The sequence below is a fragment of the Eschrichtius robustus genome, chromosome 2 (assembly GCF_028021215.1).
Source record: "Eschrichtius robustus isolate mEscRob2 chromosome 2, mEscRob2.pri, whole genome shotgun sequence".
In the NCBI taxonomy this organism is placed as follows: domain Eukaryota; kingdom Metazoa; phylum Chordata; class Mammalia; order Artiodactyla; family Eschrichtiidae; genus Eschrichtius; species Eschrichtius robustus.
The window spans coordinates 128075453-128363810 of record NC_090825.1 but is presented as its reverse complement, the minus strand read 5'-3'; the positions used below and the strand labels follow the sequence as shown (position 1 = coordinate 128363810).

The 288358-nt window shown below is 42.6% G+C and overlaps 3 protein-coding genes and 2 pseudogenes across 5 annotated transcripts; 3 read left to right on the top strand and 2 right to left on the bottom strand.

Annotated features, from left to right (window-relative positions):
• Positions 1-56184: 56184 nt before the first annotated feature.
• Positions 56185-59222, bottom strand: LOC137758942 (myelin expression factor 2 pseudogene; annotated as a pseudogene).
• A 35812-nt stretch (positions 59223-95034) lies between these two features.
• Positions 95035-200403, top strand: GLRA1 (glycine receptor alpha 1). The gene is made up of 9 exons (XM_068534891.1): positions 95035-95144; positions 150860-150987; positions 156500-156567; positions 177423-177646; positions 180619-180701; positions 181936-182073; positions 184566-184780; positions 193847-193993; positions 200113-200403. Exons 1-9 carry the CDS (start codon positions 95035-95037, stop codon positions 200401-200403), a joined length of 1404 nt encoding a protein of 467 aa, XP_068390992.1.
• Positions 200404-214203: 13800 nt separating this feature from the next.
• On the bottom strand, positions 214204-252489 carry G3BP1 (G3BP stress granule assembly factor 1). Its single transcript, XM_068536255.1, has 12 exons — positions 252378-252489; positions 236811-236923; positions 234721-234802; positions 234073-234246; positions 231374-231464; positions 230351-230444; positions 228950-229151; positions 226950-227051; positions 226373-226484; positions 226023-226151; positions 225522-225631; positions 214204-221801 (listed from the first exon to the last, which is right to left on the bottom strand). Exons 2-12 carry the CDS (start codon positions 236903-236905, stop codon positions 221595-221597), a joined length of 1398 nt encoding a protein of 465 aa, XP_068392356.1. The 5' UTR covers positions 236906-236923; positions 252378-252489; the 3' UTR covers positions 214204-221594.
• Positions 252490-267794: 15305 nt separating this feature from the next.
• ATOX1 (antioxidant 1 copper chaperone) lies at positions 267795-281704 on the top strand. Of its 3 annotated transcripts, none has more exons than XM_068536252.1 (4): positions 267795-267885; positions 273767-273842; positions 278257-278426; positions 281566-281704. In XM_068536252.1, the coding sequence occupies exons 1-3, from the start codon at positions 267880-267882 to the stop codon at positions 278379-278381; spliced, it is 207 nt and encodes a 68-aa protein (XP_068392353.1). In that variant the 5' UTR covers positions 267795-267879; the 3' UTR covers positions 278382-278426; positions 281566-281704. The 3 variants fall into 3 exon arrangements, with proteins under 3 accessions (XP_068392353.1, XP_068392354.1, XP_068392355.1); XM_068536253.1 differs by lacking the exon at positions 281566-281704 and adding an exon at positions 280843-281508; XM_068536254.1 differs by having other exon boundaries at positions 267800-267885; positions 273770-273842.
• On the top strand, positions 273870-278069 carry LOC137759697 (large ribosomal subunit protein uL15-like; annotated as a pseudogene).
• Positions 281705-288358: the final 6654 nt, after the last annotated feature.

Below are 288358 nucleotides of genomic sequence, written 5' to 3'. Positions count from 1 at the left end.
TACATCTCTACCAGTTGCCTGGTGCGTTTCAGATGTCCCCTAGAGAAAGGATTGAACCAACTATTCTAGAAGCTGATGATCCAACAGTGAACAAAATAGATAAGGTTCTTGCTCTGAAATGCTTATATTCTGGTCAGAGAGACAGACAATAAATACGCAAATGAATATATGGACAAAATAATGTCAGGTGATGTTAGGTGATGTGAAGACAATAACATAGGACAACGTGATACAGAGTATGCAGCTGGTTGAGACAGCAGCAGACTTTTGGGAGAATTTTAGATGCCTGGTTCCCACTCTGGTTTCTGACTTAGTATCAAATCTAGACAGATTTTTTATGTTTCTCCCCGTGGAATAGTGTTCAGTGTCTCCTCATGGGAAATCCCTATGACCCTGGTACCCAACCTGATTCATTTCAGAGATGAGAAATGAAGCTTGAGTTCCAGCTCCTACTTGTGACCCAGCATGTCCCCAACTCCATTTAACACCAAATCCCATTGCTCAGGGTGTAATACATATGAGGGCTGAGTTCACATGTTTGACCTTGTTATGTTGCCCATTGATCTATTTACTTATTCTTTACACACCTAACTGAACCTGAGGTTAGTCTGCCAAATGTCTCTGGCAGCACACTTGGCTGTGACCCAGACCAGCAAGGAAAACAGGAGGAAGCACTGATGTCTCTGCTGTGTTGAAAAGACTCTCACGTGCTCCTGCCCCTCCATCTGCCTTGCCCAGAAAAGAAGGGTTGAGTGTATTGGGACAGAGCAGGATATGCTCCAGGGAGAATAAACAGAAATAATAGTGTTTCACCCATGAACATCACAAGCAACCCTGATCCAGAGTTCTTCACATCTTTGTTAGACAAATCTTTTGGAGAGACTATATTTATAAACATGGATTTGGACATCATACAAATTTGGGTTTGAAACCCAGCACTGCCACTTATCAGCCGTGTGACCTTAGGCCATTCATTTAATTCTTTAAGCCTCAATTCGTCACCTATGCGATAGGAATAATACATATACCTGTCAAATCTATTGTGAGAATGGAATAAAATAACATACCTAAAGCACTTAGAGTGTCAGGGCACATGTGTCACTCAAGAAGAGCTTAGACTTTTGAAGCTAGAAGGAAATATACACATCATTTACTCCCATATCCTCACTAAACGGGTAGGGAACCTGAGACCCAGAGATGGGAAGGGATTAGCCAGTGGGAGAGTCAGTGTTGGGTTGTACCCTGCAGGCCTACAAGGCCTGTGCTTGCCCAGCTTCAAGACCGAAGAAAGAGCCTGGAGTTAACAACAGAGACATCAATGGTTTAATGGATAGGGAGCTTATATGTCTGAAGCAAGGTCCTAGAGAAACACCCCACCGTGTGTGGCAGACAGCAAACAGGACATGGTGGCAGTCTTTGCTGGGGGTGGGGGGTGCCATTTATAGGGGGAATTGAAGTCAGGTTGGCTCATCGGTTACCAGGGAAACTAGCAGAGGGGCACACCCCTCACCACCCCTTTGATAAGAACAATCACTAGCTGGGGCCTGGGGCAAGTATGTAAGAAGGTCAGTCATGCGCGTAGGGCAGAGGTACAGCAGGCCCCGGTCGGGCAGGGGGTGTACAGAGACCACGAGAACAGCCATCTTGAGTGGCCTTACCATATAGTCAGAAAGAGAACCACCAGCTCCTGGATCCTACATGTCACGCTGCCTTCCTAGGGCTTATCCACAAAGAGAGAGAGAGCCCAGTCTTGCAGGTCCTGGCTCTAGCAGCACAGATTGGACAAAGCAATCAGAGTCTGCAAGGTCAAGTTCTCGCTGTTCCATCAACTTGCTAGGTAACTTGAGTCAGGAAATGATGTTGCTCTATACTCAGGTTCTCTACTTCCTGTAGAAATGGCAAGGGACCATGGTGAGACTTGCCCCAAGACTATGAGATCTAGTTGTACATGCTCTGTAAATTCAATTCAACCACACCAATCTCTGCTGCAAGATCACTCTGAATCCTCATCATCCAAGCATTCATGTACTTGCAGGCTCAGGGCTAATGACACAGTGAGTTGAATTCCCTCTATAGAAGGAAGTTTATAAAACATCCAACACTACCAGAATTTACCTATGAATTTCTGAGACACTGAATGCCAACTTTCTTGGGCTGCTGTGTCCTTCTCAGCCTTCATATTGGCCCTCTGATTCAACTTCTAACTTTTGGTAGTTGTATATATACCTCTTCTATCCCTGTTCCCCAGTCAGAACATTCTCCAGAGAATCAGAACCCTAGAGAAAGATGCCTAAGAGAGAGTGAATCACAAGGGTAGATGATGATGATGATGGCGCTGGTGGTGGTGGTGACAGTAGCTAATACCTAGTGATATGCCTTCTGGGCCAGCACAGCACTCAACACTAAGCACCACCTCATTTAATCCTCACCACAAGTCTAATGATAAAGGCATTGTTAAAACTCCCATTTTGCAGGTGACGAACTTGAGACCCAGACTAGTTAAAGTAGCTCACTCAAGGTCATTAAGTGGTAAGGCTAGGATCCCAACCCACTATGCCTAAATCCAGACTCCAGTCTCTTAATTGCCACTCTACACTTCTGGAAGAGCCTCAGAGAATCTAGTTAGACCAACATCCTCATCTTACAGAAATCAAAACTGAGACCCAGAAAAAGACAGATCATTCATTCACCCACCAAATACTTAACTGAGCACCACTGTATGCCAAGTACTACATAAGTGCCAGGGAAACATCAGTGGGGAAAGGCAGTCCCTGCCCTCAAGGAGTCTAGAGACTGACCAAGTTCACCTAACTGGTTAATGGCAAAGTCAAGACAAGAACTCCAGTTTCCAGTACTCTTGTTCCTTGCTAGGCAAGGGTATCAGTCAGGCTTCTCCAGAGAAATGAATCAATGGGGCCTGTGTGTGTGCATAAAAAGATTTATTTTAAGGATTTGGCTCACACAATCACTGAGGCTAGTAGGTCCTACATCCGTAGGGCAGGCCAGCAGGCTGGAAACTCAAGCAGGAGTTGAGTTGCAGTCTTGAGACAGAGTTTCATCCTCTGTGTTTTTGCTCTGGAAATGTGTTTTTGCTCTGAAGGCCTTCCACTTATTGGGTGAAGCCCATCCACATTGCCAAAGGTAACCTTCTTTCCTTAAAGTCAACTGATAGTAGATGTTAACCACATCTATAAAATACCTTCAAATATACCTTCAAATACCTAGATTAGTATTTGACTAAATAGCTGAATATTTAGCCTAGCCAAGTTGTCACAGCAAGTCGGTCCATCATCTTCTCATAATTAATTAGAGCTATCTCCAGACTACCCCCAAAATACCTCCTCCCTCTGCGGCCTTCCTCAGTTACAAAATGAGAAAATTATTTCTCAGGTTCCTTTTAATAAATGTAAACCTGACTTACTTCTCTCCTACCAATCTAATGGAGGTAATCATTCTGATATATGTATATAGAATGAGTGATCTGTCCTTTTCTGGCACTCAGTTCCTTGTACAAACCTATTAATGGCACATCAATGATTTAAAACTTGATTAATAAAAAAATATGAAGTCAGACAAGGAGTAATATAATTTATATTATTGTCCTGGCTTGACTGTATTTTACTGCCACATAACCTCTCTTATCCTTGGTTTCCTCCTCTTAAGAACAGGGAGAGTGGGCTTCCCTGGTGGCTGCAGTGGTTGAGAATCTGCCTGCCAATGCAGGGGACACGGGTTCGAGCCCTGGTCTGGGAAGATCCCACATGCCGCGGAGCAACTGGGCCCGTGAGCCACAATTACTGAGCCTGCGCGTCTGGAGCCTGTGCTCCGCAACAAGAGAGGCCGCGATAATGAGAGGCCCGTGCACCGCGATGAAGACTGGCCCCCACTTGCCGCAACTAGAGAAAGCCCTCGCACAGAAACGAAGACCCAACACAGCCATAAATAAATTTAAAACACCAAAGTTTAAAAAAAAAAAAAAAAGAACAGGGAGAGTATTTGGAATATTAGGACCTTTCCAACTCCAAATGTCAATCATTCTACACCCATGAGATAGAAATAAAGAGGCACAAGCTCTGCCAGTGGGCAGGCAGCAAAGACAAAGCTACCCAATCTCATAACTCTGCCAGAGGCCAGCTTACCTTCTTCAATCGAGGGGCAGATTACCTAGGTTGAACAATACTTATCAAGGTTGGGTTGGTTGGTTGGTTGGTTAGACCTTAAATGCACAGAATGAGATTAATCACAATTCCTGGTCTCATCATTGGCCCTAACATGGTCTGCTTCTATGTATTTGGTAATTTTTTCAAGCTTTATTGAAGAATGATTGACAAATGTAACTGTATATATAGTTTAAATAAAAAAAAGATGATTTTATATACATAGTCATTATATTATGAAATAATTACCTCAATCAATACATCCATCACATTGTATAGTTAACTCTGTGTGTGTGTATGTGTGTGATCCTCTCAGCAAACTTCAAGTGTACAGTATCATATCATTAACTATAGTCACCATGATCTACATTAGATCCTCAGATTTTATTCTGCTTATCACTGAAATTTTGTACCCTTGGACCTACAACTTCTCATTTTCCCCTCCCCCCAGCCCCCCAGCAACCAACATTCTACTCTCTATTTCTATGAAATCAGATTTTTTTCCCCCAGATTCCACATATAAGTGATACAATGCAGTATTTATCTTTCTCTGTCACACTTATTTCACTTAGGATAATATCTTCCAGGTTCATCCATGTTGTTGTAAATGGCAGGATTTCCTTCTTTTTTATAACTGAATAATATTCCACTGTATATACATACCACGTTTTTTTAATCCATTTATCTATCAACAGACACTTAGGTTGTTTTCATATCTTGGCTATTGTGAATAACACTGCAGTGAACATGAGTACAGATATGTCTTTGATATACTGATTTTGTTTCCTTTGGATACATACACAGAAGTGGAAATGCTAGATCATATGGTAGTTCTATTTTTAATTTTTTTAGGGACCTCCATACCATTTTTCATAGTAGCTGCACCAATTTACATTCCCTCCAACAGTGTACAAGTGTTCCCTTTTCTCCACATCCTCACCAACACCTATTGTCTCTTATCTTTTTCATAATAGCCATTCTAATAGGTATGAAGTGGTTCATTGTGGTTTTGATTTTGCATTTCCCTAATGGCTAGTGATTTGAGTGCCTTTTCATATACCTACTGGCCACTTGTATGTCTTCTTCAGAAAAATGTTTACTCAGGTGAAGATATTTGCAAACCATATATCTGATTAGGGGTTAATATCCAAAATATATAAGGAACTCACAAACACCATAGCAAAAAAAAAAAAAACCCACAAATAATCCAGTTTAAAAAATGACCAAAGGACATGCATTTGGTTATTTGTAATATATTTTTACTGTATTTAGTATCTCCAAACCATCACTCAAAATAAAAAATACACATTTTATATAACTTACATCTAATCATATGAACCCCATCTTATCCTGCTTCTCTTCTCCTATCTGAGATAAGCATCACCCTAAATCTTGTGTTCATAAGCCGCTTGCTTTCTTTTTTACACAGTTTTTTAATATCTACATGAATTCTTTAAAAGTATTTTATTATAGTTACTTTTATTTTATAAAATGATTATCAAGTTGCATGAAAATGTGAGTACTTGCTTTTCAAATCCTTTATATTAAGTTGCTAAGATTCATCCACACTGTTTCATGTCCCTGTACTTCATTGCTTTGACTATTGTATAAGGTTCAACTCTGTGAATATAACACCATTTATTCATACACACTCCCTCAAATGGCCATTTGGGCCATTTCCAGCTTCTTGCCATTATGAGCAGTGCTGCTGTGAACACTGTTTTACATATCGTTCTGTTCTTCTTCTACAGAAGTGTCCTGGCTATTGTCAGCCCTTTACTGTTTCATATAAAATTTAGAATTATCTTAATCAAGTTTTGTGAGGGAAAAAAAAAAAAAAACCCGCTGTAATTTTCATTGGAAATCCATTGAAGCTGTAGAACAAGTTTAGGAGAATTGACTCTATGATATTAAGAATTCCTATCCATGAATGTGGTATATCTCTCCTAAATAAATATCTCATTTATTAAGGTATTCTTTAATATGTCTTTAATAAGTTTTACATTTTCTCTTTATAAGCCTTTCACATATTTTGTTAGATTTGTTTCTAAGCCCTTGATATTCTCTAATACAATTATAAATGGTTTCTTCTCTTTACCTATCAATTTTTGTATCTTGTAAATTTTTTATTCCAAATTCATGCAAATTAGAATGACATCTTTAATACAAAGTTCCCCTCATCTACAATCAGCAAGGGAAGATTTTTAATTTTTAGTATCAGGTGAAAGGATTTGGAACTGAGACTGTGTCGGAAGGTGGATTTCATCTTTTATGATTTTTGTTCTAATCCCGGCTCTGCCATTACTGGCTCTGTGGCTAAGCCTTTGCCTTCTCTGGGCTTAATATTACCCATGGTAGGTTGTCTTAAAATGGCTACCATTAATATCTTCCCTCCCTATACACAAGTTATTTCCCCATTGAAAGATAGAATTTATTCCCTCACCCCCTTGTATTTGGACTGTTCTATTATTTCTTTGAAAAATAAAAATGGTGAAATTGATATTGTGTAATTTCCAAAGACAGGTCACTAGAAACCTTGCAGCTTCTGTCTGGGTCTCTTGAAATGTTCACTCTGGGGGTCCAGCCACCATGCAAGATGAGACCAACATGTTGTGAGGAAGCCCAGTCTAGTCATATGGAGAGGCCAGGTCAAAAGAGAGCTACCCAATCAACCCTTAGCTCCTTTAGCCATCCCAGCTCAAGCCAGAGATATAAAAATGAAAAAGTCTCCCAATGACTCTAGCTACAGATGCCATCTGAATGCAACTTTATGAGAGACCTCAACAAAGAAATACTCAGCTGACCCTAGTCAACATACAAAACATGAGAAATAATAATAAATTATTCTTGAAGCCACTAAAAATTGGATCGCTTATGTATCAATCAAAAACAACAAGCAATATGTAATGGAAACTAATGTTTTTCAGACTGTGTTTCATAGAACAGTGGAATTCAAAAACAAACAAACAAAGAAACAAACAAAAAAACCCTGCTGGGGAATAGATTGGCCTGTCAGGCTCTATGCTTTCCTCGTCACCCACTTCAGCCAGGGAAGCTCCTTTCTTATCTCTTATAATTGCAGTCCTACAAAGAATTTCTTTTGAAAAGAGGAGAAAGATAAGGAAGGGGGTTCTGCTGCTATTAGTCTGATAAACACCAGATCAGGTGATGCCTAAGTTTCCTTCTGTCATTATCTTTCTATGATAATATCACTAGATATCATCCAGAGTAAAGGCAATAAAGACAATGTCAAATCAGAAATAATAATGAGAATTAGGAATGTTTGACCTAAAGGGAAAAACAACACAGCTCAGATACTCTAACAAGGACTGGAGTTGTCTAATACTGAAGAGATGTATGCTGTGAGGAGGTATCTCCTATCCATCCACCCCACCTCATTCTTTGCTTACTATCTTCCTACACCGAACACGATTTTAGTCGAGATTACATTTCTCACACTTAACTCAAGACCCACTTTGTGTGTGTGTGATCTTCGTCATCTAATATGAACTTTAATTTGGGATGAATCCCTCACCTTCTTGGTAACTATGTATGCTTGCCATATCTTTTCAGTCTGCTCTCCTCCTGCTCAATTATCCTTCTAAAGAGAGGTCTCATTTTTTAATTCTGGGATTTTTGGCTGCCATTTGATTCTGAAAGAGTACAATAGAAAAAACAGATTTTTCATTCCTACCAACTTAAGCCTTCTCTAAACAGAGCATAGAGCACAGCTCCCCATCCTCAGGCCAGCGTGTATTCATATTCCCAGAGAATCCACTGGACTTCTGGATGCTGAGTCCATGCTGCCCATCTGGAGTCTCTCCACTTGCCATCTGTATGACAGTAACAGTGCTTTTCCTGCTACCATTTCATCATAGAAACTCCATCCAAACACCCTAGAGAAAGGCTCAAAGATGTTCAGGAAAATGTACAATAATCCTTGGCTGATTAATTTAATATCCTTTGGAGACATTCTATAGAGCACTAGGCTGCTGGAAGCCATAACCTCCACTTTTATTCTGGAAGCTATAACCTCCACTTTTAAATTTTGCCAGTACTGTTATTTACTCAATATTTCCTTTAAATTAGACTGCTTTTTCATATAAATGAATTTGGAGTTGATTTTCCCCTAATACACTCCAAAGTATATGCACAATCATTAAAGTGATATTCAACTGTAGACTAACTAAAATCACCACATTCCTCAAAACACTGGACTAGATGACCCTTTCAACTCTATGGTCAAATAGTCTTCAAAATGTATTAGCTTATTCAAAACTGCATTCATTCCAGAGGTCTGAGTCCATTTTCCCCATTTATTTCAAGGTCTTCCTCATGTCCTTTTCTTCTTCCCCAAAACTTTCTCTTGCTCTCTACATTGACAAATCCCCAATGGTAAAATATTCAGTTCCCTTTAGAATAAAAAAAATATAACCTTTATTGAACGCTAACTATATAGTAGGCCTTATACAGAGTGCTTTACATGAAGCCTAGATATTAATTTTTTAAAAAGCAAAATATAAGGGAACACTTATATTAGCCCAGCCTTGTGGGTTTCTTTAGTTCCCATGCCTGGTTCCTTTTTGCTCTTGGCCACATAATAACAAAGAATGATGTTTCATTACTTAATGCTCTAAATGAGATGGCTGTGAAGATCCTTATTTTGGAAAAATGTCAACCCTATCTTGCCAAAAGCTAGCCACATGGCAGCCTTATAATAAAAAAAGGGAAAAGTTCCCAGCTTAGCTTTTCCAGAATGAAATTATCTGTGAGAATTCAACTCTTTCTAAGTCTCTGGGCACTCATGCCTTTCCCCCTGAGAGTTAGTTATAAATGATTTTGCACTTTCTGTGCTGAGTAATGTGGACAAAAATTTACAGCCTGGAGAGGGGGTAGAACATTGAAATATGGCTTAAACTTCCTACTCCAGGGACTCTCTCAGGGCTACCTGGGCTGGCTCCTTCTGCTCCAAGAATCATTAATAGTCCCTGCACCCATCATTTTTTAGCCTTGACCACTCACTTGAGCTTCGCATTATTTTTTACATGCCTGTACCACTGAGAGGCTATTAAAGTTGCCCACGAAAGCATCTTCTCAGCCAAATAGGCCTAAAATCTTACCTGCCTCTGTCTCTGAAACACTGCCTTCCCACATCCCAGCTAATAAGACATTCATTTTGAGTTTGTTAATTCAACAGATATCTATCAGCTCCTACTGTGTGCTGTACATTGTATGAGATTGTGTGTGGGATACATCAGTGAATAAAATACTCTAACTTCAGAAAGCTAAAACGTATAGAACCAAAGAGTTAAAAAAGATGATAGGCTAAGCTCCCTCCCCAGCCTCCAATCACTGAAATGTTAGTATCATGAAGACAGAAATTATGTTTTACATATTATATTCCAAGCACCTAAAAGTGTGCCCAGCCCATGATAGCAGTTAATAAAATATATTTTAAATGAATAGAAAGATGATGTGAAAACTCAATGAAAAGAGAAGTTATTTTTGTGAGGGATATCAGAGAAGGTTTTTTGAAAGGAATAGCAATTGAAGTAGACCTTGAAGAAGAGACAGAAAATAAAATATGTGAAATGTCTTTTTACTTATAAAAGTAATATACATGGCAAAGGAATTCATCAACAAAATGAAAAGGCAACCTATTGAATGAGAGAAAATATTTGTAAATGATATATCTGATAAGGAGTTAATATCCAAAATATATGAAGAACTCATACAACTCAACAGCAAAAAAATAAATAAATAAAAATAACCTGATTTAAAAATGAGAAGAAGATCTGAAAAACATTTTTCCAAAGAAGACATACAGATAGCCAACAGATACATAATAATATGCTCAAGGTCACTAATCATTTGGGAAATGCAAATCAAAACCACAATGAGATATAACCTCACATCTGTTAGAATGTCTACTATCAAAAAGACAAGAAATAACAAGCATTGGTGAGGATGTGGAAAAAGAGAACACTTGTGTACTGTTGGTGGGAATATAAAGTAGTGCAGCCACTAATTAGAAAACAGTGTGAAGGTGCCTCAAAAAATTGAAAAAATTATAAATATCACTTCTGGGTATTTATCCAAAGAAACCAAAAACACTAACTCAAAAAGATATTTGCATCCCCATGTTCTTTGTAAGCATTACTTATAATAGTCAAGATGTGGAAACAATCTGAGCATCTATTGATGGATAAAGAAAATGTGGTACATACACACACACACACACAAAATGAAATATTATTCAGCTATAAAAAAAAGAAGAAAATCTTGCCATTTGCAACACGGCTGGACCTTCAGGGCATTATGTTAAGTGAAACAAGTCAAACAGAAAAAGACAAATACTATAGAACCTTACTAATATGTGGAATCTAAAAAGGAAAAAAAAAACAAGATTATAGATACAGAGAAAAGATTGGTGGTTGCCAGAGGCAAGGGGTTAGAGTATGAATGAAATGGGTAAAGGGCATCAAAAGGTACAAACTCTCAGTTATAAAATAAATAAGTCATGGGGATGTAATTTACAGCATGGTGACTATAGTTAATAATACTGTATTGCATATTTGACACTTGCTAAGAGAGTAGTTCTTGAAAGTCCTAATCACAAGAAAAAAAATTTTTGTAGCTATATATGGTGACATGTTAACTAAACTTACTGTGGTGATCATTTTAAAATATATACAAATACTGAATTGTTATGTTATAAACCTGAAACTAATATAATGTTATATATCAATTATACTCCAATTTAAAAAATTAATTCATTAAAGTAATACAAGCTTATCTTGAAACACCTGGACACATACAAATGTTTTTTTAATGTTTAAATTATTCATAAATAAAACAGCCAAGAAGTCTAAGTGGATATGGCAGAAAAAGTATTCCTCTAATACTTAGAAAGTACCCCAAAATTGTAAAAATCAATAAACATGTAAAAGGTACGAGTATCATCCAGGCCTGTGATGTGGTAGGAAGGGGAAAAAGTTCTATAACCTCCCTGCCATCCTGTGAAAGAGTTTTTCTTATTTTCCTCCTTCTGATTTAAAGAATATGGAGGGGACTGATGTAAATGATTGATGGAAAGTGAGGTTGAAAACTGAGTTAACTTCCTTTTTCAGAAGAAAAGATTCAAGTTACCATGAGAAAATTGAGAAACAATTCCAGTTCCAAGAGTACATTCTGCTATCTGGCCATCATTTAAAACTCTACAAATAAATTCTGGAGAGGGTGTGGAGAAAAGAGGACCCTTGTACACTGTTGGTGAGAAGGTAAATTGATGTGGACACTGTGGAAAATAGTATGGAGGTTCCTCAAAAAACTAAAAATACACTTACCATATGATCCAGCATTCCCACTCCTGGGCATACACCCAGACAAAACTATAATTTGAAAAGATACACGCAAACCTATCTTCACAGCAGCACTGTTTACAATAGCCAAGACGTGGAAACAACCTAAGCATCCATCAACAGATGAATGGATAAAGAAGATGTGGCACATATATACAATGGAATATTACTCAGCCATAAAAGGAAACGAAATTGAGTTATTTGTAGTGAGGTGGATGTACCTAGAGTCTGTCATACAGAGTGAAATAAGTCAGAAAGAGAAAAACAAATACCATATGCTAACACATATATATATGGATTCTAAGAAAAAAAAATGGTCATGAAGAACCTAGAGGCAGGATGGGAATTAAGACGCAGACCTACTAGAGAATGGACTTGAGGACATGAGGAGGGGGAAGGGTAAGCTGGGACAAGGTGAGAGAGTGGGCTGGACATATATACACTACCAAATGTAAAACCGATAGCTAGTGGGAAGCAGACACATAGCACAGGGAGATCTGCTTGGTGCTTTGTGACCACCTAGAGCGGTGGAATAGGGAGTGTGGGAAGGAGACGCAAGAGGGAGGAGATATGGGGATATATGTACATGTATAGCTGATTCACTTTGTTATATAGCAGCAACTAACACAACAATGTAAAGCAATTATACTCCAATAAAGATGTTTAAAAAAAAAATACTGGACCCACCACCCTTCAAAAAGGACAAATAGATTATATTTGTGGAAAATATATTCCACATGGAAAATTCATTCATGTTATATCAAGCAACTAGAAGACTAACTAGAACTTCTCCCATTAAGTATAAGCAACATTTTAAAAAATAACAAAAGAGTATGGCAAATGTACAAATATGCTATAGTAAAATATTAAAAGAATGGACGGTGGTATACAAAAGACAGTTGAAGAACCCCATCTGGAAGAAAACATGCTCTATGAAACAGGAAAATTGCCCACAAGTGCTTCATGTGATTTAAAATTTGAATAAGACTTAAAATAAGAACTCAGACGCCAAATGATGAAAAAACAGAATGAGACTAAATGGCTGTTTATATAGCTATGGAAACAAATTAAGAGCCAAGATGCCATTATTAAAAAAACTGTTAAGTAAATTAGAAACAAAAGAAAGCAGATAAACACAGCTATAAAATGAATTACTGACATGAAACAAAGGCTTAATGTAACCACAATGAATGAAAAAAGAACAAAATCAAAACAATTACAAGATAATCAACATAGAGGACAAAGGTGATCTAACTTGGGGCTAACTAGTATCCCTGAAAAGATATTCAACCATTGAAAATACCATAAAATCAAAAATTATTCCTTAAATGATGAAGTAAATCTGTATACTGAAAAAACACACAATAGTAAAACAAAAATTGATGCATACGTATCAAAACCCAGGTGTTAATGTATATGTGTATATGTATATATATATATTATGTAAAATATATATTACATAAAATTACATGTAATGTTATGTAATACATGTAATGTACTTTCTACTTTTTTTCTTCTATGAGACAAAAAAAAAAAAAAAAAGTCAAGCTCATTTAACAGTTCTCCCCAGCAACATCCATTGCCAGAAGCTAATAAATGGGTATATACAAAGTTCTAAAAAAAAAAAAAATCAGGACCGAAGAAGACTATATCCTACCAACTCATCCCTCAAGTATAAAGGCAATTGTTTTTAACATGGAAGAATTCAGGGAGTACAAAGCCTGCACGTCCTTCTTAAAAAAAAAATAATGTAAGTTTAAATCCAGCCACCAATGACATGAATCGAGGCCCAATAAGACTAATGAACCATCCAAAGTCAGAAGATACTTCAGCAAGGTCCACAAAGTTCTGAGAGAGCTGAATTTAATACACATTTGTTGACTGACTGACTAACTGTCTTCACTCAGGTTAAGAACAAATAAGCAACCTTAGACGTTATCATTTGACTTGCCTTTGCAGCTGGCAAGATATTTTGACTTGTCCCTCAGGAACACGTCTCCATTCTGCTACCAAAATTTCATTTCCCAAAATATACAAAATGACCTACAGAATTGATTCCCATGTAAGGCCTATTCTTTTCCACTCCCATGATACGACTCATCTAATTCATCTTTCCCCAAATGGCTCTTATCTACATTTCCAAACCCTTCCTGTAGATTACCATTATAACCAAATCATTACTGTATTTCAACGGCTTTAAATATCTTCATATATTTTAATCCAATAAATTCTCTTCCAGATATGTGTCAAAAAAATCATCTGAGATATAGGCAAATATGTATGCTTATTATAGTATTTGTAACTACATTTGCAAAATTTTACAAGCAATATAAATGTCCCTAAAGAAATGATTAAATTATGATATATAAAAGGAATGTTAATATTTTGAAAATTGGCTGTGATATCAGAACATGAATATAATAGAATAATATCCAAAACAATGAGGGGGTCTTCCCTGGTGGTGCAGTGGCTGAGGGTCCGCCTGCCAATGCAGGGGACACGGGTTTGAGCCCTGGTCTGGGAAGATCCCACATGCCACGGAGCAACTGGGTCCATGAGCCACAACTACTGAGACTGTGCGTCTGGAGCCTGTGCTCCACAACGAGAGAGGCCGAGATAGTGAGAGGCCCGCGCACTGCGATGAAGAGTGGCCCCCGCTTGCCGCAACTAGAGAAAGCCCTCTCACAGAAACAAAGACCCATCACAGCCAAAAATTTAAAAATAAATAAATAAATAAACGTATTAAAAAAAAAAATTGAGGGTACAACAAATGTGAGTATATAAATATATATGATAAGGTTCAAAATGCGTAAAAATATATGTTTATGAATGTAAAAGATAATGGAAGGAAACACACTCTAATTTTCCCTGGGTTGTGGTTTTAAAAAATAATTTTATTTTTAGTAATTATTATGATGAAAAATTCAAGGTGTATAGTAAAAACAAATTAGAGAAAAAATAGCTACCTAAACTCCACTATTATTATATATTATCATTAACATTAGATGAACATAATTCCAGATATTTCTATATGTATATGACTTTCTGTGTGTGTGTGTGTATATATAATATGCATAGAACATAACTTAATAAAAATGATTATAATATAGACCTATGTTTAAAATGAAGTGTAGTAAGTATAATTATACTAGAATTTAACAGAAATAATTAAGCAATTATGAGGAACTATTAAACCACAGAAAACAGATTTTTTTACTCCAAGAAATGGTATCTCTTAAAATATCTTTCTTAATTGGGAAAGTATGAAAGATCATTTCGAAGTTATGATCTTTTTTTTTTTACAACCACGTTTTAATTTTGGATAGTGTCATCTGAGTCTCTATGATAAACATGTCAGAATTCACACTCTTACGCTTTATTGTCCCCTTCCACATTCTAGTTTTTTGTAGTTTCATTATTTCACATTGTCAATGTGTGTAGCATTTCTATTGCAATTTATAATCACAATTTCCAGTTACTTAGTCTTCTTTCTATATTTATGCTCACCACCTGTCATTTAACCAGGGCTTCTCTATAGCCAATTCTCTTCTTTTGATTCATCATTTCATGGGCTAGATTTTTTTTTTCCCAACCAGTACTTACAAATCTTGTTTCCTTTCATTCTTACATACTTCAGGTAATGAGATTGTTTGATGTATACCCAAAGGACAACTTGACTGAATATTTATTGGCTATCATTGAGTTGTATTACTGTGACTTAAAGTCTAAGACTTGTTCTCCGCTCCCTAAAATTTTTGTCCACATCTAAACCTTTTCACATACGAATTTCAGAATTTATCAAGTGAGAACTTAATTCTCTGGATTTTTCCTTTAAGGCTTGGGAAGTGTCTTTGTGTTGGGGCCGGGGATGGGACTGTATTTTAGGTACTGGGAATACAGTAGTAACCAAGATAGACAAGGTCACTTCTCTCAAAGAGTATGCATGATGAATTAGAAAATGAAAAGGACAATAATAAAAAGCAAAGCATAGACTGGCAAGGCCTATGATGGGGGTGATACATGGCTATGTTGTGAAGCAGGAATTCGGAGACCTCGCTTCTAGGAAAAACTTACTGTTCATCCATGAGAAACACTTAACTTTCTCTGGGCCTTGATTTAGCTCTAAATTGAACATATTAAACTAGGTTATATCTGAGATCATTTCACTATCCCTCAAATTTCCTCCCATAATTTATTCATGTGACTATCTTCTGCCCATACAAATCCTATACTGCTCTAGTCCTACCTCTTTCTACAGGAAGGCTTGGCAAACCACTTAAGCTCACTGATGTTCTCCACTAAGCTCACTGATGTTCTCCACTCAGTGCAATGAATGATGTCAGTTCTACTTATTGTACACTTATCATATACTTTGTCTTCTCAACCAGATATAAGTTCCCAAAAGAAGAGACCAGGTCTTAAGCTTTATATTCCCATAGCACTGAACATGTTGCCCAGCACTTCCAGTGAAGTACAACTTAAATTCACAGAGACACTGCCTGAGTAGAAGTATAGACCAGCAAGGAACATTGGTATATTAGTCCTTGGTGAGAAAACAGCTTCTATTCCTGCCTTTTTTATAAACTATTATGTTAATACCACTCTGTGATATACAAGGTGGGGCATCACAACTTCTAACAAATGTTTATATTGCAAATATTTGAAACATGATATTATACAAATACTAAATATACTTAGAAGTTTTAAAGGTCCATATCTCATCCCTAGTCCCAGCTCTTAGTGGACCTCTAAAGAGCATGGTGCAAACTCAAATGCCTAAGCAGTGTACATGGATGAGGTAACTGAGTTTTACTGCAGTAGCATCTTAACTCATAATTTATCACACAAATTAAATATTTGCTCTTTATTTCCATAAATCATCTATGTTCTCCCATTTTTCTTGAAAATTAGCCCCTCTCAATCCATCATTCACTTTCCCACTGTGATAAAGAAATATATATAATAAATATATTCTTTTTAACTCTACTACAAAAAAAGCACATGCAAAATGATAAATGTCACTGCCACTCAACCTCAATGTTGGCAAGACCAAACTGAAGACTGAGGCCCCACCTAACCCACTCAAAAGAGGCAGCTGCTCCTTACTTCTAATGAAATGTTTCCAGTTCTATTTGTTTTGTTTTGTTCCTGCAAGAGAGGCTGGAAATCTGCAGTTTTGTGTAGCATCTCCCAATTTAAAAATATTAACAACCAATTTAAATAATTTAAAATACTCTACAAACAAAACAAAAATGTCTATGAATATGTGGCCCACAGACTTAAAGTCTAAAATTTCTTTTCTAAAATTTCTCCAACTCTGACATGTAATGAATTTCTTTACTCAAGGTAGAGGTAGAGGGTAAGCTCTATGCAGGGTTATTCTGCTATTAGTGGTGTTGAAATTTCTGTTCTTACACGGCACTGCACTGTGCAGATGACCCTATCTGATTCTTCACTGAAGAAATGTGCTGTATGCATAGAACATAATAGTGGGATTCCAAAATGGTCTGTGTGGCAAAAAGAATAAAATACCTAGGAATAAACCTACCTAAGGAGGCAAAATACCTGCATGTAGAAAACTGTAAGACACTGATGAAAGAAATCAAAGATGATACAAACAGATGGAAAGATATACCATGTTCTTGGACTGGAAGAATCAACATTGTGTAAATGACTATACTACCCAGAACAATCTAAGATTCAGTGCAATCCCTATCAAATTACCAATGGCATTTTTTACAGAACTAGAACAAAAAAATTTACAATTTGTATGGAAACACAAAAGTCCCTGAATAGCAAAAACAATCTTGAGAAATAAAATCGGAGCTGGAGGAATCAGGCTCCCGGATTTCAGACTATACTATAAAGCTACAGTAATCAAGACAGTATGGTACTGGCACAAAAACAGAAATATAGATCAATGGAACAGGATAGAAAGCTCAGAGATAAACTCACACACATATGGTCACCTTATCTATGACAAAGGAGGCAAGAATACACAATGGAGAAAAGACAGCCTCTTCAATAAGTGGTGCTGGGAAAACTGGACAGCTACATGTAAAAGAATGAAATTAGAATACTCCCTAATACCATACACAAAAATAAACTCAAAATGAATTAAAGACCTAAATGTAAGGCCAGACACTATCAAACTCTTGGAGGAAAACATAAGCAGAACACTCTATGACATAAATCACAGCAAGATCTTTTTTGACCCACTTCCTAAAGAAATGGAAATAAAAACAAAAATAAACAAATGGGACTTAATAAAACTCAAAAGCTTTTGCACAGCAAAGGAAACCATAAACAAGATAAAAAGATAACCCTCAGAATGGGAGAAAATATTTGCAAATGAAGAAACAGACAAAAGATTAATCTCCAAAATAACAAGCAGCTCATGCAGCTCAATATTAAAAAAACAAAAAACCCAATCCAAAAATGAGCAGAAGACCTAAACAGACATTTCCCCGAAGAAGACATACAGATTGCCAACAAACATGAAAAGATGCTCAACATCACTAATCATTAGAGAAATGCAAATCAAAACCACAATGAGGTATCATCTCACAATGGTCAGAATGGCCATCATCAAAAAATCTACAAACAATAAATGCTGGAGAGGGTGTGGAAAAAAGGGAACCTTCCTGCACTATTGGTGGGAATGTAAATTGATACAGCCACCATGGAGAACAGTATGGAGGTTTCTTAAAAAACTAAAAATAGGGTTTCCCTGGGGGCACAGTAGTTGAGAATCTGCCTGCCAGTTCAGGGGACACGGGTTCGATCCCTGGTCCAGGAAGATGCCGCATGCTGTGGAGCAGCTAGGCCCACGAACCACAACTACTGAGCCTGCGCCCTGGAGCCCATGAGCCACAACTACTGAGCCCACATGCCACAACTACTGAAGCCCACGTGCCTAGAGCCTGTGCCCCACAACAAGAGAAGCCACCACAATGAGAAGCCCACGAACCCCAACAAAGATTGGCCCCCACTCGCCGCAACCAGAGAAAAGCCCGTGTGCAGCAATGAAGACCCAATACAGCAAGAAACAATAAACAAATAAAATAAATAAATAAATAAATAAATTTTTAAAAAATTAAAATAGAACTACCATATGACCCTGCAATCCCACTACTGGGCATATACCCAGAGAAAACCATAATTCAAAAAGAGATATGTACCACAATATTCACTGCAGTACTATTTACAATTTCCAGGACATGGAAGCAACCTAAATGTTCATCAACAGATGAATGGATAAAGAAGATGTGGCACATATATACAATGGAATATTACTCAGCCATAAAAAGAAACAAAACTGAGTTATTTGTAGTGAGGTGGATGGACCTAGAGTCTGTCATACAGAGTGAAGTAAGTCAGAAAGAGAAAAACAAATACCGTATGCTAATGCATATATATGGAATCTAAAAAAAAAAATGGTTCTGAAGAACCTAGGGGCAGGGCAGGAATAAAGACACAGACGTAGGGAATAGACTTGAGGACACTGGGAGTGGGAAGGGTAAGCTGTGATGAAGAGAGTGGCATGGACATATATACACTACCAAATGTAAAATAGATAGCTAGTGGGAAGCAGCCGCATGGCACAGGGAGATCAGCTCAGTGCTTTGTGACCACCTAGAGGGCTGGGATAGGGAGGGTGGGAGGAAAACGCAAGAGGGAGGAGATATGGGGATATTTGTATATGTATAGCTGATTCACTTTGTTATAAAGCAGAAACTAACACACCATTGTAAAGCGATTATACTCCAATAAAGATGTTAAAAATAAATAAATAAAATTGATTACATACAAAAAAAAAAGATATGGCACATATATACAATGGAGTATTACTCAGCCATAAAAAGGAACGAAACTGAGCTATTTGTAATGAGGTGGATGGACCTAGAGTCTGTCATACAGAGTGAAGTAAGTCAGAAAGAGAAAAACAAATACCATATGCTAAAGCATATATATGGAATCTAAAAAAACGGTACTGATGAACCTAGTGGCAGGGCAGGAATAAAGACACACAAGTAGAGAACGGACTTGAGGACACGGTGGGGAAGGGGAAGCTGGGACAAAGTGAGAGAGTAGCATTGACATACATACACTACCAAATGTAAAACAGATAGCTAGTGGGAAGCAGCCACATAGCACAGGGAGATCAGCTCGGTGCTTTGTGACCACCTAGAGGGGTGGGATAGGGAGGGTGGGAGGGAGGCTCAAGAGGGAGGGTATATGGGGATATATGTATACATACAGCTGATTCACTTTGCTGTACAACAGACACGAACACAACAATGTAAATCAATTATATTCCAATAAAGATATAAAAAATAAAATAAATTTTAGAAAATGGTCTGTGTGGGTTGTACCCTTCTCAGCAGATTGTGACTTTGAACTTAATTATGCAAATAGAATGCACTTAGACTTCTAATTTTTAATGGCAACATATACCCTAGTGGTCTCAGAGTTCACAGAGACATGTGAATAGAGCCATTTCTCACTAGCCAGATTGGAAAACCTCATAATTTATCGGGCATTGAGTCGATAATTCAGGCGAGTCTTGCCTCAGTAGGGTGAATAAAAATCCCTAGAATAAAAGTTACTCTGGTCTCATTAAACAAAGCTTAAAAGCAAGACCTGAAAGAAGCAAACTGTTTCTAAGTAACTTAACTGTCTTCCAAAATAAAGCTCAAGGATATTTATAGGAATACAAAATATTCAGCATATAACAAAGTAAAATTTACAGCATCTGTCATCCAATCAAAAATTACCAGGCAGGCAAATGAGCAGGAAAACATGACCTATAACAAGTAGAAAAACCAACCAATCAAAACCAACCCAATAATGACATGGATGTTAGAATTAACAGACCAGAGTGTTGAAATATTATAACTATACTCCATATGTGCATAAAGCTAGAGGAAAAATTAAGGATGTTAATTAGTGATGTGAAAGGAAATTTTTAAAGACTAAAATCAAACTTCTAGAAGGGAAAACTATAATATCAGAGATGAAAAATACACTGAATGGGATTAGTGACAGATTAGGTGTTATAGAAGAAAATATTAGTAAACCTGTATATCAATAGCAACTATCCAAAATGAAACAGAGAAAAAAAGATTCAAAAACAAAAACATAAAAAATCTGAAGTGGCCTAACATCCATGTACTGAGGGGTTCCTAAAAGGGGGGTGGGGGGAAGACAAAATAATTTTGAAAAAATCACCAATATGTATCTGTATTTTATGAAAACTGTAAACCCGTCATATTAGTTTACAAAGGCTGCTATAACAAAGTACCATAAACTGAGTGGCTTAAACAACAGAAATTTATTTTCTTACAGTTCTGAAGGCCAGAGTCTGAAATCAAGAGGTTGGTAGGGTTAGTTCCTTCAGAGGAAGAATGTGTTCCATACCTCTCCCCTGGTGTTTGCTGGCAATCTTTGGCATTTCTTGGCTCATAGAGACATCAACCCAATCTCTGCCTACATCTTCACATGATGTTTTCCCTATGTGTGTGTGTCTGTGCCCAAATTTCCCTTGTTTATAAGGACACTAGTCATATTATATTAGGACCCACACAAACAACATCATCTTAACTAATTACACCTGCAATAACTTTACTTCCAAATAAGGGCATATTCTGAGGAACTGGGGGTTAGAACTTCTACATATGAATTTTAGAGGTACACAATTTAACCCATAACACCCATCGACCTAAGAAGCTCAACAAACCCTTAGTATAAAAATATATATATTACTAAAACGACACTGAGGTATATCAGAATCAAATTGTTCAAAACAATGATTTAAAAAACATCTTAAAAGCAGCCAAAGAAAAAAAGAAATATTATGTACACAGAAACAGAAATAGGGATGACAGCAGATTTCTCATCAGAAGCAAGGCTATGGTGGATCAACAGGTTTAAAGTAATGGGGAAAAAATAGTCAATCTAGAATTTTATGCCCACCAAATTTTTAATCTTTTAAAAATTAAGATGAAACGAAGACTTCCAGACATACAAAACCTGAAAAAAATTTACCATCAATAGGCCTGCCTTACAAGACATGTTAAAAGAAGTCCTTCAGAGAGAAGGAAAATAAGAGCCAATAGAAATATGGATCTACACAATACAACAAAAGCACTGGAAATGGTGATAATGTGGGTAAATATATGAGATGTTTTTCTTATTATTTAAATCTCTTTCAAAGACAACTGACTTTCAAACAAAAATAATCATGGAGCTTATAACAAGAAAAAGTAAAATATCTGACAACATTAGTACAAAGTCTGGGAGGAGAGAAATAGAAGTATACATTTTAAGGTTCTTATACCATATGTGATGTAACAATCTCACTTAAAGTAGACTTTGATAAGTTAAAGATGTATACTATCATCCCCAAAGCAACCTCAAAAATGGGTTAAAAGTAAAAGGATGGATAAAGATACATCATGCTAATATCAAAAGAAACTTGAAGTAGTTATATTAAAATCGTATAAAATATATCCTAGAGCAAAGAATATTAACAGGGATAAAGAAAATCACTTCAAAATGATAAAAGGGTAGATTCATTAAGAGAACATAACAATTCTAAATGTTTATGTGCTTAGTAACAGAGCTTCCAAATGCATGAAGCAAAAACTGATAGAACTGCAAGTAGAAATAGATAAACATACAATTATAGTTAGAGATTTTGGTACCCTTTTTAAAATTAATAATGCAAATTCTATATACTCTTTCAGAAAACTGAAGAAGAGGGAATACTTTCATTTCATTTTATAAGGCCAGTATTACTCTAATATCAAAACCAGACAGAGATAACAAGAAGGGAAACTACCAATATCCCTCATGAACATGGATGCAAAAATTCTTAACAAAATGTTAGCAAATCTAAATCAATAACATACAAAAAGGATAATACATCATGACCAAGAGAGACATATCCCAGAAATACAAACACATGTCCATACAAAGATTTGTACACAAATATTCACGGCTACATGACAGCTAAAAACTGGAAATCATCCAAATGTCCAACAACAGGTGAATCAACAGATTCCATACAATGGAATACTACTTAGCATAAGAATGAATTACTGATGCACATAACAACGTGGATGAATCTCAAATACTTATACTGAAAGAAGCCCGAGCAAAAAAAGGTACATACTTGATAATTCTATTTGTATAAAACTCTAGAAAATGCAAAGTAATCCATAGTGACAGAAAGCAGATCAGTAGGTGATTGGTGGTGGGGAGAGGGGGAGGCAGCACAAGAATGAGAAAAGCAAAGAAGAGATTAAAAGGGGGCATAAGCATATTATCCAGCAATCCTACTCCTGGGCATATACCTAAACAAAACTATAATTCGAAAAGATACAGGCACCCCACTGTTTATAGCGGCACTATTCACAATAGCCAAGACATGGAAACAACCTACATGTCCATCTACAGAGGAATGGATAAAGAAGATGTGGTACATATATACAATGGAATATTACTCAGCCATAAAAAAGAATGAAATAATGCCATTTGTACTAACATGGATGGACCTAGAGATTATCATACTAAGTGAAGTAAGGCAGAAAGAGAAAGACAGATATCATATGATATCACTTATATGTGGAATCTAAAATACAACACAAATGAACATATCTACAAAACAGAAACAGACTCAGACATAGAGAACAGACTTGTGGGTGCCAAGGGGGCGGGGGAGGGAAGGATTGGGGAGTTTTGGATTAGAAGATGCAAACTATTATATATAGAATGAATAAACAACAAGATCCAAGTGAATCGCACAGGAAATTATATTCAATATCCTGTGATAAACCATCATGGAAAAGAATATAAAAAAGAATGTAGATATATGTATAACTGAATCACTTTGTTGTACAGCAGAAACTAACAGAACATTATAAATCAACTACACTTCAATAAAATTTAAAAACTAAAAATAAAAAGGGGCGAGGAGAGGAGCTTCAAGATGGCGGAAGAGTTAAGACGTGGAGATCAGCTTCCTTCCCACAAATACATCAGAAATACATCTACATATGGAACAGCTCCTACAGAACACCTACTAAATGCTGGCAGAAGACCTCAGACCTACCAAAAGGCAAGAAACTCCCCACGTACCTGGGTGAGGAAAAAGAAAAAACGGAGACAAAAGAATAGGGACGGGACCTGCACCAGTGGGAGGTAGCTGTGGAGGAGGAAAGGTTTCCACACACTAGGAAGCCCCTTCGCGGGCGGAGACAGTGGGTGGCAGAGGCGGGAAGCTTCAGAGCCATGGCGGAGAGCACAGCAACAGGGGTGCGGAGGGCAAAGCGGAGAGATTCCCGTACAGAGGAGCGGTGCCGACCGGCACTCACCAGCCCGAGAGGCGTGTCTGCTCATCCGCCAGGGCGGGCGGGGGCTGAGAGCTGAGGCTTGGGCTTCGGTCGGATCCCAGGGAGAGGACTGGGGTTGGCGGTGTGAACACAGCCTGCAGGGGTTAGTGCACTACAGCTAGCCGGGAGGGAGTCCGGGAAAAAGTCTGGAGCTGCCGAAAAGGCAAGAGACTTTTTCTTGCCTTTGTTTCCTGGTGCTCAAGGAGAGGGGATTAAGACCGCCACTTAAAGGAGCTTGAGAGACGGGCATGAGCCACGGCTATCAGCAAGGACCCCAGAGACGGGCATGAGAATGCTAAGGCTGCTGCTGCAGCCACCAAGAAGCCTGTGTGCAAGCACAGGTCACTATCCACACCACCCCTCCTGGGAGCCTGTGCAGCCTGCCACTGCCAGGGCCCCGTGATCCAGGGACAACCTCCCCGGGAGAACACACAGCGCGCCTCAGGGTGGTGCAACATCACACTGGCAGGCTCGCCCCTCATCCGTACCCTTCCCACCCCCTGGCCTGCGTGAGCCAGAGGCACCTGATCAGATGCTCCTCTAAGCCCGTCCAGTCTGAGCGAAGAACAGACGCCCACAGGCAACCTACACACAGAGGCAGGACCAAATCCAAAGCTGAAGCACAGGAACTGTGCGAACAAAGAAGAGAAAGGGAAATCTCTCCCAGCAGCCTCAGGAGCAGCGGATTAAATCTCCACAGTCAACTTGATGTACCCTGCATCTGTGGAATACCTGAACAGACAACGAATCATCCCAAATAGAGGAGGTGGACTTTGGGAGCAACTATATCTATATATTTTTTTCCCTTTTTCTTATTTTGTGAGTGTCTATGCGTATGCTTCTGTGTGTGATTTTTGTCTCTATAGCTTTGCTTTTACCATTTGTCCTAGGGTTCGGCTGCCTGTTTTTGTTTGTTTGTTTGTGTTTGTTTTATTTTTAGTATAGTTTTCAGTGCTTGTTATCATCTGTGGATTTTTTTGGTTTCGTTGTCCTCTTCTTTCTTTCTTTCTTTTTTTTAATTACTTTAAAAATTTTTTTAATAATTACTTTTGTTTTTCATTTTAATAACTTTTTTATTTTATTTTTATTTTATTTTATCTTTTTCCTTCTTTCTTTCTTTTTTTCTCCCTTTTATTCTGAGCCATGTGGATGACAGGCTCTTGGTGCTCCAGCCAGGCATCAGGGCTGTGCCTCTGAGGTGGGAGAGCTGAGTTCAGGACACTGGTCCACCAGAGACCTCCCAGCTCCACATAATATCAAATGCGAAAATCTCCCAGAGACCTCCATCTCAACACCAAGACCCAGCTCCACTCAATGACCAGCAAGCTACAGTGCTGGTCACCCTATGCCAAACAACTAGCAAGACAGGAACACAACCCCACCCATTAGCAGAGAGGCTGCCTAAAATCATAATAAGGTCACAGAAACCCCAAAACACACCACCAGACGTGGACCTGCCCACCAGAAGACAAGATCCAGCCTCATCCACCAGAACACAGGCACTAGTCCCCTCCACCAGGAAGCCTACACAGCCCACTGAACCAACCTTAGCCATTGGGGGCAGATATCAAAAACAATGGGAACTACGAACATGCAGCCTGTGAAAAGGAGACCCCAAACACAGTAAGTTAAGCAAAATGAGAAGACAAAGAAACACACAGCTAATGAAGGAGCAGGGTAAAAACCCACCAGACCTAGCAAATGAAGAGGAAATAGGCAGTCCACCTGAAAAAGGATTCAGAATAATGATAGTAAAGATGATCCAAAATCTTGGAAATAGAATGGAGAAAATAAAAGAAATGTTTAACAAGGACCTAGAAGAACTAAAGAGCAAACAAACAATGATGAACAACACAATAAATGAAATTAACAATTCCCTAGAAGGGATCAAGAGCAGAATAACTGAGGCAGAAGAACGGATACGTGACCTAGAAGACAGAATGGTGGAAATAACTATCACAGAGCAGAATAAAGAAAAAAGAATGAAAAGAATTGAGGACAGTCTCAGAGACTTCTGGGACAATATTAAACACACCAACATTCGAATTATAGGGGTCCCAGAAGAAGAAGAGAAGAAGAAAGGGACTGAGAAAATATTTGAAGAGATTATAGTTGAAAACTTCCCTAATATGGGAAAGGAAATAGTTAATCAAGTCCAGGAAGCACAGAGAGTCCCATACAAGATAAATCGAAGGAGAAACACACGAAGACACATATTAATCAAACTACCAATAATTAAATACAAAGAAAACATATTAAAAGCAGCAAGGGAAAAACAACAAATAACATACAACGGAATCCCCATAAGGTTAACAGCTGATCTTTCAGCAGAAACTCTGCAAGCCAGAAGGGAGTGGCAGGACATATTTAAAGTGAAGAAAGGGAAAAACCTAAAACCAAGATTACTCTACCCAGCAAGGATCTCATTCAGATTTGACGGAGAAACTAAAACCTTTACAGACAAGCAAAAGCTAAGAGAATTCAGCACAACCAAACCAGCTTTACAACAAATGCTAAAGGAACTTCTCTAGGCAGGAAACACAAGACAAGGAAAAGACTTACAATAACAAACCCAAAACAATTAAGAAAATGGTAATAGGAACATACATATTGATAATTACCTTAAATGTAAATGGATTAAATGCTCTGACCAAAAGACACAGACTGGCTGAATGGATACAAAAACAAGACCCATATATATGCTGTCTACAAGAGACCCACTTCAGACCTAGGGACACATTCAGTCTGAAAGTGAGGGGATGGAAAAAGATATTCCATGCAAATGGAAATCAAAAGAAAGCTGGAGTAACAATTCTCATATCAGACAAAATAGACTTTAAAACAAAGACTATTACAAGAGACAAAGAAGGACACTACATAATGATCAAGGGGTCAATCCAACAGGAAGATATAACAACTGTAAATATTTATGCACCCAAAATAGGAGCACCTCAATACTAAGGCAAATACTAACAGCCATAAAAGGGAAATCGACAGTAACACAATCATAGCAGGGGACTTTAACACCCCACTTTCACCAATGGACAGATCATCCAAAATGAAAATAAATAAGGAAACACAAGCTTTAAATGATACATTAAACAAGATGGACTCAATTGATATTTATAGGACATTCCACCCAAAAACAACAGAATACACTTTCTTCTAAAATGCTCATGGAATATTCTCCAGGATAGATCATATCTTGGGTCACAAATCAAGCCTTGGTAAATTTAAGAAAATTGAAGTTGTATTGAGTATCTTTTCTGACCACAATGCTGTGAGACTAGATATCAATTACAGGAAAAAATCTGTGAGAAATACAAACACATGGAGGCTAAACAATACACCACTTCATAACCAAGAGATCACAGAAGAAATCAAAGAGGAAATCATAAAATACCTAGAAACAAATGACAATGAAAACACGACGACCCAAAACCTATGGGATACAGCAAAAGCAGTTCTAAGAGGGAAGTTTATAGCAATACAATCCTACCTTAAGAAACAAGAAACATCTCAAATAAACAACCTAACCTGACACCTAAAGCAATTAGAGAAAGAAGAACCAAAAAACCCCAAAGTTAGCAGAAGGAAAGAAATCATAAAGATCAGATCAGAAATAAATGAAAAAGAAATGAAGGAAACGATAGCAAAGATCAATAAAACTAAAAGCTGGTTCTTTGAGTAGATAAATAAAATTGATAAACCATTAGCCAGACTCATCAAGAGAAAAAGGGAGAAGACTCAAATCAATAGAATTAGAAATGAAAAAGGAGAAGTAACAACTGACACTGCAGAAATACAAAGGATCATGAGAGATTACTACAAGCAACTCTATGCCAATAAAATGGACAACCTGGAAGAAATGGACAAATTCTTAGAAATGCACAAGCTTCCAAGACTGAACCAGGAAGAAACAGAAAATATGAATAGACCAATCACAAGCACTGAAATTGAAACTGTGATTAAAAATCTACCAATAAAAAAAAAGCCCAGGGTCAGATGGCTTCACAGGTGAACTCTATCAAACATTTAGAGAAGCGCTAACACCTATCCTTCTCAAACTCTTCGAAAATATAGCAGAGAGAGGAACACTCCCAAACTCATTCTACGAGGCCACCATCACCCTGATACCAAAACCAGAAAAAGACGTCACAAAATAAGAAAATGACAGACCAATATCACTAATGAACAAAGATGCAAAAATCCTCAACAAAATACTAGCAAACAGAATCCAACAGCACATTAAAATGTTCATACACCATGATCAAGTGGGGTTTACCCCAGGAATGCAAGGATTCTTCAATATACGCAAATCAATCAACGTGATACACCATATTAACAAATTGAAGGAGAAAAACCATATGATCATCTTAATAGATGCAGAGAAAGCTTTCGACAAAATTCAACACCCATTTATGATAAAAACCCTCCAGAAAGTAGGGATAGAGGGAACTTACCTCAACATAATAAAGGCCATATATGACAAACCCACAGCCAACATTGTCCTCAATGGTGAAAAACGGAAACCATTTCCACTAAGATCAGGAACAAGAGAAGGTTGCCCACTCTCACCACTATTATTCAACATCATTTTGGAAGTTTTAGCCACAGCAATCAGAGAGGAAAAAGAAATAAAAGGAATCCAAATCGGAAAAGAAGAAGTAAAGCTGTCACTGTTTGCAGATGACATGATACTATACATAGAGAATCCTAAAGATACTACCAGAAAACTACTAGAGCTAATCAATGAATTTGGTAAAGGAGCAGGATACAAAATTCATGCACAGAAATCTCTTGCATTCTTATACACTAATGGTGAAAAATCTGAAAGTGAAATTAAGAAAACACTCCCATTTACCATTGCAACAAAAAGAATAAAATAACTAGGAATAAACCTACCTAGGGAGACAAAAGACCTGTATGCAGAAAATTATAAGACACTGATGAAAGAAATTAAAGATGATACAAATAGATGGAGAGATATACCATGTTCTTGGATTGGAAGAATCAACATTGTGAAAATGACTATAGTACCCAAAGCAATCTACAGATTTAATGCACTCCCTATCAAACTACCACTGGCATTTTTCACAGAACTAGAGCAAAAAACTTCACAATTTGTATGGAAACACAAAAGACCCCAAATAGCCAAAGCAACTTTGAGAAAGAAAAACGGAGCTGGAGGAATCAGGCTCCCAGACTTCAGACTATACTACAAAGCTACAGTAATCAAGATAGTATGGCACTGGCACAAAAACAGAAATACAGAGCAATGGAACAGGATAGAAAGCCCAGAGACAAACCCACACACATATGGTCACCTTATCTTTGATAAAGGAGGCAAGAATATACAATGGAGAAAAGACAGCCTCTTCAATAAGTGGTGCTGGGAAAACTGGACAGCTACATGTAAAAGAACGAAATTAGAACACTCCCTAACACCATACACAGAAATAAACTCAAAATAGATTAAAGACCTAAATGTAAGGCCAGACACTATCAAACTCTCAGAGGAAAACATAGGCAGAACAGTCTATGACATAAATCACAGCAAGATCCTTTTTGACCCACCTCCTAGAGAAATGGAAATAAAAACACAAATAAACAAATGGGACCTAATAAAACTTAAAAGCTTTTGCACAGCAAAGGAAATCATAAACAAGACAAAAAGAAAACCCTCAGAATGGGAGAAAATATTTGCAAATGAAGCAACTGACAAAGGATTAATCTCCAAAATTTACAAGCAGCTCATGCAGCTCAATATCAAAAAAACAAACAACCCAATCCAAAAATGGGCAGAAGACCTAAATAGACATTTCTCCAAAGAAGATATACAGATTGCCAACAAACACATGAAAGGATGCTCAACATCATTAATCATTAGAGAAATGCAAATCAAAACTACAATGCAATATCATCTCACACCGGTCAGAATGGCCATTATCAAAAAATCTAGAAACAATAAATGCTGGAGAGGGTGTGGAGAAAAGGGAACCCTCATACACTGTTGGTGGGAATGTAAATAGATACAGCCACTACGGAGAACATATGGAGGTTCCTTAAAAAACTAAAAATAGAACTACCATACGACCCAGCAATCCCACTACTGGGAATATACCCTGAGAAAACCATAATTCAAAAAGAGTCATGTACCACAATGCTCATTGCAGCTCTATTTACAATAGCCAGGACATGGAAGCAACCTAAGTGTCCATCAACAGATGAATGGATATAGAAGATGTGGCACATATATACAATGGAATATTACTCAGCCATAAAAAGAAACGAAATTGAGTTATTTATAGTGAGGTGGATGGACCTAGAGTCAGTCATACAGAGTGAAGTAAGTCAGAAAGAGAAAAACAAATACCATATGCTAACACATATATATGGAATCTTAAAAAAAAAAAGATCATGAAGAACCTGGGGCAACACGGGAATAAAGACGCAGACCTCCTAGAGAATGGACTTGAGGACACGGAGAAGGGGGAGGGTAAGCTGGGACAAAGTGAGAGAGTGGTAGTGTATATATGGACATATAAACACTACCAAATATAAAACCGATAGCTAGGGGAAGCAGCTGCATAGTACAGGGAGATTAGCTCAGTGCTTTGTGACCAGCTAGAAGGGTGGGATAGGGAGGGTGGGAGGGAGGGAGATGCAAGAGGGAAGAGATATGGGGATATATGTATATGTATAGCTGATTCCCTTTTTATAAAGCAGAAACTAACACACCCAAAAAATAAAAATAAAAACTAATAAAAAGGGGCATGATGAAACTTTTTGGGTGATACATATGTTCACCTTGTACCTTGACTGAGGTAATGGTTTTATAGATGTGTACATATGGCAAAATATATCAAATTATACACTTAAAATACATAGTTTATTATATATCAATTATACTTCAGGTTTTAAACAAAAGTGTTGCCACAACAAATCCACTCATAACCACAGTCCAGTAAGGGCTCATTCTAAACAGGATAAACGCCACATATTAGGATTATTCTAAAAATGAGTTATGGCAAGTTTGCAAAAGTCATACATCAAGTCTACACCAATGCCAAGCTGGAAAACATCTAATCCACACTCCACTTGGAGGACTGGATTGGTTTGGATATTAGCTATTGCCAATTCTTCTTATTAACATTAACACTTTCCAAAGTAAGGTTTGAATAAGACTAAACCTGCAGGTGGTTAGTAAGTGTCATGCAAAAAAAAAAAAAAAAAAAAAAAAAAGATCTGTAATCAAAAGGATGGGAAACTTTCAAACTGTATTCTCAGTATTCTCCACTACAGGACTTTCCCAACCTTTTCATATGCCAGAGTGGGTTTTAACTCTGTAAGGCCATGATGTGTATACAGTGGTTCCCAAGAGTATTTGATCCTGGTGTCCATGTTTTCAGAGACCTTTTCCCAGGAGTATCGTCCCATTGAACATTCTAGGGGCATTCTTTGAGAGCATTTCCAGGTCCTCTTTATCCTCTAGCTCCTGACTGGATAGTGCTAAATGGAGGGAGATCAGAGGTGGACATAAAATAAGGGGCAATCATATGCATACAGGCTGTTCCCAATAGTTCAAAGCATGAGGATTCTGAACCCAAGAATAAACTGCTTTTGCATTTTTCATTGTTCCATTTTTCCAGGACACTAACATGAAAGATTTCTTCTCAGCATGATGGCACTCCCCTTTATGAACACAGATAATCAATCAGTAGTTGGCTGTGCACAAAGAGTGACAGACTCAGCAGAGGAACAAAGAATGCCCATTAGGGGAGAGAGAGAAAGGAGGGGGCTTGGGAATCATCCCTGTTAAGAGAGGTGATCCCCACCGCCAACAGCTATATCTCCAGGGGCCCCATTTATTACCATAACCTCCTATTTCAAACACGAGCTCACAGTCTGGGTCCCTCCATCCATCTTTCAGGTGACGAATGGCATCATAAATCTTCCTTTCACCTCTCAAAAGGGCCACGGCTGAGCTAGGGCACCGATCCCCCAGTCTCTCCCCACCTCCTGCCTCTTCAACCTGGGCCCCATTCTTCTGGAGCAATTAAACACAATCAAGCTTTTCCACCCAGCAGTAATAGAGCCTGACCTTCTCCTAAAGGAGCCAGGGGCTCAGCCCCAGGAGACAAGCCAGCTGGGAAGACTGAACAGTGCAGTGGGCAAAAGAAAGCCCATGAATATTCAAGCATGGCCAGGGGCACTGAGAGTCACTTACCCTAAAGGGAAGCCTGACTACTCCCTCCCACCGCATAAAGGGCTAAGAGGACCAGCCAGATAACACTGAGCCCTTCTGACTTCCAGCAGTAACCAGACAGAACTCCAATGGTCAGAGATTGCTCAGATTCAAGAATGGAGAGCAAGGAGCCCTACCCATAGCCTCCCCCTGCCCCAATTCCTTCTCCCAGGGCTTCTCTGAAGCCTAGAGTTTGAACTGCACTATCCACGTCATCTTGAGTCATCCCCTGATTCTAAAAATAGAAAAATTCATGCTCAGAGAAGGGATTTCCTCAAATACACATACTGGGTAATTGGTAAAAACCAGGGCTAGGACCTAACCACCTAACTCTACATTCATTATACATTCCACTAGATGAACTAGAGGCTTCTAAGGGCCAAAGGACCCTCTGTATATCTAGGTAAACTTCAGAGATACGTGCATACTTCCCAGAAGAGATTCCACAGTTTTCATTACAAACTCAAGGGAGTAGATAATGAAAGTGAAGAATCATTGCCTGTGACAGGGAATAATTCACTACCTAAAGCACAAGGAATGGCAGAAAGAAGCTGGACTCAAATAACAGGTGCCAATTTCCGGGACAGCAGGAAAACCAAATAAAAGAAAGTATTTGGGGGAGGGGACATCGGTAGGGCTGCCCTGAAGCAACCTATGAGATGGGGGATATGGGTTTTGCCTTCTCCCATTTCCCCTTTTAGCTTGATATCCCTAATCTAGTCTTCCATATTCTTTATCCCTTTCTTCACTTATCCTCCATAATCAAAAATATATCTGTACCACATCTCATGCCCTCAGGCTTCAAGTTCTTTTGAAAATCAGTCCATACTAGAGTATTAATGACGTCCCGAGGGTTTTCTTCACATGAGTCTTTGTTGCCTTAAACAAGGGAATAGCAATGGAATATCAGACACCAGGGTAGTCTGGCTTAGGAGCCATTTGGGCAGCAAAGAAAGTCTTTCTGGGATACTCACAGATGGAGTTAATTTCTGAAGTTAGAGAAAAGAGTGAAAACAATGATTAATCAAAATTATCTTTGAAAACCCCATAAATCTCTCTTTCAATATAATATAGCAAATGTGATCTTTTATATCAACACTGGATGATAATGTGTATAGGCAACAACCATGCTACATGTAAAAATTCAAATCTTTAACCACTGGCATATCGCTTAGTGTGGCAAAGTTTACACGAAGAGAAACTGTAGAAATCAAGACCAGCTGAACCCGTGTCTCTCACATCTCCCATCTCATGTGTACTCTGGAGCATTCCATCATAGGAGGGAATGGTAGTCAGGTTGCCTTGACTATTGAAATTGTTGTTTTCTCATGTATGCCTCTATTGTTGTTGTGACTGTCGTTTTGGTTATTTTGCTTTGTTTTGGCTAAGCATGTTTCTCAGTTTGCAAGATGGATCTCTGATGCAATTCCACATTGAGAGAGTGGATTGTATCAATAGCTTTCTGCCCACATAATGATTGGCTCAAAGACTCACCTGTTTTTAAAAGTCCCCTTTATTAGCTGTCTCATATGTGACCTTAGAAGAGAGAATTTGTCACTTCTCTTTTGCTCTCTCGTTTCTTAGGGAGGTGAATGAGTAAGGAAGTCACTGAGTCTGGAATTATCTGGACTTGGGGAGCCTAAGTGAAAGAAAGCACTGGTGGATCTTTAGGAGACGTGAGTTCACAACCTAGTTCTGCCAGTGACTCACTGGGGGACGGACCTCTGAACAGCCTTACCCTTTCTACATCCCGGTATCTTCACCTACACAAGGAGGAAATGAATGCTGAGGAGCGCTAAATTTCTTGCTAGCTCTGAAATTCTGTGCTTCTGACCCAGCTCTGTCACTGGCTGGATACACTTAGCCAACAGCACACCCTACCTGGGCTCAAATTTTGTCTCTTCCCCTTCTGGCTGTGTGACCTCAGATCTTACTTAACCTCTTTATGACTCAAGTCCCTCATCTGTAGAGGACGGAGTAAAGGTCCTGACTTCACAGAATTACATGAGATAATGCAAGAGAAGAACACAAGCATCACGTGCACATAGTAAGTGATGAATACACCGAAACCAGCCTCACAATAAAATGAGAGAGCTGGGCTAGGTGACCCATAAGTCTCCTCCAACCCTGCTCTTCCCCGGGTCTATTGCCCATTTTCAGGTCAGTCATGTTTGTCAGTTGTGGATCAGCAGCATGTCATTGAGAATCAGTCACTTGCTCAGACTGCTGTCCAGGGCAAACAACTGTCTGTGCCAGGGGCAGCAAGGAAATTTTTGCCCTGGTGCAGAAAAGTTCACCATTATTCAAGAGCTTAGGATGACAATATTACCTATCGGGTAGAGCCCCATTGCCAAGGACTGGAGGTTGGGACTCTGGTCACTACCCATCACAAAGTGGGACCTGGCTAATTCATTCTGGCTCTGTCATTACCTGTATAAGACCCCACCACCAATGCAATGCCTCATGAGGGGCACAGGTGAATCCCAAGTTGGGGAGGTGTGACATTTCTCTGATCCCAGCCCTCTCTGTTAGTCACTTTACAGTTTTCCACAAAGAACAAGGTGTGGGATTTGCCACGTTCACGATGTTATACCAAATCTCTGTTTGAGATGTGCTTTGCTTGATCTTTGTGTCAACCCTGCGAAGGAAGCAGCGCAGCTAATATCCCAATCGCAGATGGCTCAGGGATGTGACATGATTCACTCAGGTCACAGAGCAAATTAGTGCAGTGGCAAGAAGGCAAACCTCATTCTCTTAACTCCAAATTTAGTTCTTAAGGCACTTATTTTACTTTCCCAGATGCCAAACACAAAGGATGCTTGCCCCTCCCCGTCACCACCCTTCAATCCAAAATATCTGAGGGTCTCTATGGCGACTAGAAAATGCCCTAATAACCCAAGTCATGGAGGTCACCCATTGCTGACGTCCTCAGCTCTTGCTTGATCCTTGACCTCTGCCTCATTCTGAATCATCCCAGATCTACGGGAATAATGCTCTGTCCCACCCCCACCTGCCTCCTACCCCATAAAAGAAAATGGGTTGAATGATCACACTTGCTGACCAGTTGTCCAGCTCCTGAAAGGTGACCCACCCTCTCTGTTCTGCCTGGCTCCACCTCCAGCATGAGAGCCCAGGGAACTGCCTTAGCCGCCTCTGCATTGCGACGGTCCTCTCTCGCCGTCTCCCAAACCACGCATCGTTGGGAGCAGAAGAACCAAACACTCTCTTCTGTCTCAACCAAGGGCTGCAGGGCTGCCAGACGGGGGTGAGGGGACTCAGCTCTCCGCTCGACCCCAACTGCAGCCCAGCGACCTCCATCTGCGACATCCCCGCCGCCACCCAACCCATGCGTCCTCTCCGGCGCGCACTTGCGCGGCTGACTCGCCTTGGAGCTGGGGCTGCTCAATAGCCCTCGGCGAGATGGATGGAGATCCAACCCCCTCCCTCTTCTCTGGATGGAAACTGGACTCTTGGCAATGAGGCTGGGTTGGAAAAGTATCTGTGCCGCAGGAAACCCAACTTTACAGAGAGAAAAGTGATTCAATGCAGAAAAAGGTGTGCAACCTTAAATGAAACGCGTTGCCAGTTAAAATTGTGCAGCCGCAGATTTGACGTCAACCCCCCAGAGCCTCCGCCTTCAGTGCAAACTCTCTGCAATCCATCATGTCTTCTCCTCCCACCCAGGGACTTGATGTCTTCATGTTGTCTTCCTCTCCCTTTATCAAAGACTGCTTTCAGAAAAGGCATCTCATATCTGTCCTTTCCAGCAAAGTGAGAATGTCAGTCACCATATTTTCTCTGCTATAAATATCTTCATGTCCAGCCTCATCTCTCAGTGACGAATGGAACGTGGTCATTCTTTGGGGCCGTAGGATAGGTATGGATGAATGACCAGGGACTGAAGAAGGAAGTGTAGAGTCCGGTGGGACCCCGAGTAAGATATTTCACTTCTCTGAGCCTCCACTCTCTCATCTGATGGGTGGCCAGGGTAAGATCCGACAGAGCTAGCTCATGGGGCTGTTTCATCAGTGAAGAATTTGTTGACAAGCTTCAGTGATTAGAAACCTGGGCTTCAAGTCACTCATCCCTGAGTTTAAATCCTAGCTCTAGCTGTGTGACCTAAAGCAAGTTACCTACTTTCTCTAAGGCCCAGCTTGTATATCTGTAATACCAGGGCAATTATATTTTCAATACTTCACAGGGTTGAGAGAACTAAAAAAAGACAGTGGAGCCTATATAATGTAGTGGTTAAAAGCATGGACTCTGTCATCAGATTATATGGGTTCAAGCCCAGCTCTACTCTTTACTAGCTGTGTGACATTGGAAAAATCACTTAACCTCTCTGTGCTTCAGCTTTATCATCTGTAAAATGCTAATAATAACAGTGCCTACTGCAATTGATCGTTATAAGGATTCAGTGATTAAATATATATGTAAAATATTTACAAGGGTACCTGGCTGGCACTGGTACCTAATAAGCCTGAATAAGTATTAGCTATTATTAGTGTGGTTATTTAAGTAAACCCCTTGGTACCATTCCTGATACATATAAGTATTCAATAAATGATGGTCTTTACTATAAAGTCCAAATATATAATAGTGTCATCCTTATAGTATTATCTTTATAATGGTGACTAGCCCCGACACCCCACCATGTAAGGATGACTGTGGTCCTTAAAAATCAAGTGACAGGGTTGGTACTGAGGCAGACAGGATTTTCAGTGACTTGCAGGTCAATGCTTAAGAGGCAGTGGGTGGAATCAGTCACTTGCTCAATGTGCTGGGGGTAGAAGGAAGGAAGGGGTTTGAAAAGAGAGAAAGTAAAAGAAGCAGCTTTGTTCTCATACATAGATTCTGCAGCTGGTGTGACCCTCTGCTTGCATCTGCTTACCCGTGTGACAAAACTCTCAGTAGCCCTGCCAAAGCTGCTGACCAAAAACTCATTCCTATACAACGATAGGAAATGCCTCTCCATGTCACAGAATCAGAAGTTTGTGGATTCTCTATCCAATCCCCTTACTTACACATAAGGCAGTTGAGGCCCAGAGAGGGAAAGGAGCTTATCCAAGGTCACACAGCTGATGAGGGGCAGTCAGGACTATAACCAGGATTTCCAAACCCAAGTCCAAGGTCATAGCCACTAGGCCAGGTACTTATAAATGGAAATTATGGCACAGGGACGTGACCCTCGACCCGAAAACAAGTCCTCTTACTGGGAAATGCACAGGAAAATGGTGTTTGGAATAACCAGGTGTGCACTCTTGCCTTCATCTGGGTGAGAGATATTTATTTGCCCTTTATCCTCCCTCCTGTCTTTCTTCAGCTTCCGTGCCCAAGCGCTTTGCAGAAATGTCCTAAAGACTGTCTAGCCCATTGAATTATATAATGTCTCCATGTCATGCTTCCCTGAGGGGCTCCAGATGTTCATGTCATTGATATAATTGCTGCAGGGCTCACGCGGAAAGGGAGGGAGTTTCAGACATGGCTAAGAGCAAAAGAAAAAGGTTACTCTGTGGCTATCACAGATGATCTATCCCCATATTTATGATGCCTGCCTTGGCCTCTTCTTACTGGCCAGATGGTTCTGCAGTTAATGTATTTGTAACCAATAAAATACAAAAAGGAAGCAGTTATAACTGCTGCTGCTGCTGGGCCACATACGGGCTTTGCTGCAGATGATGGGGAAAGCAGCTTAAAATCTTCCGCAGAGATGACAGTCAAAATGTCCACATCAGAGCTACAGGTGACACTGTCCAGATTCTCTACAAACCCTGTCTCTAGAGCCAAATCACTAACTCATACTTCAGCCACACTATATAGTCCAAAGAGGTATGTGGTAAATTCTCTCTGGTCCTCATGTTATGAATGCAGATAAAACCTTATCACTGAACAAGTAGTTGCCAAATATCATTACACAGGATTCCATGAGGGTTACAAAGACAGACAAAATGTAGCTCATTCTTTCAAGGAGGGAAGAGTTTGGTAGGGGAGACATAATATGTACGTATTAAAAAATCAAACAGAACTCTAAAATGCATCTGCTTATTAGCCCCTGATGCAGTCTTTGTCAACTTCCCACTAAAATATCTGGACAATAGAGGAAAACACATAAAAATTCATAATAATAAAAAAAAACAGACCCTCGTAGGAATGTTTACTAATGGTGAGGCAACTGATTTTGCTAGAGAAAAATTTAGCAAAGTATTGCCTCAAGATACCAGGTTTCATCTCCTGAAACCCTAAAAACATATCTCCCTACTCTCTGCCCTACCCAGAGACTCGAGCAAATCACCAAACAGCCATCTCGATAGTACATGGATGCTGCCTTTTGAGGAGGCCGTAACACAGTGCTTGATACACAGTGCACACTAATTAGATATCTGCTAAATGGCTAAATGAATGAAGAAGCCCTTCCCTGATCCACCCATTCTCATACTGCTACTCCTAACGCCCTAATTCTATACGCTTTGAGAGACAGCACTTCTGTGGGCATGAAGCAGGGAGAGCTGGGAATGGTAAACTGCATCCTGGAACACGTCATTTGTATATATAAAGTTATTCAATCTGGAAAAGAAAAAAAAAAGGATTTGGGGAAGCAATAGACACTGAAAATTGGATTTTACATGTGTTCCATTGATTCAGAGTATCAGAAAGAAAGATAGAGGGACTAGGATGAAATGCCACCTTAGCAGAACAGATCATAGATCTGTCATAGATCAGAGTTTCTCGATTTTGGCACTATGAACTCGTAGGGTCACATAATTCTTATTTTGTGGGGAGTATCTTATACATTATAGGGTGTTCAACAGCATCCCTGGCCTCCATTCACTAGATACACATTCCTCCCCAATTTGTAACAACCAAAAGTGTCTCCAGACATTATCAAATGTCCCTTGGGGGACAAAATCTCCCTCATTTGAGGACCACTGTCATAGATGAATATTTAAGAAACCAGAAATCATATGGTGAGCTATTCGCATCACATTGCCCTCTAGCTGTAAAGCTGACCCATCACCACAGAAATACACTTGGATGAGAGCCAGGGGAAGGCTATATCCTTGAATGTTGACAAACTGAAGGTTTTGAGATACTTAGAAGGATAACTAGTGTGAAAAAAAGTTACAGGCTTCGTGGGGAAAAAAATGCAGAACAAAGGAAAAGGAAGATTATCCTAAAGACCCCAGAAATAATCTACTGAAAGATACAAAAGAAATTTTGAGAAAACTTTTATATTCTCAACGGAGAGCACAAAGATATAGCATTCATGAAGTAAGCAGAAAGCCATGAGGACAGATGGCCAATATGAAAAGGTAATAAATATGATATGACCCAATAAGGTAAAAGGAGAGAATGAAGTAAAAATGGATGAGATTTTTAGAAAGTTTTAACAAAAACTAAAAATATAATCACAGAATCAAACTACACAGGAGAAGCAGTAAATAAGCATAATCGATAAAGTAGAAAATCATAACAGTAATGTGAGATGCTCTCCCACGACTGCAAAGAGAAAGGGCAAAAGATAAAAACCATGAGAAAATTGGAAGAAAGAAAATAAAACGCTAATATGTAGATAGTTAGCATTTCTGAAAATCCCATTAGAAGAAAAGAAATATTGGCAATAACCAAAGATAACACAAAAATGAAATGTGCTCAGATAGAAAAGACTCATGAATATACATACTGAGAAGGTCCACTGGTTTCCTGATCAATTAAAAGGCACCCTCATATAAAAAAGTGCCATCATCTTTTTAGAAATTTTATGAATAAAGGGAATAATACTATATGTATGCAGTGATCTTAAAAAGAAAAAAATGGGATTTCTATGAAGGAACAAAAAAAATCAGGTAGTTCTCATATTTCTGCTCTGAAATGAATTATAGCCTAAGAATCACTCTCAGCCAATTAGTACTAGGTAGGCTAGGGCTCAGAAAAACATGCTGTGTTCACTTCTTTTAGAAAATTATTTAAAGGTATACCCCCAAAGAGCAAAGAAAGGAGGAAAAAAAAAGGAAGACTTCAGAAATAGAGGATTGATGGTATAAAAAGATGAACAGTAAACACTAAAATCAGGTAGTGAGATCAATCTCCATAACTACAACTCTAGAACAAATAATGTGAAAATTATTATTGAAGCAGAATATAAAAATTACTAATTTAGCATGAATTCTCTAGATCGAAATCCCAAGATTATATTCACAAAGAGTGAAATGTGCATGTAGGAGATCAGAAGTTTACTAAACACGTAATAAATGTTTTAAAGTAAATACAGTTTTGCTCTTGACGAAATTAGATAAATATGGATTATATATTGTTCTCACAAACATTTTAAGTAATCACAAATAGGATATAACTATTCAAAAGCACTAGGAAAAAAATAACAACATATACTCCATAAAACACAGAGAATAAAACAATGAAGTATAAAATAACATAAAATAAAAGACTGTATAATAGACATTAAAAATAAATACAAATGGGTTTACCAACTCTCTTAACTAACAACTCTCAAAGTGAGTAAACACTCACCATACACACAACTAAATTCCATCTTGCTGAAAAGCATCTCTAAAACCTACTAATATACACCCAGAAAAAGTTTTAAAACTAAAGAAATGGAGAAAGACATGATAGGCAACTTAACAAAAAAACTGGGATCACAATATTGTTACCAGAAAAGTTGAGTTCAGTGTTCAAAAAAAGAAGCCTTAAAGAAAATAAAACAAATATGTTAGAAAGAATAAAACGCATAGTGAAAAATACCAGATTTTTATGCACCAAGAAATTTCTTTGAAATAAATAACATTATATAGATATTAAGGAGAAAAATAGTACTGAGATCATTAAATACACCTAAATCTTTGACTGGAAAAGTGAACAAAAATTAAGACAAGGACATAAATAACGTAAATTAATTATGATTTAACAAAGTGGGCTTCCCTAAAATAATGGGATGCAGCTTCCTTCTAGCACTTATGAAAGAGTCATAAAAAAATGATCATTTATTAAGCCACAATGAACACCTCAATAAGCTGCAAAAACATATGTATAGATCACATTTCAGATCATAATTCAATAAACCTAGAAATTAGATTCAAGTTTTTAAAATAACAACTTAGAAATTATTAATACTCTCCTAAATACTAGCTGTTGAGTGAAACTGAAAATGAAAATCATTATTACCAATTATTTCAAGAATAATAAAGTTTGAGACTTCTACATATCTAAGTATATGAGATGTAGCCAAAGCGGTACATGTATTAAAATTTATAACTTCACATGTGTCATTATTCAACAAGAAAAAGTGGAAATAAATGGATTAAGCATTGAAGATAAGACATTAGAAAAATAATAAACTAAGGTAAGCAAAAATAATAAATCCAACAGCAAAAAGTAATGAATTTAATTGATTGATAAGTTGACTTGAATAAATTATCCAAGGGACCATCCAATTTTAATAAATACTTCTATAAATCTGAGAAGAAATCTAAAGCAAATGTAAAATACTAGAAATGAGAAAGATTTTCTTTTTCAATATAAAGAACACTAATAAATTTTTTAAATCTCATTGAAATAGATTATTTTCTAGGAAAAGATAAATCAACAAAATTCACTCAAAAAGACATTAAAAAATAAACTTGACTATTTTAATAGCAAAGGAAGAAATTGAAATAAAAATTTGAATGGCATCTTGCATTTTATGCCAAAAATAATTTGCAATGGGTTTAAGAATGAAATTTAAAATGTAGTTCTTAAGCAGAAGAAAATGTACGTGAGATTTTTAAACTTGAGATTATATAAATACTCACGCACATAAAGAAAAAAAATCTATATAAAGAAAAAACATCTACAGATTTGACTATACTGAATTAGAATTTCAGAATGAAAAACACTTTTTAATATCAAAAGGCAAATTTTAAAATTGGAAAAAGGGGTTTCACATACATGACAGAAAAAGATATAAAACCCTTAATATAAACAAGAATAAGTAGGAAAGGGACAATCATTAACAGAGATATAAATGGCAAAAAAGAAAAAGAAAAAAATGTTCAACCTCTCTAGCATGCAACAAGCAAATTCAAATAAAAATAAGCTGCATTTGCTTCCACTGAATTAGTTTTAAATGTTAATGTCCAGTTTTAACAGAGACTTAGAGAAACTGATTCTCTGCTCTCTACAGAAGACAAACATGTAAACTGTTTAATTTTTTTAAGTCTTTGCAGAAGACAATTTGGCCATTTGTATCAGAAGCCTGAATATATACATATTTATTGATCCAATAATTCTACTTGTAGGAATTTATCCTAATGAAACAGGTATATAAGATAATTTATTTAGAGAGATGTTCATTTCACCATTATTCAATATATAGAATATTGTTTATACTGTAAATGTCCAATGATAAAGAATAGCTTGTGAAATATGCAAATGATAAAATGTTACATAAGCATTAATTACACAGAATACTAAATGACATAAGAAAAGCATTTTTTTGAAAGCCTATTTTTTAAGAAAAGAGCATCGCAATGCCAGCTGTACATCATAATCAACGCAAAACATGTTATCCATTCAGATTCCCGGGCCTCCCCCAGGACTACTGAATGGGCCCAAGAGCAGAACCCAGGAATCTGTATTTTTACCATGTTCCATATCTAATGATCTGTATGTGATAGAGAAGTAAAGACTGAACGTATTCACAACATGTTTATTTCTGGGTAGAAAGAACATAGATGATTTTTATTTGTCCTTTATGTGTATGTTTTGTACTTTCTATAATGAATACATGTATTACATTTATCAATTTAAAAATCATAAGCTATTTAACGTAAATTAACAACACAAGGTGATTTGTGGTCAGATAAATAAACCCTAAGGACCAGGGTTCTGAGTAGTTTGTAGAGTAAAAATATTAAGAGAGAGAACATGAACTGGGGGCCCACAAGGTACATCTGAAAACTAAACATCTTTAATCTAGATGGTGTTATGGGTTTTTTTGTTAGTTAGTTAGTTAGTTATAGCAGCGTTTGGTCTTCGTTGCTGTGCATGGGCTTTCTCTAGTTGCAGTGAGCGGGGGCTACTCTTCGTTGCAGTGTGCAGGCTTCTCATTGCGGTGGCTTCTCTTGTTGCAGAGCACGGGCTCTAGGCATGCAGGCTTCAGTAGTTGTGGCACGCGGGCTTCAGTAGTTGTGGTTCGCAGGCTCTAGAGCACAGGTTCAGTAATTGTGGCACGTGGGCTTAGTTGCTCCGCGGCATGTGGGATCTTCCCGGATCAGGGCTCGAACCCGTGTCCCCTGCATTGGCAGGCAGATTCTTAACCACTGAGCCACAAGGGAAGTCCCAGACGATGTTTTAATATTTTACAATGGATTGTTGGGCTTCCCTGGTGGCTGCAGTGGTTGAGAATCTGCCTGCCAATGCAGGGGACACGGGTTCGAGCCCTGGTCTGGGAAGATCCCACGTGCCACGGAGCAATTAGGCCCGTCAGCCACAACTACTGAGCCTGTGCGTCTGGAGCCTGTGCTCCACAACAAGAGAGGCCGCGATAGTGAGAGGCCCGCGCACCGCGATGAAGAGTGGCCCCCACTTGCCGCAACTAGAGAAAGCCCTCGCACAGAAACGAAGACCCAACACAGCCAAAACTAAAAATAAATAAATAAATTTTAAAAAAAATTTAAAAGGGATTGTCAACATTTAAAAATCGGGAGATTTCCCATAATAAATAATGACTTTCATCTTCTCTTGAGAAAAATAAGACTTGGCCACTCTGGGCCCAGATGGCAGTAACTGATTGGAGTAGCGTGGTTCCTCCTTACGTGGGTAAGGGCTCTTAAGTTTACCACTGTCCCCACCACTCCCTAACATCCTCCCAATTGTCTTTATTATCACACTTTCACTTTGTTGTTTAAAAAAAAAAAAAAAGCCTACCAACTAAACTTTCTACCTGCCTGATCCCTGTAGGTATCTAAGGTCCCATGAGTAAGCAAAAACCTAGTCAACCTGTGAAAAGTGGGACAGGCAAATGCCATTACAAACACTTTACAGCTGTGTCTCAACCCTGGCTGTACAAAACGGACTCACCCAGGGAGCTTTTAAGATGCCAAGGCCCAGGCCACACGCCAGACCACTTACATTAGGGTATCTGCGGTGGAACCCAGGCATCAGTGTTTTTTAAATCTCTGCCGGTGATTCCAATGTGCAGCCAAGGTTGAGAACCACTGTTTTAAGGGCAAAGATGCTGGTAGCGGGAGCTCAGACAGATTTGAGGAGGAGAAAGGAGACAATAGTTTTGACTGAGAGGCAGCAAGGAGCTTGAAGACAGCCTGGGTGCAAAATCTAGCTCTTCCACAATATAGCTGTGCTGACTTATCTAGCAGGCTTACTTCTCTGGCCTCCGTGTTCTCATCTCTAAAAGAAGTGTCATATTCCCTTCCTTAGAAGACTGTTATGAAGATTAAATGGGATAAGGCCTGCAAGGAGCTTAGCATAGTGTCTGGCTTATAGTAAGTGCTCGATAAATGCAAGCAATTTTGAATGTTATCACTGAAATTGTACCCAGTGCAACGGAGGGATGAAGGAGGAAGACGAGGTGTTCGTGATACTTGGGCACTTCTACTACATACTTTATGACACAGTCTCATTTCTTCCCTTCAACAAACCTACCAGGAAAGTACTAGAAAGGGGTTGAGTGAGAAGATGGAGATGGAAGCGTTTTCTGAGCCATAAAGAACTTTGCTGACACAAAGATATTTAATGTCATTATTTCTCCTTTAACAGGCCTTGTGCAGAGGGTCTGCTAATATTTTATCAGTGATGTTCCCTGTCTCCCCTCTTCTGGCCTGACATTTCCCCCCTTGATCCATTTCCATTCCTCACTCATCTAAGAAGTAAATAAGTGAAATAAAAGCCTATAGCAATTGCTTTTTGACTCTCCCATCCCACTGGCAGAGCAGAAAGCAAATAGGATGAATGAGCCCACAGGAAGGTCCCTGGGTTGGAAGATTGCCCAAAGAGATTGCAGGGAAAGGAACCGCCAGAAAGTCTCGGACAGGTGGGCTCCCACCAGATGGATGCCTGCACCCTTCTCCTCTCCCCAGCCCTCTGCTCGCCCCTTCCCCCAGTTTCAGGTTGGGTCAGCTAACTCTGCACTTGGACTTGTGTCTGGAGTAGGGAGGACGCCATTGCAGGAGGAAGGCCCCAGGCTCTAGTCTTAACTCTGCCATTAACCTTGGGCAATTCAGTTTCTTTCCGGAGCCTTCCTCCACTTCCTCATCTGTTAAATGGGAATAATAATCCCAGACCTCTCCACCCACCTCTTATGGATTTTATGAGGACTGCAGATCAATGGGAGAAAATACATGAAAATCCATTATTTCCAGACAGAGAATTTTAGGCAAGGGAAAGAACTCAGGACCAAATCCATGCAGGCACAAAAAGTGTTTTTCTGCAACATAAATACATTCGTTACACCTTAACTTAATAGTACAGGTCCATTTGGATTTGTGTGCTGGCCAAGGTGTCAGTGATAGAATTTAGACATCTACAGGATGTGAGGGAAAGTGGTACAGGGCAGAGGGACTTTGGAGGTCTCTGAAATCCCTCCACATAACTCACCCCCTATTTGCCCATTTGGGGACCTCCTCCAGGGTGGCCTGGAGTCATAGGAAATCATTAATTCACTTCCCAGTTAGAATCATCCTTATGAGTGCAGCTTACATTTTTTAAAACACTTTCCTAAAAGGCATCTTATTTTGGTAGCTGCCAAACCACCACACAACTCTCCCCCCTCCCCCCCGCCCCCCGGCCAAGAAACACAAGGCATGGATCTTTTTCCCTTTCATAGATGGAGGTAAAAATGCTGGGCAGTATTACACAAGGGTTGAATGAAGCCAAATTACAAAGCACTTAGCACAAATGTGGCAGAAGATAAGGGCTCCCTGAGTGGTGGTCAGGGTCAAGGTGGCCTTTAGTGCCGTTAAGCCCCGTCTCCAGGAGCACACTCACTACTTTGCTCATCCGGAGCAACTACAACAGACCCTTGTCTAGCTGCCCTACCTTCCGACTTATCCCATGAATATGTTCTCCATACTAGCAATCTTACCAATACTCAAATCTGGTCATACCACTCCTCAGTCTAAAACCCTTCATTAGCTCCCCATTTGCCCAGGACCAAGTCCAAACAACTGCAAGTGGCTTACTGAGTCCTGCACCATGAGGCCACTGCCTCCCCATCACCCCCAAACTCCTTCCCTCCAAGCTCCTACGTCCCAGCCACTGCTGCTCCTCTCTCAGCTCCCCCAACATTTTGTGCTCCCTCTTGCTTCTGGGCCTTTGCACATGCTTTGTGCTACCTGCAACACTCCCACCACTCTGACTGCCCCCCTGCCCTCGCACTGACCTCAACCTCTGACACCTCCCCTAACACTTATTCATCCCCCAGTTCTCAACTGAAATGTCGCTTCCTCCAGGAGCCTGACTCTAGACTAGGACAGATACTTCTGCTGTGTGCCCTCAGAGCAACTTGCTCTTCCCATCAGAACATATGGCACACTTAGCTACACTGCTTATTTATCTCCTTGCTCCGCTAAGATGATAAGCCATGTGTGGAGGTGAATGATACTGAATCCTAAGAACATAAGAAAGGAGAAAGAAGGATGGAGGGATGGAAAGAGAGACAGCAGGAAAGAAAGAAGAAATTGCCTAAGCTCTCCAAGATTTTCCTTATTCAGACCTTTGCTTTGTCTTTATATTTGGGTTGATTCTACATCTGACCTCTGGGGAGAAAGGAAGGATAGGGAACCACCCCCAGCAAACTGAAATAGAAGAGCACTGCTTTAAAAAAAAGAGAAGTCAGAGATTTATTCTTTAAAAGTCAATATTTATGCTTGAGAAATTTACCCATGGAAATTAAGAAAAATTCAGAATCAAGATTTAGAATGTCCTCTAAGCCAAGGGTTCCTTCTGAGAAAGCTCCTTGGAATAGCCAGTTACTCACTAAGAGAGAAACATGTTTGAGCAGCTCAAAGCCTGGCTGAGATATTAACAAACCATCTCAGGGACAAGATACAATCAGCCCCTCCTTCCTTTGTGTCTCATGGTAACCGATATGGGCTTCCACCTGTACCTAGGGGTTTACACGTCCATCTCCACCTACTATGAGCAACAGTCAGGACCCAGACCTGAGCTATGTATGTCCCCAGGACTCCATATACTGCTTGGTACACAGTAGATGTTCAAGAAATGTTTTCTGCATGAATGAATGAATGAATGACTTTTACTCGTACTCCTCTTAGAATAAGCTACCTTTATCATTCATTCTTTGAATGCATATTTATTGTGTGCCTATACAGATAACAAGACAGACGTAATTCCTCACCTGATGGAGTTTGTAATCTCTTGGAGAGGTGGACTTGAGCACATAATTCCAAGTGTGCTCAGTATTAGGAAAGAGACGCACAGTGAACTGGGAGCCTATGAAATGGCTAAATTGAAACTGAGAGATATGCTCTTGCATGGGATTTAGCCATGCAAAGGGAGAGGAGGCGAGAGAGAAAGTTCCAGCAACCAGGAAAAGTTTATGAGAAGGTCCCAGATAGAAAAATGCAGCCACAGAGGCAGCTCTGAGAGGAGACCAGATCCTCCAAGCCTGAGAGCCCACAGTGTGGTGCGGCAGTTTCACACTCACCCTAGCAGGAGAGCCCTCTCTTCCAGCAAAATCCTCCGTGGAAGCCATTGGCGTAAAACATAAAAGCAGAGTTCATCTGGTTGGAGCTGCAGCTGTGTTTGCCAAAGAAGGCAAATATTTTAGCTCAGGGCTTCTCAGACTTCAGCATGCATACAAATCACCTGGGGATCTTGTGAAAAGACAGATTCTGACTCAGGAGGCCTGGGGGTAGCACCTGAGAGTCTGCCTTTTTAACAGCCCCCAGGTGATGCCAGCCAACGCTGCTGGTCCACCAACATCACTCTGAGCAGCAAGATCCTAACCACTTCTCAGGCAGTTAACCAGGACCCAAGAGGAAGCAGGAGATGGCCAAACGACCTCTGCAGATCTAATGGCAGGCCTGTGTGGGATGTGCTTTCAGGGATGTGTGAGTCTGTAGGTCAAGGGGAGACCCTGTGAGTTGGGAGGCTGGACGTGCTCTTGTGATCAACGTCACTCGTGTATACATGCTCACACCTGCTTCCGTTTGAGGATGTGTGAGTGTGTGTCTCTTTAAGCAGTGTGTATGTGTGCATGTGTGCACACCTCAACAAATGCTCACAAGTAGAACAAGAGTGATGGGCGCTAAAAATAGTTCCTGGGAGTTATAGCAGCATAATCCAGATTTAGAAGAAAATAAATTATTTGATCTGTCATTCTGATGTCAATGGGTCACTTACAATCCACCTAACTCTTGCCCTATTATTTTAGTTCCATTGACCGGAAAGGAGTGGGGGCATGGTAGCTCATAAAAGAATTGTCTCTCCTCCCAAGACTTGGTTCAAAGGCCTCACTCAACTCCATGGGCATCTCAGAATGGTGCACAGTCAAAGGCACCCAAGCCTGGAGAGCAGAGGGCTCAGACCACCTCGGGATTTCAGGACTATCTGAAGATCTTCCTCGCCACCACCGGTTACAAAGCCTGAACCCATACAGTTGGGGTTTGTGCTCCCGTAATCTAAAGATTTCCAACCTAAACGCTTTTCACTTTTCTATATAGGATAATACTTTAAGCCTTTATCACGTAATTCTTTGGGGAGTTTGAAGACTAGTAAGTGAAAGCAAGGCCTCTGTAATGAGACCCTGGATATGAGCCACTGTTTTTTTAAGACCGCCTAAAGAACAAATATGATCCTTGGTTGCGTTAATAAGAGGGTACAAATTAAAAGACATGGATTCCAAAGAATTCCATGTATTCAGAATCCATGGGGCAGCCAGAGTGATCTTAAAAAGCAAATCTTTGTCATGCTTCTCCACCACTTAAAGCCCTTTGACTGGCCATTGCTCTTAGAATACCTAAGTCCTTCAAATGACATATGCAGTCCTGCATCACACAGCCCTAGTCACCACTCCAGCCCCATGTCCCCCAGTGCTCTCCCTCTCTCACTAACAAAGCGCCATCCACGTTGGCTTGCTTTCAGCTCCTGCCACATGTCAAGATCTTCTCCTCAGGACCTTTGCACATGCTGTTTCCTCTGTCTGAACTGCTCTCCTCTCCCTTGACACCTAATCAGCTCTTGCCCGCCCTGCAAAACCTCAGCTTAAAAGCTACTTCCTTAGTGAAGTAGCTTAGTGAATTCCTCAGTCTATACACCTCAGTGTCTTCTGCTCCATCAGAGTAACCAGAGCTAACATTTTTTCAGTGTTTAGAATGTGCCAAGCTTGACTTTAAGCACTTTTTTTTTTTGCAAATTGAATTATTTTATCCTTCAGTATTTAGAAACAGAGGGATAGATCATCAAAATAGATAAGCACTTTTTATTTATTAACTACTAATAACAACCCTAATGAAGTAGTCATTATTATGTCCTTCCATTCAACAGATGGGGAAACTGCGGACCCGAGAGGTTGAACAACTTGTCCAATGGCACGCAATGGTAAGCGGTAGAGCTGGAGTTCAAACCCAACCACCCTAACTTCGAATTCCTCACTCAACGCATGTTCTTCCCACCACATCCCAGAAGCCAGGAAGCGGGTTTTAATCTCCACTCCATCACCAACACCCAGCACAATACCTAGCATATGGTAGGCACTTAGTAAACATTACTCATTTGTTGTATGATACAAATTACTCACTTGTTGAAAGAAATGGAATAAGCAAATCAGGGTGAGGCCCAAGGAGGAAGTCTACAAATTATATCAAAAGAGAAATGGGTGAGGGTGCAGGAAATGCTCAGCTGCAAGAAAAGTCTACAGGTCTGACCTCAGAACTGAAAAAGGAAACAGATTTCTCCTGAGTGGCTGCAGAGGACAGAGCCAGAAAAAACTGGTAAAAAATCACAGAAAGGAGATTTCAGCTCAGTAAAAGGAGCATCACTCAGTGTTACGCCAAAATACAGAGCGCTTCTCTTTGGTAGTCAAGGAAAGGCTGGATAAGCATTTGATAAGAAGGTAACTGGAGTGACTCACACTTCAGCTGGGGATCCAAACTGGATCCTCTCTGTGTGTCTCTCCAGCCCTGGTATTCTAAGGACCCGTGAGTCCCACCCACCCCTTCTACCCCACATTCCCTGAGGAGCCAAAGAAAAAATTTCAGCAAGTAAGTAAACCCGCAGAGGTGGTCATTATTTGCTCCTAACTGAAAATAAAAAGAAAAGGTAAACTGGAGTCAACAAACACAGCAGAATAGGAAGATTGCTCCTCCTAAGAGCACTGTAGCCCAGGGACAGGAAAGTTGGGCTCTTAATGAAACAAGAAGGCCCTTTCCTAACCCACGAAAGGCACACTGGGTAATTCCACCACTCCACCTCCCTGCCTCTCTCAGAGCAAAGCACTGCTCTGAGGGATGGAAGGGACATCTGGGGTCCCTTGAAGCTGTGGCTGAGAGGTTTCATTTGCATGTAGTTAAATAGACAGAAGGGTACTTCTACTAGATGACCTGTAAGGGCCTTCCTCATTTATATTTTGATTTTATGAACTGAATTACATTGAATCATAGCATATGGGAACTAAAAGAAAACTTAAAGCATCCAATCCAATCCCTCTGCTTTATGGAGAAGGAAACTCAGAGTAGGGGTGGATTGTCCAAGGTTGCACAGTAAATTGGTAGCAGAATTGGAACTCAACCACTTCTCTCTCGACCTCTCCTGTAAAGCTTATTTTTCTCCAGTTTTCTTAGACTGTTTTCTCAGAATTGGTGCTTTCTGAGATCAGGCAGGCCCTGTGTCCAGCTTCTTTTTTGTCACCCCCTCAGAGAGCCCTTAGTATGGTTCTATTCGGTGAAAGCTCCATCTGTGACCAGAAACTAACTCCCAACTCTTGAATAATCTTTTCATAAGGACCAGGTGATTTCTTTCTACTCATGAAGGCCAAAGGATCTGGAAACAGGAGCAGAACAGAAACCAGAAGGGTGGGTGCCCAAATAACTGCCCAGGACACTGTAGATATTCTGATGTTTATTTGGGGGCGGGCTTGGTGAACTGGCTCTCACTACAGCACTGGAAAAAAGAAAGATCTAGAATGAGTAAGCTAGACATAACCTTAAAGATCTCCCAAGCCAGCGACTCCCCCAAAACTAGTGCCTCTATCTGCCATGGTGAAATGAAAAATTAAGGAAATGTTTAATAATATTTGTACATATGTACAGACACTTTCCTGAAAGAAACCTCCTTTATTCTGAGACTATGTTCTTCCTTCTTTTATAGTTATTATTTATCCCTTCTTTTATGAAATAGTGGTGGTAGCAAATGGTACTTGGTGTGGGGTTTTGTTTTGTAAGTTGACACCAATGTTGACAACCCTGTGTTTGGGTACCCCAATTTTTGGGGAATTTTAGAAATCCATGAAGTCTGGAAATTACCAATCTAAACCAGTATTCTCTTTTTATAGTTGTGGGACCAGTGGGAAAAAATTAAATGTCTCCATGTTCTCATAGTCAAAGATTACAAACCAAATGCAAAGCCTGAGAATCCATAAAACTACTCCCATCTCAGCGCTAAAGTTGCTATGTGATCCTGGGCAACTTGTTTTACTTTGGGCCTCAGTTTCCCAATCTGGAAAATGGGCACAATAATCCCTGCCCTGACTTCCTCACAGGTAGCAAAGGTCAACACATCCTTTGAATGTAAGGAGTATAACTATAATCAGCTCTGTGCAAACAGCTGCAAATTCCAATGTCTGCAGGACCAGGTAGGCAATGGAAACAAGTAAAGCAGACCAAGTGTGAGTGAACAGATAGCAGCTGCCACTCAGTCTCAGTGCTGAGGAACAGACTGAGGCCTGGTGGGGAGTGGGGAAAACTAGCAAGTCTGGCAACTGAAGGGAGAAGAGAGGCTACCCCAGCCAATTTTTACCATGCAGTAATGTGGGCTGAGTATAACCAGATATTCTCATTTTCAAAGACACTGGAACTTTACATTTTTATTAGCTATCTTTTGATTTTTAAATGTTGACCACAAATTCAAATTTTAAAAATTGAGAGAGACAACAAACAACCCAATCAAAAAAATTGACAGGGGACTTCCCTGGTGGCACAGTGGTTAAGAATCTGCCTGCCAATGCAGGGGACACGGGTTCGATCCCTGGTCCAGGAAGATCCCACATGCCGTAGAGCAACTAAGCCCATGCACCACAACTACTGAGCCTGTGCTCTAGGGCCTGCATGCCGCAACTACTGAGCCTGCATGCTGCAACTACTGAAGCCCGTGTGCCTAGAGCCCGTGTTCCACAACAAGAGAAGCCACCACAATGAGAAGCCCACACACCACAACGAAGAGTAGCCCCCACTCACGGCAACTAGAGAAAGCTTGCACGCAGCAACAAAGACCCAAACGCAGCCAAAAATAAATAAATAAATAAAGAGTAGTATTTAAAAAAAAAAATGGACAGAGGACCTAAATAGACATTTCTCTAAAGAAGGCATACACATGGCCAACAGCAACATGAAAAGATGTTTAACATAGCTAATTATTAGAGAAATGCAAATCAAAACTACAATGAGATATCACCTCACACGAGACAAAAAATCTACAAGCAATAAATGCTGGAGAGGGTGTAGAGAAAAGGAAACCCTCTTACACTGTTGGTGGGAATGTAAATTGGTACAGCCACTATGGAGAATAGTATGGAGGTTCCTTAAAAAACTAAAAATAGAGCTACCATATGATCCAGCAATCCTACTCCTGGGCATATATCCAGAGAAAAACATGGTTCGAAAGGATACATGCACCCCAATGTTCATAGCAGCACTATTCACAATAGCCAAGACATGGAAGCAACCTAAATGTCCCCTGACAGATAGATGGATAAAGAAGATGTGGTACATATATACAATGGAATACTACTCAGCCATTAAAAAGAATGAAATAATGTTATTTGCAGCAATATGGATAGACATGGAGATTATCATACTAAAGTGAAGTAAGTCAGACAGAGAAAGACAAGTATCATATGATATCGCTTATATGCAGAATCTCAAAAAAATGATACAAATGAACTTATTTACAAAACTGACACACACTCACAGACTTAGAAAACAAACTTATGGTTACCAAAGGGGAAAGCTGGGGGGGAGGGATATATTGGGAGTTTGGGATTGACATATACACACTACTTATATAAAATAGATAACCAACAAGGACCTACTGTATATTACAGGGAACTCTGCTCAGTATTCTGTAATAACCTAAATGGGAAAAGAATTTGAAAAAGAATAGATACATGTATATGTATAACTGAATCACTTTGCTGTACACCTGAAACTAACACAACAGCTTATCAACTAAACTCCAGTATAAAATTAAAAAATTTTTTTGATAAATATTAGTGTTATTTATGTACATATGAACTCTGGCAAACCAGTAACAAAATTAACAACCAACTGCAATTCCAATATCAACATATAAGCATGCAATAAACATGCTACTTGAAGTTCTTTTAATTAACATTTTAAGAAAAAAATTCTAAAGTAAGTTTTCAATTACAATATTAAGAGCAGTTACATTTACTTTTATTTTTAAACTTCCCTCTATTTCTGTTTCCCAAAATGAATATGTTTATGAAAAATGTTGAACTGACATCAGATTTAACAGAAGTATTAAACTGGGACCATAAAGTTAGAAGGACTCAAGCAGAATCCTATTTTGTTTTCCTCAGATTTATGATTTCCCAAAGAAAACACTAAACTAAGGTCTGTCACTAAAGTGGGACTTTAAAAATGCATACCATGTTAACACATTTACAGCTTAAAAACAGCTATAAATAATTTGCTTAAATCTGACCTCTTTAGGAAATATTTTTAAAAAGTAAAAGAGAAAATGACCAATCTCATTAGCATATTTGAAGCAACAGCCTTGATAACAGTGGACATCCAAAACTTCTGTAAGCATAGCAGGTAGGGAAATTACTCCTTAGTAGAATTTTGTGTATCAAATAACAATATCTGCCATTAAAAATCTGTGCTACTTGAGTTACCAATTCACCAATATTATTCAAATATTTTGCTAGCTAAAATCTAAGTAAGTACATATTGGTTCTGAAATCTAAATATGCCTATTTTCTTTTTCAGGAAAGAAATATCTGAAATATCTGCAGAGAACAGTTAGTGAATCTATAAGATTTGGAACTTGTAATATCTATGTTTATTACAGGGGAAACATTAGAAATTCCAGATACAGTAATGGGTCTTACTTTATTAGCAGCAGGAACAAGCATACCAGACATGATCGCAAGTGTGTTTGTTCTAAGAAAAGGTAAGAAGTAGGTCCGTCAAGCTGCAATGCCCATTCTTAAAAGCCTGGCTGAAATACACTGAGCAAAGGTACCTTTAAAATATTTATTTCCTGGGGCTTCCCTGGTGGCGCAGTGGTTGAGAATCTGCCTGCCAATGCAGGGGTCACGGGTTCGAGCCCTGGTCTGGGAAGATCCCACATGCCGCGGAGCAACTGGGCCCGTGAACCACAATTACTGAGCCTGTGCTCCGCAACAAGAGAGGCCGCGATAGTGAGAGGCCCGTGCACCGCGATGAAGAGTGGCCCCCACTTGCCGCAACTGGAGAAAGCCCTCGCACAGAAACGAAGACCCACCCAACACAGCCATAAATAAATAAATTTAAAAAAATAAAAAATAAAAATATTTATTTCCTCAGTAACATACTTTGAAGAAAAAAAAAGGAGTGACTCAAGAGGAAGGATTTACTATTTAATAGCAGATTAATTTCACTGAATCTAAACCCCCAAATAATATTCATCTGAAATGTGCAGTAAATCATAATTAACCATGTTACGATGAAAAGCAACAAGTAATCTACATACTTTATTGAAAAATGGTTTAATAAATAATTATTGGATAAATAAATGTTAAGACTTCAAACACTAACCCCCCCCAAAATTCAAAAATACAAATTCAGTAACTTTTGCTCTAATACAACAATTTTCCAAAACAAACAGAAGTATCCAGTGTTTTTTCTTATGAAGCTTATATATAATAAAGTACAGTATTGGTATGCATATTTTAACAACATGCTTTTTTTGCAGGCAAAGGAGATATGGCGATGTCTAACATTGTGGGATCCAACGTGTTCCATATGCTGTGCCTAGGTGTCCCATGGTTTATTAAAACTGCATTTATAAATGCATCCACTCCTGTAGAAGTGAACAGTAGAGGACTAACTTACATAACCATCTTTCTCAACATTTCAATTATTGTTCTTTTCTTAGCAGTTCACCTTAATGGCTGGAAACTAGACAGAAAGTTGGGAGTAGTCTGCCTATTATTATACTTGGGGATTGCAACATTATTAGTTCTATATGAACTTGGAATTATTGGAAATAATAAAATAAGGGGCTGTGGAGGTTAATGTTAATAGTGTTATGTGGAAAATGTGAATGATGGGGAAGGGCAGAGAAGGAAAACTCCACTTCTTCATTTAAGTCAAATAAAAAATATTCTGAACTTTAGAATCTAAAACTTACAATAATTCTTTATCACCAACAAAAAAGTAATTTAAAAGCAACCAAAATCATATCCTAATTTGTCTGAGCCCTTTCTTTTCAAGGACAATTACATATATTAAACAGAAGTTTTGAAAAAACCATCTATGTTTTACCTTACAATATGTTGATAAAAGCTGGGGACACTTGAACAAACAAATCCCACTACGTAGAACTGAAAACAACATGAAAATGGCTTATTTCATTAAAAACAGCATAACCATTCATTTAAACTGAATGACCAGACTTGCTGTCTTTAAAAATCCAAACCTGAGATTAACAAAAATCAGAGTATATTTAACACTATACTGTTAAAAGCTGGTGGGAGTTTTTAAAGTACATTTTTACAACTTTTGTAAGCATACAGTATTACTTTAAAAAATGACTTTTACTAGGAGATTCAGCAAAACAGACATAAGAATGTTCCAACTGTGGTTTCAAATTATGCATTATGATCCAAGCGAACATCAATTTCTCTGCCAGTGATTTTTATGTCATTCATTATTCTGCAGCCTTTTTCAGCTGATCCTGGGGAATCAGATCTGACTGTTCCACAGCCTTTTGACTTTCCATTCTCCATTTTTATTTCTGCAAATATTACATGACATTTCTGACAAATATCTGGTTGCCTTTGGAGCCTATTCTGTCTCTCATTCCACTTCCCATCAGACCTGATAAAAATCCTTGATCCATATTGATAGTCCTTTCCAGGATAGCTCCTATACCTGGTCCCATTCTGTCAAAGCTGGAACTCATCCAATCCAGTCCCATCCCCATTCCTCCAGTCACGCTGTTCATGCCACCCATTCCACCACCAAGTCTACCAAAGGAATCTCCAAAGCCTCGATTTATTCCAATATCACCACGTCCAAAATCTCTCTCCATGCTACTAGTCATCGCACCACGGTATAGCTCTCTCATTTGACCAACTCCTCCAAATCCTCCCATGTTATTCATTGCTTCCAGACCACCAAACCCAATTCCTCCTCCAATTCTATTCATTGCTCCAAAACCTGGACCATCCATTCCCATACCACTTGGACCTAAATTTCCCATTCCACCACCTATGTTCAACTGGCTGGCACTGATAGGCTGTCCACATGGACCAAGTCCCATTCCAATGCCTCCAAGACCACATGGTAATTGTGGTGTTTTACTATCATGTGAACGGTAGTCTTCATGAGGGACAGACTTGTCATCCATTTTCACATGCATAGGTCTATCAAAGAAAACCTGCCCCTTGAACATAGAAATTGCTTGAACTGCTTCAATTGCCTGTTCATAAGTGACTGTGCCCATTCCTCTGCTCTTGCCATCTTTGTCTTTAATATCTGCCCGATTTACAGTTCCAGCTACGCCGAACACTTCCTTTGGCTCCTTCCAACCAACTTTGAAGTCACGATTAGCAACAAAAATTGTGGAACCAAGTCTATCAGCCTGCAAATTACTGATAACCTCAGGAGGAACGTTTGGATTATTGAGAATGGAAGGTGGTAAATTCATCAATCCCAATTCCACGTCGGGTACCAGTCCTCCTGGAAATGATCCTCCTGTTGGTTGCAATGTCCTACGAGCATTTTCTCCATCAGGATCCTCTTTGATATTCACGGGTCTTCCACTAAGATCATATTTGTTCATAGTTTCTAGTGCTTTCTTGACAAATTCTTCATCCTTGAGTTCAACCACACCACAACCCCTTGATTTTCCTTCCGCATCCTTAAAGAGCTCCACGTATGTAACCTGACCCAACTTTTCCTCTCATTAGATCTTCAATGGTTTGCCATTTCATGTCATATGGGATGTTGCTAATAAAAACTCTGTTACGATTTGGACCCTTCTTTTCTCCAGTGCCTGAATTCTTGTCTTTTGAATGAGGATGAAATCCATTGGCCCTCTTATTTCCTATAGATTTTTCTTTTAATTCAGGTTTCTCTTCTTTGATTCACCATTCTCCATTTTAACGCCATTGGAGCTGCCGTTGTGCTGCGGCGGCTGCTTCTCCTGCACGGCTGGGTGAGGTTTTCCCCGGTGGCTCCACGGGCTGTGGATGCGGGCTGTCGTCGCCAGCGGCCCTAAGCACCTTGGGCTTGTCGCGTCGGCCATCCCACCGCCAAGGCCTCCGCCTCTGCCGCCTGTGTTGAGGGGCCCTGAGCGCTACAGTAGTGGCGGCGGCGGGCTAAAAGTTTTTTTAAAAAAGACATTTCCTCAAGTCCATTCTCTAGTAGGTCTGTGTCTTTATTCCCGTCATGCGGGTGGCATGGACATATATACACTACTAAACGTAAAATAGATAGCTAGTGGGAAGCAACCGCATAGCACAGGGAGATCAGCTCGGTGCTTTGTGACCACCTAAAGGGGTGGGGTAGGGAGGGTGGGAGGAAGGGAGACGGAAGAGGGAAGAGATATGGGGATATACGTATATGTATAGCTGATTCACTTAGTTATAAAGCAGAAACTAACACACCATTATAAAGCAATTATACTCCAATAAAGATGTTAAAAAAAAAGAAATTTCCATTGTCAATTCGTTTTTGAAAACAAAGAAAATTCGAAGTTTTAAATTTAAGAAAAATGGAGAGAAACAAGCAAAATAATGCCATATGTGGGCTGCCCATATCTGAGCCAGAGGTGCCCCTATCACCTATGGTCTCAGTGATTCCACTTTGCTCTTGTTCTGGAAGCCCCACGGGCAGGTCAGATCAGTAAGCAGCAAAGTGCCCTTTATTGCCTAACGACAGGAACACAGCTCAGACCAACCTGAACAGTACAAACATGCAGTAAAGATCAGCCCCTGAGGATCTGTACAGACATTTCAGAGTTGGGCAAGGGATAACGCTGGTTGACAAAACTTTTCATGAATTAAGATGGCACTCTCTGTAAAGGCTCTCCTCTATATTTTAACACTCGGAATCATCTCTCTGAATGCTCTAACCAGCTTGCAATGCAATTTTCTCATCCTAAAAAATGGGACCAATTATACAAGTCTTGCCTACTTAAGAGATTGTATATAATTTGAGTACAACAAGGATGGTAAATATATGGCAAGATTATGTCCCTGATAGTGAAGGTGATGATGATGATGATGATGATAACAGTGTGCAAGGCACTGTTGTATATTAGGATTATTAATTTAATCCTCTGACAACCCAGTGAGGTAGATACTATTATCATTGGCATTTTATAAATATGAAAACTAAGGCACAGAAAAGTTAAGTAAATGCCCAGTGCTACATGGCTGAAAAGTGGCAGAGCTGGGAGCATTCCTGCTGAGCCTCAGAATGCTTGTCCCTAGAGTGATCCAAGAAGCCCCTACCAATTGATCAAGTTGTCACGCAGATTAAAATCTATTATCCCAACTCTAGCCTAATTCAATGCCTGGTACAAAAGAGGTCCTTTTACCCTGATTAAGTATCAGCTCCCTTTCATCCAGCTTCATGATGTGTTACGAAGATCAAATCACCAGATGGGTATGGGCAGTGCAGCTCAACCTTCGCCCTAGTGGCATTTGGGGCTGGATCATTCTTTGCTGTGGAGGCTGCCCTGTGCTCTTTATGGTATTTAGCAGCATCCCTTGTCTCTCCCCACGAGATACCAGTAGCACACTCATACCATTCCCCTTTGCCAGCTGTGACAACAAAAAGTCTAAGTCCATTGCCAAATGTCACCTGGGCGGGGGGGAGGGACTGTCCCCGGTTGAGACCCACTGGTGTAAGGGATGATTAGTCAAATTCCTCCCCCTGGGCCCAAGGTGAGTCACCCCGGTTTCTCACGGCGGATGGAACTCTCATTGTGGAACGGAACATGGAACACAGTGGGTGTAACTCCCAATATAGAACAGAACATGGAACACGGTGGGTGGAAATCCCACTATGGAACGGAACATGGAACATGGCGGGTGGAACACCAGTTGTGGAACGGAACATGGAACACAGCGGATGGAACTCCCATTGTGGAACGTAACATAGAACATGGCAGATGGAACTCCCCTTGTGGAACGGAACATGGAACACAGCGGAGGGAACTCCCATTGTGGAACATAACATGGAAAACGGCGGATGGAACTCCCATTGTGGAACGGAACATGGAACATGGCGGATGGAATTCCCACTGTGGAACAGAACATGGAACACAGCAGGTGGAACTCCCATTGTGGAACGGAACATGGAACACGGCGGGTGGAACTCCAATTGTGGAACGGAACATGGAAGACGGCACATGGAACTCTAATAGTGGAACGGAACATGGAACAATGCGGATGGAACTCTCATTGTGGAACGGAACATGAAACATGGTGGATGGAACTCTCATTGTGGAACGGAACATGGAACACGGCGGATGGAACTCCCACAGTGGAACGGAATGTGGAACACACACGGTGGACGGAGCTCTCATTGTGGAACGGAACATGGAACACACAGAGCGATGGAACTCTCATTGTGGAACGGAACATGGAACACAGCGGACGGAACTATCATTGTGGCACAGAACATAGAACACACACGGTGGATGGAACTCTCATTTTGGAACGGAACATGGAACACGGCAGATGGAACTCTCATTGTGGAAAGCAAAATGGAACACACACGGCGGATGGAACTCTCATTGTGGAACGGAACATGGAACATGGCCGATGGCACTCTCATTGTGAATCGGAACATGGAACTCACACGGCGGATGGAAGTCTCATTGTGGAACGGAACATGGCACACACACAGCAGATGGAACTCTCATTGTGGAACGAAACATGGAACACACACGGTGGATGGAACTCCCATTGTGGAACGGAATATGGAACACACACAGCGGATGGAACTCTCATTGTGGAAAGGAACATGGAACACACACGGCGAATGGAACTCTCATTGTGGAACGGAACATGGAACACGGTGGATGGAACTCTCATTGTGGAATGGAGCATGGAACACGGCGGATAGAACTCTCATTGTGGAATGGAACATGGAACACGGCGGGTGGAACTCCCATTGTGGAACGGAGCATGGAACATGGCGGATAGAACTCTCATTGTGGAATGGAACATGGAACACGGCGGGTGGAACTCCCAGTGTGGAACAGAACATGGAACACGGGGGGTGGAACTCCCATTGTGGAACGGAACATGGAACACGGCGGATGGAACACCCATTGTGGAACAGAACATGGAACATGGCGGGTGGAACTCCCATTGTGGAACAGAACATGGAACATGGGGGATGGAACTCTCATTGTGGAACGGAACATGGAACACGGCGAGGCGAACTCTCATTGTCGAACGGAACATGGAACACGGCAGGTGGAACTCTCATTGTGAAATGGAACATGGAACACGGCAGATGGAACTCTCACTGTGGAACGCAACATGGAACACTGCGGGTGGTACTCTCATTGTGGAACAGAACATGGAACACGGCGAGGCGAACTCTCATTGTCGAACGGAACATGGAACACGGCAGGTGGAACTCTCATTGTGAAATGGAACATGGAACACGGCAGGTGGAATTCTCATTGTGGAATGGAAAATAGAACATGGCTGGTGGAACTCTCATTGTGGAATGCAAAATGGAACACCGCGGGTGGTACTCTCATTGTGGAACGGAACATGCAACAAACACGGTGGATGGAATTCTCATTGTGGAACGGAACATGGAACATGGCGGATGGAACACCCATTGTGGAGAAGAACATGGAACACGGCGGGTGGAACTCTCATTGTGGAATGGAACGTGGAACACGGCGGGTGGAATTCGCATTGTGCAATGCAATATGGAACACGGCGGGTGGAACTCTCATTGTGGAACGGAACGTGGAACACGGCGGGTGGAATTCGCATTGTGCAATGCAATATGGAACACAGCGGGTGGTACTCTCATTGTGGAACGGAACATGGAACACGGCGGGTGGAACTCTACTTGTGGAACAGAACATGGAGCACGGCAGGGGGAACTCTCATTGTGGCACGCAACATGGAACACGGTGGGTGGAACTCTCATTGTGGAATGGAACATGCAACACGGTGGATGGAACTCTCATTGTGGAACGCAACATAGAACACGCCGGGTGGAACTCTCATTGTGGAACAGAACTTGGAACACGGCAGGTGGAATTCTCATTCTGGAATGGAACATGGAAGAAGCTGGGTGAATTTCCTGTACTAGAACGGATCATGCAACACGGCGGCTGAAAATCCCATAATAGAACGGAACGTGGCCACGGTGGGTGGAACTCCCATTATGGAACGGAACATGGAACACAGCAGATGGACCTCCTCTTGGGGAACGGAATATGGAACACAATGGATGGAACTCCCATTGTGGAACGGAACATGGAACACGGCGGGTGGAACTCTCATTGTGGAACGGAACATGGAACACGGCGGGTGGAACTCTCATTGTGGAACCGAACATGGAACACGGCGGATGTAAATCTCATTGTGGAACGCAACATGGAACACTGCAGGTGGTACTCTCCTTGTGGAATGGAACATGGAACACGGCGAGGGGAAGTCTCATTGTGGAACGGAACATGGAACACAGCAGATGGAACTCTCATTGTGGAACAGAACATGGAACACAGCGGATGGAATTCTCATTGTGGAACGGAACATGGAACAAGGTTGGTGAAACTCCTATAATAGAACAGAACATGGAATACGGCAGGTGGAACTCCCATAATAGAAAGGAATATGGAACACGGCGGGTGGAAATCACATACTGGAACAGAACATGGAACACGGGAGGGGGAACTTCTATTATGGAACGGAACATGGAACACGGTGGGTGAAACTCCCACTGTGGAACGGAACATAGAACACGGCGGATGGAACTCCCATTGTGGAATGGAACATGGAACACGGCAGGTGGAACTCCCATTTTGGAACAAAACATGTAACACGGCGGATGGAAAACCCACTATAGAACGGAACATGGAACAGGGCAGGAGGAACTCCCATTATGAAACGGAACATGGAACACGGCAGGGGGAACTCCCACAGTGGAACGGAACATGGAACACGGCGATGGAACTCCCATTGTGGAACGGAACATGGAACATGGCAGATGGAACTCCCATTGTGGAACGGAACATGGAACACGGCGAATAGAACTCCCATTGAGGAACGGAACATGGAACACGGCGGATGGACCTTGATTGTGGAACGGAACTTGGAACACGGCGGGTGGAACTCTCATTGTGGAACGGAACTTGGAACACAGTGGATAGAACTCTCATAGTGGAAGAGAACATGGAACACAGCGGATGGAACTCTTAATAGTGGAACATAACATGGAACACGGCAGATGGAACTCTCATTGTGGTTCGGAGCATGGAACGCGGTGGATGGAACTCTCATTGAGGAACGGAACATGGAACACACACGGCTGATGGAACTCACATTGTGCAACAGAACATGGCACACGGCGGATGGAACTCTCATTGTGGAACGGAACAAGGAACACTCACAGAGGAAAGAATTCTCATTGTAGAACGGAACATGGAACACACAAGGTGGATGGAACTCTCACTGTAGAACGGAACATGGAGAACACACGGCGGATTGAAGCCTCAGGGTGGAACGGAACATCGAACACGTCGGATGGAACTCTCATTGTAGAACGGAACATGGAACACGGCGGGTGGAACTCCCATAATATAACGGAACATGGAACTCACACGGCAGATGGAACTCTCATTGCGGAACAGAACATGGAACATGGCATGTGGAACTCTCATTTTAGAAGAGAACATGGAACACAGCACATGGAACTCTCATTGTGGAACAGGAAAAGGAACACGGTAGATGGAACTCTCATTGTGGAACGGAACATGGAACACACACGGCGGATGGAACTCTCATTGTGGAACGGAACATGGAGCACGGCAAATGGAAGTCTCATTGTGGAATGGAACATGGAACAAACATGGCGGATGGAACCCTCATTGTGGAGTGGAACATCGAACACGTCAGATGGAACACTCATTGTGGAACGGAACATGGAACACGGCAGGTGGAACACCCGTAATCTAATGGAACATAGAACATGGCAGGTGGAACTCCCATAATAGAACGGAAAATGGAACACGGCGGGTAGAACTCCCATAATAGAACGGAACATGGAACACTCACGGCGGATGGAACTCTCATTGAGGAATGGAACATGGAACACACACGGCAGATGGAACTCTCATTGTGGAAAGGAACATGGAACACAAACGGCGAAAGGAAATCTAATTATGGAACGCAACATGGAACACGGCAGATGGAACTCTCATTGCGGAACGGAACATGGAACACGGCGGGTGGAACTCTCATTGTGGAATGCAATATGGAACACGGTGGGTGGAACTCTCATTGCGGAACGGAACATGGAACACGGCGGGTGGAACTCCCGTAATATAATGGAACACGGCACACGGCGGATGGAACACCCATAATATAACGGAACATGGAACACACACGGCAGATGTAACTCTCATTGTGGAACGGAACATGGAACACAACGGATGGAAGACTCATTGTAGAAGAGAACATGGAATACGGCGGGTGGAACTCTCATTGCGGAACGGAACATGGAACATGGCGGGTGGAACTCTCATTGCGGAACGGAACATGGAACACGGCGGGGGGAACTCTCATTGTGGATCGGAACATGGAACACGGTGGATGGAACTCTCATTGAGGAATGGAACATGGAACTCTCATTGAGGAATGGAACATGGAACACACATGGCGGATGGAACTCTCTTTGTGGAACGGAACATGGCACACGGCGGATGGAACTCTCATTGTGAAATGGAACATGGAACACTGAGGGTGGAACTCCCATAATAGAACAGAACATGGAACACAGCGGGTGGAACTCACATAATGGAACAGAACATGGAACACGGCAGCGGGAACTCCTATTATGGAACGGAACATGGAAGACGGTGGGGGGAACTCCCACTGTGGAACGGAACATGGAACACGGCGGATGGAACTCCCATTGTGTAATGGAACATGGAACACGGCAGATGGAACTCCCATTGTGAAACGGAACATGGAACACGGCGGACGTAACTCCCATTATGAAACAGAACATTGAATACGGCAGATGGAACACCCATTGTGGAACAGAACATGGTACACAGTGGGTGTAACTCTCATTGTGGAATGGAACATGGAACACGGCAGGTGCAACTCTCATTGAGGAACGGGACATGGAACAAGGCGGGTGGAACTCTCATTGAGGAACAGAATATGGAACACAGTTGGTGGAACTCTCATTGTGGAACGGAACATGGAAAAGGGTGTGTTGCACTCTCATTGCGGAACGGAACATGGAACACAGTGGGTGGAACTCCCATTGCGGAACACAATATGTAACACAGTGGGTGGAACTCTCATTGTGGAACGGAACATGGAACACAGCGGGTGGTACTCTCATTGTGGAACGCAAAATGGAACACGGCGGGTGGAACTCACATTGTGGAACGGATTATGGAACACAGAACACGGAGGATGGAACTCACATTGTGGAACAGAACATGGAACACGGCGGGTGGAACTCTCATTGTAGAGAACTTGGAACACGGAGGATGGAACTCTCATTGCAGAAGAGAACATGGAACACGGCGGGTGTAACTCTCATTGTGGAACGGAACATGGAACACGGCGGGTGGAACTCTCATTGTGGAACGGAACATGGAAAACGGCGGGTTGACTCTCATTGTGGAACAGAACATAGAACAAAGTGGGTGAAACTCCTATAATAGAAAGAAACATGGAACACGGCGGGTGGAACTCCCGTAATATAATGGAACACGGCACACGGCAGGTGGAACACCCATAATATAATGGAACATGGAACACACACGGCAGATGTAACTCTCATTGCGGATTGGAACATGGAACACGGCGGGTGGAACTATCATTGCGGAACAGAACATGGAACACGGCGGATGGAACTCTCATTGCGGAACGGAACATGGAACACGGCGGGTGGAACTCTCATTGTGGAACGGAACATGGAACACAGCGGAAGGAACTCTCATTGTGGAACGGAACATGGAACACGGCGGATGGAACTCTCATTGCGGAACGGATTACTGAACACGGAACACTGTGGATGGAACTCACACTGTGGAACAGAACATGGAACACGGTGGGTGGAACTCTCATTGTAGAACGGAACATGGAACACGGCGGATGGAAGTCTCATTGTAGAAGAGAACATGGAACATGGCGAGTGGAACTCTCATTGTAGAAGAGAACATGGAACACAGCGGGTGGAACTCTCATTGCGGAACGGAACATGGAACACGGCGGGTGGAACTCTCATTGTGGAACATATTATGGAACACGGAACACGGCGGATGGAACTCACACTGTGGAAAGGAACATGGAACACGGCGGGTGGAACTCTCATTGTGGAACGGAACATGGAACATGGCGGGTGGAACTCTCATTGCGGAACGGAACATGGAACATGGCGGGTGGAACTCTCATTGTGGACACAACAAGGAACACGGCAGGTGGAACTCTCATTGCGGAACGGAACATGGAACACGGCGAGTGGAACTCTCATTGGGGACACAACATGGAACACGGCAGGTGAAACTCTCATTGTGGAATGGAACATGGAACACGGCGGGTGGAACTCTTTTTGTGGAACGGAACATGGAACACACACGGCGGATGGAACTCTCATTGTGGAATGGAACATGGAACACTCACGGCGGAAGGAACTCTCATTGTGGAACGGAACACGGAACACGGCGGATGGAACTCTCATTATGCAATGGAACATGGAACATGGCGGATGGAACTCTCATTGTGGAACAGAACATGGAACACGGCGGATGGAACTCTCATTGTGGAACGGAACATGGAACACGGCGGGTGGAACTCTCGTAGAAGAGAACATGGAACACGGCGGGTGGAACTCTCATTGCGGAATGGAACATGGAACATGGTGGTTGGAACTCTCATTGAGGAATGGAACATGGAACACAGCGGATGGAACTCTCATTATAGAACAGAACATGGAACACGGCGGATGGAACTCTCATTAGAGAACAGAACATGGAACACCAACCTTTGGTTCTCACAGCTGCCAAGTCCCACCCTGTATTGTGAGATGCCTCTGCCCCTGACTGTGTGGAATAAGAGGCAACTCCCCAGGAACCGCCTCTGCCGTTCTGAAACAGATCCCTAATAACTTTCCATTTTAAGGGTGTCACTGTTTAATCCGATAGGAATGGATGGGTGTGGAAAGCAACAAACAAGACAGGTATCGGGAAATAACACAAGTTGCAGAGCTCTCCTGACAGTAGAGACATATTATAATACCTACCTCCCAGGGTTTTATGGAGGACTCAGCAAAGGCCTGGCATCCGGGAAGCACTCAGGTAAATAACCACTATCAACAGTAACAACCTGAACTTGTTATCACTTCATTTAAGAAATACTCTTTCCATACCTTCTAGTTACCAGCAATGGTGTAATGGCTTTACTTAGATCATCCTACCCATAATACTTACAAGGAAGAAACTATTACCACATGGACAGTTTATAAGTTTCAAAAACTGAGCTTCAGTGAAGTTCAAATACTTGCCAAGGGCAGGCTACACAGCAGAAGAACAGGATTCAAACCTGCAGCCACTGCAGCAAAGGAAACGCAGCTCGGTACACTGGGAAGAGATTCACACCCCAGCATCTCTGCTATTTACCCTTTGGTGGCCAGGAGCCCATAATTCAACCTCCCTGAGGCCCGAGTTCCTCCTATAAGATGAGGGGGCTAGAGGAGAGTATGTTTGGCTCTAAAATTCCAGAACCCTCATCTGTTATCCCCTCTGCAACCTTCCTCCAAGACAAGTGGTGGTGATTCGTCATTACCTTAAGATTTTTTTTTAATGTTATTTAAGAAGAAAAAAAGAAAGGACTTCCCTGGTAGTCCAGTGGTTAAGACCCCCCGCTTCCAACGCAGGGGGTGCGGGTTGGATCCCTGGTTGGGGAACTAAGATCCCACATGCCGCGCAGCGTGGCCAAAAAATAAAAATTTAAAAAAAAAAGAGAAAAAGAAGATTACCTCTCAAACTGAGTGTTTCCCATTATAAAACGCCATTTTCTCGCTAAATACCGGATTAATGTTGTTTAAATTGCATTGCTGGAATGAGCGGGGGGGAGAGGAGAAGTAGTGAACTTCTACTAAGCAAAAAATGCTCATCAGCTGGGGAAAAAGATACAAATTAATGAGGAAGACGCACTAAAAAACAATCACGTCAGGCCAGCTTTCTCTAAAATTATGTTATTAACACAACACAGTGAAACAGCAACTGGTTGCAAGTGGAGAACAATGAAGGAGAAAAAGCAGTGGTCTGTTTACTCATAGAATCCCAAGAATGAGGAGCGGGAAGGAAACCCGGCCAGCAGAACATCCTCCGTAAGTAACCAAAATAATAGGAACAGCAACTGTTAAGGGTTTTCCATATATTAGCTCATTTAATCCTCACAACCCAGGAATTTAGACACTATCTCCATTTTATCGCTAAGGAAACTACATCTAGAGAGGTTTGCTTCCTTGCCCACACAGTAAATGACAGTGTCAGGATCTGAACCCAGATCTGACATCAAATCTTGTCCTCACGACCTCCACATCATCCTGCGTCACTCTGACCGGCCTCTGGTACACGCTACCTCAGAATGTGGCCCAATTCCATGGTAGATGTCTTTTTGCTACAAGGTGTCTTTTCGCTACAAGGTATCTTTTTAAATTGAATTGAATATGCCTTCTTGAAAACTTTGTGCAAAAAGCACTGACTCTGCCTTTTCCCCACCCCCCAACCCTGTGACCCTGGTGTCCCACAGAACCAAACATCTCCCTCTTCCCCAAGGCAGCCCTTCAGGGATTTAAATGGATCACACTGACACTTGTCTTCTCCAGGATAAAAAATCTCCCATCCTTGTCCTCGTTCCCCATTTGGCAAGGTCTCCAGACCCTTCCTATCTTAATCACCGTCTTCAGGACACACTTAAGTTTGACAATGAGACTCTTAGAGAACGGAACCCAGATTTCTAAGTGTATCCCAGCCATCTTCTCCTTCACTGTAGGCTTGCTACTTCTCTTAATGCACTCCAAGAGCCCATTATCTGTATTGGCAGCCCAGTCACACATTGGCTTCTGATGGGCTTGCTCCCAGAAAACTAAGACCTCGCTAAGTTTTTTTTAAAGTGGACTTCTTTAGCCAGTGTGTAACTCAGCTCCACTGTTCAACAATTGGTTGTTTCATGGCCGAATGCAACCAAACAGAACCCGCAGACAAAACCCAAGGAAACTTATGTGTTCTGTCCCATTCCAAATTCTTCTTTCTTTGTGAGGTAACTAATTGTTATCAGTTGGTCCAATAGGAAGAGACATCCTGTTAGCCAATAAAATAATCATCATCTCTCATAATCCCTTAGGTCTTTATTTCATAAAACATTCTCCTATCAATAACACAAAGTAGGACTTCCTTGGTGGTGCAGTGGTTAAGAATCTGCCTGCCACTGCAAGGGAAATGGGTTCAAGCCCTGGTCTGGGAAGATCCCACGTGCCACAGAGCAACTAAGCCCGTGCACCACAACTACTGAGCCTGCGTGCCACAACTACTGAAGCCCACGCACCTAGCACCCGTGCTCTGCAATAAGAGAAGCCACTGCAATGAGAAGCCCATGCACCACAATGAACAGTAGCCCCCGCTCACCACAACTAGAGAAAGCCCGAGCGCAGCAACGAAGACCCAAGGCAGCCATAAATAAATTTAATTAATTAATTAATTTTAAAAAAATAATAATAACACAAACTATTATTTTGAGCGCCTATTATAAGACAGGCACCAGGCAAATAGATGATCCTAACCCTTATGATAATCCTGCAAGTTGGCATTATTATTTCCTTTTTCTAGATGAAGAAACTGAGGTACAGAGGAGTTTAGTAACCAGCCCAAGTTTTCACAACTACCTCAACACTTTCTTCCCTATAAGCACCAGGTCTGAGATTCAAATCCAGGTCTGCTAGATCCAAAGCTTATACTTTTTCTACCACAGCACAATGGCTTCTGAGTCACTGGTGCATTGGTGCATCCTGGGCTGCTGAGTTTCTATCTACTTACCCAATTTCTGTTGACTGAAATAAAAACACACAACATGAGAACTGTGCGTTTCGGTTTTCTCTGGGGACTTACTGAGGACTATAGCCAGGGAGACAGTCTCTCAGATAGCCCTGAGGAACTGTTCCAAAGAGGTAAGGAGGGAGGTCAGCATAGATGTGATTTTGGAGAAGGGGTACGTGCAATCAAGCACACACCTTGGTAGGAGGTTACTGCTAGTCATGATGAACAGGTATCTCAGTTGATGATTTTAGTGCCTTTCTAAGTATGGGAAGATGCAAGAAATTGGGTTCATAAAATTTTCTCTTGAAAATATCTAACTATCTGAAGACCTGTTCTGCCAGTTTTCCCAGAGCGCAGAGTGCCTCGTTCCTGATCTCTTCCCTGAACTCCTTTCAGGGTGTGTTAAACGTCAGCAAGTGCAGTGGCCAGTGACTTGATCCTTTTAGAGCCAGATGGTGAGTGACATTCATTGATTATCAAAAACATCCTAGGATCCCAGGGAGGGAGAGACCAAGGGACTTGTCCAAGGTCTCAAATACTGGCCTTCTTTCTGAGTCTTCAGAAGCTATTCTCTCCTGGTCCTAGATCCAGGCACAGATGACCCCTCCTCCTGCCTTGCTAATCCATGCTCTTGTTTCTGGCTGAGGCTCCCAGAGCTCAGAGGACCTCTGCAGGTCAGAGGGTTGGAGAGGGCCAAGCCACATCCCCTGCAGAGAAAACCAGTCAATCTCATGTTGACCCACCTGTTCTCCAAAAGAGCAGCTGATCAGCCATGGCCGATGAGAGGGAGGTAATTTAAAGGTCAAGTGAAGGCTGGATGTCTATCTGCCCTTCTTTCATGATAAATGTGTCTGAGATGTGAGCACAGGAAGATGGTGATATTTTAAGATGAGTAGCGTATTGGGAACACTGAATTCACCCAGCCTGTGGCAGCCCCATTTTATAAAATGCAGTGTCCAGGAGTTTCAAAAGGCAGAACAATGGAGTGAAAGCAGTGGAGCCCTGGAAGGCAGGGAACCCAGGACACAAGTTGAGTCTTGGCATCAGCTGCTGGTCTTTGGACTTTGCTGCTCGAGCCCTTTGCTTTGAGTCTCATTTTGCTCATCTTTTTTTTTTTTGGGGGGGGGGGGTCATTTTTTTTAAATTGAATTCTAATTGATTTACAATGTTGTGTAGTTTCAGGTGTACAGCAAAGTGACTCATTTATCTATATTTATATTAATATATAAATTCACCTTCATAATCATATATATTCTTTACAGATTCTTTTCCCTTATAGGTTATTATAAAATACTGAGTAGATTTCCCTGTGCTGCACAGTAGGTCCTTGTTGGTTCTCTGCTTTATATATAGTAGTTTGTACATGTTAATCCCAAACTCCTAATTTATCCCTCCCCTCCTTCCCCTCACTTTACTCATCTTTAAAATGAGGACACTGTGTGAGCTGTCATCGTAATGATGCTGTGACAAGAACACAGAACTGCCCCCTGGATTTCTAATCCCATGCTGTAAAGTGCTAGAGTTGCAAGAATCCTTAGAAAGCAACTAGCAGAGCAGGTTATAAGTAGCGGACCCTATTCTCAAAAGGAATCTTGTGTAGTATCCCAACATAACAAACTGATCAAATCCCAGCTACTGTCCTGGTTGTCATAGAATCGGGGGCACAGAGCAATCACCAGACCTCTTTGAAACCTGGGTGTACCAGGGAACAGTCCAAAGACCATCCACCTAAGAGCCCATTTTACAAATGAGGAAACTGAGGACCAGAGGAACGAAGTAACTCCAAGTCTCAAAGTGAGTTTAGGCCAGAATCCAGGCTAGCATTCAGGACTCACAGGTTCTAGTTGAGGGCACTTTCTACTACAACACACTGGGACGCTCAGTCTTTTGTCTCTGTGTAACTATACATGCATGATATAAAATATAGTGTTCTAGAAGGTAACCTCTCATACCTTGGCTTCGATCAAAGCCAATCTTCATGCCTGTTAATAGCATCAGCTAATATTTATTGAGCACTATCTATCAGGCACCATGCTAAGCATTTTCCTGTGCATCATGATCTCGTTTAATACTCCCAATGAGCCTGTAAGGTAGCTGTTATTTTTATTCCCATTTTAGACATGAGGAAACTGGCAGTTAATTAAGTAACTTGCTCAAAGCCATACAGCCAGCAAGAAGTAGAGCCAGAGTCACATCCTCAGGGCCTATACTGGCAACCCCCATGTTCTCCCACCTAAGCACAATTCTTTAGGAAGAAAGGGACCCTCAGCCCACCTATCATTTCTTTTCTGTTTCTTTTTTTTTTTTTCAGTCCAGAAGGCCCTGCTCTGAGATGGAGAATCAACACCTTGGCTTCTTTTCTCCCCAAGCTCCTCACCTTGTGTCTTAGGTGGGTGAGTCAGCAAACGGGTCAACCTTTTCCCGGAAGTGAAGTGGATGGTCTTTTGCATGGCCGCCAGGTGAGGGTCTCAGCAAAACTGTGTCCTCCACCAGCCTGACACAGACTAATGACCTGACAGGTCTCCCACTATCACTGAGGCCACCACCAGCAAGTCCATTCAGGGCTCCTCAGATCCCAAAGCACAGGGAAGTTACTGCAGCCAACTCCGTGTTTCCCTCCCCTCCCCCATTTCACCTGCGGCTCTTTCATCTGCAGCAGTTCTGCAAGGTGCACAAGACAGCTGCATCCTTGGTGTGCACACAACTTCTCTGGAGTTTCACTAGGTTATCATTAAGCCCGAAACCCAACCTCAGCTTTGGAAGAACCTACTTTCCACCAACCAATTCCTGCAGCTTTCACTTGTCCCTGATCTTTTCTGCCTTGACCCCCAAAACGCCAGCTCTGCACAAGGCTGCTGAGATAAAGGCTATATATAAATGCCAGGGCCCTGGCATTCCTATTTCAGAAGCAGTCGATACATTCCTGCTTAAAGGTCTCACTCAACTCCCCAAGCCTGCTGCGGACCTGAGTGACTGGGTCCCATTAAAAAGGACCCAAAAAGGAAATGCAAGGCAGACACTGTCTACTCTGAAACACAAGTTAACAGGAACAGCTGGGACCGCAGACCCCAATGCCAGTTCAGTCAGTGCTGTTCCCCGCTCCTAAGGGAACTCAGGTATCAGCTGAATCATCCTACAACCACATAACAAAATACAGTCCCGAGAAGGATGGTGTAGGATGATACTTAACAGCAAGGAATAATGTTCATGATTGTCAAGTGGAGAAACCCTGTACCAAGAAAATAGCACATTTCATTTTTATGCTTTCAAAGCATATATATTTGTGCATCTACGAATAGAATAGACATTTAAAAATTAAAAATAAGATGTTATTGTATGAACTGTGTTCTATCATGGTCTTTTGTTTTTTACTTAAAGTAGCATAAACGTCTTTCTGCACACATGTGCGCGTGAACTTCCACGTTAGATTACTAGTGATTTTGCTCTTTCTTACTTCCATATTTTTGGTGGACAGCTGTTGACTTTGGCACACTCACATTCTACTTCTCCTTTGGGGAACACCCATCTTACCCACACTGCCGTGGCAGGACAGCCATAGTGCTCCTGTCCCTGCCTCCCTCACTGTCACTCACCCCAGAGACTGGCACATGCCTCAGGCTAGCCAGGCAAAGTTCTCTGCTCCTCTGCGCAGAGTAGATGGTTCCGAGAGAGCCCCGGCCCCGTCTGAGCCTCTAAAACTTAATATCTGAATGTTGCCAGAGAGAGCGCCTTGCTCTTCCTCTGGAATTTCAAGCTGAAAAGATCATAATAAGCCAAGAATCGTTGGGAGATTTATTATGTTGCTTCCCCTATATAGAGAAATCCTGCCTTAGAATGAAGGCGAAACAGCATGGAAAATAGAGCCAAAAAATGGAGAAAGAGCCCAAATCATTGAGATCCTGGATCCAGTCATGCCTGAAGCTGGAGTGATCCTAAAATTCCTAATCTTGTGATCCAACAGATCCCTTCTTAAATTCACTGAATTGGATTTCTATAACCGACCTAACATGTGTGTTTGCTAATTAGCAACTACATGTGAGTGTGTAACACTTCTTGTGAACAATGGTAAATAACCCCAATCATTCTTGAAGGTCTCAGTGTATTCCTCAAAGCTCTCTTCTCTCACTTTATAGCACCAATTTTGTACTCCATATTCCCAAATATTGTTAATTAGTTCATTTTTCATATGTCAATTCAATTTAAAAACAGAGGAACTAAATAAACATTTCTCCAAAGAAGACATCCAAACGGCCAAAAAGTGCATGAAAAGATGTTCAACATCACTAATTATAAGAGAAATACAAATGAAAACCACAATGAGATATCACCTCATACCTGTTACAATGGCTATCATCAAAAAGACAAAAGATAAGTTTGGGCAAGGATGTGGAAAAAAAGGGAATTCTTGTACACTGTTAGTGGGAATGTAAATTGGTGCAGCCACTATGGAAAATGATACGTAGGTGCCTCAAAAAATTAAAAATAAATCTACCCTATGATCTAGCAATTCCACTTCTGGATATATACCCAAAGGAAATAACAACAGAATATTGAAGAGTTCTTATGCTCCCCCATGTCTATTGCAGCATTATTACAATAGCCAAATTATGGAAACAACCTAAGTGTGTGTCAAAGGACGAATAGGTAAAGAAGATGTGGTGTGTATGTGTATGTGTGTATATATAGATATATACACACATAAACATAATGGGACATTATTCAGCCATACGACAGACAGGCATCTGCCATTTGCGACAACACGGATGGACCTTGCAGACATTATGTTAAGTGAGATAAGTCAGACAGAGAAAGACAAATACTGTATGATATCACCTGTATGTGGAATCTAAAAAAGCCAAACTCATAAAAACAGAGAGTAAAATGATGATTACCAGGAGCTGGGGGCAGGGGAATTGCGGAGATGTTGTTTAAGGGTACAAACTTGCAATGAGTCATAAAAAAAAAAAGTCCTAGAGATTTAATGCAGAGTAGAGTGAATATAGGCAGCAATACTGTATGATAATCATCAAACTTACTAAAAGACTAGATCCTATTTACTCCAACCATTAAAAACAAATGCTCATTATGTGATGTGATAAAGGTGCTAACTATCGCTACAATGGCAATCATATTACCACATATAAATGTAACAAATCAAAGTCCTGTACACCTTAAATCTTTTATATGTCTAATATATTTCAAGTTTTCAAAAAAAGAACCTCCCCAAATAAAAGGTAAGTCCTTGAAAAAAAGGAGCTATGTCTGCCTGACTCCATGATGCCTGGTAGCCTACATGTTGTTCAAAGTAGGAACTCAGAAAGCCTGCCTTGCCCTACCTATCAGCAGCAGCAGACGTGCATTTAGTTTAGATTTCTACTAGGGGGGATAAGCGGCCTTACAGCATTCTCACTCTCTCATTAAGTTTATAAGAGGAGTGCTGCCAGGATTTGAGAGTCCATGGTCATGTACAGAAGGATCAAACCCAGAATCACTGAACGTTAGGGTGGGAAGAAACTCTAGCTATCAGTGGTTTTCAAACCAGCTCTGCAAAGACCTCAGGCTGTGTGTGGATGTCAGCGGCAGGAGTCCCAAAACCTGATGAGAGAAGCAAGTGGTTATGCCGAGTGTGCTGACTCCATATCCCTGTTTCTACCAGAACAGCCCCCATTTAATCCATTTAAATATCGAGAGTGCAAAAAGAGACTCTGCTTTAAAAAATTAGATCACAGATCCAATCAACGCTGTTATTTTACACAAGGGCAAGTAAGGGCTGAGAAGGAGAAGGGCTTGCCGAGGATCCCTCAGGGGTCAATGACAGAGCTGGGTTAGAACTCAGTCTCTTAATCTCCAGGTCGGTACCTGCTCCATACTACTGTCTGCTTTTCTAGATGCCTTTGAGTCTCCCATCTCCCAAGGCTTTTGAGGGCCCATTACAGTGACTCTCTAAGGTCCATGACCTTCATACACCAAAATCAGCTGGGAGCTTATTAGAAATGCTAACTGCCGGTTTCCACCCCAAACCTACTAAAACCTACTGTCGGGCGTGGGATCCCAGAATGGTATTTTTTAACAAGCATGCACTAAAGTTTAGGCAGCACAACTCTAGAATCCATCCAGAAATTGAGCCTCTTGCCATTCTTATCTGGAAATCCTATCCATCGCTACCAGCTCCCTGCCTGGCTAACCCCTGCCCTCCTAGGGAGTGGTAATTGAATGTCACATGTTGAGAATAATCTTAGAAAATCCTCTGTCATCGTGCTCAAGTCCCAACAGCTCAGAGTAATTAGATCTAGACTGGGGAGAGGCACAAAGGAATCATATATTAATGCAATTTGAAGTTTCTGAGGTTCATGCAATGAGGGAGACCAGGAGCAGCAAAAGAAAGCACAGCCACAAAGTCCAAGTGAGGGGCAGCATGGGGGAGCCACAATAACCCTGGAACATTCCAAGTTCATTTCAGCTTCTCTCACCCTTGCTGTCCCCAATCTGGTGTCCCATCAAACAAGGACATGCATACATGGTGGCAAACTTTGTCCTTTGCAATGGTAAGCAGTGATGGATTTAAAAGCTCCACTTCCCTGGACTGGCTACATTTTAGCAACTTGATTTAAAAACTAAGAACACTTCCTGATCCTTCTCCTGACCTCTGAAGTCTGAAACCCCAAGAGTGGAACCCTGGGATCTGTATTTTTATAAAGATCTCCATTGATTTTTACATAGCCAGCCCAACTCCAAACTATTGGAACCCCCATATATGTTCACATTTGAAGGTTGCTGGATACTATTTTTAAAAAAAAAAGATTAGGGTAGGAAAAGCATAAAAAACAGGGCCTGGAAAGAATGAAAGAATTAGAAAATCACCATCTTGCAACCACTAAGGAGAAGATGATCTGGACAAGATCAGTGGATGCTAAACCCATTAGGTAAAAAGTTGATGGAGAACTTTGTCGTGGTGAGACCAGGCTGACATCAAGGAACTTAGGATAGCCTGACATTACATGCCCAGGATGTGGTAGAAAAGGAAGAACCCACTGACCATACCTGCCTACAATGTCATCCAGCCAAAAATACTGACACTGAATATAATCACATTCTAGACCTAATACCACTTTACAGGAAATACTGGGGATAGAAGAACAACTAAAATAACACCAGGAAGAAGTAATCAACTAAATCCGTAATGTGTGATCATCAACAAAAGAACCCAATTTCTCAAACAGGTCAGTGGTATTAAAAGGTGGGGAGAATGAAATATAGACTTAAAAGACATAATTACCAAACATAATGTGGGAACCTTGCTTAAATTCTGATATCAACAAATCAACTATTAAAAGGCAGTTTTTGAAACAATCTGGGAAACTTAAACATGACGGGTAACAGATGAGATTAAAGGGTTATGATAAATATTGCTAGACACAATAATTTTTAAGTCTTTATCAGTTAAGCTAGTTAGGAAGTAGTTACAGCTAAAATGACATGATTCTGCATTTACTTTAAAATGCTCCAGTTTAAAAAAAAAAGTGGAGGGATAGTTAAAACGAGATTAGGAAAATGACAATAACTGCTAAAACTGGGTGATAAGTTTGTTATATCATTCTCTACTATTTTTTGTACTTTTAAACAGCTCCACTGCAAAGAAAAAAAAAAAACTTTAATTCCTGGCACTATTACTCATCCCTAGTAGGAAATGAGTCCTAGTAGGAAATGGTGAGTGGGTGGGTAAGAGTGAAAAAACAAACAAGCAAAAATATAATTGATTAAAGCATGAGGGGCTAACTGAGCTCCTGTTCGCCCTTGCCGGATATAAACAATGAAAATACCTCTTTAGACATCCATTCATTTTTGCCTCAAACTGTACTTCCAGACTGATATTTCAATCCTGTGAGGTGAAAAGTACTGTGGGGGGGATTAGCATCTAGTACGGTGACCAAAATTAAGGCAAAATAGAAGACACAGAATAATAATTAAGAAAAGCTAACTTGATTGAGCTCTTACTCTAGGAACTGTGCACTTAATATTATCTTATTTAATCTCACAGCACCTTCAAAGGTAGCTACTATTACCCCCATTTAAAAAGAAATTGAGTCTCAATAAATTCAGGTAACTCACCTGAAGTCATTCAGGTTGTGAGTTGGGCACGGGCCCAGGGAGCTGGGCAGAGGGAGAAAATGTGCTTGGGAAGATGGAACCATTTCTTGCTTGTTCCTCTCAGAAACAAGTTTAATAATGGAGAAGTTAATGTCCTTGCTTTGAACAACTGGGCAGCCTAGAAGGCCCAGGGGGCATTTAGAAGGTTATATTGTTACGAGTCTTCTTTTGTCTCCGGAATAGGAAGCAAGTTTGACACATTTAGGAAAGTGCAAACTTCTGGAGAGGCTCAACCCATGAACCTTATTTCCTCCTTGACTCTGCCTACTCTTCACATTCAGTTCCAACCAGAAGAGTCAAGTCTTTGGGGATTGAGGCCTTGGAGTCAAACAGACGTGGGGCTTGGTCTTAGCTCCGCCCACCACTTAGCAGCTGGTGACCTGGCAGGGAGGGTTCTTAGACTCTCTGAGCCTCTCTGGGGTCCATGCGTGAAGTGGGATGATGACTGTCCCTCCTTCACAGGGTGATAACGAGGTTTCCACATCATGTGTTTAACCCCATGCAGGTGTTGAATAAATATAAGTGGCTACTGGGATGATGAAACTTGGCAGCCCGCTGACATTTTTCCTTCTTCCAGACCCCTCGAGCTCACTGACCAGTGAACTTCAACCATAATAAACCAATGCCTGGCATAGAGTAGGCAGCCAATGAACATTTACCCTATGTATTAATATGCTCCCTGGTGCCGTTTCTCCCACAGGCCTATTGACTTACTGACTTGTGAAAATGCACCTCAACCAGAATGCAAGAATGGAAGGTCAAACTGGTCTTTCAATTCCATATCCCCCATTGCATGCAGCAGGGCATTAGAGATTCAACAAATGCTTCCTGAAAGACCTAAGTGAATAGCAAAGCATCGGCTGTGTCTATGGGACAGAGTGACCAGGGCCCCAGGCGTGTCCATAGCACAGCCTCCAGCCGAGTCCATTCGTAAAAGAAACATTGCGAAACCTAATGAGTCCAGTGGGGTGATCCAAGCCCCAGGTGACCAGAAGCAATTTCTCCCGACTCTGCAACACCCACCTTCTCTCTCCGCTCTGCCAGGCCAGGGGGTGGACACTTCCCTCCCGATGATTTGCGATGCCTCCACTGGGACGGAGGGAATGCAGCAGCGGCGACGGTGTCTACGCGGGGACGCATGCAGCAGGCTGTCCTGCTGGAGAGATGCAGACTGGCCACGGAGCTGAGCACGGGTTCCCCTGGGCACGGCGTGCTGCCGCGCTGACCACAACAATTCATCATGTGTAAAACCCTGCCCACAGGAGGGGCCCTGAAAGGAAGCAGGGGAACCGAAGCCTCAGGTTCTCAGGGAAATTCAGGGCTGTGATCTTTTTTTTTTTTTTTCTTTTTCACCAGGCCTAAAAGGACGGTGAGAAACATCCAATCCGCAGGATGCTGGGAGCAGGATCCAAGGAGGAATCCTCATTCTGGACTAAACAAAACAATCTAAGAAAGCTCGACCTCACCCAGGAGACAAATTCCCTTTTTCCTGCAAAGTGTCTCCTCCTGTCCCAGCCCTGTCCTTCTGCTTTAGACACCATTCTCTGTGCCAAAAGGAGAGCTCAGTTTTGAGACCCAAGTGGTCTAGCCCGGCCACTGTGTGACCTTGGGCAAGTCACTTCTGCCCTCTTGACCTCAGCTTCCTCGTCTCTAAGGAGAAAAGGGTGAGCTAGATCAGGGTGCACAAATTTAAGTGATTGGGGGGAGGCAGTTTACATGTATATAGAAATATCTAAAATGAGTGGGCAGATGGCAATGGTGCTAAGCTGCTTAGCTGTAGGTCACTGTCACCTGACTAAAACCCTGGAAGGGTATAACAAAAAACACAGCAAAACAAAACTCTCACAAGTCTACTTGTTTGTAACCCACATTAAAGAGCTACTTAGGACCTTTCCAATTCCATGGAATTCTCCTTCACATTCTTTCAACAGTATCTACAATTTTCTCCTATGGCACCATCTCCTTGGTGCCCTACCAGAGTTGGCAGCAAGATGCACTCATGGGAAGCAGCACTGGAGCCAGGCAAGAGATTCCTTCTCCCAAAGAGCGAGCAGAGAGAGGTGAGGAGAAGGAGGGGCAGGGGGCAGGAGGGAGAGAGGCAGGGGGATGGAGGGAGAGAAAAAGATATCTCTTCCTTTAAATCGTTTCTCAATATGCCTACAAGTGAGAAAAGTGAAACTCAAGGGGGTTGAATAATTTAGCCCAAAGTCCCTCTGTGTGGATCAAAGCTAGGATTCAAACCCAGGCCTGTCTCAATGAGAAGACCTTGCTCTCTTCCTTTTCCACCTTTCCCCCAGAATGCGCTCAGGGAGAGCCTGGCCCTGACTGAGAAAAACAAAAAAGCACCCGCCACACACACACGTGGGATCCAGAAAAAAAAAGATACATTCAACAACTTAGCATTTCAGAAGTAGATTTCCCCCTAAGTTACCTTACTCTTTCCAACATCTGTTTTTAGCACTTGCCTGCATTCTTCCCTTTGCCTAGAATTTCCCCATCCCTAGCCAGGCTCTAAGGACCAGTTAAAGCCTTCCTCCTCCAGGAAGTCTTGCTGATTAATGCCTCTCTGCCAGCCCTTGAAGTTTCCCCTCTACACAGTTTGCAGCCCACATTACCAGTAATAAAAATATGAATACAAGTCACAGCAGTAATAGTTTTGACTGAATTCTAATTCTATGTCAAGCTCTGTTCTCAATGCCTAATCCTTACAACAGCCCTGTGAGGTGAGTGCTATGACCTTCTTCCTCCAGCAGTAAAGTTAGGTAACTTGTCCCAGGTCACAAGCTCAGAAGCCACAGGGACAGAATTCAAACCCAGGCAGGTCTGTCCCAGCCAGAGCCTTCATCCCTAACCACCCCCCTGCACTGCCTCATGTTTCCATGCTTCTTTACAAATAGCCTCCTCATTTTTCATCTCATGTTCAGGCTCATAACAAACTTCAAGTGTAAAAAGAGAGGGACCTTAAAAGAGGGCATCAAATCTGTTCAGTTAGGAAACTTGCCAAAGGAGCACACTCGGTGCATGATCATTCTGGGGATCCAGGTCTCACGGACCCCCACCCACACCCCCAGCACCAGGCTTGTAATTAAGTCTTGCAACCAACACCGGAATGTCTCCCAGAGGTGGCACAGCTGGTACCAAAGATCCATAGTTATGAGACATTACCAGGGATCAGGGGGGAGACCAAGGTGTGGCCACAGACAATATTCAGGATCCAGGGAAGAGGAGGTGACAGGTCCCAGGGAGCAAATGCTGACAATTCTGTTCCCTCCGGTAGAAGTCGTGAGGCTGCTGTGCTTAGCCCAAGGCTGTACACTCTATATATCCAGTGAAGGATGGAGACTCAGTGCGTGTGTGTTTCTCTTTTTCAGGGACTATATGATCTACAAAAGTCAGCAGTGTCATCGCCTTCTTAGGGGAAATTAAACTAAGACTCAGAGAGAGGAAGGGCTGGACCAAGACAAGAGAGTAAATTAGCACAGCGAACGAAACCCAGGGCTTCTCCCTTTATTCTCTCTTGACCAGACAGACACGTCCCCTGCAGCACCCAACAGGCCCAGACAGGGGACCATCACTCATTGGACAGGCAGCTGGGAAATCCCAACCATCTGGCTTCTGCCCCGGCATGTCTCCAGCCTCTGCAGACAAACACACTATGTGCAAGAAGGTTGGGTGCCACCATCTGCACAGAGCCTTAATGAGAGGCCTGTGGTTTCTTGGTGTCTTGGTTGCACTGTTTGCCGGTCCCAGCAAGTGAGCAGCCTTGGGCTAACCTAACACAGACTTTTAGCCCCTGCACAGCCTAAATAAATACAAAACAAAGATTTTGAAATGCCCAATCTCCTGGAGTCCCTTTGCTGTGGAAGCTAGGGATGGTAACCCCACTCCAAGAGTCTGTGTTGAGATGTCCAGGGGGGATAAGGAAGGCATTGAGGAAAGCAGAGAAGGAAGGCAATTCTCACATCAGTGAAAGCCCACTAACAATTAATGTCCTTTGTCAATGGAATGGCTTGGCTCCACAGGACAAGCAGTCAAAGGGAGGCTGAATCTGTTGGGGACCCTGTAGCACAGGGGTCCCCAACCCCCGGGCCACAGACCAGTACCAGTCCATGGCCTGTTAGGAACTGGGCCGCACAGCAGGAGGTGAGCGACAGGCGAGTGAGCAAAGTTTCATCTCTACTTACAGCCGCTTCCCATGGCTCACATTACCGCTTGAGTGCCGCCGCCTGTCGGCATTTTGGTGAGTTGCATGATTATTTCATTATATATTACAATGTAATAATAATAGACATAAAGTGCACAATAAACGTAATGCTCTCGAATCATCCCGAAACCATCCCCCCAGCCCCCAGGTCCATGGAAAAATTGTCTTCCACAAAACCGGTCCCTGGTGCCAAAAAGGTTGGGGACTGCTGCTGTAGCAGATCCTTTGTGGGTAGAATTAAGTAGAGGCCTTGAAGGCCCTTCCAAATCTTGGGTTCTGTTCCCGTGATTCTTGGAGGGCAGCAGTTCAAATAGCACAGATTTTACAATCAGGACAATGCAGTTCAGTACCGGCTCTGCTACTTAGAGGCTGTATGACCTTGGGGGAAGTGTTTCTGATCTGTAAACTGTGGCTGACCCTTCCTCTTCTCTTTGGGTTATCAGTGGGGGTGAAAATGGGGGGGGGGGGTGTGACCTGCACCCTGCAGGCACATTGGTCCTCAGCAAGTATTAGTTCCCTCCCTCCCTCTAAGGGAGCACACAGAATTCCAAGATCGCCTGATCCTAAGACTCATAAAATTTTTTCAAGTCTGATTCCAACAGAAATAGGACAAACAAAACATTGATATGGAACCTCCTTTCCTGTCTCTCAAGAGCACTGAGGCGATCTTCTCCCCAACCTTTGAGATAATGCCCATGCTGATTTTTATTTCCAAACTTTCAACTTGGCAACCTGCTCTAAGCTTTTTTTTTTTCCTCTTTTTCTTCAAGTGACTTTAGCCTGAGCTGTTACTTGAGCTTAAAAAAAAAAAAAAAAACCAGGCTGAATTCTGTACCCTTCCCTCCAGAAGATAAATTATGTTGGTTTTTGCCATGAGTGAATTGGGGCAGGAGAGAGATTTCACTAGAATAAAATGTTCTTGCTGAAGAGGTGACTTGAAGTAGATCTGCTTTGTTTGCAGAGGTTCCCAGACCCCCTTGATTTCCTGGGATTGCCACCCACCTCCAGGCCATCCAGCGTGGCCTGGGGTGAGCCCTGAAGACTTGGAGCATAAGTGACCCAGGATGGAAGGGTCCCGACCATTGGCAGCTTGTCCCCTGTCCCCTCCCCTCTCTTGGGAACAGAGCTGTAAGTGGAGACAGGAAGAAATAAACCATTCTGTTTCTTTTCAGAAGGAAGATAGCCTTTAGCAGGATTGTCTAAGATATCACACCCGAGGAGAGAGAAGGCCTAATTCCACTGATTCAGCATTTTCCAATCAGCGCAACACTCGTTTCCTGCGGTACAGGATATGATTTTAGGTAAGACTCAGACACAACATTAAATCACATTGAGTCACTTCGTGAGGAAGTTATTTCCTCTCCAACTCTCCCTAAAACCTTCTCATTTTGAAGAAGAAAGCCTCTGTTTGGTACTAGTGTGTCTTTAACACTCTTCTACCACTTCTTAATTATCCTTTTCAACAAAAAAAGCAGGCCCTAGCAGAGGTCCCTTAGGCAACAATATCTGCAAGAATGTAATTACTTTTTCTATTTTTGTTATATTTACTTTCACATTACCTACTTTTTGAAGCAAGTGGTAATGGCTTCCCATTTATTGTAGTGTTATAAAGATCCTTTTAAAATAAATATACGTATTTTTTTAAAGGGGACTGATTTTTTTTTTAATATTAAGTAAATAATGTAGTTGGTTCCCAGATATGGCAACAAGCATAAAGCTAGAATGCAAAACACTAAAGTTGAAGAAATATTGGATTAATGGGAAAGAAACACATGGAGTGCAACTTTTTTTTCCTCCTTTCTCAAATTAAACAATATATTTTGTTGCCTTGTTTTTCCAGCTGAAATGAAAACTGGGGCTCTTCCACTTCCTTTTTCCTTTGTTTTCCCAAGGCTTCCTTAGCAGCAGAGGACTTTGCATGAAATGTGACTGTATCATCTTCCTTTCCCTTAGACTCCAGGTGAATGCTTTGAGCTATATAAACGCTCATTATACTCATTTATTTATTCATCTATTTGATAAACATTTGCAGATACCCACTCCCTATCAGTCCTGCGCCCAATACAGCAAAGAACAGGAAAGGCCAGGTCCCTGCCTTCCTCAGGCTTCTAGGCTAGCTGGGGAGACTGACTAACTACACAGGCAACTGCAATGCAGGGCCACAAAGACTGGGATGGGGGAACCACATGACACTCAGAGGACCAATAGGGGGTCAGGGAGAACTTGCTGGGCAAGGGTTGCTGTACAGTTGACCCTTGAATAACATGGGTTTGAACTGCATGGGTCCACTTATTTGCAGATTTTTTTCAATAGTAAATACTACAGTACTACACAATCCGGGATTGGTTGAATCCACCGATATGGAACTGTGGATACAGAGGAAACTGGTAGATGAACAGCTGTATGTAATTTATACACAGAATTTCCACTGTGTAGAGGGTCAGCTCCCCTAACCCCCATGTTCAAGGGTCAACTGTATATTGTTACTGTTAAGCCTACCAGCTCTAGTGTAATCAGACACGGACACAAGTCCCAGCACCATCCCTTTCCTGCTAGGAGATCATGGGCAAGTCACCTCAACCTCAGTTCCAGTTTCCCAGTCTATTAAGTAGGGATAATAATGTTATCTTCCTCTTAATGCTATTGAGAGGATTAAATGAGACAATGAATGCAAAATCCTTTAGCACAGTGCCCAGCACGTAGTAGTAAATGCTTAATAAATGCCAAATAATTTCTTTCAGCATCTTTCATCCAAATACTATCTCTTACACACACACATACGCACGCACACAATTTCATGCAAATATCCCTGCCTGAGCAAATTCTATATGAAAAGGCAAAGAGAAGTTAAGGATGTTCTTAGAGAACACAGCAGATCTAGGACGATACCAAGGAGAAATACTTTCTTGCTTCAGATCTGATAGTATTTTCCTTAAGCACAATTTGGTCTGGAAAGAATCCTGAGTTAGGGACAGAGTTGATTACCGTGCTCAAGATGAGGAAGTTCAAAAGAAAAAGGGGGGAGGAAGTGCTTCTTAATTACCAGTGAGAGAAAAATAAAAAACCTGAAATAGTGGAATATAGTGAGATAATAAATGTTAGAAGCAGAAAAAAAGAGAGAAAATAATCTCTCCTTAGCTTAAAGATAGAAGACCTCCAGATTCCATTAGAAAGTATGAGGAACTGGGCTTCCCTGGTGGCGCAGTGGTTGAGAATCTGCCTGCCAATGCAGGGGACACGGGTTCGAGCCCTGGTCTGGGAAGATCCCACATGCCGCGGAGCAACTAGGCCCATGAGCCACAATTACTGAGCCTGCGCATCTGGAGCCTGTGCTCCGCAACAAGAGAGGCCGCGATAATGAGAGGCCCGCGCACCGCGATGAAGAGTGGACCCCACTTGCCGCAACTAGAGAAATCCCTCGCACAGAAACGAAGACCCAACACAGCCAAAAGTAAATAAATAAATAAATAAATAAATAAATAAATAATAAAAAAATAAAGGAATTCCTTTAAAAAAAAAAAAAAGGAAGTATGAGGAACTGAAGCAGGTATTTATGAGTATACACTGTCTTTCACAAAAGTTAGGACTATTGAGGGAAATCAAAATACCTTGTTTTTATAATGCTTTCATGTTTATAAAGTAGGTTCACATGCATCCAATCATCACAATGGCCCTAGGAGGTAGGTACTATCAATAACGCCATTTATAAATGGAAAAACTGAAGGTGGGAGAATGGGCTTGATTTGCCCAAGGTCACCTGGTAACTAAGTAGAAGTTCCAGGGGTCCACGCCAGGCCTCCTGACTCCAAGCCCAGTGACCCTCTAGAACAAGGGTCTGCAAACTTTTCCTGCAAAGGGCCAGACAGTAAACACTTTAGGCATGTGGGCTGTGCCATCTTTGTCACAGCTGCTCAGTTCTGCCCTTGTGGCATGAAAGCAGCCGTAGACTTACATAAACAAACAGGAGTGGCTGTGTTTACAACAGAACTGAAATATAAATTTCACATAACTTTCATGTGTCATGAAATATTATTCTTTTGATTTTTTTTTCCAACCTTTGAAAAAATGTAAGAACCATTCCGAGCTGGTGGGCCACACAAGAGCAGGCAGCGGACCAGATTTGGCCTAGGGATGGTAGCTTGCCAATTCCCGTCCTAGAATATCTTAGTGATGAATAAGGCATAACCCCTTACCCTCCGAGACTTGAGAGAAGAGGAGGCATAACCAATTCTACTCCGACAGAATTAGTTTCAGTTAAATTTCACTCACTGTGGTACAACTTCCACAATACTTGCCTCATCTGCAGGAAACTTCTATTATTTAATCCTTTTTTTCTCCATCAACTCATTTTTCTTACTTCCATGAGTTTCTTTTTTAATGTTATAACACTTTTATAAACAGAAAATCCGTATTACTAGCCAAAAGTATAAGATGAACCTAATCAAAAACCATAAAATTAAACGAGTGCTATTAAATTCTAGCTATCTACAATCACTCTGGGACTGAGGCCTGCTCTGTCCTCTGCCCTTATCTGAAGAAAAGAAACTGGCAAGTGGCAAAAAGGTGTTAAAAGTCACGGCGGCACCAACAGGAGACCTTCTTCTTGGTATAGTCAGAGATACTGAAGAGGAAACAACTTCCTCACCATGTACCTCACTTCCACATCTTTGTCCATGACTTTGCCCACGACTTCCCAGACACCAGGCCCACGAGGTCCACATTCTGGACACTGCTGTCACACAAACCAAGTGCCCTAGGTTTGTACAAACAAGAGAGAACCAACCAGACGGAGGGCAGGAAAAACTGTAGGGAGGATGTGGCCTTTTTCAGCAGGATTTTGAATAATGTCTAGCATTTCATTAGACATAAAATTCAGGAAACGTATTCCAGACTGACTGAGAAAAGGAGTGAATGGAGATGGGACGAAAAAGAGGTGTGGTTTCTAAGTTGCGAATGGCCTGGAATAGCACTCTGAGGGCTGTGGATACGAGCCTTGTTGTTTTCTCAATGTTCCCCCAGTCAGTGGATGCTCAAGGCTATATTTTTAGGTTCTTCTCTGAGAAGGAGATAAAGAGATGTGGACCAGGGTCTCTAGAGAAGGCCCTTGGGGACAGAGAGAAAAATTAGGACTGGTGGCTCTGGACTTTTGTACCCCTGAAGACCCATTTGTCATTTACCCTCATGCATTCCTGCCTTCAAGATAGCTCAGTCATTTAAGTCCGGCATGATTTAAGTCTCAGTGATTGTCCTTCTACTTGCTTAACCAATGACATACATTCTTGCCAGTTACCATGAGAGACTGGTATTGACCATACTGAGTTGCTCAGATTCCAGCCAAACTGAAGGAGGACCTCTGACCGGGGAATTAGTTGAGGTGGTCTCATTTGGGTGACTGTAGTGAGGAACTGTGTCTGGCTCCAAATTAAGCGCTCTCAACGCCGGACCCCACCACCCTGCTCTGAGCCCACACACAGAATATGGGTTCAGGGCCAGCTCTCCAGGGCCACCAAATGTATTACACCGCACAGGAGTGGCACGAGAATGGAGCAGCACTGATGGTAATTTTTAAAGAGAAAGAAAGAAGAGAACATCACATGCTCAATTGCTTGCGCTCACTTTCATTTGGAAACCCATACATAAATATGGGAACTGTTCTCCTTTACAGACTGCAGTGTAATCACAGAGAAGCAAATGCAGTTTGCAGGAGCTGCCTCCCACCTGCAGGGCTCCCGGAGTGTTCGATGACTCGATAACCTCATGACTGGCCAGTGGAATAACAGTGTAAAGCAATGTGGCTGCAATTCAGCTGCAGAAAATGCCCAGCAGGGCCTCTCCCAGGAGCTCCTATGGAAGCAGCAGGACTGGCCCTCGGCAGAATCGTCAGAGGTGCACGGCCCATCCTGTGCCCCCTTAGACATAGTCACCCCACAGTGCACACAGGGCTTTGAGGCTTGTGGCGGGCTTACCATATCTCATTCCACGCTCGCAATCTCCTGGGAGAGAAGTGGGGCAGGACAGCTGAGACCCAGCGTCTGATGGGAGACGACCCCGAACTCCCACTCCCTAAAATGATCTCTCCTGACCCTGCTCACCTACCTGACATTCAGAGCCTCCCCTCTGGCAAGGAAGATCGTCTCAAAAGAATCAAAACTGGTTCAAATTCATCATTGCCTTCCCACGTTCTAGCAAACACTTTCTGTGTATGCAAGCTCCCACATTCCCAAGTCTGTGTTAATTTCTAACTCAGCTTTGCCTAGCTTACCTTCGCCCTCCTTAAGCTGCTCTTCCGCATTTTTGCAGCTTGGTCTTCACTTTGCTCTTCAGCTTTATTCCCCACTGCTCTCCTCCAAACCCTCCGCTGAGACCCACAGGCCATCTCCTAAGGGAGTTCTGCCCCCACCACTGGCCCCAGCTAAGCTTACTCTCTAGAACGCCCTCCTCTCATTGATCTACCATTTACCCATCTCCAAAGTCTGAATTCCACCTCCTCCAGGAGACAACAAGTCCCTCTGGAGCGTGCTCACAGCTCCCACGCTGCCCACTTCGTGGCCCTCATCCTCCCTCCCCATGTTATAGGAGTCCACTTCCCAGATGATGAATTCCGTATGGGCAGCAACTGTGCCATCTTTGCCACTGCATTCCCAGCACTAGATCCAGTATCTCTCCCAGTGGAAATGCTGCTTGACTGAATAAATCACTCCTCAAATTAGAGAGTGAACACAGGCTTGGGAAGCAGATATCACTGGCTTCAAACCTTGACTCTGCTGGTCCATAGTCTTTAGAGTAGCCCATGTGACCACGAATGACTCACTTAAACTCTCCAAACCTCACTTCATCATCTGTAACATCTGTAAGAGAGCCAGAATACCCTCCTTAGGGGTACTGGGAGGATTAAATGACATAATACACACTAAACTCTTAGCACATGCCTGGAGCAAGAAAATCATTTAAGATGATACCCACAGATACAGACCTAGAACCTCAACTTTAAGCCAGTTCCTGAAGAAGGCACTGGAGATTCTATAGTTGTTGAAATAGAGTCCCTGCTTTGTATCCGAATTATTCTAGTAAGTCTTATCTACCCAATTAATGGCGCTGCCATTTATTTAGCACTTACTATAGTAACAAAAGAATGCATGCCTGTGCTAAACAGTTTATATTAATTACCTCCCGTGATCTTCACAATAACCCTATAAATTGGACACATTTACTAGATTAGGAAACAAGGCTGGAAAGACTTAACTAGCTTGCCTACAGTCACACAGCTAACAAGGGGCCACACAGACACTCGAACACACATTATCTGACTCCAAAGACTGATCTCATAACCTCAATCTCAAGCTCTCTCCTTTGTCTCTAAGAACTTGTTGTTGACTTTTTCCCATTCTCACAGTGATCTCTGTTACACAGGGATAACACTTTAGGTTATCATAAACTTAAATGTGTATCTATAAAACCAGATGTGTTTATGAGCTCTGAGGTCCCTGAGGGGTAGGATAGTTTCCAGTAAATAGGTTTGGGAGAGAGATAAGGAGTGGGGAAGTGAGGGGTAGAGCAGAATAGCTGGTTTTCAGGTAAACTCTTCTCTCAGCAGCTACCTGGCGTACAGTGTGTGGACCGAATGAATGACTGGGAAGGGGAGGCCCAAGGAAGCACCAGTCTGGAGACCCTGAGTGGTCAAGAGAAATTTAATGACTCAAGGGATTGGGAAATTGAGCAAAACAAAATATGAAGCAGAGGAGAACCAGAGCTGAGCTTTGCGTACATCAGAAGAGCTGGTTCCCACCTGCCCATCAGTCTCCTTGTCTGACATGAGGCAAACCTGTCATTACTAAAACGGGGTATTGAAATCCTGTTCTGCCAGACTTGGTGGATCATGGAGAGACTCCACAAAGATCCCTTAAAGTGCTTTGAAAAAGTTAAAGAAGGTATATTCTGAGGGTGATTTTTAAAAAGTTATTTGTTGGAGGGCTACAACTGTGATGCGATGGAAAATGCACCACCCAATGGTTTAGGAAGCAGTTTTTGCATCCTGCTTTGCTTCTTTGGGCTATTTTGCTAGCTTGAGAAAACTCCTTCACTTCCTGGAGTCAGTTTTTTCCTACCTATAAATCAAGGATAGGAACATCAACGTCGCAGGGTTGGCCTGAGCGGTAAACATGAACATGTATATGTCAGCTCATTGCATGTATATGTTATCGTGTCTGACGTTTCTACAACTGTTTTGTTAATTTGCTAAATTTATTATATAAATAATAAGTCGTCCCCTATAGCCCTCCTAACAGAAGACAGCATGATTCACCATAAATGATCCAAGTTTTGGGGGCCAGATTTGTAGTCTCAACTCTATCCCTTACTAACTGGGTGGGATGAGTTACTGTGCCTCTGTGTTTCTTTATGTTTAAAGCAGAAGTGAAAACACTACCTCATTCCTCTTCTTTAAAATGGAGATGATATTATGTAGATAAAACATTTATTAAGCACCTACCATATGTAATAATTTCTTATCAAGGAGCTTATATAAAAGAAGAACTATAGAAGAGAGTCTTTGAGTCAATTTTGTTCCACCCTTATTAAATCTCAAACCGCTCAGGACAGAGAATTACTCTGGGAGCAACTTTGCTCTCAACCAAAGGATGAGCTGGGGACTTGAGATCTCCTCTTGCCACTTTCTAAATGACCAAAGGACAAGTATGGATTTTCTAATCCCAGAGTACATGTTTTGTTGATGCACTAATAACCCAGGCACTGGAAATTCAGGTCAGGGATTTGGAGGGAAACTGAAGAAACCGTCATCAGCCTTTTGGGAACCCAATGTTAGATGCAAAGCTTTTAAAACAAAAAACGACCCCTTGCTTCTGAAATTCAGGAAAAAACTGCCTTTAATTAGTGATGGCAACCAGGATCCCAGGAGAGAGTAGAGAAATGATACTGTGTTTTTTATCTTGCATTGTTGGCTTTGGAAAGTGGCTGGAGGCCTCAAAGACTCAGATCCCCAGTCTCACAGTCAGCTGTCAACTGACTGCTCAGAGGCACAAGCTCTGGGACTTCTGGGGGCCCTGCCTGGACCTCTTCTGCCTGAAGCCTGAGGTGCTACCAGGAGGAAGGACGGACACAGCCCCCAGGAAGTTCAGGACACACTCACAGGCTAGGGATCATGGCGGGAGAGGGAGAGTGGTGGTAATAATAACGATAATAATAATTGGGCACTTTCTCTGTGCCAGGCTGTTTTTTTCTGCATGACTACACAATATCCCAGTGAGGTGGGTATTGTTATCATCACCATTTTACAGATCAGGAAACTGAGGTTCAGAGCTGTTAAGTAGCTTTGCCAAGGTCACACGTTAGCAAGTAGCAAAGCCAGAACTTAAACAACGAAGCCCACATTCCTAGTCATTGTGACCACCATCTACATGTATATAAAATGAGTGAGGATTTACCTTTTGAGTATAAGTTTTTCTCCCAAGAGCATTCCACAACAAACCACACTGAAGATCTCTTGAATACTACTGTGTGAGTAGGAAGGGAGCCTAGAAGCCCAGTCCCTCCTAAGATGCTGGAATGTCCTCTGCACTATCTTTGTCATCATCCAATACCTGCTTTCATACTTTCAATGACACATGCATTAACTACCTTATAAGACAGACCCATCACCTTTCAAGAGTTTGGCTATAGGAAATACTATATTGAGCTGAACATAGGGACATCCTATGTCCCCTGAAATGTCTACCCACTGGGCTTACTTCTGCCCTTTGGGAAGGCACAGAACAAATTCAACCCTTCTTCCACCTAACAGTCCTCCGGGTACTTTGGAAACAATTCTGGTCCCTTCAGATATACCACCCTCCCACCTGCCACCCCTGCAAACAAACAAAAAAAAAATTAAGGCATTTATTTACTTGTTCACACTCTCAATAAACATTGCCTGAATACCTACTACAGATCAAACACTCTGCTATCTATGTGCTGAGGGGACAGCGGAGCTTAAATTCTCAGAAAGAAGATGAAAAGATACACAAATGATTATATTACAAGGTAAAAAGTTACAAAACCATAGGAATACCTGGTAGAGTCCCTTACAGGTTCCGACAAGAGATCTTTTCCAGCTGGGTCATATGTGAAGACAGCCTAGAAGAGATGTCATTGGAGCCTGGTCTTGAAGAATGACAAGTATTACCAACCGTCTGCTGTTGCAAAGACCTGGGTGGTCAGAGTGTCCTGGCGTGGTGTAAGAATGAGAGCACTGGTCTTGGAATGGATCTGCTGCCCTGTAGCTGTATCTCTCTGCACCTTCTTTTCCTCATCTGTAAATTGGAACGAATAACACCTGCCCTGACTCTCCCCGACATTGCCTTAAGGATCAGGTACCAGGGTTTTGAAATAAGATGATAATGAGGGGAAACTGCCTTGGGTGTGCAAGGAATTGATAAACCCTATTTTCCTATTTGAGGATTCCTCTGACCTTTCTACAACTTGGTGAGAGCTGGAGGAATCGGAAGACACAAGCTTTGGTGAGAATGCCATTGAAGGGTTTCTATTCCAGCACCAGCAAAAGGAGGAGAAAGAAAACTGAAATGCCAGAGTGAAGCAACATGGCCTAATCATAAGCAAGACAACCAAATAACAGCCCCAGTTCCTCGGCTGTTCCATCTCATTGCAGAATAATCCTATAAGGGTGATCAAAGAAAGGATCAACAGCTCAAACATATTATCAGCCACCTAAGCCTTTAGAGGAGAAGGCCTACTGAGAGATTAAGACACTCAGGACATGTCTGAGAGGTTTTCAGGCAGTTAGAGTTTCACTAATTGATATCCAAGCATCAGCAACTGCTCCATCTGACTCACTATTACCACCACCTGAGAAAGGAGAGCCCGCCCTCACACAGAGTCAAGGAGAGAGCAGAGGAAGGTGCGTGGTGAGATTTTCTGCAAGGTCACTCAAGACACCCTTCTGCCTCTAGTCAGGCTACATGGATGCACTCTTGGGTTAGGTACAAGTTGCATGTCCACATAGCCAATCAACCATCAATAGGCATTTGTGGAGAACTATATGAATCAGGGCTCTTTCAGGTGTAAAGGGAAGAGAAATCCAACTAAAACTGGCTTAAGCACAAAATAAATGGATTGATCCATTTAACTAAAAAGGCCAGAGGAGATCACGGTTTGAGGCTGGCTAGATGCAGGTGCTCAAACAATATCATTGGGAATCCAGCTTCTCTCCAACTCGCCACTCAGTACTGGCTTCATCCTTTTTGTTTCTTTTTAATGGGGGTGGAGGGGGCTGGTGAGGGGAGTGGGCTCTCCTATTTACATCCTCAAAGCACTAAGTTTAATTCATTGTAATTGGATAGATTTGGGTCATTTGTTTATTCCTGAGCAAGTCGCTGTTCAGGGGCTGGAGTATATTGATTACGTAGTCCTGTGTCAGGCCCTCCCACCCCTGGATCTTGGGCTAACTCCACCCAAACCATCTGGAGTGACAGTGGGTGAGGTGAGGGGAGTTCCTCAAGGAAAATCCAGGTGCTGTTACCAGAAGAGCGACGAATGGATGCTGGTTGGGCAAAAACAGCAGATACCTATTCTCAAAACTCCTCTGGTGCAAATCCACAACACAACCACATTTTTGTCATCAAGGAAACTATTATTTAGTTGAGAGGAAGTTGCCACATGTAAAATTAATAGAAAACCTAATTGATTATAACAAATAACCTGAAGTATACAGTACAGATCATAAGTCTAAAAAATGAAGTTAGGGGTTAAAAGTGCAGGCTTGGGGGACTTCCCTGGTGGCACAGTGGTTAAGAATCTGCCTACCAATGCAGGGGACAGGGGTTTGAGCCCTGGTCCGGGAAGATCTCACATGCTGCAGAGCAACTAAGCCCGTGTGCCACAACTACTGAGCCCACGTGCCACAACTACTGAAGCCCACATGCCTAGAGCCCGTGCTCCACAACAAGAGAAGCCACCGCAATGAGAAGCCCACGCACCGCAACGAATAGTAGACCCTGCTCGCCGCAACTAGAGAAAGCCCGCGCACAGCAACGAAGACCCAATGCAGCCAAAGATAAATAAATTTTTTTTTTAAAGTGCAGGCTTGGGACCAAATCCCAGCACCACCAGTACCTGCTATAACTGAACAAAACACTTGATCCCTCTGTGCCTTAAACATTATTCCTCTGTAAAATGAGGGCAATAATAGACTCTATAGGGTTATTGTGATAATTTAATGACAGAGTTCATCAGGAGAACAAATACAGTGTGTGTCATATAATAAAGAAATCTTATAGGATTTCATTCATTCATTTAATGCTTACTATGTGCCAAGAGTTACTGTAGGCACTGGCAATACAGTGGAGAAGAAAGTTCCTATTATTGTGCTGCTTATATTTTAAAATGAAAAAGTAAATATGTAAATGAGTAAAAAAATTTTAGATGAGGATAATAACTATGAAGAAAACAATGAATGATAATGATGGGGGGAGAGGGACTTCAGAGAGGATGGTTAGGGAAGGCTTTATTGAGAAGGTAACATTTTAAATGAAACATGAATGATGAAAAAACTAATTGTGTGAAGGTCTGAGCTCAAAGACAAGTGGAAAAAACATCTGTAGCTTGCTGAGATAAGGGGAGATAGGCATGAGGTGTGATCGGAGAGGGAGATCAGGGCTGATCATGTAAGTCCATGGTGAGGAACTGTGTTTCATTCTAAGAGCAAATGGGATTCAATGCAAAGATTTAATATTTTAAAGATTACTCCGCTACTGTGTAAACAATGGACTATGAGTTGGGTGTAAGAGTAGAAATAAGAGCTAGTAAAGAAAAACTGCTTGAGGGAAGAAAAGAAGTAGAAAAGTTACAGCTGATCTCTAAGGAAAGCATCAGGTGAGAAAGACAGAAAGATGGGCTAAAAGCGAGCCAGTTGAGGGAAGCCATGCACATAATGCAGAGTAGTTGTGGGAAGCCGTCAGTGGCTCCCTATTGCCTCCTGGCTATGAAGCAGTAATCTGTATCTGACAAACCCTCCTACTGAGAACAACTATAAAAACTGGATCAAAAATAAAATCAGGAGCCTGAAGGCAATGGGGAGCAACAAGACAGCTGTGAATTGAAGGGCCGGAGGAAAGGAAAACATACTGAAGTTGGTTCTAAATTGGTGTTTTCTCCACTCGAGGTATTTTCTGATTCTCATTGCAGGACAAAAAAGCAAAACAAAAAACAGGGGCCTAGCAGTTCCACTGGGCTGGAAGGACAAAAAAATGAGTTACAAGCAGCCAGAAATTGAAGAGCCGATATCCTAGAGAAAAAGGAACGACAGAAAAGTGAGCTTAATATTTTGCATGAAGTTTCTCCGGGCACTTGCCAAATTCTCAGATGCACATGTATGTGTTGAGAGTCTGAGACGCCAAACAAACCTAACTGATAACCTCTTCGAGGAGGTGGAGCTCATTTCCCAATCCTTGAGTAAGAGATGGACTTAATGACTTACTTCCGAAGAACAGAGAATGGGAATGGAAAAAGAGTAACTCTACAGTGGAGGAAACTGCCAGACAGTACCTTACCCAAATGCTCAAGGTTAACACCCACAGTGATAAGTCATGGTGATATCATGGACCTGCTGATATCATGTGACAAGAAGGGCGCTTTACCACTCTGATATTCTTCCAAAAACTCATAACCTCAGTCTAAACATGAGAAAAAAATTCAGTCAAACTCAAACTGAGTGACATTCTCCAAAATACCTGACCAAGATTCTTCAAAACTGTTAAGGTCAGGAAAAACAAGGAAAGACTGAGAATCTGTCACAATTCACAGGAAACTAAAGAGACGTGATGACTAAATGTGATGTGGTATCCTGGATTGGATCCTGGGACAGTAAATGGACGATCAGGAAAAAAAAAAAAAAAAAATGGAGAAATCCAAATAAAGTCTATAGTTTAGTTAATAGTAATGTACCAATATTTATTCCTTAGTTCTGACAAATGTACCATGACATGTAAAATGTTAACATTAGGGAAACCTGAGTGAAGGGTATATGGGAATTTCTGTAAATCTAAACATAAAACAAAATGAATGATAGTGATGGGGGATACTTTAGGGAGGATGGTCAGGGAAGGCTTCATTACAAAATAAAATTAAAAGATCGTTTTTGAAAAAGCAGCTGCAAAGAGGTTAAAAAAAAAGCTAAGCAATAATGTTAGCAATCCCATAGATTTGGGGAAACAAAAGTTGGAGTTTAGGGCCCACCAAAGAGAAGGTACTGGTTTTCAGTTGAGACCCTGATAGGCTATGCCCAAGGATAAAGGGAATCAGAAATAGACACCCCTCACAAAGCCTGAAACACAGCTTCAAATCATCTAAACCCATGGTTGGATCAAGGTGAGCTGTCCAAACTCTGCCAGCCACAAAGAAATTTAATACTTTCTAGAAGATAACATGATTCAAAGCCACTATAATTTTTAAATTTTTAGACAATTTAAGGTGTTCACTGCAAAAATACCAGGCATGACAGTATACAGGCACAAATGACCTAAATCCAATTTTTTAAATATCAAGTAATAGAAAACCCAGATTCTAGAATTATCAGACAGGAACTGTAAAAAATAATTATGATTAATATGTTCCAGAAAATAGATGAAAAGATGGAGAATTTCTTCTGAGAACTGGAGTCTATTTTTTAAAAAAAAAAAAAAGAAGCAAGTGGAAATGCCAACCTGAATATTAAAACAATTTAAATTAATTCAATAGATAAGTGAAAAACCAGATTAAACACAACAATGAGAAGATTAATCAAAAGAGTAGAAAAGATCCAGATTGATGCAGAGAGAGAGGGAAAAAGAATAGAAAACGTGGAAATAAACATAAGCAACATAAGGCACATAATGAAAAGGTCTAACGTGTGAAATTGAGATTCTAGATGGAAAGGAGAGACTAAAGAAGCAATAATTAAAGAAATACTGACTACTGATGAAACACATCAAGACACAAATTCAGAAGGCTCTGAGCTCCAAGCAGTGTATTCATAAAGAAAACCTGGAGAGGGTGTGGAGAAAAGAGAACCCTCCTACACTGTTGGTGGAAATGTAAATTGGTGCAGCCACTATGGAAAACAGTATGGGTGTTCTTTAAAAAACTAAAAATGGAGTTTTCATATGATCCAGCAATCCCACTCCTGGGCATATACCCAAAGAAAACTGTGATTCGAAAAGATACATGCAACCCTATGTTCATAGCAGCACTATTTACAATAGCCAAGACATGGAACAACCTAAATGTCCATCGGCAGAAGAATGGATAAAGAAGATATGGAACATATATACAATGGAATATTACTCAGCCATAAAAAAGAATGAAATAATGCCATTTACAGCAACATGGATGGACCTAGAGCTTATCATACTAAGTGAAATAAGTTAGAAAGAGAAAGACAAATACCATGTGATATCACTTACATGAGGCATCTAAAATATGACACAGATATGAACTTATTTACAAAACAGACAGACTCACAGACATAGGAAACAAACGTATGGTTACCAAGGGGGGAAGCAGGGGGAGGGATATATTAGGAGTTTGGCATTAGCGGATACAAACTGCTAAATATAAAACAGATAAACAACAGGTCATATAAGCACAGGGAACTATATTCAATATCTCGTGATAAACCATAATGGAAAAGAATATGAAAAAGAATATATATATAATTATATATATATATTATATATATTTATATATAATATGTATATATATATTATATATATATAAAACTGAATCAATTTGCTGTATACCAGAAACTAACACAACATTGTAAATCAATTATAATTCAATGAAAGAAAGAAGAGAGAAAGGAAGGAAGGAAGGAAGGAAGGAAGGAAGGAAGGAAGAAAGAAAGAAAGAAAGAAAGAAAGAAAGAAAGAAAGAAAGAAAGAAAGAAAGAAAGAAAGAAAGAAAGAAAGAAAGAAAGAAAGAAAACAAAACCTAGGCAGTCATTGTGGACTGAAGCAGATTGAGGCTGCAGCAGAGGGAGATGCCGTCCCAGTATTGAAAGGACAAGCCAGTGAGCAGCTCACACACAGGCATGATAAAGGATCTAGGCACATGTCTGCTTCAGCTGCACTGTGTGCTCAAGGAAAGGAAGTACACTGAGAAGTACTTGGGAAGTACCTTGTTTGAAGGAAGGAAACTGCAAAACTTTGAAATACCCATTTTTCAAATGTAAAAGATCAATTTTGGATGCCAAATCAAGATTCAGAGGAAGAAAAGGATGTTGATACCACTGTGTTCAAACTAAGATAAGAACAACAAAGGATTTTCTCTGGTTATTAAAACAAAGAAGCCAAAATAGGAAACATGGTTATTGCTACATCTATGTGTTTGGACTAGTTTTTTCCTCCATGGAGCACTGGAGAAAATGGATGAGTTCTGTTTTTAAGTATGAATAAATTATTCTCTTGCTCTAAGTTATTTTTAGAAGAAAAATTTAATTGAACAAGTATGGGCTAAGAGCATGATAGATGTGTTTTGAAAATTATTCTAAAGCACAAAGAATAAAAAGACTTATTTTCAAACTTGACTCTTCAACCAACTGATACAATTTGTACATCTTTGTGAATATTATGATGGGCACTGCTGGGACTGATAAAATCAATAACTTGCAGCCTGGTGAGAAAATGTCTATTGGGAAATTTTAGGATAAAACTTTTGTTTATTCAATCTGTTCTGTTTAGTTCTAAAATAAATCGTGTTTGACTCCTCAGGAAAAAGAAAAAGAAAACCAAATGTAGGCATGGCATATAAAACTAATAAAAACTGGAGGAATCATGCTGCTGACTTCAGACTATACTACAAAGCTACAGTCATCAAAACAGTATGGTACTGGAACAAAAACAGACACATAGATCAGTAGAACAGAATAGAGAGCCCAGAAATAAACCTACACACTTATGGTCAATTAATCTACAACAAAGGAGACAAAATATACAATGGAGAGAAGACAGTCTCTTCAATAAGTGGTGCTGGGAAAACTAGACAGCTACATGTAAAACAATGAGATTAGAACATTCTCTAACACCATAAACAAAAATAAACTAAAAATGGATTAAAGACCTAAATGTAAGACCTGAAACCCTAAAACTCCTAGAAGAAAATACAGGCAGTACACTCTGTGATATATTGTCTTAGCAATATATTTTCAGATCTGTCTCCTCAAGCAAGGGAAATAAAAGCAAAAATAAATAAATGGGACCTAATTAAACTTAAAAGCTTTTGCGCAGCAAAGGAACCATCGACAAAATGAAAAGACAACCTCCTGATAGAAGAAAATATTTGCAAATGATATAACCCATAGGGGTTAATACCCAAAATATATAAACAGCTCATACAACTCAACCTCAAAAAAACAAACAACCCAGTTTTAAAATGAGCAGAAGACCTGAACAGACATTTTTCCAAAGAAGACACACAGATGGCTAACAGGCACATGAAAAGATGCTCAACATTGCTAATCATCAGAGAAATGTAAAGCAAAACCACAAAGAGGTATCACCTCACACCTGTCAGGATGGCCATCATCAAAAAGACTACAAAGCAGAAACTCTGCAAGCCAGAAGGGAGTGGCAGGATATACTTAAAGTGATGAAGGAGAAAAACCTACAACCAAGATTACTCTACCCAGCAAGGATCTCATTCAGATTCGATGGAGAAATTAAAACCTTTACAGACAAGCAAAAGCTGAGAGAGTTCAGCACAACCAAACCAGCTTTACAACAAATGCTAAAGGAACTTCTCTAGGCAAGAAACGCAAGAGAAGGAAAACACCTACAATAACAAACCCAAAACATTTAAGAAAATGGGAATAGGAACATACATATCGATAATTACCTTGAATGTAAATGGATTAAATGCTCCCACCAAAAGACACAGGCTGGCTGAATGGATACAAAAACAAGACCCATATATATGCTGTCTACAAGAGACCCACTTCAGACCTAGAGACACATACAGACTGAAAGTGAGGGGATGGAAAAAGATATTCCATGCAAATGGAAATCAAAAGAAAGCTGGAGTAGCAATTCTCATATCAGACAAAATAGACTTTAAAATAAAGACTATTACAAGAGACAGAGAAGGACACTATATAATGATCAAGGGATCGATCCAAGAGGAAGGTATAACAAGTGTAAATATTTATGCACCCAACATAGGAGCACCTCAATACATAAGGCAAATACTAACAGCCATAAAAGGGGAAATCGACAGCAACACAATCATAGTAGGGGACTTTAACACCCCACTTTCACCAATGGACACATCATCCAAAATGAAAATAAATAAGGAAACACAAGCTTTAAATGATACATTAAACAAGATGGACTTAATTGATATTTATAGGACATTCCACCCAAAAACAACAGAATACACATTTTTCTCAAGTGCTCATGGAACATTCTCCAGGATAGATCATATCTTGGGTCACAAATCAAGCCTTGGTAAATTTAAGAAAATTGAAATCGTATCAAGTATCTTTTCCGACCACAACGCTATGAGACTAGATATCAATTACAGGAAAAGATCTGTAAAAAATACAAACACATGGAGGCTACACAATACACTACTTAATAATGAAGTGATCACTGAAGAAATCAAAGGGGAAATCAAAAAATACCTAGAAACAAATGACAATGGAGATACGATGACCCAAAACCTATGGGACACAGCAAAAGCAGTGCTAAGAGGGAAGTTTATAGCAATACAAGCCTACCTCAAGAAACAGGAAACATCTCGAATAAACAACCTAACCTTGCACCTAAAGCAATTAGAGAAAGAAGAACCAAAAAACCCCAAAGCCAGCAGAAGGAAAGAAATTATAAAGATCAGGTCAGAAATAAATGAAAAAGAAATGAAGGAAACAATAGCAAAAATCAATGAAACTAAAAGCTGGTTCTTTGAGAAGATAAACAAAATTGATAAACCATTAGCCAGACTCATCAAGAGAAAAAGGGAGAAGACTCAAATCAATAGAATTAGAAATGAAAAAGGAGAAGTAACCACTGACACTGCAGAAATACAAAAGATCATAAGAGATTACTACAAGCAACTCTATGCCAATAAAATGGACAACCTGGAAGAAATGGACAGATTCTTAGAAATGCACAAACTGCCGAGACTGAACCAGGAAGAAATAGAAAATATGAACAGACCAATCACAAGCACTGAAATTGAAACTGTGATTAAAAACCTTCCAACAAACAAAAGCCCAGGACCAGATGGCTTCACAGGTGAATTCTATCAAACATTTAGAGAAGTGCTAACACCTATCCTTCTCAAACTCTTCCAAAATATTGCAGAGGGAGGAACACTCCCAAACTCATTCTACGAGGCCACCCTCACCCTGATACCAAAACCAGACAAAGATGTCACAAAGAAAGAAAACTACAGGCCAATATCACTGATGAACATAGATGCAAAAATCCTCAACAAAATACTAGCAAACAGAATCCAACAGCACATTAAAAGGATCATACACCATGATCAAGTGGGGTTTATCCCGGGAATGCAAGGATTCTTCAATATACGCAAATCAATCAATGTGATACACCATATTAACAAACTGAAGGAGAAAAACCATATGATCATCTCAATAGATGCAGAGAAAGCTTTCGACAAAATTCAACACCCATTTATGATAAAAGCCCTGCAGAAAGTAGGCATAGAGGGAACTTTCCTCAACATAATAAAGGCCATATATGACAAACCCACAGCCAACATTGTCCTCAATGGTGAAAAACGGAAACCATTTCCACTAAGATCAGGAACAAGACAAGGTTGCCCACTGTCACCACTATTATTCAACATAGTTTTGGAAGTGTTAGCCACAGCAATCAGAGAAGAAAAAGAAATAAAAGGAATCCAAATCGGAAAAGAAGAAGTAAAGCTGTCACTGTTTGCAGATGACATGATACTATACATAGAGAATCCTAAAGATGCCACCAGAAAACTACTAGAGCTAATCAATGAATTTGGTAAAGGAGCAGGATACAAAATTCATGCACAGAAATCTCTTGCATTTCTATACACTAATGACGAAAAATCTGAAAGTGAAATTAAGAAAACACTCTCGTTTACCATTGCAACAAAAAGAATAAAATATCTAGGAATAAACCTACCTAAGGAGACAAAAGACCTGTATGCAGAAAATTATAAGACACTGATGAAAGAAATTAAAGATGATACAAATAGATGGAGAGATATACCATGTTCCTGGATTGGAAGAATCAACATTGTGAAAATGACTCTACTACACAAAGCAATCTACAGATTCAATGCAATCCCTATCAAACTACCACTGGCAATTTTCACAGAACTAGAACAAAAAATTTCACAACTTGTATGGAAACACAAAAGACCCCGAATAGCCAAAGCAATCTTGAGAACGAAAAATGGAGCTGGGGGAATCAGGCTCCCTGACTTCAGACTATATTACAAAGCTACAGTAATCAAGACAGTTTGGTCCTGGCACAAAAACAGAAATATAGATCAATGGAACAGGATAGAAAGCCCAGAGATAAACCCACACACATATGGTCACCTTATCTTTGATAAAGGAGGCAAGAATATACAGTGGAGAAAAGACAGCCTCTTCAATAAGTGGTGCTGGGAAAATTGGACAGATACATGTAAAAGTATGAAATTAGAACACTCCCTGACACCATGCACAAAAATAAACTCAAAATGGATTAAAGACCTAAGTGTAAGGCCAGACACTATCAAACTCTTAGAGGAAAACATAGGCAGAACACTCTATGACATACATCACAGCAAGATTCTTTTTGACCCAGCTCCCAGAGAAATGGAAATAAGAACACAAATAAACAAATGGGACCTAATGAAACTTAAAAGCTTTTGCACAGCAAAGGAAACCATAAACAAGTCCAAAAGACAACCCTCAGAATGGGAGAAAATATTTGCAAATGAAGCAACTGACAAAGGATTAATCTCCAAGATTTACAAGCAGCTCATGCAGCTCAATAACAAAAAAATGAACAACCCAATCCAAAAATGGGCAGAAGACCTAAATAGACATTTCTCCAAAGAAGATATACAGATTGCCAACAGACACATGAAAGAATGCTCAACATCATTAATCATTAGAGAAATGCAAATCAAAACTACAGTGAGATATCATCTCACACCGGTCAGAATGGCCATCATCAAAAAATCTAGAAACAATAAATGCTGGAGAGGGTGTGGAGGAAAAGGAACACTCTTGCACTGTTGGTGGGAATGTAAATTGATACAGCCACTATGGAGAACAGTATGGAGGTTCCTTAAAAAACTACAAACAGAACTACCATACGACCCAGCAATCCCACTACTGGGCATATACCCTGAGAAAATCATAGTTCAAAAAGAGTCATGTACCAAGATGTTCATTGCAGCTCTATTTACAATAGCCAGGACATGGAAGCAACCTAAATGTCCATCGACAGATGAATGGATAAAGAAGATGTGGCACATATATACAATGGAATATTACTCAGCCATAAAAAGAAATGAAATGGAGGTATTTGTAATGAGGTGGATGGAGTTAGAGTCTGTCATACAGAGTGAAGTAAGTCAGAAAGAGAAAAACAAATACAGTATGCTAACACATATATACGGAATCTAAGGGAGAAAAAAAAAAAAAAAGGCCATGAAGAACCTAGTGGCAAGACGGGAATAAAGACACAGACCTACTAGAGAATGGACTTGAGGATATGGGGAGGGGGTGGGGTGAGATGTGACAGGGTAAGAGAGTGTCATGGACATATATACACTACCAAATGTAAAATAGATAGCTAGTGGGAAGCAGCCACATAGCACAGGGAGATCAGCTCGGTGCTTTGTGACCACCTAGAGGGGTGGGATGGGGAGGGTGGGAGGGAGGGAGATGCAAGAGGGAAGAGATATGGGAACAGATTGTATGTGTATAACTGATTCACTTTGTTATAAAGCAGAAGCTAACACACCATTGTAAGGCAATTATACTTCAATAAAGATGTTTAAAAAAAAAAAAGACTACAAGTAATAAATGCTAGTGAGGATATGGAGAAAAGAGAACCCTTGTACACTGTTGGTAGGAATGTAATTTGATGCAGCCACTGTGGAAAACAGTATGGAGTTTCTCAAAGAACTAAAAATAGAACTACTATATGACCCAGCAATTCTACTCCTGGGTATATATCTGAAAAAAAAGTGAAAACACTAACTCAAAAAGATACATGTACCCCAATGTTTATAGTAGCATTATTTACAATTGCAAAGATATGGTATCAACCTAAGTGTCCATCAACAGATGAATGGATAAATAAGATGTGGTGTATATATTCAATTGAGTATTACTTAGCCATAAAAAAGAATGAAATTTTGCCACATGTAACAACATGGATGGACTTGGAGGGTATTATGCTAAGTGAAATAAGTCAGACAGAGAAAGACAAATACTGTATGATATCACTTATATGTGGAATCTAAAAACAAACTAATGAATATAATAAAAAAGAAACAGACTCACAGATATAGAAAATAAACTAGTGGTTACCAGGAAGGAGAGGAAAGGGTGGAGGGGCAAGACAGGAGTAGGAGATTAAGAGGTACAAACTATTGTGTATAAATAAGCTAAAAGTAAGCTGTATATTGTACAATACAGGGAATATAGCCAATATTTTATAATAACTATAAATTGAGTATAACCTTTAAAAATTATGAATCACTATGTTGTACACTTGAAACTTATATAATATTGTACATCAACTATACCTCAATTTTTAAAAAACTGATAAAAACCAAAGACAGTAAAATATTAAAAATCACCAGGAAAAAATGATGCATTATCTTTAAAAAATCAAAAATAAGACTTTTAGCTGACTTTCCAAACACACGATGTAAGGCAGAAAAAAAAAAATGGAATTATATCATTGAACAGTACACTTCCAAATACCTCTAAGGATTTAATATTTTAACTAGAAAATATTTTGAACTGAATAATATTGAAAATATAACAATTTGTGAGATGTACCTAAAGTAAAGCTCAGGAGAAAATACAAAGTTATATGTATATAAAATAAGAAAAGTTAAAAATAATTATCTAAGCATCCATTTTTAAGAAGCCAGAAAAACAAGCAAATTAACGCCCCCCCCCAAAAAAATGCATAAGTTGAGAGGGGAAAAAAACGAAATAGAAAACAAATTTATAATATAGAAAAAAATTAAAGCTGGTTATTTGAAGGAACAAATAAAATGGCTAATCCCCTAGAAAGAATAATCAAGGAAAAAGAGAGAAAGCACAAATTACCAATATAACAACAACAACAAAAAAAGACATCACTACGGATTCTATAGACTAACAAGATAAGAGAGTGATAGAAATTTTATGCAATTAAATGTGAAAATTTATCTAAAATGGACAAATGCCTAGGAAAATACAACTTATTAAAATAGACACAAGAAGAAATATACAGTCTTAACAGTCTTACATCCACTAAATGTGTAAATTAAAACCTTCCACTAAGAAACCACCAGGCCCAAATGGCTTCACCAATGAACACTTCCAAACACTTTTAAAGAGAAATAACACCAATCTTATACAAACATTTCTAAAGAAGAGAAAGGAGGAAATATTCACTGCTTGTTGATGAAGTCACCACAATCTTTATACCAAAACCTGAAGACACTTGTAAAAAGGAAAGTTACAAGTCAATCCCTATTGTGAACAAAGACGATTATAATCAGACAAAAACAAGCAAATCAGAAGTAATAGAATGTGGAATAGTAGATCCCTTTGGCAGATAATGACTGGGAGGGGATATGAGGCAGGCTTCTAAAGGGCTGGTAATGTTCTCTGTCATGATACAGATAACTTCCATTTTGGAAATAATTTATGCACTTTATATATGTGTATTTCCATATTAAATGGTTTTTAAATATGCAGCACAAGAATCTCTTTTCATCACTTCCTCCCTTCAAGCAACACTGTTTAGGCTATTCTTGTTTTACCATTTGTCATAGTTCCTAGCACTGAGAAGGTACTTAAATGTTTGTTAAAAACTGAACAGAGAGACCTTCAAGACGGCAGAAGAGTAAGACGTGGAGATCACCCTCCTCCCCACAAGTACATCAGAAATACATCTACACGTGGAACAACTCCTACAGAACACCTACTGAACGCTGGCAGAAGACTTCAGAGTTCCCAAATGGCAAGAAACTCCCCACGTACCTGGGTAGGGAAAAAGAAAAAAGAAAAAACAGAGACAGAAGAATAGGGATGGGACCTGCACCTCTGGGAGGTGAAGGAGGAAAAGTTTCCACACACTAGGAAGCCCCTTCACTGGCGGAGATGGGGGGTGGGCAGGGGGGAAGCTTTGGAGCCACGGAGGAGAGTGCAGCAACAGGGGTGTGGAGGGCAAAGCAGAGAGACTCCTCCCGCACAGAGGATCGCACAGAGGATCGGTGCCGACCAGCACTCACCAGCCCAAGAGACTTGTCTGTTCACCTGCTGGGACAGGCGGGGGCTGGGCACTGAGGCTCGGGCTTTGGAGGTTGGATCCCAGGGAGAGGACTGGGGTTGGCTGCGTGAACAGAGCCTGAAGGGGGCTAGCGTGCCACAGCTAGCCAGGAGGGAGTCCGGGAAAAAGTCTAGAACTGCCTAAGGGGCAAGAGACCATTGTTTCCGGGTGCATGACGAGAGGGGATTCAGAGCACCACCTAAACGAGCTCCACAGACGGGCACGGGCTGCGGCTATCAGCGCGGACCCCAGAGAAGGGAATGAAACGCTAAGGCTGCTGCTGCAGCCACCAAGAATCCTGTGTGCAAGCACAGGTCACTATCCACACCTCCCCTCCCGGGAGCCTGTGCAGCCCGCCACTGCCAGGGTCCTGTGATCCAGGGACAACTTGCCCGGAAGAACACACGGCGTGCCTCAGGCTGTTGCAACATCACAACGGCCTCTGCCGCCGCAGGCTCGCCCCGCATTCCGTACCCCTCCCTCCCCCCGGCCTGAGTGAGCCAGGGCCCCCTAATCAGCTGCTCCTCTAACCCCATCCTGCCTGAGCGAAGAACAGACGCCCTCAGGCGACCTACAGGCAGAGGTGGGGCCAAATCCAAAGCTGAACCCCAGGAGCTGTGCGAACAAAGAAGAGAAAGGGAAATCTCTCCCAGCAGCCTCAGGAGCAGCAGATTAAATCTCCACAATCAACTTGATGTACCCTGCATCTGTGGAATACCTGAATAGACAACGAATCATCCCAAAATTGAGGCAGTGGACTTTGGGAACAACGATATATATATTTTTTTCCTTTTACTCTTTTTGTGAGTGTGTATATGTATGCTTCTTTGTGTGATTTTGTCTATATAGCTTTGCTTTTACCATTTGTCCTAGGGTTCTGTCTGTGTGTTTTTTCTGTTTGTTTGTTTGTTTTTAGTGCTTGTGATCATTGGTGGATTTGTTTTTTGGTTTGGTTGCTCTTTTCTTTCTTTCTTTTTCTTTCTTTTTTTCTTACTTTTTAATTTTTTTATTTTTAATAATTATTTTTTATTTTCATAACTTTTTATTTTATTTTATTTTATTTTATTTTTCTTTCTTTCTTTCTTTCTTTTCTCCCTTTTCTTCTGAGCCGTGTGGCTGACAGGGTGTTGGTGCTCTGGCCGGGTATCAGGCCTGTACCTCTGAGGTGAGAGAACCTAGCTCAGGACATTGGTGCACCAGAGACCTCCCAGCTCTACGTAATATCAAATGGCAAAAGTTCTCCCAGAGATCTCCATCTCAACACTAAGACCCAGCTCCACTCAACAACCAGCAAGCTACAGTGCTGGACACCCTACGCCAAACAACTAACAAGACAGGAACACAACCCCACCCATTAGCAGAGAGGCTGCCTACAATCATAATCAGGTCACAGACACCCCAAAACACACCACCGGATGCAGTCCTGCCCACCAGAAAGACAAGATCCAGCCTCATCCTCCAGAACACAGGTACCAGTCCTCTCCACCAGGAAGCCTACACAACCCACTGAACCAACTTTAGCCACTGGGGGCAGACACCAAAAACAATGGGAGCTATGAACCTGCAGCCTGCAAAAAGGAGACCCAAACACAATAAGTTAAGCAGAATGAGAAGACAGAGAAACACACAGCAGATGAAGGAGCAAGGTAAAAACCCACCACACCAAACAAATGAAGAGGAAATAGGCAGTCTACCTTAAAAAGAATTCACAGTAATGATAGTAAAGATGATCCAAAACCTTGGAAACAGAAAGGAGAAAAAACAAGAAATGTTTAACAAGGACCTAGAACTGAAGAGCAAACAAACAATGATGAACAACACAATAAATGGAATTAAAAATTCTCTAGAAGGAATCAATGGCAGAATCGCTGGGGCAGAGGAACGGATAAGTGACCTGGAAGGTAAAATAGTGGAAATAACTACTGCAGAGCAGAATAAAGAAAAGAGAATGAGAAGAATTGAGGACATTCTCAGAGACCTCTGGGACAACATTAAATGCATCAACCTTCGAATTATAGGGGTCCCAGAAGATGAAGAGAAAAAGAAAGGGGCTGAGAAGATATTTGAAGCAATTAGAGACGAAGGCTTCCCTAATATGGGAAAGGAAATAGTTAATCAAGTCCAGGAATCGCAGAGAGTCCCATACAGGATAAATCTAAAGAGAAACACGCCAAGACACATATTAATCAAACTAACAGAAATGAAATACAAAGAAAAAATATTAAAAGCAGCAAGGGAAAAACAACAAATAACATACAAGAGAATCCCCATAAGGTTAACAGCTGATCTTTCAGCAGAAACCCTGCAAGCCAGAAGGGACTGGCAGGACATATTTAAAGTGATGAAAGGGAAAAACCTACAGGCAACATTACCCTACCCAGCAAGGATCTCATTCAGATTCGATGGAGAAATTAAAACCTTTACAAACAGGCAAAAGCTAAGAGAATTCAGCACCACCAAACCAGCTTTACAACAAATGCTAAAGGAACTTCTGTAGGCAGGAATCACGGGAGAGGGAAAAGACCTACAATAACAAACCCCAAACAATTGGCAGGATGGTAATGGGAACATACATATCGATAATTACCTTAAATGTAAATGGATTAAATGCGCCAACCAAAAGACACAGACTGGCTGAATGGATACAAAAACAAGACCCATATATGTGCTGTCTATGGGAGACCCACTTCAGACCTAGGGACACATTCAGACTGAAAGTGAGGGGATGGAAGGGGATGTTCCATGCAGGTGGAAGTCAAACAAGAGCTGGAGTAGCAGTTCTCATATCAGACAAAATAGACCTTAAAATAAAGAGTATTACAAGAGACAGGGAAGGATAGTGCATAGTGATCGAGGAATAAATCCAAGAAGTAGATATAACAATTGTAAATATTTATGCACCCAACGTGGGAGCACCTCAATACATGGGGCAGATGCTAACGGCCCTAAAGGGGGAAATCAACAGCAACACAATCATAGTAGGAGACCTTAACACCCCACTTTCACCAAGGGACAGATCATCCAAAATGAAAATAAATAAGGAAACACAAGCTTTAAATGATACATTAAACAAGATGGACTTAATTGATATTTTTAGGACATTCCATCCAAAAACAAGAGAATACACTTTCTTCTCAAGTGCTCATGGAACACTCTCTAGGATAGATCATATCTTGGGTCACAAATCAAGCCTTGGTAAATTCAAGAAAACTGAAATTGTATCAAGTATCTTTTCCAACCACAATGCTATGAGACTAGATATCAATTACAGGAAAAAATCAGTAAAAAATACAAACACATGGAGGCTAAACAATACACTACTTAATAACCAAGAGATAACTGAAGAAATCAAAGAGGAAATCAAAAAATACCTAGAAACAAATAACAATGGAAACACGATGACCCAAAACCTATGGGATGCAGCAAAAGCAGTTCTAAGAGGTAAGTTTAAAGCAATACAATCCTACCTCAAGAAACAAGAAACATCTCAAGTAAACAACCTAACCTGACACCTAAAGCAATTAGAGAAAGAAGAACAAAAAACCCCCCAAAGTTAGCAGAAGGAAAGAAATCCTAAAGATCAGATCAAAAATAAATGAAAAAGGAATGAAGGAAACAGTAACAAAGATCAACAAAACTAAAAGCTGGTTCTTTGAGGAGATAAACAAAATTGATAAACCATTAGCCAGACTCAGCAAGAAAAAAGGGAGAAGAATCAAATCAATAGAATTAGAAATGAAAAAGGAGAAGTAACAACTGACACTGCAGAAATACAGAGGATCATGAGAGATTACTACAAGCAACTCTATGCCAATAAAATGGACAACCTGAAAGAAATGGGCAAATTCTTAGAAAAGAAACAGAAAATATGAACAGACCAATCACAAGCACTGAAATTGAAACTGTGATTAAAAATCTTCCAACAAACAACAGCCCAGGACCACATGGCTTCACAGGCGAATTCTATCAAACATTTAGAGAAGAGCTAACACCTATGCTTCTCAAACTCTTTGAAAATATAGCAGAGGGAGGAACACTCCCAAACTCATTCTACGAGGCCACCTTCACCCTGATACCAAATCCAGACAAAGATGTCACAAAGAAAGAAAACTACAGGCCAATATCACTGATGAATATAGATGCAAAAATCCTCAACAAAATACTAGCAAACAGAATCCAACAGCACATGAAAAGGATCATACATCATGATCAAGTGGGGTTTGTCCCAGGAATGCAAGGATTCTTCAATATATGCAAATCAGTCAATGTGATACACCATATTAACAAATTAAAGAATAAAAACCATATGATCATCTCAATAGATGCAGAAAAAGCTTTCGACAAAATTCAACACCCATTTATGATAAAAGCCCTCCAGAAAGTAGGTATAGAGGGAACTTACCTAAACATAATAAAGGCCATATATGACAAACACACAGCCAACATCGTCCTCAATGGTGAACAACTGAAACCATTTCCACTAAGATCAGGAAAAAGACAAGGTTGCCCACTCTCACCACTATTATTCAACATCGTTTTGGAAGTGTTAGCCACAGCAATCAGAGAAGACAAAGAAATAAAAGGAATCCAAATCGGAAAAGAAGAAGTAAAGCTGTCACTGTTTGCAGATGACATGATACTATACATAGAGGATCCTAAAGATGCTGCCAGAAAACTACTAGAGCTAATCAATGAATTTGGTAAAGGAGCAGGATACAAAATTAATGCACAGAAATCTCTTGCATTCCTATACACTAATGATGAAAAATCTGAAAGTGAAATTCAGGAAACACTCCCATTTACCACTGCAACAAAAAGAATAAAATACCTAGGAATAAACCTACCTAGGGAGACAAAAGACCTGTATGCAGAAAACTATAAGACACTGATGAAAGAAATTAAAGATGATACCAACAGATGGAGAGATATACCATGTTCTTGGATTGGAAGAAACAACATTGTGAAAATGACTACACTACCCAAAGCAATCTACAGATTCAATGCAACCCCTATCAAACTACCACTGGCATTTTTCACAGCACTAGAACAAAAAATTTCACAACTTGTATGGAAACACAAAAGACCCCGAATAGCCAAATCAACTTTGAGAAAGAAAACCGGAGCTGGAGGAATCACGCTCCCTGACTTCAGACTATAGTACAAAGCCACAGTAATCAAGACAGCATGGTACTGGCACAAAAACAGAAATATAGATCAGTGGAACAGGATAGAAAGCCCAGAGATAAACCCACGCACATATGGTCACCTTACTTTTGATAAAGGAGGCAAGAATATACAGTGGAGAAAAGACAGCCTCTTCAATAAGTGGTGCTGGGAAAACTTGACAGCTACATGTAAAAGAATGAAATTAGAACATTCCCTAACACCATACACAAAAATAAACTCAAAATGGATTAAAGACCTAAATGTAAGGCCAGACACTATCAAACTCTTAGAGGAAAACATAGGCAGAACACTCTGTGACATAAATCACAGCAAGATCCTTTTTGACCCACCTCCTAGAGAAATGGAAATAAAAACAAAAATAAACAAATGGGACCTAATGAAACTTAAAAGCTTTTGCACAGCAAAGGAAACCATAAACAAGACGAAAAGACAACCCTCAGAATGGGAGAAAATATTTGCAAATGAATCAACGGACAAAGGATTAATCTCCAAAATTTACAAGCAGCTCATGCAGCTCAATATCAAAACAACAAACAACCCAATCCAAAAATGGGCAGAAGACCTAAATAGACATTTCTCCAAAGAAGACATACAGATGGCCAAGAAGCACATGAAAAGATGCTCAACATCACTAATCATTAGAGAAATGCATATCAAAACTACAATGAGGTATCACCTCACACCAGTTAAAATGGGCATCATCAGAAAATCTACAAACAACAAATGCTGGTGAGGGTGTGGGGAAAAGGGAACCCTCTTGCACTGTTGATGGCAATGTAAACTGATACAGCCACTATGGAGAACAGTATGGAGGTTCCTTAAAAAACTAAAAATAGAATTACCATATGACCCAGCAATCCCACTACTGGGCATATACCCAGAGAAAACCATAATTCAAAAAGACACATGCACCCCAGTGTTCATTGCAGCACTGTTTACAATAGCCAGGTCGTGGAAGCAACCTAAATGCCCATCGACAGATGAATGGATAAAGAAGATGTGGTACATATATACAATGGAATATTACTCAGCCATAAAAGGGAATGAAATTGGGTCATTTGTAGAGACGTGGATGGATCTAGTGACTGTCATACAGAGTGAAGTAAGTCAGAAAGAGAAAAACAAATATTGTATATTAACGCATATATGTGGAACCTAGAAAAATGGTACAGATGAACCGGTTTGCAGGGCAGAAATTGAGACACAGATGTAGAGAACAAACGTATGGACACCAAGGGGGGAAAGTGGCGGGGGTGTGGGGCTGGTGGTGTGATGAATTGGGAGATTGGGATTGACATGTATACACTGATGTGTATAAAATGGATGACTAATAAGAACCTGCTGTATAAAAAAGTAAATTAAATTCAAAAATAAATAAATAAATAAAGCAGAAACTAACACACCACTGTAAAGCAATTATACTCCAATAAAGATGTTAAAAATGTATATATATAAAAAAATTAAAAAATAAACTGAATGAACAAATCTTTTGCTAGACATGTAAAACCTCAGCACCGTGTCAGACACACAGCCAGTATTCAAAATACATGTCCTTTTTAAACAAATGAATGAACCACTGAGTGAAAACTCAGAAAAAATTGTGTATCCTCTGCCGAACCTTCTTGATGCCAAAAGTCCTTGCAGAGGCAGTAGAAGATGAGAGACGCAATAAGAGGAACAGACTGAAGAAACATGAAATCAGAGTTAAGGGCAGACTGAGCAGAAAGCAGGAAAAAAAGAGGCAGAGATGGCTTGAGGGAAAGAAAGAAGAAAATGAAGCACTAGGAGGTTATAAAATGTCTCACATGGATGTCAAGCTACTAGAACACAGGGTACAAGTACAGACCTGGCAGAGAAAGAAAATCCAGGAGTCTTCAGGCAGAAATCCAGGGTCTGATCAGCCGTGATATGAAGCTTTTGTCCTCTCTCATCTTACCTTCTCTTCTTTTATTTTAGGTCTCTGAGTGAAGGAGTTGGGAGCTACAACTTGAAAGATAGGAATCTTGAGTTCTAGATTCAACTTGGTGGTGATACGTTAAGCCAGTCACATCACTTTCCTGGCCCCTGGGTGACTAGTCTGTAAAATGGGAGGAACGGTCTCTCAGTATTTTATCATCTACTCCTTATGACTAAAACTTCTCTGGTGCCACTGAGATTTCCTAAGTAGCTCTGAGTTCCCTTCTTTAAAGCACAAAGAACAGACTATTGGTTTGCAATTAAAATAAAAAAAATAGCAAGTTCATTTTCTAAGTTGGGTTAGGAAAGGCTGGCAGGAAGCCATCAGCTCCTTGGAGGAAAGGCTCTTCCAGAGTCCCATTTTCAGACCCATATTCATCATAATACTTCAGCACAATTAGGCAAGCTGCTTAGTTGCTCCAAATATCCATCTCTCTTTACAAAGTATCACTGGAGCCTGTCAAAGCAGTGTTGAAGCTTCAAGCACTCTCCTCTGTGAATGTCATTTTGGACAGAGGCTTGCCATTGTGTTAATTACATTAGCTGGCTCAAGACAACATAATCTCACCTGATTAACACTATTCCTTCCTTTTCTTTTCCTCCCTTCAGGCCCTCTGCCTGAATTTTTTTGTTATGCTTTCATTTATTCACTCATTTATCCCTGCAAGAAAGTTACTGAGCACCTGCTATATGCCAGGCACTAGGTGTGCCAAGTGCTAGGTATATATCAGAAACAAGCCAGGTAAAGTTCTTCCCTTGTAGATTTCCTTAAACTTTATCTTAGTTGGAGCAAAAAAACAGTGGAAAGATCCTTTAGCCATAATTACAGTACCTGTATTCTTATCCCAAGTCTGCTACTAGTTTAAGGGGTAAGTTGTTTAACCTCTCTGGAGTGGAACAAGAGCAGCCTCTAAGAATGTCACATAGATTTTTTTTTTTTTTCAGTTAGCTCCTAACTAGTCTCCAGCTTTCATTTTGCCCCTCTCCTCCCCATACATTTATTCTAAACACAGTAGCCAGACTAATCTTGTTAAAATGTTGTCAGATACCGTTAATGCTTTGCTCAAAACCTTCCAGTGGGTCTCATTCAACATACGACCCAAAGTCCTTGCTATGCCTTGGAGGCAGAACACGATCTAGCCCCTAACTACTTCCTAACCTCTTTCCTGGCACCCTCTCCTTAACTCACTCCATCCAGGCACACTGGCCTCCTTGCTGTTTCTTGCACACTCTAAGCATACTCCCCGCTCAGGGCCTTTGCATTTTCTTTTCTACTGCCTGGAAAGCTCTTCCTCCCCTCCCTGAGGCTCACAAGGCTCATTCCCTCACTTCCTTCAGTCATTTTTTCAAATGTCTCCTTTTCAGAAAGCAGTCCCTGATCTGACCACCCTGTATAAACTAGCATCTCTGTGTTAGTCTCTGCCTTTTACCCAGGTTTACCCTGCTTTTTTCTTTTTAATCCTTATGATTGCCTAATACATCATAATTTGTTTATCTTCTGCCTCCATCCGCTAGAAGGTATACTTCAATAGAAGAGGGATCTTTACCTGTTTTGTTCTCTGCTATATCCCCAGTGCCTAGAGCAGCGCCTAACACATAGTAAATGGTCAATAAATGTTTGCTGAGTTAATGAAAGAATGAGTCTCCTCTAGTAATAAAACAACTATCAGTGCATGTCATAATTTAGTCATACTTAGGAGGATTCAAATCTGGCTACTGGGGCCTATAAGGGACCAATCAAGTATTGGAATTAGGCTACAAAGATTGCTTACCACTAGAAATGGACCATCAGAGGAAGCCAATCCATTCCACTCCATTAAGAGTTCTGTTTCATAGCATGGTAGTCACCCTAAGATTAGACCTGAATGCCATTGCTTCTCTACAGCTTCTTGTGGGGAGAAGAGTGGGCGTGACTATCTTCGTTTGACTTAGGCCAGAGAGGTTTGGTCATTTATCCAATGTCAGCCAGGCTTTTTGAGGCAGAGAGAAAATAAGAACATAAATCCCTGACCTCCAAGTCTATGGTTGTCTATTTTCAAAAGTGACCTATACAAGACAGGAAGATCTGGGTATACTGTTTATAGGCGTAAGAGATATGTGAGGTACAAGGTAAAACATGAGGAACTTTTCCCACTGAACCTCTAAAGTGATCGCACGTTCCAGAGGTTCAAGTTATTGTTTATCTTACGTATTGTCATATCCCCAGTGCTTGGCACATGGCTCAGTTCATGTGTGCCGGCTAAATAAAAGTAGCACCCTCAGATTAAACGCCTACTAGAAAACGGGTAATAATTAGTCTCATCTCCTGCACAGGCCACAGCCGTAGAGCCATTCACACCCACAAACAGCAACACCACACATATACACACATGCGCACGCACACACATACACAGCATCTCTTAAAGGAGAAGAAAACCCAACTCTACACACTGCATCCACACCCACGTACACAGGTGCTTCCTAGCCAGGTGAGGAGGAAAAACAAAGTTGTCAGCTCGCAGTTTACTTCAGTACCTCTAGGGGCACATCAATAACACACATAGATGCATACATATATGCCTATGTGGGCAGAAACCCATTTACAACCCCAAATGTACAAATACACATATGTACTTCACATTCACTTCAGAATTAGTCATGTGTGGCAAGTGAATTTATATACACAGAAATATGTGTGTTTGTCTTTCCCGAGCAAACTCACAAATGTGCACATACATAAGTATACAAACACATTCACAAAGATAATATTTACCTCAAGGTATGACTATAAGAAGTAAATGAGATTATAGGAAGTGCACAATAGTGCCTGGTACATTGAAGACATGTTAATAAGGGTTAGTGATAGATAGATAGATAGATAGATAGATAGATAGATAGATAGATAGATAGATGATAGATAGATAATAGATTGACAATATAAATTTGTATCAAACTCGTGTGAATATTCACCTTCAAAGCAAAATTTCCTTCTCAGTCACTACTCAGAATCTCATGGAAATTCTAAGCAACCTCTCACTGTTCTGGTGTGTGGGAGCCAACGAAAAAGGAAGTAATGTAGGGTGTGCTGTAACAGTGTAGTGGGTAGGGGGTGAATCTATGCTGATAGGAGGCTAGTGAACAAAGATTTCCAGACTTCTTTCCTGGGAAGAAAGCCTGGGCTTGGAGAGAATTGAGCTGTCAAGAACTATTCTAGGGAGAACCAGACTCCAAAAACTCAAAAGAAGGAATTCGTAAAGCTACTGGGTGAGAGGGAGGGGTTATCCCCTTTCAGTAGGCTGGGAGAGAGAGACCCCACTGTCCCAGTCAGTTCAAATCAGCCAGAAAATCCTGCAGAGGCTATTAATCCACTAAAGTCCAGTAGCTTGGAGAAAATCTGATTAACTCCACCTCCCCAGCTGGGCTCTAGAGTGAAACGCATAGTTGTTTTCTGAGATTCAAATAAGCTGGGAAAACAGAGAAGCAGGAGGAAGAAAAAACAGAGGGGAGTTGGTGAGTACTGGATACCTGTATGTACAGGTTGGCACTACCATTATTTTGTAGCAAGCCACAGCTCTCTGAAGCTCTGTTTCCCAAACCTGTGAATGTAAATAAAACTGTCTCCTGTCCAGTTAAAAGAGGGCATATCTTCCTTATCTCCCCAAAGAGTCCCAACGGTGAGGCCAGGGCTGCTCTCTCTTGACCCTGAAAACTGCTCAAGGAGTTTCTCCTGTATTTTCCTGCCGCTGCGGCCCTGGGGAGGGAGAGGGGGGATCTTCCTTTACAGATCAGACTTCTTTTTGAAACCTCTCCGTTTTTTTTCTGGAGCCAAATATTACTACTTCAGAGCTCTAAAGAAACTCAGGCATCTGGTTCAATGCTTCCCTTTTAAGATGATACACTGAGCCAAAAAGCACGTCTGAACTGGGACCCGTGGTGTTTGTTTTACTCACATACAACTACATTCTTTAAAAATAAAGGCAATAGTTTGAGAGACCTCGGGAGATTAACTCCATAACCTCCTCCACTCCACCGCCCGCCTGCAGTGGAGAGGGGAGACACGGATCTCCTCCAGCGCTCTAAGCGTTAAACTCAACCCAGAGTCTAATACTCGATTGGCCGAACACCGGGAAAAGATCTGGTTTTCGCAGCCGCGGGCCAATGAACACCTCGAGTGGGAGGGTTTGAAGATACTAAGGAGTTTTTCCCCCCTTTTTTTCCTCTCCACCCCCTCCCGTCGGCCATCGCCCGCCCCCCCCCCCAATCCCCCTTGCCACCAGTTTGTTAAATTAATGCAGTAAGAAAGTCTGAAGATCTAAGGGAGTCCTGGCCAAAGGAAAATGGGCGAGCTCAGAAAACCGAGATGCATCTGAAGCCTTGGGCTCCTGAGCCCCGTGGGGTTGCCATGGACGCCGGCAGCCCCTGAAACTTGCCCTGAGCTCTCTCACGCCTGCAGCCCCGAGCAATGGGACACCTTTCCTGCAGCGATCATAACTTATTCGGCGAGGACCAGAGAACAGGGATCGCAAGGCAACAGCAGACGGGTACGCAGGCAGGGGAATGAGATTCCGGGACTCTGTCGCGATGCGCCAGCCTGGCACATTCTCTGGGATTTAACTGAAGGCAGCACCATCCATCGCTTCCCCTCGCCCGTAAACCCCTCAGGCCAGCCCAGGGGCATAAAGCCGTGCTCTCCCTACCCAGGATGCTTGCCCAATCTAACGGTCCGAGGCCAGCGCTCTGATCTCCACAGATTTTTTCTCTTTTTTTCCCTTCACGGGGCTGGCCGTTTAAACAGAAAAACAGGGGTAAAAAAGAAAATATACCCGCCCCCAGACGTGCCTCCCCAGCGCCGCAGGGAGTCAACAGACACGCTGGAGTTTCACAAACAGCAATACTCTTCGCGCTCCTGAAAAGCAGGGCTGGACTCTCTCCGTGGTGCTGAAACGCTTCGAGGCTGTCTTTGCCCGTGGTACCTAGAGCCCCCTCGCTCCAATTTCCCCTGGGGCTCTCCCTCCGCGCCCCTGTTCCCCACCTCCCCTTAGGATTTGGATTATTTTTTTCAACAGCGCTCACTGTTTTGTAAGTGCCAATTTGAAACATTTTTGCCCCCATAACTCGTGGACTACAAAGCACAAGGACCTGAAAAATGTACAGCTTCGATACTCTTCGCCTCTACCTTTGGGAGACCATTGTATTCTTCAGGTATGCAATTTTCTACTGACCACATCGCTCTGATGGAAATGGGGAAAAGGAGCACGGAGGCTGAATCTGTCCGTGGTCCCCTCTTTTCGGGGGAGGAGGGTGCTGTATACCGCTGCAATCGGGTCCTTCCATCCCCGTTCCCTCCCTCCCCCCTCCCCACCCCCGCCCGCAGGGTGTCTGGCTTGTGCGTGGAGGTCTGAGACAGTCGCTACCCTGGCAGCTGTTTGCCTGTTTCTTGTGATTTGTTTGTCCTTCTGCCTGCTATACCCCCGCCCCATCACTGGCCCCCAACCCCCCTGCATATCGGCTCTCGCTCGGCTGAGGACTTTAAGGGGAAGCTTTAGGAGTTACTCAGTTTAATTAGGACTGCATTCTCTCTAACCGCAGTGCCGAAAACCTCAGCTCTCCCGTCTGGGAGCCAAGTGACAACTAGCGGTGACGGGGAAGGTTGCACTCGAACTCGCTGGACACAGAAAAATCATTTTCTCTCCTTTTTTGTTGTTTTCTTTCCCTGCGGGGTGGGGGTGGGAGTGTTGCTGAGGCTCAGTGCTTGGAAACAACAGCGTTATGACCTCAGGCTGGAAAGCCCGGAACTTGCGGGCAGAGTGGATCTACTCAGGAACAGATTCCGGGAAACATTTCTCTTTTGAAACTTTGACTCCCTCCTCTCCCCCATTCACCTTTCCAAACTCTACTTGCTAGCTGCAGATCCTGAACTGATGGACAAGTCTCGTTTGCTTTGTTTTTTTAATTTATGTCTATCTGCAACTCAGTAGCTGAGTTCCCCCACCCATGGTCTCCCAGGTTAAAATTTTCTGCCTATAGGCTTAGCATTCTTATGACAGCACAAGTGAAAAATCACCTCTTCAGGAAGCATTGAAATATACAGTCTTTTTGTGAGTGGGTGAATCATGCCATCTTCAGAGATTGTTATGATAAATTCCATTTATATGAATTGAAAAAAAATTAGTCTTCTTCTATGACCTGCAGGGATCATTAATCTTCTTCATTTTAGATGTCTTGACTCTCATGCTTTACCATGGCATTGGATTAACAGTCATTTGAAAAACCCACTCTAGGTTGTTTTTAAAAATAAGTAACCAACAAATATTAGTCTCTCCCATCATAAACCAGCAAACAATTCTTGTTGTTGTTGTTTTTTTCTTTTTTACATTATAGAGAACTCTGCATATGAATTATTGGTTTGACTAATCCAGTGGTTGGTTTAATTAAATGAATGACAACTCTCTCCAGATCGTGAGGGTCTATATGTGAGCCTCTCTTCATGTCTTTCTCTTGAGATGAAGACAAGACCTCTCTCCTTCTCTGAGATACCCAATGCTAAAGCTTCTAATCTCCAGTTCAAATAATTCTTTGATAGGCCATAGTCCTGCCCACTACTCAGAATACAAATAGCCAAGGAGTCAGATAGAACAAAAAAAGGGCAACAATCCAGGGCCTTGTGAAATATAGCTACTTTATTGGCAAGAGGGCAGGAAGTATCCTCTTAACAATATCAAACCATTTCTCCTCTACATACATAGTAGAACTGTAAAATGCTGTGGAGGTGGGATACTTAGTAACATTTGTATGCAAATTGATTCTCTGTTTTGGCTTTGGCTTTCTGAGAGAGAACTGAACCAGAGAGATTAAAGAGCAAATTAATAGGACCAAGCACATCCTCCCCCCCGACTCCTTTTTTCTTGATGAACAGTATGTAATGCTTGATTTTCTTCTCCCAGACATTGTCTTTCGCAACAGGGAGACAGTCTAAAAGGTTTGCATCGTAGTCATTTTGATAAGGTTATGAATCCACCGTGTTAATTCTTTAAGTTACTGGTGGTGGCCTATCAGGAAGCATCACTCCACATCTCCTTCCCCTACATACGTCAAGGCAGACATGGGCTACAATGGATATGGGATATAATGCCATGAGTTTATAAGAAGAGTCATGACTATGGAGACCTGGAAAGGGGATGGTACTGTTGCACTTTCAAAATGTAGAAATGGCTACATCATTTGGGGAATAAATGTTGTTTTAGAACATGAAACATAAAATAATAAAAAGAATTGAACTAGGGAAATACCCTCAGCAATTTTTCAGAGAGACGAGAAAAAAAAGGTCACAAAGAGGGAAAGTATTGTCTTTGTCTAATTGGCATTTTCATTACTAACTCTCTCATTTTTTTAAGTTTAGGTGAAAATACAGAAGCATTAAAATCTGGGGGCTCAATAGAATGTATGTAGGGGTAAATGGAGACTGGCTCCCTAGCAGGTTCCATGTGAATAACCCCTTCTCCCCCAAGGGACAGGCACCGTGTTGGAATGAGCCAATCCAATCATCTCAGGCACCCAGGTACTCCTCAGATTAAATGATGCCAGCTGCTCACCTTGTTGGGGAAATCTGGGGGCTAGAAAGGGAAAGGCTCTCGATAACAGAAGTGCTGCTGCATCAGCACATAACCAGCAAAATGACAATAATGACAGCAAAAACAAACAAAACCACAATTGAAGTGAGTAAGGGAGAAATCTCATACAGTGCCAACAAAGAGAATGAATTGAGGCCTTAGGAAGCACTGAGGGGGAGAGAGAAAGAGGGTACTGGGGGACAAACAGCACTGCAGTGCTCACCAACTGTGTCCCCGTAAGTCAAATGAGGTGATTTGGCTGAAGTTCTTGCTCTGATATTTTTAAAGCCTGTGGTTCTAAAATTCTATGAGTGATATTCAAGTATTCAATAAACTAAATTTTGTCTCTTTGTTTTCAATTGGGGATGGGGCTTTATATCCAGGCCGGTTAAAAAATAATAGGCAAAGATATGTTTTTTTATGGAAGCATATTCCTTTCAAACCTCCTTTCAAGTCAAAGGGAACTTGATTTGATTCCCAGAGCCCTTACACTGGCTTATGGCTGGGAAGGGTTCAGGGTGACCCCCAAATATTCTCACCTTCTGAGTAACTCAGATAGACCCATGGTATATAACCATGTTTCTCAATCTTGGCACTACTGACATTTTGAACATTTTGGAAAATTCTGTGTTATGAGGGCTGAACTGTGCATTATAAGATGTTTATCAGAATCCTTGGCACCAATAACCGCCCCCCTCAGTCATGACAGTCAAAAATGTCTCCAAACGCTGCCAGAAATCTGGGATGGGGTTGGTGGGGCACAAAATTGCCCACAGTTGGGAACCACTGGTATAGAATGACCAAATATTTAACCCGGGGCTCTGATGAACCAATTGTAATGAGGAGGAAAGACTAGTTTCCTTGAGGAAATGCCCCCATGGAACACACAAAGCACCAGGGTGAAGCAAACAGAGACCTAGCTTGTGCTTGAGAAGGGAATAAAGGCAGAGGAGATAAACCAAGTCTAACCCACGGGTGGTTTTCCAAAAGATGATCTTTATGTGCTTTTCTTTAGGTGTCATTTCCATCTGCCAACCCAGTAGATGTTTCCTTGAACAGGGTTTTGTACTGAATATGGTACTCACTTGTTAAGAAAGGTCATCAAAACCTTGAAGGAAAGATGTCTCTACCCACATTAGGGTCAAAAGGGGCATGGCAAGTAGATTGCTTCATATCTCAGTCCTGAAAAACCACCCAGCTGAAAGGTAAATGAGCTTTCTTCTGAGGTTGCCCTTCTGGCTTCCCACTCTCCAAGCTTGCCAAGAGGAGCAAATGACCACCTGGATCTTTTCCTCCTGGTAGCATACCTGTATTCTTCCCCAAATCTTACCCGTTGCATTTTGGGCACTGCAGAAAGTGTCTAGGAGCTTCTGGAGTGGGCCAAGGACTTTTTCCTAAGGAAAGATGCCCCCTGGGCAAGTTCACATTAGGGCCAATCAAAATGTCAAGTCTACCCTCTTTGGGGGGCTTAGGAAACTTGAGACCAAGAAAAGAAAATGTCATGTTTTTGTTCCCAAGGGACATCTTGGACAAGAACCTTAGGCTGGTAAATGGAGTTATGAATCAGCACATAACTTCTGCATATTTGCAAAACTGGTAATGAACTATCAAGGGCAATGTAGGGAATTTATTTTTGAGACCACTTTATGAAAGAGGTTGCAACCAAGCAGTGCCGTGGAAAGAGCAGTTAGGCTATGTATGACTTGAGAGCCTTCCTTGTAGAGTCAGCTCTGCTCTTACCCTGCCGCACAGCTTTGGCGAATCTCTTTCCTTCATGGGGACTCAGTTTTCTTTCCAGTCAACTCAAATGACTGACTCCAACACCCCTAAGTTCCCCCCAGGCTCAGATAACGTGTTCATGAAAGACAGAGGCCCATACCCATGAAGGCTCAGGCTGAATTTACACCAGTGCTGATATTGCCTTCATTTCTACACCACGCATTTATTTATCATGTGTTCACATGTCCAGTCCAAAACTAGGCACTCTGCAGGGGAGACAGAGGTAACAGATGTCACCGTCCCTGTCCTTGCAGAAAGGGGAGACAGTGCTCCCTTTAAAGCTACATTAAAAACCTTTTTCCTTCTTCAGAGGGCCCGCAGAGCTCCCCTCCAGACAGTGAGCACGGCCTGCGACAGCATCACATTTATGTGGGCGTCATTAACTTTATTTCCTTCATCAGCTGGCAGAAGCCAGAATGATTTTTAAGATGGATGGCACTGTCTCCTGCCTGGCCATCTTGACGCTATTCTGCAGGTTTTCTGCTGCTTTAGGCAAAGTGGCCTTGGCACCAAGGGCACAAGACCTAGGATCCAGAATTTAGCTAGTGGCATGCCCTTGAGAGGGTTTCATGACCTTTCTGGCCTCAGTTTCCTCAGCTATGACACAAAGAGAATTGACAAATCACTGTCCCTAAAATCATTTTTACCTCTGCCAGTCAAGGATTATTACCTCCCAATCTCCTTCATGATAGAACAGTTTTGGTTACAGCTATTGCAGTATATTTCAATTATTACACGAATTATATTCAGGCTCAAAGATCTAAAAGAATTGAGGGCCTCAAGAAACAATTTCACTCCCTGGAGATTTATCCCAGTCTGGACACAATTACTGACAGATCCCATAAATATGTCAGTTTCCCCAGGAAATGCTTTGTATGATGAGAAAACATGATGTCTGATCAATATCCTCATAGATCTGAAGAGGGGCCTGAGAAAAAGACCAAAGGTTTCTATACTTTTATCAGTGACTCTGTTTGGTTTTTTCCTCCCCTATAAGGCTATGTTTTTAAAATTTTGTTCACCAAACCCCAGTCCCCATTAACTTGTTTTCCCCATCTTTATCAACCAAAGGCATACATAACTGCCAGAAATACTGAACATCATGGGATAAGCAATGTCACCACGCTGAGCTAACCTAAGAAAGAACAAAAGAAAAGGTGTAATGCTTTTTTGTTAGCCCATAGAGCCTTGTCAGAAATAAACATGCAATTTGTTAGTCTCTGAAATGTTTAAAATGGATTCTGAGTCCTCACTACTATTTCATGAACTCCCTAGGTACCCAGGGACCCCATTTGGGAAACATTAGATTTGATTTATTCTATATGGCTCCAAGAGAAGAACGGCAGTAAATAGATAGATATATTTTTAATGTGCACACACAAATTCTGTTTTAATGTAATTCGGAACCTTCTGATAGATCTGTCAAATGTGCACCAGCTGCCTCAGTGGCAGTGAGGGTCCCTGTCAGTGGAGGTGCGCAAGCAGAGACTGGAAATCCACCTCCCAGGAGGGATGCAGAAGGAATTCAAGCTACTTTTGTGCGTTGAGATTTGCAATTTTCAGCAGAAAAGTAAATGAAATGCAGGTCAGAGACAAATCTTCATGATACTTATGCTCCCCCCGTTTCCTGATCCCCAAATTACCCATCTGATCTTCGTAAGCTTTCTGAGTCATGCCATAAACACACACTCACTCACGCCTTTTCCTTCTCTAAAATGGATTGGATAATAAATAAATTGGGCAATGAACACGCACGCAAACACACAAACTCACGATGCGACAAAGGATTATTAAAAGGAAATCACCTTGGTGATGTAAGAATCTGGTCTTAAGAAATGAGAAGGACCTCAGAATAAGAAAACGTCAGAACCAGAAAGACCACCAGAAAATGCACTGGTCCACGGACAAGTTCTCAGGCACAGATGGTGTTCACAGGACTGATGGCCTGTATGGCTAAAGGCCTCTCAGCCCTGAACTCCAGCTGTCTCTCCTGAACAAACTCCCTGTTAAGCCTGACACACAACTGAAAACACCATCGGGCCAGCCAGGAAATTCATTCAGAAAGCACATTAGGAGGGACCAGTGCTCTGAGATGCTGAGGAGAGGGGCTTAACGGGCACAGTGCCTACGCTTTGTAATGCAAGCCCTAATGAGGGGTGCTGAGGCCCCAACGCTTTTGAAACTCCTTATAAAGGATCCCTTTGTGGTTTTCTGAAGTTGATATTGTCCGAGTCTCCCAAGGCTAATTCAGTGCAATTAGATTACCACTCTCTGCCTTTGAATTCAGCTGTTTTTCAGTGTCCGTTGCTAAACGAGTTTACCATCTTAAAGGGGAGCTGCTGACAGTCATTAATCCCAGCTGTGAAATGGGTGGCGTTCTCTCTTGCCTCATATACCGGGCAGCCCCAGGCACCTAGAGAACAAGTCTCCTTGCTCGCAAGGTCCTTTCTCCATCTCCCACGCATTCACCCACAGAGAATCGCACTTTCTTTCAGGGGGTCTTAAGTACCAACAGAATCATGGAGACTTAGGGCAGTTCTATAATTCAACAGCTCTCAAATCTAGCTGTGAGGGGCTTATCAAACGTACAGCTTCCCACCATCATACTAGACTACTGAAACAGAATCTTTCAGGATGGGGACCCAGAAACCTCTAAAGGTAACAAGAGTCTCTAAGTCAGTGCTTTTCAAACTTCAGTGTGTGTATGAATCACCTGAGGATCTCATTAAGATGCTAGTTCAGACTCGGGAGGTCTGGGGTGGGGCCTGAGAGTCTGCATTTCTAGCAGCCGCCACGTGATGCTCATGCTTCTGTGGACCAAATGTTTGAGTACCAGGGTTCTGAGTCATTCTGACTGGGGACCCCGGACATAGATCAACCCTTTTATTTTGCAGATCAGGAGAGGAGAAATGACTTCCTCAAGATTACAGAGTGAATGTCAGCGCTCCCAAAGCCCTACACAATTGTGCTCATCCCCGAGACTTGTTCCCTTACAGCCCACGTGCCCTGAACTCTGCCACTGTGCTTTCCTTCCTTCAGCCCTTTCACACACTGTGCTCCCTCATGAACATAAACACGCACCTCAAGAAGGGTTCCTCAGGGAGCTATCCCCATCCCCACACTGAGGGGAGTCTTGGTGTACCAAAAAGTTCTCATTCACACAGCTGGAAACTACATTGTGTGACATCTGGATAAAGAGAAGGGGCAACTGAGGAACTGGCTTTGAATCCTGGCACCAAGGGGCCCTGGGACACAGCAGTGAGAGCCTATGGGGATTGATGGAAGAGGTAGAGCAAAGGGGATCAGAAGGAGGGAATCTGTGGTTTCTTTCTCCAAGGAAGATCTCACTGACCAGTCTTCCTGTGCACATTGTACTATCAACTCTGCATAACTGGAGGCTTACTTAGGACTCTCATGTTCAGAGAATGCCGCCCCATTCTGCCATCTGTCTGACCTCAGAACCATGTCCTTCCTTCCTCTCTCCCCCTCTGACCTGTCATTCTTTCCAGAAAGTATATTAGTATCTTATACATCAAATAGAGTGACTGTCATGATCTTCAGCCTTTGAGAGCTCCGTGTTTATTGCTGTGCACTCAGTTCTACAACAGTCCCCAGCTCCAGAGGAATGCAGCAAGGTTGCTGCAACTCCGGTTGCCAGGCAGGCTTGCAGAATTCTCTTACAAGAGCACTTTACAGTTTATAGAGTATTTCACAGCCGCAATCTCATATGAGCTTCCCAATCACCTTAAAAAATAGATACAAGGCAGTGGTTACTATCCCCATTTTAGAGTTGAGAAAACTGAGACTTGGAGAAGAAAAGTGACTTCCCTAAGACAATGCTGTTAATCTCAGGGTAAAGTCAAGATTCAAATACAAATCTCCTTCCTCCTAGCTCACCACACTGCCTCTTTCCTTTTAAAGCTGGCATATATCTATATTCCTAAACTACAGCTGGAATATATACATCCCTAAATATATAGATGATTGATAGATAGATAGATAGATAGATAGATAGATAGATAGATAGATAGATATAGACATAGATATAGATAGATAGGTATAGGTATTCCTCTTTTATATATTCTTCTCAAAGCTCCAACCACTGTTAGCTGATGTAGATATCCGGCTAATAGCCCTCACCCTCTACCAGTGGGCCACGGGGGTAGAAAAAAGCCTATGAGCTGGGAATTTCCCATCAGGGTTTTGGTTTGACAAAGTCATAGTCTTCCAATTCTTAGTCAGATAGGTATTTCCTTCTCTCTTCTTGATCGCTTTTAATTGTACAATATATGCATACATTCTCTTTTTAAAAAACTCTGATACTAGACTTAAACCTGAAATCCCCTTTGATGATGATCTCCAGGTCCCTCCCAGCTTTTATTTCTTTAAGGGGTATCCTACTTGATCATTTTTATTGATATATATATATATATATATATATATATACATATATATATATATATATATATACATATCAAATGATAGTATGTATATTTCAATAGTTATACACACATATGTTGAAATAAATATTGAAATCTATTGAACTATATATACTATCTATTGAAATATATATACTATCATTTCATGGAATCAAATTACCCATGTGATTCTGCAACTTATTCTGTTCGCGTATCAACATGTCTTGGAAAGCTTTATCTGTCGAGGCATACATCTCCACCTCATTCTTTTAACTACGGCAATACATTTTATGTTATGGATATCCTGTTGTTTTCCAGCCATTCCTGTATTGATGGGCATTTCTACTTGTTTCTGATTTTTCCACTGAAATCAGTGCTGCAATAACCACAGTGTACCTACATCTTTGTGAACGAACACAAGACATTTTTCCAGGCAGATAACAGGAACAGAAATGGACTAGCTGGGTCACAGAGCACACGCAGCTTCTATGTTAACAGACACTGCAGGCAGACATGCCTTTCTTCCTTCCCTTATGATTCTCCATCTCAGCCTTGACTGCAACAGCTCAACAATAATCGTTACTATTTTATTGAGTGTTTATTGAATGCTAGGTACTGTGCTAACATCACATGCCTCATGTCATAAACCCTTAGACAAAAGTACTATTATAATTCCATTTTACAGGTGGCAAAACTGAGGCATAAATAGGTTATATAGTTTGCCCAAGGTAAGACAACTCATAAGAGGCAGAGCCATGATTCAAAAATAAGTCTGACTGCAGAAAACATTCTTTTAACCATTGTACTGCCACTATTACTCCAAGAATGAACCCAGGAGGAGGAGGAGGGAGGAGACTGAACTGGATGAGGAAGATGGAGGCAAAAAAGGGAGGAGTTTGCCTCTTCAAAAAACCAAGGACTCATCTCCTGCAGGTGGTTCTAGATAATAGTAAAGTTAACACACATCCATAAACAGATGTGAGTTTCTAATCTCCATCCTTCACAGAGGAGGGAAATTGCACTACCTTCCACCCCTGGAAGAGAGTATGTGGTTAGAGCTCTGTCTCAGGGTAGAGACAGGTCCCTGCAGCACATCCTTTCTTCTTCATCCCCAAATCACTCCATCGAAAGAGCTATCGGGGATTATGGGAGAGAATGTCTGATTGAGTGGGGATGCAAGGAAGAAAGGCAGCATAATCTCTGGCCCGTTTTTAAATTGTTTTTCATTGCGGATCCCTAGTACTCAGACCAAAGACCTTCTCAAGCCTCACGCTCTAACCCCCAGACACACAGGACTGAGGGTACCCAGTTTCCCTTCATCTTCTGTATGGGAGTTTGGAGAGGCAGCCCGATCTCCAGCGTCGGAGATCTCACCACAAGCTCTAGAATTGCTGCTCCCAAAGCAGACCTAAAGGACTTCTCAGAACATCTCTAGGCCAGGAAAACATACCCAGTCCAGTCCACATGAGGGCAGGGGAGCAGCATGCGGAGAGGCAGCAAGGACTGAGCTAGTTCTCCTTTATAAGCAGGAGCATCACTCCAGACAAGGCCTGTGGGAAACCTAAACAACACTGTCTCCGACACCTGTTTCCAATAGCTATCTGAGTGACACCAGAGACATTTCTGAATGTGTCGCTAGCAGGCCTGTTGCTAGTAGGAGAAAAGATACAATAGAAATAAAGTCTCCTAATGTCAACTTTTGAAATAAACTTGCTGGTTTGTTTGTTTGCATTATAAACATTATTCATTCACCATAAAATATTTAAACCACGTAGGGAGATACGTTTAAAACCAAAAGGCACAGAAATCCTACTCCCTAAGGGAGATCACTTAACAATTCAATATTCATCTTTCCAAATAATTTTAATAACATAATAATGGCAAGAATGCTTACTGTGTGCCTGACCCCTTTCTCAAAGTTGAATATGTGTTAACCCACGTAATCTTCAGAACAATCCTGCAAGGATATACTATTATTCATCCCATTGTATAGATGAGGCTACAGATGAGGAAACAGAGAAGTTAAATAAGTTTCCTAGGGTTGCCAGCTTGGAAATGGCAGTGCCAGATTGAAATCCAAGCAGTCCAGCTTCAGAGAGTCTTTAACTGCTGTGCTGCAGGCGTAAGCTGTTCCTATTTTACAAAAATGGGGTTATACTAAACACCAAGCTCTGTGACGTCCCTTTTTTCCCCTCAGCAATACTGTGTCAGTGCACGTACAGATGGATCTCGTTCGTCTGTGCGTTTGTGCAGCCCTTCGCTGAGAACACGGGGCTTTAGTGGGCTCTCGCTCTCAGCTTTGCCACAATGTAACCCCACCTCCACCTCCAGCTCCTTCCCTTCACACAAACCAAATTCCACCTGAGATGAATTTCTTATTGGTCTGCTACATGCCCACTGTGCTCAGCTCTGTACTTTTCTCACACTGGTCCCTCTCCCTCCACATATCTAGAAAAACCCATCCCCTCATTTCTGCCCTGAAAGGCACACCCACCAACTCTGGATTCAAGCTCAGGTGATTTTTGAATCCTACCTCTGTCACTTCCTTGCTGTATTATCTTGACAATTTGCTCAAACTTTCTGAGCCTCAAGTTCCTCATCTTAAAAAATGGAGATAACACCTTTACCGATAGAGAAATGCAGTCACCTTTAAGCCCTTTTTCTCAGCAAAGCACAAGCCCTGAGTGAATTCCCTCTCCACTTCTCTGAGATCCCATCCACGCCTCAAGAGCCCCTGCTAGCAACACTTCCTCCACGAGGCAACCCCAGACTGCCACCATCACTACCCCCAACTGGGCATGGATTCGCCTTCCTAAACCCCCTGGGAAATGTAGGCATTAACCCTCAGCAGTCAGTTTGCTCAATATGGCCTTACATACATTTGGGTGCCCTTCTAACCTTCCTGCTGGATTGTAAGCCCTTCAAAGGCTAGGAACTTAATGGATTTCTTGGTTCATGTGAAAGGCCAACACAAAGACAAGGGACACATCCCCTGGTGCATCCCAGAGTTTTCAACTTGCTCCATTTCCCCTCATAGATAGTATCACCCCAGTGGTTCATGTACTGTATGTTAGATATTCAGTGCTTATTTAATTGAATTGTTTTGCCCCAATATGCCTGCTCCCATCCTTCTTTTATTGACTCTGCAGAGGCCCAGGACTGGAGGCTTCCAACCAGCCAACCCAAAGCACTGCTATGTCTCACCATGACCCCTTTTTGCTCCAAGAAATGAGCTACAGTGAGAGTGAGCTAGACATGCAGCTCAGCCCTGGCTCAGGAGCTGTTGCAGTGAGTTGTTCAGCCTTATCCTTGCTGTTTGGCCGAGCATGTCCAAACTCTGGGCCTCTCAAAACATCTAAGCCATTGCAGATAAGCCCGCTTCCCACTATGACCTGGGTCTGCAGAGAGGCCCCTTCCATAGGACAAGGCAAACTTTCTAAAATGGTTTTCAGTTGTGCAGAAAACATGGACCTCTTTGGAGATAGTTTTCTTGATGTGACCTAAAACATCTAGTAGAAAAGAAAAACTCTTCACAGGAGCCAAGAAAAGACTGCATCATGCCCAGAGAGAAGGGGCTTCGAGGAATTCATTGAAAATGCCTTGAAATATGAAAAGCTACACTTCCTGACAAAGAAGGCAACAAGGTTTAGTAAAAGAGTCAATCCCCATTCTACCTCAAAATTGGACAGCCTAGAGATTAGAAAAGATCTTCCTCTCCTTGCAAGCGCTGCTCTGACTTTGTAACTGAGTCACAGTTTTTCCATCCCTAAAATAATATTGGACTACATAAAGACTCCACGTCTTTCCAGCTGTCATTGCATAATTCTTAAATTAAGTTGGCTCATAGAAGACCCAGAAGTTAAAAACTCTGGCTTGGGAATCTGTCAAATATGTTCTGGAATCCTGGTAATACCACTTGCTATGGTATACTGCTTTATGCCTTGGAGCAAGATTGTTTTTAAGATTTCTAAGCGTCAATTTTCCTCGTCTTTAAAATGGCAATAGGGACTTCCCTGGTGGTGCAGTGGTTAAGAATCCACCTGCCAATGCAGGGGACACGGGTTCGAGCCCTGGTCCAGGAAGATCCCACATGCCGCGGAGCAACTAAGCTCATGCGCCACAACTACTGAGCCCACGTGCCACAACTACTGAGCCTGCGAGCCACAACTTGCCACAACTACTGAAGCCCGTGCGCCTAGAGCCCGTGCTCCGCAACAAAGAGGAGCCACCGCAATGAGAAGCCCGCGCACCACCATGAAGAGTAGCCCCTGCTCACCACAACTAGAGAAAGCCCACGCGCAGCAACAAAGACCCAACGCAGCCAAAAATAGATAAATAAATTTATTTAAACAAATAAAAATAAAAATAAATAAAATGGCAATAATAATTATCCTTCCCTGACAAATCACCCTTCCCTGACAAATCACCCTAAGAATTCAATATGAGAAGGCATGTAGAGTGTTAGCACTGCTTATGGCACATAGCAATTGTGCAAAGCGGGAAAACCATGACTACTATTATTAAAAAGGGATAGGTACGAAGCATTGTGGGAGCATAAAGAAGAGTCTGACTAACTCTGCCTGGAAGTGGGGGGACAGTACAAAGTTGAAGACAATTTTAATAGGAGTCAGGACACTTAAACTGGGCCATAAAGAACGACTAATTCACCAGGTGGCAAAGAGTGCCAAGAGAGGATGATGCAGGCAAAGGAAAAGGGCTTACAGAACAGGCAAGCTGGATGATGTGGAGTTCAAGGACACTGATGGGCCAGCTGTCCACCGTTACCTAGGCTCAGCCCAGTCCTGCTCAGCCTTGTTCTCTCCCAATGGGTCTTTTATCAACTGGAAGCCCAGCTAAGAGTGGATAATTTATTCACTATCGAAAAAATATTTATTGACTTCCTACTATAAGCCAGTAATCTTTCCACATTCTGGGGACAGATACAGCGACGAGCAGAAGAGATGCGGTCCTTGCTCTCACACAGCTTAACTTCTACAGGTGGGGACAAACAAAGAAACAACTTGGGAAACTACAGAATTTCAGGCCATGGTCAGTGCTCCAAACCCAGCCAAACAGGAGTATGGGACAGAGAATGGTTCCCTGGACTCCCTCACAGGATGCCTACACTTTCACACATGCCCACTATCTCCCTGAAAGCTTATATCACATGGAGGTGAGCAGGTGGGAAAGGACTGTTTCCTTTTACCGATGAGGAAACTGAAACTCTGAGAGGAGCAGTGATTCATCTAAAGTCTCACAGCCAGTAAGTGCCAAAGGCAGACGACCTCATTCCATGCAGAAAAGTCAAAAATACTGAGGATGAAAGATTAAATAGGGGAAAAAAGCAAGTAGCAAAATAGTATGTATAGTAGGATCCTGTTTTTATTTTTTTGATGTTTTATTGTTCTCATATGGGGGAAAAAAGTCTAGAGAAATGGACCCAGAACTGTTTATAGTTGTTATTATCTCTTGACAATGAGACTATGGGGGACTTTTTATTTCCTACATTACATATTTTAGTAATGCTTGGATGTTTTACAACAATGTATATTACTTTTGAAAGCTGGAAAGTAGTTTTGGGTTTTTTTTCAAAAACAAAAAGAGGATATCAGAAAGCATGGGCACAAAATCAAACTTGGAGGCAGAGCACAGCAGGGACAAGGTCACCAACGAGTGTCTATTTAAGCTACATTCATAGTTTTCCATTCCCTTCTTTTTTTTTTTTTTTGGCCACACCGCGTGGCATGCGGGATCTTCGTTCCCCCACCAGGGATCGAATCCGTGCCCCTTGCAGTGGGCTCAGAACACGGATTCCTAACCACTGGACTGCCAGAGAAGTCCCCTCCGTTCCCTTTTCATGTGAGAATGACATCTGTGACTCCCAACCCTGTGCCTGACAGACAGGAATTCCTCTAAATAATAATATTTATAATTAACAATATTATACATAACATGTATTCAGAACCTACCAATAGGTTGCCAGGAACTTCTCTAAAAGCGCCATATGCATTAACTATTTAATCTTTTTAGCAACGCTATGAAGTAGGCACTGTTATCATACCCCTTTTGTGGATGAGGAAACTGAGGTAGGGATCTTCCCAATCTGGGATGCCTGTAGGCCACCGTGCCAATCCAGCTCAAAGTCTTCATATGCAGAAAGACATTGTACAAACCTCTCCAAAGATGTGGCGGGGCAGGGTAGAGGGAATAGAGTCTTTGAGGAAGAAAACTGAGAGGATCACTCCAAACCACAGCCTCTCCCAGTGAGAGAGGTGAGGAGAACCTGACAACACACTTCCCCTCAGTTCTGCTACCCAAGGTCCTGATTTCCTTTCCATCTATCACCATGGGGTTTATGAAGACACTAAAGAAAATAAGAAATAATACTGGGCAAGAAATAAAAGGGGGGAAAAGGCAAGAAGGGGTAGAAAAGAGGGAGACATGCAGAATAATAAAGAGGAAAGACCACTCAACACAGGTCTACTCTGGGTTCAGCCAAGAACTCACTGTGGGAGTCTCTTTCCCTCCCTGGACCACAGTATTCTCATCTGTAAAATGGATGGGTAGACTGTACTAGATGACTTTTAAGATCTCTCTCAACTCCATCATTCTAGGATTCAGAAACAAATGAAGGGAAAGGAAGAAGGTAGAGGACCAGAAGGGGAGAAAAATGTTGGTGGGAAGAAGCAAATGTTAAGGAGGAATAATGAAAGGAGGAGGAAAAAGGAAGGCATCTCCCAAAGCAGGTGGAATCTGCTTATTTTGTTGAAAGAGGAGAAGGAAGGACTTTCACATCAAAAATTACAACAATAAAAGCTTTATTCTCAGGCAGTCAGCTCCATGTCTCATCAGTGAGAGCCATGGCTGATGTTGGTGAGGGCCACGGCCGATGTTGGTGGGGGCCATGGCTGATATTGGTGAGGGCCATGGCCGATGTTGGTGAGGGCCATGGCTGATGTTGGTGAGGGCCATGGCTGATACTGGTGAGGGCCATGGCTGATATTGGTGAGGGTCATGGCTGATGTTGGTGGGGGCCATGGCTGATGTTGGTGAGAGCCATGGCTGATATTGGTGAGGGTCATGGCCGATGTTGGTGGGGAGCATAGCTGATATTGGTGAGGGCCGTGGCTGATATTGGTGAGGGCCATGGCCGATGTTGGTGAGGGCCATGGCCGATGTTGGTGGGGGCCATGGCTGATATTGGTGAGGGCCATGGCTGATATTGGTGAGGGCCATGGTTGATATTGGTGAGGGCCATGACTGATGTTGGTAGGGGCCATGGCCAATGCTGGTGGGGACCGTGGCTGATGCTGGTGGGGGGTCATGGTTGATGTTTGTGGGGGGCCATGGCTGATGCTGGTGAGGGCCATGGCTGATATTCATGGGGGCCATGGTTGATGTTGGTGAGAGGCATGGCTGATGTTGGCTGGGGGCATGGCTGATGTTGGTTGGGGGCATGGCTGACGTCTAAGGAACAGGGGCCTGAAGGGAACTGTGGAAGGAGGGAGGATGTTGCCTTGTTCTCTGGCCTGAGAAAGAAGACAGCCCCTTCCTGACAATGGGCAAAAATGATTAGCATATTCCCAGGTTCTGGGAGATGTCCTAGGGAAATGACTAGAAAATATGCCCAAGGGAGCTACGACTGCAACATTACCACACTGTGCCTGCGAGGATGCAATCCTGAGAACCATAAAACTGAGAAAATCCCCCAGGCCAGAAAGAAATCTTCCAAGGTCATTTCTTTCCAACCTCCTGCCTCTAAGCAGCCCTTCCCTAACTGCCCTGTGCCAAAGGACTTAGCACAGAATGACACTCAGTCCTATTCTCTAATCTTTTCATAGTAGTCTGAGGCATCCCAGGCATTGAGGCCCTTGAAGACAAAGAGAATGCTTCCAACGGATTGAATATACCCTTAATCCACGTGGCAGGTGCTGGGCACACAGTGGGCTTTTCACACCCATCTGATAATTGATAATAGAATAAAATGGTTCTAATTTCTCGCTCTCTCAATAATATCTATTCTGTTGCTTAACATTACAGTCCAAACATCCTTCCTTTTACTTACTCCACTGCCCCTGTTCCAAAGTCCAACCTGTCATTTGCCTGAGGGGACAGAGCCTGGCAGATACCCGCCTCTGCAGAAGTGAGCTAGAATACCCACTCTGCAGGTGACATCTCCAAATCTGGGATTGACCTCAAGGAAGAAATAAATAGATAGGACCACCCTATGAAATGAGAAGCACAGGTACAAATAAATTAAAAAGACCATAGATAATTGTTCACTTAACATATAATGAGCAACTTCTGTATACCAGGTTCTTGGCTAAGCAATTTACCTGAATCTTTTACTCCTCCAACAGACCTAAAATTAGAATTAAGTATTCCTAGTTTACAGATGAAGAAACTGAGGCTCAGAGAGGTTAAGCAACTTTCAAGGTCATACAAGTAAGTAGCAAATTCATGATTCTAATCTACTCCTCAGGTGAGTCGTCCTTACAATATGATACTAAGAGTTCAGCCTGTATGTGAACACTTCCAGAGACAAGAAACTCACCATCTCCTTAGGCAGCCTCTCCTATTACCGGGTAGCTCTAATGGGTAAAATATTCTTTCCTCACATGTATCAGGCAGCCACCTCCCTATATGAGAGGGATACATGTGCCTTCCCTGGACACCTGGAACAAGTGAGTGGGCTACAGAAGGTACCTAAACTGTGGAATCAGAAAGATCTCGTTCTATTCCTCCCCTACCACCTACTAGCCATGTAACTTCCACCATCTGTGCCTTATTTGCTTCAGCTGGACAATAGTAACACAAATACGTACCTCGCATAGTCTTTTGGAGAAGAAGAAATAAATAGTATTTGCAAAGGGCTTAGTTCAGTGCCTGGCAAATAGTAAATATTCAAGAATATTATTTTACTAATTTGAGTCCCTCTTCCCATGATAGCCTACAGAGATTTGTTAAAAATGATCTGTCTATGTTTTCTCTGAGCCAAATTATTCCTTACAGGTCAATTTCAAGTTTGTTTACCAGCCTAGCTGTTCCTTTCTGGACCTGCTCCAACCTATTAATGTCCCTCTTAAGATGCAGAACCTATGATGGAAAGTAATAAATTAGCCAAGATTTGAAGTACAGACCACATCCAGTATTTCCTGCCATACCTGCTTCTTTTAGTCTTCAGGTTTTTCTGAAGTTCTTCAGAATCATCAGGTATAACGTAGACTGGCGTAAAATTTTAGTGAAGAATATTTGAATCTTATGAACAGAAATTTTTATTTTTTATTTTTATTTGTAATAATGGCTAAGATACTAAGTGGTTTCTATCTATCACTGCATCAACACTTGATTTTCTCCTTTAACTCCAGCAATCCTAAGAGCACTATCATTACCCTTATTTTACTGATAAAAAATTAATAAAACAGATGTGAAGAGGTTAAGTGACTTGCCCAAGATCACACAGCTATGTGGCAGAATCAGATTTAAGTTCACCAATCTATCCTACCTCCCGTTTCAAGCGTTTATGGGATACTTACTATATACATGCACTTTCAGGGATGAAAAGAATATGACACAGGGAGAAGACATAGGCAGGGCAATTTAATAGAAAAGGAAATGTATGGCACCAAGCTACATTGGACTTCTGAACTACACTGTCACAAAGATCTCTCCTTCTCCCCTCCAGCACATTCCAGTGTCTATGGCTTCTTGGGCAATGTGAGTTAAAGGAGAAAAAAGAAAAAGAAGCGGTCTTCTCTCTTCTTCAGCTTTCACTTACTCACCACTGCCTTCAGCCCTGGCCCCTAGCAGACTCCGCCTGGTGAAGAATTCATTTTCAAAAAGGAGCCAAGCTGCTGGTCCTGCGGTGGGGAGGGGCCCCTTTACACTGGTAGAGTCTTTCTGCCTTAGAAATATTCATACCCTTTGACTCAGCAATTTTGCTTCCAGGGCATGGACAGAGGTTTGTGACCAAGGGGGTTTTTCACAGCATAGATTATAATAGCTTAAAATTGGAAATAATATAAATGGCCATCAAAGAGGGATGGCTAAATGAATGCTAATACAGCCACACACTGGCATATGCAGTCATTTAAAATTGTGTTTCTAAAGGTTTAATAACAAGAGAAAATAAAATTCTCCTTAGAATCTTCAGTAAAAAACCAGGAAACAGAACTGATTATAATCTATACAGAAAAAAAAAAAAACCTAGAGGAAATTTACTAATATGTTAACAGTAGGTTTCTAGATAATGGGATTTCCAGGTGGGTTTTATTTTTTTTCTTTGAACCGCATTGTATTTTTTCCAATGTGTGTTCATTGCTTTTATCATCAGAGGAAAATGTTATTTTTTAAAGGATTGAAAGAATCTGGTCTGAGGGCTGCCAGCCAGCTTGTGAAGAACAGTTTTTGTCACTGGACAGTTTCCATCTGTGCAGCAGCAATTACTACTCCGTTATCATCAGATCATCTTAATCCTATTGATTGAAATGTCAAAGTAATTCTATTAATTTACTACTTAAGAGATAAATTACTAAGAACAGAGCAGGAGAATTACCAGAAAGTGCTGTGGTACTCCTCTAGGTGTGAGTGTGGGTGGTCCTTGTAGATTCAAGCATAAAATGCAAAGAAGCCTCTGGAAGTTCATATATTCATTCCTTGTCATAGAGCTTAGATCAACCAATGAAAATCTGAATCAATAAAGATTGTATTGAACATTTACAATGTTCCAGGCACCAAAGAAACACTGCAGAAGAATTATTTATTCTTTACCACAACCCTGTGAGCAGCAACAACTATTACCCATTTTACAGATGCAGAAACAAAGACGGACAGGATAAGTAACTTGTCCGAAGCCACACAGCTAGTAAACAGCAGAGCCTGGCAGAATTCGTGTGCTTAACCCTGGACCATGCTCCTGTTTCAATCCAGAAATGATTTCTTATTTGTGTAGTATCTTATGCTCTCTTCAACATGATTTCTTTTGTTTTTTCCCTTGGCCATACCGCACATCATGTGGGATCTTAGTTCCCCAACCAGGGATCGAACCCGCACCCTCTGCAGTGCAAGTGTGGATTCTTAACCACTGGACCACCAGGGAAGTCCCACATGATTTCAAATAGTGATTTATAAGTTCGGATAGGAGGGATCTACATTCTATGGATGAGGAAAGTGATGCTTCAATATACTAAAGGACATGCTCACAATCACAGAAGAAAGAATCGAAACAGGTAGTAGCCAAACCTAGGACTTCTGACTCTACAGACACAGCTTGTCCCATTTGCCTCTGAGCCGTGCAACAAGAAACAGAGGGCAGTGGAATTTGGAGCCCCGGTTTTGTCCTCCTATGAGCTACAGGGAGGTGACCCTGCTGGAGGATCCTGAAGGTACAGGGTAGAAAGGAAGGAAATCCCAGAAGGAAAAGAAGTCTCAGTAATGACCCTTGCCATCCTTTCACCATTAGTCCTCCTTCCTCCTAAAATCAAGAAGGGACCCTAGCCACGGCACCTTGTCCTTCCCTCATCGTCCACCTCCTTGCTTTCAGCTCATTGAGTCCCACAGGCTTCACTGACACGTCTTCTCCTCAACACTCCTCAGTAAATATTCCTTATAGAAGCTTATACTAAACCACAGAGGAGCGGGAACTTAAAACAACGCATATATTAAAGTTGAGTGAGCTGTATTAGCACATTTGAACAGCTGCTCCAAAACATATGGCAAAATTCCACCTCAATTAGATTCGTATATCAACTCAGCCACCAAATTACCTTGATTACGTCATTTAAACTTTCCAAGCCTCGGTTTCCTCAAGTGAAAACTAGAGAAGAAAATGGTTTCCACCTCATAGAGTGGTTGGGTGGATTAGAAAGCATGTATGGGAAAGTTCTTAGCACTGTGCATGGCACCCAGAAAGCATTTGATCATTGGTAGCCATTGCTATCATTGTTAGTTAATCTCTGAGTCAATTTCCTCACCTATAAACGAAGATGATCATCCCTACTGACATTGCAGAGCCTTAATATACAGTCGTTAATTTATAGCAGGTGCTCAAAAAACATCTTTTCTTAATGTACAAGATGTCCCGGTCCCATAATTCTATGACTCTTCTTCCCACTTCTTCCCCAAGATGTTGGAACCTGCTGAGTGAGACAAAGAAGTTCCACCCCGCTGAGCATAGCTGCAGCTCTCTATCTTAGAGGATACAGGGGAATCAAGGAGGGCTATTTAGAGCATTATTAGAGCCCGGGAGCTTCTGTAAAACTCTGTATTTACATACAAATACCCACTTCAACTAAATCCTCTCAACTCACAGTAAAGTATTCTCTTTCTGAAGACCAGTCACTCAGTTTATTAAAGGCAGATGCAGATTTTAATCCAAGTTGGTTTTTCTACAATATAAGGTCATTTCTTCCTCAGTGCCCAGTGAAGATTATTTACTATTTTCTCAACATCCTCCTTTGAATCACAGTCGCTTGGATGCTTGAAGACCACACACGTCCAAGCTTCACTCTTACGAAAACCTCTTTTTTCTCTGGGACAAACAGATCCCTTTTGCTGATGCATTTCCTATGGGTTCATTGCACCTTGGCTTATTTTCCGCTATAAGTTTGAACTAGTATAGCTCTCGGAGGGAGAAGTGATATATTTTTCTAATAGGCTCAGATATTCAAGTACTTATTTGTCTTCACACTCTCTCTATTAATTTGGGAGTTCTTGGAAAACAAGGGCTATGGCATATCTATTACTGAGATACTTTTAAGAGAAGACTCCAGGGTCAGGTGTATCTAGGTGAGTTATTTAACCTCTATCAGCCTCAATTTCCTCATGAGTAAAATGGGGGTAATGATATCCAACCCAAAGGATTATATTCAGGATTAAATGTTGCAGACAAAGCTCTTTGTGTAAGGCCTGGTACTTTATAACCACTCAATAAGGGCTGTTATATTTTTATTATTTATATTCTGCTCAAGTCACCTAGCACAGTCTCTGACATACAGTAGGCACTTCCTAATTATTTTAGATAAATAAGTAAATAAGTGAAGTAATAAATTAATGCCATCTCAAACGAGATGATTATCTCAAAGTACCTAGTGAATGAAAAAAGTTCACTGACCTAAGAAGGGAAAGAGTTTATGCCCACAGCATCTTTAAGCACCATGGCCTTTTGCCATTCAAATGACACCTGCAGTTGATAAAGGCAGGTGGTATTTTAAAGATGGGTGAAACTGAGACAGAGAAAAATAAAATGAAAGACAAGTTGACTACAGAGAAATTCTGAGTGACAATTTAATAAATCGTCAAGAAGGGTTTATCCACCCCCTTCCCATCTTTTGGGACTGGCCAAATAGTCAAGCAGAAGATGCCCCAGACCCTGGTCCTGTTAGGTCTCTGCCATCTGAGACTCTGAGAAGGTCTCTTAACCTTTCGGTTGATCCTCAGTGTCATCACCTGTACATGGAGATGCTGTCATGGGGGTGGCATCAAATGAATTGGAAGTGCCAAGTAAACCGAAAGTGTTATTTGTGTGAAAGTGATCACACTTTCACACAAATAACATATTCTTCTCAATCCATAATTTCCAATTCCCAGGGCTCCATGAATTCTCACTCATAGTTCCAAAGAATCATACAAACATTTCTATTATAAACAAGAGCAGTTCCTCAGAGGGACTCTGCAAATCTCTATCATTTGCGAGAGTCAACAGAGTAGTGTGGGCTTTAGAGACCAGCAGACTGCTGGGCTCTGACACTTATAAGCTATACGACCTCTGCTAAATTTCTGAAAATGCAAGCATCAGTTTCCCCATCCACAAAAAGGAGGTAATGCCGTCATCATCATAGGATTGTTGAGAAGATTAAATACGGTAACATATGTAAAGGACCCAGCACATAGTAAGTACTTAGTGAGTAGTAGCTATTACTATCATTAGCTAATATCACTTCTTTATCTGTTTTTATCATATTACTATTTCTCCTCAATATTTATACTCCTGGGTCTTTGCAACATCAAATGACCATTACCTGCTGATCAATGCAATCTTTTTTCCCAAAACTTTTTGTCTAGAATCCCTGAGCTCCATTCTCTGCAAAGACATACTTTTCCAGGGAGATTTATCTGATTTTAAAAAAAACTGCATGGAAGGTAATGAGAGCCATTTGCTCTCCTGTCCGATTTGTGGGATGCATGCTGATTACCCAAGGCCTGATAAGAGCTTAGACTCAGACAGAGTAAGCCCCACAGGCCTGTTCTTCAGCACTCAAGCCTCTGAAGAATCCACCCCCTGAAGCCCAGAATTCCTCTCATTGTACCTCATCTGGGAGGCTACTTTATGCCCACAGCCCTAAGCCAAGAATTCTTTAACCATGGAACCAGATTGCAGAATGACACTGAAGGTCAGAGGCACAGGAAAACTTCCCTAAGTGAGATACACAGGGACAGTCAGGGCAAAGTGAGATGGTTGTTGCAGAATTATAATTAGTGACCTAAGTAAGGGAGGAGATATGCGCAGACATAGGTTTGACGTTGGACACTGATCTGAGTCATTCTGTGGGAGGGCTGTAGATGCTCCTAAAAGAAAATGGGATGGCTTCTTCTATTTTCTTGCCTTGGATTTTCCCAGAGGACATCAGGGTTTTCCCCAGGGACTGATTAAAGATTTCAGGGCTTTTTGACTCCAGTCAAATCACATCATTGATCCCAAGTACCCGCACAGCTAAATTCCACTTCCTCTGAAGTGCCAGGTGTATAATCATCCATTTCACAAATATTTACTGAGCCCTGACCATGTGCCAGGCTCTGTACTTCATGAAAACCACACGGAAGAAGCTTGCCTAAGTCATGCTCTCGGGGTCTTGTCTACATAACACCTGACTGCCCCAATTTGGGGGAAAGGAAGGTTAGAGAGCTGAAGGTTGAGCTTGAACCAGAATACACCAAGGGCTGCCATGATTCCAGCCTTGAAACATGCACAGGGGGTAAGAAGAAGGGAAGTGAGAAAAGAGAAAACATCGACATAGTTTAAGCAAATGCAGTGCGGTACGCCAGAGTTAGACAATCAAGCCACATGTTCCTTAAGCCTTAATTTTCAATGGAGACAGACATCCCTATCTCTCAGGTTGTTGAAAGGATAAACTGTGATAAAATATGTAATGTTGTTTTTTGCCACCGGACAAGAAAAATTAAAACGAAGCTTTCTGAAAATAAAATGAGATGCTGTGAGCAGTGGACACTCCCTCTCCAGAACACACTTGATTATCTACAGGAAACTCTACCCTAGATAGACTGGGTTTAAGGAGCTATGATGCTCTAGGAGGACCAGGACTGGGGTGAAGCAAGTGAGGCACCCAGGGCACAAAGTTTAAGGAGGCGCTCACTCTCAGGTCTCCGCAAGTGCAGGGTTGGAACGTACACAACCCTGAGAGTGAGCGCCTCCTTAAATTTTGCCAGGAGCCTCATTCGTCTCACCCTGGTTCGTGGGGATACTTAAATAAAGCAGAAGAGTTTGTGGAGGGAAGGCTATGGAGAAGAACACACTGGAAACAATGATAAGGAATAAGAGACATCCCTACAGAATCAGACTTCCCTAGGGGCAGTGGAAGAACCAGATGGAATCTCAAGGCTCCTTTCAGCTCCAAAGATCCAAGACTTTATCTTACTGCAGAGAGAATCATGTTCAAATACTTGTGCTTCTTACCCAGATAATGGTTCCTTAAAAGAGGCAGATACAGCTGTAGGAGGCGGGACGGGAAGGGAGAAGGGTGTCTTGTTCCGTAAGACCTTGGGGAGAAGTGGGCTCAGGGCATGCCAACTGTGACATTCTGCTCCCAGGGGTGCTTAGCAGATCATGAAGTGAGACTAATAAAATGTCAAGCACTCCCGGGCCAGCCTAAGCCCCTTACTGCAATCAAATAAAATCAGAATTGCACAGCTGGCCAGGGGAAGCCAGCTGTTGACCTGAGGACGCAACCCAGGCAAAGCTGACGGTGACCAGCAAGGCCCAAGCCCCCGGTGTCAGAGCCACGGACAGGAAACTGGTTCAGCCCATAAGGCCAGAGAGCGCCAGCCTCACTCAGCCCCACTCCTTCCCAGGAGTCCAGGACACCCAGCCCTCCCACCATCTCTCCATTCCTTTCCAAGGACAGCCTACAGGCAGAAGAAAGCTTTCTCCCCCAAAATACACAACGTGGACATTGACAAATGTCAGGTCTTTCCAACAGTGCACAGAGGCAAAAATTCATAAAACTCAGAAAAATTCTGATTCCTGTCCCCACCTGCCCCCAAATACTGCCTTCCTCCTCTGAAGCACTATGGCACTCCAATTATGCCCCTAGGCTAGGTGGCAACCTCTTATGATTGTTTATACACACCTAGCCTAGTCTATCTGCTGAACTATAAACAACAAGAGGACAAAAGCTATTCATCAACAAATGATCATTGGGAGTTCCCTGGTGGTCTAGTGGTTAGGACTCTGCGCTTTCACTGCTGAGGGCCTGGGTTCAGTCCCTAGTCGGGGAACTAAAATGCCACAAGCCTCACTGCATGGCCAAGAAAAAAAGAAGGTATGATCATTGATTGCTACTACCTGCCAGGCACTGAATAAGGCAGACACAAACCCGGTCCACATGGAGGGCCTTGTCTGTGGGCAGTGACATATTGATCTGCCTCTCCTCCACAGTGCCTTATTCAGATAGTGGGTGTGTAATAAATTAAAAGGATGAGAGGACTGTAGAGCAAGAGGACCCCTAGAAGTCAGAGGAGCCCCCTACTCCACAATCTAGTCCCTTGAAAGAGACTGATAATCCATCCTGCTACCCTTCCCAGCTGGGTCAGGCCCCAGAACCCATCTCTGAGCAATCACTTAAAGTAAAACTGTTTACCATGCCTGATCTAATCCAAAACTTCCATTTCACAGATGAAGAAACTGGGAACCATCTAAGAAAAGAAAAAGAATTAGCCCATGACCAGAGAGAAAGTTAGATACAGAGCCGAGACTATATCCCGGTTTCCCAGCCCAACCTTCATGTTTTTCCCTCTATTCCACAGTGACCTTTATAATTGTGTCTTAAGTAAATGCTCATGGAAGAATAGACCTTCAGACAACATCCAACTAGTTGACTTGGTACAATACTTTCTGCACGGCATAAATACCAGCTCATTAGATTACCTCCCTGCCAAGGCAAAGGGGATGTTCTGGCCCAAGTCAGAGGACACACTGCCTGGAAACCAAGTTGGACACCCACCATTTGGAGGTGTCTTTGGAGAGTGCATTTCCCAAGCTTGGCCAGGCCACAAGTCAATGTAACCAGAGAACAGCTGAGAAATCCAGATGGATTATTCTTCCTGTAAAGGCACTGAGGAGGGACAATCTTCATTAACTTTCAGAAGCACCATATGGACATAGAACAGAGGGTCAAACCCTGGCTACTCCCAACCTTGCTGACTCAGTGTTCCATCCTCATCTCTCATCTTTGTCCTTTCTCTCTCTCTCCTTCTCTCCCTTTTTCCCTCTCTCCTTCACTCCCCCTTCACTTCCTCACACGCACACTAAACTCCTCTTAATTCTCCAAGTCCTCACTCACCTCTAGACTTCACACATGCTGTTCCTTCTACTCAAAACACTCTCCTTCCCTATTTCTTCCAGGCCAATTCCATATCCAACCTTCAAGTTTTACTGTAAAAGCCACTTTCTCCACAAAGCTTCTTGGAAACCACCCCACTCCCGCCAAGTGCAGTTGGGTGCCGGTCCTCTGTGCTCACAGACTTCCTCGGTTATAGTACTGGCCACACCTCAGACACCTCCACTTGCCTCTTCCTCTCTCCTTCCCACCTCCCTTCGCTTCTCTCTCTGCACCTCCGACTCCCTCCCCCAGCCCTATGCATCCCTCCCTTGGCTATCCTCAGCCTCGGAGTCCCTCTTCTGCCCCTCACTTCGTCCTTCCTCCCTTGTTCCCACCCCTGACCTCCTGACTTCTCTGCCCATGGTGAACTCAGGAGATGGAGTCTGCTGGGGGGACCCCCACTGCTAACCCAGAGTGGTCCTCGGGTGTGTGGTGCCACGAAGGGTCTAACTGAAACTGTTTCTCCCCAGCCTCACTGCCAACCCCAGCTCATTTGAAATTTAGATTGACAGCTGCATATTGATTCCCTATTTCCAAACGATGCTGCAACTAGAGAATGAGAATCTGAGCATTGATCTGGCCGGTCTTCCAGCAAATCCCTGAGAAATGAGCTGTCCCACTGGAGAGAAATGTGGAGACTGCGTGGGGAGGAAGCAAGACATGAACACAATCATACTCCGCCAAAGGGGTCCAGACAAATTCAAGTCCCAAGACCAGATGCGTAAAGAAGAAAAAAAAAACAAGAGCGGGAATATTAACGGTTACTAGAATGATGGTGTAGAGCCAGAAGGACTCTTAGAGATTATTCTAATCCCCTCATTTCAGAGCTTGGGAAACTGAAAGCTGAAAAGGGAAGTGATTTACCAAAGGTCTCGAAGCTCCCACTGCACCCTGTCACCTTGCCTCCAGTGCCACTGTGGAACCGGCCCCTGGACTTTTCCACAGTCTCTGTCATTAGGAGTGAAAGCTGATGGTCCTTTAAGTGCCAAAGTCTCCTAGTGTGACAAATGCCCCCACTAAAAGGCGAGAGACAGTTCAAGGCTCTGTCCAGTCAGTGCAGCCATTGCCATAAGCCCTCTCAGCGGGGGACACAATGCTTGGTCCCGGGAGACCTTACGGTCCTTCTGAAAATAACTAGTAATCAAATCTGTCTAAATCGAGTCTGATTCACCACATTACATTTCAGTAATCCCTGAAACAATTTGCATCATTTCCAAATACTTTTATAGGGTCAGCAAATTCTAACAATCACGCGTTTCATTTCTCGGACTCATTCCCAGCTTCTGTGCCCAGTACCTTACTGTGTATAAGCAAAGTCTTCAGCTCACCGGAGGCAGTGGCTCCAAATGTGCATGAAGGGCCCCTGGATGCATATTTTCTCTGCACAAAGGTGCAAAGCACAGATTTACTTGAGAGGGCCTTAGAAATAATTCTGTGCAAAATGTGCTGTCTAAATATAGCCAGAAATGTACAATGATCATCAAGTAGAAAGGCATGGCTATTTTGACATTCAAATGGAGGATTCATCTGAAAAAGAATTAGAGAAATTTTGGACTAGGGCAGTAAGGGATGGGGGGATGATTTTAGGTCGTTCAACACATAATAACATAGAACGATTATTTCAGTCCTTCTGATTATCTCAGGAAGAAAAGTCTCAGTTAGGTGTTACTATGTCTCTAACACCTTTCCTACAGTAGCTGATCTTCCTTTGGAACTGAGGGGAGGCCTCAGGCTCGGGACTTCAGCCAGAAACAGGATATAACTAGGATTTTTAAACACTTCTCTTTCTGTTTGGTTTTCACTGTACTCACTGTTATGGCTGTCCTCTATTACGGCAAGTAATGCTGGTTTTTCGTTTGTGAAGAGTGAAGTAAGTTTCTTTTTTTTAAAGAAGTGAGACAATTCAATGAAAACTCTTAAGTGACTAATAGTAGAAGTGGTACAAGAAACAGGGAGAAAATTGTGAACGTGATATCCAAGAAACCACTGGTCCATGTTACGTGGGAGAGGCTAGACTAGAGAATCTCAAAATTTCCAAGAATTCTGCTGTGAATCACCTGACAAAACAGAGGACCATTCGACTTCTTCTTCAACTACTTCTTCCCCATTTTTAAATGTGGTAGATTCAGAGTTGTGTATGTCGGGATTGCCGGCAGTCGGATACATGTTTTGATTTTCTTGGATAACAATACGACGAGCTTCACAAACAAGTAGTAATAATAGCTACTATCATGACCTATACCCTTCACAAGTTATAAAAGTTTTTTCCCATACATTGTAGCATTTGGATGAGGCAGGACATGAAAATTTGAGTTCTAATCCTTTCATTAAAGTGCTGTGTGATCTGAGGCCAGTTACTTAACCTCTCGGAGTCTCCATTCCCACCAATTCAGATCCCCATGCAAGGGTTGTTAGTGAGGCAATGGCCAGGTGATCAGACTGTAAACACCTTGCTGCAGATGTGTGAGCTAGAATAACCAGAGGACGCTTCAGCTTTGTGGAGTATTCAGATATTAAATGGCATATTTTGCTAAAAGCAAAGGGCAGCAGATAATTTGGGGTGAATTCATTCTCTCACTGTACTGCCTAATGGGATTCAGGCTTATTAAAGAGGCCTAAGGGCCAGAGATGGCTGTGCTGTAGTAATTGCTGGGAGGGAGTACCACGTTCCCAAATCTTATTATCTGAAAGGAGGGGCTTAGAGAGAACAGGAGCTTATGAAAGCTTCATAACTGCCACTCCAGAGTGGTTTGAGAAGTGAATCATAGCAGCAGCAAAGTCATAAATCACCAGTTGCGTGCCTGTGGTCCCCTTTGCCACACCAGAGCCACACAGCGGCCATGGGTGTGGTGCTGAATGGAGAAAAGGCTGGGACTGTGGTACCAACCGTGGGCCATGGAAGGCATCTGGCAGGACTTCCCCGTCATGTGGGGACTATGGTGCAGCTGAAAGCAGCAGTGAGACCAGAAGAACCTCCAGCCTGAATCTCAACTGCTACACACACACACACACGCACACACACACGCGCACACACACACACACACACCGTGAACCATCCTTGGCGTTTGTTACCTGTGCTATCTCAGTTACTACTTGTGCAAAACTTCTTTGACATATCAGGCAACTAAAGTTCAGAGAGGTTAGGTAATTTTCCCATGGTCACACAGCTAGTAAATGACCGAGACAGGATTGATTCCAAATCACCTGTTCTTTCCACTCTTTTTGAAGTAGTCTCCATTACATGTGACAGTACGTTTCAGTAACACACACGTAATATACCCACCGCATACATACAGCCACGAAAGCATTTGACACTTTCACACTCTATACCCCATGTCCACATACATGCCACATGTACACACAAAAATGCCCACACTAAATACCACGCTTAACAACACATTTTGACAGGAACACAGGTCTTCACATTTTTGCGTATCTGAATCTCTGTAACACAATCTACTGTACATCCACAGATGCCCCCATGCATGCTCTAGTCCCCACACACATCCATACACATCCATCCATTTATTCACATAACATGCATACACATCACACCTAGAAACCTACCCACATCACACAAACTCACAAATATCCATATTCACACCTACAAAAACAGGAAAATGCATTTGTCCCTCATTCTGTTCATCAAAACGAGCCCTTCAGGATGTAAATAAGGAATGTTCAGATGACTAAGCATGAGTGTCTAAATCATCCTGGAATACCTCTGAACCTTCAAAGGAATAACAGATTATTTTCACTATTTTTCATTAGTGGGTATAATGGTCTAATTATTTTAAAATTGTTAGTCCATGCATGTATATTTATGAATACTTCTACTAACCAGGACATTTGATTAATTAAAGTAGCCTATTATTCATTTGTTCATTCACTGTGCAATTACTGAGCACATTATGTGGGAGACACACTGTGGTAGACACAGTAGGAGATTAAATAAACAAACAATAAATACAACCACCATGATTGCTGGTCTCGGAACACAAACACAAGTAACTACCTGACAAGGTAGCATGGCCATGACATGTGCAAGACAGGAAAGGCCCCCTTGAGTGAGGGGACGCGAGAGGAGAGGGGACACAGAGACTAGACGGCTCTGAAGCGTCTAGTCCTAGAGAATGGGAAGACGACGTCGGTGCCACCTGGGCATCTGTGGTCTGGAGAAACAAGTTTGGGAAGGAAGCTGCGGCATTTGGTTTGGAATGAACTTGAGGCCTGGCAGGACATCGAGATGGACACGCCCCCCCCCCGGGCATTTGCAAATGAAGAAAGGGGGCTTAAGGGAGAGGCCAGGGTGGAGAGATTTGAGAGCCACCCATTAGGGGGGATCACTTAAACAGTTACAACTCTGAGATCCGAAAAGGAACCGAGGCAAAGAACAAGAGAGGCAGTACAAACCCTTGGGGGACACGACGTCCTGCTTGGCTAGGTGACAGAAGCTCTCATTTTATGCGACACACACAGGCATCTCTCTATACATGCACTTCCTCCAACGTACCAGCCCTACAGCACGCACAGCGGGGCTGCACTAGCTTCCAGCTCTCTCCTGGGTATAATTTCAGGACAGGGAAGCTCAGTTGCCCAAAGCAACAGAAATAATTGATCCTCAACCCTTAAGCTTCCAGTCTTGACGGTTCTAAGAATCTGCATGCCTCTGAGTGTGGCAGGGGAAGGGCCGCTGTTCTCAGACATCAGTACTTCTTACTGTGGCACGAATGAAGACCTAAAACTACTTTGTTGGGGGGAGTGGGGGGGGGGGGAGGGGTGACAGAAACAATGTGTAGCATCCCCAGCAGTCGGATTTCAAATCCCCCAACTCTTGATACACTGAGGCAAGCTGCCACTGATTGACTCTGGGACCTATGTCAGTTCCCTCACTAGCTGTGCCTCAGTTTTCCCAACTGAGCATTTTTGAAAGTATACGAGATAGTCCCATAAGTACAGGATCTAGGCTTGTTGCAGGTTCTGAGAACACCCGAGGTAAAGACGCCTGATTCAGTTTGTGTTCCCAAATGCATTTGACTTTGGCATCTTTTTTTAGAAAATTAGTAACTGATTCTGAAGAGAAACTTTGGGGAAAGGCTGGACTATTTGATCTCTAACATTCTTTCTGGCTGCACTGTTCCACGGACCTATGAAAGTGCAGGCACCCAAAGCACAGGGCTGGGCCTAGTGGGAGGTTAACCCGTCAATCTCCTCTCCCAGGGAAACCAGCAGCCAAGTGTGACTGCCCTAAACCTTAGAGATGCAGCCTTAAAAGAGTCAGCAGCTTCTCAGCATCAATCAGACACTCGGCTGCCTGCCAGGATCCCACGCTGGCTAATACTTAGGCTGGGTAAACAAGGTAGCGAGGATCTTACCTCCTTAAGGACTCCTATTACCTAGTTCTCTAGCGGCTCTTATGGTTGGGTAAGCGACAGGGGCTGAGCAAGACTGGGATCTGATCACAGTGTGAGAAAGGGCCGTCATTAACCCTCTGCTTTCTCTCTCCTTTCTTAGCCTTGCTGCTTCTAAGGAGGCTGAAGCTGCCCGTTCCGCATCCAAGCCTATGTCACCCTCGGATTTCCTGGATAAGCTAATGGGGAGGACCTCTGGATACGATGCCAGGATCAGGCCCAATTTTAAAGGTAGATAAACTTGCCTTTCAGAGCCCCAGGGATCTGCTTTCCTGGACTGTGGCAGCGAGCCGCATGGAATTGTATGCAGATGGTATATGCAGGGTATGAATTCCATGACTCTTTCCTCTACCCGAGGCAGATACTGTTAGTCAATTCACAGAGACCAAACAAAGGCTCGGAGAGCCCAACTCAACAGTATCTCTGGTTACCAGAGTCAGTACGTGAATTAAACTTACTTGCTTAGCTCCGGTATAATGGACAAAAGATTAATGTGGAATGTGGAAAAATGGGTTCAAGTTTTGCTTCAGGCACAAAATTACTCTCTGAGCTTAGATAAGCCTCTTGGCTTTCGCAGGGCCTCAGTCTCCTCTTCTCTGCAGGCATGGAGTTGGCTGTCTCTGTGGTTTTTAAACTATGCTTCATGGAGTTCTGGGGCTTTTACCCTGTGTCCCAAAAGGGAGAAACAGAGGACGGGATGAGCAAGCCCACCCTTGCTTCTCCCCCAAGCAGCTGCACTTGTATTCGTCTTACATGAGAAGCTTCCAACTACCATTCATCCACTGAAAGCTTCCCCTGGATTAACAAATAATTTTGGAACTCTCTTGCCTAATCAGAGTCTCAATCTCAAATGCCTAATAAGGCGATAGGGAGAGACTATGGAGAAATAGAGGAGCAGTCCCCTCGAAAGTGGGCGGCCCCTCCTGAGCCCCAGCGCGTAGTTACCCTACAGGAATGTGGGTCCCGTGCTGCCAGACCATCCAAAAGTCCAAGGAGAGCCAGAAATCAAGATCTACGTGAAACTTCTTGAATCCTAAAACATGTAAATTCAAACAAAACACGTCTGGGAGCCAGATATGCCCTGTGGGTAGCCAGTTTACAAACCATAACTGAAGTGATTTGAGAAGTTTCTTTCAGCTCACAATCCTATGAGATCTTAATGTCTTACATCAAGAGTGGACCAGTTCCCTTTGTCCACTGATGCCTTAGGACGCTCTAACCATCTCTAACTGCTGGCCAGGTTTTCTGCAGGCACAGTCTTAAGGACCTCCTTGGGAGTCTGTGACCCTGACCTTCCTCCCAGCACCCCTGCAAAAATCTTATTTCAAAGACCCACAGCCAACCTCCTAATCAATTCCTGATTCCAGATGCCCTTCCTCACTGTTCCTTTTGGCTCAAGTCCAAGACCAAACAAGGGCTGCGACAGCTGGTAACGGCTTCCTAGTATCTGCTCACTCTGTCCCCCACCTTCTAAGTCCCCTTCTCAGAGCGCTCTGCAAACAGAAAACAGTCTGGGAAATGCACTGAGGTTTGTTTGGGGGCCCACCTCCCACCCCTGTTTATTACCTCAAGGTGCCTTGCTCCTGAGGCTGTTATCCTCCAGGATCGTTAGCATAACCTTTCTTCCCTCAAGGACAGGTAAGTCGGCACCCAAGCCCTTCACCAGGGTCACAATCTCAAACACCCCAAACACCCAGAGGGGCCCGGCAGATATGGTACATGATTGAAGCGGGTTGGGGATAAGCAGAGAAAACCAGAAAGCACAGGCCCCTCTAAGGGCTGCCACTTCTCAGCTCCTGCCCAGAGCTGCCAGATAGGAATGCAGGCCCTGGGCATCGGACCTTCCAAGATAAGACTTCAGTCTGGGGATTTATGTGAAATCTTCCAAGTTCGCAGCTAAATCACACCTTTGAAACACCATTGGCCAAATCAAACACATCAGAGAACTGACCACCAGGTTGCATCCGCAGCAGTTTTCAGGAATTCCATCCCACTGCTCCCCCTGGTGGGATCTCTTGGAACTCCAGCCTGAGTAGAAGCGCCTTGGTCTTGCTGGTTTGCTGAACGTGGGTGCATCCAGGGTTCATGTGTTAGTTATCCTTTGTGCATACCACTGTGTTTGGCACAAAGAAGGCCCTCAATAAGCCTGTCATAAATCAATGAATGAACGAATGACCCCACAAATATGCTAAGTAGAGCTGTTAAGTGACTTTCCCAAGTCACACTGCCAAGACTGGGGACTTTAACCCAGCTAGCTGCTCTGACTCAATTCTCTGTCCAATGCTAGTGATTTATTTATTTGCTTATCTCCTGAGTCGTTTATTTATTTACTTACTTACTTAGCAGTGAACATGTTTAAGAAATAAAATTTCACCCAGACTGTAAGACCGTTGAATCGCGGCCCTTCCCCTCCTCGCTTTGAAAACCTTATTCCAAGCAGGTGGGCCCAAAATATACAGGACTAGATAATCTCTTAGGCCTCTCGCAACCCTGCGCTGTCTCTAACCCCTACAATCCCCTCGACGATGTGGGCTTTGAGCAACAAATGCAGCTTCTTGGAACCTCACCCCAGGAGACAGGGAGCAAGATTTCTCTACTCTCCCTGCGGTGAGGGCTGAAACATTGGTTGCAGGGGATCCCCTGCCCCTGAGCCCCATGGCCTCGTTCACGCTTCCACCCAGGCACACGTGAGAGTCCCAAAAGCCCCCCGCAAACTACAGAGCTCCTGAAAAGGCCAGGCCAAGTAGGCCCAGTGACCCCGACACAACAGGAAGAGGCCTGCCTGCTTTGAAAACTCCTCAGAGTGATTAATCACACAGCAGGTTCCTTCAAGCACTGGAAATTGTGCCTGCTCCTGACTCTCTTGAAGATAGGGGTGCCGGGGAGAGCAGCCTCGGTCTGCAGAACATAGTGGCAATGCAACTCGTAATACTGAAGCAAAGAGCTCGAAAATTGGATTCTAACCCTCCCACTATTTACCTGATATCTGTGACCCAGAGTAAATCACTTGACACATCTGGGCCTCTGTTTCTGCACCTGCACAATGGTCCAGTAGGACCAGGCCCTGTCAGCCTCGGTATTCTACATCTTCTCTAAGACTTTGCATATCACGATGGCTCCCAGGATCAGGGGCACAGCCCAATGCAAACATATACACAAAAGCAAAATTAAACTTTTAATATTTAATGAAATATATACATTATGCTGCTGCCAAAGGCAGCCAGACTGTAATTTTCTTGAGGATAATTTAATTTCAGATTTATTTCAATGAACCACACCTCCCCATGGGATCATTTTGGCTGGCGTCCTCTCGCACACATAAATCAGGATCTAATTTATATGGGAGTCACAGCACCAGACACTTGCAGGGCCTGGGTGGGAACTCTGTGCACATCATTTCAAGGCACAAGCAGTAACTCTTTGGGGCATCTTAATGGTATGAAGCTAAATGAAAAGAAAAACCTGGATCTGAGTCTAAATGAGGGGAAAAAAACCCTAGTGGGCCTTTATTTGGGTGAAAGTGACCAAGGAGGCAGATTCCCGCTCAGCATAAGGACAAAGTTTTTAGCAAGCAGAGCCATCCGACTATGGAAAGGGCTGCTCGAGGCGAAATGAGTTCCCCACTGCTGGAGGTGATCAAGCGCTAAGCCTTGAATGGGTAGCAGCAGTTCCTAAACCTGGCTCTGCATGAGGATCACCCAGGTCGCTCGTTAAACAATAAACTCTGGGCTAATCCTCACAGGTTTGGGTTCACTGGGTCTGGGTCTGGGCTGAGGAATCTGTAGTTTAACAAGTTCCCCAGATGATGCGACAGCAGACAATCCCGTCTGCACCTCAGTTTGGAAAGCAATAGATTAGGTGACTTTTAAGAGACCTTCCAAAGCACCGAGTGACCACCTAGAGGGGTGACGCAAGAGCGAAGAGATATGTGGATATATGTATAGGTATAGCTGATTCACTTTGTTATAAAGCAGAAACTAACACACCATTGTAAAGCAATTATACTCCAATAAAGATGTTAAAAAAAAAAAAAAAAAAAAAGAAAGAGAGAGAGACCTTCCAGCCCTGAAATTCTATACAGTAACATCATAATTCAAATGGGTAGCTTCCATAAGGGAATTCCAACCCCATGGAGCTGAGAATGACTGCCCAGATCAAGATCTACTCTACCAAATTGTTGGGGAAATTGCAACCCAGAAAAGGGAAGGGGCGTGTCTCAGGGCAAACAGCCAGGGAGAGCTTGGGGCTATGTCTAAAACCCAGGAATCCTGGCAATCCCTTGGAAGGAAAACCTGGATTCTCACAGCAGGACTGAGTCCCTTTCTATACACCAGGATTTCTGAAAAGAAGGAAGTCTTGGCTGAGTTTGGGTGAAATGCTTGGGCTACTTTTTCAAGACGAACAGAGAGGAGTGGGTATCAGAAAACTTGGGTTTGAGTCCTGGCTCCACCACTTGCTGGGTAAATAAGCTCAGGTGAGTTACTAAAACTCTCTGTGCTCCACTTACGAAACTGGGACAGTAACTTTGCCCTGCCAACCTCAGGACCTCATGCGGATCAACAAGAAAGTGGACCTGAAAAAATTCACCAATGGCATGTCACAATCTTCAAGTGAAGGATTATGACCTATTATCCAAGTCCTACCCACCTTCAAGGTCAGCTCAAGGTCATCACCTTCATGACGTCTTCCCTAATGCCTCACTCTTCAGAACCTCTCTCACATCTGGACTCCTACTGCTTCTATGACCCTTACCCACGGTCTCACATTCCTCCCTGGTTATTTTATGCCAGTCCTCTTATCTGCACATGTGGAAGCCCAGTGCTTAAAATCCTGGATTCTGCCACTCTGTGACCTTGAGCATAACCCCTTCCTTTCTCTGAACCTCTTTCAAAAAGTATAGCCATTAAGACCACTAGCTTTGGAATTAGATCAATCTGAGCTCAAGCTTGACCATTTACTAGCTGTGTAGCCGTGGACAAATAACCTTTCTGAGCCTCTGTGTCCTCATCTGTAAAATAGAGGGAATAACCATGTCTTCTCATGGAGTTGTTGAGAGGACAGAATGAGATCATGTTAGTAATACTCTCAGCACAACAGCAAAACTTGCTCAGTAAATGGTAGCTGCTGTAATTAATAGTATAAAATGAAGAGACTGGGCTTCAACTGGACAGAGGTCCCTCTAGCAATGAGACTCCAAAGAGCAAATATTCCTCCACTTCCTTCCTGCCCTTGCAGTAGTATTCAAAAAGCTTGCCTGGAAAGTATTTAACAAAGACTTATGGACTTCCTTTGAGGTTCCCTCTGGATGCCTCAGCTGGTAATTCCCATCAATGCCCATTCTTGGTTCATAAGATCAAGGCAAGGAACTTGCTGTTCCTTGCGATTCCCAAGATGGCCTCCAAATGTTGTAGCTGTAACCGTTCGGCCACAAATTAGAAGGCAGCCGATGGGGTTTGGGGAAGGGATTTCAACCATATGGCAGGATGATGAATTATCCTGTTAATGAAAGTACATCCCGGCTCAGCCTCTGGTGTTCTATAACTGGTGCTCACTCGGGGACCAGGGAATCTGGCACAGCAATGTGGCTGTGAGTCCCCGCTGCTCGGGGGTGGGGTGCAGGGCAAGCAAGGGTCTCCTCCACCAAGGGGGATCCATCCCTGAAGTCAAAATCCCACAAACTGGTCCTATCCTGGGGATTTCTTTGTGGCCTTGGAACTAAGCAGGAATCTCTCTTGATTGGCAGGTCCCCCGGTGAACGTGAGCTGCAACATTTTCATCAACAGCTTCGGTTCCATTGCGGAGACAACTATGGTGAGTGAGTCAAAACACAAGCTGCTATTTCCTGCTCGGGATATCTCTCTCCCTGAAATATCTACCCTCTGCGCTAGTCTTCCCAAGGGAAGTGGAAAATCAGGTGTTCTTTCAGCTCTTCAGTGGTATACTATGGGATTTGGACATTTTTACTGTCCTAGTCAATGTTTTGGGTGAAGACGTACATCTGAAAATGGCCAAAGAGCTAGCAGGGCTAGCACATGCTCAACACTCAGGATTACAAAAGCAAAATTCTATCAACAGGTGAAAGTTTTAGATTAAAGCAAATGTAAAGACCTGCTTTTAAGTTTAAAATTCAACTGCGGAATAGCAGAAGACTGGTTACAGAAGCTGAAATGGGTATATTGATTCTTCTCTCTACTTTTGTATGTATTTTTAAATTCCCATAGTAAAAAGTTTAAAGTAAATCAGTTACTCTAGAAAAAAAGACTAGAAGGAAAAATACCAAAATGTTAACGGCAGTTATCCCTGGATCGTAGACTTATGCATGATTTCATATCCTTCAGTATTTCTATGTTTTTCTAATCTCTACAAAGAGTAAATCATACATTACTAATTATAAATAAATGTAATGCTACTTTCAATTCCTTTTTCTCAATCCTTACAAAACAAAAAATCAATTATACTTGTTTTGAAGGGAGCAATCTAGCTTGTGAGAAAATAATTAAGGCAGTTTCAATCATCTCTTTATGAGCAGAGGCAGAAGCAGCCAGTCAATCACCAAGCCCTGTAGATGTTACTGCCTTGAAATCCTCTAAACCACCCATCCCCAAATGTCCACCTGACCCTGGTCCAGCTCAGGCTTCCATGGTGCCTGGCCCACATTACTGCAAAGCATCCCAAGACTTGCATCTTGCCCGCCTCCAATCCATTCTTCCTCACACCGTGGTCTTTCTAAGATACAAACCTAACTACGCCAGTCCCCTGCATTAACGCCTCCCTGTGGACCCCCCTCCCCTTCAGCATTAAGCTTGGAAGGCCCCTCTGATTCTGCTCGGCTGCATCTCTTCCCTCTCGCTTCCCATTCTGGATAAGTGGAATTGTCCGGCGTTCTCCACACGGGCCGTGCTTGCCCTCTGGTTTTCAGCCTTCTCTTGATGCTGCTGAGGTCTCTGCCCAGAGCACCCACTCCAGCCTCCTTTCCATTGCCAACCTCCAGGCTCCCTTAACTCTCTGCTTAGAATGACCTCCACAGGGGGACATCTAGTTTTCAAGGGCAGGAGCCCTCTGTGTCCCCCTTTGCCTGGCAAAGCAATAAAGCTACTCTTTAAAAAAAAAAAAAAAAAAAAAAGAATGACCTCCACAGGAAGCCTTCACACTCTAACACGTGTGTACACGTGTGTGAGTTCATGTGTGCGCTTGACCTAAGCCTGCGATGGGTCCCTTCTACCCATTCTCGTGACACGTGCTACAATTCCCATAACAGCACTGACCACCTGCACTTACACTCTCACAGTCTGCTCATGTGTCCCTCCTCTCACTATAATGTCAGTTCTCTGGGGGCCAGAATCTTGTCTCATTTCCTGTGGTAACCTCGGCAGCTGGCACAGTGATCTAATAACAGGTCTCAGTCATTTTCTAAAATAAATAAGCCAAATCAGATATATTGTCTGTTGATTCAAACCATTATTTGGTCCTAAACATTTATGGAGATTAGATCTAACCTTCTAGTCCCAGACTGGCAAAAATCACTGAGCTCCATTATGTCATGGGGCAAATGGTCCAAAATCTATGCTCCTGCAAAGAGGTCTGTCTTAATATGGTCAAGAGACCCTGCCCACATCCAGAGGAATAGCGATCAAATCCCTAAAACTCATAGGCCTTTTATCTCCATATGGAGATGGTCCTACCTGTCGGCTAGGAACCAGCATGGCTGCTTTTCACTGGGCCTCCAGGTTCGAAAGCCAAGTCTTTCCACTCTGTGAATGGATATCTTATGAGAGCTTCTAATGAACTTCTCTGCTTTTCTTCTTCTCCCTCCTAAATCAGAAGTGCACTGACATCTGCATTATTCATAGTCTCTGTGCGGTGGGTGTTGACACTTCCTCTCTTCTTCTGAAACGGTAAAGAGTTATCACACCAAGTCAGGCGCCACCCGGTTATGTTAAGAGCTTGGTTATCTGAGGACAGGTGTACATATCTGCACTCCAACACCACCCCCACCTGTTTCCCTGTAATGGTCACACAGAGATCTATTTCCTTGTTACAGATTACTAACGGCGTAGTGGTTGGCCCTTATTTTGTGTGGTGGTTAAAAGCCGAGACCCTGAAGTGACGTAGACCTGGGTTCACTCACTATATGTAAGAAGCTGATTTGGTTCGTATCTTTAAGCCTCAGCTTCATTGTATGTAAAATCCCAGGGGTGATTAACATCATACTACTTCACCAAGTTTTTTTTTTGTTTTTTTTTTACCTCCTCAAGTTATTACGGATGGAAATTATGTGCAGGGAAGTGTTTATCACAGTAAATGCTTCGTTAAGTGCTCTTAATGTTTTCAATGATGATGATGATGGTGGCGATGATGGAGGCTCTGGGCACTGAAGCCCCAAAGCCACCACTGATTAGCTGTGTGATCCTGAGCAATTCCTAGACTTCTCTGAGCCTTACCCTTCTCTGGTATCTCTTGTCTACCTTTCCAGACTTCATGCCTGCTGCATACTGCTTTCTACAGAGACAGTATAGCAATTAGGACACAGTCTTCCATGCCCAGACGTAATCTGAGGCTCAGCTCTGTGGCTTTGGACAAGGTAGCCTAAGTTAGCCTCCTCATCTGCAGAAGCAGGGGACCAACAGCATCCACCTTGTGACCTGTTGTGAGGATTAGGAGATAAGGCACAGAAGTGCTAAGTGCAGGGTCTGACACATAGTACACACACAATGAATGTCAGTTATTATTATTAAATGCCACTCGTAACTTTCAACACATTTTCACACTCATTCTCTCACTTGATTCCTTCACCAAATACTTACTGTAACGACCACTCTACAAAGTAGACATGGCAGACACAATGTGCCCCAATTTACAGCTGAGGAAACCGAGATTTGGTGACATCACATCCCAGAACTAGTTATTGACCGAGCAGGGATTAAGATCCAATCCTTGCAACTGCCAGAACATTGAAGAGCACAGACAGCGGAAATTGAGGGACCCCAGACCCACAAAGCACACTTAAGCAACAACCTAAGCGTTATCAAAAGTGGAAATCCAACCTCAAATCATGCTAGGCTCAGCATGCCTCAGGAGAAAATAGTAAGTAATGAAAATGGAGATAACCAACAAGGGGAGCGCAGAGAGATGGCCCCCTGGAGTGGAGATCAATAATGTTTAGACAGAACATAAAGGATTGGCGATGAGGTGCTTCTTTGGGAATGGTCCACAGCTGACACAGTTTTGTCCTTATTAACTAAAGTTAATCAAAAGTAGGAGTTGTCATTTTCCTGCTTCCATATTCCATAATATGTGATTTTTTTCTACTGGGTTCTTAATTATCTATATGTGTTTAATTTACATTGCAGATGATTTAGGGGAAAAAAACTAAAATCTCAGAGCTAGAAAAAACCTTAAGAAACTAGAAACTATCTAAGTCAGCCTTTACCTTACTAAGAGGGAATCTGGTGGCTAGAGAGGTGACGTCGCCTGAGCAAGGTCACACAGCATGGAACAGGTGTGACAGAAACCCAGGTCCAGTGCTCTTTGCAGTGGCCAAAGTTCCCCTTCCCCTCAGCTTCTTTCTCCCCTAAATCCCACCAACCAAACCCTCTGGACCACTTTCCCATTCAAGCCTGTTTCCTTGCCACTCAGAATACGCTTAGAGAGCAAGAGTGGACTCGCATTAATGTAGTAACAAGGGCAACAACCACACATTAAATGCTACTGTGTGCCAGGCAGTATGCAGAGCACTTCCACGTGTTTCATCTCATTTAGACCTCACAACAACCCCCATGAGCCAGGACATGTTATCCCCATTTTACAGATAAGTAAACTGAGGCTCAGAAAGGTTAGGTCACTTGCATAAGGACATGCGGCTAATCGGTAGCAGAAGTGGGAACTGAATTCAGATCTATACCACCCCAAACCCCACGTTCTCCTGAGCCAAATATAAACATTTAATTTCCGGATGTTTGGGATTACCCAGCCCTTGCTTGTTTCTTTTCATCATAAAGAAGTTAGAGCTAAAGGGGAACTTCATTGAACAGACATGCTCAGGCCCCCAGACTTTCATCCTAGGGCTCTGCCTCACCAGCCATGCAAAGAGCTGGTCGTGCACCCTGGGTCCATGGTAATATGGACATAGTCCCAATGTCAGAAACTTTCCAGGCTGTGTCTGTTCTCTAAGAGCAACAGGAGTGCAGAGCCACTCTGTAAACAGCTGGAGTCCCCAGGCCTGACTGTCTGCCTCCCAGAGCCTGGCTTTATTCACCAGAGCTGAGAGCAGAGAAGGCAGCCAGCAAAGCAGCAGGGGTCTCTATCCGTTCCTGATGAGGGGAGGGCTGAGGCTGGCTGGCCTTCATCTGACCTTTCCAGCAACTCTCTTTGAGTCTATGCAGTGAGACGAAGGTAGAAGCAGGGACAGGAATGGACGAGGGAGAAGAGGGAAGGGAGTCCTGGCCTAGAGCAGCACCTTCGGCACTCTACAAGAGAAAGATCTGGAGCTAGGACCTAGAGGGAACCATCCAGCTTGTCTGGACACGTGTGCTTACGAGTGCGCCTAAGTGTGTGCTCTGCAGCATCTATACGTCATGGAGCATGTGTGTGCATGTGTATATTGTAGGACCATGTGTTTGTGCAAATGTACACATCGGCCTGTGTATATGTGTATGCTCGTTTGAACAGATTTAGACAGGTAACCTCAGAGAGAGATGTATCTGACCATGTACAGGTATGAACATAAGTATGTGTACTTCTGTGGTTATAAATGCACATGTGAATACATGTAGTGAGGATGTGCATGTATCTGCGTACATATGTAAGAATATGTGAAAGTGCTTAAGAGTGAGAACACATGAAGGGTATTATTTTCACATAGGTAGTTGTGTGTGGATATCTGTGAAGCACATGTTTAAGTATGTAGCAGCATTTGAGCCAGCAATATGTCTGTATGCATGTGCATGTGAATGTGCGTAAATACAAAAACACGTGAATAAGTGAAAGAATATTTAATGTGTAACAGCATGTGTGTACGAGTATGTCGATACATGTGTGCAGGTGTACATGTGAGTGTGCACACGTGGGGACATGCACACAGCTGGAATTCATGTGGAACTAAATGTCAACAGATGTAAGACAGAGACAGAGTGTGTGCATGTGTGTGTGAGTGTCTGTGTGTGTGGGTTCTGACGTCCTTTGGGCATGAATCTCAGCATTTCCATTTATGAGGACATGTGCTCCAGCCTCTCTTGCCAAGGGCTGGGCTAGCCTGGCACAGAGACAGGCACACTGTGGCCAGGACCCCTGGCGATTGGCAATGGCCTATGCAACTACCGTCCACACGTTTGGCCTTATTTGTCGATATTAGGGGGGCAATGGACAGAGCCCTGAACCAGGAAACAAGAGACCAAGGTTTGAGCTCTAGCTCTGCCACAGTTTAATACCACTGAGACTCAGTTCCCCCTTGGCACCTGGCTCTAAGAATGGTGTGTAGGAATACACAAGAAGTGGGTATGAGAGCTCTTTATGAATGCTACAGAAATGCAAAGGATTATTAACTATTGAACTAATCAGCCAAGGACTCCAACACATAAGCCTAAGGAAATGTCTTTCTAGTTTTTTTTTTCCCTCCTGTTCCCTATTTATTCATTTATTGTTTCCACCTCCGTTTTTAAGGTCCTATACTGTATGTGCTGAATAGGCTGTAAGGATATAGATCAGTTTTACTCATATTAGGCTAGGCTTTCCTGCAGCAGCAAACAACCCCTGAAATCCCAGGGTCTTAGAACAGCAAAGACTGATGTATCACTCACCTAAAGTCTGCTACAGATCTGGGGGACTCTCCAGGACTACTGTCCTCCACGTCGTGGCTGAGCCTTGCATTTCCACATCAACATGCGATTTCACATTTGCCATGAGAGGAAGAAGGCGCTAAAGGGGGGCACACTGGCAAGTAAGTGCTTCCCACCCAGAAGTGACATATACCACTTCTGCTCACATTTCACTATCCAAAGGAAGCCACATGGCCCTACCTGAAGACAAGTAAAATCCTCCCATGTCCCCAGAAGTAAACAGGAGCCAGGTAGGTCTCTGCTTTCAAGGAGTCTATTGGAGAAGGTGGACAAGGAAACCAAAGAGAATACCACAATATGATGAGTGAGATTACAGAGGTATGCACAGGATGCCATGGAACACAGAGAATAACAGCGACCAACAGCAATATCAGGCAACACTTACTGAACATGTATTATGTGCCAGGTGCTGTGAAAATGCTGTTGTGTGGTTTTGAGTAATTTTTCTGAAGTAGAAATCTGATCATGGTTCTCTGCATGTTAAAACCTTCCAGGAGTCTGTCATACAGAGTGAAGGAAGTCAGAAAGAGAAAAACAAATACCATATGCTAACACATATATATGGAATCTAAAAAAAAAAAAAAAAAATGGTTCTGAAGAACCTAGGGGCAGGACAGGAATAAAGACGCAGACGTAGAGCATGGACTTGAGGACACGGGGAGGGGTAAGGGTAAGCTGGGATGAAGTGAGAGAGTGGCATGGACATATATACACTACCAAATGTAAAACAGATAGCTAGTGGGAAGTAGCCACATAGCACAGGGAGATCAGCTCGGTGCTTTGTGACCACCTAGAGGGGTGGGATAGGGAGGGTGGGAGGGAGACGCAAGAAGGAAGAGATATGGGGATATATGTATATGTATAGCTGATTCACTTTGTTATACAGCAGAGACTAACACACCATTGTAAAGCAATTATACTCCAATAAAGATGTTAAAAATAAATAAATAAATAAAATAAAACCTTCCAGGAGAGAATGCCGTTGTAGAATGACCCAGAGAGGAGAGGGGTTTTAAAAGCTGGTGTGTGTTCAACAGCAGTAAAAGAGGAGACAAGTCAAGTAAGAAAAGGGAATCGCATCCAATGGGTTTGGCAATGGAGGATGGGGGAGGGGGAGCGTGTATGAAATTAGGGAATGCGATTCAGGGGCACGACGAAAGCACAAGACAAAAGGAAGTGAAGACAGTGGGAAGATAATTCTTTCACAAAGCTCTGCTATAAAGAGAAGGTGAGGTGGTGGTGGCGTCATTTGTCATTTATTGAGCACTGTTCTAAACACCAGGCATCCGTGGTTAGCAAAGTACGGGGATCATTTCATATAACACAACAATCCCATTTTATAGATGAGGAAACTGAAGCTCACAGAGGCTTAATTCACCCAAGCTTTTCCAGCCAATAAACACCATCACCAGTTATTACCCCCAGGCTGCCTGAAACCTGGTGCCCTGCTCTTGGCCTAGGCCACCTGCTGAGTGTGGGGCAAGAGGAGAGGCTGCAGAGCCAAGGGGATGTCAGGGTCACGGGAGGACAGGACTTCATCCTGGTCTCCTGCACCCTGGTTCGGCTAACAAGTAGGATCTGTGCAATTCTATCAGAACTGGTATTGAGAGTAGCCGTTGGCTATCCATCCCTGTGGATATTTGCAAATAAGACCTCAAGATCTATGAAAACAGCTACCGTGTGAGGAGGTTAAATGCCCCTTATGTCCAACCATAAAAGTTAACACATTGTTTAGGAAGCAGTCACTTCTGAAGGCCAGCCTACTTCTGGGATCGACTGACTAAATCGAATCAGCTGATTGAATGAATTGGGATCAGTTGATTAAATAAATTGATTTTGAATCATAGAAGATAAAACTTAAATCCATCTACTTCTTTCCAACTCTGCTGCTGTCAACTCTAGTTCATCTTGGCAGCATCTCTATCCTGCTTGACTGAAACAGCCTCCTAACTGGCCTCCCCGCCTCCCTTCCTCCCCTTCTCTACCACTTCCCATAGTGCCTTTTAAACCCTAAATCACATCACAGCATTCCCCTGTTTCAAATCCTGTAACAGCTGCTTAATCCTTTTACTACGCTCAGCTCCTTCTGCCCAGAAAAATCTTTGCATGAATGGCTCCTTCTCATCCTTCAGGTCTCAGCTCAGATATTTCTTCAGAAGGTCCTTCCCCGACTCCCTATCTAAAAATGTCCCCCCTTACAGTCACTGTCGCATCATGTACTATTATCTTCGGAGTAATACCTAAAAAGTAAAAGGTATTGCTTGTTAGTTTGTTGTTTTGTTTGCTTTTTTATTGAGAGTGGGGGCCCTGTCTCTCTCAATCATCCCTATATTTCCAGTGCCCAGTACTTTGCCTGGACATAGGAGCTCAATCAATATTTGAAGAGAGAATTAACATTGGAGGTTCTCCAGTTCGAACCCCCATCTGTTGTCAGAACCTCTGCCACAAATGTTGTAGTTTCTGCTTGCACACCTCCAGTGATGGGTACCCCTGCACCTCCCCAGGCAGCCCCCTTTCATCTTGGGACACCTCTGACATCTCCATTTGCTCATGGATTTCATTCTGATCCTGGGGCCACAGAGAACCAATCTCTGCACCTGACAGCCCTTTCAATAACTGAGGTCAGTCCTCTCGCTCCCTAGCCATGCCTGGCTCCCTTGGCCATTCTCCCCGGTTCTCAGTCCCTTTCCCATCCAGGGTGCTCTCCGAGTAAAGCCAGCATGTCAATTTCCACCTTGAGCTGAAAGGCCAAGCAATGAACCCAGACCCTCAGGAGTGCTTAGAGCGGAGCGCACCAGGGCCATGCTCATCCTTACTCTGGGTTAGTGGGCTTCAAAGCATTGTTTTTAACAGCAGCCCACCACCACAGTCCATTTTTAAGGTGAATCTTATGCAGCACTTTAACACACTGATTTTTGAAAATGGGCTGTTCTGGAGGAAGTGGAACAGAAGCCAGGAATCTCAATGCCTTGGCCTTTTCCTCAATCGGCCTCCCCAAGGTAGCTCTGGGGACCTCGTCAGAACCCTAAAATCATTTCTACACACACCACCTCAGAGACATTTCAGTTTAGTGACTTCCCTGGCAATCCAGTGGTTAAGAATCTGAGCTTCCACTGCCGAGGGCATGGGTTGGTTCGATCCCTGGTCAGGGAACTAGGTGCAGCCAAAAAAAAAAAAAAGACAGTTTAGGTAACAAGTCACAATGTTGACTGACACTATGCTCATGGACAGCAAAACTCTGGAACTTTTCTTAAAGTATATGAGCAACAGATGAAAACAAGTTTTGTAGTAAGTCCAGTAAAAAAGAGGAGAGAGAGAGAAACAGGAATGCCCCTGCTTCGCCCTCTCCCCCTGGCCCATCTGAGTTAACCACTGCAGAAAACACTTTAGTGTATGTCTTACTGGTCTTCTTTCCTTGAATGTAGCGATACATCCCTTCGTTATTACACATCTTTGTCTAAATAGGATTGTGCAATACAATTTGCTTTTTTCACTTCACCGTGTCTTGGAATCTTTCCACATCACTACATACAGGTCTACCTCATTCTCAACGTTCTACACACCCTCAAATTTGGAAACATAACAATGGTTTATTATTATTACATTCAGTATGTGACAGAATGATTTTAATCAGTATTTCCATATTCACGGCCCGCCTGTAAAATTCCATGCTCTGGACATAACATCACTTCATGGTATTTAACCACTTGTCTCCTGATGGGCCTGTAGGTTTATGCAGCTTTCACTGTTACAAACAAGTGCCGCAATGAATAGTCTTGGACATGACTCTTTGTGTGTTTCCTTAGGCTATATTACAGAAGTGGAATTACTTTATCAAAGGACCTGCACTATTTTGACAAATATTATTGCCCAACTTGCTCCCAAAGAAGCTTCAGTAATTGTTCCCACAACAGCGTTTTTATCCTTGCCAACTCAAGATATTATCAAGTTTTTTAATTTTACCAAATGGGATTTTTTAAATGGTACTTCATTGTCATTTTTAATTTTCACTCCAGATTCCTAGTGAATTTGAGTATCTTTGCTTTTTTTCTTTCTTTTTTTGCATAATGGGCATTTTGAATAATATTATAAGTTTCTTCTTTTACATATACCTCCATAATCCATTTGGAGTTTAGTTTGCTGTAAAGTATTTGGTGATGGTTTAACTCTATTTTTCTCTGATTAGATAGTAATTTTCCAGCATTATTCTTAAGTAGCCATTATTTCTCCACTGATTAGAAATGCTACCCTTCTCATAAACTAAATCTATCTCTATATATATCCACACACATATATACACATATCTTTTTCTAGTCTCAGTTTATTGTCCCATTGCTCTATTATCTGCTTCCATTCTATTTTAATTACTATGGCTTAACACTGTATTCCTATATCTGGTAGAGAAAGTCCTCTGTTTTCTTCTTTAATAAGGTTTTCTTGTCATTTCCAGTCCATTTTCTCTTCCATACGAACTGTAGAATCAGCTTGTTGATGCCTATAAAAATTGCCTCAGATTTTGACTGAGGTTGCATTGAATTTATAGATTCACTTGTAGAGAACTGACATCTTAACAATATTATGTAAATGTGGTATGTCTCTCCATTTATACAGGTATTCCTTTATGCCTTTCAGTAAAGCTTTAGAATCATTTCGTTGTGTGTGTATGTGTGTGTGTGTGTGTGTGTGTGTGTGTGTGTGTATATATATATATATATATATACACACACACACACAAGTCACACATTTCTCATTAGGTTTATTACTGAATATTGTGTGAGGTTGGTTAGTATTGTGGATGAGATCCTTGTTTGTTGTTGCTTTTTCCATTACACGTTCAGTCTGTGTACACAGCTAATGATAGGCCATTTACACTCTGGGATTTGGGAAATCCAAGAAAAAGTCTATTAAGTGCCATCCAGTTAGACATATCTCGACACTCCACAAAGCCTTGGTAAACTGAAGACCGAGAGGAAGCCAAGGAGAGAGCCCTCACACATGCTATAGTGTCTGTTAAGAGGCAGAAAATGGGGTTATAGGCAGTCTTGGTATCGTCTGCTGGATGACTCTCTCCAAAACACCACCATGGGAAGCATCACAGTCGTGAATTTATGGCATCCCAGGGTTGGCTCTCCATCAGATCAGATTCAGGAAGGCTGACTAATGACAATCAAAGCCCCAAAAGGCTGAAGTGGGCAAATAAGACCGTCAAGTTATTTTAATTTATAATGGGGCTTTCCATTCCAATAACAGCATGCTTGTGTCCTCCATGAAAGCACTCCCTTGCCATCCGCCGAATACCAGGGAAGCAAATCAAAAGTTGCTTTTGACATACCAAATTGGAGGAAAAGAAGGTAGACAGTCTTGAGGAAAATCTCATCCAGGCCGGAGAGAGGTCTAAGAAACCATCCCTGCCTCACCACACAGAAATCCTCTTTTCAGACACAAAAAAAGTTGGTGTTCCCCCAAGCAGTGTGACCCTATCCTTCAGATGATGCTAGACTACCAATTGCCAAATTCCTGCTCATCAAACTGCGCTTTCTTATACTACCGAATGAATGTCTCCAATATGTTTATAAAATAGTTCTCTAAACAAGACACAATGAGGACTTCCCTGGTGGCGCAGTGGTTAAGACTCCACGCTCCCAATGCAGGGGGCCCGGGTTCGATCCCTAGTCAGGGAACTAGATCCCACGTGCATGCCACAACTAAGAGTTCACATGCCACAACTAAGGAGCCGGCCACCCACAACAAAGAAACCCACGAGCCACAACTAAGGAGCCCTCAAGTCGCAACTAAGGAGCCTGCCTGCCGCAACTAAGACGCAGGGCAACCTAAATAAATAAATAATTTTTTTTTTTAAAAAAAAACAAAGCTCCGAAGCTGCAAAAATCCTTAAAAAAAAAAAAGACATAATACAATAAATTGGGGTTCCACTTAATAAATTACAAGCACAGGCCTGTTCTAAATCATTGAGATTACACATGGGTCATTGTGATTGATGCTGAGCCTTGCCAAATTTCTCTGCTGCATGTTCATCTGTTAGTTTAACTCGCAGAGGTCAAACTTATTTTCCATATTTCCAAGTTCTCTAGTGGCATGTCTCACTTTTATGCCCTGTACTGCCAATACTGTCCTCTTTCCTCTTTTCAGGTTAATATCCATGCTTCAATTTGCATCCTTTGGCAACCAGTTACAAATCCACCTCAGTTTAGCATCACAATACAAAGTTCTCCATCTGATACTGACTATGAGGATATGTATGAGCCAACCTGTCACACGGGCTCAGTGAGATCCCAGTATACTATGTCTACTATGTTTCTTTCACCTACCCATCTAGGAACTTGGTTTTCAAAAAAAGGAAACAGAGGGAATTCCCTGGTGGTCCAGTGGTTAGGACTCCGCACTTCCACTGCAGGGGACATGGGTTCAATTCCCAGTTGGGGAACTAAGATCCCGCATGCCTCACAGCGTGGCCAAAAAAAAAAAAAAAAAAAAAAAGGAAATAGGCAGCATGCAATTGTCAAAAGAATGTGAAATTGGGAGCCAGACAGTCGTGGATTCATATTCCTGCTCTAGCACCTACTAGCTATGGGACTCTGGGCAAGACACTTAACCTCTGCTTAACCTCTCTGAATTTCAGTTTCCTCTCCTGTAAAATGAGTATAATAATATTCAGTGTGCTAGGTTGATGAAAAGTTTAGAGATACAATGCATATAAAATTCTAGCAAATATTAGACATCCAATAAAAGTGGCTGCAATTAGCATTTTTACGTGATTATTAAACTCACGCTGGGCTTTAGTGATCCCCTGAAGATAAACAAAGAGGCTCCGCTCCACTGGTCCAAACCATCAGCAGTTCTTCACAACAAATGTAGCCCTGATTATGTGCGATCCAAATGAGAATGCAACAGGCAGGGTGGCGACTTAGGAGAGGTTGAAGGCATGGAGCAGGCAACTGGAGCCAAGGAGGCAATGGTCAGGATCCGGGGAGTCTGCCAGCTCTGTACTTGAGTGTAGAGCAGACAATGGGTCAAATCTGAGGGGCAGGGACTTCCCTGGTGGTCCAGTGGTTAAGACTCTGTGCTTCCAATGCGAGGGGTGCAGGTTCAATCCCTGGTCAGGGAACTAAGATCTCACATGCTGTGCGACGTGACCAAAAAAAAAAAAAAAAAAAATTCAAGGGGCAAATCAGGAATGATGTAGGAGCACTAGTAGACTGCTGGACCTGGGGCAGAAGCCTTTTGTCCTTTGCCCATTTTTATTTTTTATTTTTTTTTAATTTTTATTGGAGTATAGTTGCTTTACAATGTTGTATTCGTCTCCACTGTACAGCAAAGTGAATCAGCTATACGTATACATATATCCCCTCTTTTTTGGATTTCCTTCCCATTTAGGTCACCACAGAGCACTGAGTAGAGTTTCCTGTGCTATATAGTAGGTTCTCATTAGTTATCTATTTTATACATAGTATCAATAGTGTATATATGTCCAGCCCAGTCTCCCAATTCATCCCACCCCGCTCCTTTGTCCTTTTTTAATACTTCCTGCTAATTGTGGGTATCTACAAACCCACAGGAACATAACAGCAGCCAGAGGCAGTAGCTGATGGCATTGAGGTATCACAAAACTATCACTCAGTACAAATCTGGGAGATTCTGGATGGTGTAGTCTAGTAGCTAAATGCTTGGGCTCTGGCATTAACATCTTGGGTTCAAATCCCAGCTTTGCCACTTACTAGCTGTGTGACGTCAGGAACAGTACTTTAACTTCTGCATGCCTTAATTTGCCTAACTGTAAAATGAGAACAATAGAACCTACATCACAGGATTATTGTGAATATAAAATAACGCACATAAAGAACTTAGCATCATCCCTTGCATGTGGTAACACCTCAATGTATTATGTGCATTGTTATTATCAGTTCTGCGTCTGCCAGCAACCAGTGCTGGGAACTTGAGCTTTTAGGGCTTTAGTGTCCGCGTCTATCCAACGGAGATAAGAATCTGCCCTTTCACGCCAAACTTCATAGAACAAAACTAATGTGAGGGTGCTTTGTAAAGTAAAAAGCAGTTAATAAGTATGAGACGTTATTAATAAAAGGAACTGACACAAAAGAGAAAAAAAAAGAAAGAAAGAAAGGAAGGAAGAAGCGAACACAGTGTACTACTTAAAGGCACAGGACTTTGGAGTCAGCCAGTCATGGATTCGAGCCTCAGCTCTGTCACTAACTTTAGAAAAAGCATTAAGTATCCCCAGGCTCAGCTGATCCATAAAATGGTATCCCTGTGAGAAGCTGGGGAGGGGGATCATTAAAGCGCTTAGCACTGCGTCTGGCACTCAGTCAAGATTCAGTAAACTCTCCATGTGCCGGTGAGCGAGGTCCATACTCTCGCAGGACAGTGAGGAGACTGGGGCTGACTCTTCCCACATTTGAAGGCAACATCTTTGACTCTGATTCCACAGTGCTTCTCAGAGGTCTGGGAAAGTGCTTGAGAAGCAACAGCAGCTCATAAACCAAGCCTGGGACCCTCCACTCTGAATGCCCCCTGGTCTCTGGCTCTCAGCAGACTGCTCCAGCTCTCACACATCTTAATCCCAAATCCTGTCAGAGCTAAGTTAGAGTTTCTCCAAGGAGAGCAGAGCCTGCCTGATGGCAGAGTCAGCTAGGTTCTCCTCCTCCTGCCCTTAAAGGTGTACAAGTGATTAGGAAAAGTAGTGGGAAAGGGGTCAAGATTTCTGTATGCAAGTCCCACCTTAGTCACTGAATTGCTGTGTGGCCTGAGAAAAGTCTCTTTCCCTCTCTGGGCTGTGTGTAAAAGGAAGGAGTTGAGACAGACGTCTACCTGTAATATTGGTGATGAAAATGATGAAGAATAAGATGATCATGACAAAGAACAATGATTCTCTCCTCTGCCCCACTCTCCATCCCTACTATCTTAGTTTAGCTCCTCCTTATCTTTCATTGAACTGTCACAGTGGCCTCAAAATAAGTCTCCCTGGTCCCGTTTTCTCTCACTTCAGCATTTCATGGTCACGCCTCCCACGCTGATCTTCCTGAAGTCAAACTGGGATATTGCGCCACTGCTTAAGACTTCAGTGGTGCCCAACTGGCTACAGAATAAGATCCAAACACCTTGGTTTGGCAGTTGAGGATACCCCCAGTTTCAAATCCATCCATTCTACAGCCTCATCCCAGCAGAGTGGTTAAGAGCACGCGCTTTATATAATTAGACAAACCAGATTTGAATTCCAAGCCCATTATTTACTGTGTGAATTTGGACTAATTACTTAATCTCCCTGAGCCTTCTTCATCTATAAAATTAAGGTGAAACCACCTATAATCATAGGATTGTTTTAAACATAAAATGAGCGGAAGTTTGTGGCATGCTTAGCACAATGCCTGGTACTTAGTAGGTCCTCAATAAGAGGGACTTTTATTACTTATGCAGCTGATGGTTGAGCTAAACTGAACTGTTTGAATGCCCCTGCCTATACACCTTTGCTTGTGCTATTCCTTCTACATGAAATTCCTTTGACAACCTGCCCCCCGCCCCCCGCCAACTCTACAAATCCTAACCCTAAATACACCAAGGCCGAAGCCCTGGTCCTCATGTCCTGTCCTGCTCCACACCTGTATTCCTCACCTCTGTCCTTCCTCCTCACACATCACTGGCCTCCTTTCCAGCCAAAATTAGATATTATTCATATCTCAGAACAACACCAGATCTAGAGATGCTAACTTCAGGAGGATGAAACAACCTGATAGGGGCCATTTCAAATGCCACCTTCTCCCCAAAATCACTTCCAGATTCACCCAACCTGCCTGGAAGTAATCTCAACGACTTGAAAGCAATATCTAATAGCAGCTTGTTAGAACCCCTTCTGACCCTTATCACTTTCAGTTTTGTATGTTAGATTTGTGTCCATACCTTGCCTTGCTTGCTAGATAATCTGAGCTCTGTGAGGGTAGAAGCCAAGACCTGAGCCTCTGCTCTCACCGTTCTCCCACTGGGCCTCATAAGTGTTTATAGAGTTGAATCAAGTTTAGAGAAGAAACATCCCTTTAACGGCTGGAAGGCTGAGACTTAGGAAGGTATAAGAATCTGATTCTTCATCCTCCTCTTGGGTGATGGCTCTTGGTTCTGACTGCTGTGGGCACACATCTTGCCCTCCACGTCCTCTTCCCACCAACACACCCACCAAGCTCTTAGCTCTTTCCTACTAAAGCACCTCATGCTTCCTATTTCACCACAACACTGAGTTTAGAGGAGTTTGCTGGGAGAGGTTACAGTCTGAAATTAGACATAACGGGGGCGGGGACGGGGGGGGGGTGGGTAGGGCGGTGCACACAGGAAGCCTTCCATACATGTTTGTTGAATGATAGAACGAACGAATGAATGAGTTAATACTCTACCTTGGTCTCGCAAGCAGGGAAGTTGCCCAGTTTCCAGAAATCAAGCCATCAGGGAATCTCAGAGGCAAGAGTAGAGAGTGGGTGCTAGAGCCTGCTGAGCCAGAGCTCTGCCAGTCCCGCCCCCTCGGACTTAGAAGATGGGCCACCTTGAGGGTCAAGGCCTGGAAGCCAGCTACCAGAGGTGGGACCTGAGGTTCTCAGCTGGAGAACTCCAGGGCTGCTCTTCCAGCCTCTGAACCTGAACGTGGACCCCCAGCAGGTCGAACACTGACCAGAGTGACTGTAGAGCCAAGTAAGCAAAACGGCATTTGGCTTTCAGCCTGTTACAACAGTTACATTGGTCCCTTCCAAACGGCATTTCCCGCTGCTGTTTACCAACCGGGGAGGAGAAAATCGATGCAGCAGGTCGTCTGGGGAGCGGGTGCTGAGGGGAGAAGGGGGCACTGGGAGAAGGGGACAAGTGGCCTGAGGACACCAGACACAGTCTCCACAGCTCTTACCCTCACTTCTCATGAATCGCTTCAAAGCGAGACCCTATGGTTTTCATTTTGTTTTTCTCCTTTTAGGTGACGTATGTTTCTATTTTTTTATAATCGACATGCATTACTTCTGTGATAGGAAAAATAAAGTATATTTAAATATCAGTAGTAAAATGCAACTGTTAACAGTGTCCTTCCCTACTTAAAATTCTTCGAAGACTCCACATTAGTCCCAGGATGGAGTCCGCATTCCCCAGGACAGCTTGCTCGGCGCTGCATGCTTCCCCCGCCTCCTGCCCTCACTCATCTACTTGCTCTTCTGTCCGAAGCACCGTGCTCTTGCTTTGTCTCTAGGCCTTCACAGGTGCAGTTTCAACTGCCCAAAATGCTTTTCCTTTTTGGCTCTGCCATATTTGGTCTCACCTTAAATATCACGTCTTCCTGGCACCTTCCCTGACCGCCACCTCCAAGTCTAGATGGGGAGCCTGCCTTCTGTATCTCCCGAGTGCCCTGTACCTAATCCCCAGCAGAGCCCAATCTCTGTGTGGTGTAAGCGCTACACCACTGTAGGCTCTGTGACAGCATAAACATGTCTTTCTTGTTCTCAGCGTGTTCTCCAGTGCCGAGAACAGTGCCTGGCACTTAGATGCTCCGTTAAATGTCGCTGGAAAACACAAAACTAATAACGATCACCTATTAGATTTGGAAGGGTTCTTAGAGACCATCTAGCCTAACTCCTCCTTCTAACAGTGGGGCCCGGAGAAGTAAATCCAGATTTTAATCCCAGGTCTTTTCTGAATTGCTATGTGGCCTTGGACAATGCCTCCTCTCTCTGATCCTCAGTCTCTCCAGCTATAAAATGGGGAAAGCTCTTCCTACTCCAACTTCTTCCGGCTCTGCCTCCCCCTTCTCCTCCTCCTCCTTCTCCTGGGTGTTGGGTAGCTCCAGGTACACGGACTGGGTGAGTAGGTAGGATGGTGCAAGAGAAACATAAGGTCAGGTTTATCCTCTCAAATTGTTGCCCGTCAAGCTGAGGAGATAAGACACACACAGCGAGGTAGCGCTAAATTAAACGTTTCTGGCGATTCCGTTTTGCTAGGAGATCAGAAAAGGAAGAAATCAGGGAAGCCTGGGGGCATCAAGCCTCCTGCAGGAGATAAGGCTTAAACTGAGCAGGCAGTGGGGGTGAGAGAAGAGGCTCCCCAGCACAGAACCGGCCATCCACAGCCAGGGGACGTAATCAACAAGTGCTCACTAGAAGGTTGGGCTGATGTGGATTCAGATTCCAGCTCTGCTGCTTACTAGCTCAACCTTTCCAAACCTCAGTTTCCTTAACCTCACTATGAGAATCTGAATGTCTAGCTTGCAGGGGTTTTGTAAGGATTAAATGTATGTGACACTATCTAGAACAGTGCCTGGTGCCTAACAGGCCATTTTAAGAAATGCCACTTCCTTTTCTTCTTTCCAGCCACATAAACTGGCTTGACATGTTGCTGGCAAGAACATCAGAAGTACAGCTGGGGTTTGGGGACTGAAGGCTTTTTCTGTCCAACCATTCATAGTCTGTTTACTCTGACATGACTCCTAGTGCCTCATCTCTCCCTCCCTCCCTCCCTCCCTCTCTCTCTCTCTCTCTCTCTCTCTCTCACACACACACACACACACACACACACACACACACACACACAAACACATGCACTTCATGTAAAATCCACAGGACAAACAGAGGCTGTTTCTAATCCCTGATGGGATGGGGCCAGGTTGGGAGTTATTACAATCAAAAGGGAAGACAAAGAATCAACCTCCAGTCTGGCCTGAAGTTTTCCGTCCACCGCGGGACTTGTAAGATAGGAAATTTTTTTTTAACATCTCTATTGGAGCATAATTGCTTTACAATGTTGTCTTAGTTTCTGTTGTATAACAAAGTGAATCAGCTATACCTATACATATATCCCCATAGCTCCTCCCTCTTGCATCTCCCTCCCACCCTCCCTATTCCACCCCTCTAGGTGGTCACAAAGCACCGACCTGATCTCCCTGTGCTGTGCGGCTGCTTCCCACTAGCTATCTATTTCACATTTGGTGGTGTATATATGTCCATGCCACTCTCTCACTTTGTCCCAGCTTACCCTTCCCCCTCCCCGTGTCCTCAAGTCCATTCTCTACGTCTGCGTCTTTATTCCTGATTACGAGACCAAATGTCATTTTCTATGGGGCTGGAGGGAGAGGCTTCAACTAAGTTATAGAACTGTCCCATAAGACGTCTTGGAACATTTCAGGAAGCTACTAATATTCCTGTAGGCAAACAGAATGTGGGAGGAAGTGGCAGGGCGGGGAGCGTAGGGGGCAGAAGGGCTGTTTGCTTCAGTCCATTCTTGCTGATGACAGATCGAGGGTGATCAGGATTTAGGGGCAGCACCCCAAAAGAAAATATAGCATAACCTCCTTTATCCTGCACCTTCAGAGAAAAAGCAGCAGCAGGTGCTTCCGAGCAGAGATTATTCCCTGAAGGAGAACATTTAAAGTTGGACTTCAACTGAGGTTATTAATCTTCTAGGGAACTATAAACCCTCTTGGGAATCCAACAGAGAGAGCTATACCCTTCTTCATAGGAAAACACAAATACACCCCAAATTCTACTTGCAATGGAATATTCACGGGCCCCAAGTTTACAACGTCTCTCTAACAAAATTTAAAACTTTTCTTAATGGAAATATTTCTTAACTTCATTACCCAGTTTCCCACCGTGGAGACCTACCACAAATTGCTTCTCAGGTTGTGAATGGGAACTAAATGGATTCTTTCAGTCCCTCTAAGACCCAATGAACAAATCCTCAGCTAGGAGTCAAGGCACCTGGGCTTCAAAATCAACTCTGCTCTGCCTTTTCAGAGAGACACAGCCAGTCTCAACTCTCTCTAGATTTCAGTTTCCTCATCTGGAAAAAAAAAAAAAAAGGTGGGGAAGGGGGTAGTTTTGACTAGGACAGCAATTTCTAACCCACATTCTGTAGAAGATGAGCGTCATGCACAAAATAAAAGAGTTCTATGGCCAAAATAAATCAAGGAAATGTTGCATAGTCTATTCCCCTCTTGGAGATGCACACAACTCCTTAGCATATTAAGGTCTCTGAGAAGTCCTGCCATAAAGAAATCTGATACATTTGGTTTAATCAAACATTTCCCTACGTGGTTTGATAGTGACTTTTTTTGTCCCATCAGAGAGCATTTAACTTAGCGCTGGGTTCCAGTAAGATGTGGCATCTATTAGTCCTCCCCAAACAAACAAATCAACACGTTATAGAAGGTAACAGAAGGCCGGTATTAAAACAGAGTGGTGTGAACCCTAAGACCAGCAGAACACTATAAAATCCTTCCACCCAACTTTCCTTCACTGCTTGGGAATTGGGCAAAATAGTGTGAATGCTCAGGCATCAGCTTTTAGACTTTTCTTTTGTTCCTTCAATCTGTCTAGAATAGTGACTCTCAAACCTTAGTGCGCATAAGAATTACTGCACTGATGGGGTTGATAATAAAAGGGGGACTTCAGCTTTATCTGTGATGTATTAGTTCTCTTATCTAATAAAAACTGAAGCAAACACAACAAAATGTTAACAGGATGATAAACAGGTGTTTATTACATCAGTATGAACTTCATTTTTAAAATTTTTCAGAAGAAAGAATAACATTTAAATAATCTCAGTTCAAAGTTGAATATACTTAATAGGGCATCTAGAGAATTTTCAGGGATAATTATGACTGCCCTGATTTTTGCCTGATGCACAGACTTTACGTCTCATCCCCAGGTAAGATGCAACCACACTCTGATAGCATCCCCCAGAAGGGGCTTTGGGAAGCGCTGACCGAAAGCACCTGGGCCCTCCAAGATGTGACATCCCAGGGCCTAACTCTGAGTCCACCTCCTTATCTCCTGGCTGTAGGACTATAGGGTCAACATCTTCCTACGGCAGCAGTGGAACGACCCCCGGCTGGCCTACAATGAATACCCGGATGACTCTCTGGACCTGGACCCATCCATGTTGGACTCCATCTGGAAACCTGACCTGTTCTTTGCCAATGAGAAGGGGGCCCACTTCCACGAGATCACCACGGACAACAAACTGCTGAGGATCTCCCGGAATGGGAATGTCCTCTACAGCATCAGGTGAGTTCTGTACAGGCTCGTCCCCTCCATCCTCAGGACACACCTTGTGGGAGCAGACACTCAGAGGAGGGCCAAACAGAGGTGAACAGGCCCTGACAACCGAGCATCTTTACAGAATAGGCAGAGCCAGCTCTGCAGCTTACACTCAGCAAGTAAGAATAAAATACCACGGGAACTCCTAGAAGCGAGTAGTTCATTATAACCGGTGGGGGGGGGGGGGGACCAAGGAAGCATCCTAGAGAGGGAAAGTTAAAGTTAGGCCCCCAAGCTTACCCAGAATTTCAATAAAACAAGATGGGAAAAGAATATTCAAAGACAATGCTGACCCCAGGAACGTTCGGTTACTCAAGACGAATAAATTCCAGAGAGCTGCTCTACAGTTAACAATACTCTACTGTACATTTAAACACTTATTAAGAGGGTGGATCTCATGTTAAACGTTTTTATCATAATTTTTAAAAATAGCCGAGCAAAGGCGCAAAGTGTGAAAAATCACAGCAACTTCAACATAAATGGCCTGCCAGGTGGACGGTGCTGCTCACAGGTATAAGCCAGGGCTGCCCCTTCCCTTCTATAAAGCCTTTCTATCCTCTACTCCTTGCACTGAGTCTGCTGGGACTCCCTTCCCCAGTTGGGGGATATCCTGCATACACTGGTTATGGGCAAACTTTCAGAGCTTCCTGCCACGCTCTGCACCCCTCCCAACCCACCTAATTCTCAGTCTCCTCCCCCAAGGCATGGAGAGAAGGACCAATGTCCATGTTATATCCTTACTATGTACCATTCACTGGGAATTTACCTACTAGGCTCAGACTTTATATGTATTATTTATACTCCTCCTAACAACCCTATGAAGTAGGCTTTAATATGCCCACTTTGCAGATTAGACAAGTGAGGATCTGAAAGTTTAAGCAACTTGCCAGAGTTCCCACAGCTACATAGTAGCAGAACCTAGATTCTAATCTGTTAGTGTGCACCTAATGCCCACTCAGAGCCTAGAAGAACAGTGCAGAGCATTCAATAGGCACTCAAATATTTGATGAATGAATGAATATGTTTTTATTTCAAAGAGCTTAAAGGGACACTGGTCCTACTACTACTGTGTAGCACAGGGAACTCAGCTCAATGTTATGTGGGAGCCTGGATGGAAGGGGAGTTTGGGGGAGAATGGATACGTGTATATGTATGGCTGAGTCGCTTTGCTGTGCACCTGAAACTATCACAACATTGTTCATCGGCTATACGCCAATATAAAATAAAAAGTTTAAAAAAACAAAAAGGGGGGGACACTGGTCCTAAATGACTCTCCTGCCCCTCCAGTCCCTCAGGGGAATATATCTTTTTATTTCCATTAGGACATGAGCTTTACGTGTCCAAGCCCATTGGAGAGGCCACACAGATCCTAATCCCCAAAGGTGACTGGATTCAGAGTCTCCCCTGAGAGCAGGCTGGGTGGGAGAGGGGACTCAGGGACCTCAGCAGGTAAAGGAGGCACCATGGAAGGGCAGACTGGGAGGAATCCGAGGCCAACACGGCCTTGCTCACCCATTGCCCGCCCCACCCAGCGCGCATCCAGACTGGAAGGGTGCCGGGCTCAGGATGGCCACCGAGGCCCTGGCTGGCTTGGATTCTGCTGCAGCCAGGCTCAGTTTCATATCTCCAGGAAGCTAAGCCCCAGTGCAGCATGACAGAAGGACAAATCAGCAGAAAGTGATGTTCCAAGGTCATTCAACTTCAGGAAATTCACCCAGTGTGACGGCTGCCCCACTTTGGAGCTTTTATCTCTAGAAATTCAACTGCGTGCACTTTCCCTTCCCTTCCCCCTCCTTCTCCCGCTCCCTCTTTCCCCTCTTCTTCCCCTCCCTCTCCCTGCCCTTTCCCTCCCTGCTTCTGCCTTGTGCTTAAAGGGCCCGCATCCACAGCCGTGGGTGAGAGCTGGAGGGGGAAGCTCGCGCCAGGCCGTGGGCCTCACCACGTGGGGCCGAGGTGCCAGCAGCTAAGCCCCACAAGACCACCAGTTAGGGGTCTTCGGGTATTGAGGTTGGCTTTTCAGGATAGCAGGGCTAGAAAGCCCGCCAGCAAACACACGAGCTCAAAATCCAAAGGCCAGGAGACGTGGTTTTGAACCCTGGCTGAGCCATCAGCTGGCTGTGTGACCTGACACGCCTCCCCGCCTAACCTTCTCTGCATCCCAGTTTTCTCACCTGTCCAGTGCAGGAGTTGGCCTGATGATCTGAGTCTCTTTGGCCTCCACGAGCCTTTCTTCTCTGTTCCCTGCAGCAGGGGCTCAGATGCTGGCAAAACCTTTCAAGCTGAAGCCTTGCATCGCAGCTGAGCTGCAGACCTTGGATTCTGTTAAGGGGACTCCCTCTGGTTCTGAGGCTGCAGTCTCGGCCAGGGCTGAACAACCCAAAATAAACAGCTAGCCCAGACGCCTGGAGCAACCACCACTCCCCAACTGACCCCAGCAGGAGCCCGTAGACGCGAGTCAGCTGTGTTGGACACCCAGCATGCAGGGAGCCTCTTGGAAATCACTTTTGATGAGCCCAGTGTGTGAAGGGAGAAGCCAAGAACCACCTGCGCACCTGCTACATTCAGGTGCACCTGGGGATACCTGAGGCCTGGTGGTGCTCAATTTAAAATTCAGGCTCTGCCCTACCTGAGGGCTCTACAGAAGAGAAGGGATGGAGGTAGCCCATGGCCTACAGGCCTTCAGGCAACTTGCTAAAGGCAAGTTTCTAGAAGCCAGACAGACGCCAAAGAAGCCCAGAAGTTCCACTGACTCTGTGTGACTTTAGGCAACCTATTTTCTCTCTCTGATGTGGAAATATACATATATTATTTCAATAAACACTGGTTCCCTAGCCTCCTTGGCCTTTCCTAGATAACTGATTTTCCAGTAGTAACTGGAACGGAGGCACAGCTTCTCTGGTTTGTGGATCCAGCATCATACGATTCCTTTCTCTTCCCAGAATCACCCTGACACTGGCCTGCCCCATGGACTTGAAGAATTTCCCCATGGACGTCCAGACGTGCATTATGCAACTGGAAAGCTGTGAGTCCCTTGCATGAGGCCTCTAAAAGAACCAGACTCTCCTATCCCCATGGGACCAGCAGAAATTCCCACACAGCTGCTCCTAACCACTGAACCCCAGGAGATTACTGTAATAGCCCGAAATACCAGATGAGGGGCTTTGCTCTTAGAAAACGCATTAGAAATATAACGTCCCTAACATTGTCTAACTGAAGGTCAGCTCTGGAGCCAGCAGCATTCTCCAAAGAGGCACTGTTCCATGTCCCCCGGGAACATGCTCACCAGGAATGGAGGAGCAATAGCTTGAATAAGTCATGGTCCTTGAACTCACAGGGATGCTCACTCCAGCAGGGGAGAGAGAGGTCTTCCGCACAAATAACTCTAAGGCAGGCAGCAAGTGGTAAGTGTGTGGTTAGACGTACAAAATGCTGTGGCCTCAAGGCAGAAAAGTGCACTTCCTTCTGACTGGGAAGGAGACAGGGTATGGAGAAGGCTTTATGGAGGAGATCACAGGTGAACCAAGATTTTAACAGATGGGGTAGCTCACTTCTTTGATTGCAAACACAGAAACCAATCTGACTCATGTAAAGAATAGAATTAAGTGGAAGGACATAGGGGTTCCACATGGACTTGAAAGAAAAGCTAAAGTACAAGAACCAGGCCAGAGCATTTAGGCAACAGGAACTAACAGACCACCCCCTTGGAGCACCACCTCTGAGGAGAGTCTGCACCAGCCAACTCCGAACCCTTTGTCACTTTTTACTCAACAGTCAAAGTCCTGGGGCAGAGAGTCTGATTGGCCTAGTTGAGTCACCATCTCACACCTTGGCCCCCAACTGATAGCCCCGCCAGGACAGCATACCATACGGTCATTCCCCAGAGGGAAATCTGCTGGGGGCACAAGAGGGGGCTTGCAAGGATGGTGCACAGGCAAAAATAGCAGAGGGCAGCTGAATCTGACCATGGGACTGAGGCGTGTGGGCAAGAGGACGAGCTAAGGTGGGAGGCTTGGAGGGGGGCGGTAAGAGAGGTGGAAGAGCTGTGGGGTAGATGTCAACAGCGAAACCAGCTTTAACCTCTCATGTGGGGAGAAAAAAACAGCAGCAGCAACATAGTCTCATGAGTTCCACTGAGTGTCTGATGCCTCTCTGCTTCTAACGTGCTTCATGCTAGACGCCCTTCCTGAAGCACCCCTGACATGCTTCAGATAAGAGCTTCCGGGCGGTGACTGCTCCTTCTTCTGATCCCATCCCAGTTGGATACACCATGAATGACCTCATCTTTGAGTGGCAGGAGCAGGGGGCTGTGCAGGTGGCAGATGGACTGACTCTGCCCCAGTTTATCCTGAAGGAGGAGAAGGACTTGAGATACTGCACCAAGCATTACAACACAGGTACGTGCGAGGGCCCACCTCAACCCAGCCAGGGCCAGAGGTCATTGCAAACATTCATTCAGTCACTGATCCAACGGATCTTCCGAGGTACCCGTGGTGGATCTATCTCCGTATTTATTACCTAGTGGTTAAGAGAATGTCCCTTGAAACCAAACAGTGGCTCCCACGCTTTCTTCCTGTGAGTTCTGGGACAAGTAACTTGAGCTTGGGCCACATCTCATTACAAGGGGAGCTGGGAGATACAGTCTCTTTTCCAGGTAGCAGTATGTCCAGCTCAGGACGGACCCTGTCCCTAAGGCAGAAGGGAGAGCTGACAGTGGGAGGACATCTAGCAGTGTCTATCACAGAGGGACTGGCATTTCTTTTTTTTTTTTTTTTTAAGATTTTTTTTTTTTTTTTTTTTGATGTGGACCATTTTAAAGTCTTTACTGAATTTGTTACAATATTGCTTCTGTTTTATGCTCCGGTTTTGTTTTTTGGTTTTTTGGTTTTTTTGGCCGCGGGGCACGTGGGATTTTAGCTCCCCGAGCAGGGATGGAACCTGCACTCCCTGCATTGGAAGGGGAAGTCTAAACCACTGTACCGCTGGGGAAGTCCCGGGACTGGCATTTCTGAGAGGGCAAAAGCACAGAGAATGTTCACATTAGACCTCAGTGGGGAGCTGGGAGCTGGCACTGAGGATTAGTAAACAGTGAAGTTGGAAAGGGTCCCCTGGACTGAGCTATGAGGAGGGAACCCCACTTTTTAGCTCAGCTCTCTATCTCCCATGCCTAGCCCGGCATTTATTGGAAGGTTGAACACAGGGATGAAGTGGGGCCGGATCAAGACTGGCTTTGCCTGCCCTGTTTCAGGCTGGGAAGGAGCTGATGGAACATTGTGGACAAACGGCAGTCAGTTAGTGTGCCACGCTGGGGAGCTGGGCCGGGGGCTGCTGTCTGAACCCAGCCAAGTGGAGTGGAGGCACCTGACAGGCTGGGACAGGGGCCCAGGAGAAGAGGAGGTGAAGGCGAGGGGTTCAGAGAAACCACTGTGGGTTCTGATGCAAGTAGAAAGCCCAGAAAAAAAAGCAGGCAGCCTGGGTGCTGGTCTGTTTATCTCCAGTGACCTCGGAGATATCTTAGAACCTTCAAAAATACTCTCTTCATCCCTGGGCAAGCTGAGACTCAGAGACAGTATCCAAGGGGGACTGGTTCCAGGACCCGCCAAATTACCAAAATCCAGGGACGCTCAAGACCATAGTTGGCCCTACTCACTGAAGGATGCAGGGCCCACAGATACAGAGGGCCAACTGTACTCTCATTAGCCGTGAGTCCCCATGAATCAAATAATCGCAACAGACTCTCACATACCACGGCCCTTTACTGTTTACACAGCGTTTTCTCATTCATCATCTCAGTTGCCCTTCACTATACACATTTAAGCGAGAGCTGAGTTCTGGGCTAGCTCTGTGGATTCAAGGAGAGAAGACTGGCAAGGCCCTGTCCAGATGGAAGGTGCTGTCCAGGGAGCTGTAGAAAATCCCCTGGTAACTGTGCATCAGTGGACTGGAGCTAAGATGCCACCATGGGATGGCCCAGCCCAGTTCCAGGGATTCACAGACTGGGAGAAGACGAGCTGTCCACAGTCTGGTGCAGAGGACAGAGAGAGAGAGAGTGAGATCAACTTGCCTACTAAGTCAGTGTACTATGCCTTAAAGGCTCTGATGATCACGTGAGGAGAGCTGAAGGGACACAGGAAAAACAGAGCACTCCGCCTAGGGGAGACTTCACAGTTAAACTGCCATAAAGGAGAGGGAGGATTTCTTTGGCTGGTTGTGGGGCGGAAGAAGGGCCTTCCGGGCAGAGGGATTATCAGGCTCAAAAACTCAGGAGTGTGAAGATACAGAGGATGATCAAGGCAAGGGATGGAGTGTAGGGGGTCACGAGTAGAGTAAAGAAACAAGGGAAATGGGGTGGAAACAGGCTAGAGCTCGACCGTGAAGGGCAGACTAAAGAGTTTGAACTTTTCCCTGTAGGTAATGGGGACTTTCTTGTATGGGCAGAGGTGGAAGGAGAGAAAGGTTCTACAAGAGGAAGTAACAGAAATGAGTCACTTCTGGGGAACATAACTGGCAGAAGGATAGAGAACGATCCACTTGGGCCCACTCTTAGCAACAAAGTAGTGTTGACGGGGATGACGGCAAATGCCATTCTGAGCGTTAACCGTTTGTGAGGACTGTGCTAAGTTCTTTATAGGCATCATCTCATTTTACCGTCACAGTAACCATGAGTGACCATAGGAGGCTGGTATTATTGTTATCATTACTGTTATCATCATTATCATTATCCCCAATTTACCAAAGATGAGGAAACTGAGACACGGAAAGATGCACACACTCACCTAAGGACACAGCTAGTGTGAGGCTGAACCAGGACCCCAGTCGAGGTTGCTCTGACCTCACAGCCTTGCTCCTATCCAAGGCTACCTGGCCTTCCCACTGTCATTTCTTGCAGGCAAGTTCACCTGCATCGAGGCCCGGTTCCACCTGGAGCGGCAGATGGGCTACTACCTGATCCAGATGTACATTCCCAGCCTGCTCATTGTCATCCTCTCGTGGATTTCCTTCTGGATCAACATGGATGCTGCCCCAGCCCGCGTGGGCCTGGGCATCACCACCGTGCTCACCATGACCACCCAGAGCTCAGGCTCCCGAGCATCCCTGCCCAAGGTAAGTCCTACTGCCCAAGAGCACGGAACACCAGGACAGATAAGGAGGACACACCTCTCCCTTCCCTGCCTGAGATAAGGCGAGCGCAAGGAATTAGTCACTATTTCTTTTTTTGTTTTTTGTTTTTAAACATCTTTATTGGAGTATAATTGCTTTACAATGGTGGGTTGGTTTCTGCTTTATAACAAAGTGAATCAGCTACACATGTACATACATCCCTATATCTCCTTTTTTTTTTTTTTTTTAATTTTTAAAATATCTTTATTGGAGTATAATTGCTTTACAATGTCGTGCTAGTTTCTGCTGTACAACAAAGGGAATCAGCTATACGCATACAGATATCCCCGTATCTCCTCCCTCTTGAGCCTCCCTCCCACCCTCCCTATCCCACCCCTCCAGGTGGACACAAAGCACCACGGAGCTGATCTCCCTGTGCTGTGCGGCTGCTTCCCGCTAGCTATCTATTTTACATTTGGTGGCGTATATATGTCCATGCCACTCTCTCACTTCGTCCCAGCTTACCCTTCCCCCTCCCCGTGTCCTCAAGTCCATTCTCTACCTCTGTGTCTTTATTCCTGTCCTGCCCCTAGGTTCTTCAGACCTTTTTTCTGTTTTTTTAGATTCCATATATATGTGTTAGCATACGGTATTTGTTCTTCTCTTTCTGACTTACTTCACTCTGTATGACAGTCTCTAGGTCCATCCACCTGACTACAAATAACTCAATTTCATTTCGTCTTACGGCTGAGTAATATTCCATTGTATGTATGCGCCATGTCTTCTTTATCCATTCATCTGTCGATGGACACTTAGGTTGCACCCATGTCCTGCCTATTGTAAAGAGAGCTGCAATGAACATTGTGGTACATGACTCTTTTTGACCTATGGTTTTCTCAGGGTATATGCCCAGTATTGGGATTCCTGGGTCGTATGGTGGTTCTATTTGTAGTTTTTTCAGCAACCTCCATACTGTTCTCCATAGTGGCTGTATCAATTTGCATTCCCACCAACAGTGCAAGAGGGTTCCCTTTTCTCCACACCCTCTCCAGCATTCATTGCTTGTAGATTTTTTGATGATGGCCATTCTGACTGGTGTGAGGTGATACCTCATTGTACTTTTGATTTGCATTTCTCTAATGATCAGTGATGTTGAGCATCCTTTCATGTGTTTGTTGGCAATCTGTATATCTTCTTTGGAGAAATGTGTACTTAGCTCTTCTGCCCATTTTTGGATTGCGTTGTTCGCTTTTTGATATTGAGCTACATGAGCTGCTTGTATACTTTGGAGATTAATCCTTTGTCAGTTGCTTCATTTGTAAATACCTTCTCCCATTCTGAGCGTTGTCTTTTCGTCTTGTTTATAGTTTCCTTTGTTGTGCAAAAGCTTTTAAGTTTCATTTGGTCCCATCTGTTTATTTTTGTTTTTATTTCCATTTCTCTAGGATGTGGGTCAAAAAGGGTCTTGCTTGTGATTTATGTCATGGAGTGTTCTGCCTATGTTTTCCTCTAAGAGTTTGATAGTGTCTGGCCTTACATTTAGGTCTTTAATCCATTTTGAGTTTATTTTTGTGTATGATGTTAGGGAGTGTTCTAATTTCATTCTTTTACATGTAGATGGTCCAGTTTTCCCAGCACCACTTATTGAAGAGGCTGTCTTTTCTCCACTGTATATTCTTGCCTCCTTTATCAAAGATAAGGTGACCATATGTGCGTGGATTTATCTCTGGGCTTTCTACTCTGTTCCACTGATCTATATTTCTGTTTTTGTGCCAGTACCACACTGTCTTGATTACTGTAGTTTTGTAGTATAGTCTGAAGTCCGGGAGCCTGATTCCTCCAGCTCCGTTTTTCTTTCTCAAAATTGCTTTGGCTGTTCGGGGTCTTTTGTGTTTCCATACAAATTGTGAAATTTTTTGTTCTAGTTCTGTGAAAAATGCCATTGGTAGTTTGATAGGGATTGCACTGAATCTGTAGATTGCTTTGGGTAGTATAGTCATTTTCATAATGTTAATTCTTCCAATCCAAGGACATGGTATATCTCTCCATTTGTTTGTATCATCTTTTTTTTTTTTTTTTTAAACTTTATTTATTTATTTATTTATTTATTTATTTATTTATTTATTTATTTATTTATTTATTTATTTATGGCTGTGCTGGGTCTTCGTTTCTGTGCAAGGGCTTTCTCTAGTTGCGGCGAGCGGGGGCCACTCTTCATCGCGGTGCACGGGCCTCTCACTGTCGCGGCCTCTCTTGTTGCGGAGCACAGGCTCCAGACGCGCAGGCTCAGTAGTTGTGGCTCACGGGCCTAGTTGCTCCGTGGCATGTGGGATCTTCCCAGACCAGGGCTCGAACCCGTGTCCCCTGCATTGGCAGGCAGATTCTCAACCACTGCGCCACCAGGGAAGCCCTGTATCATCTTTAATTTCTTTGATCAGTGTCTTATAGTTTTTTGCTTATAGGTCTTTCGTCTCCTTAGGTAGGTTTATTCCTAGGTATTTTATTCTTTTTGTTGCAATGGGAAATGGGAGTGTTTCCTTAATTTTTCTTTCAGATTTTTCATCATTAGTGTATAGGAATTCAAGAGATCTCTGTCATATGAACGCTTGATGCCTCATTCTGCTTTACTCTCCTTTAATGCTAGGTGCTGTGTTCCACTACATTCACTACAGTCACTGGAGCCACATCCCCCATTACTCACTCATCACCAGACACAACATTCTGCTCTGGTGTTAATGCCAGATGCCATACTCTGCTCCCTTCGGCCTCATGTTAAGTGCAACATTCTGCACCATTTCCAATGCAATACTGCACTTAACATTGTTTTGATACAGAAAAAAATTGAAAGAATATAAAACGAACACCCTAAAAGCCTTCACCTCGATGCCAATGGTTATCATTTTGCCCCATTTACTTTATTTCTATTTAAAGGTAGGTAGGTAGGTAGGTAAGTAGATAGATAGATGCAACTTTTGCTGCATCATTTGAAGGTTACAGACATGACAATTCACCTCTAAATAAGGAAAAAGATCACAATGATATTATCACATCTAAAAAATTAACATTAATTGAATAAGTATTAATGAATTAGAAATAATTCCATAATTTCATCTAATATAGAACCTTTAAATTTTCCCAATTGTCCAAAAACTGTCATCAATGGACATGGATCCAATAAACATTCATACTGCATACAGTTGCTCTTTTAATCTAGAACAGTCTCCCCTCTGTTTTTTGTTTTTCATGACGACTCTTCCATTAACTCTTTTTTTTTTTTTTGGCTGCATTGGGTCTTTGTTGCTGCGCATGGGCTTTCTCTAGTTGCGGTGAGCAGGGGCTACTCTTCCTCGCGGTGCACCGGTTTCTCATTGCGGTGGCTTCTCTTTGTTGCGGAGCATGGGCTCTAGGCGTGTGGGCTTCAGTAGTTGTGGCACACAGGCTCAGTGCTTGTGGCTCGTGGGCTCTAGAGCATAGGCTCAGTAGTTGTGGCGCACGGGTTTAGTTGCCCTATGGCATGTGGGATCTTCCCGGACCAGGGCTCGAGCCTGTGTCCCCTGCATTGGCAGGCGGATTCTTAACCACTGCGCCACCAGGAAAGTCCCTCTACCATTAACTTTTAATGTGAGACATGACATTCTACTCCACTTGCCATCTACACTAGACACCACTCTCTCCTCTATTCATCCTCACAAGAAAACTCAACAATCTGCCCTTTGCACTATTAATGCTAGATTTTGCATTCTGCTACATTTACTGTAAAAGCTTGAAACCAAATTCTGTTTACTGTTACCAACTGACAACACTTTCTGCTCTGTTCATTTGCAACAGCAGGAGTAATATTCTGCTTCCTGTTCCTTATGTTAGGCTCAACATGCTGCTCCACTCTCTATTAATAGTCGATGCTACATTCCCCCTCACTAGACTCAACATTCTACTCCACTCATCGTTAACACTAGACTTGATACTGGGCTTCGTTTGCTATTACACTCAACCTGACATTCTTCCCCCTTCGCTTTTTGTAAAGCATAAAATTCAGTGGCATTTAATATATTCACAAAGTTGTACACCCTCAGCACTATCTAATTCCAGAACATTTTCATCACCCCACAAAGAAACCCCCATATTCATCAACAGTCACTCCTTGTTCCCCACTCCCACCAGCCCCTGGCAACCACTAATCCACTTTCTACCTCTATGAATTTGCCTATCCTAGACATTTCAGCTAAGGGGAATCACACAATATGTGCACTTCTATGACTGGCTTCTTTCATTTAGCATAATATTTTCAAGGTTCATTTATGTTGTAGAATGTATCACTACTTCATTTCTTTTTATGGCTGAATAATATTCTATTGTATGGATATTTCACATTTTGTTTATCTATTAATCAGTTGATGGACATTTGGGTTATGCCACTTTTTGCCTATTTTAAATAATGCTGCTATGAACATCTGTGTACAAGTTTTTGTGTGGACATATGTTTTCAACCCTTATAAGTATATACCTAAGAGTGGAATTGTTGGGTCATATGTAATTATACGCTAAAGTTTTTGAGGAACTGCCAAACTATTTTCCAGAGTGGCTACACCATTTTATAATCCTGCCAAAGTTCCAATTTCTCCACATTCTCGTTAATGCTTGTTATTCTATCTCTTTGATTATAAATATCTTAATAGAAGTGAAGTGGTATCTCACCGTAGTTTTGATTTGCATTTTCTGAATAACTTAATAATGTTGAGCATCTTTTCATGTGCTTATTGACCATTTCTGTATCTTCTTTGGAGAATCTATTCAAATCTCTTGCCCCACTTTTTAATTGGGGTATTTCCCTTTTTATTGTTGCGTTGTAATAGCTCTTTGTGTATTGTGGATTTAAAATTAAAACCCTTATGAGATATGTGATTTGCATATATTTTCTCCCATTCTATGGGTTGTCTTTTTACTTGATAATGTTCTTTATGCACAAAAGTTTATAATTTTGATGAAGTCTAATTTATATTTTCTGTTGTTGCTTGTGCTTTTGGTGTCGTACTTAAGAAACTAATACCTAATCCAAGATCATGAAGATTTACACGTACATTTTTTTCTAAGAGTTTTATAGTTTAGCTCTAAATATAGGGTTTCGATCCATTTTTGTTTATTTTTGTATATGGTATATGGAGGGATATCATTCTTTTGCACGTGGATATCCAGTTATCCCAGCACCATTTGTTGAAAAGACTATTCTTTCCCTCCACTGAATTTATGTTCTTCTCAAAAATCAATTGGCCATAGGTGTATGGATTTATTTCTGGACTCCCAATTCTATTCCATTGATAAGTATATTTATCTTTATGTCAGTATCACTCTCTTGATTACCATAGCTTTATAGTGAGTTTTGAAGTTGGGGAGTGTGAGTCCTCCAACTTTGTTCTTTTTAAAGATTGTTTTGGCTATTCTGGGTCACTTGCATTTCCATATGAACATGAATATAAATTTTAAGATCAGCTTGTCAATTTCTGCAACAACAGTAAAAAGGAATTTTAGTTAAAAATGCATTGAGTCTATATAGGAATTTGGGGAGTATTGCCATCTTAATAATATTAAGTCTTTCAACCCATGAACACAGGATGTCTTCCCATTTAGGTCATCTTTAATTTCATCACACTGCTTTCTAGACCCCATGGTTTCTAAAGAGAAATCAGCTGTTAATCTTATTGAGGATACCTTGTACGTGATGAGTTGCTTTTCTCTTTCTGCTTTCAAGATTCTTTTTCTTTGGCTTCTGACAGTTTGATTATGGTATGTCTAGGTGTGGATCTCTTTGAGTTTATCTTGCTTGGAGTATATTGTGTTTCTTAGATGTGTACATTAGTGTTTTTCATCAAATTTGAGGAAATATTTGCCATCATTTCTTCAAATATTCTGCCTCTTTCTCTCTCCTCTTCTTCAGAAATACCCATCAAACATACGTTAGTGCACTTGATGGTTCCCCACATGTCTTGTCTCTGAGGCTCTGTTCATTTTTCTTCATTCTGTTCCCCAAACAGGATAACCTCAAGTTCATTGATTCTTCTTCCGATTCACTAATTCTTTTTTCTGTCTACTCAGATATGCTGTTATCCTCTCTAGTAAAATTTTCAGTTCAGTTGTTTTACTTTTTAACTCCAGAATTTCTATTTGGTTCTTTTTTGTAACTTCTATTTCATGCTCTACTTGGTGAGACTTTGTTGTCACACTTTGTTTTTTTGTTTGTTTGTTTTTGTTTTGGCCAGGCTGCCCAGCTTGTGGGATCTTAGTTCACTGACCAGGGATTGAACCCATGGCCCCTGCAATGGAAACGCAGAGTCCTAACCACTGGACGGCCAGGGAATTCCCTCTCATACTTTAGTTGTGTAGACAAGGTTTCTTTCAGTTGTTTGAACATATTAAAAATGTAACTGATTTAAAGTCTTTGTCTGTTAAGTCCAACATCTGGGTTTCCTCAGGCACAGCTTCTTTTTTTTTTTTTTTTTTTAATTTACTTATTTATTTTTGGCTGTGTTAGGTCTCGTTTCTGTGCAAGGGTTTTCTCTAGGTGCGGCAAGCGGGGGCCACTCTTCATCGTGGTGCGCGGGCCTCTCACTGTCGCGGCCTCTCTTGTTGCAGAGCACAGGCTCCAGACACGCAGGCTCAGTAGTTGTGGCTCATGGGCCTAGCTGCTCCGCGGCATGTGGGATCCTCCCAGACCAGGGCTCGAACCCGTGTCCCCTACATTGGCAGGCAGATTCTCGGCCACTGCGCCACCAGGGAAGCCCAGGCACAGCTTCTTTTGACTGCTTTTTTTCCTATGTATGGGCCTGACTTAGTCAGTCCAGGCTTCTATAACAAAGTACCATAGACTGGGTGGCTCATAAACAACATAAATTTATTTCTCACAGTTCTGGAGGCTTGAAGTCTGAGATCAGAGTGTCAGCATAGTCTGGTTCTGGTGAGGATCCTCTTCCAGCTGCAAACTGCTGACTTATTGTTGTATCCTCACATGGCAGAAAGAGAGTATGCTAGCTCTCTGGACCCTTTTTATAAAGGCACTAATCCCACTCATGAGGGCTCCACTCTCATGACCTAATTACTTCCCAATGGCTTCATCGCCAAATACCATCGCATTGGGATTAGGATTTCAACATATGAATTTTGGGAGGACACAAACATTCAGTCCATTGCATTCGCCGTATTTTCTTGTTTCTTTGTATGTCTTAGATTTGTTGTTGAAAATTACACATTTTACATTATACAATGTGGCATCTCTGGAAATCAGATTCTCCTCCCTCCTCAGGATTTGTTGTTGTTTCTTTGTTTAATAACTTTACAGAACTAATTCTGTAATGTCTGTATTCTTTGCTGTGTGGGGCCACTGAAGTCTCTACAGTTAGCTTAGAGGTTAGCTAAGAATTTAAGAGATTTCCTTAAATGCCTGAACCCAATAAATCTCCCAGCCTTTGCCTAGGGGCTCTGTGTGTGTTAGGATATACTTTCAACACTCAGCCAAGCAGTTTACAACTTTGCCTTAGCCTTTACTTCCTGTTTATTCAGAGTTGAGTGCTAAGAGCCTTCTCAGGTCTTCCCTGAGCATACGCACAGGCCTAAGAATGTGCATAGATTCCCAGGAATATATCATAGCTTCCTAAAGCCCTCTATGGACAGCTCATTCCCCAGATTTTCCTTTTATACTTTTTGCTCAACCTACTGTTTGCCTCAACTGTTACCAACTGCCTGGGGCTGATGTAATGTTCAACACTTGCCAATGATTGTTTTCAACAAATGCCCTCAAGGAAAAAGCTGTTCACACTGGACCAGCTCCAAGTCAGGTCAAATAAAGACAGCCTTGTGAGTGGGATCTCTCAGAGAACCACAAAACTGGTCAAATAACAATTCCCTGAGAATGCAGCTTTAAAGAAGCTCCTACTCTGTTCTTCCCCATGCAGTGGCTGTCAGGATACTCGTGTTCACCATGCTTGCAGGCTGTTGGATTTCAAAGCTAGCACAGAGCTGGGGATGAGAGGATGGGAATAGGGCAACTTAAAACACCACAAAGCCCCAGGGGAAATAAAAACGTACATCCGCACAAAAGCTTACACACCGATGTCCACAGCAGCTTTACTCATAATAACCAAAAGGTAGAAACAGCCAAAATTGTCCATCAACTGGTAAATGGATCAACAATATGTGTTATATCCATACAATGGAATATTATTTGGCCATAAAAAAGAATAAAATACTGACACATGCTACCAGATGGATGAATCTTGAAAACATTATGCTAAGTGAAAGAAACCAGTCATAAAAGGCCACAAATTGTATGATTCCATTCATATGAAATGTCCAGGACTGCAGGAAGACAACTGGGGGAATAAGGAAATGATAGCTAAAAGATAGCAGGTTTCTTTTTGAGGTGATGAAGACGTTCTAAAATTGACTGTGATGATGATTGCACATATCTGTGAATGTATAAAACCGTTGAATTGTACACTTTAAATGTGTAATGATATGTGAATTATATCTCAATAAAGCTGGGGTTTTTTAATGCCATGAAGCTTGATGTTCTTACTGAGATCCAGCTGATTTTCTTAAATAAATGCTTACAGGATTGCCGTTAGACTTGGATTAATTAACAGAGTTCTGAAAAAAAGTTGGTTCTGACCGTTTTTGACAGTTGCTCTTATGGGGAGAGAGAGTTTTTGAAGATCTTACTCTGCCATTCGCACTGACATCCTCCACTTACTTTTAACCCTAGGTACAAATTCTGTTCCTATTTAGAGCTTTAGTTTAAATACCACATTCTGTTCCACCAAACAATAATGCTAGACACACCGTCCCCCTCTCTTTAGTGCTCTTCTAGGCACCATGTTCTTTTTTCCCCAATATTCTGTCCAGCCTTCTTGATGCATTTCTCTTCTGCACCCTCCACCCTAACATCCCAGCAGAGAGGGGACAGCAGTGAGTGAGTGATGGGGGAGGGGGTCCTAACGAGCAGAAAACATTCCTCGGTACTCAAGACTTCCCTCTGCTCTCTCCTCACTTCCCTGTGCTCTTCCCCCACCTCCGCTCCAGGTGTCCTATGTGAAAGCCATTGACATTTGGATGGCCGTGTGCCTGCTCTTCGTGTTCTCAGCCCTGCTCGAGTACGCCGCTGTCAACTTTGTGTCTCGGCAGCACAAAGAGCTGCTCCGATTCAGGAGGAAGCGAAGACATCACAAGGTAGGCCTTTGGCTTGCTCCTGGCGGCAAACGGAAGAGTGCCAGGCAGCCCTGTCTTGTGATACTTGTTTCACTGGACCATCCTTCTCAGTGGGTAAAGCAGGCACAAAATAGGGGTCAAAGTTCTGGAAGTCCTAGCTTCCCCTCCCATAAACAATGCCCTGATTGGGTCTATAGGCAGATAGTAACACTAACTATCAGGTTACACCTGAAGACAGAACTGATGGAGCAAACACTGACCGTGTCAAGATAGAAACTAGCTGTAAACCCAAAGCATGGCAGGCAGAGGGGGTGTCTGTTGGTGTTTTCTACAGGGTGGAAAACATTTCAGTTATTTCAATGGGCCTGATTCCAGAAGGGATTTGCACCACAAAAGGTGAGATCTCAAGAGTAGAATGTCCAGTTTCCAGGCCTTTGTTTCCTACTTCCAAGAAAAGGGCATCCAGCAAGATTCTCCCCCAGAGTGGATCCTCTCACCTTATGAGGAATTGAATAAAGAAATACTTGGCACACCACCTCTGAAAAGTCACCAACCTCTGTTAACTCAGAGGTTGTGTGTGTCCCAGCCAACAAGCGCCACTGGGGAGCATGCAGCCTGTGGGAGAAAACTGGCTCCACATCCTGGTGCATAACTACTTCCCCAGGAGACCTTTCTCCTGCGGATCAGAGAAGCTGCTTTTCTCTCCAACCTCATCTTCACATCACTTCCTCCTTTGCTCTCTGAGCACCATCTACACTGGCTTTTTTCATAGTTCCTCAAGCACACGCACAGGACGTTAGGCGTCTGGTTCTCTCCTCCTGGGTTGCTCTTCCGGTGCACTTTGCCTGCTATGAACCCACTCATTTTCCAGTTCTCGGCTGAGGACATCTTTCCTTGATATCCTAGTCAAGGTTAGGTCCTGTACTGAGGTGCGTATGCCAGGCTGTTAAGTATGGTCGTGCAGGTTGTATCCTACAAGGGCCCCCAGCCAAGGAGGTGCTCTTCTCTAAATCCTGCCCCGGCGTGGACTCTATCAGCCAGAGGAAGGGATCTCGATTCATACACCCCAAGAGGCGGATGCCTTTCTGCTAATTTGCACAAAGACACCGTTTATGCCAGCGAAGACCATACTCTAGCTGAACTCAGTTTCTTTCCTTCTGAACATTTATCTTGGGTTATAATTATGCATTCAATCATGTGATTGTTTACTGCGCATCGTCCACTGAATGATAAGCTCCCTCAGGGCAGAGACCCTGTCTCCTCTTGCTCAGTGCTACATCCCTGGTGCTTAACACAAGGCCTGATAGACAGTGAACATGCAACAGGCATTTGTTGAACAAATGGACAAAGGGATAAAAACCTAATGAAAAAAGAGGAGACCTGCCAGTCACAGAGGTTACCTGGAAGTGTTTCCAGCAATGGATAAGGACAACCAGGGGCTCATACACTCTGACCTGTCAGGCCACACCACATACCTGCCACACACCAAGGCCCTAGCTGCTTTAGGTTGACCTACTGAAAACAGCTGTCTACCGAGTTACAAGGTGCTGTGACAAAGGACTCTGCCTCTTTGGTATGTGATTTTCAGCTAGCCTCTTTTGGGGCCCGGCTTCTCCATCTGTAAAATGGACTAAGTGGGTATAATGGGGGACTGTGGTGAAGATGAAATCAGATGCCAAAGTAGCTTTAAGTTTTGTTCCTGCCACACAAGTGCCAGGGATTAAAATGATTCCATAGGCACAGATTTCCCTCAGTATGTTTCTTCAACAGCAGCAGTCTGATTCAATTAACTTCTAGCAGTTAACCGCAGGCGGCAGGCAGACGTTCCGAGACCGAAGATGCCCATGGGAGTTAGGATATAACCTGCGCTGGAAGAGGAAACCATCTTGGGTGCAGCGAGCCAGACAGGACTTCTTGAAAGACCCTAGTTTTAGTCCTTCCATTACTGTCCACCAGATACCTAGCCTCTGTCTCTTAACATAGTCTAAACAAGGAACTGACCAAACACAACTATCTCTGGGATTTACTTTTTATTTTCCCTTTCTCCCCCATAGGCTAGCGTTTTCTGCATTTCCCTCTGCTAAAAGAAGTTCAAAAATTTGTTGCAGAGACAGTTATTTGGGAAGATTACGTCCAAAATATTTGACTGGCGCCAGCCCACTAGACTGTGCCCTGCACAACTCCAGGGGGCAGCATTTACAGAGATGAAAACGTGAATGAAGCTCCTTGCAGATATGTAATATGCAGGGCCTACAGTACTTCCAAAGGCTGCCTTCACCCTTGCCAAATGCCTACCAGTTTCATACACTAGAGGAAAACAAAAGCTTTGTTTTACCTCTGGCCAGGTAAAGTGTGCCTAAGGCCACTATGCAGATTTGATCAGATTCCTCTGCTCGGTTCCTTCCTCATTCTCTCACAGCACGTTGGGTGCTGGAAGAGCTCTCAGAGAGCATCCCATCCACTCCTCCTGTGAGGTGACAACAGAGAGGAGGGGCAAGTTACCAGGATCCTGGAGACACTGATGGCAAAGGCAAGGTGGCCTTCCAAGACCCATGGCTATTCTCAAAACACTGACCATATACCACCAGCTGCTGCTTATCTGTTCATCAATGTTTCCATCCTGAAGCAGATAAAAATAGTCCTGCATTTATTAGATCTTAAATAGGAACTAAGATTTATCCCAAGGCGGAGGTCAAAAACTGGTAGCTAGAAGGTCAAATTTGCCACGCAAATATCTTTAAGTTTTTAAGCAGTGTCTTAAAAATCTGGAAGGAAGTGCCAGCATTCAAAAGTCACACTTCTAGTTTCACTCAAAACATGGCAGCCTCTGGTCCCACTGGAGTCACAATCCCACGTGGTACAAGTGCACTGCAAATGCCTTTAGGTAGGGAATGCATTCCACAGCCCCAGGCTCACTTCATCACTCATTTCTCCTGCCTGGCCCCTGGTGTGCATCTGAATTAGCGTGACCTTCCTTGTGCCCATGGGCTCTGAATTTGGCACAAATGTCAGAAACTACAAGGACGCAGAGTCGGGCTCACCATAAAGAAGAGGTTCCTTGGAGTAAGGCCCTCTGGATGCGGCTTGTACACTGGTAGTGTACAAGCTAGAACCGCAGGGCCCTAGGGGGTTTTAAGCCCCAGATGGTGAGTGAAGAGGAACTAGCTATATGCCCGAGTTTCTCGGAGCCTGTGCTCTTGGCCAGGCTCCTCAACTCCCACCATCCTCCCATGTTACCTCATTTGCTGGGCAGAAAGCATCTGGTCCTCGAATTTCCTGGCCAGCCTCATTAGTCAGATTATTAGGAAACCTCTGTGAGCCTCACTGGGCAGGCACACTACCAACCTCCCTGGGCTCTAGGGTAACTATCAGATTTCCCCTGCTCCAGCCCCACGCAGCTCCAGGTGCAGTTGGGCATTCATTTCCTGCCATCTGCTGGCTCAAATAGGAATAGCAAGCTTTTGTCCAGTCACTTCTAGGGAATTCCCTTTCTCCTGGATACAATGTGAAATTCATCATCTTCTTACCAGATGAGGCCTCCACACCTCCATCCCATCCCCTCTCATGCTTAATAGATGAAGAAGGCAGAGAATAATTTCCCAAAGCTATACAGAGAGTTAACTTGGGCCTCCCCCTGCATAACTGGAGCCCTGCGAGAAAACATTTTCAAGCACCCACTCCCACCCACCCCACCACAGCGGGGGGGGGGCCGATTTATACTGATAAGCAACAGAGTCGGAGCCAGCCCACTTCCAGGCACAGGGTCCAGTGACTTGGCCAGCCTCCCCCAACTCCTCTCCTCGGCTCTGGCACAAACCCTCTAGTTGTCCTGCCCGTAGACAAATATTTGTTGAGCACCGATCTGCCAGGCACTGGAGCCCATCTTCTTTCCCTCACTTCTGCAACATGGGTGTTGGACCAGATTCAGTCATTTGCAAAAGATTTCTTGAGCATTCATCGTATGTGTCAAATCCTCCTGGTGCTAGCAAACGTACGGATACCAAGGGGGGAAGGTTGGGAGTGGGATGAATTGGGAGATTGGGATTGACGTACACACACTACTATGTATAAAATAGATAGCTAATGAGAACCTATTGCACAGTACAGGGAACTCTACTCTATGCTCTGTGGTGACCTGAATGGGAAGGAAATCCAAAAAAGAGGGGATATATGTATTTGTATAGCTGATTCACTTTGCTGTACAGCAGAAACTAACACAACACTGTAAAGCAACTATACTCCAATTTAAAAAAAAAATCCTCCTGGTGCTAGGAATACAACCGCATTTAAATTTTAAAAAAAGGTTGGTGGGTGGGGAAGCTGGGATTGGAGAGGATATACAAGTAAAGGTTTAGTCAACAAACATTTGCAGAGTTTTGAACTTCTGCCCAGGAAATATATTCATGACAGACTTTGCCTCTGACTTCATGGAGTTTACAGTCTAATGGAAGAGACAGACATTAATCAGGGAAAACAATGGGATAAGGGCTTTAAAATACAAAAAAGGAAAAAGAGGGAGGGATGTAGAGGGAGCTTATGGAGCACACAGCAGGGACACCTAGCCTATCCTCGGGCTCAGGGAAGGCCTCTGAGTAGGAATTAGTTCAGGGAAAGAGAAGGAGATGGAAGCAGGGGTGCGGCTGGGAGAGTGTTCCAGCAGAGAGACCCACCTTCCCAGAGGCCAGAGTGAAAGAGGAGTGCAGCACTTTCCAACAGATGGAAATATCACAGGGTGGCTGGAGCACAGAATGCCAGACGGAGATATGCAGACAGGACTGCCCAAATCGTCTAAGGCCTTGTCACCATGTAAAAGTTTTAATTATCCTCAAGTCAGTGGCAGCCTATTAAAAAGTTCTAAGCAAAAGATGACCAATAAGATTTATGTCGTAACAACCAAGATGGGTTGGAGGGGGCTGGGGGGGAGATGGGAGGCAGGAGGGAAACTAGGCTAGACGTCATCACAAGCCCAGATGGGGAGCCAGGATGGAGTGGCAGGAGCAGAGCTGGACAGGCACGGGGGCCCCTGGACTCCGCCTCCTGTTCTCTGCCGGCCCTGCCCCTCACAGGAACAAGCAGGAGACAGGGAGGCTACCCGAAGAGCTCTCGCTCTCTAGGATGGCAGAGTGAGCCGATAAAACCCCCCAGAGCCACACACTGAACCAGTAGCCCAGCTGAGACTCTCAGCGTGCCTCAGACCTCACAAGGAAGGACCACAAAGCCGGACATGATGAGAGCAGACAAGAGTGTCTCCACGATCCAGATGAGGAGAAGAAAAAGCGAGGCGGGTGAGGGAAGCAGACATTTGGGTAGTGAGCATGAGGCAGGGAGGGGGGAACATGCAACACAACAGGCAGGGGTGCAGAGCATAGGGTGGGGGAGAGGGGGAAATCTGCAAAGGTAAGTCGGAGCCAAATGATGAAGGGCTTGAATGATAACTTGATAAAAATCCAGAGGTATGTCTGAGGTCACACCTGCCAGGGATACAGGAACATGGAGGTAAGAAGCAGCTGTGGTGCCCTGGCTTGTGAGGGGAGGTGAGGCCCACAGCCCTTGCTCCCTCCTGGGCCGTTCACTCCCTCCCCCAACCTACGCACAGAAGACCTTAACTGGGGAATGGGGTGGGGGGAAGAGGGCAAGGAGGCAACAGAGGCAAAGCAGGGGATCTCTCCAAACTGTCCCCTGGATTTCTAACAAAACAGCGTTCAGAGTATCCGCTCATCTATAACCTCTGATGGTCGAAAAACACCTTGAAATAGTGGAGTGAATCTTATTCCCACTTAAAGGAAAAAACGAAATTAAAAAACTCTTTGAGAGTCACAGAAGGAAGTCTTCCAAGGAAGTGACTTGTGTAAGGTCACACAGCCAGCAAGTGACGGAGCAGAGACCTGAACACAGGTCTCCAGACTCCACGCCGCACTCCTATCCCCTGGTTTGCATCTGTTTCGGCACGTGAGTGGCGCCCCTCTATAAGGCATAACTCCCCAGCCAGCCAAAGAGCCTTCAGGAGCCTGGAATGGTGCCGTCTGGGAGGCAGGGAAAGCCAGATGGGCATGGCCTGGCCCCCCGGGGGAGTGCCTTGCAGGGAGGGTGCCCAGTCCCTGTCTTATTTTAAGTAGAGCCCCATGTTGAATCTGTTTCAGGAGGATGAGGCCGGAGAGGGCCGCTTCAACTTCTCTGCCTATGGGATGGGCCCGGCCTGCCTTCAGGCCAAGGATGGCATCTCGGTCAAGGGCGCCAACAACACCACCACCACCAACCCACCTCCTGCGCCATCTAAGTCCCCGGAGGAGATGCGAAAACTCTTCATCCAGAGGGCCAAGAAGATTGACAAAATCTCCCGCATCGGCTTCCCCATGGCCTTCCTCATCTTCAACATGTTCTACTGGATCATCTACAAGATCGTCCGCAGGGAGGATGTCCATAACCAGTGACGGGTCTGGGATGGGGGGAGGCTGGGAGAGGGCAGAGTGGGAAGAGCACAGGAATCTGAGGGCCGAAGAGGAGGGGACGAGAGGGAGGGGGCGCACACACAACCATCTCCTTCTCTGCAATGTGTGCAATCCCAAATGCGGCGATGCATGACTCTTAGAATGTGGCACCATCTATTTAACCTCGGGTGGCTGGTGGGAGCGGGGAGGGAGGGGCTTTTCTAATACAGGAACTGAGGGGCCAGGGAGGAAGGGGAGGGTTCGGGGTGGGTCGGGGGGAGTGGGAGAAAACAGCTTTCAAAAATTTGAGTCCGTGGGCTGTGCAGTTTTCCTGTTTGGAAGGAGCGTGCAGTCTGCCCCAGAGCAGAAGGGAAGCAATATAATATAGGATATATATTCATGCTTAATATTAATCCAAAACCACAAGAACAAAAGATTTCTTTCTTAACCTATCAGCCTAGTAACTGCTTAAATTTTTAAAGTCACAGAAGTGATGGACAATTTTTCCCAGAGTGGAAACAGTCACAAATAAGCTTGCTCTGGTGTGTGTCCCACATCACACCCCTCCAAACGCCATGCCTATCTTCAAACTGGCCCAGGCGGACTCATGCCAAAAAGCCACTCCGCCTCTGCTTCAAGAGGATCGTGCGGCCCAGGCATGGGTAGTGGAAATGGGGAAAAGTGGAGAGAAGAGAAGGGAGTGACTAAAGAGATGGGACATTTCCGAGGCCCGAAGAATGAGAATCCATCCTCAGTCTCCAGGCTGAGGACCTCCCTTTGAGCTGCCCCTCTCTGAGCCCTCACGCTTCTGTGCTTCACCGCCCACCCCACTTACCCTCCACCACCACCCAGAAATGGCCGCCGTGGGTTTTCTCATCGTATTGCCAATATGCAATCTTTTTTATGGTTGAAAAAAAAAAGGTAATAATCTCAAGAAATAATATGCAGGTAGACTGAGTATAAACAGATGCACTTTTTTCAGATGTCTATTTTTGGGGAGAGTCTCTGGAATTGCAAGTGGGTGTATGTTTGGGAAGGTGGGGTCCGTAGGATGAAACAGATGCATTATATCGTGGTTATACAGAGTGAAGTTTTGCGAGGTGAAAGGGTAGCAGTGAGGCTGCTGCCACTTAGATGTGTGTATACGGGTGGAAAGAGTAATGTTTATAAAGTCTGTTCATTATTCTGACATTTCATATACCGCAAAGAATGTGGGAAGCTTGGCGGGGAAGACCCCATTATATTTTTATAAGTCTTTTTTTTTTTGTTTTCCTTTTTGGTGCTTTGTTTGGCTTTAACATTTCAGAAAGTTAGACAAACATTTCTCTCTCCTTCTAACTCTGAAGTGCCAGAACTATCCAAGATAGCTAGGGATATCTTGGGATAGTTCTGCGGAAAATGGAGAGAGCCTGCGAAGTGAACTGCGGGGAGTGGGGGAGCCCGCTCAAGGACACAGATGTTCACAGATGGGAGGTCTTCAAGGTGGGCCGCAGAATTAGAGGGGAGCTCTGTCCAGCAGCCTCTGGCCCACCCTCTGTCAACACCACTGCACCTGAAATGACTGCACTGTGGCTTGTGGCATCCTCCCTGCTATGGCCCGTGACCAGAATACTGGGGTTACATTTCTTTCTTTGCACTTTAGTGGATCAAAGTGGTAGGTAGCTGGTGAGACACAGCTGACAGTCAGTTGTACTGAGCCTTGGGGTTCACCTGTGCCTTTAGAGTATCCCCAACTTAGGGCAGGACAGAGATGAGACACTGGGAACCTACCTCCTCCCTAAAGCACCTTTCCCAGGGGAAATTTCTCCCATTCCCTATGCCCATAACTAATGCCCAGAGAAGCCCAAAGAAGCAGGTTAAGACAAGATCCAGAAGTGATTTAGGTAAAGAAAATGCACTATGCAGCCAAAAAAGGATTTGGCTTTGTGGCTTTAATGAAAAAGCTGTTTACATCCAAGCTCGAAGGTTAATCAATCATTGCCTTCCCTTCTCTTGGCCTGTGTAGACCAGAAAACTAAACTGTATTCTAGCCTTGGAGGATGTGGGATGGAACCCGGAATCCTTTTTTCTAAGAAGCATTGAGGGATGGGAGCCAAGTGAGTAGGAGTCTCTCATGTGAGACCATCCTTTTCCCCACCACTAACATGTGTCTGAAGGAGGAAAAGTTAAAGAGAGGGACTTGAACAAATACTACCAGTTCAAGACTAGAATAGCAGCCTTTGAACTGCTATTAGCACCTTTCATGAGCACTATATTCACTTTATTTAAGGGAGAGGGGAAAAAACCCTCAAATCTCAAGTGGTGCATGGGTCTCTGGAAAGGCTATCATCCCCTTTCACTAGCACTTTATTCAATTTAGGGGGCAAATCATTTTTTAATGAAAAAAAAATTAAAGAACCCCTTCTCTCTACTTTACTCATTATTAGACTAAATTCAGAATGTCTGAAGTCTAGGTGAATCGGGCAACAAATGCGCTAGGCCACTATCAGGAACTAAAGACAGTACCATTTGTTGTAAGACATTTTTCCTCCACTCAAACTGCAAAATCACACTATACTCCTTGTATGAGGTGTCTGGAATCTCCTCAAGACAGAGAAACCACTGGGCCATTTGCCCAACCTCTGCTGGATCCCTGAACTTGTGCCACAATAGTCAACCTCTGTGTCCACTGGGCGCTGCCAGGTCTAGTTGGTAGTATCCAACAGACAACAGAATCATCTCTCTGAGACACAGAGGGGATGAAATCTTCTCTCAGACTATTCCAAACACAGCATCTCTCATAGAAAGTAAATGTGAGCGGATGCATGACAGCAGTGAGAAGCAGCATGTGAACTTCAGTCCTGCCACTAATATGCTGGGTGACCCTGGGTAAACCACTAAGCTCTGGTGTCTCTACATACACAATGGGGAGAGTGGTGCAGGTGATTTCCACCTCCCTCCTGGCACTGACTGCTCTGTGTGCTTGAACTGGTCTATAGGAAGTTCACACAACAGAAAGTTTAATGTCACTTTGATTTCTGAACTCTCCGGGCGGCTATGAATATACCTATGCGCACGTATATGGACACACACGGTTCTTGTTGCCTTTCTTTGGACGATTTGCAGATGTGTTTTTCCTTTCGCTCCACTTTATCAAAGGTGAACAATCAATCACTGTAATGTCAAACATCCCATCGTGAATGAGGAATGGAGCATGCTCAAGGAGAACACATTATCATTAATGTATAATGTAGTCAGGATTTAGCATCTAGTTACGTGGATTTATTTCATCATTACAGAAAATCAGACTAGGTAATTTAAGCCAAATATTTGTTTAGTTGGCTTTAACAAAAGGGGCAATACTTCCTTAATTGCCTCTTCAGTTTGTGCACAGAGGACATCATGCCTTGGGACTACAGATGCCAAGTGCTGTGGTACAGAGAAAACTGATTTAGGTCTAATGAGTGGTTTACTGGTTTTCAAACCCTTTACGTGTATAGACCAGTATTTCTGCATGAAGGAAGAACTGCATACTGGCATAAGACGAATGGGTGATTTCACCCACCTCCCAAACTGCAGCTATTCCTAGGAGCCAAATTTAGGAGAAAGCGATTAAGCAGATGATAATACCGATAACTTCTTATCGATTAGCTTACAACATGTCTCATTTTTCAAGACCAGCCAAAATAAATGGCTCAGCTCTGCCATCCTCTGGTCCTTTCAAATATTCAAGAGTCCATTCTTGACTAACGCTACAGGGAGTGACCAAGGACAGGCATGAATAGAACAAAAAACGTGTGTGTGTATATGTGAGAGAGATACCTTGAACTTAACTCTATTTTTAGTTTGTCTACAAAGACAAAAGGTCATTTGATCCAAATTATTTCTTCTTCTAAGCTGTCAATAAATAAGAAATGTATCCCTCTAAGAAGTTCACCAATATTTTTCATAGGCTACTTTTTTCATACTGGGGAGAAAATACATATGACGGGAGATGGTTCCTTTCTTTGAGAGTATGCGCTTTTATGAACGTCATTAAAAAGAGATGAGATGGTGTTTTGTGAGGCTCGATATTAGATTGCAGAGTAGGTTGGTGCCCCAGCTAAGCTGGTACCATCGCTAATAACAGTCTTATGAAAATTAAGATTCCTTAGTTAATTGCAACATACCAAAATTGAAGGGAGTTATCATGTCTGCAGTAAGTGCCTCCTTAGGAGAAGAAGCTGGCAAGCAGCGGGTACAATCTGCATCAGCTTTAGGACTGGGGTGGAGATCTGAGATGTGCAGATATTCCCTAGTCTGGCTGGAAGCCCAGCCCAGGGGACGATGAATACCACTCTGGAAGCTATCAGATTTATTCAATGAGCTCCTTCTGCACATTCAGAAGGCTGCCCTCTACCCTAACTCTGAAGAGGCAGGCAAGATCAGGTTTCCTCTGTGAGCTATGGTTCTCAGGTTGACCGAAAGATTTGCACTCTGAGGGGCTGGTAAGGTCTGCTGAGAAAGAGAGATTGGATCTCTACGCCCTGATATAAAGTATCTTTAATGAACTAACCAGACCAAAAATTCTCTAAGCACGGAACAGACCAAAAATTCTCTAGCAGGGAAAAGCTAAAATATAATTTAGCTTTTTTTTCTTCCACTAAGTCCCTTCTCTCAAAAACCAACTCCTGAAATTTAAATGAAGAACCCTCCTATTTTCCTGCACCTCTAGGAAGCCAGGAACAGGAGCTTATCCTGACCAAGGAAGGAGTAAAAGACATACGCTTTGTTTTGATTGAGCTGGGCTGCTCTTAACTACTCGTAGCACTGGGAGGCAAAGCATAGGTTGCAAAGGCTTTGGTCTCAGAGTATCCTGAAATCCCAATGGACGGGAAGAACCTCCGTGGATAGGTTGAAATCCCTGTCGTAATAAGGAACTTTAAAAAGAATCCCGAAACACTGCCCTCCCTACCCCAGCCCAATGGTTAAGAGAATGAAAGCAATGACTTCTTTCTGGCTGTCCCAGTTAAAGATCTCAGAATGTCAAGGAGAACAAGGGCAACGTGCCAGCACCTCTCCCAGGCCTGAGTAACCTAGAATCTTGAGGGCCCAGACTAGATGATGTCTCTACCAAGTTATTACCCTGTTGCTCCCTTAAGGATTTCTCAGGCTGTAAACAGCAATGGCAGTAGATAAGTTTGCTCATACGTGGGTGCTATTTCATGCTGTTTTGATGGAGCTGTGTGGTTATTCAAAGCAATAGTTAAGGTGCTTTATCATTCTTTGCAACAGCAAAGTGAGTTCCAAGGTAGCAATTATTGCCCAATAATTTTTAGGATCATTAAAGCTTCTTCAGCTAGCGTCCAGACCACTCCTTCTCCCTCTTCGCTCTCCACCCCCCCTCTGCCTCCTCTCACTGCCTCCATCAGCATCCCTCTTTCATCAAGCCGTGCATCTTGTTTTGTGAAACCCAGCTCTGCCAGATATGCTGATGTATTTCTGAGGGGGTGGAGAACGGGATGCTGGGATGAGGACTAGAATGCACTAGTAGCTCCTGTCTCATTTGTTTTAAGGCTGTGATTTCTATTCTTCCTCTTGCTCTTGCATTTTGAAATTTCAATGCTCTGGAAAATTGCCACTGGAACATTGGGTCGAAAAGTCATACTACAGAGAATGGCAAACCAAAAATATACCCTTCAGAGAGCCCAGTGATGAAAATTATATTCTATGTAAGGCCATTAACCAGCTGTAGACCAATACCAGCTAATTAACCAGCTAACTAATAATGGGGATGAAAGACATTCGCTGGCGACATACAGATTCCAAGCGAGATTGGGTCTCCCATTCCCACAATTGCCCTGCTTCCCAGTTCCCCGCATTGCCTTGTTTTAGGCCTGCCTTTCTTCAGATTCAACTGTTTTCTCATGCAACTTCAGAAACCCAGTGTTCTATTTAAACACACCTGCCTCCTGAAGTAGACAGAGGTCAATGGGAAGTGGGTCCTCATTCTGGCGCTACCTCAGGCTCACCATGGAAACATGGGTAAGCTACTCCACCTTCCTTGGCCCAATCACCCCCCTGTAAAAAGAGGGAGTTGAAGGAGATTTATCACAGCCAAATTCTGGATACTTTGATGGGTTGAAGAAAAGAGCATACTGTGTGTTGTAGAAGGTTTCACTGTTTCCACATTGCAGTGTCAGGCTTGGAACCCCATCCCAGGCCTGCCCAGAAGGCAGGTAGGGAGAGATTAAGAAAGATGAGGGTCTTGGTCCTCAAGAAGATTACAATCTTAATTTTCTGGCAGTGAAAGTCTAGGTATTTCACAGTACTGATAAACTAGCTTCTCACCTGAGAATCCCATCCAACATCAGGACAACATTCCACTCTGTATTTTAGCATATATGTCCTGTGAAGGCTGTACCCCATTTCCTATGGCAGTTGTTTGAATTCTCTCTGCCAGAGACTCTGGAAGGATCAAAGAGAAACGCATCAGAGCAGAACTTATGAAATATCCCTGGGGAAATAACTGCAGTGACTCCACGTCCCCTCCCAGCCTGTCCCCCACACACCGTTTAATCGTAACAAGAAAATTCCAGCAAGACTTAGGAATATTTTCCTCTGTCTCTGTTACTCTAGCTGCAGTTAAAGGCAGAAAAAAAATGGGACTGCTCCAGACCATTGGGGAGGTTCATCGAAATTCATACCACTAACTAGGTTATACTAAGAAAGAGAAAAAATATTACAGCAAGAATGGCTGGAGTTGAGCCAGCTCTCTCCAATCGCCCCCCACCCCCAAACAAACCTCACCCTCGCAACGATGTTCCTGAAATTGATTCCACACGCCTGTAGCTCCAACAAACACTCCTTATAATCAGAAAACACTGCTCCTGTCTTTCCCAACAGGGATGTGTTTATGGTTTATAGCAATAGAATCTCTTCAAAATATTTATAGGGTGACATTATGACAAATGATCTTCACTCTCCCTTCATCTGGCCCTGAAATTAATGAGAATATTGCAGATTGAACTTTTTTCTGGTTCCAAAGTTAAAAATAAATTAATAGATTTCACATAATAAAATAGAAACCATAATGTTTCCATTAGGAAACCAACCGCTTCCTACCCCTGCTCCCCATCACCATATAGCCACTTCCTTCTTTGCCCCTGAAAGATTCAACCCAGGGATATTTAAAAAGACCTCTAGAATGGATAGATGTGTGATAAAACAAATACAGTGAAATGGTAGTTGTATAGTCTAGGTAGTTAATATAGAGAGTCACTGTAAAATTCTTTCCTATTTTCCCCTCAGTTTTCCTATCTGTAAAACAGAAGTACTGAATTAGTTGAGCCTGACGAGTTTTCCCAGCTGTAAAGTTTTTGTTGTTTTTTTAAAGGCCACTTCTCCAGTTGCCTTTTAGTTGCAGAAAAAACATAAAGACTTCCCCAGACTCTAAGGCGATCTCACTCTCCCTTTTCTCCTCTCAGCTTTCCTCTCTAAACCCACTTGTGATTCTCCTAGTGCAGTGGAAAAGCCACGAGCTTCAAGTTAGAAGGCTGAGACACAAGTAGGCAAGTGATCTTGAGCAAGACCATCACCTCTCCAACCCTCAGTTTCTTTATGTATTTGGGGATAATATTCACATCACAGACCCACTGTCTCGATAAAATGACATAATGAATGCTAACTCCACCCCCTTGATGTAAACCGTAGAGCATTTTCGTTATCTCAGTCTCTCTGAAGCTCCTTATCACTTCTTCCTGTTTGCCAGAACAGGTCACCAGAAATCTTTCTTTCAGAATTGAGGCTGGCTCCCAAAGGGCTAAATCCACCCGCCCTGCAGAGCAGTTGATTCAGTGACATTGCATGACTAGCCCCAAGGATTCTCACTGGCGAATTACACCACACTTGCCTCAGAGCCTGTACACACACTGAGAGATCTAAATTCTAGAACCGATTCCACTTACCAAGCACCTGCCTCCCTTTTTCCCACAGATACCATGAGTACCAGCTAAATAGAAGCACCATATTAAGCTCTGTGAATAGTGGTCACTCACACGTAGACCATTAAGAGATTATGAACAAACCCTGAATATCGCAATAATATTGTTGAGCATCTACTGTATGTCAGTCTCTTTAAATTATATAACTTATAAATTATATAATTCTCACAATGGCCCTAATCCTACTTCTCCTTTTATAGATCAGGAAACTGCGGCTCAGAAAGCTTATGTTACTAGCCCAAGTCCCAGCCTTGCGGAAGTTTCATATTATAGAGATGATGGGAAGCCAAGTTTTGGAACAGGCATGACATGTTGACCTCTTCCACTCATCTGTTTTTGACTTCAACTAATTATTTCACTCTCTGTGACCTTAGTCACCTGCCTGTAAAAAGCTCTTATCTTCCCAAATTGTTGAGTATAAAATCAAGTAATTGATGTGGTAGTTTACTTTACATTAAAATAATTTAGTTTACATTAAAAAGCAGTATATTGAAGAGACATTTATTAGTTTAACTCAAATGTATCTTCTAACTGATAAAACACATGGTTCCTTTTGCCTAGGTACATTCCAATACACATAAATTTAACCTCCTGTAATCTGTTATGTGCCAAGGCATACTACCTTGTACTAGACTGGAAATCAAACATCTTCTAGATCAAGAACCAACCAAGACAATCCTTGGCCTTCCTCTTCTCAGAACTTGGTAATGAACAATGAATATAAATCAGCCCACCTTAAAAGGTTGAGAGCCTATTAATCCAGTTTTTGGTACATGAAGGATTTGGAATTGATATGGGGCCATTTTCTGGCTAAAGGAATTGTGGAAGAGAGCAAAATGAGTAAACAACAGGGCAGAATGGGAATAAATGGCATTTGGAGGACCACGAGAACACCTTGTCTGTAGGCCTGCATGAGAGGTCACTGTGTCCTGGAATGGCTTGGATTTGGCTGGACTCATGGGTAAGGACTAGAACTTTTCTGGAAGTCTTTCCTAAGTCTAGAATCCCTCTAAAACATTCACTCAACTAAGAGCCTACTACAAACAATACAAGGCATAGGAACCAAAGATAAGCACCATCCCTAACTACAGAACTTATATTTAGTGAAGTGAGATGTGATATGGATATGAATAACTAATTCAAGAGAAGATCTGATAACAGATGAGGCAGAGAAAGAATTCAGGAGAGGTCTCTTGGAGGATGGGACATCTGAGCTCAGACTCTAAACAAAAAACTATTTTCCACAGCAGTTTACTTTTTAGATTTATGTAACTGTAGTCTCACCCACCTTTCAAAGTGTTAAACACAAGGTAACTACTTCCCCCAAGCAGCTGCGGAGGTAAAGAGGGAGCAGCTGTTTATATGAGGTACCACTGAAACAAGAGTATTACAAGGGGCAGCCTGACCAATGTTCCAGTAAAGGGGGGCCTTCTAACAGCTCTTGACTCCTATCCAGGCTCTGGAAATTAAGTGGGAAAATAAAATCCTAGGGAAATATGTGGACATAACCCTGCCCCACACACTCAAAAAAAAATATATTAATAAGCTACTGCTTGTCTCCAAGTCCTTTTGTTCCTGACTTAACAATCGCCTAGGTAACTTGATGTGTATAATCTAGCCAGACCAGTTCATGGGGGTAGGCTTCTTCTTACTACATTGCCGAAGTCCCTTTTGGCCTCATCCATGACTCTTCAGCTGCATCAAGTTTGGCGTCTGGCCTAACAGAACCATCAGCTACCAGCAGTGACACCAGAAAGGTCTTGGCGACCGCTCTGAGGACCAGGGCCGCTCCTTCTGCACAGCTCTGGACGCTGGTGAGCAAAGTGGTGCTCTGAATGGACCCTGTTTAGTGACCCCAAGTCAGCTTCAGCAGGTCTCCTGGCAACTGTTAAGTACTTGCCTTTGGATGATTTTTCAAAATGTCTCAGCCTAGAGAAAGCAGCTTAGCCCTTCAAGGTTTGAGCTGGAAGCTCAAGGAGGAGTTTTCAAAAGAAAGTGTCGTAGCCAGGGCTAGAATGTACATATTCTGTGCAGGTTTTCTATAGCCAGGGCTAGAATGTACATATTCTGTGCAGGTTTTCTATAGCCAGGGCTAGAATGTACATATTCTGTGCAGTTTTTCTATCAGCTTTGTTTTTAACCTCCCTACACCTGCCTGTCTCCACCTACCTGCTCTTTATTAAATCTACTGTGGCAAGACAGCGTACCATGAAAGCAGGGCATCAGAATAAAGCAGAGCTTCTTTTCCTACATCACAGGAGGGGCTAACAGAAGTACCAAAATACTTGGTACTTACTAATAAGTAAGCAGCTTGGTACTTACTAAGAAGTACCAAAATACTTGGTACTTACCAATACTTGGTAATACTTACTAATGTGGAATGCAGGAAATATGTGACAAAGGAGGGTACCATGGACCATGCAGAAAATAAAACATGATATGTTTCACAGCTTAAGAGCCATTTGAGCAGTAGCAAGCTTGAAAAACATGTGAGATTTTGATGGATTGTAAGAGTATTCCAGCAGAAGGAACATAAGTAAAAAATATGGAGGTAAATAACAAGAGGCACAATATAAGGCATAGTGATTATCCATTTGGCTGAAGTCTAATGAATGGTAGGCATGTTTGGAAAGACAGACTTGGAATCCATCAGGACAACCTTAAATGTAGAATAAAGGGTCAGGACTCTATTGAGTATGGCAGTTCTCAAAGACAGACCAATAGGGTATTCCCTCATGGTTTGCAGAGCAGTTCATCCAATCCCCTCTCTCCATTAACTGATACTTCCAGCCTAATTCAAATTTACCTGTACTTTGTTGCAGGGAACTTGCCTTTCCCTTCATCTCAGCAGCAGATATAGTTAATACCCACTAGAAATTCACATCTTCTAGGACATCAATTCAAGCCAAGTTTTAAGCATTTACTTTGTGGTAGGTAGGCACTAGAAAGGGGACAATAAAGGTACAGTAGAGTCATGGTTCTACATTCAGCTCACTATTCTACAGTGATTCTGAAAAAAGTTACTTCTAGAGTTTCTTCTTTTGTCAAATCTCAAGCCAAGGCAATTCTTAGTACAATGTAGCTATTTGTAAAGAAGAGATTGTGATCCTAGTACTATTACATTTTGTTGATCTGAAATATTAAACAGAGATGACCTAGAAGAAAAGAATAATCTAGCATGTCCTTTTTATTTTCAGCTGTAACTAAAATGATTCTCCCAACCCAAAGAGCATCTATTCAAAGCACGAAATCATGACTATAAAGTAAAAAGGGCATGGAGCGCAAAAAAGTCAAATACGAATAGAAAAAAAAAAAAACAGACAAAATGTAACTGGTTTTTAATAAGTCACTGCTTGTGGAAGTATGTAAAAAGAATAATTTGCCTTTCTTTAGAAAGAATATTTTTGGGAAAGAGAAGGTTAGTATTGCCTATCCTAGTCATAGATGAAAGATTGCCCCACATCTTTTTTAGAAGTGGTGCTTACATATCAAATAATCAATTTGCTAAACTCAGTTTTTTCCACGTTAGGTATATATTTCTACCACATTTAAAGCTGTACCATGCTCAACATGCCATTTAGCCAGAATAGTATGCAAGAGACAAAAAAATTGGACATTCCCACAATGCATTTCAGAGCATGTAAAATTCAGACTATTTCACATTTTAATGGTTCAACCTTCCAATACGTGATCCATTATAATATTTTTAGCATAAACAACAGTTAAAATGAGATGAGTGAATTAAATCCCAAAGGGGTGCGACTTGCTACTTAGTATACTGGACACAGATTAAATACCTACCCAATGTGATTCTTGCACATATTAAACAAAAGTACAACTTCCTTAAAAAAAAATTTTTTTTAAAGCAAGTTAAATAGCCAAGTTCTACTTTCAAGACAAACATACCAAGGACCTCAGCAGCCTCCAAATAAGCTTGAAAAACGACACAATACACGTCTTCCCTGCTGTAATTAGACTTGACGTGTACAACATGAACTACAAAGTGTCCAAGACAAAACTCTTAATGCTTTTAAGCCTCTCAGCAAGGTTGCCAAAGGGGATCCACATGTCTCATTGTCTGGATCAGTCCAAAAGTGCTGTATCTAGAACTGATGCAAATTACTGCAATGTAAATAACTAGTGTCATTTTGGGTGAAACGCAGTTGGAAAGGATAGTGACTGCTCACTTTCTAAGCGTTCAAACATACTAAAGTGCTCCCAAATCACACATTATTTGGTCCTCTCCCAGAACAAGCCATTTCCAGAGACCTCATTCTCAAACCTGACTGACCCAGGGAACCCACGGGAGGAGATGAATTACCCTGCAGCCACAGTTGTTGTGAATACCCTGGGCCCTACTTGGAAACTGGCCCATAAAGAACTGGGGACGAACATGACTACTTGATATCCAATTCACAGCTAAGACAACATTAATGAAAAAGCAGTGTTAGACCGATCTAAAACACTCCAAAATGAGTGGCAACATCATCAAATAAAGGCTCAAAGTCAGTCACTGTATTTTATTTTCATAATTTATCTTATATTTAGTTAATTTTTTTTTGTTTTTGGACAATTCACCCACTAAAATGGGCCAATCTCAAGAGTTGCCCCCCAACCTTGCCAAAGCAAATGACTTCTGCATAACTGGAAGTCATCTCCAAAGGACTTGCCCGTGTTTTCCCCATTTCACTCATTTGATATTTGCACAAAAAATCTACCCTTTGTCTTAAAAGTTGCCTGACTTGATGTTTAGGCAGAAGAGCAAATCCCATGTCACGATATTTCTGCAAGTGATTTTACATTTCCTTTTTTCCAAAAAGGCAGCTGCCAACTTAAATGTGTGACACTGTGGGGATAAAAGTTGATTATTAACTTTCAACAACTCCTGGGGTTGTTACCTGAAACCTCACACTTTGGTTCATTACACTTTAACTATTCAAAAAGTTACTTTAACCCCAAAGAACAAAAAGGCACTGTTTAGTTCTTCAGGTCACAATGCCATCATTGGCTACACAGTCCGTTACAGCTAAGACAAATGCAAATTACAATACTTTTGGGAGATGTAAAAACTATGCTGGGCTGGGCAGTGTTAGTTAAGCTACAAAGTGCTTGATCACCCATGATGGAAGAGGTTCAAGATGATTCGTACTTCCCTGTAAGAGACTACGAAAAGTCACAAGCCCACATAGCAGTAACTGACAGCTAGCCAAAGTAGAAGACATTTCTAAGTAACCTGGGGACATCCTAAACAATTAATTGGCCTGGAAAATTGGGTCAGGATTAGTCACAAAGCTCCTCATCCTTTCCTGGAAGAAAATGTGACAGTATGCCTTTTATATGGAAATTTCTTTGTATATATGTATAAACTTGGTATGGCCTTAATGCTGCAGTTAAGGATTTGTTTGGCTACCTCCCACCTTAAGCAGCATGTTAAGCAATCGCTTCCTATTGTACATTTCTACTTCTCACTGGACTCTTAACCTTGAACAACCAGTTAATTCCCCTTTGTCCCTTATTCTTCCCCATTTTTTGCATGAAGTTATAAATGTTATGGCAGTTATTTTTTGGCTTGTAAAAAAATCTATTTCTGCAGTTTGAAGATGGAATGTAAAATTTCTGTGATACATGTATATAAAAATATATTTATTGAACCATCCATATACACATATCCATGTTGATTCCAATGGAAAAAAAATTAAAGTTTTCTGAAATTTTCCCTGTGGTTAACTCATAGTTGTTACTAGTTAACCGACTTTATATTAGGAGAACTTTTGAAATCTCCCCATTACCCGAGAGAAACCTACGTATCATCTGGAAAACATCATTTCACTTAAGACAAGGCTTTATGCTGTTCATTCAAGATATATTTATTGATAGGTGCTATGGGAGATACAAAGATGACTCAGACACAGATCCTGCCCATAAGGAGCTTACAGTCTAGTAAGGAGGAAAGAACACATACGTGGGATACATGGTCAGAGCTAGGTTTCAGTAAGATGTATCTAATATCGTGTAGAAAGTAGGCTGGGAATAAGAAGAGGTCAAGGAAGCTGAGAGGCCACTGAAATTATCTAAGTGAGGAGGAAGATGTGAAAGACTGCTGAGGTAGAACTGACAGGACATAGCTGGACACTGGATTTGAGGAGTAAGGAAACAAGAAGCAGATGACTGAGTCTAAGATGACTAAGACGTAAGTCTAAGGTGACTTAGACTTATGGCATGGGTGATGACAAACTGAGAACAGAGTAGGTTTGGGAATTGAAACTTGGCGCATACAATTCTTGTGCATAAACACAAAATGCCCAGGATATACTGGGCACAATCAGAAAGAAATAGCTAATTGCCCAGACCGGGGATGGGAGTACTTCAAAATGACTGGTGACTTCCTCCCTCCTCTACCCATCCCTCAAAATTTCCAAACAATCCCCTCCACTAGGAAATGCATAGTGCCTATAATTTACTGAATTAAGTCTGATCTCTAGGCATGCCTCCCTTGTGAGAAAGAAAACAGAAATACACTAATTTATTAATTGAGTGAATCATCATTTACGGATGCTTTCACATACCTCCAGGAGGAAGGAGGAACACAGAGATTAATCCTCAAGTCCTTGTCCTCCAGGAGATTATGGTCTCATAAGGTAGGTCTGTTCTAATTCTAGGTTGAAGGGGTAAGTTATTAGTTAAGAGAAAGGGATAAAGTATTCTAGGAACACATTTTAAAATGAAGGTTGGGACAGACTTTCAAACAGGAGGGACAACGTGTAAGGAAAGTAGATGAGAATAAATTTGTTCCTCACTTCAAATTCTGCACAAATCAACCCCTAAAGGGGGGCTACCCTCTCGTAAGACATCTTTTCTCTTAGGGGAGGAAAAAAAAAAAAAGCTCGAACTAGGCCTTGAAAAAAATGGCTTTGATGGTTAAGAGATCTGGGGGAGATGGGGGTGGCGAGGAGAATGCAGATGCAAGTCTATCTTCAGGGAAGTGAAGGCACTTGAAGCCACAGAATCAGCCATACCTGGCTTGTTAGAGGAACCGTAAGTAGTTCAGCATGGCTGGAGCATCCTTTCGTGAAGAACAGGGAAAATCATTGGAAAGGGAGATTAGAACCCTGATTCAAACATGGTGCTGCCAGGCACTGAACAGGGTACATGCCTAAGACCAAATTGCTGCCCCTTAGGAGCTTACACTTATAACAATACAAGGTGGAAAGAGCACCACAACGTACAGAAGGCAAAATGCTGAAGGATTTAGGAGAAAATTACAGCTGAGTTTCAGCTATTAACACATTAGGATACCCAATAGCTTTCTGACAGCTAGTAGTAAACCCATCCCTGAGGGGAACACAAGTTAATGTCCTTATTGACAACAGGCCCTGGTAGAATTGGGCATTAAAACAGTTCTAAGAAAACAGAAAACTTGGGTATGAAAATTGAGCTAATGAAGCAACGGGGTAAGCATATAAAATGTGGCTCCTTCCCTTTTCTCCCCACATCCTACCCTTTAACAATTCTGGCTTACTAGAGCGAACATAGGGCAGGATTGGCAATTCCCGAATGTGCTTTAAACTGACTTGAAACTCTGTACTAGTAATCTGGGCCATCTATCTTTTGAAAACTGAAGGGGTTATTATACAAATCACCTTAGTCCTTTCCAGCACTAATATTCTAAGAATTCCAGGGGTCTCCTGTTTCTTGTGGTAACCATCAGTATGGGAAGAAAAACTTCATGGAACTATTCTGATGTTTCTCACTTAAAATTATGATTTTTTTCTTTTATATAAACCATAAATGATTCCTATCCCATCAGCTAAGTTCCACGCCCACCCCACTCTTCCTCAAAACCAACATCTACCTATACAAATTTATTTTTAACATCATGTGTTCTGCATAATCTATTTAAAGTGTACACTGAATCTTTAAAGAAGGGAAGTCCCTTCTTCTTTCCTACTTCCTTATGTCTTCATTTAAAAGCCCCAAATCAGGGTACATACGCTCCTCATAAAAACATTTAATTTAAACCAAACCCAAAGTCAAACAGGTGACAACAAAGCTTAGGGAGATTATCAGTAACCAAAGTGGTTAATATAGCAATAGTTAAAACTGTTTATATACATATTAAATGATATAATCATCCCTCTAACTACTACCAATAATACAGGCAAACTTCCCATAAATGGGTTTCCGAAAAATAAATACTTGCTAAAGTAACTCAACAGTGAATTTTTGGTAAGCATCGCTTACTTTTTTAAAAAACAAAGACACAGTGGATGGATACAAGTCCCTTAGGAATCTGTGACACTGGACACATTTCAAAGTAATAAACATGTATGGATTTCTGTAACTGTTCAGTTCACATGGTTTATGGAAGTAAGAGGAGAAATGATTTCCAATACTATTTTCCTCTCACTGGGAACTAAAAAAGGCTACCAGGTTCAAGTAGAAACTGGAAAAGAGGAGACTTCAAAAGTCATGCAATCAACGACAAACAGAGGCTTCCCTGGTGGCGCAGTGGTTAAGAATCTGCCTGCCAATGCAGGGGACACGGGTTCGAGCCCTGGTCCAGGAAGATCCCACATGCCGCGGAGCAACTAAGCCCATGAGCCACAACTACTGAGCCTGCGCTCTAGAGCCCGCGAGCCACAACTGCTGAATCCCATGCGCCGGAACTACTGAAGCCCGCGTGCATAGAGCCCGTGCTCTGCAACAAGAGAAGCCACCGCAATGAGAAGTCCGCGCACCGCAACGAAGAGCAGCCCCCACTCACCGCAACGAAGAGCAGCCCCCACTCGCCACAACTAGAGAAAGCCCGCCCGCAGCAACGAAGACCCAATGCAGCCAAAAATAAGTTTAAAAAAAAAAGGAAAACAACTTTGATTCTAAGCCAATACATAAGCATAATCATAAGCAAAAGTGGTTAAGGGCTGTAGGCCACCTTTAATCAACTTCTCACTCAACTCACTCAGGCCATTATGAAAGACTGCTTCATGAAAGCATGAGCAAAGCAGTCTAATTTCAGCATCATCCTGAGTTAGATACATATCTACTAAAAAGAATGAAAATAAAAGTTTTATATCACACGTGCCACCACTTCTTCCTTAATTCAGTCTAGCAAGAGTTCACAAGCCTATCTATGGTCCCCAGAACCTCGATATTACAGTAAACACAAATTCTAAAAGGTATTACTACCTTAAAACCACAAATCCTTGTTTAATTATCTAGTACAATATGGCCATTACTTGATGAGCAACTTTAACCTACAACCCCATCCCACACAAGACATTGCTAAGTTGCTAACACATTCTTTAAGGTTTCTAAAACATTTGCGAAAGAGTACCTCTAACTGTCCACTGCCCATCTGTGGTATGTTAGGCAGTTAGCTAGAACCCCAATTTCAAATAAATGCTGAACTTGCTTCTTTTACAAGGTTCAAAATTGCTAAACTAAAAGTTCAACGATTATCTAATTTGTATGCAGTTCCTGCAGAGATTCTTTCAAGTAGCACAAAAATAAAACTTTAATATAAAAGATATTTTTAGATCAGTAGATTTGACAAATGCAATCATTTACTTAAAATAAGCCACAACATGAACAATGGTCTACAAATTTAAACCTCATAGAAAGAAATTTTCATATAGATTCGAACAAACTGTTTTCTATAAAGTGCCACGTTTTCCACTAAATCATTAAACTCTACAAAGGTTTTCAAATATAAAAGGGATGAAGAAAAGCATCAGAGGATGGCAGTTATAAGCAAAACACAACTGTTATAAACTCATCTGTATGATGCTATGATAAAAATATTACTTCCATATCTAGATTAAATTATACTAAATGTATTATCAAACCAGATGAGAAAATAATCTAGTAACTCAATGTTACTGTGTTACCAAACAGTCTGCAAAGCCCTACAAAATCAATGTTTACGCATCTACTTTACCCTAAAGGAAATGGAGAACAGTAATGCTAACCTTGACCCGAATGTTTGCAGACTCAAGTCTCTATACTGTAGTTATTTCATGCCCTATGCCCCTAATGTCATTCAAATATAAATAGGTAGGCATTATGGTTCTAGAGAAAAAGCAAGAGTTTTGGAAGCCAATCTGCTCCTAAGCTACATGGATGACTTTGAGGCCTCTGATGTCATTTCTTCATCTATTACTTTGGGAGAAATCGCACCTAATCCACAGGGTTATAGTTGTGAAAATTTAGTTGTCTAACCTAAAACTAAAGTGCAATTCAACTAACACTGTGATAGTAACCTACTCAACCAAAGCCAAATAATTATTTTTGCATTATCCATTTCACTGCTCCATAGCAACAGCTCAAAAAGTTGAGAACACAGGAGACACAAGTAAAGCCCAACCTCAGCATAAAAGCAAACAAAATTATTTTTGTACAGCCAAGATCTATTTATTTTCAACAGATCTTAAAAGAGATCCACTGAACCAAACTAGTCTTACCTAGCTAAAATATTCATGGGTGAAGGGTTTTAAACTCAGGAAAGAACTGCATGTTGGGCCATTCCTACAGATGAAAAATTATGTTGAATGTGACGAGTTGATGCTGTCTACAGAAAATCTTGCCCTGATCTATTTTATTTTCACTTTCTGTGAAATGTGAATATATGTGTATCTAGGGGGACATGTTTATTCCATCAGCAATAATGTAACCAATGATAGCTGGATACTTAATAGTGTTAACCATGATGCTAAATCCTATTTTTAAAGTCCAATGCTAGTCAAAACACCATAATATCCCAATTATGATAACTTGAAATTACTGAAGCAACCTTTTCTTTTCTGAAATTATGCAGTAATCCCCTGCAATAAATTACAAGCAGCATCTAGTACATTGCTACTACCTCCCCAAATTAAAAAAAAAGCACACAATTGGTACAGATAAAGGAAAGCTGAGATTATTCCTTACAGTAGTTGTTCCTATAATTCCTGAGAGAGATTTACTTGCTAATCTGTTTAGTCTTCTGAGGCTCTATTTCAAAGGAAGGACAACTTTCCCTGCAGTTGTCCTAGTCCACCATTCCACCCACCGTGAATTACAGGAGTCAGGACTACCTGTGTTCTCAATGGGGTTGCTTCATTTTCAAAGAGCACTTGGCACCACTGGCCCTCACCCAGCAAACCCTAGATGCAGGGTACGCATCTCCCTCCACCCCCAACCCACCAAAAATCCCACACATTTCTGCATGTCCTCTAGGATACAGTAACAGCCCCAAGTTGAGAAACACTGCACCTAGTTAGTGCCCTTAAAGCTCTGTTCTAAGGAGGAAAAACATTTTGAAATGTACGGTTTAGTATTCACTTATGAAAAATGGTTTCTAGGTTATCTATAATTTATCACCAAACATTTACTGCAACTTAATTTTTTTCTCAAAAATAACTCAGGCTAAATTTTCTTCTTTCTACCACAAGCTTAATATAAGCTACAAAAAGTACAAGCTGAATTTCTTCCAATTAGCACTGGACTGGGCCAAATGAAGTGGTTACCAATTAGTTATTTAAACTGACCCAAAACACAGCCATGTGACTCAGTTATATAAGTTTCTTTATGTGAAAGAAATGTTGCCAATTTTCAAATATTTGAGGTACTGAGGGTCAACTGATAACATCAAACTTCATTTTAGTTTAAGGCTACACCCTTCAGCAAACATAGAGATTCCCAGTAACAGCAAAACAAACATTCCTATTCCTACTAATATTCTATTCTCAAACAATAGTCCTAAAGATGAATACTGTTAAGAAAACAAATAAGTTAAATTTGACAACCTCATTGCCCTTGAATTAATGACAAGTTATCACGCAAAGGCTTGCTTCACAAACGTGTAAACAAAACCTTCACCCATCTCCCAAAGAGCACTCAACAGTAACATACTATGCAAAACGAGTATTAGTCTATATTGCCAGATTAAATTTTCTTCCAGAAACATTTTAATAAAAATTGGCCATTTCCAAGAAACACCCACTGCATGCCCACCAATAAAAGGGAACCATAACAAAATAGAAAATTTACCATATGGCTATGATTTAAGAAAAAAAACTAGTGCACACTCAAGCACACCAACAAAGTCCAATATTAAAGTCACATTCTTTCTTAAGGGCCATGATTAGGCTTCTGAAGAGACACTGAAATAAAACTTAATACAAACGCTGAACTACTCAGGTCAAAGGAACTCTACAGAAGCATCTGACCTCAAAAGCATTCCAGTTTGAGACTCAATTTCAGAATAAGGCATAACAAATGAACACAAGACATTCAGGGTGAAAGAGGGATTCTATAATTCCCAACATACTCTGAACCTAATAGAACAAATCTAAGTTTATTTTTTTTATTATTTTTCTTTAAACAATTGCCAAGACTGGAATCAAAGATAAATAGAAGGCACAACAGTTTTGCTCTGGTTTTGTGTTATTCAAATTTTTGAAATTTTTTTGGGTTTTTTTGGTTTGTTTTTTTTTTTTTTACAAATACAAATTAAACATGAAAAAACTCTACTTCAAAAAAAAAATCTAACAGTTCAAGAAAAGCTTATCAGTTGCATTCTAGACATTTAAAACCTATCTCACAGTTTAAATTTCAATGGTAAAAACAGGTTTTGGAACTGTTTTGCGACCACATATCCAAAGAAAAACTCTACCAACACCTTTTATTCAGTTTTTAACCATACCAGAGAGAATCTAAATTGTCGATTTTTCCAATGGCAATTTTTCCACACCAGAAGGTAGTCATGACTCTCAAAGAAGAGACAATTTGGGGTCTTCCTGCCTTCAAAATGTTTATCAAATCCTGTAATTCTCACAGGCTTTTGAAACATGTAGAAAATAAGTAAGAAATATTCCAATGAATGAAACATACCAAATGTCAGTAATAAGCAAGACACATTCCTTTGGGGAAACTGTTAAAAAAAAATCCAGTCTGTATATGCAAAGAAAGCAAGGAAATGCAGTCTTTTTTTTTTCTTCTTTAAAAATCTGTTTTCCCTAAAATATCATTCCACAAAACTGGAAGTGAAGGACTAAAAGGTGTGGGGGGGGGGGGGTGGGGGTGAGAGGGGAAGGAGCACACACCAGTAACACAAAAAGTAGAATTGTACAAACTTAAGCAGTTTATCATAGACTAGGATCAGATTCCGAGATACCAAAGGCTGGCTGAAGAAATTCACCATTCTGTGGGAGCTAGGGTTTGTATACTGCTGCCTGAAGATCGGTGAAGAGCAATTCACTGCCTTGGAGCAATGCCCCTTCCCACTCCAAATCCTGGTTTCTGCACCATGCCTCCACGGGGTGGGCCTCTCATCCCACCACCCAGCCCACCTCGAGGGCCTCCAGGTCCCCGAAGGCGGTTATCTCGGCGGTCCCCTTCCCGGGCGGCTCGAGTCTTCTTCTCTTCCACATTCAGACGGACCTCACCTCTGAACATGATGGGCTGTAAGAACCAAGGTGAACAGACTTACACAGAGTGCTTATGGGCTACTGACTACCAAAGACAAAACAAAGCTATAAACAAAGACAAAACAAGGAACCAGCAGCTTACAAATCAGCTACGTTCTCACAGTGCAGTTTTTGTCTCAAACTCAGAACACATAATTTTCCCATTAACAGATACATGGAAAAGCAGTTAGGTATGCAACCTAGTTCAGAAGTCAAAAAGTCAATTTAAACAGTGTAGCAGAGTAACTCTTTGTACTTATTAAAGTACATCTTATATTCCCAGAGAATTATATAAACAGAATATAAATAAAAATTGCCACTTTCTCCATGGATTGGGAGGCTTAGAATAAAATCCCATCATCACCTAATGTGGAAAGACTTTGCTGCACATGTTTATGCAAAGTACGTATATGTCTCAAAAACATCATGAATTTCATCTAAATATAATCTTAACATGCTATTTGCCTGAACAGAATTTGGGAAAATACTGAAGATAATAAAGATACCAGATCTTAGTGCAGGAAAAAAAAGTTACTTCCCACTAAGTTTTGGGCTTTTTTTTTTTTGCCAAGAGAAGTACAGAAAACAAAGGGTTACTCAAGATGCCAATGAACTCAATTTACGCTCCTTGCTGGTACTCAGTGGTTTTCTACTGTAATATTTTTTAAAATAAATATCTAACAGTACTTACTATGCAGAGAAGTATTCTATATACTTCACTTTTATTACCTCATTTAATCTTCACAACAACCCTTTCAAGGTTGTTAGCACACCTATTTTATAAAGACCAGCAAACTATGCACCAGGGAGGTTAAGGAACAAGACTGCACGGGTCACAAGGCTAGTGAGAGACAGAAGAGCAATGTAAACCAAGGCATCCTGACAGGAAAGCATAAGCTTTGAACCGACACAGCATGGTCAGACACCACGGTCATATTCTACAAGCTATTTCTGTACTAATAAAAAATTACTGAAGGGGGCTTCCCTGGTAGCACAGTGGTTAAGACTCTGCGCTCCCAATGCAGGGGGCCCGGGTTCGATCCCTGGTCAAGGAACTAGATCCCACATGCGTGCTGCAACCAAGAGTTTGCATGCTACAACTAAGGAGCCAGACAGCCACAACTAAGGAGCCCGCCTGCCGCAACTAAGACCCGGTGCAACCAAATAAATAAATGTTAAAAAATTAAGAACAAACCAAAACAAAAAAAAGAAGTCTAAAAAATTCCTGAAGGGAGTACGGTAGACTTCTACCAATACAGTGAGGTGAGGGAAAGGCAAGCTACATCTGAAGTCACCAGAGTACACAGGAATGATCTGAAAGTGCATGTGAGGAAACCTGCATGGGGGTGGGGCAGGGGAGCCTCTTTTGAGCTCTGACTCTAAAGTGAATTTTAAATTCTGATTAAATATATACTTATATTTGTACATTTATAAGTATTTTAACACAAATTTACCAATATTTATATATATATATATATTTTATATACACAGCATATAAATCACACACATTAATGTGAAGTGCTGTTCCTGGTAATGTTCTAGATACAATGGGAAAAATAAAATCATTTAAAGTCTGAAAGATAAGGAGAGGTTAGGACTGCGGATATTTTAAAAGGTAGTTATGGAAGATATCTCTAAGGAGGTATCACAAGGATAGAAGCAATCTGAATGAAAAAAGGTAGCAGACATACAGCTACTTTCTGAGGAAATTTACCTCAACAATTCCTATGCATAACGATGCCATGCCTTACCCACAGGGGTTAAATGAAACACCAAAGCCCTCATCTTGGATAATTAACTGGAAGCAAGCGATCAGGCCTGACCTTGTTTGGCCCCACTGGAGTATCATACCATCTAAGAAAATACAAAGTCAAGGCTGCACCAAAAAGTGTGGCCCCTGGATCTATTGCATGCTCCGTGGTGGATTTATCAACAAAGCCTACTGGACATCTCTGGGTTCAGTATTGTGTGTCCTGGGTGACATAAGCCATTATTCTCTCCACACTTCTCAGGGTTTTGCAGGAGATGCTTCACAAAAATAGTGGTCCAACAGTTTGATAGATAATGTACATTTCAGATTAAGGCTAACTTAATGTTATGACCACAACATTAAACTTCGTAATATACCCATTAACATTCTGGAGAACGTGAGAGGTTCTGGAGAACCTCTGGGAAATAATGATCTACAACATTTCTAACTAACGTGGTTAATAAAATGTGTAAGTTTTAACTGGCAGAAACTGAAAGCAGATTAGTGGTTGCCAGGGGCTGGGGAGAGAGGATATGGGGAAAGACTGCTTAATGGGTAAGGGACTTACTTTTGATGAAAATGTTTTGCAACTAGATAGGTGATGGTTGCACAACAATGTGTATTAAATGCCACTGAATTGCACACTGTATTATTTTTTAATGAAATTTTTTGTTTTGTTTTATTAATTTGTTTTTGGCCACGCTGGATCTTCATGGCTGTGTGCAGGCTTTCTCTAGTTGCAGCTAGCAGGGACTTCTCTCCGTCGTGGTGTGCGGGCTTCTCATTCCAGTGGGTTCTCTTGCTGTGGAGCACAGGCTCTAGGCGCATGGGCTTCAGTAGTTGCAGCATGCAGGCTCAGTAGTTGCGGCACATGGGCCCTAGAGCACACGGGCTTCAGTAGTTGTGGTGCATGGGCTCAGTTGCTGCAGCACGCAGGCTCTAGGGTGCACAGGCCTCAGTAGTTGCAGCATGCAGGCTCAGTAGTTGCGGCACATGGGCCCTAGAGCACACGGGCTTCAGTAGTTGTGGTGCATGGGCTCAGTTGCTGCAGCACGCAGGCTCTAGGGTGCACAGGCCTCAGTAGTTGTGGTGCACAGGCTCAGTGGTTGTGGCTCGCGGGCCCTAGAGCACAGACTCAGTAGTTGTGGCACACGGGCTTAGTTGCTCTGCGGCGTGTGGGATCTTCCCAGACCAGGGCTCAAACCCATGTCCCCTGCATTGGCAGGCAGATCCTTAACCACTGCACCAACAGGGAAGTCTTGAACTGTACACTTTAAAATGGTTAATTTTGTTATGTGAATTTCACCTCAATTGAAAAAAAAAGTGAGGTCTTAAAACTCCCACACCCATCTCAGTAAATCAACAGTATTTACACCTTTGTTCTTCTCTACTACTAGAGAAAGTGTTTTTTTGCTAATGAAAGACGTGGGGGAAGGAAAGGGCTCTTTAAGAACACAGAAATAAGATTCTGATTCTACAAATCCCTCTATTATTAGAGAAAGTACTGTTAATAGAAGTGCCTTAAGGTAGGGTGACTCCAAACCCAGACAACTTATAGAACAAAAGAAGCTCCTCATAGTTATACCCGAACAGTTATATAAGAAGACTACAAATATACCTGGTAAACAAACTGATTCTAAGTTATCTTAGCTAAAAATAACATAATATTTAATTCATCACTTACACCAGAAGCCACTACCAAAGAAAGGAACTGCATAAATCTCAGTGCATTGGTTACCATAGTTATTTCATTCTCCATCATGCACGTATTCAAAAAGTACGTTATTTAGATGGCAGTTTTGTTTTTCTAACTCCCAGGCAGTTCTTTTAATAATGGTTAAACATGATGGAAAATATTACCCAGACATGTTGGAATAAACTGCGCTTTACATATAAGACATAGTTTTAAGGATGAATACGTTAAAAGACCAAAGATACAGAAAATCAAGAGGAAAAACTGCTTACCCTGTTGCTAAGCACCTTCTGAACAGGCTCAGAATCATCAAACACAACGAACCCAAAATTGGGTAATTTCCCACCGCTGTTAATACGCAGCTCCACCACATTCCCATAATCTGCAAGTGGAACACAGATTCTCAAATAACTTAGAACATTTCCTTTAAGTATTACACGCGCACTGTCCAATGACAGCCACTAGTAACACATGGTCACAAAGCATGTGAACTGTGGCTACTCCAAAATAAGATGTGCCCTACGTGCAACATACACACTAGATTTCAAAGACTTAGGATAGGCTGATGGACAGTATCTCATGTTTGTACATATTAAGATGATGTCTTAGATACACTGGGTTAAATAAAATATTATTAAAATTAAATTATCCAGGTTCTTTTTGCCTTTTAAAATGTTACTACAAAACTTAAAATTATACATGTGGCTCATCTTCTATTTCTATTGGATAGCACTGTATTAAATGAATCTAGTATTTAAAACTCAATAACCTACTTTGAAAAAAATCTTTAAGCTCTGATTTGTCCACCTCATGAGGCAGGTTGCCGATAAAGAGTTGGTGACTGTCAGGGTGTCTCACGATTCTTCGGGGTTCAACGTCACCTTGCTCACCAGCCTCACGGACTGAAGAGGAAACAAAAGCAGCAAGGAATGAGAAAGAAGACACCTTCCAGTGACTGTTCCATTCAACAGTTCTCTCTACCCCTAAATACAGGCAATTATTCCATTAACTCCACAACATATTTTTTTAAATCTAAGTACACACAAACATCAACTACCCTCCCAAAACAAGCTCTCACCCTCAACAGGCTCAGACTAAAGAAGCCACCCTTCTGAGCTCTCACCTGGTCTAGGTCCCCTCTGGGGAGGAACATTTATTCGCTGTTCTCGCACCCTTTGATCTCTCTGAGGCCTCTGCGGTGGAATCTGAGATTCAGGCTTAGACTCCGGCCGAGGCTAAAAAATGTATAACGTTAACTTTTGTGTAAGAACAAAGCAAGCTTACCTTTTTTTCTTGTGAAGTATCCTAGCTAACAGTAAGGTTTAAACTAGAAAATGACAATTCCCTCGTTCTCTCACCAAAAAAAAAAAAAAAAAAAACACACATTAAAAATCACCTTGTAACACAGATGTAGAGGACAAACGTATGGACACCAAGGGGGGAAAGCGGCGGGGGTGGGGGGGGCGGGGGCTGGTGGTGTGATGAATTGGGTGATTGGGATTGACATGTATACACTGATGTGTATAAAATTGATGACTAATAAGAACCTGCTGTATAAAAAATAAAATAAAATTAAAAAAATTTAAAAAAAATCACCTTGTACCCTTCTCCTCTGCCTTATTCATTAAACCTCTGTGAAATCACATTACACGAAAATACAAGTAAATTTGCCTAATACGCAAGCTTAATTAAAAACTCACCTGTGAAGCTGGTACTTTAACAACATGAGGTGGTATCCCAGTAACTGGAACAGCTCCACTGGGTGGAAGGTTCTTACTGGTCACAGATGCCCAAGAAAAGGTCTAAGGGGACACACCAACATCAGCTGATTACACTACTTATCACAACAATATAAAAGGTATTAGTTTTTGGGCTTCCCTGGTGGTGCAGTGGTTAAGAATCTGCCTGCCAATGCAGGGTACACAGGTTCAAGCCCTGGGCCGGGAAGATCCCACATGCCACGGAGCAACTAAGCCCATGTGCCACAACTAATGAGCCTGCGCTCTAGAGCCTGCGAGCCACACCTACTGAAGCTTGGGCATGCAGAGCTCGTGCTCCGCAATAAGAGAAGCCCATGCACCACAACCAAGAGTAGCCCCCGCTCGCCGCAACTAGAGAAAGACCACACACAACGAAGACCCAACACAGCCAAAATTAAATACATAAATTTATTTTTTAAAAAAGGTATTAGCTTTTGATTTCTTGTATTATTACATGTGCATCTCATTTTCAGAGGCAAGATGGAATTTATAAGTAACTTGAGATTCCTTTTCCCCACTACTTAAAATTTAGTACTAAAATTCCTTAGGACTAATCATCAAGTATCAGCAAAGTATGAGAGGCTACTTTCACATAATTTCAAGTTTGTGAATCAAAGAAAATTCTCCTTCCAAAACCAGCTCTTCCTCCTATGATTCTCTCAATCTATAACCCAATTACACCAACTTTAGAATCTTCTTGAGTTATTTCAATCAATACCAAAATCACCAAATCCTGTTATTTACCTCTTAAATCTCTTCTCCATCTCCACTGCCATGACCCTAATCCAAGATGTCATTACCTCTCTCCAGAACTACTATAATTAAGCCACCTAACTTGTCACCCATTCTCAATCCAGCCAACCTACTTTTCCACCTGCAAGCTAAAGTCATTTCACCATTTCTCTTTCCTACTCACCCAGAAGCTTCCAGAGACCAAGAACTCTACCTACTTTACTGACAGTTCCCACACCTAGAACAATGCCTAACGCAAAGACACTTGAAATAACTGTCAGACAAACGGCATTACAAGAACCCTGGCCCCATAAATACAGCACTAAAACATATTCCTTCAAAGAGCATCAACTGTAGAGGTTCTGTTAGTTCAGTTGTTATCATCTTGATGTGACTCAGGGACAGTAACTGAAAATCTTCAAACTTTTCTAATCAGGTATTCTAATTAGAAAAGTAGTTATACTTGAGCAATTTGTTTCTACTTCTACTGTAAAGTCGTCCTCAATTAGATTTCATAGAAAAGGGCAGGAAAAGTCTGTTGTGCCATGTTATTTTTTTTTTGTCTTTTTTTATTTTTTTTATTTATTTATTATTTATGGCTGTGCTGGGTCTTCGTTTCTGTGCGAGGGCTTTCTCTAGCTGTGGCAAGTGGGGGCCACTCTTCATCGCGGTGCGCGGGCCTCTCACTATCGTGGCCTCTCCTGTTGCGGAGCACAAGCTCCAGACGCGCAGGCTCAGTAATTGTGGCTCGCGGGCCCAGTTGCTCCGCGGCATATGGGATCTTCCCAGACCAGGGCTCGAACCCGTGTCCCCTGCATTGGCAGGCAGACTCTCAACCACTGCGCCACCAGGGAAGCCCGTGCCATGTTATTTTTTAAAGATAGACTATCACTTGTTTAACAAGCACACAATAATCTGCAATTTGAAAGATGTAATATTAAAAAGAAGGTTTGTTGATGCAGTGATAAAATAGCACCTGAAATTTCTGGCCTAAAAAGTATTCAAGTTTCCTTAGAGGAGGGGAAAAACTACTTTTGACTTTATAAAGCAATATGTATCTTACTTCTTATCTGAGGTACGGCTCAATATGGAAGAAACTTCCCTAAACAACCAATATGAAAATGCACCTACAAAAGTCAACCAACAATAAAGAAGAAGAGAGATTTTGAAAAATAGAAATGGAATAAAAATGAAGACACATTGCATACTCTCAAGTCCTCCTGCACTGTCTGGGCTATGTCTGCAGGCGCTGGAGAAGAACTCTTCTGAGCATCCTCAGGAGCAGGTTCTTCCAATACTGGCTCAGACTTTTCCTCTTGGACTTCAGACACAGGTTCTTGCTCTGGCTCTGGTTCAGGATCAGGCTCTGGTTCAGCAACAGGTTCTTCTAAATGTTCTTCTAAGTCATTGCTTTCATGGTAAAATTTGAGAAATATCATTCTGCTTCCGTTGATTTAGCAAGAAATTCCTAGAGACCTGAACCTAAAAAACATAGCTCCCTCCTCCCCAAAAAGATCTAAGAATTATGTATTAGCGTATTAAAACAAGACAACTTTTTAGAAAATCCCTCAGTGAGCAAATCTTAACTACAGTCAGATTTGCTAAATTCTGATTAAGCAAATGCATCAAACAGATCAAAATGAACCAGAGCAGTGTTTCTCAGAATCCCAAAATTATTACAATTTACCTATCACATATCACAAAACTCTAATAGGCTATGGGGAGATGGAAAGGTACAGTTTCAGTTTTTTCAAGATAAAAATTTCTAGACATCTACTGCACAATCATGTGCATATACTTAACACTACTGTAAAGTACACTTAAAAATGGTTAAGAAGGTAAATTTTATGTTATGTGGTTTTTAGTATCAAAACTTTTTCTCATAATAAAAACACACAAGGAATTTTGGAGGAAAAAAAACCATCAGTTGTGATTCAGAATAGTTCTTAAACTTCCACATAAGTCACTTTAACAAACTGCAGATGCTTTCCCCCCCGGAAATTCTAATTTGGTAGGTTTGTGGTAGGACAACAAATCTTCATTTTCAACCAGCAACCCAGATGAGGCAAGTCAGTCCCATCACCACACCTTGAGACACATTTGAAAGTATCCTTTAAGCACTGAATATTAACATTAAGGGTATCACAGGGCAACAAGTAAATATTAATTTATATTGCTATCCAACATATTTCTGTTCCAGTTGCAGATTAAAAAAAAACCTAAGATACAGTCACACATTTGTCTGAGCTAATAAATGAAGTTCTTTATTGCTACTTAACTCATGTCTGAATTTCTGTCAATTTATGTCTAAGTCCTTGCATACCTTCCATCTCAAAAGCACTTAAAGCTATGCCTTGATGTATTAAATACTTGATAAAACCAAACCAAAAAGCAACTGATAGATACTATTTAAGCAGTCCTCAGACTGCAATCTATATTAAACAAGTTATATATTTATGTTACATACCAAAAGCAAAACCTTTCTTCTGGGAAATTATCACTATTTTCTGAGATAATTCTGAGCATTATGGCTGCCCTCCAACAAACAGAAAGACTAAACAACTCAAATTCTCATGCAGCTCTGGACAGATGAACAAAGTTTTCCTTACCTGACAGTTTGATCATAGAAAGTTCCAGAATCATCAGGAACCACCTCAGGTGTCTGCTGTCTTTCTTCAGGTTCCTCTACTTCTTCTTCAGATTCTAAATGAGAAAAGAAACTTAACATACTTGTGCTCACTTAACTCACAAATATATTCACTTGCACAATGTTCATCATGATAAAAAAGGCAATGAAATAAGAAAAGTACACATACATAAAAAGATAAAGAAAACTGGGTAAAATCATGACGTAGGCTTTAAGGACAGAACTAAGGCCATTGTACAGTTTGGGTTATAAGCATGGAGTCTGAGGTCATATGGCCAGCAATCCAACGAAGGTTCTACCACCTAACTAGCTATATGACCTCTGTGCATTTCAGTGCCCTAATTTATTAAAAGGGAACAATAGTTCCTAAAATACTTATCTGTAAGGCTGTTGTATTATACAATAAATACAAAGCACTTAGAATTCTGAGTCATACAGAAAACACTAAAATACTAATCACTCTTAGCATTTAGAGACAATTCTCCATGGGTCGCTTGTGTTTCTGCACATCTTACAGCTGAGGCAATGGCTAACCTTTGTTCCAGACTACCTTTTAAGAATATTTATACAGCAACACTCTCGGAAAACGGTGTCTCTCTGCAGAGCAACGGGCAGGCGTGTTTGCTACCCCATTATAAGGTTTTGGTTGCTGAAACTTAGGTTCCACTCTAGTAATGCACCCCACTGCACTGCAGGTATCATCTAAACTTCTGCAGTGTCCTACTGAAACTATGGCCAAGATGCTACTATTGTTGCTGTAATAACCTGTCTACTTCTGATTTAGGAGTTTGGTGTCTTCTACCAATATCAGTGAAGTAGACTAACCTATCAGCCTCAAGTAGGTTAAAATCTCCAACCCTTCTTATGCCTTGACAATTAAAAGTTACTAATGAAAGATACAGAGAATTATGAAAACATTCAAGGAACCTACACTCTCTTCAGGTCAATCTGATGCCATCCAAAAAAATTTAGACAAGTAACTTACCTTCCTGAGGCTCAGTGACAAAGCCACCAAAGACCTCATCTTGGTATCTGAAGATATCATTATGAACATAGAACTTATTTGCAACAGAGCCCTGCAATGCCAACAGAAAGTTTTCATTTATTCAGCAAACTTTTAAAATTCCACATCACCCTACACACCATCGTTCTCAACTAAAGGCAATACTACCCACCCCAGGAGACATTTGGCAACTTCGGGAGACATTTCAGGTTTCCCATCGGGGAGGAGAGCTGACAACTACTAAGGAGAGGGCAGGGACGCTGCCAGACACCCTACGCCGCACAGGACAGCCCCACAGCAAGCAGTCACCCAGCCCCAAATGCCAATAAGGTCAAGGCTGAAAGGATCCCTGCTTTCCATTACATACTGTGTGCTTAAAATACCACCAGGTGAATATCCAAAAACTGACAAACTCTAAGTATTTAAGATGCCAAAGCCCAGACTTCAAATCATTTCTTGAACAATAAATACATATTACCAACTGCAACAGATATTTTAAAATTCGCTAAATCTCTATCCAAGAATATTGACACAAGCACTCAAACGTGTAGCTAAAAAGGTTTGCCTACCCTAGGTATGAAACACCTACGTTGAAATCCAACTATGTCATTTACTAGTCATTCAATTTCTAAGGCTGTTTCTTCATCTGCAAAATGAAGGATACCAACTTGTACTTTAGAGCTTTGAACATTAAATGAGACAGTTTATGTAACAATCCATTATACTATGGTAATGTTAGGATCTTCCCTCTCTAAAGGCAAAAAAGAACTAAATTTAGAATAATTAATAATCATCCCATGATTCCTTGAATATTCAGAAGTCCATCAACAATTTTAACACTATAGATAATCTAAGCCTTCCTCTAAAAATCATGACTAAAACGACTTCATGTAATTTTTCAAATAGACAACTGAGTTATTTTATATTCAAACAGTAAAATGATGGGGATTTTAGATTCACTACCCTTCAACAGAAAATTATCTGACGAGTAATGCTAGAGAAAACTTTTAGTCAGCAGGTCCTCTTGGAGCCCCTTCCACATGCTCACACAGATAGGATTCCTGACTTTGTTCATTGTGGACCAGTCGAGAAGGCAGTACAAATGCAATTAATCAACATAAACCTGTAGTCCTTTCATAAGCATGATAACTAAAAAAAAAAAACAGGGCTCCTTGAAGAAACAGCTGACTCCAGAACTGGGGTTGTGGCTGGAGCAGGGAGAGTGCAAGGTGAGCCTGAAACATCTGTGCCACAAACTGCCCCCCCCGGCAAAAAACCCCCCAAAACAAACAAAAAAAAAACAGAAACCCGCTTGAAGGGGTTCACACTTAGCAGATCCTAGGACACTTCAGAAATCAATAAAAAATTAACTAAATCCATTAAATAAACAAAGACCCCATGATAGACAGAAGAAAAGGCAAAGTTCTTTACAGTAGAATGCCAACTAATAAATAAAGAATTAGATGATCACCATTTGTAGCCATCAGAGTAGCAACTGATTCTGGCAAGAATCAATGAATGCTAAAACTAGCGCCTAAAAGTTTGATGAAGAACAAAGTACACGCACAGTCTCAAAGAAGCACCCACAATTTACTTACTAATGAGAAAAGTAAAAGCACTAACTTTACAGTGGCAAAACCTGGTGACCATCACCTTAACTAAGTAATACTAATAATGGGACTAAATGACATCAAGTGCTACCTAATGTGAGGCACTGAAAGACACGTACAACCTAAAACTAATTATAAGGAAATATCAGACAATTCAAACTGACGCATTCTACACGGTAATTTGATTGTCCTCTTTAACAACATCAATGTCTTGAAAAACAAAATATTAATGAATTATAGCAGATTAAAGGAGCCTAAAGAGACATGACAGCTATATGCAATGTGTAATTCTGAACTGAATCTTGGACAAGGAAAAAAAAATTACTATTCTTTGTATTATTGGGACAATAACCAAAATTTAAATATGGACTATAGATGGATAATTGTATTACAAATACTTCTTGAATTTGATAACTGTACTTTGGTTATGGAAGAGAAATCCTTATTCTTAAGAAGTGCTCACTTAAGTACTGGAGGATGACTGGGCATAATATCTCCAATTTTTTTTCTTTTTTTAAATTTTATTTATTTATCTAATTTTGGCTGTGCTGGGTCTTCGTTGCGGCACATGGGCTTTCTCTAGTTGCGGTGAGTGGGGACTACTCTTCGTGGTGGTGTGCGGGCTTCTCATTGAGGTGGCTTCTCTTGTTGTGGAGCATGGGCTCTAGGTGTGCAGGCTTCAGTAGTTGGGGCGTGAGGGTTCAATATTTGTGGCTCGCGGGCTCTAGAGTGCAGGCTCAGTAGTTGTGGCGCACGGGCTTAGTTGCTCCGCGGCATGTGGGATCTTCCCAGACCAGGGATCGAACCCATGTCCCCTGCATTGGCAGGTGGATTCTTAACCACTGTGCCACCAGGGAAGTCCTCCAATTTACTTTTAAAATAGTTTAGAATTAAAAATGATAGGTAAATAGAAAAAGAATTATAAATGTGTGGGCAAATGTGGCTCTAGGTAAGATATATGTAAGAGTACTTCTGCACTATTATTTCAACTTTTCTGTATATTTAAAATTTCAAAATGAACAGTTTTTAAAAAGACATGTACAACCTTTCATTGTTATTTTTTTTTCATACCTCAGGAGCAAGGACAAAGGTCTGCATGAATCTCCTCAAAGCCTGGTTGTTATTAGAGAGCAAGCCCATCACCTGGACCACCACACCGTCATTCAGGGTGGCATGAGCATCGACATGACGGATCTTAGTGTGGCAATTGGTGAAATTTTGTGACATCACTTTCCTATGGATTTCCTAAGGAATCGAGGGAAGAGAATGCAGAATCTCCAAGAACAACAAAAAACTTTCTAACACAACAAAGACAGCGCATTTACCTGTGCACATTTAAATTACAAACTACACAGGCCCCACTGTAATTTGTCTTAGTACAGTATATTCCCAATGACACCTTAACCTTAATTATTAAAATTATTGTCCTTAACTAACATAACTAAAATGTTTACAATAGATGATCCCCATGCTAAAACCTATTATCTTCTAACATAAAAAAACTTCAGAATATATCATACAAAATGAACAAAAGTGACATTACAAGCTTTTCAATGATTATCATATAAACCAAGTAGTTACTGAATACCTAAATTTCTAAACAGAAGTTGAGAAATTTGATCTTTAAATATCAACAAACGTATCAAGCATGTATCCACCTCAATTCTATGGGTTATTTTCTAGCTGCTCAACAGCCTACACGAAGCTTGTTATGCTTACTTTCTGTCCATAGACCGCATCTGCTGGCTTTCCATTTGAATCCAATCCCCCATGGACATAAGAAGAGTTCTTTCCATAAAATCTGTAAAACAGAAAGATACTTGTCATCTTCAAGTATCCTAAGACCAGGTATTTACTGTTCATGTTTGAGCCCATCTGTCTCACTAGTACATTCTTGGAGGCAGCAATGTGTTTTCTTTTTCATCTTTGTATGCAATCATATATGCATCACCTACATGTCACAATATTTGCTGAATGGGAATGAATCTGGTCAAGGAATTTTTACAAGTCACAAGTTTCAGGTCGCAGGAAAGGATGATCATGTTGGGAAGGATCTTGTAGTTCATGTCAGGAAGGCCACTTAAAATAAAAGTCCCTGTTTTCACTCAAGGAGACCACAGGTAGTCTTGATATAGATGAGGACATTTATACTCTCTACCGACTTAGAGAGTCCTTTTATATCTGGGAATGCATGTGATGAGTTCCCATTAAAAACCCAGTAACTCAGGCAGATGGGTTTTAGGAGTAGTTTAACAATTTTTGCTGATGCATTAAGAGCTTCAGACGTAAATCTTCATAGCTTTAATTCACCTGTATCCTCAAAATTGTCTTGTTTTCATTACAACAATACTGAATTAGGGAAGCGCCAACAACATCCCGCCCCAACACACACACTGACACACAGAAAATACCCTAACTTGGGGATAATCACTTTTAGGATTTCTTGACACTTGTACTCCAAATTAACAATTTTTCACAAATAAGCCCATACATGTCATTCTACATCCTGATTGTTTTTTCCTCCAAAAAAGGGACAGATCTGGGGCCTTAAGGATCCCAAAAGTACCTTTCAACTTTCAAAGTTATTAAAAGGCTACACATCAGCCAGTCAATCAGTTCACTGCTGGCTAATCCACTTTTCATTGCATCTAAAATGTACCTCAGAGATGAAATGTGAAAAACAGATGTGTTAGAACCAGTAAATAACAATATTGACAAGAAATGTATTTGGTTAGTTTGTTTCAACTCCTGCTCCACTTTAAATTCCAAATGTATCTAACTTCTAAAGGCACAGAATACAATTGACCAAAAAAACAACAAAAAGGGGGGAAAGAAAGGTTTAGGGCTTAGTTCTATCACTTAATAGGTTTGTGAGTACCAGCAAATTTTTAACCCCTTAGTGTCTTTATCTGTAAAATGAAGTTAACTATCCTACAATGCCTTACTAAGAGGTTTTTATAAAGATCAAGAAGAAAAAGGTAAAAGTGTTTTGGAAATGATAAAGCCTTAAAAAAAAAAAAACACAAGTGATACTTTCCATTTTCAGAACAAGGACTCAAAACGAATTTAAAAACATTCCTTTACACCTAATAATCATGTGGTATCCAATATGCAAACTGGCAAGATACAGAAGAAAAAATAGTTCTGGTCCAACAAATACACATTTTAGAATTTCTAAAAAATATTCTAATAAGTCCACATAAACAAACTTAAGAGCTTTGTATAATGCAGCATTGTTTGTAAGAGGAAATAATGGAAGCAACTTACATATTCATCATTAGGGGATTAAAACATATGTTACACCTCTGGAAAATGAAAACCTTCTAGGTAACAAAATAAATGTGATACATGTACTACCCTTGTAAGATGATCACAGATTATCAAATAAAAAAGCTAAAACACAGTATAATAAAAAAATTTGCACCTACATAGAAAAATCGTTAGCATATCAACACAAAAGTATGTGATTAAAGGAACACTCTTGCATCTTCTTCAATACATTCTTACTAAATAATTCATGATTCACCAAAAACAGCAAAACGGAAAACAAAATCAAAAGCACAAAAATTATACGTTTACATTATCAAGCATTACTTTTCTGATAATGTATAGGCAACTTAGACTAATTTTTAAATAATATTTGTATATTCTATTACATAATTTGAACAACCATCACTTTTTGGTACTTACACAAAGCAATTTTATGCAGTAACCTTAGAAGGTGCATGATGAATAAGAGAATCTTAAGGATAAGTACCCACACACTAAAACACAGCATTAGATGATGCTCAGGGAAAAAAAGGTCTTACCTGTGTAGCATGTCTGGGGCCTGGTTCAGCAGTGTGTAATACTGTCTCACAAATTCCCGCCCGACCAGCAGGGGACTAGGCTTCTCCATAACCATTGCTTTGGTCAATTCAACCTGGAAAAAAAAAGTCAAGTATGTTCAACCTGAAAGATCAAGTACAAGGGGAGAAAGGGTCAGGGGAGCAGACTGAATCATTTAGCTGAGACCGACTCATAGACCAACAGGATCACTTCAGCAATTCTTGGGTTTTTAAAAGGAATAAACACTATAAGAAACAAACAAAACCCACAGACCAGTGAGGTTTTATATATTCAAATTTACTGTAATCAGATGAATGCTATGGGGGAAAAAAATCACTACTAAGAATTAATTCATCATTATTCCCAATATTCAATTTCCTTAAACTTAATATAAGAACTTCAAAGGTACATATTGCCAACATGCATCCTATCATAACTTTCCCAAGCCAATAAAATCAATTAAGAGTGTTCCACTTGTAATATTACAACATATTACTATGGCAATATTAGGTTCAAGGGTGATAAATATATATTTGACAATATAGACACATACTATCACATTTTTAGTCAAACTAAATCAGAGAAATTTTTACTACCTTTAAAAATGAAAAAAAAATCGAAAATGAAAAAAAATAAGCAGAAAGTAACAAATGATGTTTTTACTCAACAAAATAATCCCTACCACCTCAAAATTATGACTTAAAGTATGCTGGAGTGTTAAGAAAGGCACCTGGCACACAGTAAGTTCTCAATTACTGCCTGTTATTATTTTTTAAAAAACCCTTTCAAAAAAATATTTGGGGCTTTCCTGGTGGCGCAGTGGTTGAGTCTGCCTGCTAATGCAGGGGACACGGGTTCGAGCCCTGGTCTGGGAGGATCCCGCATGCCACGGAGCGACTACGCCCGTGAGCCACAACTGCTGAGCCTGCGCGTCTGGAGCCTGTGCTCCGCAAAGGGAGAGGCCACGATAGAGAGAGGCCCGCGCACCGCGATGAGGAATGGCCCCCGCTTGCCGCAGCTAGAGGAAGCCCTCGCAGAGAAATGAAGACCCAACACAGCCAAAAAAATAAATAAATAAATAAATAATAATTAAAGGTGCTAATAATTAAAAAAAAAAAAAATTTGGCATGAGATAATCCAAGTTTTCATTTGAGGAGATAAAATCATCCCGAACTTGATAAACATAAAGGCAAACAGAGGTACGTATAATTAACTACAGTATAAAGGAACAATGAGAGAAATTGTATTTCAGTTTTCCTAAAGAATGGGCAAAATGGATCGAGTTTGGTTGGTCAATTCCTGTACAAGCAATCTGTGGAGATGTTTATCCTCATCTAGTGCATGACTGCATTATTCTTGAATACCTAGACCATTTATTACTTGTTTCACCAAGATCTAAGAAACTAGACTAATAACATCAACCTAATTGCACCCTTTGATACTGCCAAGTAGTCTCATTATAATATAAATTTCTAAATAATATTTTATCAAATATTGCTTCCCACATCCAATCTTCCCATGAAAAATGATGAAAATCCTCCAGGTTATATATGAAAGGTAAGAAAAATAAAAACTTATAGACCACATCTGGAACTTCTCCTTTCCCTGTGAGATTATCTAGATAATTCAAATTAAAAAAAAAAACTCAGTTTGATTACCATTATCATCAGTGTTTTATTTCAGGTCATTGCCATAAAGCCAAGAAAGTTAACATATTTATACAGTAAATTGATCTTTACCTCATTTGTGAATTTTTCTTTAACTGTTATACTTCTGAAGCTTGTCAGAGAAATCCGTATCATTCACCGAGTTTCTTTATTAGTTTAACAGTTTAATATAACTGAATAGTTTGCAAACTAGGTTCTCAATTAGCATTTTAAAATGTTCCAAACAGATGGTACTTTATTCCAGGGTTACCTCAAATAGCCTTGCATACTCCCAAGGCTTATATTCACACTATGGTTCCATTAAGGTGGAAACTCCAGCTCAAGTCTCTCCTTTAAGCTCTTCTATAATAAATATCAACCAATCAGCTCGAGGGAAATGGTAGCAGTATTTAAAAATAATCTTTCTGTCAATTATATCTCAATAACTGAGAAAAAAAGAAATAAATAATATTCCATGTGCGTAAATACACATAGCATTTTAGTGAAAAGAAACTATATTGCTTCAATATTTTAAAAAAAAAAAAAAAAGGACTGATTCTTAAAATAGCCAAAAGCATCAAGAATTCTACGTAAGTCATGGTCAGATAAAAATAACATTTTGAAAGAAGGCTGCAAGCTTCTTTGAAGTCATAAAGTTTCTTAAGAGTAGAGACCATTTCTTATGCAACTTTCTAGCCCTAAAACTTAAGAGTGTCTGACACACTCAGGAATAAAAAGCTTTCTTTCATTCATCATTCTCAACACAAGTGGAGATTAGAATTTTATAAAAGCAAAACAGACTTCTGATCATCCATTTGTCAGACTGAACTATCAGGTTGTCCAGAATTCAGATTATGACCGCAGATACATTTTTTTTTCAATGATTAAGAAAAGGCCAAAGAGAAAACTAAGCTACGGTGCTAAAAAAAGAAAAGCTGCCTGAGATGGAACAGACTGGGAAGGACTGGAGGGGAACTGGCTGGGGTGAGAGGACTGTATGCATTTGGGTGATGGCTACCTGTATACAACTAAAAAAACTTTTCAAACTAAACCCTTAAATTCTATTAATTTTGTGGTTTGTAAATTATGCCTCAAAAAATCTAAATAAAAATGCTTCCACATTAAAAAAAATCCTGAAGACATCATAAAATGTTTTAGAATAATTAAGAGTACTGAACCACCCAATAGCACCAGTGACTACAAAATGTTTAGGGAAGTTCTTCAGTAATCTAAGACCATCCACTGAAAGTTTTGTGAATAACCTTGTCTATTTGATCATCATTCTCAGTAAAAAAAAAAAAAAAAATGCAGAAAATTTTGGCAATTTGAGCCCAAAAGATTTATTCTATACAAATAGACTCAATCAATTCTCATTAGAAAAATTTTATTTGGTAAATCACCACCCTGAAATCTCCACCTTTATTTCTGGTCCAAACATAAAACAGAAGCCATGAGAAATATGTAAACTAACATCATACCCTCCTGAAAATAAAGTCTTTAATCTCACCCTCGTTCATTAGAACTCTCAATTCTGTCAAATCTAAAATAATGAAAGTAAACAAAATCAAATGGCATCATCTCAGAAAAGCTGATGTTTTACCAGTTACTGATCCACTGTGACAATTAGAAACTATGCATACCAATGAAAATACATGCTAAAAATACATGAGATCCTCCCTCATTTATTAAATACTCCTGAAACACTGTGTCCTTTTAGAAGAGGTTTTACAAATTTATAATACTATGGATTCTGGCTGTTCCTTATATAACAGCATATGCCAATGGATACATTATTGGTTGGACTATGAAGCATGTACCAAAATCAGAAATAAGAGACAAACTAGATAGTCTTATTATTTTAATTATCAACAGCAATTCCCCCTTCCCCATGCTGATGTGAAGACTGGAAGACTTCCTAAAAGATACATGCCACTCTCCCAAGACAAAGTAAGTTCATTGAACATTCCAAGTAATTCCAAATTGGAGATCACTCCCTTGCAACACTGCTTTCAGATCTACAGGATAAACCTTTTGGGGTATATATTACAAATCACTCAAAAGTAATATTCCTAAAAATGATATAAAATAAAATCATTGTGGTCTAGAAAGATCAGTGATGAAAGAAACAGGACCTAGGAAGAATAAAGGGGGAAGAAGCAAATCACTCACTTCCACTAAAGTTTACTTTCCATTAATTTTATATCCAAGTTTGTAATATTGTGAATGTCATAATATGCCAAAATTGTACTCTACAAAGGGGACAAGAAAAATACATTTTAAAAATTATACTTTCCCTTAAAATTTTTTTCAAGAAATACTGAAAAAGTCCTAGTTTAGGGAAAGGGGAAGAACAGAACAGTTCTTGACCTCAAGAAGTAAAGAAAAACTTGGCCACTTAGAAATACTTAAGGAAGCAAAGATAGTAAACAATACCTTCAGTTTACCAGTTCTAACTGAACTGGTAAATCTAAGACCAGTAAGATATAACAAATGAACAGTGAAACTGAGTGCTCTACTTTAAAACAGTGAATGAGTATTTGAGATGCAACAAAAGGAAACCTTCAAATTTTCTCTGACCAATTCTCACTGGGCAAAATTCTAACACTAGTTGTGCTCCTGAGCTAGTAACAATCTCTGGTGCCCTCAGTTCTTTCATCTTTAAAATTAAAATCATAACTGCAAGAATTAAGTGTCTGGTAGTAAGCAATAAATGTTAGCTGTTACTATTACTTTTACTATTATAACTATTAACTATAGTGAAAGAAAACATTTCTACATCCCACCATTTTCTGTCACCCAGAAGATTATTTAACTATTTTGCTAGCAAAATAAAAAGAGGATTATCTCCTGAGAGAATAAGAATTTTTCTAGAGTACCTTGGACTACGGAAGCCCAAGCACTTAATGTAAAACTACTTTTTAGTGAACTTCTAGGTTGACTTGATGACTGCAGTGGTCTACTCATGAATGCCACACAGAGTCACCTGTGTGCCCACAGAATGTAACTGGCCCAATTAAACTGTAAAACCAAATGACGTGCACATCTTAATATCTTAACTTTTAAAACATGCATCACGAAGCTACAATAATTTTAGGTACGTTTATGCTATGTTAGATATAAAAATTTCTGCTCTCTTTAAAAAAACATATATAAAGCATTAAGTTTTACTTTTCTGTTGAACACTGCTAAAAATTTATTTTATTCTTAGGCTAGGAAAATAAGTTTGCTGAAGTATTTCTAAAACAATTTTCATTCATCGCAGTCATAAAGAATATTTCCGCTGAGAAAAACTACAAGAAAATATGAATCAAAATGTTTATCTCACATTAGCAACCTAAAAACTGAGAATACTGACCACTTCTTTTTTTGGGGGGGGGGGGGGGGGTGTTTATATTATGAAATAATCCATACAAAAAGTACTATATAAAAAACACAAGGTGTAAATACATACAACATAAGGTTTAAAGGTATTCACCGTTTCATTACCTGTGTTATAGAAAATTATATTTTGTTCCATATAATATATATAAAACATTTTTAAAGGAATACTATGTACCTGTTAAAAAGAATAAAATTCATAGACCTCTGAATTGCTGGAATGTCCTGGGATGAACATGAATTACTTTCAGAAAAAAAGAAAAAGAAAAACGCAACAAAGGGTACCAACATCCAATAATTTATGACCTGTTATCTTACATATTCTAGCTCTTAAAACAAAATGATCTTTAAAAATCCCTGTAAGGGACTTCCCTGGTGGCGCAGTGGTTAAGAACCCGCCTGCCAATGCAGGGGACACAGGTTCAATCCTTGGTCCGGGAAGATCCCACATGCCGCAGAGCAACTAAGCCTGTGGGTCACAACTACTGAGCCTGCGCTCTAGGGTCCGCGAGCCACAGCTACTGATGCCCGCGCACCTAGAGCCCTGTGCTCTGCAATGAGAAGCCAAAGCAATGAGAACCCCACGCACCACAAGGAAGAGTAGCCCCCGCTCGCCGCCAACTAGAGAAAGCCCACGTGCAGCAACAAAGGCCCAAAGCAGCCAAAAATAAATAAATAAAATAAATTTAAAAGAAAAAAAAAATCCCTTTAAGTTCACAATTCCATAAACTAACTCCACACTGTGTGATTTTAATTAGTCCAAGTGGGATACTTTAACAGATCTGAGGACCACAGAACATCTCTCTGTATTTACCAGCAGCAAGTAGAGATGGTCCAATTTAAACTTTTTCATGATGCAGGAAGTTTCTATCTGGTTACTTTCTCCCAACTTTCAGGATTAAGGTCTTAGAGCAGAGCAATCTCCTAAAAAGCTCTTGGTTTCATCTCTAAATTTGTCTTATGATATCTATGTACTTTGCTTTTTTAAAGGATTATATCAGAATATTTTCTGATAAGTTTTCCAGTTTTAGGAAAGATTCGTTTCTGGCTTCTAATAGTATAATTTTTCCAATAGCATCACTTCGTGTTGGCCTTAGGATCCATCAAAGCAAACAATAAAAAGCATGACTAAGGTAGTTTACAAAAAAAGTTTGAGGCAACAGAGTTGATATTAGTTACCTATAAGGAGTGAAGAATATAATTTTTATACTTTTCTTACCTTATTTGTAAAGCATGCAACATCAATGAGTGCTATTCTAAAAAAAACACACACACACGGAAATGTCAATACCTCACATACTAACATAATCACTGATTTGTTTTTACTAGTTGACCCTGATTTGTGAAATATTCAATACTTCTCTAACTTTCAAAAGACTCACTTAGCCCAATTTAACTAGACTGCATGGCAACTTTAAAGAAATTCCACATCAATTTTGTTGAAATTCAGAGAAATGTTAAAGGTGCTTCTTTTAACTGAGTCTAATAGAGCTGTGAGAATTTATGTTCCAAGAACAGGGAAGCATTAAGACCAACTATAATCCACATGAATTTTTAAATAGTAGAGCTTACTCTTTCTAATAATAGCAAAAAAGCAAAATGTCTTAATAACTCAAGATCTGTAAGTGCCCACTGTAAGTTAAGAAAAAGCACAGCATCATACTCTAAGAGATTAATATGCAGAATGGATATAGAACTCCCACACAGATCATTAAAACAAAGAATAACCTGAGAGAAAAACAAGCAAAGAAATGGAACAGGCAACTCTCAGGAAAGTAAACGGGCAACAACAAAAGATAAAGTAAGTAACTAGTAAAATGCATATTAAAACTTATCACTTCTCACAGGAGATCCTCCAAAGTATTAAAATATCACTCAGTATCAAACACTGGAAAGCAAGTAATGAAAAAAGAACCTGCAAAACTGCTGAGTGTCAACTGGTACAACCACGGTGGAGAACAACTCTGCAATTGTCTAACAAAATTAAAACCAATCTGATGAATCCAGCAATTCTCTTGTAGACTGATATATAAACAAGAGAAACTCACCCATTTGCACAAGATATAAACAGAGAAATTAAATGCCACCCTATTTCTGAAACATAAGACAGATAACAATTCACATATACGTCAAAGGGGTAATGGATTAAGTTGTAGTTTATTCACATCATGGAGAGGCCCGTATGTAAGATAATCATATGGGCACTTAAAAGATTAAAAAGTGATACAATTGATAATTACGCCAGTTTAACTGGAGTGAATTAGGAGTGTTCCTGGGAAACCGAGATATAAAGTCACCCTGTTTATAGCAGTCATAAAGTCAGCATGAACTAGATCTCAGAAACAAAAAAAGTCGGGCTTGCCTGGTGGCGCAGTGGTTAAGAATCCGCCTGCCAGGGCTTCCCTGGTGGCGCAGTGGTTGAGAATCTGCCTGCCAATGCAGGGGACACGGGTTCGAGCCCTGGTCTGGGAAGATCCCACATGCCGCGGAGCAACTAGGCCCGTGAGCCACAACTACTGAGCCTGCGCGTCTGGAGCCTGTGCTCTGCAACAAGAGAGGCCGCGACAGCGAGAGGCCCGCGCACCGCAATGAAGAGTGGCCCCCGCTCGCCACAACTAGAGAAAGCCCTCGCACAGAAACGAAGATCCAGGGCTTCCCTGGTGGCGCAGTGGTTGAGGGTCTGCCTGCTGGTGCGGGGGACGCGGGTTCGGGCCCTGTTCTAGGAGGATCCCACGTGCCGCGGAGCAGCTGGGCCCGTGTGCCACAACTACTGAGCCTGCGCGTCTGGAGCCTGTGCTCCGCAACAAGAGAGGCCGCGATAGTGAGAGGCCCGCGCACCGCGATGAAGAGTGACCCCCGCTTGCCACAACTAGAGAAAGCCCTCGCACAGAAACGAAGACCCAACACAGCCAAAAATAAAAAAAATAAAAAAAATAAAAAAAAAAAGAAACGAAGATCCAACACACCCATAAAATAAAAATAAATTAATTAATTAAAAAAAAAAAAAAAAAAGAATCCGCCTGCCAATGCAGAGGACACGGATTCAAGCCCTGGTCCGGGAAGATCCCACATGCCGCGGAGCAACTAAGCCCATGCGCCACAGCTACTGAGTCTACGCTCTAGAGCCTGCGAGCCACAACTACTGAAGCCTGTGCGCCTAGAGCCCGTGCTCCACAACAAGGGAAGCCACCGCAATGAGAAGCCTGCGCACCTCAACGAAGAGTAGCCCCGCTCTCTGCAACTAGAGAAAGCCCGCGCGCAGCAACGAAGACCCTACGCAGCCAAAAATAAATAAATAAATAATTTTTTAAAAAATAAATACATCAGCTTGGAATTAAAAAAAAGAAACAAAAAGTCACTTGCCAAATAAGTACTGTATGATAGCCTTGAAATGTTTAAGTGTTTTTAGTATACACGAAACAATAGCAGTATTGTTCATAGATACATCAGTAAATTTATTTTTAAAACAGTCTGGATGTAAAAATAGACAAATAGATCCATGAAACAGGATAAAGAAATATATTCACACATAAATGGACAATTGATTTCCAAAAGTGCAGACAATTCAGTAGAAAAAGGATACTCTTTTCAACAAATGGTGCTGGAACAACTGCACATCATATATGGAAATAAAGAGAACCTCAATTCAAGACTCACAGAATATTAAAATTTACTTAATAGTTTTAGGTTTTACCTAAAACTATAAAACTTCTAAAGAAAATCTGAATGACAGTGAGTCATTTTTGGATACAACACTAAAAACGTGATCTATAAGAGCACAGATTGATAATGTGAACTCCATCAAAATTAAAACCTTCCAGGGACTTCCCTGGCGGTCCAGTGGTTAAGACTCCGCGCTTCTACTGCAGGGGGTGCAGGTTTGATCCCTGGTCAGGGAAGTAGGATCTCGTATGCCGCACAGCATAGCCAAAATAAACAAATAAATAAAAACTTTCACTTTGCAAAGACACTATCAAGAGAATGAAAAGGCAAAGCAGGCTTGAGGTAACTATTTGCAAAGCAACTTGTATACAGAATATATTAAAGAACTCTCAAAACTGAAAAACAACTAAAAAATATGAGCGAAAAATCTGAGGAGACAATTCAACAAAGAAATTATCCGAATGTCAAATAAGCACACGAAAAATGCTGAACATCAACACCGTTAGTAATTATAGAAATGCAAATTAAAACCACACTAAAGTACCACTACACACCTGTCAGAATGACAACTTAAAAGGCTGATAATACAGTGTTGGCCAGGGTATCGAGGAAATGGAACCCTCAAACATTGCTGGCGGGAATGTAAAATGGTACAACCACGTTGTAAAAGTTAGGCGGTTTCTTAAGAAGTTTTATTTGTAATAGCTAAAGGCTGGAAACAAACCAATGTCCATCAACAGGTGAATGGATAAACAAATTGTGGTATATTTACAGAATAGAACAAACAGTATTACTCAGCAATTTTTTTTTAAACAGCACATATTGTATGATTCCATTTACATAAAAATTCTAGAAAGTATAAACTGATCTTCAGTGACAGAGAGCAGATAAGGGATCCCTGGGGGCAGAAGAGGAGGGAGAGTGGATAGGAAAGACGGAATGCAAAGGAGCATGAGAAAACTTTTGGGGATGATAGCTATTTTCACTATCTTGATTGTGGTGGTTTCATAGGTATAAACAATGCCAAAAGCTATCAGATTCTACACTTGAAATATGTGCAGTTTATTGTATGTCAATTATACCTCAATAAAGCTGTTTTTTAACCCATCAATATAATAGCTTGGAAAGACAAAAGGTCGTCTCAGGGGAAGAGAGCAGAATGGGAACCTGTACCGGAAAAAAAAGCAAATTTAAAAGAGTAACTCAAAATGTTAACTGTCAATTCTGAGTACAATGACATTTAAGGGATCTTTTTACTCTATTGTAATAACCTATCTAAAACACTACAGAAAAATAAACAGCGAGGGTTTCTGTGTACTAACATGAATATGTTGTAAATTTTGTTGCAAAGTTATGCTATGTATTCAAACATTTGAAATTTGGCTTAGTTATGAGAAATAAAAATGCTTTCCCAGACCAGAGAAGAAACTACAGAAACCAAGCCGCTTCTGCTCAGAGCAAGAGCGGCATGAACTATCACTACATCTACTACTGTTCAATCTATTTTCCAAACTCTTGACATTTACCACCTGTCACTCTCCTTCAAAATTCTTCCTGACAACTCCTTGGAGACACAGGACAGGCAAAATACAACATGAGCCTGAAGTACCTGATAAAGAAAGAAAATGCTTAAAAAAAAAAAAAAAAAAAAAAAATAGGGGAACATCAAAAGAATACAAGAGTCAAAACTGGAACAATTCAAAAAATAAAGTAATAAGTAAAAAACCAAAAATAAGTTAGGAAAACACTGGATTACAACCCCAAAGAATATCCATGAGCCCATACTGACATAACTAAAAATTTAAAAATTAATGGGTAAGTAGTGTTAAAAAATGGGAAAATGAAGAATTAAAAAAATGGGAAGAGACAAATCTTTCTTACCTAAGAATTTCAAATGATGGAGAAGAAACAAGGGAAATAAAGAATCACCATGAGAACACCACCATAAGAGCTGCAGGCAAGATCCACTAATGAATGCTAACATTAAGCAGGGAAACTAGAGAAACAGAATATCTGCCTAAGTTCAAAGTGTTTCCCCCAAAATGTTTAGTAACTACAGCGGTAGCTTTAATATATGTCTACAAATTCAAAGATTTTCCTCCTTTAGTGACTAGCTTCTAATGAAAAGAATATGGAAAGGAAAAAAATACTAACCTGGTACACACCACTTTAATCAAGTGATCAAGGTTAAATTCAACCAGGAATGGTATTACGTGCCCCGTGATGCGGTAAGAAGGCTAAGTCACCTCTGTGGTATTCTTCCCAAAATCCATAACCTCAGTCTACTCAACACCAAGTATAACCAAACTGAGATCAAGTGTCAAGGTCATTAAAGAGAAAGAAAATACAAGAAACTGTCACAGATCAGAGAAGAGAAACCAAGGAGACATGAGGACTAACTGCAATGTGGTATCCTGGATTGGATCCTAGAACAGAAAAAAAGGACATTAGTGGAAAAACTAAGGAAATCCATATAAGGTCAATCCTTTGTTAATAATACTTTATCAATGTCAACTTATTTTTGAAAAATGTACCATGATTAGGTGAGATGTTAACATTAGTGAAGTTGGGTAAGGGGTATACAAGACATGGCTGTATTGCAACTTGTCTGTAAATCCAAAATTACCTCAAAAAACACGTTTCCTCAAGAGAAAAAAATTCAAGAACTGAGAAACTTAATTCACTAACTTTTCTTGATTTTTAACATCCCTTCCCCAATCCAGCATTAAAAGCTAGTCAGCTAGGTTTATAATTAAGCAACAATCTGTCCTTTCTCACCAAGATGAAAAAATACCGTTAACTATATACTAATGCTTCATCTACGAAATTCCTTAAAAACATGAATTTCCTATGCTTCAGATCTCATAAAGCATAGGTGGATGTATGCCAGGAATCCCTAGGCGTAAGCTCAAGATAGTCCATAAACATGGGATATACTTGAGGCACAGCTGTTAAAACAAACAAACAAACAAAAAACCCTGGAAAGGCAGGTAGGTGCCACTGATGCCCTCTAAAACCTTCAAAGATTTTTTGAATAAGGAAATTCGAAAACCTTCAAAGTTTCTGAACAAGGAAATATATCTAGCACATATCCTTACCAGTTACACCACTTGCTTTACAAAATAGTTTAGACAACTATTTAGGTTACAGAGCTCCAGGTCTTATAAGCAAAAACATGAGAATACCTAAGATGTGTGAATGCACTTTAAAAATACATAAACAGCTATACAAATAAGCAATGATGCTGCCACAAAGCCACTTATCAGCCACCAAGGATGACATTCCTACTAAGCTGAAGTGTGTCCCATCTAGGAAGCCAGCTTTTTTTCTCTGAACCATCTCTAGCCATCTCTAATATTTACTTTTTATTAAATACCTGAAATACAGCACCCAGGCTAAACAGCCAAGCAATATGACATAACAGATTGGCCAGAAGGCAGAAGTGGAAATCTATCACTTAAAATCTAAAGACCTGATTTTATTTACAAAGGCCACAGCCTACAAGAGAACTTTTAATAACTTTCTGCTTTGTTAAGCCCCCTCTTCCCACTCTTCATGTGCAGATTTTTCCTAACTCTTCACCATATCATCAGGCTTGCAATTAAGCTTTCCCAACCAAAGCCAGATAGGGTGACCAAGAATACTGTAAATAAATAAATAAACAAACAAACAGAAAGCTGACTTTTGAGATTTAAAAACAAACTTAGTTGTTCACCACAGCGTGATCACCAACTACAAGTGTGATTACAGTTGCTGAATCTTAAATTTAACTCCATGGCTGGAAGGATAGTACTGTACTAAAGGTCCCACTAGATGTTAAAAACTGATTACTGGTGGGGGGGGGGGGGGGGCAGGTTCTTAGCTACCTACTTTAACAATTATCTCCCTCTTTAAAGTCAGTAAATTTTGTCCAAGGAAGTCTTAAAGCGCAATTAAATGAATATACAATGCATATTTGAATTTTGAAGTATTTTAAGAAACAAATCTAACTGCAAAATGTTGAAAGATCAAGTGGGTAATGTTAGTAAACTGGCAAAAAGAAAAACTGGTTTAGGCCACACATTCAGGCTTTATAACAAATTTCATTTTTTAACACTGCCCCATCCGTCCTAAGAACCATATACAATTCACAAACCTATAAAAATTTAAAACAAACTTCTGCTCTTTACTTTCTAGGCAAAGTACTGAAACAAGTTAAAAAAAAATGTAAATTACCAAAGACTGCTGTGAAGTAGGTCACCAAGAAACATTACCAAATCTCCTGATGTTCCCTTAGCAGACTGTCAGCTGAGAACAGCAAACTAAAGTGAGTTAAATAAAAGAACAAAGAACTACCTACTTTTCTACCAGTTAGAAGAGATACAAAAGCTTAAATTCAAAGGATTTAACAGCAAAAGTAACCTCTAGCTTGGATTGAAGACAGGCAGACAAGTCTTGTATTATCACAATTTGCTTCAATTCATTTGTTCTTGATCAATGAATACACAAGCGATCAACTGGGCTACTGATCTGTGAAATACCAGCTTTCATATTCCTACCCAACCGATAACCATTTGCCTGAAGCCAAGAACAGTATTTTTAAAAATATCTAAAGGGGAAACTAACAAAAATTTCCCTCAATTAATACACAAAGAACTTTCATTCTGATATATTTCACCTCAAGGAATAATCAGTGGACTCAGTAACAGTTTAAATGTAGGTCATTAGTGTTTTAACATTTGATAACTTAAAATGCTAATTCAATAGCTAACTGGTGTATAAATGCAGGTAACTGGAATTGCTACAAGAAGGCAAGTTCCAAAGAAAACAATGTTATACTCTAAAGCTATCTGTCATTCATGGCAACACCAACAAAGGTGCTGGAACCTGTCCACAAGCTATTTTGATCCTGTATCTACTGCTACTTTCTGTTAAGAAATATGGAAATTACTGGGTAAATGGAAACACAAATGTTTGTTTCCTCATAGCTTTTTAATTTACTTACAAAGATGTAAATTATGTGTTCCCTCTGGCAGCAAATTCTTATACAAAGACCAATTCTAAAAAGTGTCTGCACAAACAAAATAGATAAACTTCTTAAAAAAAGAAAAGAGAGAGAAAGAAAAATGGTCGACAGCCATTCCAATCAAAATTAGTTCAGAAGAGCTAGCTCCAAAACTTTTAATGTGGCTTTAGCTCAAGTAGAGACATTTGTGATGCAAAGTAATGATTCGGACCTGCAACACAGGAACATTTATTATTTCATTAAGTCAAGGAATAAACTGGTTTTAAAAAAATCTCAGATATAACTCTACTAGAAAAATTTACACTCAAGACTTCGAAGGTGTCTTCTACGTTTGCATATAACTGGAGCATACACACAACGCTAAATAAATGTACGTAGACAAGTTTTCATCCACGGAAGTTCCCAACTGCCATAAGGGTAAGATTTCCAACACCTCTCAATCACCCCTAATTCACCTAGCTGAGGCTCCACAGAGGTCAAATTTGTACTGTAACTGGGCTCCAAGCTTTCCACTCCAATTTCAAATTTTCACTTACACGTCACGGCCAGATCTGAAACTCATCGCTCTGCAACCTCATTTTCTTCAACTACATAAAATGAGGAAGTCCAACTGTCTTCTCGAGGGTCTTTCTCAAAAGCCTGCTCCAATTAAAAAATGAAGAAAGATTCAAGATCTACTATCAGAGCCTAACTTCCTGCTGGCGGGAACTTCCCATCATCAGGCTGTAAGTTTCAAATCTGACGAGAAACACTGTCCAGGATCATTGGGCTTATTCATTTTATTCTACGCTTTTCCCAGAAGCTTTTAGGGCAGCACATCCATCAGCTACCTGTAGGAATATCTGTAGAAAAGAAGCCCAAAAAACCCTTTCTTTTCCTTTGTCATAATCCCACGTCCAACCCTCGTCTCCCTGGAAGCCCTCAACTGGCCCAAGTACAAATGCCGCTGCAGTCGGCCTTCCGAGGCTGATGCTGACCCCAGGGACTAGCGTTCTGGGGGCAAAGATGCCCTAGAGCCGCACAGGGCGCTGGGACAAAGAATAAAACAGGTTCGGTGACTGGGAGTCAGACCGCCTAGGTTCAAACAAATACCTGCCCCTTACGGTCTGTGTGCCTTTGACCGTGTCACTCCACCTCTGGGCCTTCGAGTCCGCTGTAAAAAGAGGGAAAGCATCGTACATACTTCATCGGGGCATGTCGGGAGTAAAGAAGAGACACACAAGTTGCTCCGCACACTGCCTGGCACACAGCGAGGGCTTGGAAAAATGTTAGCTATTATCATCACTCAATACCCATGAACTCGCTGCTCCCCCCTTACTCCTTGGAAAACCTAGGAGCAGCACTTCTGCTTCTCGAGACGAGAAATTCTCATCGCACTTTCGTGTCCCCCACCCAAAGAAAAGCCTCCTCTGGTCTGGGTTAAGCCAGAGACCCCGCCAGGGGAGGAAGGACTCGGCTGGCGCGCGGAGAGGGGCGGGGGGGCAGGCGGGAAAAGCTACCGAGCCGGCCGCGCGGGGCCCCAGGCCCCCGAGATCACCCTGGGGCCCCGGGCGGCGGCCGCGGCTCGCTCTCGCTCGCCGTGGCCTTTGGGCGCGGCACGCGCAAGCGGCGGACGCGGACACGGCCACGCGCGGCGGACGCGGACACGGCCACGCGCGCCGGGCCGGTGGGGGCGGGGGACGAAGAGCCTCCGCGCCCCCGTGCGTCCGCCGCGCGCCTGCGGCCGTAGCGGGGGGGGGGGGGGCGGAGGGAGGCGCGCCTCGCGCGGTCGCCGTTAGGACTTCTCCTTCTCACCACAGCCCCAGCTCGTCCTCGTCCTCCCGGGGCCGCCCAGCCCCGCCCACACCTCGGCGTACCTGCACGGCTGAGCGGGAGAGGAACAAGCTCTGCTCCACAGCACAGCAAAAAGCAAAAAACCCCTCACGCAACTGCGTCCGCACACACGCGTGTTCCGTCGCCGGGCTATATAAGGGCGATTCAGCCTAACTTGTTGCGGCCAGGTCGGGCACTCTGGTGGCCAATCCCGACTGCGCACTCTGGGCTCTTCGAACAGCAATTGGGTACTGACTCAGGATGAAGGCGTGGCTCTTGATTGGCTTTGACTCATGCCTATGAGACTGTGAGGAGCTCGTTTCCCTAGTAACGGATTGGCACTAAGAGAGACCAATAACTGAAAGGTACGGTGGGAAGGCGGGTGGGAAGTTCTTTGACCGATATCCACGGTAGCCAATAAATATGTGAGGGTGCTCCCATTCGTTACAAAGTCTTCCCCAGGGCGGAGATCCGCTTTCCATGCAGGAGCGGTTGCTCCACAAGGTGGGGCCCGTGTACTTTGGGGAAGTAAACCCCAAGCAACTAGGAGGTGGGCGCCAGGGTGGCCAAGGAAGCCCACCAATCACAGCGCGGGAAGGAGCTGATTGACGCAGGGGTTGGACCGCACCGAGGAGACCTAGCCCCGGGTACGCCGTGCCCTCTGGGGCGGTTCTGAGGCTCCCTGGGCTCCGGTTTCTGTCCTTTTTTCTTTCTTCACTTCTTGGGTGCGGTCCCTGAGGCCCCCTCTCCCGCCTTTTCCTCATAGTTTGGTACCAGGGGAGCCAGGTGGTAAAGTTTCCCGTTGTTTGGTTGTTTTGTTTTTCTTTCTTATACCAACTTTTTTATTTCCATGAGGCCGCCTAAGGGCACTTGCTGGCTCCCACCATTAGTCAGCACTCTTGTGGAACAACTGTTAAAGGAAAGCCAGAGGAGAAAGTAACTCCCGTTGTGTACCTAAGATCCTGTAAAAAGGTCGCAGGTGAAAACCGTTGAGTTTGAGGACACCAATTTCTACCCTGCTGTTCTTGGCAAGTGCTGCGGCAGGTCGGCTGGTGGGTGTTCACCGAGGAATGGGAGTTTGTAAATTCTCCTATGGACTTGGGCCTTCCTGCAATATCCTGGGCGTCACCACCATTGTCATTAAGATTTACTGCTGCTTTGGGTGTGAGGGCTTATTTCTTCAGGTCGTTGCGTCTTTAAAAGGTAGCTTGTCAGATTCTTATGTGGGGACTGACTTGTTGGCTCAGTGGTTAAGACACGGGTTCGAGCCCTGGTCCGGGAAGATCCCACATGCTGCGGAGCAACTAAGCCCGTGTGTCACAGCTACTGAGCCCACGTGCCTAGAGCCTGTGCTTCCTAACAAGAGAAGCCACCGCGATGAGAAGCCCGCGCACCGCAACAAAAACCCAACGCAGCCAAAAATAAAAATAAATAAATTTATATTAAAAAAAAAACAAAAAAACTCCTATATGGACACCCCGAAGCTTTCCCGAAACACTTCAGGGCCTAAGTGGCACTCCAGCCGGGTCCTGTCCACGACTCTTACTGTTTTGTTGGGCCCTCTGTTTATCACATGAGCATTTTATATGGAAATACAGAGACCGCCTCTGTCGGTTCTCCTTCCAGGCATGTGACCCTGCGGAAGGGGCTCTCGTTGTTTTGCAAATTTGGAAATGAAGCACGTGAGGCCTCTCTGTCGGGGACGAAGGGGCGCAGGCAGCAGCCTGGTGGGGTCGGAGGTGCGGCTCCAGGAGCGAAGTGGGAGCGTCCCTTGCCCCCCAAGCTCCTCTCCCGCACTGGCCTCGCTCAGTAAGCATTTATTGAGCTCCAGGGACTGGGGTCAGAGATGACCGAGATGCTGTCCCTGCCCGCTGTCACCCATTCAACAAACCGTGCCTCTGCCCCGTGCCGGGAGCTCCCAAAACTGGGGAACGGGCGTGTGGGGCTATGGGGGCACCGGAGGGAACTCGGCTCAGAGGAGAGAAGCTGCTAGAGGTTTTCTGGAGTAAGGAACCTCCAGGATCACGTTAGCCTTGCTAAGGAATTTGGACTTTATTCTGAGGGGGTTGGAGAGCCCCTGAAAGGTTTCTTAAAGGGTGAACTAAGAAATTTGCATTTTACAACACGACTTTACAAATTGAAACGCTAAGGAGAGCGGATTGGCAACACTTCAAATTCACAGGTTGGTAATTTAACCCAGGTGGCCTGTGATGGGGGTCAAGGCTATTCTTAATCACATTTGGAGGGAATTTTAAGTGATAACAGCTCTTTTTGTAGGGCTGTTTGGCAGTCTGTTAAAATTGTGTATATCTCCCTTCTTGCTTGATAGCCATGTGTTTTTTTTTTACCAAGAGACATGTACTACGCGTTCATTACAGCACTGTCAGCTTTGTTATGATATTTAAAAACAAAACCTAATTGCTCATCAATTTGCAAACTGATTAACCGGTAATATGCCCATAGTATAGACTACTATGCAGCAGTTTAAAAGAGAATGAGGTCGAACTATACTGATATGAGCCTGTCTCCAGTTGTTAATTGGATTGTTAACTGACAAAAATCAAGTTCAACAAAACATACAGTGAATTCCCATTTATGTTAAAAACGAAAAACCAAAACGCCTGATTTCTGTATGTTAAAATAGGTATGTAAGTGCACCTGGTAAGAATTCTAAATTTAAAACAAGCCATTCCCCCTAGGGATTCCCCTAGGGTGGGAGCAACAAGGATAATATATTATTGGAAAGTTTTACAGTGAGACTGTGTTCATGTACTGTGTTGTCTCTGTGTTGCTATAGTTATCCATGCACAATCCTGTATGGCTTTGCTGTCTAATAGTGGGTAGGAAGAAAGGAAGAGGAAATGGATTACCAGAGTGAGAATGTGGACAAGACCCTTCCGGTGGCTGTGACTGTCTTCCACAGGAGAGAACAAGTTGGCATCTTCCTGTGGTCATTTACCTCAGGATCCAGATGCTGGATACTTAGTAAATGTTCAGTGAGTAATTTACCACCGTGGATGTGTCTGAAGCGCTTTTTCTCAAGATGGAGGAGATTTTGCCCCCAGGAGACATATGATCTTTTCACAACTAGGTAGAGGGGCTACTGGCATCTAATGGATGGAGGCCTGGGAAGCCCAGGAGAGCCCCCATGATGAAGGGGGCCAAATTAATAGTGCCAGCGGTGAGAACCCTGATGTAGTCACCTAAGGGAGAGCACCCGGCCTCCTACTAGTCTTTCTACTGGCAAACAAATTGTGCAAACCCCTCCAGAACACAACTTCACCCTTTTGTTTCTGCCAGTTCTCCCCAAAGCTCTGAGAATGGGGGTGGAAATGAAACGGAGCGAGACTCTGTGGGGCCCTTCCGGGTACAAATCCTTTCCATGTCCCGTTTCTTTTTTTTTTTTTTTTTTAATTTTATAAATTTATTTATTTATTTATTTATTTTTGGCTGCATTGGGTCTTCGTTGCTGCGCGCGGGCTTTCTCTAGTTGTGGCGAGCAGGGGCTACTCTTCGTTGCAGTGCGTGGGCTTCTCATTGCGGTGGCTTCTCTTGTTGCGGAGCACGGGCTCTAGGCGCACAGGCTTCAGTAGTTGTGGCACGTGGGCTCAGTAGTTGTGACTCGCGGGCTCTAGAGCGCAGGCTCAGTAGCTGTGGCGCACGGGCTTAGTTGCTCCGCGGCATGTGGGATCTTCCCGGACCAGGGCTTGAACCCGTGTCCCCTGCATTGGCAGGCGGATTCTTAACCACTGTGCCACCAGGGAAGTCCAATGTCCCGTTTCTTATTTGCTGGAAAAAGACTTCGGCCTCCTTGACCTTCCTTGAGTTCCAAAGGGGAGGTTCAAACAGTTGCTAGTCAGGGAAGGGAGGGAATGCAGAGACAAAGGAGGAGAAGTCAAGAAACAATAGTGCAGCCTTGGGCCAGGGTCTTAGTTCTTCCTGAAGGAAGATACATAACAATATCTTTGAGTTCTTCTGCAGGAACTAAGGCCCCCCGCGCAGGTGGAGGATGATAACTTCAGGCTGAGCACAAGATTCCTGGAACCGGGACTTCCCTGGTGGTCCAGTGGTAAAGAATCCACCTTCCAGTGCAGGGGACGCGGTTCGATCCCTGGTCGGGGAATTGACATCCCACATGCTGCGGGGCAACTAAGCCCGAGAGCCACAACTATTGAGCTTGTACGCCTCAGTGAGAGAGCCCACATGCCGCAAACTACAGAGCCCATGTGCCCTGGAGCCCGCGCACCACAACTAGAGAGAGAAGAAACCCGCATGCCACAACTAGAGAAACCTGCACGCCACAACGAAGAGCCCAGGCACGCCCAGGCACCATAAGGATGCATGCCTCAACTAAGTAAGAACGAACGCTCCTGATACCTCACCACCAAGCCAATCAGAAGAAAGTCACACACTCTACAGCCTTCAACCCAAATTTTGCCTGTAAAAATTTCTCCCTGAAAACCGTCAGGAGTTCGGTGGTTTTTGAGCCTGAGTCACCCATTCTCCTTGCATGGCCCTGCAATAAACCTTTCTCTGCTCCAAACTCTGACGTTTCAGTTTGTTTAGCCTCACTGTGCATCTGGCACACGAACTTGTGTTTAGTAACAGAAAAAAGCATGGGCAAGACCCCAGAAAATACACTTTTGTGGAGAGAATGGATGGGTGGTGTATTAGGTAAGGAATGCTCCTAAGAATATCACCTGAATCAGTATTTCCCAAACAAAGCTAATCACTCAGGAAGGGGATTAAAAATATGTGCCTGTATGTACCTTTAACTGTGAAACTTCTACCTATGAACAAAGACCCAGTGTAATATTATTCATTGAAGCACTGCTTGCAGTAGAGACAGGAAACAACCCAAATGTCGAGCTATATGGGACTGGGTAGTTACAATACAACAATACAGTGCACTCTTGAAACCGTGCAACTCAGATTGGGACTTGAACCCATGGTCTTTTAACTGAGATCACACACCTGTTCTCAGGACTTAATGAAACTCAGGTTCTCCATGTCTCGTCACAGAAAGAGTTCAGTGAGAGACAAAGTGATAGGTAAGAAGTGGATTTATTTAGAGAGAAACACTCCACAGAGTGTGGGCCATCTCAGAAGGTGAGAAAGGCACCAGGGTATGCGGTTGTCAGTTTTTATAGGGGTGGGTAATTTCATAGGCTAATGAGTGGGAGGATTATTCCAGCTATTTTGAGGAAGGGGTGGGGATTTCCAGAAGTTGGGCCACCACCCACTTTTCGACCTTTAGGGTCAGCCTTGGAACTGTCATGGCACCTGTGGGTGTGTCATTTAGCTTGCTGATGTATTACAATGAGCGTATACTGAGGCTCAAGGTCTAGTGGAAAGTCGGCTTGTCCGCCATCTTGGACCTATTTGGTTCTAATCAGTTTATGTCATGTCCTTGGGCTATGTCATTCTTCTAAAGGTTGTGCCCTGCCCCCTTCCCTCCTGTTTCACTCTTACAGTGGACTGTCATGCAAACATAGAGAAAATGAGGCAGATCTATGTGTATGGTTATAAAGATCTCCAAGAGATATCAATAAATGAAGATAGGAAGAAAGGAAAACAGGGGAGGGGGCCATTATTAATGGGGCAATTATTTCTATTGATACTCTGTATTGCTACAGTTATCCATGCACAATCCTGTATAGTTTTGCTGTACATGCACAGGTAATACCTGGAAGGAGTCATAAGAAATTGTCAATGATTGCTAACAGGGAGATGAATTGGACCTGGGTTGGAGAAAGGCTTAGTTTTCATTCATTGAAAGTACCCTTTGGTACTTTATAATTTTTTTAAACATGTGCATGTATTTTTCAAAAATTCAATGTTAAGTATAGATTTTAATAGTGATATGAGGGACTACACATATGAAAACTTTGATCTTTAAAACAAACAGATGGAATACTACATTACCCCTTTAGGTATATGAGGGCTTTTGGATATGAGGCATTAAAGTTTTAATCTGCCTCCCTCCCAGACTGCTAACCTCTTTTCCTTTTTCTCCTTACCTTACAAAAATCGTACAAAGATCCAGAGAGACCCTTTACTGGCTTAGAAATGCATGCCTAATTGGATCCCTCTCTCCTTTGGCATTGACTGTCTGCAAACACATCACCTCCTCAAACTCTGACCAGTGCCTCAGCCAGGCACCCTGCTAATGTTCTCTACAAAGATCATTTCATTTAATAGTCATAACAACCCTATTTCCCATTTCTCAGAAACAGGGTCAGAGTGGGTAAGCAACTTGCCCAAGGTCACACAGCAAGAGCTAGAAAGTAGGACTCTCTGACTTCAAGTCCATGTTATTTTACCCACTTGTCAGTACTGCCCAGGGCAGGATAAGACAGCCCCAAGTAGAGAAAAGGGGCAGGACCTCCTCAGAAACCCCTGAGAGGCTGGGATTTTCTTTCATTCTCTCAGGCACGGCACCAGGTATTGCTGCAGAGACAGCTTTCCAGGTGGTTTGAGAATTGAATCCATGGCAAATCCTGGCAATCTGCAGCCAAAGCTCTTTGCAAAAACAGCACACTCCAGTACCATCTACAGACCTAGGTGTCCTCACTTCCTGTGGCTTAGAAGAGGGACAAAAACTTGAAGTCTAAATAACGTAGCATGTGTCAAGCACCTACTATATGATAGGCATGGTGCTCTAGGCACCATGTTTGAGTCCCTCCTCACAAAAACTCTTCAATAACTTCATAAAATATTAACTCCACTTTACAGCAGTAGAAACTATGGCTCAGAAAGGTTAAATGACTCGCCCAAGGTCACATAGCTTGGAAGTGCCAGAGCTGGTATTCAAATTCAGGATAATAGCACTCTAAATCCAAAGCCCAATAAGGAAAAAGGGAACAATAATAAAATACATACAATAGCTCATCTAATCCGCAAACTGCTCACTTTAACACGGGGAAACCAAGGCAAAAAGAAGTTGAATAACTGTTCACTCGTCAAATTGAGAAAATGATAATTTGCTAAAATCAAATGTTGACAAGAGTGTGGAAAAGTAGTTATTCTCATATACTACTAGTAGAAAATATAAATTAGCATAACCATCCCAAGCGCTATTTGAATGTACCCGTTAAAATTAAAATCCATATACTCTATGACCCAGAGATTATACTTTTTTTTATCCCTTCTGAAGAAACACTCCCACGTGTATACAGTGAGCAAAGATGTTCATTACAGCATTGTTTGTAATATTGAAAAATAATCCAAACATCTCTCAATAAGGGAATATCTAAATTTACAATAATAAATCCATACTAGAGAATTTTATGCAGTAATTTTAAAGATTGAGCTGGTTTATAATATGTGTATATATGTGTGTTTATACACATAGAGATTGGTATTTTAAGTATATATTGCAATATTATATAGCATAAATCTCCAGAGCATATTCATTAAAAAGAGCATCTTACGAATTATGTACAGTATGTCATATATGCTTAAAAAATCCCAACTATTATTTGCATGTGTTTGTCAGTGTTGGTAAATGCATAGGTAAATATCTGGAAAGATGTAGAGCAATCTGATAATAGTTACTACCTCTATGGAAGACAGTGACCTAAGAGTTTGAAGGAGACTTTTACTTTATCTGTATTATTTTTAAATTCTTTTACATTAAGAAACTTTTCATATATTGTGTAATTTAAAAAATAACTTGTCATAACCCTAAGAGTAGCTTCTGAGTGCTTTTGTGTACCAGGCAGTGAACTGAGTATTTTGTGAGCATTGTCTTATTTTTCACAACTGCACTATGAAGATAGGTCTAATTATTATCTTTATCTTACAGGGAAATAAACTGAGGTTTGAAGAGGTTAATTGTCCAAAACAGCCAGGAATTGAACACAGGTTTGTCTGGATTATCTCACTGAACACAGCTTTAAATCCTGGAAGTCTAGAGTAGTTTGGCAGAAAATAAAGGAACAAAAGGACGGTGTGACAAATGTCCTCTGACCTTTGGCTGTAGCGCTGGGAGTTCACTAAGTCATACTGGGGACTGTGGTGACCCAAAGAGTTCGTGCCTTGTCTAAACAGTCCCTAGTAGTCATTAGTGTTGTTTTCTGACAATGCTGTTTCTCCTCCTTCCAGGTGCCTGGCAAGAGTATACTTTCCTGTCGCCTTTAAAGACAGGCATGAATGGGAATTCCCTGGCGGTCCAGTGGTTAGGACTCCACACTTTCATTGCTGAGGGTGTGGGTTCAATCCCTGGTCAGGGAACCAAGATCCCACAAGCTGAGCAGTGTGGCCAAAAAAATAATAATAATTAAAAAAAAAAAATAGGCATGACCATGTACTCTGCTTTGACCAAAACAATGTGAGCAGAAGTGACACAGATCTCTTCCAGGCAGTCTTTGGAGCTGGTGATTATTTTGCCAAGGTCTTCCCTCCCCACCCCACCCCAATATTCAATGTTGTCCCATATGGATAGTCTCTCTTGACGTGGATCCCTGGGCAAAAACAATTTGCACAGAGCCATTCCTCCAAGGTGCCCAACCTGCAGTGGGCATATGGCATGAGCAAGAAATAAATCTGTTGTTTCAAGCCACTGAGGTTTGGGGATTGTTTGTTACCACAGCATTACCTGACCTATCCTGCCAATTATAGATAGGTTTCCAGATCTTCCAGTTTTTCAGGAGATACTCAAAATCTGGGTCATCACGTGACATCACTCAGCATTCTTTTTTTTCTTAACATTTTATCAATGGCATAAAAATGTTTTGCTCTCACTTTAAAAAATGCAATGAAATATTCTTTCTAAGAGTACTATAACTAAATTCATTCTTTTTTTAAACATTATTTGGAATTTTAATTTTTTAAATGCTTTTCTTAGTTCTTGTAATAAAGAAGCAACTAATTTCACATGCCATTCTACAAGTAGATTTGTTTTTAATTGTGGTAAAATATACAGAACATAAAATTTACCAATCTAACCATTTCTAAGTGTACAATTCAATGGCATGTAGTACACTCACAATGTTGTGCAACCACACTCAATGTTCTTAAATGTTAACTACTCTAAAAATATTTTGAATACTTTAGGAACTGAATAAAATATGTCTACAGGCCAGATTGAGCCAGTTTGCAACTCTGCCAGATGCTATGCTCCCTCTCCCAAGCCTGCAGCCCAAGCTCCCTTGGCTTTGTAGCCCATCTCTTCTCATGCCTGGGCTTCTCTGCAGGCTCTTTCAGATCAGAACCTTTGATCTTAGGTTAAGGGTTCCTTAGTGGATAAAGCAGTGAAGCAGCTAGTGCATACCTGTATTATAACACAGAAAATAAACACTTGTTCTCCTGGAGGGAGTAGGCAGCAGCTATAAAGGCCTCTCTTTCCAAAGCTTAACTGGAAAGCATCCACCAGCATCCACCAAAGGGTCACTCCAGTAGGTGGAGTCTAGAGGTAGGGTATCCCTGGAAGAAGGCTCCAATCACTGTCTGAGAACCCACCACTACACATGACCATAGTCTTTCCCAGGCCCACTGGCTTAGTAATGAAATGACTTACCCAAGTTGACAAGGCTAGTAATGAGACTGCTGCTGGGCAGTCTGGAACTCAGAATTCCTGAACTCTGCTTTTTAAAAATATTTTTCCCTGTGTTTCTTTTAATACACATTCACTCTTGAAAATATGACAAAGTTTTTAAAAGGAAATAAAAATGATCTATAATATTGGAAAGGGTAAGAATAATACACAGAGATCTGGAGATGGGAAAAATGTAGTTAATAAAACTTTGAGAGGCAATCTGGCTATATCAAAATTAAAAATGAATAGCAATTTCACATCTAGGAATTCTATACAAAATTTTAAGCAAAGATGTGTGTACATGGATAGTCATTACATCACTGTTATTAGCAATAAAAGATTGGAAGCAACCTATATGTCCAATGGTAAGGGACTGTATCTGGAATGTGTCAGCGGGAAGTCTTAGTACTAGTAGCTAAAAATAAAGGTGGGCTTACATTTTTGACATAACAAGTCTGGAGGCCCAAGCTGCAGCTGGCATCAGTTCAGTGACCACACAGTCAGAACTAGATTCTCTTGACATTTCCCTCATGCTTGCAAGATGGTGCACTTGTGCTCTAGATATCTTATCAGCATTCTAGGAAGGAAAGGGAAAGGAGTGGTATCTGTTCCCTTTGTGAGGAAAGCAAGAGCTTTCCCAGAAGCCTCCCAGCAGTCTGCTTTTGACTCACTGGCCTAAGTCATATCATGTGGGAGCACTTGGCTGCAAGAGAGGATGGGAAAGCAAGTGTTTAGGGATTCCAGCCTCAACAGTAGCTAGAGTAAAACGACTGGGAATGAGTGCTGGATTAACCAACCAAAGGTTTCTGCCATAGGAACTGGCTAAATAAATTATGGTACAAATGAATAGTAGAATACCATGTAGTGCTAAAAGGAATGAAGGGAATTGACGTGTACTAGTAAAGAACAATCTCTAAGATATTTTGTAAAGTGAGAAAAGCAAGGGGCAAAACTGTATATAGTATGACTTTTGTTTAAAAGAGGGGATTAGGGTAGGACGGAGACTGACTTTTCCCTCTGTATCTTTTTGTATTATTTGAAATTTTAAAAATAATATGTACATTGGGATTTTGCCTGTAATCCTGCACCCGTCCTAGATAACTTCTAGTAACATTTGCTGTAGTTCATTTCAGGCTTATTTTCATGTAAATAAATGGAATTTATGTATACATTCATATATAGGAACTATAATCCTGTACATTTTCCTCTCCTCTTTGACAGGTCTTCATTTGCTATCTCTAGTGAGTTTTCATAATGCTGCTTATCATTAAATTGCACTTTCTCTGCTTAACCCACTCCTCCCCAATTCTCTGAGCTATTCACTCTTCCTCTGCCTTTCCTTTACTCCCTCCTCTGCCTCCTACAGTGATCTAGCTTTCCCCAGTCTCAGTAAACAGTTGTCGGACTTCCCTGGTGGCACAGTGGTTAAGAATCTGCCTGCCAACGCAGGGGACATGGGTTCAAGCCCTGGTCCAGGAGGATCCCACATGCCGCGGAGCAACTAAGCCCGTGAGCCACAATTACTGAGCCTGCGCTCTAGAGCCTGTGAGCCACAACTACTGAGCCTGCGGGCCACAACTACTGAAGCCTGTGCACCTAGAGCCCGTGCTCTGCAACAAGAGAAGCCACCACAATGAGAAGCCTGCGCACCGCAATGAAGAGTAGCCCCCGCTCTCCGCAACTAGAGAAAGCCCGCACGCAGCAACGAAGAACCAATGCAACCAAATATAAATAAATTAATTAAAAAAAAAAAACAACAAAAAACAACAGTTGTCCCCAGTGCTACCTTCACTGGTCTCCCTCCTTTCCTTCCTCCCTCCCTCCCTCCCTCCTTTAGGAAACACCTGGCAGGTAGGGAGGGGGTGGAGGGTTAACAGGTGAGCATTTTGCCAGTAGGGGAAGACCCAGTGCCAGGGAGGCCAGCAGAGATTTTAGCAATTAGAAGAATTCCAATATTTTTTGATGCCTACCCTGTGCCAAGCAATGTGCTAGACAATATGCTTCATTACCATATATATTCCTCCAAACAATACTTCAGTGTAGGTTTCTTTGAGGGAACCATATGCCCTGGAACAGTCATGGTATATGCCTGTTGTCCTGACAACATTATTAACGGTATCCCCTTTCACCAGCTAGAGGTTTGGATAAAAAAGTGTATAGTTATCTTAACTACTCCCTTTTATTTAAACACTTTATTTTTATTTTTTTGGCCGTGCCGCATGGCACGTGGGATCTTAGTTCTCTGACCAGGGATGGAACCCGTGTTCCCCACACTGGAAGCGCGGAGTCCTAACCACTGGACCACCAGGGAAGTCCCAAACTGCTCCCTTTTATAAGTGAGGATACTGAGCCTTAGAGAGGTAAAGCAATCTGTCCAAGGATAGACAGCTGGTAAATGATAGGGCTAAGATTCCAACTCTGGTATACATGGCTTTGCTATGGACTGAAATGTGTTCCCCCAAAATTCATAGTTGATGCCCTAAGCCCCCCCCCCAACACACACACAATGTGAGTGTATTTGGAGACAGGGCCTGTGAGGAGGTGATAAAGGTTAAAAGAGGGGGGCCCTAATTCAGTAGAGCTGGTGCACTTGTAAGAGGAGAAGGAGACACCAGAGCTAGCTAGTTGGACCCTGTGAGGACATAGCAAGAAGGCAGCTGTCTGCAAGCCAAGAAGGGAGCTCTCACCAGAAACCAAATGGGCTGGCATCTTGATCTTGGACTTCCCAGCTTCTAGAACTGTGAGAAATGTGAGAAATAACTTTTTGTTGCTTAAGCCGTCCAGTCTGTGATAGAGTATTTTCTTACAGCAGCCTGAGCAGATTAGGACGGGCTCTAATATCCATACCCCTTTTACTCACCATGCTGGTGGGCCTAGTCATCTAGGGTCAGTGTGAGTCAGCGACTGGTCCTGGTTTAGACTTACCCCTTCTGTTTTCCTTTAACGTAAAAATGAAGTGTTTTTTTTTTTTTTTTTGGCCGTGTGGCACGTGGGATCTTAATTCCCGGACCAGGGATCAAATCCGTGCCCCCTGCAGTGGAAGGGCAGAGTCTTTTTTTTTTTTTTAATTTTAAAAAAATTTATTTATTTATTTTTGGCTGCGTTGGGTCTTTGTTGCTGTGCGTGGGCTTTCTCTAGTTGCGGCGAGCTGGGGCTACGCTTCGTTGCGGTGCGCGGTCTTCTCATTGTCGTGTCTTCTCTTGTTGCAGAGCAAGGGCTCTAGGCATATGGGCTTCAGTAGTTGTGGCACGCAGGCTCAGTAGTCGTGGCTTGTGGGCTCTAGAGTGCAGGCTCAGTAGTTGTGGTGCACGGGCTTAGCTGCTCCGCGGCATGTGGGATCTTCCCAGACCAGGGATCGAACCCGTGTCCCCTGCATTGGCAGGCGGATTCTTAACCACGGAAGGGCAGAGTCTTCATCACTGGACCACCAGGGATGTCCTGTTTTCCTTGAACTTAGACTAAGGGTGGAACCATTATCCTCTTTCCTAAACTGAAGTAGGCAAGTTGTCACTCCCTGAATCAGTCTGGGTTCAGTCAGGAGAGGGAAACCACACCATAATTACAAATAGAAGAGTTTAAAGATTATAATGGAGCTAGAGTAATGAAGGATTGGCTAGTAAGAAGTAAACAGAACTCTAAAGAATATAGGAGTAGCAGATTCGGGGAGAAGCCACTGCCCATAGGGCTAAAATAGTAAAGTGGAGTGCCCAAAGAAGAATCCTGCACCCCACACACCCAGGCTGAAATCCAACCCTTGTGAATGGCAGAGGAGTGGCTATGGTACCATGCTGGTGGAACTTGCTAGAAATGCACCCTCTGAGCTGGAAAACTGCCCACTAGGATGCTGGAGAAAGCTGTTCACAGAGAATCATCTCACTGTAGTTACTCTACGAAAGTGCATAAGCAGGGCAGGTAATTGGGGAAGCTGCTGGCTGCTAGGTGCTGCTGGTCCCTGTACACAGCAGGAGCCTGGTGCTGGGGAAGCCATCCTCAGAAGCTAGGCAGAGGCCAATCACACATACTGCAAGAGTCTGGAGAGTGAGCACACTGGAATCAGAAAGGAAAAGCTTTTCTCCTCTAGTGTCTCTCCAGAGCCTTTACCGGCAAAGCTTAACATCCTGCCATCAGGCAATGAAAAAACAATGTTTAATGGGTCCAGATTTTCACAAGCAGTCAAAAAGGATGAATTGGACAAAAAGACACATGCACCCCAAAGTTCATTTCAGCACTATTTGCAATAGCCAGGTCATGGAAGCAACCTAAATGCCCATCGACAGACGAATGGATAAAGAAGATGTGGTACACATATACAATGGAATATTACCCAGCCATAAAAAGAAACGAGATTGGGTCATTTGTAGAGATGTGGATGGATCTAGAGACTGTCATACAGAGTGAAGTAAGTCAGAAAGAGAAAAACAAATATCGTATATTAACGCATATATGTGGAACCTAGAAAAATGGTACAGATGAACAGGTTTGCAGGGCAGAAATAGAGACACAGATGTAGAGAACAAACGTATGGACACCAAGGGGGGAAAGTGGCTGGGGGCGGTGGTGGTGGTGTGGGATGAATTGGGAGATTTTGATTGACGTATACACACTAATATATATAAAATAGATAACTAATAAGAAACTGCTGTATAAAAAAATAAAATTAAATTAAAAAAAATAAAATTACATGAATGAGCTCTTTAAAAAAAAAAAAAAGGATGAATTGGAGCTAAGAGACAATAAATCAACAATCAGCACACTTTCTCAAAAAGGTTTCATGTATGTGTTAAGACTATAGTTTGGGACTTCCCTGGCCGTCCAGTGGTTAAGAATCTGCGCTTCCACTGCAGGGGGCACGGGTTTGATCCCTGGAACTAAGATCCTGCATGCCCCACTGCTTGGCCAAAAAAAAAAAAAAAGACTATAGTTTTCCTCAACGTGGTTCCCCAAACCAGAAGGAGGACGCAGACTAAAAATACACCTGGAAATTAAGGGACAGTGTATCTAATGAAAGGACTAGAAATCTGAGTTTTTAATAAGGTCTCCAAGCAGTTCTAGTGATGAGAGATCTTTGAAGCTATTAACTTGGAGGGAGCCCCTTGGATGTTACAAGGACAGAACCAGCCTGGTACTGTGTGTGTGTGTGCACGCGTGTGTGTGTCTGAAGTTCTGGGTCTTGGTACACCTCTTTGTAAGTGTCTTAGAGCATCTGTGGGTCTCCTGTCTTTGCAGCTTCGTTTCTCCATCTCTCTCTGTGCCTGCCCCTCAGTCTGAATATCTCTGCCTCCCAAGGCATGCCCTCTAATGTCTTTCAACTTTTACATGCTGTTCTGTCTCTTTCCTTCCCAATTGGCCCATCTTCCATCTTCAGATGAACGAAAACTTCCTCCTCTGGAAGCCTCCTCTCTTCACGAACCGCCCCACCCTCTCCAGTCTGAGTTAGAGATCCTTTCTTCGCTCCAAAGACACAGTTCCTTTAACACTTGCATTATCCTGCATTATCATCGCCTGCTTCTCTGGCTCCCTACTAGGCTGTGTCTTTTCCCCTACTGCATCTTGGATGCCTAGCACAGTGCCTGGCCCATGGTTGGCACTCAACAAATACTGACTGAGGGAGTAACTGAGATTGTCCCTCTAGGGAGGGAGGGATGGGGGGTGGGGGTGGAGTTTGTCCTGTTCACAGCGGGGGGTGGGCAGTATTCCCAGCCCCCTAATACAAGGCTGACGCGGAGCAGGAGTTCTAAAAATGGCTAACAAGCGAGGCAGGCTCGCCTAATATCCCGCCCACCGCCTGGAGTAGTCGTGGCGGGGCTCCAGTGGCCCCGTCCCGGCCGGAAGGAGGCGGGGAGGCCTACGGTCTTCAGGCAGCTGCCAGCCCGCGGGACCGGAGTGGGCGGGGCCGGGGCCAGAGGGCGGCCCCGCCCGCGTGCACACCCGGAAGCGCACCGGCGTCCGCGCTCAGAGCCGGGGGAAGCAGCGCCGCCGCCGCCGTCCCTGCAGCCAGCTCCTCAGTCATGCCGGTAAGTTGTCGCGCCATCCCTGCCCCGCGCAGACCCGCGGCCTCCGGTTTGCGCCTCGGCTGCACCGCCTTTTGGCCAGAGGTCCCTCTTGAAGGGCTCAGGCCGTGGCCGGAGCTGTCGCCCCTCTTCTCACCCCTCCCCACCCAGCCTCCAGCTTCTGCGACCCTCCCGAAAATCGGATCCCAAGGGAGTTTTATCTGGCAGTCAGGCTTCAGAACATCGAAGCTGCAAGGCCTCCAAGCGATTACAAGCCTAAAGCTTCCTTGCAAAGAAGGGGAAACTGAGACCCAGCGAGGGGCAGAGAGTCGCTGGAGGTCACACAGGGAGTCGGTGGCGATCCGGAACTGGGATGGCTAGTCCCTGCATCTCCCACGTGGATGCCCCTTCCTGCGGAGCTGGCCTGAAAGAGGGGCTTGGGGTGACTGTTACCTCCCGGACAGGGCAGGAGTTCAGAGATCCATGTTTATCTTCCCTTCCTCTGCCCACTGTGTCTGAGTTTCAGGTCAGCGCTGGGCCACACTGAATGGCGACAGTGCTTTTAACCTTTCCTACAGGTCACTTTATGAACCTGAACCTGTGAGCTCCAGAGAGGTTCAGGGACCTGCCCAAAGTCGCCAGTTGCTCAGTGGCAGAGTCTGGGGCAGGATGAGCCGCTCACTCAGTCTTATCATCCAATATACATGATAAGACTCATGGCCTCATTTTTTAGGTAAAAGATTAAGGCCTTTTGCAGATAAAAACAAACAAACAAACATTAAAATCCCAGTAATTTATTCAAGGTGGTGTTGGGAGATGGGTGCAGCCAGGATTAAGCCCCTTATCTTCAGGGGCCCAGTCTCTCCTGAACTCACCACATGATACATGTCCAACAAAAGTAGTCATACTGGCTTGGGAGGAAGCTCTGATTCCAGTTGCATCCCGGGGCTACTGGCTGGAGTCGTGGTGTTTAGCACTTTCCCCCAGGGTGCCTGGTTTTCTGGCCTTGCACCAAGTGGGTACCCAGAGGTGTCCCACAGATGCCCTGTGTCTTAGCAGCCTAGCTTTGGGCAGCTGACAGATGAGCCAGAGGCCCCCTGGGCCAGGCCACAAACATCTCAGGTGTCATTTCCCTTGGGTCTTGCCAGGTGCCTTGAGACAAATCCTCAGACAACACAAAGTATGCACAAAGAACCTGACAGAATCAGCCCTCCCAGTTGAGCAAATCTGCCTGTAGCAATGTCAGAGGACAGCATTAATCACTCTGGGACTGGGATGGCGGAGGCTACCGGCCTTCTGTGGGGGATGGCAGTGAGGGAAAGGCCAGCTTGAGGATGGCTCTATTCTATGTTCACTTCTGGGAGTTCTGACGAACAAAAGACCCACCAGAGTGGATGATCCGAATGAAGAGGGCACTTGGCCGTATACCACGAGATGAACAGCTGAAGGAGACTCACACCAAAACTCGAAAGGGATTAATGTGTCACCTGAGAGGCTTCTCGAACAAAGCACTTGAAATCTCAGAAACCTCTTTGAAAAATCTGTGCCCTACCCCACCCCCCTTGCCAGCTGCGTGACCTCAGGCAAGCTGTTTTACCTCTTTGTGCCTTGATTTCCTCAGTGTAAAATGGGGGTAAAAACTGACCTCACAGGGCTGTCATTAGTAGTAACTGGAAAAATGCCAGTAAAATATGTAGCTCAGCCACTGACATAGTCCCGAAGAAATGGTAGGTCTTGTGTAGACCTAGGACAAATCGGTAGAACTATAGGCAGGCAGGTTTCAACCCTATGTTAACAAGGACTACAGTGGCTAAAAGTTTAGGCTTGGGTAGGTCTAGGCCCTGCTATTCACTAGCTGTGTCACTCTGAGTGAGTGACCTAACCTCATCTGTCAAGAAGGGATAATAATAATGCCTACCTCATGGTGTTGTTGTGATGATTAAACGAGGACATGCAGGGACAGTGCCTGGCACATAGTAGGCACTCTAATAATAGTAAATTCCCAACCATCAGGGTGTTCAAAAACTGAATGCTCCGGATATTTGAGAAAGCATTTCGTCTCTGGATAGTATGACCCTGTTCCATTCCCACCCTTCCAGTTCTGAGATTCTGTTAAAGCATTGCACAGATGACTGGGCTTTTTCCTCTACGTTACAGGACCCATTTTGTAGGTGACAGAGCAGAGGCTCTGAGGGGTTGGGACTGTGCAAAGTCGAGCATTCGGTGGTGGGGCCGGCCTTGGGATTCTCTGTAAAGACAGGATTACTCTGCGCAGGAAGGAGACTTTCCACAACCCCACATTTACTTTTGCAACTCAGAGGTGGAGGAGGAGAGGACTGAATTGTAACGATTGCCCAACGGAAGCCGTCTGCTGGCTTCTGACCTCTGTACTGTGCAGGATGGAAGGAGACCCGCTCTCTGTAGCCAACAACAGAAAGCTTTAGAGATGTGTTGACTTCAGGTCCTCGGGCAGCAAAAACTTGGGCTCTTTCACAAGGTGTCCCCAACTCAGGTCTCCTGCTAAGAGTCATCATTGTGGGGGGTGGCAGCCCCATTTGCTGGTCCAGAACCAGCAAGGTGTCCCTGGAGCCAGGAAAGCCTGGGTTCACATCCCAGCCTCAGCGCATACCCACCACAGGACTGTGGGTGGCTTAGTTAACCCCTGGAACCTCAAGTTTTCTCCTTAGTACAGTGACTAGCTCCCTTTCCAGGCTGGGTAAGGACTGAGATACTATAGAAAGAGCATTTCATATAGTGGGCACTCAATAGATTTGGGTTTTATGTTGGTCTTACAAACCCATTAAAGCTTTGGGTGGGTGTACAGGTACCAACCACTGATGAATCTTGATTACCAGTTATTCTAGAGCAGGAGTCAGCAAACTTTTTCTTCAAGGGCGAGATAGTGAATACCTAAGGCTCCATGAACCATGTGGTCTGTTATAACTCCTCAACTCTGCCATTCTAGTGTGAAAGTAAATGAGTGAGCTTAGCTGTGTTCCAGTAAAACTTTATAAAACCAGGTGGCAGGCAAGCTGTAGTCTGCCAGTTTGTGTGCTAGAGCAGCATCTCAAACTATAATGTGGGCAGGAATGCACTGGGTGTCTTGTTAAAAATGAGGATTCTGGAAAAAAAAAAAGAAAAAAAAGGATTCTGATTCAGGAGGCGTGGGGTGGGACCTGAGAGTCTGCAGTCTGGCAAGCTCCTGGGTGATGCTGATACCGTTGTTCTGAGAACCACCCATTAAAGACAAGATTATGGAATCCTCACTAGAAATCCTTATTTCCAGAATTTGCTGTGGTGGTTGTCGAATAGTCACAAAACGAGCTGAAGGGATCAGAGGTGTTTAGTAAAAAAGAAAGACTAACCATTTTCTTTAAGGCAGGTTTTGCTGATTTGGCCTCAATAAAATAGTGGTCTCCTGGTTGTGTCATGATCTTTGTAATGATGGTTATGTAATTCAGCACCGAAAAATCAAACTGCTTAACTCTTGGCCTCAGTTTCCCCTGTACAGCGTGATGATAAGCCAGACCCAAAGGTGGTTTGAGACTTGGAAAGCACCTGAGAAGCCATTTAGACCAATGTTTCTCAGGTGTGTGGTCTTACCCCTCTGTTTCTCCTCAGTGGGTTAAAAATGGAGAGTCACAGGGCCCACCCAGAGCTACAGAGCTCACTGAGGCAGCTGCCTGCAGAACTGCCCAGTCACCAAGTACCCCTGTGATTCTTCTGTGCACTGAGGCTGAGGAAACTGAATTGGCTAATGCCCTTTTGGTATAGATAAGGGGACTGGGGCCCCTAAGGGCAGGGATTTTGCCTGAGGTCTTCCAGCAAGATACAGTGCTGTGCCCAGAATTCCAATTGAGATAATAGATTTGAAAAGCTCCATGGAAAACGTAGCCATAGTTTTTTAAAGGGACAGAAAAAACGGAAGTGGAACAAAGTAATACTAATAATCCGATAGCTAACTTTTTCAAAAATTTTTTTGGCCACGCCGAGCGGCTTGTGGCATTTTAGTTCCCCTTAGTTCCCCGGCCAGGGATTGAGCCTGGGCTCTCAGCAGTGAGGGCACAGAGTCCTAACCACTGGACCACCAGGGAATTCCCCCGATAGCCAACTTTTTAGCCCAGTGGAACCTACTACTAGGCTCCAATCTCTTTACCTAACATATGAATTAACTATTGCTTCTGAGTAATTACCCCCAAAACTTAGTGGTTTGAGACAACAAATATTTATTAACTTATAGTTTCTGAGAGTCAGGAATCTGGAAGCAGCTTAGCTGGTATTTCTGGCTCAGGGTCTCTCATGGAAGCTGCAGTGAAGATGTTGTCCAGGGCTGTGGTCCTCTGAAGGAGGATCTGCTTCCAAGCTGGCTCCCTCACACGGCTGCTGGCTGGAGGGCTCAGCTCCTCACCATGTGCACCTCTCCATAGGGTTGCCAGAGGGTCCTTAGGACATGGCAGCCAGCTTCCTCCAGAGTGAAGGATCCCAGAGAGAGTAAGGCAGAAACCATAGTGTCTTTTATGCGTTAGCCTCCGAGGTCACCTAACGTCACTTCAGCCATATTCTACTGGACACCTACAGGCCAACCCTGAGACATTGTGGGATAGGACTACTCAAGGGCATAAATACCAGGAGGCAGAGATCACTGGGCCATCTTGCATGCTGGCTACTACACTTAAAATCTTGTGTTCATCCCATTCACCAGCCTGGAGAGGGACTTTCATCCCCATTTTGCAGATATAGAAACCAAGGCACAAAGGAGTTAAGTAACTTACTCATGGCCACACAGCTACTAAGTGCCAGAGCTGGGATCTGAAGCCAGGTCTCATTTCCAGAGATTTAAAATAAAGGAAGTATTGGTATAAGTAACCTTTGTTTGAAAGCAAAGGAAGGACCCAGGGTTGTTCAACCAGCTGTGTCAATCATCTGTTCACTCAGCAAAATGTGTTAAGCCCCTACTCTGTGCCAGGCACTCACTGTTCCAAGTATTGGGGATGCAGCAGTGAACTGAACAAAGCCTCATCTTCTGGGAGCTTGCCTTCAGGCCCTTGGTTTGTTAGATATCCTGGAGGCTGTAGAATGTTGAGCCCTCATGGAGAGTTCAGGAGCCTGGGTTCCCTTACTGGCCCAGCTTCAGCTCACTGGGAGCCCAGGCAAATTCTCTCCCTTCCCAGGATTCAGGTGCTGCCTCTGAAGCACTTGGATGGCAGCAGTGGTCTCCGTATTTCATAGTCACCAGGGAAGCTTATTGACCATAATAGATGCCTCAGCCCTCTGGCTTGCTGACCAGAACCTATAGTTTTTGTTTGTTTGTTTGTTTTTATACAGCAGGTTCTTATTGGTTATCCATTTTATACATATTAGTGTACATATGTCAATCCCAATCTCCCAGTTCATCCCACGCTCGCCACCTCCCACTTTCTCCCCTTGGAACCTATAGTTTTTGTAAGCTGCCAGGTGAGTCTAATGCAGAGAGTGATCTTTTAATGCATAATTAAGACCACCAGATCAGCACTGCTCAGAGCATGGGGCCCACCCACATTAGAGTTATTAGTGATCCTGAGACAACTCCATAGCTGAAGAATCAGGATTTTGAAGGTGAGACTAGAGACCAACATCTTAAACTACCTTCCCAGGAGATTCTTCTCGCCTGTCCCAGACACTGCTACAGGGTTTCGAGGGATTCTCTCCTTTAACACAACCACCTGTGAGATATAGAAACCCTTAGTTACTGTACAGTTTAAGAGAGTGGGGCTCAGAAACAGGCTACTGGGGAGTCTGATGAAAGCCAGATCTTGCCTTCCTCTCTGCCCTGTGTCTTGGCCCCCGAGTGGGTCTGCCTGCTAGTGGGGCATGGGGCCCCTGGGGCCCCTCTGCAGGACTTGGCTTATGGTCCCCTTTGTTTTAGAAGCACGAGTTCTCCGTGGACATGACCTGTGAAGGCTGCTCTAATGCAGTCACTCGGGTCCTCAACAAGCTGGGAGGTGAGTGCGGGGCCCTCGGATGGGGGTGGGGTGGGGAGACTGTTACACTTAATATTAAATGCATGTAGGCGTGGAGCAGGAGAAGCTTGAGTTTAAGCTGATAACAGTAACACCAAAACGTATTGAATACTTAGCATACGTCCAGTACTCTGCTTCGTGGCTTCCATGGATCACATCATTTAATCCTCACCCTGACCATTTCTTTTTTTTTTTTTTTTTAATTTCTTTTATTTATTTATTTATTTTTGGCTGCGTTGGGTCTTCGTTGCTGTACGTGGACTTTCTCTAGTTGTGGTGAGCGGGGGCTACTCTTCGTTGCGGTGCATGGGCTTCTCATTGCGGTGGCTTCTCTTGTTGCAGAGCATGGGCTCTAGGCGCTCGGGCTTCAGTAGTTGTGGCACACGGGCTCAGTAGTTGTGGCTCGTGGACTCTAGAGCGCAGGCTCAGTAGTTGTGGCGCACGGGCTTAGTTGCTCCGCGGCATGTGGGATCTTCCCGGACCAGGGCTCGAACGCGTGTCCCCTACATTGGCAGACGGATTCTTAACCACTGCACCACCAGGGAAGCCCCACACCCTGACCATTTCAGGTAGCTTCTTTGACTATCTCCATTTCAAGCAGGAGGGAACTGAAGTTCAGAGAGGTTAAGTAACCTGTTGGGATCACACAGCCAGTAGTAGCAGAGCTGGGATTTGGCCACATGGAGCCCTGGCAGTACTACTTAGTATGTTGGTAATCACATTCATCTCCAGTGTGATAACTTTTGTTATGTGACACATTTGATTGTCATTTTCTATTAAGATTTTTAGAAGCTGTAACATTTTAAGAAATAAACTTTGGATCAGTCCTGTGCAGAACTCCTAAAGCACCTCTTCTGGGTGTATTTAGAAAACCATTACTCTCCAGTCCCCTCAATTCTCATCTGGGGAAACTGAGGCCCAGAGAGGGCTGGGGTCTGGTCCTGGGGCTCCATGAAGTAATGACAGAGCTGTGATCAGAGTTCTGGTAGTGCTGGGGCAGTCTTTAAACCCCGGATAATAGTAACACCCAGTTAAAGGGCTTTCATGTGGATGTCATCTTGTTAGCACTTAACACCGTCCTCTGAGCTGTACTTTCCGTCTGTGGAATGGGGATGTTGACACCAGGCCCCAGGAGGGGAAGTGACTTGCCCAGTGTCCCACAGTGAGTCCATGGCTGGTTTCTAGACTGTAAACTGGAATCTGAACTGTAAAAGAATCTGAAACAGTGAAAAGAACCTGGCTGCTGACTTGCCATGTGACCTTGGCCTCCTCTCCCGGGGCCTGGCTTTCCCCAGCTACCGTATGGGAAAGTCAGCCTCTCAGCTTTGCTGTGGATGCTTTAACAGTGTAACTCTGCTCACAAGCCCCTCTATACAAGCACCAGCTCTGCATGAAGTGAGGGAGGGCCTGCTTTCGCTCTTGCTGGCTCCAGGACACCTGTCCAGGGACCTGGGCTGCCAGAAACACAGCTTGAAATCCACTAGGTCAGATGATGCCAGAGTGTCTTCCAGCTCTATGATGCCACCAGAATATTTGCTCCAAAGAGGAGGGAGACACTTCTGAACCAAAAGACAAAACCCAGAGTGCAGCCAGGATACATTGCCCTCTCCCTGGTATCCATTAGGTACAGAGTCAGAGGTTAGGACTAAATCCCGTGCCGTGTGCTTTTTCAGGCCCCTTCACTGGTGCCTGGGGATCTGCCTTTGAGCTTGGGCAGGTATCTCTCCCTCTTTCACTACTATCCCCACTTGGGGTGGCCTCTTAAGAAGGGTCAGAAGGGTTTTCTGAGTTAGTCGGGGCCACAGATGAGCAGTGCTGGGCCTGAGGAATCACAGACCAGTGGCATACTTGAACTGGAGAGCCCACAGGGGCTGGCTGACCCCAACTCCTTCATGTACCGATGGGGAACCTGAGGCCTGTGATGGGCAGGACCCAGCCAGTAAGTGGTGAAGCCAGGCCTGGGATTCTCCCTCTGTTGTTTCAAGAAGACCCATTTGTACCTCTTCCCCTATGCCACCGAGGGGCTTCAAATGGGCACAGCCCTTTAGGAGGGCAGTTTTGCAAAATCTATGAACATTTAAAGTGTGCTAGGCCCCTGTGCTCAATAGCCCGCGAGACTTTGCAGAGGCCTTCCTCTTTCATCTCGGCCGCCGACGTGCCATCCGGACTAAGGAAGACCTGGAAACTTAGGGGCCACCTGAGCCACGGCCACGGCTGCATCAGCAAACACTGGAAGCACCCGGGAGGCCGCGGTAATGCTGGTGGCATGCATCACCACAGGATCAACTTTGACAAATATCACCCGGGATACTTTGGGAAAGTTGGTATGAGGCGTTACCCCTTAAAGAGGAACTAGAGTTTCTGCCCAACCATCAACCTTGATAAATTGTGGACCTTGGTCAGTGAGCAGACACGGGCAAATGCTGCCAAGAACAAGACTGGAGCTGCTCCTGTCACTGATGTGGTGCGATGGGGTTACTGCAAAGTTCTAGGGAAGGGGAGGCTCCCAAAACAGCCTGTCATCCTGAAGGCCAAATTCTTCAGCAGAAGAGTTGAGGAGCTTAAGGATGTGGGTGGGGCTTGTGTCCTGGTAGCTTGAAGCCACATGGTGGGAGATTCATTAAATCAGGGGTCCCCGACACCACCCCCTCCCCACCCCAGCCCACAGAGCAGGAGGTGAGCGGCGGGCGAGTGAGCGAAGCTTCATCTGCCGCTCCCCATCGCTTGCTTGCGTTACTGCCTGAGCCATCCCACCCCCATCACCCTCCCCGCGGCCGAAAAATTGTCTTGCATAAAACCGGTCCCTGGTGCCAAAAAGGTTGGGGACCGCTGCATTAAAGGATAACAAGTGCTTTCCTCGTCTGGTCTGAGTGTAGGTTCTTTGGCACTTCTACCTCCCTACCTGTACCGAAACCCACCTAACGGGTTCTAGGAGTTAGGGAATGAAGACCTGGGCTCCTTTGCCAGCTCCCCTCAAAGTATGGAAGAGATGGCACCAACACTTAGAATAAGGCCTTGGCTGGTTACCTAATTTGAGGCTTCTCACTGTGAAAGTGAGAATGCTACCTGTTGATAATGGACATATCGTTGAAAGGCCTATTGCCATTGTATGCTCTGAATTTATAAATGAGTGGGAGAATGTGCCCTTAACTGTTCCATGGGACTCAAGGGGGGAAAACTCATGATCTTTACAAGATTTTGCTGAGTCATGTTGGAAAGACGGGTCAGTGATGGGGTAGAAGTGGTTCTTTGGAACTTACTTCCTCAATCTAAGGTTCTGCCACCTGGCTTCCTCATCTCAGACCAAACCATTCTGGTCATAATCAAAATGTTGGAATGGGGCCCAACAATCTGAATTTTAAACACACCAGGGCTTTTTTTATCAGAGTGGTTCGGATTCTAGAAAGCAGTTGTCAGGATTTATGGGTCCCTGTGCATAGGAGTCTTAATGTTCAACGAAATACATCATGAAATGCTAATGAAAAACATAAAGTGTGCCAGTCTGTTGCCCCACAATTTCCATTCTATGAATTCATGGTATAGAAATATTTTCACAAGTTTTATAAGACGTTCAAGTATGTTTACATTGTTGTGATCATAGTGAGAGATTGGAGGCAACCTCAGTGTCCTTCAGAGGGGGACTGAGTAGATGGATGGTACATCCACACTATGGGATATGGTGTAGCTGTTAAAAAAGAATGAAGTAAGTCTGTATGCACTGAGATGGCAAGATATCCTGGACATTGGAAAGTGACATATAGCAAGACCTGTTTACAGAGTATGATGCCCCTTTGGGGAGTTACTTTTCATTTGTCCATCAGGGAGAAACACTGGATAGGGGCCCTATTGTTCAGTGATCCTTAGAGGTAGGAAATAGTAGGGGCCTTACAGTTTCAAATTTTATTTAGAAATGCTTGCCTTTTTTCTTTTTAAATGGTGTATCTGGGGACTTCCCTGGCAGTCCAGTGGTTAAGACTCCGTGCTTCCACTGCAGGGGGGCACGGGTTCAATCCCTGGTAGGGAAATTAAGATCCCACATGCCGTGTGACACGGCCAAAAAAAAAAAAAAAAAGTGTCTGTATTACTTTTGCAATTAAGAAAAAAAAAATTTTAAAGCCCCCATCTAGAGCAGGGATGGGCAAACTACAGCCTCTGGGCCCAATCCAGCCCACAGCCTGTTTTTGCACAGCTGACAATGGTTTTTACATTTTTACAGGGTTGTAAAAACAATATACAGAAGACTATGCAGCCCACAGTTCCTAAAACATGTGCTCTCTGGCCCTTTTCAGGAGAGGTGTGCCGACCCTGGGTCTAGAGGAGAGGGGAAGGGTGGTGGTCAGTAATTCAGGAGCCTGACTGGGAATGTCTCTGTCCCCCCTCACCCCCCTTCCTGCAGGAGTTCAATTTGACATTGACCTGCCCAACAAGAAGGTCTGTGTCGACTCTGAGCACAGCGTGGACACTCTGCTGGAGACCCTGGGGAAAACAGGAAAGGCCGTTTCCTACCTCGGCCCCAAGTAGCGAGGGCCTGGGCCCCCAGCCTGCAGGATGGACCAAAGTGGGCAGGTGGGTGAGGCCCCGACACTGCAACAAAATATGTGTCTACCGAATGCAAATCACAAGCTCAGGGACTCCTTCCAGCCCCCTGTGAGTAGACAGAGCACTACGTGATGTCTCCCAGGGTCCCCTCTATGACTTCGGGGTACGTTTCATGATCAGCAGGGTTTAAGTTTAAGCATATGGCCCTGAGCAGTGTGTCTTTTGCTTTGATAACTCAACGGTCCCATCAGAGGTGACACCTACGCCCTGAGCCTTGTGGTCCTGTGCACTGACCAGGTGAGTTAGTTCACCTTGGCCTCTGTCCCCACTTGGAACTGTTTTCAGCTTCCTGAGCATGCCCTCTGCCCAGACTGGTGCAAAAACAATACTGTGGTCAATCTGGTAGTTTCTTAAAACCTACCATATGACCCAGCCATTCCTTTGCCAGGTATTTACCCAAGAGGAATGGAAAGCACTGTCCATATGAAGACTTGTAAATATTGAGAGCAGCTTTACTTGTAATAGCCAAAAGCTGGAAACAACCCAACGTCCATCACTAGGTGAATAGATAAACAAATTGTGGTATAGCCATCCGATTGAATACTGTTGTCCATGCAACAACTTCAATGAATCTCACATACTGTATGATTTCATTTATATAAAGTTCTAAAAAATGCAAACGAACCTATAGTGACCAAAGCAGATCCGTGATTGCTTGATGATGTGGGGTGGCAAGGAGAGGCAGGAGGAGACTTTGGGGTTGGAAATGTTCATTATCTTGAGTGTGGTGAGGGTATGTGGGTGTATTCAATTGATAAGTTACAGATTATCACATTGTGCACTTAAAATATGTCTACATATAGCATGTCAGTTACACCCCCCAATAAAGCTGTTAAAGGTGAAAAACACAACACAAACAAACAAAAAACAGCAGCGTGTTTAAGCTGGATGTTCCCTTTGATTTTACATAATCCAGAAAGGAGGTTAGTGGCACTGTGCCAGCACCCTTCACTGTGGAACCAGGGCAGACTTTAGTCATCCATCCAGCATTCCTGCCCTCCGTGCCTAGCCACAGTCTCAGAATCCTTCACACCACAGCCCTCCTAGCAGTCACTGCCCCTGTAGTGCCTTCCATGCGTGTATTACAACAATCGCCACATCCCTGATGTCGGTCAGTGCTCTCACTGTAATTAAGAAAAATGAGGCCTGGAAAGGGGAAGTGACTTGACCAAAGCCCCACACAGGTGAGTGCCAGGGGCAGGCTGAGAATCAGGCATCCAACTACAACTGACTGGTGGGCCATGGCAGTGACCTTCAGCTGCAGCCTCCTTCCTAAAGGTGTGCGTTGGAATCTGAGCCGTGGCAGTGTCCTGTGTATCTGGTGACATCACGTGCAAATCATGAGATGTCAGATGTGTCTGTCTTCGTCATCCCCTTTCTGCCCATGGATGAACCATGTTCAGGAATGAGCCCAGGATGAATAATCAGTATTCTAGGAGTGTAGTTTTTAGCTCTGCCCTCATTTCACACTCTGACTTTGGACACTCCCCTTTCATTCCTGAGACTTAGTCCTCCCTCCTGTAAAATGGGGCTATAACCTCTACCCTGCTTTCCTGCCTTGTGGAGGTTACTGTGAAATCCCTCTGAATATGAAGGATGATCCTTAAAGGGAGGGTAATATTTCCACCATACCAGTGTTCATCACGTGGTTCCTGCATCCCCAGGGTTTTGGGGGGAGGGTGGGTGGGTGGGACCCTAGGCCCCTCCATGTATCCCAAGTAGCCCTGTTTTATATTGGGCCTCCGTGTAAGACTGTGTTTATAAAAGTCTCTGTGACAAGGAGGGATGGAGGGAGGGAAGAGAAAAAAACTTCCTCAGCTGGCTACACACGTGGGGGAGCCCCAGTGTAGACACTTTGAATTGGAAACTCCCGACGTGAGCATGTGAATTTTGTTTGACTAAAAAAGCAATACCTGCCTGTTGTAAACCATGTGTAGCTTAATGTGTGTTTTTCTCATAGTAGGCTCTTTTTGTTTTTATTGAGATGAAATTCACATAACATGCAATTAACCATTTTAAAGTGTACCATTCATTGGCCTTTAGTGTATTCACAATGTTGTACATCCACCACCTCTCTCCAGTTTCAAAACTTTTCATCACCCTAGAAAAACTCCCTGTACCCATTTAGGCTGTCCCCACTGCCTCCTCTCTCCATCCCCTGGCAACCACTAATCCGCTTTCTGCCCCCTGGACTCACCTATTCTGGATATTTCATATAAAAGGAATCATACGTTATGGGACCTTTTGTGTCTGGCTTCTTTCACTTAGCATAATGTTTTCAGGATTCCCCCAGGCTTAGCATGTATCACTACTTCATTCCTTTCTATGGCTGGATAGTTCTCATAGTAGTTTTAATTAATTAATTTTAGCTTTTTTATTATAGGAAGTGTCGAACCTATGCAAGTAGGGTAGTAAAATGAATCTCCACGTACCCATCACCCAGATCCAACGATTATCAAGTCATTGCCATCATTTCATCCATGGCACGCTCTCTCCACCCCCATATTCACAGCAAATTCAGGCATCATATAATTTCATCTGCACATCTGTCAGTAACCATGTGTAGTATGAAAAGGCTCCTGGAGATTCATATGCACGGCACTGGGTGAGAATCACTGATCAGGTAAGCTTTTATCCCACACACCAGGCAGCATCTGTCTCTGAGTCTGTTTTAAGAGGCTGCCCAATGACTGATTTGAAGCCAGGTTCAGGAACCAGAGATAGAATGTTTTTATTGGTTCTGAAGTTTCCTTGATCGTCTGGCTCTCGGCAGATTTGTTTGCTCGTGATTTTTTTTGTTGCCCTCCTGGTATACGTTGAAACAGGACAGGGAAGGTGCCCCAGCAGTCCTGGGCGTTCCCCAGAAGAGGGCCTCGGCGGTGATCGGCTTAGCAAGATCAGTGGGTTCTGGTCAAGACTGCCAAGAGGCAGTCTTGGTAGAAGCAGCGTGCAGGGCTGGACATGGGGTTCTAGTCCTGCTCCAGCACCTGGGTTTCCCATCTCACCCCGTACAGCTGCCTCTTAGTGAACCTTTACTGCTTTTGTAATGTCTCCATGTGCCCAGCAGATGGCACCTGTGTTCCACCTCACTTCTCATCTCTTCCAGGATGCTGAGCCAGCTCCTGCCCTCCAGACAGATCTAGGACCTGACAATCCTGCTCAGCGATGGTAGTTCCTGCAGAGACCCTCACTTGCCCTGCTCCTCTGTAGCTTCCTTGCAATAAAGTCAAGTCGATTTTGCTGGAGATATTGTCTCTTGCCTGGTCTTGATGTCACTTGCTTACGTGCTGTGCTGTGCTGCTCACATGTTGCTCTGAAGGAGATAACTGCAGTGCTTGCTTGGGTTGGAGTTCTAAGAGCTCCCAACTGGGCGAAAGAGGTCCGATGGATTCTGAGTCTTTGCTGTGTGAGCTTTTGCAAGTCACTTCCCCTCTCTGGGCCTCACTTTTCCTCATCTATAAGTGAAGGTGCTGGGTCAGGTGGGTGATCCTTTTTCTTTTCACTACTTTCTTAGACTCCGTATTGTGAAAAACTTTTGTCTGTCAAGTGAATCGCATTTAAGGGAGGTAAAATTGTATGGCAGTTAGAATAACGGGAAGAGGCAGCGAAGACAGACTGCCTGGGATAGAGTCCAAGCTCCACACCTCCCAGCTGGGCCACGTAACCTCTTGGTGTCCACAGGCATAAAATGTGGTAACAGCATCTCCTGCAAATGGTGGTTGTGGGGATTAAATGAGGGGACTCATGTAAGTCGCTTAGATAGTGCTTGTCAGTTAGTAATCACTCAGTGAACATTCTCTATTCACGTACATTTTTTGTGGGTATTTAATTAATCAAAGATCTGTAGAAATGGCAATTAGAATTCCAGTCAGCCTAAAAGTTAGTGCCTTACAGAGTTGATGCAATTATATCAAAACAAAGGGAATGTTTTAGTTTGTACAGCTTTACTTATTTTTTTAAAATATTTCTTTAAGCCAGCAGCTCTCAAACTGTTTCATCCCAGCACCATTTTACACTCTTAAAAATTACTGGGTATCTCAAAGACCTTATGGTTATGTGGGTTATGCCGTATTAGAAATTAAAACAGGAATTTTTGAAACACAAGAATACACAAGCATATATCCTATTAGCCATCAGGTGAGATAAGGTCATTGCACAGCATTTAGATTCTGGAAACTTCACTGCATGATTGTAAGAAAAAGAGAAAAAGGCATCTTGTGTGAATAGTTTTGACCTCGTGTTCCTTCTGAAAGGTCTTGGGGACCACACATTGAGAATCACTGCTTTGACCATCTACTGGGCAGGGACTGGGGACCAGCGCTGCCTTTGGCCACCTGTGACCTTGGACCAGTCACCTCATCTCTCCCAGAGGCAGTTTCCTCACCTGCACAACGCACCATATCTGTACCTCAGGGGCCTTCCGTAAGACTTTGCCAACTCTGAACTGTGTGCTAGCATAATTTGGGTCCCATTATGAGAGTACTAAAACAAGTCTCGGCCATTCCTGCCTTTGTGGTCCCTTGGGGGCACAGGGACTCTCCTTGCCCTCATGGTATCTAGGGTCCTTGGCCACAAGATGGCAGTGTCCTTTGGCTCTGACCATCCACGGAGACACTGAAGACAGTTTCTGTGGGCGCTGGGAGTACAAACTTGAGTTTTTCCATTTTCACAGCTTCCCAGGAGACCTGGTTCAGGCTGGCTGGCCCACTGGGAATGCCCAAGGATAAAGACACTGGTGTCTTGGGCCGAGTGGTCATTGGAGGAGTTCCTTTCCTTTGGCTCTTCTCTTACCCCCTCCCCCCTGCCGGAATCCAGGTTTCCAGCTGAGGCCAAGGCCCCAAGCAGCTGGAGCAAATGAGATCACACGGCAGGGTGTGGCGGGGTGGGGGGAGCAGATGTGTCCACGTGTCACCCAGGTGTTCTCCCCAGCACCTGACCCCCGCCCACCTGCCCAGCCTTTCCAGCCCCCCCTGCAGCCACCCGTGCCTCCTGTGTCTCCCACATGCCTTGCGTTTGTTTATGCTGCCCCGAAATGGCATGATCTCTGCCTGTCTCCGTGTACAAATTCCTTTTCTTCCCTTGCATACCACAGCCTGCATGAAACCTCTCCACAACTGGAAGTAATTTATTTCTCCTCTTGGCCCTCACTGCATTTATCCCACTAGCTTCGGGGCTGAGGCCAAGCTTTTCGTCCACGTGTCTTTCCTGTCCTCAAGAATCAGGCCACGTATCTATTTCCTCAGCGCACAGAACAGGCACTGAGGGGATATTTGATGGATGTGTAATGGCTGCCATCTGGGGGGCATTTATTGTGTGTCCTGCCCTTGCGATCATGTCATTCATCTTCATCTGGTCCCTGGAAGCCAGCGGACCAGGACAGACCCAGACATGTGGTAGGTGTGCAGGAGGCCCTTGTTGAGTTAATCTCACAGAGGTGGAGATCACCTGGTCTGATCCTTTTAGCAGGGTTATGTTTTTGTCAAAGGTCCCTGGTGTGAGTACAGCAGCCTGGAGCCACCCCTGGGGCTCACTGTTCCCGGCTCCTTGGCCTCGGTCGACCACCCCACCCTGTGGCCAAAGCCTTACCGTGTCCAGTGCTGACATTCCCAGGGCTGGAGAGAAGCCGCACAGCACCCACGAACTCGGGAGAGGGTCCATCGCCCGTGACCATGACCGGGTGGGCCGCAGAGGGAGCCCGTCTGCTCTGAGTGAGCTTGAGCAAGTCATCTCCTGTCCCTGCCTCCTGTTAAGTACAAGTTTTTGACTTTTAAGTGTTTTTGTTTTTAACAGCTTTAATGAGGTATAATTTCATTCAATAAACTGTACACAATTTAAGCCTATATGTAATTTTTAAAGATACACATACAGGGTCATGAAACCATAACCACAATCAAGAGAGTGATGACATTTATCACCTGGGAAAGTCCCCTCAGGCCCCCTGGAAATCCTTCCACCCCTCCCTCCCCCCTCAAGCAACCACCATCTGCTTTCTGCTACTATCAATTAGTTTGCAGTTCCTAGACTTTTATATAAATAACAATCATACAGAATGCACTCATTTTTGTCTGGCTTTTTCCACTCAGCACCGTGACTTTGAAATTCACCCATGTTATTGAGGTATCAGTGATAGGTACTCACTTCCTATCACTGAGTAGTATTCCATTGCATGGCCATACCACAACGTGTTATTCATTCAACTGTTGACGGACACTGAACTTGTTTCCAGTTTTTCAAACTGCTGTCTGGTGCTGGCCAGGTTCCCCAAGGGCTCCACAGGGCAGAGGGGACAGTCTCAGATGCCAAACCAAGGCAGCTCAACATATGGTTTTACCTACTGAGCCTCCACTTACAGCCAGAGATATTCAGCCACGCTTTGGACTTGAGCAGATCTGGATTCAAATTCCATCTCCACCACTTAATAACTGCATGACCTTGGGAAAGTAACTGATTCTTTTGTGCAACTCAGTTTCCGCATATGTAAAATGGGGATCATAATATACCTACCTCAGGTGGCTATGGTGGGACTTAAGATCATCACATGCCTAATGCTTGATGGTGGCATTCCACAAATCAAGCTTTTTGAACAAAAAGTTTCACAATTATACAATTTGAAGTTTGAAAACTGGAATTTGAAAGTCTTCGGATCTAGGTCCTTTCAACCCTGCAGACTCTGAGAAGGAAAAATGGACCCTCAAGCGCTGTGCTGCGTGGGAGGAGAGCAGTGGTTGTTCAGGTCACAGCCCTCTCTGTGGCACCCTCCTTTAATTAGGGACAGTCTCTTCAAAACGCGAGTCTGTAATTTCTGGGGAGTGCCCGGCAGAGCTGCTTTTAGATTTCCATGTCTTTAGGGGCTGTGGCCACTTAGTTTAAGTGGACAAGGCAAGTCTCCTAATCTGCTTCCCAAGAAGGGGAAGGTCTGCAACTCTCACGACTGCCAGTTGGAGCCTTGAAAGAAAATATCAAAGCCTCTGGAAATAAGGATGCTATCCCCCATCGGTCTGCTCATCAGGGCCTCCTAGTATCCTAATCCTTTTAGGACCACACATCCCCAGACAGCTAGAAGCCAGCTGGATCTCAGATAAGAATGCAGGCTCTGCAGACAAACGGATGGGTTCAGTGCCAGCCTGGCTGGCTGTTTCCCAGCTGCGTGAATTTGGGCAAGTCGCTTAACTGTCCAGGATCTCAGTTTTCTCATCTGTAAAATAAGAAGGATAACTATGCCTTCTTCTCAGAGTGATATACGCACATGGCGAGCGGTCAGCTTGGCTGCTGCTATCATTGCAGGATCTTTGAAAAGAAGGCCTGGCTGGTCATCCAGCCCAATGTCCACATCCACGCCCCCCTACACCCGACAGTGGGGCCCCAAGCCTTGGCCTGCACACTACCCCTGCGAGGGAACGCCACAAGCAGCTGGCTCCGCTCTGGACAGCTCTCTGGGGGAAAGTTCTGGCGTTGAGCCCACCCTCACCTCCCTGGCACGTCTCACGACTGGGGCTGGGTTCATCCTGACACTCGGGGCATCAGTCCAGCCCCTCCCCATGATGGCGCCTCAGAGGTAGAACTCGCTCTCCCCTTCCCATCCCTAGCCCCCTCCCTGGCCCACCACTTCCTCAGGGACGGAGCTGGAGTTATCAGACCACCTGGTCACTAGCCTCTTCGTTGATGCCCCTCCTCCCCCTTTTTTTTGGTCGTACCTCACGGCATGCAGGATCTTAGTCCCCCAACCAGGGATGGAACTAGTTCCCCCTGCAGTGGAAGCGCGGAGTCTTAACCACGGGACCGCCAGGGAAGTTGATGCCCTTTTGACAGTGGAAGCCAAGAAAACACCATAAGGCCAGGCAGCCCTGGGCTCCCACCACTCCTAGGCCCGTTCACACGGTTCCCTGCGCAGCACGGAAGGAGCTGGGCTGAGTCCGGAGAGCACGAGGTCCTCACACAGGGGAACCTGGGCAGGTTACGCAATCTGTCCTCATCGGGGAACTGTGGCTCCGCCCTGGATGGCACCTTCTTCACAGGTAAGGCCCATAAAGCACCTAGCGTGCGCGTGTGCGTGTGGCAAGTGCCGGGTCAGTGCTGGCACTCTCTTTTACACTTTGGGGAGCGTGTCCCTGAATCCGATGGCTCCATAAAAGGATACTGAGGCTGCCTGGTCAGGCCGCACCCCCAAATCAGACCTGGCCCCTATCCTGCTCAGTCACTGCCCCTCCCAGGGTCCAATTTGGAAATCATCCTCTCTGAGGCAGCCGTTTGTGAGTATCTAACTCCTTTTTTTGGTCTAAACAGAAGCTGTGGTTCCCTCCATGTTCCTGGTAATTAGAGAGACCAGAAAAGCCATTGAGATGGTAGGAAGGGCTAGAGGGAGAGGTGGAAGGCTAGAGGCTGGTGGAGCAGCCTGGAATCTCTAAGAGCTTCAGGTGCCCTCCAGGGCAGAGAGACAAGCTCACCAGACCTTCCCACTATCACCCCAGGCCTGTGCCTCTTCCTCCGACCAAACTCTGGAGATGGCAGAGGCCTCGAGGAATTCCAGAATGTTAGAACTGGACGGATCTTTAGAAAGAAAAAGTCCTTCTGCCTCATTTGGTGGTGTTGTTATATTACTAGTGGAAATATCTAACTTATGATGATGATACAGAATAATTAGAAAAAAGTGAAACAATCTTATTTATAAATCACTCCCCCCATTATAATCTCTACATGACAAAGAGAGTGCACTTAACGTTCTGGTATATTTCCTTCCGGATCCTTTTTAGGCTTATGTAAATATATGTAAGTAAACATAAAAGGCAATATACTGTAGCATTTCAAAGCTCAGGCTCTGGAGTTAGACTGCATGGGTTTAAATACCCGCTCCATATGTTACTGGCAAGTTATTTAACCCACCTAGATCTCTGTTTCCCCATCAGTGAATTGGAGATCATTGCCTTTATATTGTAAGGTAGTTCTGAAAATTAAACAAGGTAATCCACATAAATCATTTAGCACAGTGGCTGATGTGTAGTAAGCACTCAATACGCGGTTTAACCATTTTATTAGTACTGATGTTTTGTAACCTGCTTCTTTCACTAAATAGTTCATAGACACATTTTCATCTCAAATGTATGTGTTATCTGTGGCTGCTTCTGCACTACAATGGCTGAGCTGAATAGTTGCAACAGGGACCATATGGCCCGTGAAGCCTAAAATGTTTACTATCTTGCCCTTTATAGAGAAATTTTATCAATCCATGGTCTAGATCAGTGATTTCAAACTGTATTCTATGGAAACCTAAGGTTCCTACAGGTATGTCAGGGGAAAGAGGAGTAGATGGTAGGGCTCCAGGCCCCTAGCACCTTTCTATCAAGACTGATCCTCTTATTTGTTAAGATTAACTACGTGTTCTACCAAACGTAAGGAAGAAAATATACCAATTCTCTGCAATCTCGCTCAGGGGATAGAAACAGAAGAAATATTTCCTAACTCATACTATGAGGCCAGCATTACCCTAATACCAAAACCAGACAAAGACTCTGCAAGAAAACAAAACCATAGACCTTATGAACATAGACATAAAATCCTCAACAAAATATTAGGAGATCAAATCCAACAATGTGTAAAAAGAATTTTATACCATTATAGGTATGCAAGGCTGGTTCAACATTCGAAAATCAATTAATGTAATCTTTCACATCAATAGGCTAAAAAAGAAAACTCACTTGATCATAGCAATAGATGCACAAAAAACATTTGACAAAATCCAACAGTCATTCATGACTAAAAACTCTCAGTATCCTCACTTGATAAAGAATATCTACAAAAAAACGTAGAGCTAACATCATACTTAATAGTGAGAAACTCAACGCTGTCTCACTAAGATCGGGCACAAGGCAAGGATGTCCCCTCTCACCACTGCTTTTCAACAT

Bases quoted from the DNA above. Each gene is read 5' to 3' on its own strand.
- ATOX1 (XM_068536252.1), top strand. The intron at 273,843-278,256 runs GTGAGTGCGGGG...CCCTTCCTGCAG, and splicing joins GGTCCTCAACAAGCTGGGAG to GAGTTCAATTTGACATTGAC.
- GLRA1 (XM_068534891.1), top strand. From the start codon at position 95,035: ATGGACTATGAGTTGGGTGTAAGAGTAGAAATAAGAGCTAGTAAAGAA. The intron at 95,145-150,859 runs GTGAGAAAGACA...CTCCTTTCTTAG, and splicing joins ATCTCTAAGGAAAGCATCAG to CCTTGCTGCTTCTAAGGAGG. The intron at 182,074-184,565 runs GTACGTGCGAGG...CATTTCTTGCAG, and splicing joins CACCAAGCATTACAACACAG to GCAAGTTCACCTGCATCGAG.
- G3BP1 (XM_068536255.1), bottom strand. From the start codon at position 236,905: ATGGTTATGGAGAAGCCTAGTCCCCTGCTGGTCGGGCGGGAATTTGTG. The intron at 230,445-231,373 runs GTAAGTTACTTG...TTTCTCATTTAG, and splicing joins TGTCACTGAGCCTCAGGAAG to AATCTGAAGAAGAAGTAGAG. The intron at 226,152-226,372 runs GTGAGAGCTCAG...TTTCCTCTTCAG, and splicing joins CCAGAGGGGACCTAGACCAG to TCCGTGAGGCTGGTGAGCAA.